Consider the following 288,358-nt stretch of genomic DNA (forward strand, 5'->3'; position numbering starts at 1 on the left):
CCTAATGCAGTGTTATTTTCAACAACTACTAAACTAGAGCTAGAAGCTCTAAGCTATGGAGAGGCAACCTGGGGAACACCTTGGAGCGGCAGACACCGTTAGTAGGCCCTACCGAAGTAGTAGTAGTAGCCCCAATGCAGTTTTCAAATTCCTATAGGCTGAAAACCAGACTATTGACGCTCAGCTTTTTTTAAAAGGAGGACAGCTGTATTGAGTGGCGCACACAGACACAGGTAGTAGGCCTTAAACACAACATTTGACTCAATGCAGTTTAAAAAAGGTTTACAGGGGTACACAGGCAGCATTGGTCTGTTCAGTGGAGGACAATTTCAATTATGGACCACAAACAGAGTTTGTATGCCTACTATTAAAAAAAGGATGCTCTATGCAATTTAAAATAGGTTCCAGGGGTACACGGGTAGCAGTAGACAGGTCACTGGAGGACTAGTGGAAGGAGGGACCTCAGACAGGCGTAGTAGGCCTAACATAACAAAATTTGGCTGTAGGCACTTTAAAATTGGTTCCAGGGGTACACGGGCGGCAGTGGACAGGTCACTGGAGGACTAGTGGAAGGAGGGACCGCAGACAGGCGAAGTAGGCCTAACATAGCAAAATTTGGCTGTAGGCACTTTAAAATTGGTTCCAGGGGTACACGGGCAGCAGTGGACAGGTCACTGGAGGACTAGTGGAAGGAGGGACCACAGAAAGGCGTAGTAGGCCTAACATAACAAAATTTGGCTGTAGGCACTTGCAATTCTCTTGCAGGGGTACACAGGCAGCATTGGTGTTGTCAGCGGAGGCCGATTGTAATGAGTGTCTGCCAGTTAGTACTCCAAAAAAATAAATAGATGTTAATGTCTCACATTACAACAAAACCAAAACACAAAAGGGTGGAATACTTAGGTACAGGAGTGGGCTCCTCTACTGAGTTTTAGACCTAGTAATTTGCCGCTAATTATTTAATGGTGTAAATATAGGACACTGCCCCTGACTATGTTAAGTACCATCATACATGTCAACACAATGGTATTGTCAGTGCCAGGCATTGAATGATGTCAAACATTGGTGGAACTGTGAGAGATAATTGTGCAAGTGGTAGAGCAATGTTTGAGCGGGGGGGGGAACTCTCTTGTGGCCGTCGGTACAGACCCAGGGCCCCTCATGTTACAACAGTGTGTCTGACGTTGGGTGCGCACCACCACCGCCAGAGACACTTTATTGTACTATGAGGGACCCAGTGGCAGTGCCGTCGACCAAAAGCATGCACACCCACCTCTTCAGACAAACGGCACTCTCACGGGTGCTTGCGCCAAGTGGCGAGACCTTGGCCCCGTGGGGGTGAGTTTGGCCATTTAGGGAGGTGTAAACATGTCGTATGCTGGACAATCAGCTGCTGCAAATTACGCGATTTGAAAAGTCAGTCAGAGTAGTCCACAAGCAAGACCTTTTCATAGGAAAGCTAGGTGTCAGCCGGGCAAGGTGGGGCAAAAGAATTCGAAATCCAGTTGTGATTCATTTTAATGAAGGTTAGATCATCAACATTTTGGGTAGCCAGACGAGTCCTTTTTTTGGTTAATATTGAACCTGCAGCACTGAATACTCTTTCTGATAGGACACTAGCTGCCGGGCAAGCAAGCTCCTGCAATGCATATTCTGCCAATTCTGGCCAGGTGTCTAATTTGGATGCCCAGTAATCAAATGGGAATGACGGTTGAGGGAGAACATCGATAAGGGATGAAAAATAGTTAGTAACCATACTGGACAAATGTTGTCTCCTGTCACTTTGAATTGATGCTGCAGTACCTGTCCTGTCTGCGGTCATAGCAAAATCACTCCACAACCTGGTCAGAAAACCCCTCTGTCCAACGCCACTTCTGATTTCTACACCTCTAACACCTCTGGTCTGCTGCCCCCTGCAGCTCGTGTGAGAACGATCACGGGCGCTGTGTGCTGGGAATGCCTGAAGCAAACGGTCAACAAGAGTTGATTGTTTGGTTGCTAATATTAGTTCCAAGTTCTCATGTGGCATAATATTTTGCAATTTGCCTTTATAGCGAGGATCAAGGAGGCAGGCCAACCAATAATTGTCATCGTTCATCATTTTAGTAATGCGTGTGTCCCTTTTGAGGATACGTAAGGCATAATCCGCCATGTGGACCAAAGTTCCAGTTGTCAAATCTGTGGTTGTGCTGGGTTGAGGGGCTGTTTCAGGCAAATCTACGTCACTTGTGTCCCTCAAAAACCCAGAACCCGGCCTTGCCACGCCACCAATTTCCAGTGTCCCCGGAAAAGCTTCCTCATTAAAAAAATACTCATCCCTATCATCCTCCTCGTCCTCCTCCACCTGTTCGCCCGCTACCTCGTCCTGTACACTGCCCTGACCAGACAATGGCTGACTGTAATCAAGGCTTTCCTCTTCCTCTGCTGCAGACGCCTGCTCCTTTATGTGCGTCAAACTTTGCATCAGCAGACGCATTAGGGGGATGCTCATGCTTATTATGGCATTATCTGCACTAACCAGCCGTGTGCATTCCTCAAAACACTGAAGGACTTGACTCATGTCTTGTATCTTCGACCACTGCACACCTGACAACTCCATGTCTGCCATCCTACTGCCTGCCCATGTATGTGTATCCTCCCACAAATACATAACAGCACGCCTCTGTTCGCACAGTCTCTGAAGCATGTGCAGTGTTGAGTTCCACCTTGTTGCAACGTCTATGATTAGGCGATGCTGGGGAAGGTTCCAAGACCGCTGATAGGTCTGCATACGGCTGGAGTGTACGGGCGAACGGCGGATATGCGAGCAAGGTCCACGCACTTTGAGGAGCAGGTCAGATAACCCCGGGTAACTTTTCAGGAAGCACTGCACCACCAGGTTTAAGGTGTGAGCCAGGCAAGGAATGTGTTTCAGTTGGGAAAGGGAGATGGCAGCCATGAAATTCCTTCCGTTATCACTCACTACCTTGCCTGCCTCAAGATCTACAGTGCCCAGCCACGACTGCGTTTCTTTCTCCAAGAACTCGGACAGAACTTCCGCGGTGTGTCTGTTGTCGCCCAAACACTTCATAGCCAATACAGCCCGCTGACGCTTGCCAGTAGCTGCCCATAATGGGACAACTGGTGTGCAACAGTGGCAGCTGCGGATGGAGTGGTTGGGCGACTGCGGTCTGTGGACGAGCTCTCGCTTCTGCAGGAGGAGGAGGAGGGGGTGCGAATGGCTACAGCCAACTGTTTCCTAGACCGTGGGCTAGGCAGAACTGTCCCAAAATTGCTGTCCCCTGTGGACCCTGCATCCACCACATTCACCCAGTGTGCCGTGATGGACACGTAACGTCCCTGGCCATGCCTACTGGTCCATGCATCTGTTGTCAGGTGCACCTTTGTACTCACAGATTGCCTGAGTGCATGGACGATGCACTCTTTAACATGCTGGTGGAGGGCTGGGATGGCTTTTCTCGAAAAGAAGTGTCGACTGGGTAGCTCGTAGCGTGGTACAGCGTAGTCCATCAGGGCTTTGAAAGCTTCGCTTTCAACTAACCGGTAGGGCACCATCACTAACGAGATTAGTCTAGCTATGTGGGCGTTCAAACCCTGTGTACGCGGATGGGAGGCTAAGTACTTCCTTTTTCTAACCATAGTCTCATGTAGGGTGAGCTGGACTGGAGAGCTGGAGATCGTGGAACTAGCGGGGGTGGCGGTGGACATGGCAGACTGAGAGACGGTGGGATACGGTATTGATGCCGCCAGTGCCCTAGATGCAGTGTTTCCTACTACGAAACTGGTGATTCCCTGACATTGACTGCTTTGGCCTGGCAAAGAAACCTGCACAGATACTGCAGGTGGTGCGGAAAATGGTGGCCTTACACTGCCAGAAGGGATGTAGCGTTGCTGACTAGCTTCATTGGCCGAGGGTGCTACAACCTTAAGGGACGTTTGGTAGTTAGTCCAGGCTTGCAAATGCATGGTGGTTAAATGTCTATGCATGCAACTTGTATTTAAACTTTTCAGATTCTGACCTCTGCTTAAGGTAGTTGAACATTTTTGACAGATGACTTTGGCTGATCAATTGGATGTTGTTTAAAAAAATGCCAGACTGCACTCTTTCAAGCATCGGATCCCTTTTCAGGCATTGCAGACTGAGCTTTAAACGGATGGCCACGCTGTCCTCCAACAGGTTTTGGCTTTGCCACGCGTTTTGGGCCAGATACGGTCCCGGCAGATGGAACCTGTTGCGATGTTGATGCCTGCTGCGGCCCCTCCTCCTCCGCTTCAGAACTACTGCCGCCTGCACCCTGTTCCCCCAATGGCTGCCAATCGGGGTCAACAACTGGGTCATCTATAACCTCCTCTTCTAGCTCGTGTGCAACTTTGTCTGTGTCACCGTGTAAGTCGGTGGTATAGCGTTTGTGACGGGGCACCATAGTCTCATCAGGGTCTGATTCTGGATCAGTACCCTGCGAGGGCAATGTTGTGGTCTGAGTCAAAGGACCAGCATAGTAGTCTGGCTGTGGCTGTGCATCAGTGCACTCCATGTCAGATTCAACTTGTAATGGGCATGGCCTGTTAACTGTTTCACTTTCTAAGCCAGGGACGGTATGTGTAAAGAGCTGCATGGAGTAATCCGCTGTGTCGCCTGCTGCATCCTTCTCTGTTGCTGTTTTTGCTGAAGAGGACAAGGAAGCGACTTGTCCCTGACCGTGAACATCCACTAGCGACGCGCTGCTTTTACATTTACCAGTTTCAGAAGAGGAGGCAAAAGAGCTAGAGGCTGAGTCAGCAAGGTAAGCCAAAACTTGCTCTTGCTGCTCCGGCATTAAAAGCCGTTTTCCTACTCCCAGAAAAGGGAGTGTTCGAGGCATTGTGTAGCCAGACGACGAACCTGGCTCCACAGCTCGAGACTTAGGTGCTATATTGTTTTTCCCACGACCACCCGATGCTCCACTACCACTACCATCATTACCAGCTGGCAATGAACGCCCACGGCCACGACCTCTTCCACCAGACTTCCTCATTGTTTTAAAAACATCACCAAACTAACGGTATTTGTTACTGTCAAACAACTTACAAGGTGAACTCTAACTTCTGTATGATTTAGATATCCCTTTATAGGTGGGTGAGACCGCAAGGAAAATCAGGCACGATGTTACACGCTCTGTTTTCTGTGGCACCAAATGAGAGAGATGCCACACACGCAGGACTGTCACTCAAGCACAAAGGCCAATATTCATCTCCCACTGTTTTTTTATTTTTTCAGGGAGAATTTAGATACCAAATAAAAAAAAAAAATTAGGCTTTCTATGGCCCACTATTTAAGACAGATGGCACACTCAGGACTGGCACACAAGCAGAAAGGCCAATATTAATCTCCCACTGTTTTTTTTATTTTTCAGGGAGAATTTAGATACCAAATTTAAAAAAAAAAACACTAGGCTTTCTGTGGCCCACTATTTAAGACAGATGGCACACTCAGGACTGGCAAACAAGCAGAAAGGCCAATATTAATCTCCCACAGTTTTTTTTATTTTTCAGGGAGAATTTAGATACCAAATTAAAAAAAAAAAAAAGATAGGCTTTCTATGGCCCACTATTTAAGACAGATGGCACACTCAGGACTGGCACACAAGCAGAAAGGCCAATATTAATCTCCCACTGTTTTTTTTTTTTTCAGGGAGAATTTAGATACCAAATTTAAAAAACCAAAAAAACTAGGCTTTCTATGGCCCACTATTTAAGAGAGATGGCACACTCAGGACTGGCACACAAGCAGAAAGGCCAATATTAATCTCCCACTGTTTTTTTTTTTTCAGAGTGAATTTAGATACCAAATTAAAAAAAAAAAAAAAAACACTAGGCTTTCTATGGCCCACTGTTTAAGAGAGATGGCTGTTATGGTCTGGTGATTATGGAGCGACATGAGACTAGCTCTGAGCAGGTGGTATCTATACTGACCGCAGACCCTAAGCTCAACACACAACTAGAAGCAGCCGTGGATTGCTCCTAACGCTCCCTATGCAACTCGTCACAGCCTAAGAGCTAGCTACCCCTAAAGATAGCAGGAAAACTATCTTGCCTCAGAGAAAATCCCCAAAGGAAAGACAGCCCCCCACATGTAATGACTGTGACAGGAGAAGGAAATGACATACGTAGTATGAAACAAGATTGAGCACAGGAGGCCACTTCTAGCTAAATAGGAAAGTACAGGAAAGAGCTCTGTGCGGTCAGTAGAAAACAACTAGAAAAAGTCCACCGCAGAGAAATGCAAAAATCTCCACACCTAACTAAAGGTGTGGAGGGCAAACTCTGCTGCCCAGAGCTTCCAGTTTAGCTAAATAGATCCATACTGATAAACTGGACAAATGAGCAAAACAAGACAGTACAAAACAACAAGTCCACAATAAGTGGACAGCAAAGGACATGAAAGGACTTAGCTTAGCAGAACTTGGTCAGAGTGTCAGGACAATCCAAAGAGCAATGACTCCAGGCAGAGACAATAGACAACTGGCATTGAATGAGGGCAAAGGCCAGACTAATATAGCCGAGCCAGAAAGACGATCAAAGGAAACAGCTGAGAAGCTAAATCCAAAAAGCAGCAATACCACTAAAGACCACAGGAGGAGCCCAAGAGCAGAACTAACAAAAATACTACTTACAACCAAGAACGGAATTCACAACAGATGGCACACTCAGGACTGGCACTCTAGCAGAAATGCCAATCTTAATCTCCCACAACTTATTTTTTTAGGGAGAATTTAAAAAAAAAAAAAAAAAGGGACTGTCCTACAATTACTATCTCCCTGCAGTAATCTCAGCCAGGTATGGCAGGCAGCAATAAGAAGGAGTGGACTGCTGCACAAATTAAATCAAAAGTGTGGACAAACAAAAAAGATAGCTGTGCAGAAAGGAAGGAACAACAGGATTTGTGCTTTGAAAAAAGCAGTTGGTTTGCACAGCGGCGTACACACAGCAATGCAGCTATCAGGGAGCCTTCTAGGGCAGCCTAATAAGCTACAGCGCTGAGGAAAAAAAATGTAGCTTCCACTGTCCCTTCAAACAAAAGGTGGTGTTGGACAGTGGAAATCGCTACAGCACAAGCGGTTTGGTGGTTAATGGACCCTGCCTAACACTATCCCTACTTCTGACGAAGCGGCAGCAACCTCTCCCTATGCTCAGATCAGCAGCAGTAAGATGGCGGTCGGCGGGAACGCCCCTTTATAGCCCCTGTGACGCCGCAGACAGCAAGCCAATCACTGCAATGCCCTTCTGTAAGATGGTGGGGACCAGGACCTATGTCATCACTCTGCCCACACTCTGCGTCCACCTTCATTGGCTGAGAAATGGCGTTTTTAGCGTCATTGAAACGCGACTTTGGCGCGAAAGTCGCGTACCGCATGGCCGACCCCACACAGGGGTCGGGTCGGGTTTCGTGAAACCCGACTGTGCCAAAAGTCGGCGACTTTTGAAAATGAACGATTCATTTCGCTCAACCCTAATCATTAGTGCTGGAAAGGCTTGGAGTCTTTTGTTAAAACACAACTTGCCATCATAAAAACATTAGCACCAGCAATAACAATAGTAAAAGGTCCCATACACAAAAGATAGCTGCAGATGATTGATGGTTCAGCTGGTTGTTCAGCCTGTATGCCCAGGAGTGCTCTCTCTGTCTGTTGAGTGCTGCTGTGTTTTCTATGAAATTGCTTCTGCCAAAACCAAATAATTGACTTTCTAAAATTAGACATGCTGGCTCCTTATTATTTGGAGGCCCCTATAAACAATAGACTGTCGGCTGGGTCTGTTGACATTGGCGAGTTTGGTTGTCCAATAGTCTACTGTTTATGGAAGCCTTAAGGCTGTTCGATAAATGGGAAAATTACACAATTCCAGATATTTGGGCAGGATGGCTACTTTGAATTACTTCTGCTCTTTAGAAGGCAATTAGGTGAGCATGGGCTTTGTTCCTTACAAAATCACCTTTCCTCCTCGCCACACTGTTTGCTGTAAAGGCTATAGATGTGAAGTCACAAGCGCAGTGTTGATAGTGCAGTTGCAAGAGGAATGGTGGGTAAGTATTCATTATGTTGCCATTTCATAGTGTAAGTCCTGTATTTTCATGAAAAGCCAAACACTTTCAACTAATTGGTACATGTAAGTCTCATTTATTCTTTGCCATTGCACCTTATGAATGGCTCCTATAATAGAATAACTTCTGAGAATATGCTATGTATGTTATCATTTTAAGAATGAATCTTGACAAAACGGGTATGACACTTTGCTAATTAAGTAATTAACTGCACATTTTACAAATAATTGTTGGCAATTTGAAAAGAGGTATTGTAGGAAAATACAAAGGGGCAATAAAAAAAAGTTTCAATTTCTTGCTAATCCTAAATTAGGTTTTTGTTTTCTCTAAAGGTACTATATTTTTCAAAATTATGGCAATTCTGGTTTATACATTTCATTAGATTGCCTTGTGCAGGCATGTACTACGGAGGACAGAGAATGAACTTCAATCCAATATTGCAGCCAGCATGCAGCCAGCAGGTAAGGAAAGGGTGAATCAAACACCCGAAAACCCCGCCCCTATGGCTGAAGATTGTTCCCTCCAAATTCAGGTGACAGAGTCCCTTTAAAAGCGATTTAGTCGTTAAAATAAGAATAAGGCTGGTTTCACACTTGCGTTTTGATCTGCAGTGTTTGTACCGCATATAAACTCCTTCCTTTTTTTTCTATATTTAACATTAAAAATGCATGCTTTTTTTTGTACGCGTTTGGCCGCGTTTAACGACGCATGCGTTTTTTTGCTGCATGCGTTCTATTGCAGAAATGCAACATGTAGTAATTTTAAGAGGCTTTTTTTGACGGATGGAAACGCATGCGTTCGTTTGCGTTTGATTCGCGTAAAAAAAATACATTGGTGTCTATGGAAACGCATGCGTTTTTACGCACATGCGTTTGGTTGTGTTTTTGAACGCATGCGTTTCAATTAAGATAACCATGTCTAGACACTGATAAGCCACCCCCTACCATCAAGGTGATAAAAGGGAGGTTGGGGACAGTTTCAGGACACTTCTCATCAGACTCTCAAGAAGACAAGACACTGGCAGGCCGCATTTTGGAGGACAAGACCCAGATCAATGTGAGTATATCCTAGCCAATGCCTTTATTTTCTATTTTTTGGCTCTACATGTGCTAATTTCTTCCATTTATTTCTTTCTACATGCATCAGAATGTCTTCTGCGGAGTCTTCATCTGATGAGGAATAGCAGCCACGTCAGTCGGAAGTGGAGCATGTCAGTGAGGTGAGTATTTGCCTATTCAGCTTGGTAAGTATTCACTGTCACATCGACACATGTGACAATTTGATTTTTCCTTTTTTTAGAGCACTTCTACTGAGGCACAGACCGGGCAGGAGCAGCGGAGTCAAGCTCCGGTGGGAAGACGGCAGCGGGTATGTATACAAGGCTGACTGTCCTCATTGTAATATTCTTGAATCTTCCTTTCTTTACACTCGTATTTCTTTAAATTTTTCTTCTGGAAGCCTTTTGTATGTTGACTTTCGTATTCATGCCATTTCTCATCATCTGTTCTCTTTCTTTTCCTTATGTGATTGAGCAAACTTTAATGATTTTCTTTAATTTTTAGGTTTCACAACGGGACGATGACCTTATCGACAACGACCTCCTAATAACACTGGTCCAGGAGCGAGTTCCGTTGTGGGACAGCCGGGATCCACTGCATTCGATGAACAGCACGTTCCGCCATTTATGGAATGAGGTGGCCCAAGCGTTGTGGAATGGCTGGGACAACGCCCCGCCACGGGTCCGTAGTGCATTTGGTAAGTATTGCACTGCAGTCTGAAGCAGCAGAGACCTTGGCCGTGCTCTCTTGACTGTGTGTGATGAAAGAAACTCTCTGGAGTTTCTCTCATCACACACAGTTGTCTTTGCACGGCAAAAAGTCCATTTCCTGACCATAATGTTTTTTTTTTAACAGTGGACAAAGTAAAAACACGGCGTTCCATGAAGGACCGCTTCAACAAGGACATGCGCCAAGAGAGTCGTGCTGCCAGTGGTTCAGGAGCAAGGATCAGACTGTACAAGTATCATCGCGTGCTGTCATTTTTAAGACCGGTCCTTGTCCAGAGAACGTAAGTTTTTGTCACATGCTTTCGGTTGTATTGTATTGACATAATCTGTATTTTAAAATTCCACAGGATTTAGTGTCTGGTTATTTTTTGGTATTAATTTTCTGTTTCCTTTTTTCACAGCACACACAGCACGACTGTCGGCCCAGGTTCAGGAGCAGTCCTTCATCCGGCAGTCATGGACCCATCCCAGCCATCCAGCAGCGCAGCAGCAGGTGGGCCTTCCACACTAACTGGAGACCAGGGAGCTGGCCCATCAGGTCTTCCCTTTTCGCAATCCTCTTCCACTGCACTATTTTTTTGGGGCTCATCCCGGCAGCGACAGAGGGCTTCGGACAGGTCACTCATGCCCGAGTTTTTGCACTTGAGCTCGGTTTTACACGAAGCAATCAAGGCTTTAGGTGACCGAATGGATGTTTCTCACAATCTCTTGAATGCCTGTATTCAGGAGGTCACCAAAAGCCTTGATCAAGTGAAAGCTGACCTCCAGAGGCCAGCTCATCTTTTTTTAACCAAATTGAGCAGGGCATGTCGGAACACCTTACCCCTGATCTCCAGCTCAGTGTGATGCAGGCCTGCAATGCTGCTTTTGTGCAGGCTATGCAGCAGAGTCGGTGTTTACAGCAGACAGTGGCAGCATATCCAACTGTGCCGTCACTGTCACGATTAACCTCAATGCCGACCTCTGCTGCATACCACTGCACGGCCACCTCAATTCCTTCCACAGGCGGACTCCACTACTGCCCCAACACCATGACGAGTGCAGTTGGACATCCCACCGCCATCACCGTGACAACCGCTGCACTGGCTTGGACCTCCTCCACTGACACCATGATGCAGCAGGACCCTGGCATGGCTTTTCGTATCGGCCCCACCATGATGCTGCAGGACACTGCCATGGCTTTCAGGACCACCCCCACCACGATGCAGCAGGACCCTGGCATGGCTTTTCGGACCACCCCACCACGATGCAGCAGGACCCTGGCATGGCTTTTCGGACCGGCCCCACCACGATTTTGCAGGTCCCTGCCATGGCTTTTCGGACTGGCCCCACCACGATGCCGCAGGACCCTGCCATGGCTTTCAGGACCGCCCCCACCACGATGCCGCAGGACCCTGCCATGGCTTTCAGGACCGCCCCCACCATGATGCAGCAGGACCCTGGCAGGGCTTTATGTACCCCCCACCACGATGCAGCAGGACCCTGGCATGGCTTTTCAGACAGCCCCCATCATGATGCAGCAGGACCCTGGCGTGGCTTTTCGGACCGGCCCCACCACGATGCCACAGGACCCTGCCATGACTTTTCGGACCGGCCCCACAACGATGCCGCAGGACCCTGCCATGGCTTTCAGGACCGCCCCACCACGATGCAGCAGGACCCTGGCAGGGCTTTATGTACCCCCTACCATGACGCAGCAGGACTCTGGCATGGCCGATCGCTCGACAAGCACTATGGACTGTCAGACAGTGCAGCCGGACCCTGACGGGTCACCCGCCACCACGCTACAGCATATGAGCCCACCAAGACGTCCCCCTACCAGGCAAAACAAAAAAAAACTCAGAAAAAAAAACTCTTAGTATTCCTCCCCCTTCACCTACCGATGTGTCTGTATTGTCTGTTTTGTCTCACCCTTCCAGTGCGTCTCAAGCCTCTCATGTGTCAAGCCCCATCCTCGAACTTCCAGACCCTTCTAGTTTCATTGCCCCTTCTCCTGCCACCTCTGCGTCGTCCACGGTTAGCCAGGCCTCATTTCTTCACACCCCCCGTTTACATCACTATACCCCAAGCCGACGCAGTAAAAAATAAATTTTTGCAGTTGTTTGTTAACAAAATAAAAAAAAGTTTGATTTGCAATAATTATGTTTGGTTTATTGTGTCTATCGCCGCCGGCAACACACACCGTGCGCCAAGAAATGTCGTCACACACTTACTTTTTGGGCCACATCATATCTCCAGTAGTTAAAAATAAAAAGACTGCAGCTTTGTGTGTCTTTAGTATACAGATATGAGGTGGGCCAAAAAATATAACATATATCTCCATATTCTCTTTTTGTCTATGCCTAGTGTGCCAGTATGAAGAGAAAATGCTGGAATTACAGTGCAGTCCTCTACTGAACAGGTCAGGTGTCAAAAACTCATTAGTTATGACACCTGACCTGTTGAGAAGATAACTGCCTTGTATAACCACCATTTTCTATTCTTTATACATAATGTATTACACACAAATTGAGGGGACAATGGTGGTCACACGCTACATATCTATGCTCACCTGCACAGGTGTCAGAAATAGTGAATTCATGAGCCTGTATATGTTTATCATGAATGCATTATTTCTGACACCTGACTTGATGAGTATAGATAGCGTGACAGTGATTGTCTCTTCAGTTTGTGTCCAATGGATACATGAGAAGACAATCATGACGCAATGACGTCAACAAGCTTACCAATAAAGCAACATGGCTGCCATTACTAGCAGTATGTGGCCAGTGTGTTATATCAGTATTTGTAAACCAAAACAAGAAGTGGAAAAATTATAGGTAAATTATGATAACATAATAACTAGTACCTCTGCTTGTATCGCCCACTCCTGGTTTTGGATTACAAAAAATTATATTAAATACCGATCAAATACTGCCAGGTTTTGTACAACCTTGGTTTAGAGAGGAAAAAGATAGGAGAGACGGTCAACACAACCAACACTAAAGTTTATTAATGTGAAATATTATTTTCATTGTAGAAAATTACTGGTACAGATAAAGATCCAACAGGACATTTACACAACATGACACCCGTCCAATATCTGAATCAAAAAAGGCAGCAAATTGGTCCCGCATGTGACCAACGGCTGCAGTTGACCGCAGCGGGTGATGCTGGAAATCAGGCAGTGGGTGTGCAACTGGTTCATCCAGTTCAATGTTGGGTCACTCCTTAGTAATTATGTAATTGTAAAGAACCACACAGGCTTTGCCCACCTCGTCAACTGTTTCCACTTTTACATTTATGGCTGATGCAAGAATGCGCCATTTAGCGACCAGAATGCCAATGGTACACTCTACTGTTCTTCGGGCCCTGGTCAGTCCGTAGTTGAAGATCCTTCTAGTGTGGTCCAAGTCCCGACTGGAATAGGGCTTCAGTAGATTTTCACACATCTGGAAGGCCTTATCCCCAACCATAACAAATGGCAGCGGAGGACTTTGAGTGTTGGGGAGAGGCTGTGGAGGGGGAAAATTGAAATTGCTGCCATACACATGCCGGCCCATATCCGAGCTCTTGAAAGTCTGGGAATCTTTGCCACGGCCAAAAGCTCCAATGTCCACGGTGATGAAGCGACAGTCCGCATCAGCTATTGCCATGAGCACTACAGAAAAATATTTTTTGTAGTTGAAAAACTCTGATCCGGTTCTGGCAGGTTTGATAATGTGGATGTGCTTTCCATCCACCGCTCCTAAACAGTTGGGGAAATCACACACATTCCAGAATTTTTCTGCAATTTCATGCCACATGTCCGCGGTGGGTAGGGGTATAAACTCATCCCGGAGTACATTCCACAATGCCCGACAGGTGTCCACAACTATTCCGGACAGGATATATATTCCAAGCCAGTATTGGAAGTGGAGGGATGATAAACTCTCCCCTGTGGCAAGAAATCTAGAAGAAAAACACAAACAAAAAAACAACATTACAATCAATTCTTATTATGGTGTGGTTACCTAAAAAAAAAAGAGGAAAATACACAAAAAATACATGTCAGAATAACCTAAATTTGGACTGTCATTGGTTTAGATTTTGATCGTGCCTTAATGTCACCAGCATATGTTCCTCGGGTGGAATCGCTCTACGGAGCTGGGTGTCCTGTCGCCGTATGGCTCCTTGGACACGAGACAGCAAATCCCGGAACGATTCTTGTGACATTCTCGTGTACTCCTGGAATTTCTCCGGGTTGGCATTCAGCTCGGCATAGAGCGTGTGATAGGCTCCACGGCTCTCACGCACTTCAATAATGGGGTGCCTCCAAAAACGCCTACATTGTCTCCTTCTCCATCTTTCGCGATTTCGGTCTTGCTCCCAAGCAAAAGCACAGGCAAGAAACAGCTTGAAGCTGAAATCCAGGTTGAAATAAAAGCTCTTCATGCGAAGATCCATCATGACACAGGATACAGTAGCAAGCTGTTAAAATTTCAGTAGCCCTAGGGTCTATATATAGAGATCCCATCATATACGCCCTCTCTAGTCCCATTGGTGGTCTCTGGTTATCTTGATTTTTCTCTTGTGAAATTTCTCTTCTTGCACACCAAAAACGCAAACGCAGGAAAAAACGCATGTAAACGCGTACAAACGCTGCGTTTTTTTAGGCGCATGGGTAAACGCATGCGTCTAAAAAATGCTGCGTTTGTACGCGTTTACATGCGTTTTTTCCTGCACTTGCAGATGCGTTCAAAACGCTGCAGATCAAAACGCAAGTGTGAAACCAGCCTAACATCTTCAGGATCAATGAAAAAACATGGTCTGCACATAGAGAAAGTTTTGCATATTTATCACCTATCTGTATTTCATGGCATCTTTCTTATAGATCCAACACTAATGACTTTAAAGCCATAGACAAGGGAATGTGGCTCAGAGATGTCACATTACATTTTAAAAAGACCATACAATATAAATAATTGTTGCTTTAGCTGCTGTATAATAAGTCTTGAACATGCGAATGTGACATCCTTGGAATATAAAATAAATTAGAGATGTTTTCTAGTGGGACTATTAATTCAGTTCATATGTTTTCTCTGCGTCTGGAGATATTATTCATTAGTGTAAATACTGATAAACCCTTTCCCAAAGTGATCTACAGTAATGCATGGCACCCAGGGCATCAATTATGTGCTCATATGGTGCCTTTATAATGAACAACAGGAGAACACGGTCCTTAAAGAAGTGTAAACATATAAATTACATTTCTCAAATTATATATACCGTATATACTCAAGTATAAGGTGACCTGCGTATAAGCCGAGACCCCTAATTTTGCTGCAAAAAACTGGGAATACTTAATGACTCGAGTATAAGCCTAGGGTAGGAAATGCAGCTGCTACTAGTAAGTTTCAAAAATAAAAATAGATACCAATAAAAGTAAAATTAATTGAGACATCAGTAGATTGTGTTTTTGAATATCCATATTGAATCAGGAGTAGTGTTGAGCATTCCGATACCGCAAGTATCGGGTATCGGCCGATACTTGCGGTATCGGAATTCCGATACCGAGATCCGATACTTTTGTGGTATCTGGTATCGGTATCGGATCAATAGGGATGTGTCAAATAAAGAATTAAAATAAAAAATATTGATATGCTCACCTCTCCGGCGGCCCCTGGACATCACGCTGGTAACCAGCCGGCTTCTTTGTTTAAAATGAGCGCATTTAGGGCCTGCGAATGACGTCGCGGCTTCTGATTGGTCGCGTGCCGCTCATGTGACCGCCACGCGACCAATCAGAAGCCGCGACGTCATTCGCAGGTCCTAAATTCCTAGAATTAGGAGTTTAGTGAATGAGAATGACGTCGCGGCTTCTGATTGGTCGCGTGGCGGTCACATGAGCGGCACGCGACCAATCAGTAGCCGCGATGTCATTCGCAGGTCCTAAACGCGCTCATTTTAAACATAGAAGCCGGCCGGTTACCAGCGTGATGTCCAGGGGCCGCCGGAGAGGTGAGCATATCAATATTTTTTATTTTAATTCTTAATTTTATACCTCACTATGGATCCCAGGGCCTGAAGGAGAGTTTCCTCTCCTTCAGACCCTGGGAACCATCAGGATACATTCCGATACTTGATGTCCCATTGACTTGTATTGGTATCGGATATCAGTATCGGCGATATCCGATATTTTTCGGGTATCGGCCGATACTATCCGATACCGATACTTTCAAGTATCGGACAGTATCGCTCAACACTAATCAGGAGCCCCATATAATGTTCCATACAGTTCACGATGGACCCCATAAGATGCTCCATACAAAAAATATGCCCCATATAATACTGCACAAAGGTTAATAATAGCCCCATAAGATGCTCCGTAGAAACATCTGCCCCATACAATGCTGCATAATGGTTAATAATGGCCCCATAAGATGTTCCATAGAAACACTTGCCCCATACAATAGTGCCTAAAGGTTGATTATGGCCCTATAATATGCTCCATGGAAACATTTGCACCATATAATGCTGCATAAAGGTTGATTATGGCTGATAAGATTGTCCATAGAAACATTTGCCCCATACAATGCTGTATAAAGGTTGATTATGGCTCAATAAAGTAATATGCCCCATATGCTGTTGTTGTGATTAAAAAAAAATGGCATACTCACGTCTCGTTGCTCAGGCCGCCGGCACTTGCGATATTCACCTGTCCTCATTCCACCGCCATGCACACTAAACACATCATTGTGCACTCTGACCTGAATGTCACAGCCAGAGGACGCAGAAGATGGAGCGGCACCCGGCGGTGGAACGGAGACAGGTGAATATCGCAATGCTCAGCCTCCCACGTTATACTCATCTGCTCCCGGCGTGGTCCCTGCTTATCACTGACAGATCACTGACAGTCTCTGCGCCGGCTCATTAAAGTAAGGAATATGCACTCCACCCCTATGGGAGTGGAGTCATGTCCATATTCATTACTTGAATGAGCAGTACCACATGACCGCTGAACACAGGAAGAGCTGCCGGTGGAGACAATCGAAGATGCAGGTACCACGCCAGGAAAAGGTGAGTATGTGACATAAGCCGCTCCCCCTCCTCCGTCGACCCCCAGGGACAATGACTCACGTATAAGCCAAGAGGGGCACTTTCAGCCTAAAAAATGGGCTGAAAATCTCGTCTTATACTCGTCTTAACATTGAAAAATGGAATATCAAAAATTAAATCAAGAAAATCACATTGAAAAGACATCTAGAGACCAATAGTAACATAGAAGATATGGGCAAGTGCTGGCAGCCCTCTTTGCAGTAATGTCAGCATTTCAATTATCGCAAACTTTATGTTTCAAAGAATATACATATATAGTTAAAATGCACTGCATAATGTAGAGATAACTGTTAGGAATGGCGGAATGCACCAAATAATAATTAGAGATGATATAAGGTGCGTTCGCAGTCCGGGGTCGACCGTGCAGCTAAGACATCTGCTGCTTGGTAATGACGGACTATATAGTGGTATAATGTGAGTACACACATGGGTTTGCTTCACCCTGTATGAAGGAAGCGAACCCAGTTGCATCAGAGGGCCGCGATACCGCATAGAGAGCATAGAACTCTGCCCCAAGACTCAGGGTAAGAGTCCCTCTAGATCTCTTGTGCTCGACACCGCTACTGAGGTGCCAGGGAAACAACTAAAGTAAATATTTACTGCACAGCAGTGCATGCAGCGCTGCTCTGGCGGAAGCCACTAATCACCCTAACTAGGGCCAGGAAAGCACACTATCTGCGCACGGCCCCACTCTGGCGGTCGCTGCTAACTGGATTCAGCAACTTGTGCAATTGTGCAGGATAGCACTGTCAGGCACTAGGTAGCTCTACCATTCGCGAGCAGGCAACAAACACTAGGGATGGGAATGATTTGAAGCTTTCATCCATCAAAAGGCATTCATCCACACACACGTTAATAAGTTTACACTAGTGCATGGCCGAGCGGCCATGCAAACCTTTTATAGTGGTAGCACTCCAGGACGTTCCTGATGGTCCAATGAGAGCTGCAACAAGACCTGAGCATGTGACCCCCAACCTCCAATGGGAGGTCGTCCCGTGGGCATGCTCAGTGTTGGAAAAGCAGGACTTAGTCCCTGAAATGCCTGCTTGCTGCTGAACAGTGCTAGCTACAAAGGCAGAGTCTGGAAAGTTAGCAGCACCCAAGCGCACAGTATCAGCTTGAGCCAGACACTGGGATCGACGTCTCTGCAGAGCTGGTTCCAATGCGGCTGGAGCAGAATGGGAGACCGCAATGGACATGGTTCGAGATTCCCCCTGTGCAGCGGCGGGAACTCGACACCTAACATTACCCCTGCTACTATGACCCCCCTCCTTGAGCATCGCTACGTTCAAAGGCTGCAATGAGCAGCAGAGCCTGAATGTGCTCCACAGGTACCCAGGTTCTGCCCTCTGGGCCGTGACCCTTCCAGTCTACCAGATAGTACTTTTTGCCACGTACCACCTTGCACCCTAAGATAAAATTCACCTCATACTCATCTGTGGATGAACCTGATGTCCCAGCATATGACTTGGAACACTGGGACATGTAAACGGGCTTTAAGAGGGACACATGAAGGGTGTTGGTGATACCCAGGCATGGAGGAAGAGCCAGATGGTAGACCACAGGAATAGCAAGGTGCAAACTTAGTGGACTCAACTCGCAGCCTGATATTATGAACGGAGAGCCACACTGTCACCAGGAGCAAAGGTCGGAGCAGGGTGCCGATGTGCATCGGCAGAGACCCTCATTCTCTCCTTGGAGGCCCAGATGGCATCCTGTGTGAGGTCTCAGATGTCCCATGCTACCACTGCCCAGTCTGCCACCCTAGAGTCGGCGGAAGACGCAAGCATGGGCACAGAAACCTGTGGATACTGGCAGTAATTTAGGAGGAATGGGGTCTGCCCAGTGGGGTGGGTTACTTTGTTGTTCATGGCAAACTTTGCCCATGATAGCAGGGATGCCCTGTCATCCTGCCTGGCCAAGACAAAATTTCATAGGTATGTGACCAGGGTCTGGTTGGCCCTCTCTGCCAACCTATTCCTCTAGGGATGGTACACTGAATAGAAATGCAGCTCAATACTAAGTGGGCAACAAAGCTCTCTCCAGAAATGAGATGCAAACTGGGGACCCTGGTCACTGACAATCTTATCATGCATACCGTGTAAGCGGAAGACGTGTTTGACAAACAACGCCACCAAGGCCCGTGCAGAAGGTAACCGTGGGAGAGGCACCAAATGCACCATTTTACAGAAATGATCGGTAACTACCCAACTAACGGTGCAGTTATGGAACTTGGGTAAGCCAACCACAAAGTCCATCCTGACCATTTCCCAGGGCCTATCAGCCACCGGTAATGGGTAAAAAGAAGCCCAGCAGGCCATTGTCGGGAAGACCTATTCATGGCGCTGGATACGCATGCCCGAATATAGTCTTTGACGTCACGGGCCATATGCGGCCACCAGTACGTCCTCACCAGAAGTTCTGATGTCCTCTTGGTACCGAAATGTCCACCCACCCCAGACAAGTAAGCCCAAGAGAGAACCTCTGGTCGCAAATTAGATGGCACGAAAGTCTTGCCCGGGGGCACAGACTTTAGCGACATCGGAGCCACCATTCTCAGACTCTCGGAGGGGACAATCAGCTGAGGCTCCTCTGATGATGATGATGATGACACCACAGAGTGGGAGAGAGCGTCGGCACGAATGTTCTTCTCTCCAGATAGGAAATGAAGGGTGAAGTGGAACCGGGAGAAAAACACGAACCATCTAGCCTGGCTAGAATTTAGCCGCTGGGCTGTTTGCAAATTTACCAAATTCTTGTGGTAAGTGTAAACTGGGAAGGGAAAGCGAGCTCCCTCCAGGAGGTGTCTGCACTCTGAAAAGACCATCTTCATTGCTAGCAACTCCCTGTCCCAGATGGAATAATTCATCTCTGCCGGAGTGAAGGTCTTGGAGTAGAAGAAGCAAGGATGCTTCCGACCTTTAGCCTCCTTTTGGAAGAGAACTGCTCCAGCACCGACAAATGAGGCATCCACTTCAATAACGAAGGGCTTACCTACATTGGGATGATGCAGAATGGGAGCGCTAGCAAAATGGGACTTAAGAATTAACAGATAAGAAGGCCTTGGAGACCTCCTCCAACCATAATTTGGGATTTGCACCATTCTTTGTGGGGGCTACCAAGGGATCTATCAAAGTGGAGAAATGGGGAATGAACTGGCGATAATAATTAATGAACCCCATAAAGCGCTGCACCGCTTTGAGAGTATGAGGTTCCTGCCAGTCCATCACTGCTTGTAGCTTGGCAGGATCCACAGCTAATTCCTTAGCGGAGATGATATAGCCCAGGAAAGACAAGTACTTCTGCTCAAACAGACACTTCTCCAACTTGGCATAGAGGGAGTTTGCCTGTAGGAGGTCGAAGACTCTGCAAACATCTCTCTGGTGGGAATCTGTATCTGGAAAGTAGATGAGAATATCATCCAGATAGACTACCACCGAGGTGGAGAGCATATTCCAGAAGATGTCATTCACAAAGTCTTGGAAGATGGCTGGGGCATTACAGAGCCCAAAGGACATCACCAGATAGTCATAGTGCCCATCCCTGGTAATAAGAAATGTCTTCCATTTGTCCCCCTCATGAATGCAAATCAGGTTGTAAGCACCCCGCAGATCTAACTTAATAAATACCCTCGCCCCTCGTAGTCTATCGAAGAGCTCAGATATCAAAGGCAGAGGGTATTTATTCTTAATGGTCATGGCATTAAGACCCCGGTAGTCAATACATGGATGCAATTCTCCGTTCTTCTTTTGCTCAAAGAAGAGCCCAACCCCCACAGGTGACACTGACTTCCTATTGAATCCTCTTGCCTGACTTTCCTGGATGTATAGTCACAATGCCTCCATCTCTGGGAGAGACAGGGGATAGACTCATCCCCGGGAAAGCTCTGACCCAGGCACGAGATCAATAGGACAGTCATAGGGGCAGTGAGGCAGAAGGGTCTCTGCAGCTCTCTTGGAGAATATGTCCGCATAAGACCAATAGTGTTTTGGGAGAGAGGTAAGATCTGCAGGTACCTCTGCTGTGGCAACCTGAATGCACTCCCTCAGACATCTGCCCTCACAAGATTTACTCCATCGCAGAATTCTCCTAGAGGACCACTCTATATGTGGAGAGTGGTTACGAAACCGAGGTATCGCTAGCAGAATCTTGACCATTCCCTCAGGAATGACAAGAAAGGAAATGATCTCCAGATGGGATGGAGACATGGATAATGTAAATGGGATAGTCTGGTGTGTAATTTGTGAGGGCAGTATCGACTCATTCACCACTCTAAGGCTATGTGCACACGTCAGGATTTTTTCCTGACATAATCCTGAGAATTCTGCCAGAAATCCGCGTGCTTTTTTCGAGTGGATTTCTCGCAGAATTTGCGCGTTTTTTGCGCGGATTTTTTGCGGATTTTTTTTTTTAATTTTCCGGAATGTCCTTTTTGATAGGAAATCCGCAAAAAATCTGCAAAAAGATAGAGCACGTCCGGATTTTTTGCGGTATGCGTTTTTTTTGCGGAAAAAAACGCTAACATCTGCACAAAAAATGCGGAATGCATTCTAAATGATAGGATGCATAATGTTAGCGTTTTTTTAGCGGATTTATAGCATTTTTATGGCGAAATTCCGCAAAAAAAACGCTAAAAATCCAGACGTGTGCACATACCCTTACGGTCACTGCTTTGGTTAGCATAACCAAGGGTATTGCGTGCCATTGGGCGAAGGCATGAAATTTCCCTCCGCCCCGGAATCCACACAAGGCTCAACCATAAAAGTGGAAGGGCCAAAGGTATTTGTCCCCTTGAAGTACAATCTGGAGGAAAACGCCGCTGTGTCTAGTGAACCTCCTCCTACAGTTACTAGACATGGTGGTTTCCCCTGCGGCTGTGGACATTTCTTGGTATAATGTCCTGACTGCTGGCAGACATTTCAGACCATGGGTATTCGAGCTGCCTGAGACTTAGGACCCACTCGAAAAATCTGCATGGCCTCTTAGGGCTCGGACGCTTGAACAGGGGACTCCAGAGGCTTGGCGAAGGTAGGTGCCAGCCGAAACCTCTGCCTACACTTGGCTCGCTCCAACTCCCACTTGCGAAAATGGAGGTCAATGCGAGTAGATATGGCTATCAGCTCTTCCAGTGTGGCGGTAATCTCCCTAGTGGCCAAGGCATCCTTCAAAGGGTCAGCCAGTTTTTTCCAGAACACAGGGATAAGGACTTTATCCGGCGACTCCAGCTCAGATGCCAAAGTCCAGAAGTGAATGGAAAAATGACTGACCATGGGTGAATCCTGTGTCAAAGCCAGCAGTTGGAGCGCTGAATCATGGGTGACACGAGGTCCCAAAAGATCTGTCTCAGAGAGCCCAGAAACCTTGGAGCACTCAGCACCACATGATCATCACGCTCCCACAGCAGCTTTGACCACTCCAATGCCCTGCCCGACAACAGGCATACAATACATCCCACCTTCGCCCGCTCCATGGGAAAATGTGCAGCCAGGAGCTCAAGATGTATGACACACTGACTCATGAATCCCCAACACAGCTTACTGTCACCATTAAACTTATCAGGTAGCAGGAGATGGGATAAGGTCAGAGCAGGGGTGGCAGTGGACAAACTGGCTGCAGCTATGGTAGCAGCCTTAACAGAGACTACGGTAACATCCACAGCTAAGGTTGTACGCTCAAGAGCGAAGACACCTGCTGCTTGGTAATGACGGACTATATGGCATTATATTGTGAATACACACACAGGTTAGCTTCACCTGGTGTGAAGGAAGTGAACCCTGTTGCATCACAGGGCCGCGACACCGCACAGAGAGCGCAAGCAAGGTGACACAGAACTCTGCCCCAAGATTCAGGGTAGGAGTCCCTCGAGATCTCTTGCACTCGACACCACTACTGCGGTGCCAGGGAAACAACTAAAGTAAATATTTACCGCACAGGAGTGTGTGCAACGCTGCTCTGGCAGATGCCACTAACCACCCTAACTATGGCCATTAAGGCTCACTATCAGCGCATGGCGCCGCTCTGGTGGTTGCTGCTAACTTGTGCAATTGTGCAGGTTAGCACTGTCAAGCGCTAGGTAGCTATACCATTCGTGAGCAGGCAACAACACTAGAGATGGGAATGATTCTGAGCTTTCATCCATCGACAGGCATTCATCCACACACACACAAGTTAATAAGTTTACACTAGCGCATGGTCGAGCGGCCATGCAAACATTTTATAGCAGTATCGCTTTGGGACCTTCCTGATGGTCCAATAGGAGCCGCAACAGGAACTGAGCATGTGACCCCTGACCTCCAATGGGATGTTGTCCCGTGGGCATGCTCAGTGTGGGAAAAGCAGGAATTAGTCCCTGAAATGCCTGCTTGCTGCTGGACAGTGCTGCCTACAAAGGCAGAGCCTGGAAAGTTAGCAATATCCAAGCACACAGTATCAGCTTGAGCCAGACACTGGGATTGATGTCTCTGCTGAGAAGGTTCCACTGCGGTTGGAGGAGAATGGGAGACAACAGTGGACATGGTTTGAGATTCGCACTGTGCAGCGGCTGGCACTTGACACATAACAATAGAAGAAAAATTAAATAATTTTACATTCCCAAAAAATTGGAGATTATACAGTTACATATTTACATGGGTTAAAAAAGTATATACATCCATAAGTTTCACCTTTCTTCAACAGTTATACATTCTCTATCACTAGATTATTTTTAACACACAGTGCTGTTTGTTGTGAGAAAAGCATCTAGCCTTAATAAATTGTTATAGTACCTGCTATTACTGCCTTTTGAAGTAGGGGATTCCACAGTCTGATTACTTTAAATTTAAAGAACCCTTTCCTATTTAGCTGCCATTCCTCAACATATAAGAAATGTCCCTTGGTTAGAGATGCTTGGACACCTGGATGTTTGGGTCCGGCGTGTTTGCCCAAACAGTTATAAAAAATGTGGGTTTGGTTACCAGAACCGTACAAGGACCCGAACCCGTTTCACTTGAATGGGGGGCCAAAACATCCAGTGTTTGCCACGCTGTCATTTGCTTCTGATCGGCTGCAGACAGCTGCGTTTCCCATGCTGTCAAAAGTAAGCAGGAGTGCACAGCTGTGATCATAGGTATAAAGTTTACCTCCCATCACGAGATGCCTCTCCTTCACTAAGCCATGGGCTTGATGTCACCGCACTACACAAAGGTGACATCAACCCCTCAAATATGAACCCCACTTGCCACCGCTAAAGGGCAAGTGGGAATAGCAAGGAAAAGCATCAAACTTGGCGCATCTTATAGATGCACCTTTTCTGGGGTGGCTGTGAGATGCCATTTTTAGGCTGGTAGGAGCCAATATCCATGGCCTCCTACCAGCCAAAGAATACCAGCCCCCAGTTGTATGCTTTAACTTGGCCAGTTGTCAAAATTGGGGGGTATTATTTATTTGAATAATTGAAAAATATGGCATGGGGACCCCTCTATTATTGATAACCAGCCTTTGCTAATGCTGACAGCTGAAAACTGCAGCATCCAGCTGTCAGTTTTGCCTGGCTGGTTATCAAAATACAGGAGAACACATGTCTTTTTTTTACTATTATTTATTTACATTGCAGGCGCAGGCTGATGAATGCTCCTATCTCCTGCTCTCACTGTTAATAACGGCAGGAGGTGTCGACTGATGGGAGCAGTAGTCTCACCAGCCAACACCAATGACAGGAGCTAAACTTTATACCTCCAATCACAGCTGCACGCTCACGCTGTCATTTGAAAGTGTGGAACTACGGTTGTCTGACCGGCGGTGATAATTTTACCGCCAATCAGAAGCAGTGCTTGCCGCACTGTCATGCACATGACAGCACGACAAACACTCAGTGTTTGGGGGGTTCAAACCTGAACAGTAATACAGAGTTCCTGGTGAGGTCTGTGTTAGGCGTCCATGCCTAAACAGTAGGTGTTCGGTATGGGCACCGAACTTTTCTATTCGGGTTCGCCCATCTCTACTCTTGTTCCTTTGAAAGGTCTTTGGAAGGAATGAGTTATGTGCTAGTCCTTTGAATCTTTGATGAGCAATCTATACATTGAATCATTTATTTTGTTTGATGCAGTGACCCCTGTTACAGCTAGGGCATGCTGATTGTTCTCCCTAGGATGCACACAGAGGCATAGTGAAGCCATGAGGGGGCGTTGTAGTCACAGGTGTGGCTGTGATTACAATTGTTAAAATCCCTGTAGTATAGAGAGGTTTTAGAATTGAGTCTGAGGAGTCTCAGGTGTGTCAAGGCCAGAGTGAGGCCTGACAACCCACAGCATACACAGTGGAACTGCTGTCCACGTTGACTGGTCATGGATGTGGATAGGTTTGTGCCCAGAGGTGAACTGGAGACAGACTATCCTGTGCCCAAAGGAAGGACTAGCATGTGTCACAACTGCAGACAGGAGAATGTCAAGGTTTGTGTATGGCTGTGAGTAGAGACTGTGATACAGCGGTGCAGGACACAAATGGAACTAATCAGAGGAGGACTAGCATGTGTAGTGTGACTGCAATCTAAAGGATGCTGTTATATGCACTGGTGTGAATTGAAAACTGAAGTTATGTGCATTGAAGTTATATGATTGGAACCTTTTCTGTGCGAAGATAACGCATTAAAGAGACTTTTATGTTTGAACTTTGTGGGTCACTGCCTCTTCACTGCTACCGGTGTTTACTGTCATGATAAGGTGATTCAGTACCACAATGGACATTGAGGTCAGAGCACATACAGTGACCTGACAATAACCCAAAAACATAGAACGAGCTCTGAGACGTGGAAACTCTGCTGACCGCAATCCCTAATCCTCTCCAACACACTAAAGGCAGCCGTGGATTGCGCCTAACGCTCCCTATGCAACTCGGCACAGCCTGAGAAACTAGCTAGCCTGAAGATAGAAAACAAGCCTACCTAGCCTCAGAGAAATACCCCAAAGGAAAAGGCAGCCCCCACATATAATGACTGTGAGTAAAGATGAAAAGACAAACGTAGAGATGAAATAGATTTAGCAAAGTGAGGCCCGACTTTCTAAACAGAGCGAGGATAGAAAGGTAACTTTGCGGTCAACACAAAACCCTACAAAAACCACGCAAAGGGGGCAAAAAGACCCTCCGTACCGAACTAACGGCACGGAGGTACACCCTCTGCGTCCCAGAGCTCCCAGCAAGCAGGAAAAAACAAATAGACAAGCTGGACAGAAAAAAAACAGCAAACAAAATCGCAAAGCGGAACTTAGCTATGCAGAGCAGCAGGCCACAGGAACGATCCAGGAGGAAACAGGTCCAATACTAGAACATTGACTGGAGGCCAGGATCAAAGCACAAGGTGGAGTTAAATAGAGCAGCACCTAACGACTTCACCACATCACCTGAGGAAGGAAACTCAGAAGCCGCAGTACCACTTTCCTCCACCAACGGAAGCTGACAGAGAGAATCAGCCGAAGTACCACTTGTGACCACAGGAGGGAGCTCTGCCACAGAATTCACAACAGTACCCCCCCTTGAGGAGGGGTCACCGAACCCTCACCAGAGCCCCCAGGATGACCAGGATGAGCCATATGAAAGGCACGAACAAGATCGGGAGCATGGACATCAGAGGCAAAGACCCAGGAATTATCTTCCTGAGCATAACCCTTCCACTTAACCAGATACTGGAGTTTCCGTCTTGAAACACGAGAATCCAAAATCTTCTCCACAATATACTCCAACTCCCCCTCCACCAAAACCGGGGCAGGAGGATCAACAGATGGAACCATAGGTGCCACGTATCTCCGCAACAATGACCTATGGAATACGTTATGTATGGAAAAAGAATCTGGAAGGGTCAGACGAAAAGACACAGGATTAAGAACCTCAGAAATCCTATACGGACCAATGAAACGAGGTTTAAACTTAGGAGAGGAAACCTTCATAGGAATATGACGAGAAGATAACCAAACCAAATCCCCAACACGAAGTCGGGGACCCACACAGCGTCTGCGATTAGCGAAACGTTGAGCCTTCTCCTGGGACAAGGTCAAATTGTCCACTACATGAGTCCAAATATGCTGCAACCTGTCCACCACAGTATCCACACCAGGACAGTCCGAAGACTCAACCTGCCCTGAAGAGAAACGAGGATGGAACCCAGAGTTGCAGAAAAACGGCGAAACCAAGGTAGCCGAGCTGGCCCGATTATTCAGGGCGAACTCAGCCAAAGGCAAAAAGGACACCCAGTCATCCTGATCAGCAGAAACAAAGCATCTCAGATATGTTTCCAAGGTCTGATTGTTTCGTTCGGTCTGGCAATTAGTCTGAGGATGGAAAGCCGAGGAAAAAGACAAGTCAATGCCCATCCTACCACAAAAGGCTCGCCAAAACCTCGAAACAAACTGGGAACCTCTGTCAGAAACGATATTCTCTGGAATGCCATGTAAACGAACCACATGCTGGAACAACAATGGCACCAAATCAGAGGAGGAAGGCAATTTAGACAAGGGTACCAAATGGACCATCTTAGAGAAGCGATCACAGACCACCCAAATGACTGACATCTTTTGAGAGACGGGAAGATCTGAAATAAAATCCATAGAGATATGTGTCAAAGGCCTCTTCGGGATCGGCAAGGGCAAAAGCAACCCACTGGCACGAGAACAGCAGGGCTTAGCCCGAGCACAAATCCCACAGGACTGCACAAAAGTACGCACATCCCGCGACAGAGATGGCCACCAAAAGGATCTAGCCACTAACTCTCTGGTACCAAAGATTCCAGGATGACCAGCCAACACCGAACAATGAACCTCAGAGATAACTTTATTCGTCCACCTATCAGGGACAAACAGTTTCTCCGCTGGGCAACGATCAGGTTTATTAGCCTGAAATTTTTGCAGCACCAGCCGCAAATCAGGTGAGATGGCAGACACAATTACTCCCTCTTTGAGGATACCCGCCGGCTCAGATAAACCCGGAGAGTCGGGCACAAAACTCCTAGACAGAGCATCCGCCTTCACATTATTAGAGCCCGGAAGGTACGAAATCACAAAGTCAAAACGGGCAAAAAACAGCGACCAACGAGCCTGTCTAGGATTCAACCGCTTGGCAGACTCGAGATAAGTCAAGTTCTTATGATCAGTCAAGACCACCACGCGATGCTTAGCTCCTTCAAGCCAATGACGCCACTCCTCGAATGCCCACTTCATGGCCAGCAACTCTCGATTGCCCACATCATAATTTCGCTCAGCAGGCGAAAACTTCCTGGAAAAGAAGGCGCATGGTTTCATCACCGAGCAATCAGAACTTCTCTGCGACAAAACAGCCCCTGCTCCAATCTCAGAAGCATCAACCTCGACCTAGAACGGAAGCGAAACATCTGGTTGACACAACACGGGGCAGAAGAAAAACGACTCTTCAACTCTTGAAAAGCTTCCACAGCAGCAGAAGACCAGTTGACCACATCAGCACCCTTCTTGGTCAAATCGGTCAATGGTTTAGCAATACTAGAAAAATTGCAGATGAAGTGACGATAAAAATTAGCAAAGCCCAGGAACTTTTGCAGACTTTTCAGAGATGTCGGCTGAGTCCAATCATGGATGGCTTGAACCTTAACAGGGTCCATCTCGATAGTAGAAGGGGAAAAGATGAACCCCAAAAATGAAACCTTCTGAACACCAAAGAGACACTTTGATCCCTTCACAAACAAAGAATTAGCATGCAGGACCTGAAACACCGTTCTGACCTGCTTCACATGAGACTCCCAATCATCTGAGAAGATCAAAATGTCATCCAAGTACACAATCAGGAATTTATCCAGGTACTCTCGGAAGATGTCATGGATAAAGGACTGAAACACTGATGGAGCATTGGCAAGTCCGAATGGCATTACTAGATACTCAAAATGGCCCTCGGGCGTATTAAATGCAGTTTTCCATTCATCACCTCGCTTAATACGCACAAGATTATACGCACCACGAAGATCTATCTTGTTGAACCAACTAGCCCCCTTAATCCGAGCAAACAAATCAGATAACAACGGCAAAGGGTACTTAAATTTAACCGTGATCTTATTTAGAAGGCTGTAATCTATACAAGGTCTCAGTGAACCATCCTTCTTGGCCACAAAAAAGAGCCCTGCTCCTAATGGCGACGATGACGGGTGAATATGCCCCTTCTCCAAGGACTCCTTCACATAACTCCGCATAGCGGCATGCTCAGGCACAGATAAATTAAACAGTCGACCTTTTGGGAATTTACTACCAGGAATCAAAGCGATAGCACAATCACAATCCCTATGCGGAGGTAGGGTATCGGACTTGGGCTCATCAAATACATCCCGGTAATCAGACAAGAACTCTGGAACCTCAGAAGGGGTGGATGACGAAATAGTCAGAAATGGGACATCACCATGTAACCCCTGTCAACCCCAGCTGGACACAGACATGGATTTCCAATCTAATACTGGATTATGGACTTGTAGCCATGGCAACCCCAACACGACCACATCATGCAGATTATGCAACACCAAAAAGCGAATAACCTCCTGATGTGCAGGAGCCATGCACATGGTCAGCTGGGTCCAATACTGAGGCTTATTCTTGGCCAAAGGCGTAGCATCAATTCCTCTCAATGGAATAGGATACTGCAAGGGCTCCAAGAAAAACCCACAACGTCTAGCATACTCCAAGTCCATCAAATTCAGGGCAGCGCATGAATCCACAAATGCCATGACAGAATACGATGACAAAGAGCAGATCAAGGTAACGGTCAGAAGAAATTTTGACTGTACCGTACCAATGGTGGCAGACCTAGCGAACCGCTTAGTGCACTTAGGACAATCAGAGATAGCATGAGTGGAATCACCACAGTAGAAACACAGCCCATTCAGACGTCTGTGTTCTTGCCGTTCAACTCTGGTCAAAGTCCTATCGCACTGCATAGGCTCAGATTTAAGCTCAGGTGATACCGCCAAATGGTGCACAGATTTACGCTCACGCAAGAGTCGACCGATCTGAATGGCCAAAGACATAGACTCATTCAGACCAGCAGGCATAGGAAATCCCACCATGACATCCTTAAGGGCTTCAGAGAGACCTTTTCTGAAAATAGCTGCGAGCGCACCTTCATTCCACTGAGTGAGCACGGACCACTTTCTAAATTTCTGACAATATACCTCTATCTCATCCTGACCCTGACACAGAGCCAGCAAATTTTTCTCTGCCTGATCCACTGAATTAGGTTCATCGTACAGCAATCCGAGCGCCAGGAAAAACGCATCGATATTACTTAATGCAGGATCTGTCATGATCCCAATGGCAGGGGATCACAAAAAGGACAAGCACAGATACAAACAAGCTCTAGGGCGATGGAACCTGAGCTGACCGCGACCCTGAACCTAACACACAAATAAAAGTAGCCGGGGAACGTGCCTACGATGATCCTAGACGTCTCGCTCCAGCCGAAGATCTAACTTCCCCTATCAGAAGAAACACAGACCTCTCTTGCCTCCAGAGAAATACCCCACAGCAAATAGCAGCCCCCCACATATAATGACGGTGAAATGAGAGGAAAGCACACACGCAGCATGAAAACAGTTTCAGCAAAATGAGGCCCGCTAAAGCTAGATAGCAGAGGATACAAAAGTGAACTGCGCGGTCAGCGAAAAACCCTTCAAAAAACCATCCTGAAATTACTTGAACTCATGTGCCAACTCATGGTACATGAAAAGCAATTTCAGCCCACTAGAGCAACCAGCAGCAGAGAATCACATATCTGCAGGCTGGACTAAAAACCAAATTAAGCAAAACACAAAACAGGAAAATCCAAACTTAGCTTGTCCAGAAGGTTCTAGGAGCAGGGAGCAGAGGTAACAAGACACACTGGATACATTGATAACCGGCGAGGAAATGCCAGCAAAGCCAGGTTAAATAGGAAACTCCCATATGCTGATGGAACAGGTGGAACCCAGAAACCCAGGAAAGACAAGTCACCCAGTACCATCAGTAACCACCAGAGGGAGCCCAAAAACAGAACTCACAACAGTACCCCCCCCTTGAGGAGGGGTCACCGAACCCTCACGAGAACCACCAGGGCGACCAGGATGAGCCCTATGAAAAGCGCGAACCAAATCATCAGCATGAACATCCGAGGCAACCACCCAAGAATTATCCTCCTGACCATAACCCTTCCACTTGACCAAATACTGGAGTTTCCGTCTGGAAACACGAGAATCCAAGATCTTCTCCACAACATACTCCAATTCTCCCTCCACCAGCACTGGAGCAGGAGGCTCAAGAGAAGGAACAACAGGTACCTCATACTTCCGCAACAACGACCGATGAAACACATTATGAATAGCAAACGATGCCGGGAGATCCAAAAGAAACGACACAGGGTTAAGAATTTCCAAGATCCTATAGGGACCGATGAACCGAGGCTTGAACTTAGGAGAAGAGACCTTCATAGGAACAAAACGAGAAGACAACCACACCAAGTCACCAACAAGAAGTCGAGGACCCACGCGGCTACGGCGATTAGCAAACTGCTGAGCCTTCTCCTGGGACAACTTCAAATTGTCCACCACATGACTCCAAATCCGATGCAACCTATCCACCACCATGTCCACTCCAGGACAATCAGAAGGTTCCACCTGACCAGAGGAAAAACGAGGATGAAACCCCGAATTACAAAAGAAAGGAGAAACCAAGGTAGCAGAACTAGCCCGATTATTAAGCGCAAACTCGGCCAGCGGCAAAAAGGTAACCCAGTCATCCTGATCAGCAGAAACAAAACACCTTAAATAAGTTTCCAAGGTCTGATTAGTTCGTTCAGTCTGGCCATTCGTCTGAGGATGGAATGCAGACGAAAAGGACAAATCAATGCCCATCTTAGCACAGAAAGTCCGCCAAAATCTAGACACAAACTGGGATCCCCTGTCAGAAACGATGTTCTCAGGAATCCCATGCAAACGAACCACATTCTGAAAAAACAGAGGGACCAACTCAGAGGAGGAAGGCAACTTAGGCAAGGGTACCAGATGAACCATTTTAGAAAAGCGATCACACACAACCCAGATGACGGACATTTTTTGAGAGACAGGGAGATCCAAAATAAAGTCCATGGAAATGTGCGTCCAAGGCCTCTTCGGGATAGGCAAAGGTGACAACAATCCACTGGCCCGAGAACAGCAAGGCTTAGCCCGAGCACAAACCTCACAAGACTGCACAAAAGAACGCACATCCCTCGACAAGGAAGGCCACCAAAAAGACCTGGCCACCAAGTCTCTAGTACCAAATATTCCAGGATGACCTGCCAACGCAGAAGAATGGACCTCGGAGATGACTCTACTGGTCCAATTATCCGGAACAAACAGTCTCTCAGGCGGACAACGATCAGGTTTAGCCACCTGAAACTCCTGCAAAGCACGTCGCAAGTCTGGGGAGACAGCAGACAAAATCACCCGATCCCTAAGGATACCAGAGGGCTCAGAATTTCCAAGGGAGTCAGGCACAAAACTCCTAGAAAGAGCATCCGCCTTCACATTCTTTGAACCTGGCAGGTATGAAACCACAAAATTGAAACGAGAGAAAAACAGTGACCAACGAGCCTGTCTAGGATTCAGACGCCTGGCAGACTCAAGGTAAATCAAATTTTTGTGATCAGTCAAGACCACCACACGGTGTCTAGCACCCTCTAGCCAATGACGCCACTCCTCAAATGCCCACTTCATGGCCAAAAGTTCCCGATTACCAACATCATAATTCCGCTCAGCCGGCGAAAACTTTCTAGAAAAAAACGCGCATGGCTTCATCACTGAGCCATCGGAGCTTCTCTGTGACAAAACCGCCCCCGCTCCAATCTCGGAAGCATCAACCTCAACCTGAAAAGGAAGCGAAACATCAGGCTGACGCAACACAGGAGCAGAAGAAAACCGGCGCTTAAGTTCCTGAAAGGCCTCCACAGCCGCAGGAGACCAATTAGCAACATCAGCACCCTTCTTAGTCAAATCCGTCAAAGGCTTAACAACACTAGAAAAATTAGTTATAAAACGACGATAGAAATTAGCAAAGCCCAAGAACTTCTGTAGACTCTTAAGAGATGTAGGCTGCGTCCAGTCACAAATAGCCTGAACCTTGACGGGATCCATCTCAATAGTAGAAGGGGAAAAAATATACCCCAAGAAAGAAATCTTCTGGACTCCAAAGAGACACTTTGAGCCTTTTACAAACAAGGAATTGGCCCGCAGGACCTGAAACACCTTCCTGACCTGCTGAACATGAGACTCCCAGTCATCAGAAAAAACCAAAATATCATCCAAATACACAATCATAAATTTATCCAGATATTCACGGAAAATATCGTGCATAAAGGACTGGAAGACTGAAGGAGCATTAGAAAGTCCAAAAGGCATTACCAAATACTCAAAATGGCCCTCAGGCGTATTAAATGCGGTTTTCCACTCATCACCTTGCTTTATTCGTATAAGATTATACGCACCCCGAAGATCAATCTTAGTGAACCATTTAGCCCCCTTAATGCGAGCAAACAAAACAGTCAACAATGGCAAAGGATACTGATATTTTACGGTAATCTTATTCAAAAGATGATAATCTATACAAGGCCTCAAGGAACCATCTTTCTTGGCCACGAAAAAAAAACCTGCTCCCAAAGGGGACAAAGATGGACGGATATGTCCCTTTTCCAAGGACTCCTTAACATAATCCCGCATAGCAGTATGCTCTGGCACTGACAGATTGAACAAACGACCTTTAGGAAATTTACTGCCCGGAATTAAATTTATAGCACAATCGCAATCCCTGTGAGGAGGAAGCGAACTGAGCTTAGGCTCCTCAAAAACATCCCGATAGTCAGACAAAAACACAGGAATCTCAGAAGGAGTAGATGAAGCGATAGAAATCGGAGGTGCATCATCATGAACCCCCTGACAACCCCAGCTTAACACAGACACTGATTTCCAGTCAAGGACTGGATTATGAGTTTGTAACCATGGCAGACCAAGTACTAGAACATCATGCAAATTATACAGTACCAGGAAGCGAATCACCTCCTGATGAACGGGAGTCATACGCATGGTCACTTGTGTCCAGTACTGAGGTTTATTCATAGCCAAAGGTGTAGAGTCAATTCCCTTCAAAGGAATAGGGACTTCCAGAGGCTCCAGACTAAACCCACAGCGATTGGCAAATGACCAATCCATAAGACTCAGGGCAGCGCCTGAATCCACATAGGCATCGACGGAAATGGATGATAATGAACAAATCAGAGTCACAGACAGAATGAACTTAGACTGTAAAGTACTAATGGCAACAGACTTATCAACCTTTTTTGTGCGTTTAGAGCATGCTGATATAACATGAGCTGAATCACCACAATAAAAGCACAACCCTTTTTTCCGCCTATACTTTTGCCGTTCACTTCTGGACTGAATTCTATCACATTGCATTATCTCAGGTGACGGTTCAGACGACACCGCCAAATGATGCACAGGTTTGCGCTCCCGTAAACGCCGATCAATCTGAACAGCCATAGTCATAGACTCATTCAGACCAGCAGGCGCAGGGAACCCCACCATAACATCTTTAATGGCCTCAGAAAGGCCATCTCTAAACTTTGCAGCCAGAGCGCACTCATTCCACTGAGTAAGTACCGACCACTTCCGAAATTTTTGACAATAAATTTCTGCTTCATCTTGCCCCTGAGAGAGGGCCAACAAAGCTTTTTCAGCCTGAATCTCTTGGTTAGGTTCCTCATAGAGCAAACCCAATGCCAGAAAAAACGCATCTGCATTAAGCAACGCAGGGTCCCCTGGTGCCAATGCAAATGCCCAATCCTGAGGGTCACCCCACAGGAAAGATATAATTATCTTGACTTGCTGAGCAGGGTCTCCAGAGGAGCGAGATTTCAAAGAAAGAAACAACTTGCAATTGTTCCTAAAATTCAGAAAACGAGATCTATCTCCAGAAAAAAACTCTGGGACAGGAATTCTAGGTTCAGACATAGGAGCATGTACAACAAAATCCTGTATATTTTGAACCTTAGTGGCAAGATTATTCAGGCTGGAAGCCAAACTCTGGACGTCCATGATAAACAGCTGAGATCAGAGCCATTCAAAGATTAAGAGGAGGAGGAAGTAGCCAGGCTGCAATAAGGCTAGGCAGCAAACTCTGAGGGGAAAAAAAAAAAAAAAAAAACTTCCTCAGACTACTTATCCTCCTACTTCAGCCAATACAATTAACACTTTGTGGGCCGGTTATACTGTCATGATCCCAATGGCAGGGGATCACAAAAAGGACAAGCACAGATACAAACAAGCTCTAGGGCGATGGAACCTGAGCTGACCGCGACCCTGAACCTAACACACAAATAAAAGTAGCAGGGGAACGTGCCTACGATGATCCTAGACGTCTCGCTCCAGCCGAAGATCTAACTTCCCCTATCAGAAGAAACACAGACCTCTCTTGCCTCCAGAGAAATACCCCACAGCAAATAGCAGCCCCCCACATATAATGACGGTGAAATGAGAGGAAAGCACACACGCAGCATGAAAACAGTTTCAGCAAAATGAGGCCCGCTAAAGCTAGATAGCAGAGGATACAAAAGTGAACTGCGCGGTCAGCGAAAAACCCTTCAAAAAACCATCCTGAAATTACTTGAACTCATGTGCCAACTCATGGTACATGAAAAGCAATTTCAGCCCACTAGAGCAACCAGCAGCAGAGAATCACATATCTGCAGGCTGGACTAAAAACCAAATTAAGCAAAACACAAAACAGGAAAATCCAAACTTAGCTTGTCCAGAAGGTTCTAGGAGCAGGGAGCAGAGGTAACAAGACACACTGGATACATTGATAACCGGCGAGGAAATGCCAGCAAAGCCAGGTTAAATAGGAAACTCCCATATGCTAATGGAACAGGTGGAACCCAGAAACCCAGGAAAGACAAGTCACCCAGTACCATCAGTAACCACCAGAGGGAGCCCAAAAACAGAACTCACAACAAGGATCTCCTGACGCAAGAGAAAATGCCCAGTCCTGAGGGTCGCCACGTAAAAAAGAAATAATGATCCTAACTTGTTGAACTGGGTCACCAGAGGAGCGAGGTTTCAAAGCCAGAAATAGTGTACAATTATTTTTGAAACTCAGAAATTTAGTTCTATCTCCAAAAAACAAATCAGGAATAGGAATTCTCGGTTCTAACATAGAATTATGAACCACAAAGTCTTGAATATTTTGTACTCTTGCCGTGAGCTGATCCACACATGAAGACAGACCCTTAATATCCATCGCTACACCTGTGTCCTGAAACACCCAAATGTCTAGGGGAAAAAAAAGGCAAAACACAGTGCAGAGAAAAAAAAATGGTCTCAGAACTTCTTTTTTCCCTCTATTGAGAATCATTAGTACTTTAGGCCTCCAGTACTGTCATGATAAGGTGATTCAGTACCACAATGGACATTGAGGTCAGAGCACATACAGTGACCTGACAATAACCCAAAAACATAGAACGAGCTCTGAGACGTGGAAACTCTGCTGACCGCAATCCCTAATCCTCTCCAACACACTAAAGGCAGCCGTGGATTGCGCTTAATGCTCCCTATGCAACTCGGCACAGCCTGAGAAACTAGCTAGCCTGAAGATAGAAAACAAGCCTACCTAGCCTCAGAGAAATACCCCAAAGGAAAAGGCAGCCCCCACATATAATGACTGTGAGTAAAGATGAAAAGACAAACGTAGAGATGAAATAGATTTAGCAAAGTGAGGCCCGACTTTCTAAACAGAGCGAGGATAGAAAGGTAACTTTGCGGTCAACACAAAACCCTACAAAAACCACGCAAAGGGGGCAAAAAGACCCTCCGTACCGAACTAACAGCATGGAGGTACACCTTCTGCGTCCCAGAGCTCCCAGCAAGCAGGAAAAAACAAATAGACAAGCTGGACAGAAAAAAAACAGCAAACAAAATAGCAAAGCGGAACTTAGCTATGCAGAGCAGCAGGCCACAGGAACGATCCAGGAGGAAACAGGTCCAATACTGGAACATTGACTGGAGGCCAGGATCAAAGCACAAGGTGGAGTTAAATAGAGCAGCACCTAACGACTTCACCACATCACCTGAGGAAGGAAACTCAGAAGCCGCAGTACCACTTTCCTCCACCAACGGAAGCTCACAGAGAGAATCAGCCGAAGTACCACTTGTGACCACAGGAGGGAGCTCTGCCACAGAATTCACAACAGTTTACATATGGTGGAAAGAATGCAGGCCATATGAATTAAGGCATACCCCAGAGAATGCTGCAGATCGTTGAGCAAGTCTGCTGGGGAAATGGAGGAACTTTTGGAGCAGGTTATGCTCAATCAGCAAAGGCTTCAGCAAGAGATGCTGCAGTTTCAGAGGTCGCAGCAAGAGGTTCTGAAGCAGCAAGAGCTGCAGTTGCAGCAGCAGCAACAGCAAGATGCGCTGCGGTGGAAGCTAGCAAAGCTTCAGCATGGTAAAGAGGAGACCCCTAAGATGAGGGGCAATCAGCAGTCATGAAGAGACTGCAAATGTAAGGGATGATCATTGGGTGTACCAATGGTCCTATGTAGAGACTCGCTCCCCCAGGTCTCAGGCACATGACTTGTTGCAGTTGGTGGAGGAATGGCTCAAGCCTGAGTTTTTTTCCCCATTCAAGATGATGGACAGAATCGTGGTTGACCGGATGGTGAGGACTCTGCCAGCCACCATGCAGCATTGGGTCAGGCTAAGGGACCTAGGCACACTGGAACTGCAGATAGAATTGATTGAGCATTACAAACACTTTCAGGATATTGTACCAGAGCCTGGGCATGGGGCTAGTAACTGTTCGGTGACATCTGAGCCCATGGACTGTGGGAACACTCACCATGAGTCTATATGTGCCCAGCCAGTATATACCATCACTACCGGCACTGTTGGCAACAAACCACGATTGTGCCAGGTACTCATGAATGGGTGACGAACAGAGGCTCTCCTGGACATAGAGAGTAAAGTGACTCTGGTCCATAGGTCCCTTGTTGACTGGGACAACTCCAAAGGACAGAAAGTGAAGGTGATGGGTATCCACGGGGAAATCAGGGAGTACCAGATTGAGGAGGTCAATTTTTCCACACCATGTGGGGACTTTAAACAGGTGGTGGAAGTGGCAAAGTCCCTTCCATATGGGACTGTGTTGGGGAGAGACTTACCCCTGTTTTGGTTCTTGTGGGAGCCCAGGGTCGACCCTCTCACGGGAAATGTTGCATCGGGTGCAAAACCCAAAGATGTTAAGATACCTTCCATAGGGGTCAACAACCTAGGGACATAGTGTAACCCAGATAGGCTCCCCCTAGAGATAATGGCAGGAGAAACTGAATATATTGTTTGGGGCGTAGAACACGAAGATGCTAAGATGTCTGCCACAGGGGTCGCCAATTTAGGGTTATAGTGTAACCACGATTGGCTCCCCCTAGAGGTTGTGGCAGTAGAGGTCATGGGAACCCCATTGAACCCCGAGCTGGTTGTGTTCCAAGGTAAGTTAGGGACAGTGCAGATCCAAGGTCTCACACGGAGATGCAGGTATAAGAAACGTGCAAATAGAAAGGGCGCTGAGAAGAGCGGGGAGTGTATGGTCAAGGAGGATGGGGCTGGGGGTCAGGGTAAATTAGATAGAGCTCTCTCTAGATAGCAGTGTCAGGAGGCTCAGGTTCGGGTGCAACAAAATACAGACATATGCTCACAGTTGCTGGCGCAGTCCGCTGCGTTTCGGCATGACATAGTCACCGGGCCACATGTAAGAGCACAGAGTAAATGGTACCAAGGGCCTGAAGGCCAGTATTTAGGTGACAGGATGAGCCGCGGTGTTTGTGAACCGAAAATAATCAAGGTCTAGACCACCCAAAACTGGACAAAAGCTATGGTAAAGCGCATGTGCGCATGTCATCAGCAACGGATACCAGGGCGGTGGGTGGTCCCGTAAGAAAGTATGGAGGAGAAATGAAAAGGGGAGGGATGCATGCTCCGATCGATGGTTCCGGTCCCTACTTTGGTTTCTTAGTGTAGTGTCATGCGGGGATGCCAAAGGGGTATGCAGATATCCATACTGGGTAACAAATGTTCAAACCCACAGGTATGAACAGGGGGAGGATTTGTGAGACAGTGACCCCTGTTAGAGCTGGGGGGCGCTATTGTTCTCCCCAGGATGCGCACAGAGGCGTAGTGAAGACACAAGGGGGCATTGTAGTCGCAGGTCTGGCTGTGATTACAATTGTTAGAAGCCGTGTAGTATAGAGAGGTAATAGAATTGAGTCTGAGGCATCTCAGGTGTATCAAGGCCAGAGTGAGGCCTAACGGCCCACAGCATACACAGTGGAGCTGCTGTCCATGAAGGCTGGACACGGATGTGGACAGGTTTTGTGCCCGGAGGTGAACTGCAGGTAGACTGTCCTGTGCCCAAAGGAAGGACTGGCATGTGTCACAGCTGCAGACAGGAGAATGTCAAGGTCTGTGTACGGCTGTGAGTAGAGACTGTGATACAGTGGTGCAGAACACCCATGGAAGTAGTCAGAGGAAGACTAGCATGTGTAGTGACTGCAATCTAAAGGATGCTGTTATATGCACTGATGTGAATTGAACACTGAAGTTATGTGCATTGAAGTTAAGTGCTTGTTATCTTTTCTATGTGAAGATAACGCATTAAAGAGAATTTTATGTTTGAACTATGTGGGTCACTGCCTCTTCACTGCTACCAGTGTCTCACATACATAGACAATCAAAGCCATTAACATGATTTGTGAGCTTGCTTTATGTAGCCTAGAATGTCAATGAATATCTGAACATAGTTTTTTTTTCAGCAGGCTTCATAGTACTTTCAACAAGTAATCACTTTTTTCTGACATACAAAATAGATGTGCCTACCACCTATGCAATTCACTAACACATTACCATTTGGATTATCCAAGATATGGATATTTGATTACATATTTCTTTTACCTTTATACCTATCAAAGCTCTCTACCACAACAAATAGTGATCACTAACAAAAGCACAAGAAACAAGAGCCATCAAAATATCTGCACACCACCAAAGTTATGATAAAAATAATATAAGCTTTATTGGGAACATAATTAAAAACATCTAAAATCACACATAACCTCCGTGCAGATGCCCCTGTGAACACTGTATGCCAAAATATACATAGATATATAAACGTATGAAATCTTCCATATTTTGGCATACAGTGTTCACAGGGGCATCTGCACGGAGGTTATGTGTGATTTTAGATGTTTTTAATTATGTTCCCAATAAAGCTTATATTATTTTTATCATAACTTTGGTGGTGTGCAGATATTTTGATGGCTCTTGTTTCTTGTGCTTTTGTTAGTTTGCATTATTAGCCATCAGTCTTGCACCCCCTTTATATATTATATCTGCATATTGCAGTGGTGCGTCAGCTATCCCATATGTAACAAATAGTGATCAATATCTGATTGCATTATTTTCCATTATTTTCAATGAGAATATTGCAACGTAAATTTAAATACTGATTGCTTCATTTTTTCCCCTAAATCAATAGTGCAAGAAAAGAAATAAGAACCACTCTATCATGTGTTGTCATATTAGAGAAAATAATTCTTTACACACTTATCAGACTCTTTTTCTCCACATCCTTGTCACACACTTGGTCTGTATTCACTTCCCAAATCTTTTCTTTGAAAAGAAAGGTTATTAAAAGGGTTGTCCACTATTTGAACAAACCCTTCTCACTCCTCATGTTTGGCATTATTATAATAAAAGCACCTAAACACATCTCTAGTGCTGGCGCCGTTCAAGCGGTGTCGACACTCTCATTCCCGCAGCTCATGTGAGTTTGTTTTATCACGTGAGCTCTGCGTCCAATCACTATTTCCATCTTCTGGAAAATCAAGAGGAAGTCAGAGAGCAGCCACAGGTCTCAATTCCTCTTGATTACTTTTGCATTGGGGTAATGAAGCTTGCACCTTTTCGGTGTAGGGCCCACGTGACATAATAACCTCACGTGACTGCATGAACATGAGTGCCAACTTGACTATAACTGCAACGGCATGGGAGATGAGCATAGGTTTTTGCTTTATCGAAGCCAAACATGAGGAACGAGAGTAGTAGACCACCCCTGTCCCCTTTATCTCCCTCTGAATAAGATTACAGTTGCAGCCTAATAAAGTCTATTGAGGATAAGGGAGAAACAAAAGTAGGATATTCAACTGAGCTGCAATATAAAAAAAACTAATTAAGCCAATATCTTGTGTAATTTATTCTGGTATTTTAATTAAATTATTTGCTATTAGACATTGGTTACTTACTGAATACATTTTTGTAAACTCTGATAACTTTTCCTAGTTTTAGTTCTTCACTATATGCTGTTTTTTATCTCATAAATGTATAACAAAGATCCAATTGAAATTACACTTTCAAAAAAAAAAAATATCTACAATAGTTTAGAAAAAAGACACTACAAATTTTGATGGAGTCTTTTGAGCCAAAGCATTCACATCTACATTCACTCTGTCTGCCTCTGCTTCTGTTGACTGTTTCATATCATGCCATCTCCATGAGTGATGCTGGGTGGCAGTTGATTGCAATGTTTGGGTTAAAATTCAGGGATTAGTGATATCTTTCAGATTGGTAGCTTGTTGTCTCTTCAGAGAGGAAGAGGACTAGAACTCTAGTGCCACCTATTGGAAGTAGCAATCCTAAGAGTCAATGTTGACCCTTTAACGAGACTTGTCACATGACTTAGGATAAAAGCCAAACCAGAATCTCAATCTGCAGACACTGTGTTTCGGGGTACTGCCCCTCATCAGTGCAAAGTGGAGACCTGATTTGGCTGATTGAAAAGCGTCTGACCGGGATCCAAGAAGTATCGCTTCTCCTTGCGGAGAGTGACATGTTAAGCATGATGAGATGAGGAGACTCAAAGTCTCAATGCTCATCTGGCAAATATGCAAATTACATAGTTACATAGTTACTAGGGTTGAGCGAAACGGGTCGGCCAGATTCAGAAGTCGCCGACTTTTGGCAAAGTCGGGTTTCATGAAACCCGACCCCTGTGTGGGGTCGGCCATGAGGTCGGCGATCTTCTGAATCTGGAATCGGAATTCCGATACCGATTCCCGATATGTTTAAGATATCGGGAATCGGTATCGGAATTCAGATTTAAGTGTAAAATAAAGATACCTATTAGGAATATACTCACCCTCGGACGCGCCCTGGTTCTAACCTGCAGCCTTCCTTCCTAAGAATCAGCGCTTGAAGGACCTTTCGATGACGTTGCGGCTTGTGATTGGTCGCGTGACGCCCATGTGACCGCTCACGCGACCAATCACAAGCCGTGATGTCATCGAAAGGTCCTTCAAGTGCTGATTCTTAGGAAGGAAGGCTCCCGGTTACATCCAGGGTGCGTCCGAGGGTGAGTATAGCAATATTTTTTATTTTTATTCTTTATTTTACACAATAATATGGATCGCAGGGCCTGAAGGAGAGTTTCCTCTCCTTCAGACCCTGGGAACCATTAGAAACCCAATGCACTGCATTGGGTTTCGTGTTTCGGCCGACCCCGACCCCGACTTTTCTATAGGATCGGCCGATTTCACTCGACCCGACTTTTGAAAAAGTCGGGTTTCGTGAAATCCGACCCGATCCTATAAAAACAAAAGTCGCTCAACCCTAATAGTTACATAGTTATTAAGGTTGAAGGAAGACTTTAAGTCTATCTAGTTCAACCCATAGCCTAACCTAACATGCCCTAACATGTTGATCCAGAGGAAGGCAACAAAACCCATGTGGCGAAGAGTATGCTCCACATTGGGGAAAAAAAATCCTTCCCGATTCCACATACGGCAATCAGACTAGTTCCCTGGATCAACGCCCTATCAAGGAATCTAGTATATATACCCTGTAACATTATACTTTTCTAGAAAGGTATCCAGTCCCCTCTTAAATTTAAGTAACAAATCTCTCATTACAACATCATACGGCAAAGAGTTCCATTGTCTCACTGCTCTTACAGTAAATAATCCGCGTCTGTTATTATGCTTAAACCTTCTGTCCTCCAGACGTAGAGGATGCCCCCTTGTCCCTGTCTCAGGTCTATGATTAAAAAGATCATCAGAAAGGTCTTTGTACTGTCCCCTCATATATTTATACATTAAAATAAGATCACCCCTTAGTCTTCGTTTTTCCAAACTAAATAGCCCCAAGTGTAATAACCTATCCTGGTATTGCAGACCCCCCAGTCCTCTAATAACCTCGGTTGCTCTTCTCTGTACCAGCTCCAGTTCAGCTATGTCTTTCTTATACACCGGAGACCAGAACTGTGCACAGTATTCTAAGTGTGGTCGAACAAGTGACTTGTATAGAGGTAAAATTATGTTCTCCTCATGAGCATCTATGCCTCTTTTAATGCAACCCATTATTTTATTTGCCTTTGTAGCAGCTGCCTGACACTGGCCACTGAATATGAGTTTGTCATCCACCCATACACCCAGGTCTTTTTCATTGACGGTTTTGCCCAGAGTTTTAGAATTAAGCACATATTTACACATCTTATTACTTCTACCCAAGTGCATGATCTTACATTTATCCCCATTAAAGCTCATTTGCCATTTATCAGCCCAAGCTTCTAGTTTACATAAGTCATCCTGCAATATAAACTTGTCCTCTCCTGTATTGATTACCCTGCAGAGTTTAGTGTCATCTGCAAATATTGAAATTCTACTCTGAATGCCCCCTACAAGGTCATTAATAAATATGTTAAAAAGAAGAGGGCCCAATACTGACCCCTGTGGTACCCCACTGCTAACTGCAACCCAGTCCGAGTGTGTTCCATTAATAACCACCCTTTGTTTCCTATCCGTGAGCCAGCTCTCAACCCACTTACACATATTTTCCCCTATCCCCATTATTATCATTTTATGTATCAACCTTTTGTGTGGCACCGTATCAAAAGCTTTTGAAAAGTCCATATACACTACATCTACTGGGTTCCCTTTGTCCAGTCCGGAACTTACCTCTTCATAGAAGCTGATCAAATTAGTCTGACATGAACGGTCCCTAGTAAACCCGTGCTGTTACTGGGTCATGAGGTTATTCCTCGTCAGATACTCCAGCATAGCATCCCTTAGAATGCCCTCCAGGATTTTACCCACAGTAGAGGTTAAGCTTACTGGCCTATAATTACCAAGTTCAGTTTTTGTCCCCTTTTTGAATATTGGCACCACATTTGCTATACGCCAGTCCTGTGGCACAGACCCTGTTATTATGGACTCTTTGAAGATTAAAAATAATGGTCTATCAATGACTGTACTTAATTCCTGCAGTACTCGGGGGGGGGGGGTGTCTTCAATTGTCTCCTCAAGGAGCAAGAGGACTAGAACTCTAGTGCCACCTATTGTAAGTAGCAATTGCTGATTGAGATTCTGGTTTGGCTTTTATCCTAAGTCATGTGACAAGGCCGACACAAGGTCAAGATCGACATTGACTGTTAGGCTCCTTTCACACATCAGTTTTTTGCCATCAGTCGCAATCTGTTGAATTTTCAAAAAAACAGATCCATCACAGATTGTGAAAAACTGATGCGACGGATCTGTATTTTTGCCGGATCCGACTAGCTGATCTGGTTATTTGTATCCTAAAAAAATCAGAACATGCTAAGGTTAAAGAAACGGAATCCGTCATTTGATGGATCAGGGCCATAGGCTTCCATTATGGCAAATGATGGATGGCTACGGATCCGTCGCTGTCTGTTTTTTCGCTGGACAGACAATTTTCAATGGATCCGGCGAACGATGGATGAAACATGAGGCCATCCGTCGCAATGCGTTGCTAATACAAGTCTATGAGAAAAAAAAACAGATCTGGTGGCATCAGTCGCTGGATTCGTTTTTTTCAAAATTCGACGCATTGCGACTGATGGCAAAAAACTGATATCTGAAATGGGCTTAGGATTGCTACTTCCAATAGGTGGCACTAGAGTTCTAGTCTTTTTCCTCTCTGAAGAGCCAATTTGCATATTTCCCAGAGGAGCATTGTGGCTTTAAGTCTCCTCATCTTGACATGCTTAACATGTCACTCTCTGCAAGGAGAAACAATACTTCTTGGATCCCAGTCAGACACCTCTCACACAGCCAAATCAGATCTCCACTTTGCAGCGATGAGGGGCAGTATCCCGAAACACAGTATCTGCAGATTGAGATTCTGGTTTGGCTTTTACACTAAATCATGTAACAAAGCTCATTAAAGGGTTGACATTGACTGCAGGATTGCTGCTTCCAATATGTGGCACTAGAGTTTTAGTACTCTTCCTCTCTGGAGAGTCAATTTGCATATTTCCCAGAGGACACCTTTCACTCAGCCAAACCAGATGTACACTTTGCACTGATGGGGCAATACCCCGAAACACAGTGTCTGCAGATTGAGATTCTGGTTTGGCTTTTATCCTAAGTCATGTGACAAGGCTCATTAAAGAGTCGACATTGACTGTTAGGATTGCTACTTCCAATAGGTGGCACTAGAGTTCTAGGTCTCTTCCTCTCTGAAGAGACAATTTGCACATTTCCCAGAGGAGCATTGCAGCTTTAAGTCTCCTCATCTCGACATGCTTAACATGTCACTCTCCGTAAGGAGAAACGATACTTCTTGGATCCTAGTTGGACGCCTTTCACTCAGCCAAACCAGATGTACACTTTGCACTGACAGGGCAATACCCCGAAACACAGTGTCTTCAGATTGAGATTCTGGTTTGGCTTTTATCCTAAGTCATGTGACAAGGCTCATTAAAGAGTCGACATTGACTGTTAGGATTGCTACTTCCAATGGGTGGCACTAGAGTTTTAGTACTCTTCCTCTCTGAAGAGACAATTTACATATTTCCCAGAGGAGCATTGCAGCTTTAAGTCTCCTCATCTCGACATGCTTAACATGTCACTCTCCGTAAGTAGAAACGATAGTTCTTGGATCCCGGTCAGACGCTTCTCACTCAGCATAACCACATCTCCACTTTGCACTGATGGGGGGCAATACCCCGAAACACAGTTTCTGCAGATTGAGATTCTGGTTTGGCTTTTATCCTAAGTCATGTGACAAGGCTCATTAAAGGGACAACATTGACTGTTAGGATTGCTACTTCCAATAGATAGCACTAGAGTTCTAGTCCTCTTCCTCTCTGTAGAGACAATTTGCATATATGCCAGAGGAGCAATGCAGCTTTAAGTCACCTCATCTCAACATGCTTAACATGGCACTCTCCGCAAGGAGAAACAGTACTTCTTGGATCCAGGTAGGTAGCTTAGAAGTTAAATCCTGAATTGAGCTTAAATACTCGAGTGGGGCTAACACATTTTAATTCCCTGGCTTCTTGTCTTATTTTGTTCTTTTCTACTGCCATGCTACTTTAGTTCTTGCTTCTGACCTTGCCTGTGTTTCAACAATATAGGTGTTTAATGATTCTGCTTATTTTCCTAATCGCCTTGTGTTGACTTTGCTTTCTCACCACTAGAGCACAACTTTTCCTTGGAAACCCTGTTAGGTACTTCAAATATATCATACATAGAACACACTGACAAAAGCTAACAAAAAAGCTGAAAGAATAGATTCAACAGAAAGGAGAAGTAAACACTTTCCATTTAAATGTTTTAATCATTTTTTGGCTCAAGAAAAATTATCACAAATAAAGGAGCTTTGGTAAGAAAGCATTGTGGATAAAAACTTCCTAAAAATAATAGGTTTATAGAAGATTGCGGCAGATCGATTTTCATAAGTACAATCAGAAGTCTTTGAATGCTGTTTAGGTTGGCATGTTGTCATCATTGTGAGGCAACTCACAGATGATGTCTCAACAGCCCAGCTACTGAAAAGCCATGACAAGAATTCTGGAAGATAAGACGTTAATGAGTCTTTTGGCCACTGGCCAGATACAGCTCTGGCAAAAATTAAGAGAGACCACTGCAAAATGTTCCGTTTGTCTGATTTTTTTCTTTATAGGTATATTTTTGAGTAAAATGTAAATTGTTCATTTATTCTATAAACTTCTGACAACATGTCTCTGAATTTCCAAGCAATACATATTGATTTTTTTTTCTGAAAAGGAAAAATGGACAAAATTAAAAAAACTGCTTTCAGACTTCAAATAATGCAAAGAAAACAAGTTCACAATCATTTAGAAGCAACAATACTAATGTTTTAACTCAGGAAGAGTTCAGAAATCAATATTTTGTGGAATAACCATGGTTTTTAATAGTTTCATATGTCTTGGCATTTTTCCACCAGTCTTTCACACTGCTTCTTCTTTGTTTGATGGCTTGTGACTATCCATCATCCTCTTCAATACGTTCCAGAGGTTTTTAATGGGGTTCAGGTCTAGAGATTGGGCTGCCCATGACATGGTTTTGATGTGGTGGTCTCTTAATTTTTGCCAGAGCTGTATAGGTTACTTGATAGTTATGGTTATAGTTTAGTTGGTAGGTTAAATTGTAAGTGCAAAAACATGAATTTTCTGCAGCATGTCCCTGTCTCTTGCTCCTCTTTCCTTCACATACATTTATCAAAAGCTAGTGTCATCTCATATCTCACTGAGCTGAAAATCTTTAGTCACCTAAGACAGATATTAACAGTGAATTGAGAGTGAGTGATCAGTTATTGAGGAGACCAAAGCATAATAATTTAGCAAGATATATTTTAAAGTTTCTTATATTTGCTTTGCTACTTTTTAAATAAGAAAAACAATGATCTTCGTTTTCACAAGTACAATGTTGAAAAAGCATCACAAATTAAATATACCAATATTAACCAATGTAGCATTGAATTGTTTTTATCCATCTTTATTAAAAATAATCAATAACTAATCTGGCTACCTTTTACTTGTATATTTGTAAAATTGCTCACTTAGTGGATATAAACTTTCATTTGAGTTGTAACAATATAAAATTAATATTTTAAAGGAACATTATGAAAAAGTTGCAATTTTAAAATAAATGTCTATAAAGTAAAGTTCTGTATGCTATGACAACCCCATACATCATTCAAAACCCAGTGATACAAACAATTTATTATCCACTGATGATTTATATCCTTACCTTTAAAATACACAACAGTTTGCAGCCTTTGTTCATTTGAATCTTAAAGTATAAACTTAGTATTTACCTTCAAGTTAAGGTTGTTTTGCTTTAGATATTAGGTAGCTTTCAACTGTGCATGAAAATAAAATGTATAATATTCAAAGCAGAATACCAGAAACTGAACATTTAAGAAAATTGTTGTTTATTAATTTAAACCTTTCTAATCCATTTTAATCTATAATTGGTCTGTTAAAGTTATGAAGCCAAAAAGATGAAGTATGTCAAACTAATGCCCTATCTATGACATAAGTCATGAACATCTGACAGAAGTATTTTGTGTGGTTTATAATGTGATTGTCATGATCCAGGCCAAGATTTGTTTTTGCTATGGTCTCCCTGGTCTGGTCATGCAGGGGTTACCTTTCCTCTGCATGGGATTTGTTTGGCTATTTCTGCCCACTGCTGTCTGCAGGCAGTGTCAGTTACAGTTCCAGCCAAGGCTTGAGTGGCTCACCCCGTTACACCCTGATTTGTCCTCTGCCCGTTTGCTCAGTCCCCTTGCTTTCCCACTCCTGCTACCCCGCTTGTGTTTGTTTCCCGTGCTCTGACCTTTTGGTATCTGACCTGCCTTGACCTCTGACTCATTTGTCTGTCTCACATACAGTGGGGCAAAAAAGTATTTAGTCAGTCAGCAATAGTGCAAGTTCCACCACTTAAAAAGATGAGAGGCGTCTGTAATTTACATCATAGGTAGACCTCAACTATGGGAGACAAACTGAGAAAAAAAAATCCAGAAAATCACATTGTCTGTTTTTTTATCATTTTATTTGCATATTATGGTGGAAAATAAATATTTGGTCAGAAACAAACAATCAAGATTTCTGGCTCTCACAGACCTGTAACTTCTTCTTTAAGAGTCTCCTCTTTCCTCCACTCATTACCTGTAGTAATGGCACCTGTTTAAACTTGTTATCAGTATAAAAAGACACCTGTGCACACCCTCAAACAGTCTGACTCCAAACTCCACTATGGTGAAGACCAAAGAGCTGTCAAAGGACACCAGAAACAAAATTGTAGCCCTGCACCAGGCTGGGAAGACTGAATCTGCAATAGCCAACCAGCTTGGAGTGAAGAAATCAACAGTGGGAGCAATAATTAGAAAATGGAAGACATACAAGACCACTGATAATCTCCTTCGATCTGGGGCTCCACGCAAAATCCCACCCTGTGGGGTCAGAATGATCACAAGAACGGTGAGCAAAAATCCCAGAACCAGACGGGGGGACCTAGTGAATGAACTGCAGAGAGCTGGGACCAATGTAACAAGGCCTACCATAAGTAACACACTACGCCACCATGGACTCAGATCCTGCAGTGCCAGACGTGTCCCACTGCTTAAGCCAGTACATGTCCGGGCCCGTCTGAAGTTTGCTAGAGAGCATTTGGATGATCCAGAGGAGTTTTGGGAGAATGTCCTATGGTCTGATGAAACCAAACTGGAACTGTTTGGTAGAAACACAACTTGTCGTGTTTGGAGGAAAAAGAATACTGAGTTGCATCCATCAAACACCATACCTACTGTAAAGCATGGTGGTGGAAACATCATGCTTTGAGGCTGTTTCTCTGCAAAGGGGCCAGGACGACTGATCCGGGTACATGAAAGAATGAATGGGGCCATGTATCGTGAGATTTTGAGTGCAAACCTCCTTCCATCAGCAAGGGCATTGAAGATGAAACGTGGCTGGGTCTTTCAACATGACAATGATCCAAAGCACACCGCCAGGGCAACGAAGGAGTGGCTTCGTAAGAAGCATTTCAAGGTTCTGGAGTGGCCTAGCCAGTCTCCAGATCTCAACCCTATAGAAAACCTTTGGAGGGAGTTGAAAGTCCGTGTTGCCAAGCAAAAAGCCAAAAACATCACTGCTCTAGAGGAGATCTGCATGGAGGAATGGGCCAACCTACCAACAACAGTGTGTGGCAACCTTGTGAAGACTTACAGAAAATGTTTGACCTCTGTCATTGCCAACAAAGGATATATTACAAAGTATTGAGATGAAATTTTGTTTCTGACCAAATACTTATTTTCCACAATAATATGCAAATAAAATTATAAAAAAAACAGACAATGTGATTTTCTGGATTTTTTTTCTCAGTTTGTCTCCCATAGTTGAGGTCTACCTATGATGTAAATTACAGACGCCTATCATCTTTTTAAGTGGTGGAACTTGCACTATTGCTGACTGACTAAATACTTTTTTGCCCCACTGTATCTGGCATTTCTGTTCCTGTCTGGCTTTTGACTTCTCTGGCTTGCATCTGAACACGTTTGTTGTTGTTTCCTCTGGTACTGCGTTTCCTGACCGTTACTGACTCGGCTTCCATGACCACTCTCTCGTCACCTAGTGGCATCTGAGCAGCCGCATGTGGTGCTATACTGTGAGAGCAACCTTTCTTCCACCACCAGCTCCCCCTGGTGGAGGCTGTGCATATTGCACTGCTGCAGCATTACATTATAACTGACCATAGCATTTAAAAGGGGGATTTCATATATTTTTCTCTGGTCATGGATCCGATCCGTAATCTGACAGATCAAGTGTCCAGTTTGATGCAGTTGATGCTGGAATTATCTGTGGAACACAGGGCTGTGGCCATGTCCCAAACTCAATTACAGAAAGAATTGACTGAGACTGTCAAGACTGTGCAGGGCACTGTATCGCCCCCAAGGGATAGAGGAACTCGGTACCGGGTCCTTCGGTTCTCAATGAGGATGTCACAGTGGCTGACCCAGTCCGTGGCACTAGGGATGTCGGTGTATAAAAGGGGAAAGGTCTTTAAAAGGATAATGTTCATGATGTCACCTGTGTTATTCAGTCAGGGTGACCGACGCTGTTTAGGGGTCCACTGGGGTGATGTTATTGCAACTAGATGGTATACTTTCCCACAGGTGAAATATGTCCCCAGGGCTTCCCAGTGTATAGATGGTGGATGGTGTGAGATGAAGTGAATAACGAGGACACAAGTTTGCAGTCACTTTAACTTTTACTGAAGGCTTCAGCATCCACAGTCCAGAGCACCAGATCACAGGGCAGGCAGAGTCCAGCTGGTCTGAAGGCAAATCCAGAGTCCCCCTATCAAGGTGGAAATCAGTAGCCTTCCTCTAGCGCCTGGGTGTTGTAGTACCTTAATGCTGAGCCTCTCATAAGGTCCTCACAACTATTGTAGATGTTCTGGATGTTATGTCGCTCTCTGTTCCCCGGATGGATAGGACAAACCCGTATGACCAGTGGCATGAGGCTTTTTACAGGGACTCTATCATGCCCCAGCCTCTTGTGGGTGCCACCTTGCCTCCTGGCTATAGGGCAGATCAGTGATGTTCAATTAGCTGTCCTGCCGGTCTCTGGAGAAAAGCGTAGAGATCCTTACTCCCTCGGTGTTCCGGCTACCGGGATCCTGCGCCTAAGAAGGAGGCAGCCTGTGCATGGCAGAACTCCTTTTGGTTTCCTCTCCTTTTGCTATAACTTCTTCACCCTCTCTACAAGACAGTTCTCTGTTTGTGTCTCTTTCTGGAAGTTGCCGCACGTGGGGCAGGCGCAGCTCCATGGCATTCTGTCTAGGTCTCTGACAGGATCCCACCCCTGTCAGGGACCAACTCCCTGAGCGGAGCTCAGGCAGCAGCTAACTAGGAGAGGCCCAGCCAGCATCTGACTCACTTCCTATCCAGACCATCAATTTTACCTAATTGTGAAGCGTGCCCTATTAAATAGGAGCGCAGCTCCCGCTGGTGGACTGGAGTATGAAATGTGCTGTATGTATGTGCTACCTGCTAAAGAGATCTCCTTTATTGCCTTCAAATGTAACATCACTCCCCCCTAGAGGAGAATGATATCACTGCAACGACCAGGACCCTGGGGCTCTGCACTCCCCCTTAAATCCAGTACTCCGGGACTGGGAAAAGAAAACAACAATACATTTAGGAAGAAGACATGCAATTTTTGAAATGTTATAAAACAAGTTAATCTAACTGTGCTTCCCTTTATGGGAGGTGAGAATACTTGAACGTTACAAACAATAACATATTTACAGTTCCGATTTACTTCTATAGCTGACCATTTTAGTAACAGATGTATTAACTAACTATGAAATGTCATTACCCATACAGGTATACTATCTATTAAGTACAAAAGCAAACATTTTATTTTTATTCAAGTACAAACAATAATTCCTTTCTAAGTGCAAAATTATCATCTTTAGTCTTCCACACATGCAGGACCATCCATCATCCCCCACGGGCCAACCACACACCCCCAGTCCCCTCACAGCACATCATATCAGACTATCTAACTTTTACTCTATAATGTTAATTACATTCTATTGGCTACGTAAAACACAATTCTATCTAACTGCTCAAAACTTTTAAACATCATCACTTTTAGGCAAAGTTCAACAAGTAAACATTCCCTTTCAGGGCAAAGTCAAGTCTTTTCTGAGGTAGTGCAAACAATCACATCAATATTCAAGTTAGTTTAGCAAAGGTGACGTGAAGCGAGGGACCCGTGACGAACCCCCAACGTTGTTCTTGGGTGGGCTACAAGACGTGTATCCTGAACCGGAATTCTACGGCACCAATGGATTTTTCTTCAGGTCTGTAAAACAAAGCAAATCTCACAAAAAGATTAGTAGTGGTCTCTGTTGGAGGCAGTCTCTGTAAAAGCCTCCTTTGTAAAACCAGTAGAAAGCACCTTTAAGAAGGTGCAAACTATTTACAATGGACAGTTTCTGATCATACCCAGTTCATGATTCACAGTTCTTTGTGACAATAATAAAACTTGTGCAAATTGAAGATCCCTTTAAGCATGGGATCCCCTTAAGGAATAACCTAGGTAGGGTTTAAGTATCTTTTGAACAACAACAGTTATTTTTGGAACTTGCAGCAAGCAGTTAACTATTTACAGTCACATTCTTTCTTTTTATTTTCTCTTATGCTTGGAGTGGGCCTACCAGTGACTCGTGGGCCTGCAGTGGAGCACAGTCAGGGACTGAGGTAAGATCAGTCACTGGAGCAGGTTCAGTCACTGGGGCAGGGTTGTTCTTCATACCTGCTTCAGATGTGGTCACTCCGGTGCCAGTCTGCTCGTCTCCTCTGGGGTCTGGAATGCTGGTTGCAGGGCCTTGTGCTGCGATGTTGTCATCTCTGTTTGCAGCATCTTGCCTTCTGGCTTCGGAGCGCTGGAACTTCTTTCTCGCTCCGGACCAGATGAGGCTGCCGACAGACGTCTGGTGAGGCTTCCGATAAAGGTCTTCTTCCACCCAGCTTCAGTGCTCAGCTGCGTCCGCAGGAGTTGCTCGCTGAGGTCTTCCACCTCCGATTTCAGGATTTCCAGGACCTCTGGTGATGGCTCGCTGTGACTTCCATCCCGGTAGCTGGGGGAGTCCTCGGCTTCCACCCCTGCTCCGGTTCCGGGCAGCTGGCCATGGCATCTTCCACGTGTCTGGCTCCTTCCTCGTCCTTTTTTCCGCTCTCTTCTCCTGGGGCGGTTTCTTTTTCTTTGTCTCCGCCCATCATTGAGGATCAGGAGGCGGATCTCGGCTGCTGACGGACATGTCCTCAAGGTACAAAGATATTTGGACTGGGCGGCAATTAATTTTCGTGCTTTTCCGTTCGTTCACACCCACGATGGCACGCCCTTCTTCTTCTTCTGCGCTCCTTGTCGCGCTGTAATGGCGGCAGTTTTGGTGGGAATTTTTGGCTGTCTTTGGCAATACACAGTCTATTAGTAAATCACAGTTCAACACAGTTCTGGCACATTTCTTAGGCCTACATGACCCGATTCTCAGGCTTAAGTAGATCCTGTTCATGATGTCAAAAGTTGGATCACCCCCATGGGCTAGGGGAACTCAATACCGGGTCCTTCGGTTTTCAAGGGGGATGTCACAGTGGCTGACCCGGTCCGTGGCCCTAGGGACGTCCGTGTATAAAAGGGGAAAGGTCTTTAAAGGGATAATGTTCATGACGCCACCTGTGGTATTCGGTCAGGGTGACCGACGCTGCTTAGGGGTCCCCTGGGGTCATGTTATGGCAGCTAGATGGTATACCTTCCCACAGGTGAAGTATGTCCCTAGGGCTTCCCAGTGTATAGATGGTGGATGGTGTGAGGCGCAGTGAATAACAAGGACACAAGGTTGCAGTCTCTTTACCTTTTACTGAAGGCTTCAGCATCCACAGTCCAGAGCACCAGATCACAAGGCAGGCAGAGTCCGGCCGGTCTGAAAGCCAATCCAGAGTCCCCTTATCTAGGTGGAAATCAGTAGCCTTCCTCTAGCACCTGGGTTTTGTAGTACCTTAATGCTGAGCCTCTCATAAGGTCCTCACAACTATTGTAGATGTTCTGGATGTTATGTCTCTCTCTGTCCCCCGGATGGATAGGACAAACCCGTATGACCGGTGGCGTGAGGCTTTTTACACGGACTCTATCATGCCCCAGCCTCTCGTGGGTACCACCTTGCCTCCTGGGTATAGGGCGGATCAGTAATGTGCAATTAGCTGTCCTGCCAATCTCTGGAGCAAAGCGTAGATATTCCTTACTCCCTCAGTGTTCTGGCTACTGGGATCATGCGCCTCAGAAAGAGGCAGCCTGTGCAGGGCAGAACTCCTTCTGGTTTCATCTCCTTTTGCTATGACTTCTTCACCCTCTCTACAAGACAGTTCTCTGTTTGTGTCTCTTTCTGTAAGCTGCTGCACGTGGGGCAGGCACAGCTCCGTGGCCTTCTGTCTAGGTCTCTGACAGAATCCTGTTATGATCCGGTGACCTTGGAGCAGCATGAAAACTTTCACTGGAGCAGGTGGTAACTATACTGACCGCAAATCCTGATCTTAACACCGCAACTAGAAGTAGCCGTGGGGTGTACCTAACAAGTCCTAGACACCTCGTCACAGCCGGAGGACTAAATACCCCTAAAGATGGAAATAGGAATACTACCTTGCCTCAGAGCAGAACCCCAAAGGATAGGCAGCCCCCTTACAAATGTTGGCTGTGAGTAGGAGAGGAAAGACACACACAGTCAGAAAACAGGATTTAGCTCAAGATGCCACTCTAGCTAAAATAGGAAAGGATAGGACAGAGTTCTGTGCGGTCAGTATTAAAACCCTTCCAAAAATATCCACAGCAGATTATACAAAAAATTCCTCCATCTAACTAAAGACGTGGAACGTATATCTGCAACTCCAGAGACTCCTACACACAGAGCAGGAATACATACAAAAAAACAAGCACACAGCTTGTGTGCCATAGAAAAAGAAACAGACACTTATCTTTACTGAATTGGCAGCTAAGCAGGAGAAGCCAGACAGAGGTCCAATACATCCCAAGAAACATTGACAACTGGCAAGGACTAATGAGTCCTGCAAACCTAAATACCCCAGTCAGTATTGCAATCAGCAGATACACCTGTGCAAGACTGCAGCCCAGGGACAACTGCATTACCACCTACAACCACCGGAGGGAGCCCAAAAGCAGAATTCACAACAGTACCCCCCCTTGAGGAGGGGTCACCGAACCCTCACCAGAGCCCCCAGGCCGATCAGGATGAGCCAGATGAAAGGCACGAACCAAATCAGCGGCATGGACATCAGAGGCAAAAACCCAAGAATTATCCTCCTGGCCATAACCCTTCCATTTGACAAGGTACTGAAGCTTCCGCCTCGAAAAACGGGAATCCAAAATCTTCTCAACAACATATTCCAACTCCCCATCAACCAACACAGGGGCCGGAGGATCAACAGAGGGAACAACGGGCTCCACATATTTCCGCAATAAAGATCTATGGAAGACATTATGGAACGCAAAAGAGGCCGGAAGCGCCAGTCGAAACGACACCGGATTAATAATCTCAGAAATCCTATAAGGACCAATAAACCGAGGCTTAAACTTAGGAGAAGAAACCTTCATAGGAACATGACGGGAAGACAACCAGACCAGATCCCCAACCCGAAGCCGGGAACCAACACACCGATGACGGTTAGCAAAACGTTGAGCCTCCTCCTGAGACAACACCAAATTGTCCACCACATGAGCCCAAATCTGCTGCAACCTGTCAACCACAGAATCCACACCAGGACAGTCAGAAGGCTCAACCTGCCCAGAAGAAAAACGAGGATGAAAACCAAAATTACAAAAGAAAGGCGAAACCAAAGTAGCCGAACTAGCCCGATTATTAAGGGCAAACTCGGCCAATGGCAAGAAAGCCACCCAATCATCCTGATCAGCAGACACAAAGCATCTCAAATAAGACTCCAAAGTCTGATTAGTTCGCTCGGTCTGACCATTTGTCTGAGGATGAAACGCAGAAGAAAAAGACAAATCAATGTCCAGCCTAGCACAAAAGGCCCGTCAAAACCTAGAAACAAACTGGGAACCTCTGTCGGACACAATATTCTCCGGAATACCATGCAAACGGACCACATGCTGAAAAAACAACGGAACCAAATCCGAAGAGGAAGGCAATTTAGACAAAGGCACCAAATGAACCATCTTAGAAAACCGATCACAAACAACCCAGATAACCGACATCCTCTGGGAAACCGGAAGATCAGAAATAAAATCCATAGAAATATGCGTCCAGGGCCTCTCAGGGACCGGCAATGGCAAAAGCAACCCACTAGCACGGGAACAACAAGGCTTGGCCCGCGCACAAGTCCCACAGGACTGCACAAAAGAACGCACATCACGCGACAAAGAAGGCCACCAAAAGGACCTACCAACCAAGTCTCTGGTAGCAAAAATGCCAGGATGACCAGCCAACACGGAACAGTGAACCTCAGAAATCATTCTACTAGTCCATCTGTCAGGAACAAACAGTTTCCCCACAGGACAGCGGTCACTTTTGTCAGCCTGAAATTCCTGAAGAACCCGTCGTAAATCAGGGGAAATGGCAGAAAAGACCACCCCTTCTTTCAGAATACCGACCGGTTCTAAGACCTCAGGAGAATCAGGCAAAAAACTCCTAGAGAGGGCATCAGCCTTAATGTTCTTAGAACCCGGAAGGTACGAGACCACGAAATCAAAATGGGAAAAAAACAAGGACCATCGAGCCTGTCTAGGATTCAGCCGCTTGGCAGACTCGAGGTAAATAAAATTCTTATGATCGGTCAAGACCACAATACGGTGCTTAGCTCCCTCAAGCCAATGTCGCCACTCCTCAAACGCCCACTTCATAGCCAACAACTCCCGATTGCCGACATCATAATTGCGTTCAGCAGGCGAAAACTTACGGGAAAAGAAGGCACACGGTTTCATTAAGGAACCAACAGGATCCCTCTGAGACAAAACGGCCCCAGCCCCAATCTCAGAAGCGTCAACCTCAACCTGAAACGGAAGAGAAACATCCAGTTGGCGCAACACCGGAGCAGAAGTATATCGACGTTTATGCTCCTGAAAGACAAAGACAGCCGCAGAGGACCAATTCGCCACATCAGCGCCTTTCTTCGTCAAATCGGTCAAGGGTTTAACCAAGCTGGAAAAATTAGCAATGAAACGGCGATAAAAATTTGCAAAACCCAGAAATTTCTGAAGGCTCTTCACGGATGTGGGCTGAATCCAATCATGAATGGCCTGAACCTTAACCGGATCCATCTCTATAGACGAGGGAGAAAAAATAAAGCCCAAAAAAGAAACCTTCTGCACCCCAAAGAGACACTTAGACCCTTTCACAAACAGGGCATTGTCACGAAGGATCCGAAATACCATCCTGACCTGTTCCACATGAGACTCCCAATCATCAGAAAAAATCAAAATATCGTCCAAATATACAATCAAGAACTTATCAATATAAGTCCGGAAAATATCATGCATGAAGGACTGAAAAAACAGATGGAGCATTAGTGAGCCCGAATGGCATCACAAGGTATTCAAAATGGCCTTCGGGCGTGTTAAACGCAGTTTTCCATTCATCACCCTGCTTAATACGAACAAGATTATATGCCCCCCGAAGGTCAATCTTCGTAAACCAACTAGCTCCCTTAATCCTAGCAAACAAATCGGTAAGCAAAGGTAAAGGGTATTGAAACTTGACCGTGATTTTATTCAAGAGGCGATAATCAATACAGGGTCTCAAGGACCCATCTTTTTTAGCAACAAAAAAGAACCCCGCTCCCAACGGTGAAGAAGATGGCCGAATATGCCCTTTCTCCAAAGACTCCTTAATAGAGCTCCGCATGGCGGTATATTCAGGCACAGACAGGTTGAAAAGTCGACCCTTAGGAAACTTACAGCCTGGAATCAAGTCAATAGCACAATCGCAGTCCCTGTGCGGTGGAAGGAAACTGGACTTGGGCTCATCGAATACATCCTGAAAATCAGACAAAAACTCTGGAATTTCAGAAGAGGAAGAAAAGGAGATTGACATCAAAAGAACATCACTATGAACCCCCTGACAACCCCAACTAGTCACAGACATGGACTTCCAATCCAACACAGGATTATGTACCTGCAACCACGGAAAACCCAGCACGATAGCATCATGCAAATTATGCAACATCAGAAATCGACAGTCTTCCTGATGGGCTGGCGCCATGCGCATGGTCACCTGTGTCCAAAACTGGGGTTTATTTTTAGCCAAGGGTGTAACATCAATGCCCCTTAAAGGAATAGGGTTCTGCAAAGGCTGCAAGGGAAAACCACAATGCCTGGCAAACTCAAAGTCCGTTAAGTTCAAGGCGGCGCCTGAATCCACAAACGCCATGACAGAAAATGATGACAATGAGCAGATCAAGGACACAGATAACAGAAATTTAGGTTGTACAGTACTGATGGTAAATGAACTAGCGATCCTCTTTGTCCACTTAGGGCAGACTGAAATGACATGAGAAGCGTCGCCACAATAATAACACAACCCATTCTGATATCTGAATCCTTGTCGTTCCATTCTAGACAGAATCCTATCACACTGCATTGGCTCAGGAATCTGCTCTGAGGACAACGCCACAGCGCGCACAGTTCTGCGCTCCCGCAAGCGCCGGTCAATCTGAATGGCCAGAGACATAGAATCACTCAGACCGGAAGGCATGGGAAACCCCATCATAACATCTTTAATGGATTCAGAAAGACCCTTTCTGAAAATTGCCGCCAAAGCATCATTATTCCATTTAGTCAAAACAGACCATTTACTGAATTTCTGACAATACAATTCTGCCGCCTCTTGACCCTAAGACAGGGCAAACAAGGTCTTCTCAGCTTGATCCACAGAATTAGGTTCATCATATAATAATCCTAAAGCCTGAAAAAAGGAGTCTACATTAAGCAAAGCCGGATTCCCAGATTCCAGGGAAAACGCCCAATCCTGCGGGTCGCCACGCAGCAGGGAGATGACGATTTTAACCTGCTGAATGGAATCACCAGAGGATCGAGGTCTCAGAGCAAAAAATAGTTTACAGTTTTTTTAAAACTCAAAAATTTGGACCTGTCACCAAAAAACAATTCAGGAGTAGGAATCTTCGGCTCTAAAAAAGGAGTTTGAACAATATAATCAGAAATACCCTGTACCCTAGCAGCAAGCTGGTCTACACGAGAAACTAATTCCTGAACATCAATGCTTGCACAAGGCTCCTCAGCCACCTAGAGATAAAGAGGGAAGAGAAGATAAAGCAGACTGAAGAAAAAAAAGGTTCAACACCTTTCTTCCCTTCTTCTGAGATGCATTTAACTCATTATGGTCCAGTTGTACTGTTATGATCCGGTGACCTTGGAGCAGCATGAAAACTTTCACTGGAGTAGGTGGTAACTAATCTGACTGCAAATCCTGATCTTAACATTGCAACTAGAAGTAGCCGTGGGGTGTACCTAACAAGCCCTAGAAACCTCATCACAGCCGGAGGACTAAATACCCCTAAAGATGGAAATAGGAATACTACCTTGCCTCAGAGCAGAACCCCAAAGGATAGGCAGCCCCCCACAAATATTGGCTGTGAGTAGGAGAGGAAAGACACACACAGTCAGAAAACAGGATTTAGCACAAGAGGCCACTCTAGCTAAAATAGGAAAGGATAGGACAGAGTTCTGTGCGGTCAGTATTAAAACCCTTCCAAAAATATCCACAGCAGATTATACAAAAAATTCCTCCATCTAACTAAAGACGTGGAACGTATATCTGCAACTCCAGAGACTCCTACACACAGAGCAGGAATACAATCAAAAAAACAAGCACACAGCTTGTGTGCCATAGAAAAAGAAACAGACACTTATCTTTACTGAATTGGCAGCTAAGCAGGAGAAGCCAGACAGAGGTCCAACACATCCCAAGAAACACTGACAACTGGCAAGGACTAATGAGTCCTGCAAACCTAAATACCCCAGTCAGTATTGCAATAAGCAGATACACCTGTCCAAGACTGCAGCCCAGGGACAACTGCATTACCACCTACAACCACCGAAGGGAGCCCAAAAGCAGAATTCACAACAGAATCCCACCCCTGTCAGGGACCAACTCCCTGAGCAGAGCTCAGGCAGCAGCTAGCTGGGAGAAGCCTAGCCAGCATCTGACTCACTTCCTATCCAGACCACCAATTTTACCTAATTGTGAAGAGTGCCCTAATAAATAGGAGCGTAGCTCCCCCTAGTGGACTGGAGTATGAAATGTGTTGTATGTATGTGTTACCTGGTAAAGAGATCTTCTTTATTGCCTTCAAACTTAACATCACTCCCCCCTAGAGGAGAATGATATTACTGCAATGACCAGAAACCAGGGGGGCTGCAGCACCACCTTTCATGTTACCATTAAGGCTACTTTCACACTAGCCATGCGTCGGCCCGACGTACCGACACAAACTGCGAACAAAAACAACAATGGGGCAGCGGATGCAGTTTTACAACGCATCCGCTGCCCCATTGTAAGGTCCGGGGAGGAGGAAGCTGAGTTCCGGCCGCGCATGCGCGGTCGGAAATGGCAGACTCGACGCACAAAAAAACATTACATGTAACGTTTTTTGTTCCGACGGTGCACCAAAACATGACGTGTCCGTTGCACAATGGATGCAACGTGTGGCAATACGTCGCAATGCGTTGCTAATGCAAGTCTATGGAGGAAAAACACATCCTGCGGGCACATTTGCAGGATGCGTTTTTTCTCCAAAATGACGCATTGCGACGTGCAACAAACAACGCTAGTGTGAAAGTAGCCATAGCCTGGTGATTCCGTAGATGTTGCTTTACACTCCCCTGAACCCTCGGTTAAGCTTACTAACACCTTTTCTGGCGTGAAGTATAAATTTTGTATTTTCAGGGGGAGTTGTAAATTATTATTTTCTCTCAAACCTCGATCATCGGGGGATGAGAGTCAGTGGGTGGGGATAATTATCTTCTTACTCATTGAGGATCCCCAATCTTGGGATTTCTCGCTGCCTATTAACCACAAAGGAAACAACCCTAAAATATATTCTTTAATCTTGTACAATTTTAAATTCTTGATTATCTATCAAATGTTACTCCCAACACCAAAAAAACCTGAAGATTTAAAGCTAGGTATTGATATAAATAGGTGCAGGTCTTTATAAAGCCAGGAATCTTAAATAATGGTGACACAGTCCTACTATGACCCTATTCGGTTCCTACTGGGCTGTACCTTTTTGGCAGTGGTTGTTAACAGCCTAGTTTCGGCTTGGCGCCCCCACTCCACATCGGCAGTACCTCCTGACCCCATAGATCCTATCAACTACCCATGCCCAAATCCCAACACCATGCACACAAAAACAGACACTTGATCTATCTGATTAATATGTCCCAAATTGACTTCCAAGAGACAGAGGTGATAATACACTTCAGCCACAAAATAGACTAAAATGGAACTAAACTTCCATGTCCACGTTTTATTCAGAGACTGTTCTTGGCTTACCCTCTAATTAAATTAGGATGTATATATAGCCTCCATAGCTATCAAAGGCATAGAAGAGGGACAAATAAAACCCCCAGAAAAAAATAATTTTTTTTACAAATAGGTAAAGTGTTCTTGTGCTTAGAAGCTATTCATACTCTAATGCCTCAGTTGGCTACATAGTCAATTCTCAGCAATCAAGTTACAAATACATAGCATGCTAAAGAGAAATATAAAATTTAATCAATTCTCTCATGACCACAGCACAGCACATTGCCGTAGTGCAAATATTATAATAAATATTGCCATAGACATGAACAATAGCATGCTAAAAAAAAACATAGTGTAGGGGTGATAGTGTCATAAAAAAACCATAGTAGGTTACTTATCTGAATAGCATAAAAATAATTTGTCCTGCCCAGGCTTGAGTGGCTGACCATGTTTTACCCTGATTTGTCCTCTGCCTGTTTGCTCAGTCCCCATGCTTTCCCAATCCTGCTACGCCGCTTGTCTTAGGCCGGCCTCACACTAGCGTGTTTTACGGACGTAAGGAAGGTACTGAAAATACGGATTGCATATGGTACAATGCTTCTCTATGCAGCTGTGCTACTGCCTGTAAAACCCCAGGGAATGAATGGAATGTAGGTGAATGACCTGTATTTACCTTCAGTCACGGTGATGCACCCTCTGCTAAATGTCCTCATATGAACCCGAGCCTGGGAACTTTTCAGAATATTTTCCCAGGCTTGAGTTCATATGAGTACATCCAGCATAGGGCGCATCACCATGACTGAAGGTAACTACAGGTCATTGACCTACATTCCATTCATTCCCCGGGGTTTTACAGGCAGGAGCACAGCTGCATTAGAAGAGCGTCTGCTTGTAAAATTAGTTAACCCCTTCAGATGGATTTACATCGTGGGACGTGGCAGAACGACGGAAGGTATGGGATATTGTTGTTTTTTTATTTTACCTTTTTTACAGAATGAGGGTCTTGAGCTGGATTACCAGTATAGTAAAATATTACAAAAACCTGTGTATTTATTTCATTAAAATACTTTGTAATAATGTGTGTGTGTTTTTCAACCATTTCATACTATTGGATTAATAATGAATAGGTGTCATATTTGACGCCTTTCCATTACTAACCTGACTTAATGTCACCTTAAAATAGCAAGGTGACATTAACCCTTCATTACCCCATATCCCACCGCTACACGGGAATAGGAAGAGAGTGGCCAAGTGCCAGAATAGGTGCATCTTCCAGATGTGCATTTTCTGGGGTGGCTGGGGCAGATGTTTTTAGCCGGGGGGGGGGCAATAACCATGGACCCTCATAAGGTTATTAATACAACAGAGAGCAAATATAGTGGAATGGAGGCCTGAAATGACCAAATTTGTATCCCACAGATAGATCAGGTGTCTGACAGAGATACCACAATGCTCAATATGTGACCTGTATTTTTGTAATTTTTACCCCAAAATACTGTATGGAATGAGGATAACAGACTGTAAATACAGTGGAATGGGGGCCTGAAATGCCCACATTTGTAGCCCACAGATAGATCTGGCGTCTGACAGAGATAACACAATGTTCAATATGGGAACAAGCAAAAAAAAGGGGGGCTCTAAATTCTGGATTGTTTTGGAACAAGATAATCAGGATTAAGATGCCCCAAAAATTCTTCCTAGCCTAAGCAGCAGCTGACAGTAATAGAATGGATCCTCTTGATGTATGCAATGATATCTATATACCCACTTGCAGTGCTTGCATGCCTTGCACTGATATGCATAGAGCCACAAACACTCCCTTCCCTACCTAGCACTGCAATCTGTATACTCCGCAATTAGTCCTTAGAAGGACTGTTGGTTGAGCTAGATTTGTGTAAAATATGATGGTATACCCACAGTAACTGATAAACTCCCAAATCTGACCCTATCTCAGCAGTACCTATCCCTACACTGTCTGAATCAGGAGCTGAATGTGATGAGCAGGGCGGCACCAGATCTCTTATAGAATAAGATGGTTACGGCATTACAGTGTGTGGCAGACAATCCCTGCATGTTGATTGGCTCTCTAAAGAGCACCAATCATGCAGTGCAGGGACCCGAGCTCCCGTCGAACAAACCCGGAAATGATCGGTGCTCACCGAGTACCACGATACTTGGGTGAGTGACGAGCATCACCGAGTACACTCGCTCATCACTACTTATATGATTTTGCTAATTCATGGGCAAATCCAATAGATGAGTTGCAATACAAGTCATAATTGTCATGGTAAGCTGCAGGCTCTGCTACAGCTCAGCCCACAGATGCCCCACGCCGACCGACCACGACTGCGTGGGGTGCGTGTACCCCGGGGATGCAATGCGGACCCTTAATACCTACCCAAACTAGGGGAGGGCTGAGACTGGGGCTCTGTGGCAGCTGAGCATGTGGACAAGGAAGGAAGGAAAGAAACATGTAGAACTTGATTATACCGCACAACTTAAGGTATAGAGAAAGTAAAGTTTACTAAAGTAAAGTCATACATTAGATAAACCAAACATCACTATGCCAGGCTCCCGATTATACACCTCCCCGAAGGGTACCACCCAGTGGACCCCATGGCACCAAGGTATCACCGAGGCACACATAGGCGGGACATCAGGACACAGGCAGGACATCAGGGTATACGAGGTCATCAGGACACAAGCAGGATGTCAGGACATCAGCATACATGAAGTCATCAGGACATCAGGGTACATGAGGTCATCAGGACATCAGGGTACATGAGGTCATCAGGACATCAGGGTACACAAGGTCATTAGGACGCAGGCAAGACATCAGGGTACAGACAGGACATCTGGACACAGGGTCACTAGTAGACATCAGACAGGAGTTGCTCATTTCCGGACATCCGACACGACCTACAGGCACCACCACAGTCATCAAGCTCCAGGCAGCGGTCATCAGGTTCCAGACTGTGGCCGTTAGGCTCCGGCCATCGGACCTAGGAAGGACCTCAAGCGGGATTGTGCTAGAGCCACAGGATTGCTGGGCCTGCCAGGAGCTTGCACCGTATGGCAGCCAGAGTACAGAGTAGTTGATGCTCAGCAGAAACACCGTTTACAAGAGACTCAAAGTCACTGGGTGCAAGGTTACACACGCAGAGGGATTCCAGGAACATAGCACAGCAGACACAGTTCAGACAGGGTCAGGTGCAGAACAGGTACTGGATCAAGAATTCAGACCTGGATATACCGCCTCCAGGACAGGTACCCAAACAGTACACAACAGGAATCAAGGCAAGGACTTAGGTACCAAAACATAGACAGGAGAGGTGCAGGAACACAAAGCACACATAGCAAAGTTCAGGAGCTTTGTGAGTAGCTCCGGCCCTGCCCATAGGGCAGAAGAACTATATATAGGAGCTGCTTCTCAGCAATTGGCTGGGGACAGCTTTTCAAGTACACACACTAACCCTGATAAAAGCAGGGGCGGTGTGGCCGCGCACGCCCTTAGCACAAACACGTTTGCAGCATCCATCGAGGTGCTTCAGTTTGCTCGTTACACGATTGGGTGTTCGAATGCCATGCTCGAGTCCCCATCCCTGGATCCTACTGTATCCTCCGGTCCTATCCCCCCGCCATCAGCATCTTCTTCCAGGAAGAATATGGCAGAAGCATGCGCAGCATGCCCTCCAACATCTGGCGGCCGGCACCCAGCAAAAATAGGAAATGTTTCCTAATCGTTCATTTTGATGACTGTGATAGACCCTATCACAGTGATCAAAATAAAAAAAAATAGTAAAAATTAGTAAATCAAACCCACACTTAGTTAGATACAAATAATAGAATAAGAAAATGTATTGCTAGGTGTCGAGCTCCCACCGCTGCACAGGGGGAGTCTAGAACCACCTCCAGGACAGTGTAGGGACAGCTGGCTATCCTAACTAAAATAATATTTGACACTCATAACCAAGTCAGCATTATCCTTCAGTTGTAGACAAGTCTGTGTTTGCAGTCATTTTTATTAAACACATTTTTACATTTGAACAGAGAAATGTGCAATGCAATATATATACAGTATGCAACAATAAGAACATAACTAGTAAAGGGAATCTGTCACCAGGTTTTTGATTTCCCATCTGAGAGCAGCATGATGTTGAGGCAGATTGTTGCAATTTTGATTTAAATCTTCTTTATCTGCTACAGATCTATCAGCTAACTGTATTGTGAGCTCTCAGTAACCTCACCAACGCTACTGATTGACAGCACTTTGTGTACACTATGCATAGTCATAAATCTGCCAGTCAGTGGTTGGGCAGGATTATATAGAGCTCATGATGAAGCGTTACGTGGCAGTAGGCAAACTAGTCCTCTATTGGTAATCTCGTAAAACAATGGTTATACAAGACTACACCAAGCAGACCAGTGAGGAATTAGGATTTCTGACCTAACATTGTGATGCTCTCAGATTAGGTAGAGAAAACTTTTTTACAGATTACTTTTAATTAAGCAAAACAATATTAACAACTTACAGAATGCAGCAGCTAAAATGATTATTTTCCATATAAAATTCTTTTTTATTAATTTCAACCGTTGAATTTAATAATACGTGAGTTAAATCGGATCAAGTAAAAGTGACATCTAATTTATATTTTAAAATTTTACGACGAGAAAATATTATTTACTATGCTAAAGAGAAGCACATAGAATTACTAAAAATATTGATGAAAATGTTTTACCCAAGTCTGTAAATTTTCACAGTAAAGTGATAACTTCTATTTTCTCATTTCACCTGCTGAGTTTTTTTTAACATTATTATATTTTTTTTCATTTTTGCAGCTTTTTTTTATCACTCTTAATTTAATAAGGGTGCACATGCCTCTACTAGCAAATGCCTTCATTTTTATCCTCCCTTAGTTCTTTGGCATGAAAACTTCTATATATCACAGTGGAGGGAATAGAATGAAATTAACTTGTTCTTAGATTTGAGCAATATCTAGTTTATGTGATTTAGGACTTTCACAAAAGCAAAGGTCAGATTCAATGTTTCTATGAAAAAGCAACTCTAGACTTTACGCAGTGAGGCAAATTTGATCAGCTAGTATATAGTACTGGGCTTCATGATACTTGCTGATTTAAATACATGTGAAGTTGTTGCATGACTAGCATGATATTATGAATTGTGTGTACGTGTTTGCAAGAACAAATAAATGCTAGCAATAAATGCCTCATTTGTTAATAATAAATAGTATGGTACATCCAAACCTATGGAATAATGAAAATAACAAAAATAAGGTGCATCAACTTAAGAGAAAAAAGTGAAACAGGCATGTAACAGAAGACAAAGATGGCCACCTTAGCCAAACAGTGTTTCACACAAATGTGTTTGATCAGGATAGTCTAGGAAATTCCTCAATGGTAAGATGGTGAAGGTACCAGTGTTGGGCTTATGAGCAGATCTGTTGAAATTCAAAATCGATAACTTCTCTTAATTTCTCAAAATATTTTTTAGTGGCAAATGAAATATCCATGAATCCTGATATGACAAAGACTGTAAGTTCAGGAAAAGAAGTGTATAACACTCTGAGGACTCTTTGGAGCATTTTAACGCAATCACATCCTTATTAACCCCTTAACAACCACCTATACACCTTTTAATGGCGGCAGTTAAGGGTACTTATTCCTCGGTGCTGCTTTTTAATGGTGATGAGAAATAAGGTTATAGCACCCCCAGGATCGGAAATTCTTGTTATAGCCCCCAAAGTGTTGCAATCACTGTTATTCACAGAAAAAAATCCAATTTCCCATTTAAGTTCTCTCTCCTTTGATATGATCTAGCACAAAAGAGGAGAGAGAATTTCGGTCCCCCAATCCCTCCACAGTACCTCTGGTGTCCCTTGACCCTCCTGTATCCTTCGGTCCTATCCCCTTGCCATCAGTGTCTTCTTCCAGAAAGAGAATGGCAGAAGCATGCGCAGCATGCCCACCGAGAACTGTGATCAAAATAAAAAAATAGTAAATCAAATCCCCCACTTAGTTAGATAAAATAAGAAAATGTATTGTTAGGTGTCGAGTTCCCACCACTGCACAAGGGGAGTCTCAAACTTCGTCAGCTGCGGTCTCCCATTCTTCTCCAGCCACAGTGGAGCCTGCTCAGCAGAGACGTCGGTCCCAGCGTCTGGCTCAGGCAGATACTGTGCGCTTGGTTACTGCTGATCTTCCAGGCTCAGCCATTTTAACCAGCACTAATTAGCGGCGAGCAGACACTTCTGGGACTAAGTTCTGCTTTTCCTCTACTGAGCATGCCCAAGGGACGAAGTCTCATTGGAGGCCGGGCATCACATGCTCAGGTCCTGTAGCAGCTCCTATTAGACCACTAGGAAGGTCCCAGAGATCTTCCTCTGTAAAAGGTTTGCATGGCCGCACGGCCATGTGCTAGTATAAATCAGTAATTGTGTGTGTGGTTAGATGCCTGCTCTGGTGAAAGCTTCAAATCATTCCCATCCCTAGAGTTTATGAATGTTCGAGAATGTTGGAGCTGTCTAGCGCCAGATAGTGCCATCCAGCACCAGGCACAATCTATACTGCGTCTAACCAGCAGTGACCGCCAGTGCGGTGCTGTATGCACTCTGTGCGGCTATCTCCAGTTGCTCCTGACAATCCATCAGTGTAGGGTGGCAACTCCCGCTTAATCCCAGCATCTGACTCAGGGCATACTCAGTCGCAGGCTCAAAAGCCACCGAGTGTCAGAGCGGGATCAGTCACCAGCATAGTGGAGGTGAATTGCAGGAATCCCACTAGTATCCAATTGCTGCACCCTGGGATTGCTAACAGGGCACAGCATTACCTTTATTCCCTGTGACTCTGTGAAGTCACAGAGTTTGCTCCTATACAGACCGGGTGATGGAATTTGTGTCTATTCTGGCATAGTACTGCCATATAGTGCCGCCATTAACTAGCAGCACTAGTGCAGCACTCCTGCACAGTGGACCCCGAGCTGCCAATGCACCTTTACTATCACTATATTTACTCGGTGCATTCCGCCAGCCCTAACATATATTCTTTTCCATTTTTCCATTAGGGTTAGGGTTGGGCTAGGGCTAGAGTTAGGGTTAAGGTTGGGGCTAGGGTTAGGGTTGGGGCTAGATCTAGGGTTAGAGTTGGGCTAGGGGTAGGGTTGGGCTAGGATTAGGTTTGGGGCTAGGGTTAGGGTTGGCGTACAGTTAGGGTTGGGATGGGGTTAGGGTTGGGGCTATGGTTTGGGTTGGGGCTAGGGTTAGGATTGAGCTAGGGATAGTGTTGGACTAGGGTCAGTATTGGGGCTAGTTTTAGGGTTGGGCTAGGATTAGGGTTGGGCTAGGTTAAGTTTTGGGGCTAGAGTTAGGGTTGGAGCTAGGGTTAGGGTTGAGGCTAGGGGTGTGTTAGGGTTAGGGGTGTGTTATGATATTGGTTAGGGTTGGGATTAGGGTTAGGGGTGAGTTGGGATTAGGGTTGGAGTTAGAATTGGGGGTACATCAGGGGGTCTCAAAACGTGACATGTCACCCACCATTAATTACAGCCAATTTTGCATTCAAAAAGTCAAACGGTGATCCCTTCCTCCTGAGCCCTGCCATCAGTGACTTCAACCTATCTGGCTGGGGTAAAATATATTGTAACTGATGGAAACCAATAGCCTATTTAAGACACAACTACAGCATTTATTTTACAGTGCTGGAGTGATGCTCTTAATTTATCAGAATGATGAAAGTGTTGACATCAACAAGGTGATCATCATCATCAGCAGCTCTTGAGGAAGGCCTGAGAAAGGCTAATGCCATCCGAAACGTTGCAACGCCATATGGGCTAAGTCCATGTTTTACATCATTTATTGGAGTGCTTCCTCCTTTTTCTTTTTTATCTATCTATGTATACAAATGTATAAAAAACACAGCAGCACTCTGTAAATGCCAAGACATATAGTGTCAATGGAAATAACAACTTCCAACAGTATTGTCCCTCAACAAGATGTACAATGCAAACATGTACAAAGGTTCTTAGCGCATAACCAATTCATATGTGCCCATTAACCACACCAAGGTGACACTTCTCTGATGGGTCCTATCATAACCATAGGCTGTCTCACTGTACAAACCACTTTCAGGCTAAAAAGCCTACAATAATGGATAAACATGTCTCTCTGGGGATGCAAACCTACAATTTGGGCAAGTAGAAATGGTTGAGAACACCTGCGGGACAATTTTTGTAAATACATCTTGCTGAGGGACAATGCGGTTGGAAGTTGTTATTTCCATTGACACTATATGTCTTGACATTCACAGAGTGCTGCTTTGATTTTTATATATATTTTCCAGTCACTACAACTTGCAGCTATTCACACTTAGGAGGTGCTGGTCGGGTTTTTTGTATATCTATTAATCTATCTGTATCTCTTTCTCTCTATAATCTATCTATCTATATCTGCATCAAAGATTGTTTTATTAGTTAGCAAACTAGCTTGAAATAACAGAGAATTACTGTTTGCAAAAGCTGATGTTAAAAACGCATAGCATACGGATTGCATACGCATGTCATATGGATGATAGGTGAGGAAAATAGCATTGCCCACTCATAGTACTCACATGACTCTCGTCCTACTTTTCAGAAACAACATCGGCTAATCTTATTTACAATGATGAGTGTGAGCCCTAAAGCCTCACTCCCACTCAGTGCTCCAATTCTAATACTGAAAAGTTGGTCAAGTTTCATGCATATGTACTGCGTAAGTCATTCCTCATCTTGGCATGCTTAGCATGTCAATCTCCACTAGGAGAAACTATACTTCTTGGAAATCGGTCGGATGCCTCTCAGCCAGCCAACCAGATCTCTACTTTGCACTGATGAGGGGCAGTACCCCAAAACACAGTGTCTGCAAATTGAGATTCTGGTTTGGCTGTTGTCCTAAGTCATGTGACAAGGCTAGTTAAAGGGTTAACATTGACTTGTAGGATTACTACTTCCAATAGGCGGCACAAGAGTTCTAGCTATCTTCCTCTCTGAAGAGACAATTTGCATAATTAGCATTTTTCCCAGAGGCGCATTGCGACTTTAAGTCTTTTCATCTCGGCATGCTTAGCATGTCAATCTCCACAAGGAGAAACGATACTTCTCGGATATCGGTCGGACGCCTCTCACCCAGCCAAAGCAGATCTCCACTTTGCACCAACGAGAGGCAGTACCCTGAAACACAGTGTCTGCAAATTAAAATTCTGGTTTGGAAATTATCCTAAGTCATGTGACAATGTTCATTAAAAGGTTAACATTGACTTGTAGGATTGCTACTTCCAATAGGTGGCACTAGAGTTCTAGTTCTTGTCTTCTCTGAAGTGACAATTTGCATAATTGTCATTCCATATGTCATTCTTGTGTGTGCTGTTTTTCTCCACTAGCATCCATATCATCTGCATATGACATTCGTATGTAAACCGCATGCAATGTGTTTTTTCAACATATATTCCAAATTTCCCACAATAATAGCTAACGGCCTGATTGGTAATTCTATAAAAGCAACTTGCAGCAGGGCACTAAAAGCTGGGAGCACAGCCCTATTATATGATACATCCCCATTTTTCTCCTCATGACTTATATTTTGGTAATTGAGATAACCTGCATAAATGGCAGCTAACAATTTAAGTTTCCACCGGAGTAAGCAAGTTCTATTAAACTGGGTTCTGTCCAGAGAATATGGGGGAAGGTACCCAATCATTCGGACCAGTATGGGTGTGCCAGCATCAGATCAGAGGGTATTTTGCATGTATCTATATTGAATTATTTCAGTACCCCGAGACATATTTTGCATATTGAAGAATGTGCCTGCAAACCTTTGATGTCCTTCTGGAGGAGCTATGGCCAGGGATCACATTTCAGAACACCAGGTTCCGCAAATGTTTTGCTGCAGAAGAGCATCTACTGCTGACCTTGCGTCAAGTGATCATGACTTGTTTATTTTGTGGCTCTTTTGTGTTTTTGTCTCTTTAGTTGTTATTTGTACAAATCTAGAAATATATTGTTAGCGTTCTACTGTTTTTTACCTTTTAGTTAGTTTCCTCTCAACTGGTTTATCATATGCAGCACCTCAAACTCATCCTGAGGAATTCAACAATATGCAGAGTTGTGCATTACACATAATAAGAATAAATAATCTTTATTTTTATATAGCGCTAACATATTCCGCAGCGCTTTACAGTTTTGCACATATTATCATCACTGTCCCCGATGGGGCTCACAATCTAGAATCCCTATCAGTATGTCTTTGGCACACATGCAGCCAAATCTTGGTTTGAGCCAACCACCAGTGACTGGCTTAAAATATCCAAGGGCATTTATGAGGTCTGCAAATTTCCAAACTGCTTTGGAGCTGTGAACGAGAAGCGTATCCTAATTAAGAACTCAGGGTCCCAATTCTACAATTATAAGCTGTATTTTCAGTGGTTTTCTTAGCTCTGGTTGACAGCAACTGCCTGTTTAGAATTGCAGATATTAAGATATATGGAAGAATTGGAGATTCACAAATTTCTATCTCTTCTTTAATGGGTCGGCGGCCTAGAAATAACCAACTGGGTGTGTCTAGTACTCGGATGCTGCCTGGATATGGAGGAACATCTGTTCCTTAAGAAATGGTTGGTGATGAGGCTTTTCAGCTGTCCCGCTACGTCATACAGCTTCTTCCCCGCCATGCTGTAAGTGCAATTACCACCTCACCAGGGTCAGGCAATTAGTGGAATGCATAATCTTCATTAAAAAAAAATATGCTAAGTCCACTGTGTTTACATTGAGAACACACATACATTGCTGTGACATTACTAAAAATTATATTATAGGCAAAACATCTTAAAACAAAATGCATATTGCTACATTAAATACATATTTAAAACTGTGGTTGCCAAAAATGAGCATGTTGTTATATTTGCAATATCACGTCGTGCATGTGTTGGAGATGACAGATGGCATTTGAAGGCATTTACGATTTTGTGGTTTTGCACATTTGTGAAACAATAAAATATTAAATACTACATTCATACTGGAGACATAACCTGCTTTTAAAACTAAAGGCAAACTTACTAATTCCTAATTGAACCTCAAGTCTGCTGTCCTCATACGTTGGGTAGAGCTGGCGGCAAATATAGATTCAGGATGTGTCCATTTTGTCAATGTCCAAATATCCTGGGTCGCTGGTCCACAGGCAGGCTTGGACTGACCCACAGCAGAACCATACGGTGACGGTCTTACATGTCTCTTACCGGCTGCTGTTAAATAGCCTGCCCGTTCATTTCTGTGTCCCATAATCAGGCGTCACTTCCTGTGTGTCCGCTGTGAGGCGCACGGCTCAACTGCACGCGTCATTTCCAGTGATGCGTTCCCAGTGTTTCCATGATAGCACATGAATGAGCCGCAAATGTCATTTCCGGTCAAAGCGTCTATGTCATTTAGTGACTACTAGTGTTGAGCATTCCGATACAGCAAGTATCGGGTATCGGCCGATATTTGCGGTATCGGAACTCCGATACCGAGTTCCGATATTTTTGTGATATCGGGAATCGGTATCGAGATTAAGATTAATGTGTAAAATAAAGAATAAAAATAAAAAATATTGATATACTTACCCTCTGACGCGCCCTGGTCGTCACCGCTGCAACCGCCTTGCTTTTGTTCCGAAGAATGAGCGCGTAAAGGGCCTTCGATGACGTCGCGGCCTGTGATTGGTCGCTGAGCGGTCATGTGACCGCTCACGCGACCAATCACAAGCCGCAACGTCATCGAAGGTCATTAATGCGCTCATTCTTCGGAACGAAAGCAAGGCGGTTGCAGCGGTGACGACCAGGGCGCGTCAGAGGGTAAGTACAGTATATCAATATTTTTTATTTGTATTCTTTATTTTACACATGAATATGGATCCCAGGGCCTGAAGGAGAGTTTCCTCTCCTTCAGACCCTGGGATCCATTACAGGATACCTTCCGATATTTGTGTCCCATTGACTTGTATTGGAATCGGATATCGGTATCGGCGATATCCGATATTTTTCGGATATTGGCCGATACCATCCGATATCGATACTTTCAAATATCAGACGGTATCGCTCAACACTAGTGACTACCGGAGTCCTAATAATAGAAGCGCAGGGCTGGAGCATAAACTCTTATATCCCAGGGCCGCACTATAAATTGAAAATATATTAACCCCTTCTGGTTATAGCATCGCTAACTAGAGTGTGCATAACTCTTCTGTTACCGGGGACCATTTCTTTTATATATAAATGAGATTCTACCTAAACCTCAAAATAGGAAGTAGAATCTTTCATCTCGGGCACATGCTTAGTTCATCCAAAAAAAGGGAAAAATATGTACATTAAGCACTATTCATCTACTTGTCTAAAATTTTCTATGGTGGCAGACTCTTACTCCTGGAAAAAATATACATATAGATCAAATATGCAACAAAACTGCAAAAATGAAAGAAAAGGGGGAAGTTTTGAGGATAAAGGAGAGATGTTAGGGGAGGGAAAAATCAATTTCTTGAAATATACCCTTATTAAGTGCCCAGAAAAAGCAGTTTGAGGGATAGTGTAATATACGGGCCCACGCCTTTTTCTATCCATCTCCTAATTCTGATAACCTACCTAACAATGGAGGTTGGCACCCTAGGATAGAAAGTGCAAAATAAAAGGTGCCCCCATTCCACGGAGGCTCTCCCTATTCTTGGCCCTTGTGAATTGACCGTAGTGAATTTCTTTGTGGGTTGAACTGAATTGATTTCTCCCAAGAAAGTTTCAAGGTATGAGACGTCACCAGTACAGAAAGCAAAAAATGTTGTCTTTGTACTGAAGCCATGTCACACAATATTGTGCATACAAGTGGATTTGGTACACAAAGGATTCCTCGATCATGAACATAACAAGTTTAGCATATGTCAAGGCAATATTCGCCTCCATTGCTGAGCCTTTGCATTGACTGTAAATTTGGTCACCAAAACACAAATTGTTTCTTTATAGAACAATATTTAATAGGGTGATAATGAATTCCTGATTTTCTTCACATGTTGTTTTTCTGTAAAACTGATAAAAAAAATCATTGATGCCATTTTCATGGTAAACTAATGTGTTCAGACTGCACACATTAAATGATACCAGTATGGAGTTATCTGGGACAGTTCATTTTTGAATTTTTGAAAAAAAAGTCATATGTAGCTAGTAGAGTTGAGCGAACTTGACCTTTTTAGAGTCAAGCCGGGTTTTGCGAAACCCGACTATCTCAAAAGTCGGGTCGAGTGAAATCGGCCGATTATGACGTAAAGTCGGGATCGACCGAAACACGAAACCCAATGCAAGTCAATGGGGCAGCATAGTCGGCAGTGAGTGGGGGCCAGGAAAACACCTAGAGTGCCCATTTTAATGTCAAAACCATCCATTCTTCTTAATGAAGCTTGTCAAGCGTAATTTACCTTATAATAATTGGAAGGCATTTGAAATTGGGGGTCATTTGGCTAAAGTTGTGGTGGGTAGGGCTGGTTCAAGTAATTAGTGGGCCCAGGAAATCTGGACCACGTCACGGCAGTGGAGCAGGGAGAGGTAAGTATTTCAACTTTGCAAGTGCTGTGAACCTGAGCAAGCAGGGGGGGGCCCACTCGTTGGCATTGGCACTGGCACAGGGCCCCTCAAAGTACAGCGATGTGTTTGCACGGCGGGGGCGCCTCCCACCGGCAGCAACACTTTTGCGTTCTATGAGAGGCCCTGTGCCAGTGACGTCGCCAACTAGTATTCCTCCCCCCACCTGATGAAGGAACCTGCACTTTCATCTGCACCTTCCTCTTTGTCCCTGTGTAAGGTGGTATGGTATGCGGGAAGAGCAACCTGACTTTCAGCAGGGTCACAATGTTGTTGTTTAGCGTGCACGGGGAATGTTGCGTTATGGGTCAATGTACCAGCAGACTCATCTATCACTGGTTGGGCAATGGGCAGGATGAGGATGAAACACAGATATAGGCCCAAAGAATAAAGTTGGCTAAATGCAGTTCAAAATTGGTAACACAGGAATAACCAGGGGGCATTGCAGTGGAGGACAACTGGAATGAGAGGCTGACACAGAGAGTAGGCCCAAATCAGTAAGTAGTCGAAATGCAGTTCAAAATTGGCAACCGTAGTAAACAGGCGGCACAGCTTTGTTCAGTGGAGGAGAACAGCAAGGAGTGGCAGACACCGATAGTAGGCCCCAACCCAACTAGTAGGCCAAATGCAGTCTAACATTAACAACTACTTAACGAGCGCCTGAAAATGGAATTTCAGGACAGGAAACCAGGAGAACAGCAAGGAGCGGCAGACACTGTTAGTAGGCCCCAAACCAACTAGTACGCCAAATTCAGTTGTTCCATTTAACCACAATTTAACGAGAGCCTGAAGATAGAAGCTCAGGAAAGGCAACCTGGAGAACACCTTGGAGTGGAACACACCATCTCTCTCCACCCGATACCCATTTTGTAGGCCTAATGCAGTGTAGTTTTCTACAACTACTAAACGAGAGTCGGAAGACCGAAGCAATGGCAAGGAAACCTGGGGAACACCTTGGAGTGTAACACACCATCTCTCTCCACCCGATACCCATTTTGTAGGCCTAATGCAGTGTAGTTTTCTACAACTACTAAACGAGAGTCGGAAGACCGAAGCAATGGAGAGGAAACCTGGGGAACACCTTGGAGTGTAACACACCATCTCTCTCCACCCCATACCCAATTTGTAGGCCTAATGCAGCCTACTTTCCGACAACTACTAAACGAGAGCATGAAGATCGAAGCTCAGGAAAGGCAACCTGGGGAACACCTTGGAGTGTAACACACCCTCTCTCTACACCACGGAAGGGCTGATTCTTAGGAAGGAAGGCTGTCGGAAAGAAGCAGGGCGCGTCCGAGGGTGATTATATTCTTATTAGGTATATACTCACCCTCGGACGCGCCCTGCTTCTTAATTTGTAATGAATGTTTATTTGCAATGTGGTTTTGACTTACTCTATTTTTTTGGTAAATAATGATTTTATTATTTTCATTGTTTTGCATCTTCTTGGCAATAATATAAAGAAGACTCGACAGGACAACACTCGGTGGATGCCATATCTGTGTTTTAAATTGAAAAAAACTTTCAGTTAACTACTTGCAGGAGAAAGTTATTGTAGCTGGTGGCCATTTTTAGTACTGTACCAGATTTTTGTTGTATGTGTTTGTTTTTAATGTTAAAATGTCTGCATTTGATATCTCTCCAGTATTTTCTTTTTTATAAGCAAAATACTTATTTTTATATTTTCTGATGTTGGTTCAAGGGGTACACGGGCAGCAGTAGACAGGTCAGTGGAGGCCTAGTGGAAGGAGGGACCGCAGACAGGCTTTGAAGGCCTAACATAATAAATTGGGCTGGCTGTAGGCAATTTAAAATTGGTTCCAGGGGAACACGGGCAGCAGTGGCCTGGTCAATGTAGTAGTAGTGGAAAGAACGGGCCGCAGACAGGCTTCGAAGGCCTAACATAACAAAAATTGGGATGTAGGCAATTTACAATTGGTTCCAGGGGAACACGGACAGCAGTAGACAGGTCAGTGGAGGCCTAGTGGAAGGAGGGACCGCAGACAGGCTTTGAAGCCCTAACATAATAAATTGGGCTGGCTGTAGGCAATTTAAAATTGGTTCCAGGGGAACACGGGCGGCAGTAGACAGGTCAGTGGAGGCCTAGTGGAAGGAGGGACCGCAGACAGGCTTCGAAGCCCTAACATAATAAATTGGGCTGGCTGTAGGCAATTTAAAATTGGTTCCAGGGGAACACGGGCGGCAGTAGACAGGTCAGTGGAGGCCTAGTGGAAGGAGGGACCGCAGACAGGCTTCGAAGCCCTAACATAATAAATTGGGCTGGCTGTAGGCAATTTAAAATTGGTTCCAGGGGAACACGGGCGGCAGTAGACAGGTCAGTGGAGGCCTAGTGGAAGGAGGGACCGCAGACAGGCTTCGAAGCCCTAACATAATAAATTGGGCTGGCTGTAGGCAATTTAAAATTGGTTCCAGGGGAACACGGGCAGCAGTAGACAGGTCAGTGGAGGCCTAGTGGAAGGAGTGACCACAGACAGGCTTCGAAGGCCTAACATAAGAAAAATGTCAATACAATGGTATTAACAGTGCCAGGCATTGAAGGATGTCAGCGCATAGACTAAACATTGGTGGAGCTGTGAGAGAAAATTTTGCAAGTCGTAGAGCACTGTTTGACCTGGGGGGGGACTGTCTTGTGGCCGGCGGTACAGGCCCAGGGCCCCTCATATTACAACGGTGTGTCTGACGTTGGGTGCGCACCACCACCGCCAGACACTTTATTGTACTATGAGGGACCTAGTGGCAGTGCTGTCGACCAAAAGCGGGCACACCCACCTCTTCAGACAAACAGTACTCTCACGGGTGCTGGCGCCAAGTGGCGATACCACGGCCCCGTGTGGGGACTTTGGCCATTTAGGGAGGTGTTAACATGTCGGATGCTGGACAATCAGGTGCTGCAAATTACGAGATTGGAAAAGTCGTTCAGAATAGTCCACAGGCAAGACCTTTACAAAGGAAAGCTAGGTGTCAGCCGGGCAAGGTGGGGCAAAAGATTTCGAAATCCAGTTGTGGTTCATTTTAATGAAGGTTAGATCATCTACATTTTGGGTAGCCAGACGAGTCCTTTTTTCTGTTAGTATTGAACCTGCAGCACTGAATACTCTTTCTGATAGGACACTAGCTGCCGGGCAAGCAAGCTCCTGCAATGCATATTCTGCCAATTCTGGCCAGGTGTCTAATTTTGATGCCCAGTAATCAAATGGGAATGACGGTTGAGGGAGAACGTCGATAAGGGATGAAAAATAGTTAGTAACCATACTGGACAAATGTTGTCTCCTGTCACTTTGAATTGATGCTGCAGTACTTGTCCTGTCTGCGGTCATAGCAAAATCACTCCACAACCTGGTCAGAAAACCCCTCTGGCCAACGCCACTTCTGATTTCTGCCCCTCTAACACCTCTGGTCTGCTGGCCCCTGCAGCTCGTGTTAGAACGATCACGGGCGCTGTGTGCAGGGAATGCCAGAAGCAAACGGTCAATAAGAGTTGATTGTTTGGTTGCTAATATTAGTTCCAAGTTCTCATGTGGCATTATATTTTGCAATTTGCCTTTATAGCGAGGATCAAGGAGGCAGGCCAACCAGTAATCGTCATCGTTCATCATTTTTGTTATGCGTGTGTCCCTTTTGAGGATACGTAAGGCATAATCCGCCATGTGGCCCAAAGTTCCAGTTCTCAAATCTGTGGTTGTGCTTGGTTGAGGGGCAGTTTCAGGCAAATCCACGTCACTTGTGTCCCTCCAAAAACCAGAACCCGGCCTTGCCGCGCCAACAATTTCCACTGGCCCCGGAAAAGCTTCCTCATTAAAAATATAATCATCCCCATCATCCTCCTAGTCCTCCTCCTCCTGTTCGCGCGCTACCTCGTCCTGTACACTGCCCTGGCCAGACAATGGCTGACTGTCATCAAGGCTTTCCTCTTCCTCAGCTGCAGACGCCTGATCCTTTATGTGCGTCAAACTTTGCATCAGCAGACGCATTAGGGGGATGCTCATGCTTATTATGGCGTTGTCTGCACTAACCAGCCGTGTGCATTCCTCAAAACACTGAAGGACTTGACACATGTCTTGAATCTTCGACCACTGCACACCTGACAACTCCATGTCTGCCATCCTACTGCCTGCCTGTGTATGTGTATCCTTCCACAAAAACATAACAGCCCGCCTCTGTTCACACAGTCTCTGAAGCATGTGCAGTGTTGAGTTCCACCTTGTTGCAACGTCTATGATTAGGCGATGCTGGGGAAGGTTCAAAGACCGCTGATAGGTCTGCATACGGCTGGAGTGTACGGGCGAACGGCGGATATGTGAGCAAAGTCCACGCACTTTGAGGAGCAGGTCGGATAACCCCGGATAACTTTTCAGGAAGCACTGCACCACCAGGTTTAAGGTGTGAGCCAGGCAAGGAATGTGTTTCAGTTGGGAAAGGGAGATGGCAGCCATGAAATTCCTTCCGTTATCACTCACTACCTTGCCTGCCTCAAGATCTACAGTGCCCAGCCACGACTGCGTTTCTTTCTGCAAGAACTCGGACAGAACTTCAGCGGTGTGTCTGTTGTCGCCCAAACACTTCATAGCCAATACAGCCTGCTGACGTTTGCCAGTAGCTGCCCCATAATGGGAGACCTGGTGTGCAACAGTGGCAGCTGCGGATGGAGTGGTTGTGCGACTGCGGTCTGTGGACGAGGTCTCGCTTCTGCAGGAGGACGAGGAGGAGGAGGAGGGGGTGCGAACGGCTACAGCCAACTGTTTCCTAGACCGTGGGCTAGGCAGAACTGTCCCAAACTTGCTGTCCCCTGTGGACCCTGCATCCACCACATTTACCCAGTGTGCCGTGATGGACACGTAACGTCCCTGGCCATGCCTACTGGTCCATGCGTCTGTTGTCAGGTGCACCTTTGTGCTCACAGATTGCCTGAGTGCATGGACGATGCGCTCTTTAACATGCTGGTGGAGGGCTGGGATGGCTTTTCTGGAAAAAAAGTGTCGACTGGGTAGCTCGTAGCGTGGTACAGCGTAGTCCATCAGGGCTTTGAAAGCCTCGCTTTCAACTAACCGGTAGGGCATCATCTCTAACGAGACTAGTCTAGCTATGTGGGCGTTCAAACCCTGTGTACGCGGATGCGAGGCTAAGTACTTCCTTTTTCTAACCATAGTCTCATGTAGGGGGAGCTGGACTGGAGAGCTGGAGATCGTGGAAATAGCGGGGGTGCCGGTGTACATGGCAGACTGAGAGACGGTGGGAGATGGTATTGTTGCCGCCGGTGCCCTAGATGCAGTGTTTCCTACTACGAAACTGGTGATTCCTTGACCCTGATTGCTTTGGCCTGGCAAAGAAACCTGCACAGATACTGCAGGTGGTGCAGAAAATGGTGGCCCTACACTGCCGGAAGGGATGTTGCGTTGATGACTAGCTTTATTGGCCGAGGGTGCTACAACCTTAAGGGACGTTTGGTAGTTAGTCCAAGCTTGCAAATGCATGGTGGTTAAATGTCTATGCATGCAACTTGTATTGAGACTTTTCAGATTCTGCCCTCTGCTTAAGGTAGTTGAACATTTTTGACAGATGACTTTGCGCTGATCAATTGGATGTTGTTTAAAAAAATGCCAGACTGCACTCTTTCTAGCATCGGATACCTTTTCAGGCATTGCAGACTGAGCTTTAACCGGATGGCCACGCTGTCCTCCAACAGGTTTTGACTTTGCCACGCGTTTTGGGCAAGATACGGGCCCGGCAGATGGAACCTGTTGCGATGTTGATGCCTGCTGCGGCCCCTCCTCCTCCGCTTCAGAACTGCTGCCGCCTGCAACCTGTTCCCCCAATGGCTGCCAATCGGGGTCAAGAACTGGGTCATCTATTACCTCTTCTTGTAGCTCGTGTGCAACTTCGTCTGTGTCACCGTGTCGGTCGGTGGTATAGCGTTCGTGATGGGGCAACATAGTCTCATCAGGGTCTGATTCTTGATCAGCACCCTGCGAGGGCAATGTTGTGGTCTGAGTCAAAGGACCAGCATAGTAGTCTGGCTATGGCTGTGCATCAGTGCACTCCATGTCAGATTCAACTTGTAATGGGCATGGACTGTTAACTGCTTCACTTTCTAAGCCAGGGACGGTATGTGTAAAGAGCTCCATGGAGTAACCCATTGTGTCGCCTGCTGCATTCTTCTCTGTTGTTGTTTTTGCTGAAGAGGACAAGGAAGCGACTTGTCCCTGACCGTGAACATCCACTAACGACGCGCTGCTTTTACTTTTACCAGTTTCACGAGAGGAGGCAAAAGAGCTAGAGGTTGAGTCAGCAAGATAAGCCAAAACTTGCTCTTGCTGCTCCGGCTTTAAAAGCGGTTTTCCTACTCCCAGAAAAGGGAGCGTTCGAGGCCTTGTGTAGCCAGACGACGAACCTGGCTCCACAGCTCCAGACTTAGGTGCAATATTTTTTTTCCCACGACCACCTGATGCTCCACCACTACCACTACCCTCATTACCAGCTGACAATGAACGCCCCCTGGCCACGACCTCTTCCACCAGACTTCCTCATTGTTTTAAAAACGTTACCAAACTAACGGTATTTGCTGCTGTCACACAACTTACACGGTGAGCTATAACTTCAGTATGATTTAGCTACCCCTTTACAGGTGGGTGAGACCACAACGAAAATCAGGCACAATGTTACACACTCTGTTGTTGGTGGCAACAAATGAGAGAGATGCCACACACGCAGGACTGTCACTGAAGCGCAAATGTAAATATTAATCTCCCACTGATTTGTTTTTGGTTTTTTTAAAGGGAGACTTTAGAAAAAAAAAATAATAAAAAAAATGATTTTTTAAGGAAGAATTTATAAACCAAATAAAATGAAATGATTGTTTCAGGGAGAATTTAGAAAACAAATAAAAAAAAATAGGCTTTCTATGGCCCACTGAGTGAGAGAGGACGCACACAGGAGTCAGGAGTGGCACACAAGCCCAGAGGCCAATATTTATCTCCCACTGATTGATTTAGTGATTTTTTCAGGTAGATTTTGGAACCCAAATCAAGCAAAAAAATTAATAGGCTTTCTATGGCCCACAATTGGAGAGAGAGAGAGATGGCACACCCAGGAGTCAAGACTGGCACACAAGCAGAAAGGGCAATATTAATCTCCCACTGATTTGATTTTTTTTTTTTTTTCAGGGAGACTTTAGAAAAAAAAAAAACAAAAAAAATGAATTTTTCAGGAAGAATTTAGAAACAAAATTAAATAAAATGATTGTTTCAGGGAGAATTTAGAAAACAAATAAAAAAAAAATAGGCTTTGTAGGGCCCACTGAGTGAGAGAGGACGCACACAGGAGTCAGGAGTGGCACACAAGCCCAGAGGCCAATATTTATCTCCCACTGATTGATTTATTGATTTTTTCAGGTAGAATTTAGAACCCAAATCAACCAAAAAAATAAATAGGCTTTCTATGGCCCACTATTTGTGAGAGAGATGGCACGCTCAGGACTGGCACACAAGCCCAGAGGCCAATATTAATCTCCCACTTTTTTTTTTTTTTCCAGGGAAAATTTATAAACCCAATAAAAAAAATAATAAATAGGCTTTCTATGGCCCACTATCTAAGAGAGAGAGATGGCACGCTTAGGACTGGCACACAAGCCCAAAGGCCAATATTAATCTCCCACTGATTGATTTATTGATTTTTTCAGGTAGAATTTAGAACCCAAATCAACCAAAAAAATAAATAGGCTTTCTATGGCCCACTATTTGTGAGAGAGATGGCACGCTCAGGACTGGCACAGAAGCCCAGAGGCCAATATTAATCTCCCACTTTTTTTTTTTTTTCCAGGGAAAATTTATAAACCCAATAAAAAAAATAATAAATAGGCTTTCTATGGCCCACTATCTGAGAGAGAGAGATGGCACGCTTAGGACTGGCACACAAGCCCAAAGGCCAATATTAATCTCCCACTGATTGATTTATTGATTTTTTTCAGGTAGAATTTAGAACCCAAATCAAGCAAAAAAATTAATAGGCTTTCTATGGCCCACTGAGTGAGAGATGGCACACACAGGAGTCAGGAGTGGCACACAAGCCCTGAGGCCAATATTTTTCTCCCACTGATTGATTGATGTGATTTTTTCAGGTAGATTTTGGAACCCAAATCAAGCAAAAAAATAAATAGGCTTTCTATGGCCCACTGAGTGAGAGAGGACGCACACAGGAGTCAGGAGTGGCACACAAGCCCAGAGGCCAATATTTATCTCCCACTGATTGATTTATTGATTTTTTCAGGTAGAATTTAGAACCCAAATCAACCCAAAAAATAAATAGGCTTTCTATGGCCCACTATTTGTGAGAGAGATGGCACGCTCAGGACTGGCACACAAGCCCAGAGGCCAATATTAATCTCCCACTTTTTTTTTTTTTTCCAGGGAAAATTTATAAACCCAATAAAAAAAATAATAAATAGGCTTTCTATGGCCCACTATCTGAGAGAGAGAGATGGCACGCTTAGGACTGGCACACAAGCCCAAAGGCCAATATTAATCTCCCACTGATTGATTTATTGATTTTTTCAGGTAGAATTTAGAACCCAAATCAACCAAAAAAATAAATAGGCTTTCTATGGCCCACTATTTGTGAGAGAGATGGCACGCTCAGGACTGGCACACAAGCCCATAGGCCAATATTAATCTCCCACTTTTTTTTTTTTTTTCCAGGGAAAATTTATGAACCCAATAAAAAAAATAATAAATAGGCTTTCTATGGCCCACTATCTGAGAGAGAGAGATGGCACGCTTAGGACTGGCACACAAGCCCAAAGGCCAATATTAATCTCCCACTGATTGATTTATTGATTTTTTCAGGTAGAATTTAGAACCCAAATCAACCAAAAAAATAAATAGGCTTTCTATGGCCCACTATTTGTGAGAGAGATGGCACGCTCAGGACTGGCACACAAGCCCAGAGGCCAATATTAATCTCCCACTTTTTTTTTTTTTTTCCAGGGAAAATTTATAAACCCAATAAAAAAATAATAAATAGGCTTTCTATGGCCCACTATCTGAGAGAGAGAGATGGCACGCTTAGGACTGGCACACAAGCCCAAAGGCCAATATTAATCTCCCACTGATTGATTTATTGATTTTTTCAGGTAGAATTTAGAACCCAAATCAAGCAAAAAAATTAATAGGCTTTCTATGGCCCACTGAGTGAGAGATGGCACACACAGGAGTCAGGAGTGGCACACAAGCCCTGAGGCCAATATTTTTCTCCCACTGATTGATTGATGTGATTTTTTCAGGTAGATTTTGGAACCCAAATCAAGCAAAAAAATAAATAGGCTTTCTATGGCCCACTGAGTGAGAGATGGCACACACAGGAGTAAGGAGTGGCACACAAGCCCTGAGGCCAATATTTTTCTCCCACTGATTGATGTAGTGATTTTTTCAGGTAGATTTTAGAACCCAAATCAAGCAAAAAAATAAATAGGCTTTCTATGGCCCACTGAGTGAGAGATGACACAGACAGGGATGGCACTCTAGCAGAAATGCCAATCTTAATCTCCCACAAAAAAGAAAAAAAAAAAAAAAAGGAACTGTCCTTCAATTACTATCTCCCTGCAGTAATCTCAGCCAGGTATGGCAGGCAGCAATAAGGAGTGGACTGATGCACAAATTAAATAAAAAGTGTGGACAAACAAACAAGATAGCTGTGCTGAAAGGAAGGAACAAGAGGATTTGTGCTTTGAAAAAAGCAGTTGGTTTGCACAGCGGCGTACACACAGCAATGCAGCTATCAGGGAGCCTTCTAGGGCAGCCCAATGAGCTACAGCGCTGAGGAAAAAAAAAAATGTAGCTTCCACTGTCCCTGCACACCGAAGGTGGTGTTGGGCTGTGGAAATCGCTACAGCACAAGCGGTTTGGTGGTTAATGGACCCTGCCTAACGCTATCCTTGCTTCTGACGAAGCGGCAGCAACCTCTCCCTAAGCTCAGATCAGCAGCAGTAACATGGCGGTCGGCGGGAACGCCCCTTTATAGCCCCTGTGACGCCGCGGACAGCAAGCCAATCACTGCAATGCCCTTCTCTAAGATGGTGGGGACCAGGACCTATGTCATCACGCTGCCCACACTCTGCGTTTACCTTCATTGGCTGAGAAATGGCGCTTTTCGCGTCATTGAAACGCGACTTTGGCGCGAAAGTCGCGTACCGCATGGCCGACCACGCACAGGGGTCGGATCGGGTTTCATGAAACCCGACTTTGCCAAAAGTCGGCGACTAGGGTTGAGCGAAACGGGTCGAACATTTTCAAAAGTCGCCGACTTTTGGTGAAGTCGAGTTTCATGAAACCCGATCCGACCCCTGTGCGTGGTCGGCCATGCGGTACGCGACTTTCGCGCCAAAGTCGCGTTTCAATGACGCGAAAAGCGCCATTTCTCAGCCAATGAAGGTAAACGCAGAGTGTGGGCAGCGTGATGACATAGGTCCTGGTCCCCACCATCTTAGAGAAGGGCATTGCAGTGATTGGCTTGCTGTCTGCGGCGTCACAGGGGCTATAAAGGGGAGTTCCCGCCGACCGCCATGTTACTGCTGCTGATCTGAGCTTAGGGAGAGGTTGCTGCCGCTTCGTCAGAAGCAGGGATAGCGTTAGGCAGGGTCCATTAACCACAAAACCGCTTGTGCTGTAGCGATTTCCACTGCCCAACACCACCTTCGGTGTGCAGGGACAGTGGAAGCTCCTTTTTTTTTTTTTTTCCTCAGCGCTGTAGCTCATTGGGCTGCCCTAGAAGGCTCCCTGATAGCTGCATTGCTGTGTGTACGCCGCTGTGCAAACCAACTGCTTTTTTCAAAGCACAAATACTCTTGTTCCTTCCTTTCTGCACAGCTATCTTGTTTGTTTGTCCACACTTTTTATTTAATTTGTGCATCAGTCCACTCCTTATTGCTGCCTGCCATACCTGGCTGAGATTACTGCAGGGAGATAGTAATTGAAGGACAGTTCCTTTTTTTTTTTTGTGGGAGATTAAGATTGACATTTCTGCTAGAGTGCAATCTCTGTCTGTGTCATCTCTCACTCAGTGGGCCATAGAAAGCCTATTTATTTTTTTGCTTGATTTGGGTTCCAAAATCTACCAGAAAAAATCACAACATCAATCAGTGGGAGAAAAATATTGGCCTCAGGGCTTGTGTGCCACTCCTTACTCCTGTGTGTGCCATCTCTCACTCAGTGGGCCATAGAAAGCCTATTAATTTTTTTGCTTGATTTGAGTTCTAAATTCTACCTGAAAAAATCAATAAATCAATCAGTGGGAGATTAATATTGGCCTTTGGGCTTGTGTGCCAGTCCTAAGCGTGCCATCTCTCTCTCTCTCAGATAGTGGGCCATAGAAAGCCTATTTTTTTATTATTTTATTGGGTTTATAAATTTTACCTGGAAAAAAAAAAAGTGGGAGATTAATATTGGCCTCTGGGCTTGTGTGCCAGTCCTGAGCGTGCCATCTCTCTCACAAATAGTGGGCCATAGAAAGCCTATTTATTTTTTTGGTTGATTTGGGTTCATAATTCTACCTGAAAAAATCAATCAATCAATCAGTGGGAGATTAATATTGGCCTTTGGGCTTGTGTGCCAGTCCTATGCGTGCCATCTCTCTCTCTCAGATAGTGGGCCAAAGAAAGCCTATTTATTATTATTTTTTTTATTGGGTTTATAAATTTTCCCTGGAAAAAAAAAAATGGGAGATTAATATTGGCCTCTGGGCTTGTGTGCCAGTCCTGAGCGTGCCATCTCTCTCACAAATAGTGGGCCATAGAAAGCCTATTAATTTTTTTGCTTGATTTGGGTTCCAAAATCTACCAAAAAAAATCACAAAATCAATCAGTGGGAGATTAATATTGGCCTCTGGGCTTGTGTGCCACTCCTGACTCCTGTGAGCGTCATCTGTCACTCAGTGGGCCCTAGAAAGCCTATTTTTTGTTTTATTTGTTTTCTAAATTCTCCCTGAAAAAATCATTTTATTTTCTTTGGTTTCTAAATTATTCCTGAAAAAAATCATTTTTTTTGTATTTTTTTTTCTCTAAAGTCTCCCTGAAAAAAAAAAAAAAAAAAAATCTGTGGGAGATTCATATTGCCCCTTCTGCTTGTGTGCCAGTCTTGACTCCTGGGTGTGCCATCTCTCTCTCTCTCCCCAATTGTGGGCCATAGAAAGCCTATTAATTTTTTTGCTTGATTTGGGTTCCAAAATCTACCAAAAATAATCACTAAATCAATCAGTGGGAGATTAATATTGGCCTCTGGGCTTGTCTGCCACTCCTGACTCCTGTGTGCGTCATCTGTCACTCAGTGGGCCCTAGAAAGCCTATTTTTTGTTTTATTTGTTTTCTAAATTCTCCCTGAAAAAATCATTTTATTTTCTTTGGTTTCTAAATTATTCCTGAAAAAAATCATTTTTTTTGTATTTTTTTTTCTCTAAAGTCTCCCTGAAAAAAAAAAAAAAAAAAAATCTGTGGGAGATTCATATTGCCCCTTCTGCTTGTGTGCCAGTCTTGACTCCTGGGTGTGCCATCTCTGTCTCTCTCCCCAATTGTGGGCCATAGAAAGCCTATTAATTTTTTTGCTTGATTTGGGTTCCAAAATCTACCAAAAAAAATAACTAACTCAATCGGTGGGAGATTAATATTGGCCTCTGGGCTTGTGTGCCACTCCTGACTCCTGTGTGCGTCCTCTCTCACTCAGTGGGCCCTACAAAGCCTTTTTTTTTTTTTTTTTCCTAAATTCTCCCTGAAACAATCATTTCATTTTATTTGTTTTATAAATTCTTCTGTAAAAAATAATTTTTTTTTAATTTTTTTTTTTTCTGAAGTCTCCCTTTTAAAAAAAACAAACACAAATCAGTGGGAGATAAATATTTACATTTGCGCTTCAGTGACAGTCCTGCGTGTGTGCCATCTCATTTGTTGCCAACAACAACAGAGTGTGTAACATTGTGGCTGATTTTCGTTGTGGTCTCACCCACCTGTAAAGGGGTAGCTAAATCATACTGAAGTTATAGCTCACCGTGTAAGTTGTGTGACAGCAACAAATACCGTTCGTTTGGTAACGTTTTTAAAACAATGAGGAAGTCTGGTGGAAGAGGTCGTGGCCGGGGGCGTTCATTGTCAGCTGGTAATGAGGGTAGTGGTAGTGGTGGAGCATCAGGTGGTCGTGGGAAAAAAAATATTGCACCTAAGTCTGGAGCTGTGGAGCCAGGTTCGTCGTCTGGCTACACAAGGCCTCGAACCCTCCCTTTTCTGGAAGTAGGAAAACCGCTTTTAAAGCCGGAGCATCAAGAGCAAGTTTTGGCTTATCTTGCTGACTCAGCCTCTAGCTCTTTTGCCTCCTCTCGTGAAACTGGTAAAAGTAAAAGCAGCGCGTCGTTAGTGGATGTTCACGGTCAGGGACAAGTCGCTTCCTTGTCCTCTTCAGCAAAAACAACAACAGAGAAGACTGCAGCAGGCGACACAATGGGTTACTCTATGGAGCTCTTTACACATACCGTCCCTGGCTTAGAAAGTGAAGCAGTTAACAGTCCATGCCCATTACAAGTTGAATCTGACATGGAGTGCACTGATGCACAGCCACAGCCAGACTACTATGCTGGTCCTTTGACTCAGACCACAACATTGCCCTCGCAGGATGCTGATCAAGAATCAGACCCTGATGAGACTATGTTGCCCCATCACGAACGCTATACCACCGACCGACACGGTGACACAGACGAAGTTGCACACGAGCTACAAGAAGAGGTAATAGATGACCCAGTTCTTGACCCCGATTGGCAGCCATTGGGGGAACAGGGTGCAGGCGGCAGCAGTTCTGAAGCGGAGGAGGAGGGGCCGCAGCAGGCATCAACATCGCAACAGGTTCCATCTGCCGGGCCCGTATCTTGGCCAAAACGCGTGGCAAAGTCAAAACCTGTTGGAGGACAGCGTGGCCATCCGGTTAAAGCTCAGTCTGCAATGCCTGAAAAGGTATCCGATGCTAGAAAGAGTGCAGTCTGGCATTTTTTTAAACAACATCCAATTGATCAGCACAAAGTAATCTGTCAAAAATGTTCAACTACCTTAAGCAGAGGGCAGAATCTGAAAAGTCTCAATACAAGTTGCATGCATAGACATTTAACCACCATGCAATTGCAAGCTTGGACTAACTACCAAACGTCCCTTAAGGTTGTAGCACCCTCGGCCAATGAAGCTACTCATCAACGCAACATCCCTTCCGGCAGTGTAGGGCCACCATTTTCTGCACCACCTGCAGTATCTGTGCAGGTTTCTTTGCCAGGCCAAAGCAGTCAGGGTCAGGGAATCTCCAGTTTCGTAGTAGGAAACACTGCATCTAGGGCACCGGCGGCAACAATACCATCTCCCACCGTCTCTCAGTCTGCCATGTCCACCGGCACCCCCGCTAGTTCCACGATCTCCAGCTCTCCAGTCCAGCTCACCCTACATGAGACTATGGTTAGAAAAAGGAAGTACTTAGCCTCGCATCCGCGTACACAGGGTTTGAACGCCCACATAGCTAGACTAATCTCGTTAGAGATGATGCCCTACCGGTTAGTTGAAAGCTTCGCTTTCAAAGACCTGATGGACTACGCTGTACCACGCTACGAGCTACCCAGTCGACACTTTTTTTCCAGAAAAGCCATCCCAGCCCTCCACCAGCATGTTAAAGAGCGCATCGTCCATGCACTCAGGCAATCTGTGAGCACAAAGGTGCACCTGACAACAGATGCATGGACCAGTAGGCATGGCCAGGGACGTTACGTGTCCATCACGGCACACTGGGTAAATGTGGTGGATTCAGGGTCCACAGGGGACAGCAAGTTTGGGACAGTTCTGCCTAGCCCACAGTCTAGGAAACAGTTGGCTGTAGCCGTTCGCACCCCCTCCTCCTCCTCCTCCTCCTCGTCCTCCTGCAGAAGCGAGAGCTCGTCCACAGACCACAGTCGCACAACCACTCCATCCGCAGCTGCCACTGTTGCACACCAGGTCTCCCATTATGGGGCAGCTACTGGCAAACGTCAGCAGGCTGTATTGGCTATGAAGTGTTTGGGGCGACAACAGACACACCGCGGAAGTTCTGTCCGAGTTCTTGCAGCAAGAAACGCAGTCGTGGCTGGGCACTGTAGATCTTGAGGCAGGCAAGGTAGTGAGTGATAACGGAAGGAATTTCATGGCTGCCATCTCCCTTTCCCAACTGAAACACATTCCTTGCCTGGCTCACACCTTAAACCTGGTGGTGCAGTGCTTCCTGAAAAGTTATCCGGGGTTATCCGACCTGCTCCTCAAAGTGCGTGGACTTTGCGCACATATCCGCCGTTCGCCTGTACACTCCAGCCGTATGCAGACCTATCAGCGTTCTTTGAACCTTCCCCAGCATCGCCTAATCATAGACGTTGTTACAAGGTGGAACTCAACACTGCACATGCTTCAGAGACTGTGCGAACAGAGGCGGGCTGTTATGTTTTTGTGGGAGGATACACATACACGGGCAGGCAGTAGGATGGCAGACATGGAGTTGTCAGGTGTGCAGTGGTCGAAGATTCAAGACATGTGTCAAGTCCTTCAGTGTTTTGAGGAATGCACACGGCTGGTTAGTGCAGACAACGCCATAATAAGCATGAGCATCCCCCTAATGTGTCTGCTGATGCAAAGTTTGACGCACATAAAGGATCAGGCGTCTGCACCAGAGGAAGAGGAAAGCCTTGATGACAGTCAGCCATTGTCTGGTCAGGGCAGTGTACAGGACGAGGTAGCGGGCGAAGAGGAGGTGGAGGATGAGGAGGATGATGGGGATGAGTATATTTTTAATGAGGAAGCTTTCCCGGGGTCATTGGAAATTGGTGGCGTGGCAAGGGCGTGTTCTGGTTTTTTGAGGGACACAAGTGACGTAGATTTGCCTGCAACTGCCCCTCAACCAAGCACAACCGCAGATTTGACAACTGGAACTTTGGCCCACATGGCGGATTATGCCTTGCGTATCCTCAAAAGGGACACACGCATTACAAAAATGATGAACGATGACGATTACTGGTTGGCCTGCCTCCTTGATCCTCGCTATAAAGGTAAATTGCAAAATATTATGCCACATGAGAACTTGGAACTAATATTAGCAACAAAACAATCAACTCTTGTTGACCGTTTGCTTCTGGCATTCCCTGCACACAGCGCCCGTGATCGTTCTCACACGAGCTCCAGGGACCAGCAGACCAGAGGTGTTAGAGGGGCAGAAATCAGAAGTGGCGTTAGCCAGAGGGGTTTTCTGACCAGGTTGTGGAGTGATTTTGCTATGACCGCAGACAGAACAGGTACTGCAGCATCAATTCAAAGTGACAGGAGACAACATTTGTCCAGTATGGTTACAAACTATTTTTCATCCCTTATCGACGTTCTCCCTCAACCGTCATTCCCATTTGATTACTGGGCATCCAAATTAGACACCTGGCCAGAATTGGCAGAATATGCATTGCAGGAGCTTGCTTGCCCGGCAGCTAGTGTCCTATCAGAAAGAGTATTCAGTGCTGCAGGTTCAATACTAACTGAAAAAAGGACTCGTCTGGCTACCCAAAATGTAGATGATCTAACCTTCATTAAAATGAACCACAACTGGATTTCGAAATCTTTTGCCCCACCTTGCCCGGCTGACACCTAACTTTCCTATGAAAAGGTCTTGCCTGTGGACTCTTCTGAATGACTTTTCCAATCTCGTAATTTTCTGCACCTGATTGTCCAGCATACGACATGTTTACTCCTAACAAAATGGCCAAACTCCCCACACGGGGCCGTGGTATCGCCACTTTGCGCCAGCACCCGTAAGAGTGCTGTTTGTCTGAAGAGGTGGGTGTGCCCGCTTTTGGTCGACGGCACTGCCACTGGGTCCCTCATAGTACAATAAAGTGTCTCTGGCGGTGGTGGTGCGCACCCAACGTCAGACACACCATTGTAATATGAGGGGCCCTGGGCCTGTACCGCCGGCCACAAGACAGTTCCCCCCCAGCTCAAACAGTGCTCTACCACTAGCAAAATTATCTCTCACAGCTTCACCAATGTTTAGTCTATGCGCTGACATCCTTCAATGCCTGGCACTGACAATACCATTGTTTTGACATTTTTGTTATGTTAGGCCTTCTTAGCCTGTCTGCCGTCACTCCTTCCACTAGACTTCCACTGGCCAGACCACTGTTGCCCGTGTACCCCTGGAACCAATTTTAAATTGCCAACAGCCAAATGTTATTATGTTAGGCCTTTGATGCCTGTCTGCCGTCACTCCTTCCACTAGACTTCCACTGACCATACCACTGTTGCCCGTGTACCCCTGGAACCAATTTTAAATTGCCAACAGCCCAATGTTATGATGTTAGGCCTTTGATGCCTGTCTGCCGTCACTCCTTCCACTAGGCCTCCACTGACCTGTCTACTGCTGCCCGTGTTCCCATGGAACCAATTGTAAATTGCCTACAGCCAGCCCATTTTATTACGTTAGGCCTTCGAAGCCTATCTGCGGTCCCTCCTTCCACTAGGCCTCCACTTACCTGTCTACTGCTGCCCGTGTTCCCCTGGAACCAATTTTAAATTGCCTACAGGCAGCCCAATTTATTATGTTAGGCCTTCGAAGCCTATCTGCGGTCCCTCCTTCCACTAGGCCTCCACTTACCTGTCTACTGCTGCCCGTGTTCCCCTGGAACCAATTTTAAATTGCCTACAGGCAGCCCAATTTATTATGTTAGGCCTTCGAAGCCTGTCTGCGGTCCCTCCTTCCACTAGGCCTCCACTTACCTGTCTACTGCTGCCCGTGTTCCCCTGGAACCAATTTTAAATTGCCTACAGCCAGCCCATTTTATTATGTTAGGCCTTCGAAGCCTGTCTGCGGTCCCTCCTTCCACTAGGCCTCCACTGACCTGTCTACTGCTGCCCGTGTTCCCCTGGAACCAATTTTAAATTGCCTACAGCCAGCCCATTTTATTATGTTAGGCCTTCGAAGCCTGTCTGCGGTCCCTCCTTCCACTAGGCCTCCACTGACCTGTCTACTGCTGCCCGTGTTCCCCTGGAACCAATTTTAAACTGCCTACAGGCAGCCCAATTTATTATGTTAGGGCTTCGAAGCCTGTCTGCGGTCCCTCCTTCCACTAGGCCTAGACTGACCTGTCTACTGCTGCCCGTGTACCCCTTGAACCAACATCATAAAATAAAAAAAAAAGTATTTTGCTTATAAAAAAGAAAATACTGGTGAGATATCAAATGCAGACATTTTAACATTAAAAACAAACACACAACTAAAATCTGGTACAGTACTAAAAATGGCCACCAGCTACAATTACTTTCTCCTGCAAGTAGTTAACTGAAAGGTTTTTTAAATTGAAAACACAGATATGGCATCCACCGAGTGTTGTCCTGTCGCGTCTTCTTTATATTATTGCCGAGAAGATGCAAAACAATGAAAATAATAAAATCATTAATTACCAAAATAATAGAGAAAGTCAACACCACATTGCAAATAAACATTCATTCCAAATAAAGAAGCAGGGCGCGTCCGAGGGTGAGTATATACCTAATAAGGATATAATCACCCTCGGACGCGCAATGCTTATTTCCAACAGCCTTCCTTCCTAAGAATCAGCCCTTCCGTGGTGTAGAGAGACGTTGTGTTACACTCCAAGGTGTTCCCCAGGTTGCCTTTCCTGAGCTTCGATCTTCCGGCTCTCGTTTAGTAGTTGTTGGAAACTACGCTGCATTAGGCCTTCAAATTGGGTATGGGGTGTAGAGAGATGGTGTGTTCCACTCCAAGGTGTTCCCCAGGTTGCCTTTCCTGAGCTTCGATCTTCCGGCTCTCGTTTAGTAGTTCTTGGAAACTACACTGCATTAGGCCTTCAAATTGGGTATGGGGTGTAGAGAGAGGGTGTGTTACACTCCAAGGTGTTCCCCAGGTTGCCTTTCCTGAGCTTCGATCTTCATGCTCTCGTTTAGTAGTTGTCGGAAACTACGCTGCATTAGGCCTACAAATTGGGTATGGGGTGTAGAGAGAGGGTTTGTTACACTCCAAGGTGTTCCCCAGGTTGCCTTTCCTGAGCTTCGATCTTCCGGCTCTCGTTTAGTAGTTGTTGGAAACTACGCTCCATTAGGCCTTCAAATTGGGTATGGGGTGTAGAGAGAGGGTGTGTTACACTCCAAGGTGTTCCCCAGGTTGCCTTTCCTGAGCGTCTATCTTCAGGCTCTCATTAAATTGTGGTTAAATGGAACAACTGCATTTGGCGTACTAGTTGGTTTGGGGCCTACTATCGGTGTCTGCCACTCCTTGCTGTTCTCCTGGTTTCCTGTCCTGAAATTCCATTTTCAGGCTCTCGTTAAGTAGTTGTTAATGTTAGACTGCATTTGGCCTACTAGTTGGGTTGGGGCCTACTATCGGTGTCTGCCACTCCTTGCTGTTCTCCTCCACTGAACAAAGCTGTGCCGCCTGTTTACTACGGTTGCCAATTTTGAACTGCATTTCGACTACTTACTGATTTGGCCCTACTCTCTGTGTCAGCCTCTCATTCCAGTTGTCCTCCACTGCAATGCCCCCTGGTTATTCCTGTGTTACCAATTTTGAACTGCATTTAGCCCACTTTATTCTTTGGGCCTATATCTGTGTTTCCACTTCATCGTGCCCATTGCCCAGCCAGTGATAGATGAGTCTGCTGGTACATTGACCCATAACGCAACATTCCCCGTGCATGCTACACAACAACATTGTGACCCTGCTGAAAGTCAGGTTGCTCTTCCCGCATACCATACCACCTTACACGGGGACAAAGAGGAAGGTGCAGATGAAAGTGCAGGTTCCTTCATCAGGTGGGGGGAGGAATACTAGTTGGCGACGTCACTGGCACAGGGCCTCTCATAGTACGCAAAAGTGTTGCTGCCGGTGGGAGGCGCCCCTGCCGTGCAAACACACCGCTGTACTTTGAGGGGGCCTGTGCCAGTGCCAATGCCAACAAGTGGGCCCCCCCTGCTTGCTCAGGATCACAGCACTTGCAAAGTTGAAATACTTACCTCTCCCTGCTCCACTGCCGTGACGTGGTCCAGATTTCCTGGGCCCACTAATTACTTGAACCAGCCCTACCCCAAACAACTTTAGCCAAATGACCCCCAATTTCAAATGCCTTCCAATTATTATAAGGTAAATTACACTTGACAAGCTTCATTAAGAAGAATGGATGGTTTTGACATTAAAATGGGCACTCTAGGTGTTTTCCTGGCCCCCACTCACTGCCGACTATGCTGCCCCATTGACTTGCATTGGGTTTCGTGTTTCGGTCGATCCCGACTTTTCGCCATAATCGGCCGATTTCACTCGACCCGACTTTTGAGATAGTCGGGTTTCGCGAAACCCGGCTCGACTCTAAAAAGGTCAAGGTCGCTCAACTCTATCGGCGACTTTTGAAAATGAACGACCCGTTTCGCTCAACCCTAGTAGCTAGTACATAAGACTTGGTCTCCTTAACATAAGGTCAAAATATTTTATCTAAAAAGATTGAAAAGTGAGATAAATGGAGTCTGTACTGGCAATAATGTGTCTACTTGTCGGATCTTGAAGTTCCCTGTTTACCTTTGGGACAATGTATAGCACAGGAGTGATCAGAATTTTCTGGATGAGGTATTAACTCAAATCCTCATAAATTAATTTTGCTGCTAAAGCAGCATCAACTACTGTATTTATCGCCTCTTCCTCTTCAATTTTAAATCTAGGGTCATGAGAAAGAGGTCTATACATGCTTTTATCGGCAAGCTGTCTTTCTATTTCTCGTTTGTATTTACCATTATTCATTATTACCAGTGCCCCTTTCTTGTTTATTGGTTTATAAATTATGGATGGATCTTTTTTCAAGTTGTATACAGCAGTTATTTCCTTCTGTGTTATATTTCACTGAACCTGTGTGGGGGGAATTCTCAAAGCATCCATGATAGCTTTATTCACCAAGGAAATATATGCTTTTATTTCTGTGTCTACTAAATTTTCTGACTTATAGCGTTTAGATTTTAGTCCCCACTTCTTACCTCTGTACACTTGTGTACTCTTACACATAGTAAGAGTGTCAAGTTTAGCCCATTCTTTACTGAAAAAATATTTCCATTGTATATTATGGAGAAATTGTGTTAGTCAATCTCTGAAACTTATCTCTTTTGACAGTGTGGGAAAAAACAGTCCTTTGTTTAGTAAAGAAGGTTCATCATTACTTAAAGCTTTCATAGAAATGTTTACCACTAGAACTGGGTGTTCTTGTTTTTCCATGGTGGATTTCCCCTGGGGGTTGGGTTGCCACATCTGGTACCTACTGGGCTATGGGCTCCTCTTACGACCTTGTCTTTTCTTTTTCCAGCCATGGCTCTCTTTTGGGCCTGCAGCTCTAGAAAAAGAACCCCTTCTGATGCTTCAGAGTTAGCGTTAGTGCTATATCCTGTGAAATGTGACGCACCTCCTGTATTGTGAGGTTTGCAAACAGGGACACATTTTTTTGACTTTGATATTGCCACTTATATAATCATCCTGAAGTATTATCATCCATCTCCTTCAGCCATTTATTCCTTTTGGTGGCTTTCATCGACTCATGGTTTTCCTTCAAGGTTTTATACAGACAAGATTGCATTTTTGCAAAAACATCAGGTGAAGTGATCCTGCTGATTTTGTTCTCTGTGACATGAAATTTTTTCTGGACAGTATCAATCTTCAACTGTAAAAAGTCAAGATTGAATAATATGAGATCCATAGAAAAATTTGTTCCAAATCTTCTCAAAACGTTTACAATTTGCCTTACTATTGGGCGATAGATTAGAGGTTAAATGTGTCCTCATTCTCCTTGGTATGCCCTGTTAATTATAATATTCAACCAAAGTACATAAATGTAACTGTAATGACTGAATAATTTTGTGCCACTGACTTGTTTCTTAATAACAAACTCATTCCAACTATCCTGGTGCTCCTCATCTAAAACTCTTCTGTGTATTATTACTTATTATCAGACTGTTCTCTGCTAATCTAATAATGATGTAATTAAAACTCTTGTTTCAAGTTTTATAACTAGCTTAACTCAGCAATCTTTGTGTTGCTGCATCTTCTATTCTTCTGTTCCAGTGCAGTCCACACATTTAGTGCTTCCTGCTACTCGTAATCATCCACATCCTGAATTTCCAGCTGTATTGGACCATGCATTTCCATATCCCATCCAGCAAGTCCAGTATGTATTTCAACAAAATTGAACCTATAAAAACTACAGCTCAGCATACAAAAAGACCTTATACAGACTCGTCAATAGAAAATTACAAAAAGTTGTGGGTCTCAGAATCTGACAGCAAAAAAAACTATTTTTTAAAGCAACTATAAAAATAAATAAACTGTACATGCTTGGTATCACCATAATCAGACTGACCTGGAGAATTATGTTGCCAGTTAATTTTTATCAAGAAAAAACACCTAAAAACTAAACAAAAAGAAACTGTACTACGGAATTGAAGTTTTTTTACCTCCATTTTTTCCTAGTTGGTATTTTTTTCCTATTTTTAGTCAATTATATGGTAAATTGAATTATGTCATTGAAATGTACAACTCATCTCATAACAAAAAGCCAATGTCTGTCAATGTCTTTATAGCTCCTGTAGAACAATAAGAAATAAAAAGGTAAAAATATAAGTTGTTGGCTTCTTCATGGGGTTATTACAAAGCTGTTATACAGTATATGCGGTGTATTTTTTTAGTCTATATTACATGATTTATTGTATTCTTTAAATAGGAATAGGAATTTATTTACTGAATGCATATAGACTCTATATGAAGCAACTTCTACACCCATACAGCCATTATTATGTATAACCACTGAGAAAATTAATGGAAACAATTACAATTCTGATTGAAATACTGTAGCTTGACAGCAATTCAATTGAGGAAATAGTAAAGTAGTCTAATACATATGTCATACTACGCATGCAAAGTAACAATTCTTTATTTTCCATAATATTCTATGTATTGACCCCCTACTTACTCTGTTTATACTGTATTGATACAAATAGAATAAAAAACCATATAATTTGCTATTTTATTTTAAATACAATTAGGAACTGATTATGTGTGTATGTAATCAAAGGCTACATGATTTAATTAACCCCTTTACCCTCAAGAGTGGTTTGCACGTTAGTAACCGGGCCAATTTTTACAATTCTGACCACTGTCCATTTATGAGGTAATAAGTCCGAAATGCTTGAACGGATCCTAGCAATTCTGAGAATGTTTTCCTGGGACATATTGTAGTTCATGTTAGTGGTAAAATTTCTTCGATATAACTTGCGTTTAATTGTATAAAAAATGGAAATTTGGCAAAAAAATTGAAAATTTTCACATTTTGAATTTTTATTCTGTTAAACCAGAGAGATGTGTGACACAAAATAGTTAATAAATAATATTTTCCACATGTCTACTTTACATCAGCACAATTTTGAAAAAACATTTTTTTTACTAGGAAGTTATAGGGGTTAAAATTTGACCAGCAATTTCTCATTTTTACATAAAAAAATTTACAAAACCATTTTTTTTAGGGGCCACCTCACATTTGAAGTCATTTTGAGGGGTCTATATGGCAGAAAATATCCAAAACTAACACCATTCTGAAAACTGCACCCCTCAAGGTGCTCAAAACCACATTCAAGAAGTTTATTAACCCTTCAGGTGTTTCAAAGGAGCAGAAGGAACGTGGAAGGTAAAAATAAACATTTTACTTTTTAGTCACAAACATGATCATTTAGTCCCCAATTTTTTATTTTCCCAAGGGTAACAGAGTGAAATTGGACCCCAAAAGTTGTTGTCCAATTTATAATGATTATGCCGATACCCCATATCTGGGGGAAACCACTGTTTGGGCTCACGGCAGGGCTCAGAAGGAAAGGAGCGCCGTTTGCCATTATCAAGCTAAAATTGGCTGGAATTGAGATTGAACACATGTCGTGTTTGGCGAGCCCCTGATGTGCCTAAACAGTGGAAACTCCCCCACAAGTGACCCTATTTTGGAAACTAGACCCCCTAAGGAACTTGTGTAGGTGTGTGTTGAGCACTTTGATCCCCCAAGTGCTTCACAGACATTTATAACGCCCAGGCGTTTTTTCCACAAACATAATCGTTTAGTCCCTAATTTTTTATTTTCCCAAGGGTAACAGGAGAAATTGGTCCCCAAAAGTTGTTGCCCAATTTGTCCTGAGTACGCTGGTACCCCATATATTGGAAAAAAACTGTTTGGGAAGTTCCGGACTCGGACGGGAAGCAGTGATGTTTTGGAATGCAGACTTTGATGGAATGGTCTGCGGGTGTCATGTTCCGTTTGCAGAGCCCCAGATGTGCCTAAACAGTACAAAACCCCACAAGTGACATCATTTTGGAACCTAGACCCCCAAGGAACATACCTAGATGTGCCCCCTCTTTGGAACTAATCTACTGGTTCCTGTAATTATTAGTGCATGGAGGTGTGGTACAATTTGAAGCAATCCTTCACACACAGGCCAGGTTTGTCAGGCCAGGTGTTGCATTGATAGATGGTGTCCTTGCGTATTCCTCTTTTGTATCACACTCGGCACCTTTTTTACGGCTTACCTTTACTTCCAGTTGGCAGAACCACCCCCGGAAAATGCTGACCTAGTACGATACGAGTACCCTCAGTTTTGGAAGTACTGGGGCCCTCTCCTTCCCTCATGCCAAATATCAGGGCTTTAACCACTACCTCCTGGAACTCAAGGTACAAAGTATCGGTGTGGCATGCACATCATGACAGCAGGAAAGCGTTGAGCATTGTCATTTGTACGATGTACACGAACAGCTTTTTGTCCCGCACCTTAGCCTTTCTCAAAGCACTGTATGGTTGGAAAAGTTGATAAGAGAGATCTTCGCCCCCCATGTTTTTTTTGTACCCCAGTACACAGTCCGGTTTGCTGTCCTGTGTAGAGGTACCTCATACAGTGCTGAGGGCCTTTTGTCCTTGTACTTAACCACCAGCAAGTGGTCGCTACATTGGTCTCTGCTCTCACCTTTTCTGAGCATCTGCCCAAGTAGCGTCTTCGGGAGGCCTCTCTGATTTTTGCAGACAGTACCGTAGGCTGCAATACCTCACGCAGAAAGGGATTTGTAGAGTGGGATGCTGCAATAAAAGTTATCGGTGTAGAGGTGATAACCTTTATCCAGCAGTGGGTGCACCAAATCCCACACAATTTTCCCACTCACTCTCAGGACAGGGGGACACTCAGGGGGTTCAATCCTGGTGTCCTTCCCTTTGTAGACTCTAAAGCTATAGGTGTACCCTGAGGTACTCTCACACAGCTTGTAGAGTGTGAATCCGTACCTGGTTCTCTTGTTGGGAGGTGTATTAACAGAATCTGAGCCGCCCCTTAAAATGAACCAATCGCATCATTTCAGCTGCGTCTACAGGAGACCAGTTAGAAAATGATGAACAGGGGTTTTGCTCCAAAAATTGCTGAGCCGAGCATGCAAATTAGTTTGCTCCACCATGAGTTTAATAAAATCCTCAGAGAAAAAGACTTTGAAAAAGTCTATTTCTGTGAGGGCGGAGGTGTCAAACTTGATTCCTGATTCTGCCACAAAATCAGGAATCAGTGGCTCAAAATTTTGGGGGGGCGAGGTCCATACGGGGTCCGAAGAGGGGTGCGTTGGTTCAAATTCAGGGGTGGGCTCTGCTTTATCTTCATGATTGGTGTCCACTGCTTCTGTCCTGCGTGGCGGTTCCACAGGACCTGAGGAGGAAGATGAGGAGCAGGAGGAAGAGGATGAAGAATCTGAAGAGTAAAGGAATGTGGGATCCTCTCCCTCGCTATCAGTGTCGGAGGCAATGAAAGAATATGCCTCCTCCAATGAATAGCGCTGTTGGGACGAATGGGATGAACGGGACGAGCTGGACAATTTTTTGTGAGTATGGTGCTTGGGTGTACTTTATTGGTAACTATGTGTATGTGTGGGGGGAGAGTGTTTGGTACAAACTATTCTGAAAAGAAAAAGCTAAAGAAAAAAAAGCAAATAGGGAGAAAAAAATACCTGTGAAAGGAAAAGTCTTAATCAGCAGGCCTTAGCTCTGATAAGTGAACCGTGTCACTTATCAAACTTTGGCGGCTGCTGGGTGTGTGAACGGGGATGTGAAAAAAAAGCGGCAGGCACGAGAGCTCTGATAAGTGAACTGCGTCACTTAGCAGAGATCGGCGGCTGCTTGGTGTGCGAACGGGGATGTGAAAAAAAGGTAAACAGCAGGCATGAGAGCTCTGATAAGCAAACCGCGTCACTTATCAAAGTTCGGCAGCTGCTAGGTGTGCGCACAGGGATGTGAAAAAAAAAAGAAAAGGGAAGGCATGGGTTAGACGCGGCGCCTGGGTGAGCACATGGGGATGGGAAAAAAAAGGGAAGGCACGGGTTAGACGTGGTGGCTGGGTGAGCACACTGGGATGGGAAAAAAAAGGAAGGCACGGGTTAGATGTGGTGGCTGGGTGAGCACACTGGGATGGAAAAAAAGGAAGGCACGGGTTACACGCGGCAGCTGGGTGAGCGCACAGGGATGGGAAAAGAAAAAGAAAAGGGAAGGCACGGGTTAGACGCGGAGGCTGGGTGAGCACACGGGGATGGGAAAAAAAAAAAGAGGGAAGGCACGGGTTAGATGCCGCAGCTGGGTGAGCGCATAAGGATGGGAAAAAAAGAAAAGGGAAGGCACGGGTTAGACGCAGCGGCTGGGTGCGTGCACGGGGGTATGAAAAAGAAAAGCGAGCACGAGAGTTGATCGGTGAACTGCGTCACCAATCAATGCTCGGCGGCTGCTAAATTTGGGCACAGAAGCGGCGCAAAGTGGGGGTGCAGTTGGAAAGGGAAGAGGGGATGGAGGATTGGGGTGAAGAGAGATCGGGCCGGGATCGGGGATCAACACTTATGGTTGTAGTCTCTCTTCTTTCTTCTGTCTTCTTTCTTCTGTCTTCTTTCTTCTTTCTTCAGCAAGAATTGTGGTGTCACAGGCTACTGTGGCATCACAAGTCCCAGCACAGGAGGGGATCTCTCAGCATAACCGCTCAGCAGGAATCCTCAACTAGTGTGAGGATTCCTGCAGAGCTGTCAGGCAGGTCAGAGACAGGTGAGACAGGTCACAGAGTGGTCATACCACTGCTGTGACCTGTCATTGGTGGGATCGATGATCACATTAATCCCTACAATCAGAGGAGGACCTGGTGATGCCGTTGTTGCTAGGCACCAGCCTATGATTGGAGCTCACAGCTCCGATCCTAGGCAGGTCACCGGCAGGTCACCAGCAGGGGACCGGCAGGTCACCATCAGGGCACAGCGCGGTCACACCTCTGCATTGCCCTTTGATTGGCACTATCGACAATCACATCGATGGCACCAATCAGTAGCTGCAGGCTCCGGAGTAGGATCGGTTCTGTAATAGGAAGTTACCGGCAGGGCACAGTGCGGTAACACCGCCAATGTGCCCTGTGATTAGCGCGATCGATGTGATCGTCAATCGCGCCAATACAGGGGGTTTTGGCTGATGCCTGGTGTTGCCAGGCACTGGCTTAGGATCGAGTACATTGGTACTCGATCCTAGCCTGGGACCTCACTGTTCAGTATGAATGGCTGAAACAATGAGAAAGGCTGCGATTGGCTGTTCAGAATTCAACAGCCAATCACAGTGATCGGGAGGCCGGGGGGGGGGGCCGAGACAGGCCCTGGGATGCCGACACTATCTTCCTCCAGGTAAGATGGAGTCTGAATTTTAATACGATCACCGCGATTTAAGTCGCAGTGTCGCATCAAAGAGCATGACGTACTATCCCTTTGGGGGTCATACGGGCCCATACCACCTCGATGGGATAGTATGTCAGATGTCAGAAAGAAGTTAATTAACAATTGTTTTCTTGTCCAAAAGCAACATATTATTTACCTTTATCTTGTCTACTTTATAAGTGTTCTTATTTTTTAATTATTTATGCTATATTTTCGCTTTCTACTCTGCTTCTATTAAAACATTTTTACAGTATAGTATTTAAAGAAGAGAGGGCTAATAAAAGTGAGAGTTTGAAAAATAAAATGTAACTTATATTGTGGTTTATTTAAAAAATGTGCATAAATCATGTAGTGGTTGATATTTACAACTACACCGTGTTCCAAATTAATATGCAAATGACATTTTTTGTCGGATTTTCTTAAATGATCAGTGCAAATGACGGTCAGTCTAATAAAAGTCATCACCCGTTAGATTATACATCGAAATTTATTGAAGAAACCTCCCAATGATAACAGTATAATCTCCAAAATGAATAAAAACTCATAATGCACTGTTCTAAATGATTAGGCACAGCAGAATTTCTAAACATTTGATATGTTTTAAAGATCTGAAAATGCTCATTTGTGGAATCTGCAGCATATTAGGGAGGTCACATTCACTGAACAAAATAAGTTTTTTAGCTCCAAAACATCCTAACAGGCCAAGTTACATGTTAACATAGGACCCCTTCTTTGATATCACCTTCACAATTCTTGCATCTATTGAACTTGAGAGTTTTTGGAGAGTTTCTGCTTGTATTTCTTTGAAATATCTAATGTTTTTATACCTTGCCCAATGCATTGCACTATTTGATGCTTTGCAGCAGCAGAGAGATCCTTTTTATTTCTCATATTGCTGGAAACCTGTGGCCTGCTTAATAATGTGGAACATCATTTTTAAGTAGTTTTCCTTTAATTAGAATCACCTGTAAAACTAATTATCACATGTGTTTAAGATTGATTTTGGTGATCTATTGAGCCATGAGACACAATACCATCCATGAGTTTATTTGAAAAACAAAACAATTAAATCTTTATGACACTTTAATCCAATTTGCGTAATAATTTGGAACACAGTGTATATACAAACATGTAGCCCGGCATTCCCAGTGTGTTCTGTTGCAATTGAAGTACTAGTTTAAATAAATTCAAAACCAGGGTGCACATTTCAGCAAGACAATGATCCCAAATACAGTAAGTAAAATTCTCAATCATTTTTGGAAAAATTAAAGGTGCTAGAACGGCCCAAAAAATCAACTGACCTGAATGCAATAGGACATTCAGGATTTAAAGAGTGTTTGTGTTGAAGAAGGGGATGAAATCACATCTGAGCAATGTATGACACTAGTCCCCCCATAGGCGCCTTGAAGGTGTCGTACCCAACAAAGGCTATTGTATGAAGAATTAATTAAATTTCAGTAAGTGCGCTCAATACATTTTTAATACTTTTTCCCTGTGTCATTTCTCATTATTACACGTAACTTAATTCATCACTATTTGTATGGAATACTCTAAAAGTGAAAAAAAAGATGGCGCTATCTAAGCGCAGTGAGTTTATGTCAAGCTGTAAAAGGTGAGTTGTAAAATGACACTTGCTCATCTATATATATATATATATATATATATATATATATATATACATATATATATATCTTATATATAATTGCCTAGAATACTACTTCCTGCAATTTGTGCCAACTTCCGTCCAGAGCTAATGTCCGGAGCTAATGTCCGGAGCTAATGTCCGGAGATAAGTGACGTCAACAGTGTCCAGTGTCTGATTGGTTGCCGCCTGCTGCGAGCGACCAATCAGAAACGTGCCGTACTGTGACACACTCCGCCCGCCATTTTGGTGTGATTTTTGAATTTTTACCTCACAGCAAGTTTCTACTGCGTGGAGGCGGGCCCAGTGACGTTGCTCTTCAAGCTCCTGCCGAATTTCAAGTATATATGGTTTCTAGACTCCCGATTCTTTAGAATCGGGCTGCCATCTAGTATATATATAGTTGAGCTGACTGAGGCACTACTCTCCTTTAGATTTGGATTCAAAACACTGCAGCTATTCTTGGAGAGACCGGGGAAACCACTTCCAGGAGTTTCCCACAATGAAAGAATCAGAAATGGAGGCCAGGATCAGCGCTGTGCTCTGTTGCCATGATTGAATCAAGGAGGGTCCCTTTTTGATTGCAAAAACTTGGTGTCCAAAAGGACCCTCCAAACTATATCCCACTGGGTTTTATCTTCATTTATGGGCATCTATGGCTTGATTTCTTTGCCTTTGTGAACTGAATGGGTTGATACCGATATCTGGTGCGCATGTCATGTCAATAGCACCTTTAGAAATATATTTAGTTTTAAAATTGGTGATCTATTTCAATATTTATTTCACCGACTGTATGTAGATAAAGCTCTAAAATATTGAAAAATGCTTTAGACGTAGTAAAAGGTGGTGTGCAACTGCAGCACTAAAGAAAACTATTATAGTAGTCTGCAAATAATACAGAGATTTAGTTGAAAATAAGATGCAAAGGAAAGTTGACAAATGAAGTGCCAGACACTGACATGGTGCAGCTGGCATTTTGGCTACTGAATTTCAGTTGCAATTAAATTTTTTTCTTCACTTTTAATGTACTAGAAAGCAACAAGCAGTGCAATGTTTTTCAATAAAATTTCTGAAATCAGTTTCATACAGAAATGTTCTTGCTTGCACAAGTAACTGTTCTGAGTTTTTGCATTTCCTGTGCAAATCCTTTCTTGTGAAAGGGAATTTCTGAATGGGAATTTGTGAATTGCTTCTTTTTTAATAGAAAAGAGAGTTCCCAAAAATCCAGGCCTTTAATGGCAACTGTCTATCTTACAAAGTTCACATTTGCCTACAATGCCAGACCAATAAAGTACACTGTTGTGGGTGCTGAATGTGCTGCTCCTCAGCATTTCTTTTTACGTAATTTTTGGTAAGGTGTTTGAATTTTGTTACAAAAATATAGAAAAAAATGTTTTAAACAATATAGACATTTAACTGTGCATGTCTGTTTTTGAAAACATGATTTCATTATCTAATTGAACAATTGTGCACACCACTTCCAAACTGCAGCCTGCTGACACATTGTTTTCTATACAAGTACCTACTTACATTTGTTATTACACCTTTTCTGCAATAATATATTAACCCCTTTCTGACATTAGACGTACTATCCCTTTGAGGTGGGGAGGGCTCATATGCCCACCAACAGGATAGTACGTCATAGCAATCGCCCGTGCTCACGGGGGAATGCGGCCGATCGTGGCCGGGTGTCAGCTGACTATTGCAGCTGACATCCTGCACTATGTGCCAGGAGAGGTCATGGAACGCTCCTGGCACATTAACCCCCGAAACACTGTGATCAAGCATGATCCGGGGACATAGGAAAGCATTGTGCAGGGAGGGGGATCCCTGCGGGCTTCCCTGAGACCCGCGGTACAACGCGATGTGCTCGCGCTGTACCGAGCTTCTCCTCCCTGCAGGCCCCGGGGCCAAAATGGCCGCGGGGCTGCATCTGGGTCCTGCAGGGAGGTGGCTTACCAGCGCCTGCTCAGAGCAGGTGCCGGGAAGCCTCTCTGCAGTGCATGTCAGATCACTGATCTGACACACTGCACAGCAAAGTGTCAGATCAGCGATCTTACATTATAACATGATCCCCCCGGGGCAATGTTATAGTGTAAAAAAAAATATTCAGATATGTAAAAAAAAATTAAAATAAATTCCTAATTAAAAAAATATATATATTGTTCCCATAAGTACATTTCTTTATCTAAATAAAAAAACAATAAAAGTACACATATTTAGTATCGCCGCATCCGTAATGTCCCGACCTATAAAACTGTCCCACTAGTTAACCCCTTCAGTGAACACCGTAAAAAAAAACGAGGCAAAAAACAACGCTTTATTATCATACTGCCAAACAAAAAGTGGAATACCACGCGATAAAAAAAGACGGATATAAATAACCATGGTACCACTGAAAACGTCATCTTGTCCTGCAAAAAACGAGCCACCATGCAGCATCATCAACGAAAAAATAAAAAAGTTATAGTCCTCAGAATAAAGCGATGCAAAAATAATTATTTTTTCTATAATAGTTTTTATCGTATAAAAGCGCCAAGCATAAAAAATGATATAAATGAGGTATCGCTGTAATCGTACTGACCCGAAGAATAAAACCTCATAAATGGACAGTGGTCAGAATTGTCAAAATTGGCCTGGTCATTAGCGTACAAAACACCCTTGGGGGTAAAGGGGTTAAAGGGAATCTGTCACCAGGTTTGGACATTATAAGATACAGCCACTGCCTTTCAGGGCTTATCTACAGCATTCTATAATGCTGTAGATAAGCCCGAGTTCTAACTTGAAAGATAAGAAAAATAAATTTATTACACTCACCCGGTGGGTAGTCTGGTCCGATTGGTGTTGCAGGTCTGAGTCTGGCGCCTCCTATCTTCTTGCGATGCCATCCTCCTGCTTGTATCATGGCTCCTTGGCACCGTGCTCCCGCGCAGGCGTACTTATCTACCCTGTTGAGGGCGGAGCAAAGTACTGCAGTGCACAGATGCTGCGCCTCTCTGACCTCTGCCTCTCTGACTGGAATCTGCGATCATCTGTTCGCTTGTGCTACAGAGAGCAGGGGTTCAGGGTGTTCAGGGTGATGAGCTGTGTTACCTTTACACCAAACAAATCGTTTGGCATTGTTGGTAAAAAGTTCAATTTTGGTTTTATCTGACCAGAGCACCTTCTTCCACATGTGTCTCCCAGGTGGCTTGTTGCAAACTTTAGATGACACTTTTTATGGATATCTTAAAGAAATGGCTTTCTTGTTCCACTCTTCCATAAAGGTCAGATTTGTGCAGTGTACGACTGATTGTTGTCCTATGGACAGACTGTCCCACCTCAGCTGTAGATCTCTGCAGTTCATCCAGAGTGATCATGGGCCTCTTGGCTGCATCTCTGATCAGTCTTCTCCTTGCTTGAGATGAAAGTTTAGAGGGACGGCCGGGTCTTGGTAGATTTGCAGTGGTATGATACTCCTTCCATTTCAATGTGTCCGCCTGCACAGTGCTCCTTGGGATGTTTAAAGTTTTGGAAATCATTTTGTATCCAAATCCGGCTTTAAATTTCTCCACAACAGTATCACGGACCTGCCTGTTGTGTTTTTTGGTCTTCATGATGCTCTCTGTGCTTCAAACAGAACCCTGAGACTATCACAGATCAGGTGCATTTATACGGAGACTTGATTACACACAGGTGGATTATATTTATCAATATTCAGTATTTAAGACAATATGGGATCATTCAGAGATCCACAATGAACTTCTGGAGTGAGTTTGCTGCACTGAAAGTAAAGGGGCCGAATAATATTGCATGCCCACTGTTCAGTTTTTGAATTTCCACAAAAATTTAAAATAACCAATAAATTTCGTTCAACTTCACAACTGTGTTGCACTTGTTGTTGATTCTGTACCAAAACTTTACATTTGGTATCTTTATGTTTGAAGCATGATATGTGGGAAAAAGTTGAAAAGTTTCAGGGAGCCGAATACTTTCGCCAGGCACTGTATAAACAATTACATTATTTTGTTGAACTATAAATTGAAGAACAAATAATGTAGAAAAAATATAACATTAAATTAGATGGATGAGTCAATTTCATCTGCAGGTTCTTTACACTTGTTAGTGATCTGTGAAGAGTAAAAATAAAGCATAATTAACACCTCAAAAAACCTTTACATAAAGTTACAAGAAAAGAGGGAAATAAAAAAAACAAAGCAGAAGACATTCTTCAGTATACATAGTCCCCATTATACCACCAGAGATAAGAAGGATGTTGTGGCTAAATAGGAAATTTAGCATAATCACATGATAGAACTAATCTTGAACTCTGCATTTAGACAATTTGGTCTTAGAGCACTGAGTTTGTGGATCCACACCAATGCTCTTCCCTTGAGATGAAGTCTATATACTCCTCTCTTTTTTTGAAAACTCATAAGAATCATAGAGAGTTTTGAATATCCTAATTAATAGTATGGATGTACCCCAAAGTACATTGAATACTAATTTGAACAAAGACAAATTATATGAAAAAATCTTTAGAAAGTGTCTTTATTGATACAAAATGCTAAATGACAAACAATACATATACACATTAAGAATTAAATCCATACTGAATGATCAGCACATATGGAAAAGAGCAGGCGGGCAGCAATTTAACCATGAAAGCAATGTAGGGCATACTATGAACTATGGAGAATAAGGAAAAGAGTGGAACACCTCGGCATGCATAAATTCATTCCCTTCATGAAGTGCATAGTGCATAATATATAATAAGGATACTGTGGCTAAATATTAAATTTAGCATAATCACATGATAGAACTAATCTTGTACTCTGCATTTAGACATTTGGTCTTAGAGTATTGAGTTTGCAGATCCACACCAACGCTCTTCCCTTGAGACAAACTCTTTATACTCCTCTCTTTTATTGTGGAATAGTATCTATAATTCTACACCTAAGTTTCATTTCCGTGTGACCAGGGCCGGACTGGGACTAAAATTCAGCCCTGGCATTTGAAGTTACACAGGCCCACTTGTCAAATGGTGACTGTGTAATATCTCTCTACACTTGTAGGCAGGGCCGGTTTTAGGTAAAGTGGGGCCCTACACCTAGGCAAAGTTTAAAATGGGGCCCCAAATGCTAACATATTGCACATAACTAGTGTTGAGCATTCCGATACCGCAAGTATCGGGTATCGGCCGATATTTGCGGTATCGGAATTCCGATACTGAATTCCGATACTTCCCGCGTATCGGATACCGGAATCGGAAGTTCCCAGAATTCAAATTGAACGCAGCAGCCAATGAGGAATGAATGAAAGTGTGGGCACATCCTGTTTAGCATGGTGGGCATGTAAGTACTGGCAAGGCTGGGATTGGCTGCTGAAATGATGTCACTCTGCACTATAAAAAAGCGCTGCCGCCATTTTGCGCTCACTCTGCTGTGATTTCAGTTAGGGACAGGACGCTGTGTTCTAACTGAGGGCCAGTCGAGCTAGCTAATTGCTTTATTTTCCTTTCCAAAGGCTAATTTAGCAAAACGCTGTGTGTTCTTCACTGTTCACCTTGCTCTTGCCTTGCAGCGCTGTTTTAACAGCGTTCTGCAAGGTCTCTGTGTGTGTGTGTGTGTGCAGCTCACTCTGTAGTCTGTGTGCAGCCATATACCCGGTTGTATTCAGCTCAGGGGGGGTTCACACTGCCTCACACAGTTGTTCTTTTTTGCTCTTAGTGCAGCCTGCTGCACATTTTTTCTCAAATTTCCTATTAGTGTTTTTCCACCAGTCTCCAGCTCTATTGTGGAAAAACACTACATAGGATAACCTAGAGGGGGGTTTTTGGGCCTTGCAGCGCCGTTTACGGCTGTCTGCACGGTCTCCGTGTGAGCCCAGCTCGCCCTGTAGTCTGTGTGCAGCCATAGCCGGTTGGATTCAGCTCAGGGTTCGTTACTGGCTCATACCTTGAGAAAAATTTTCCTTTTTTTCAAATAGTGCAGCCTGTTTAAAATTTGAAAAAAAAAATTCCTATTAGTGTCTTTCCACTCGTATCCAGCTAAATAGTGGAAAAACACTATATAGGATAACCTAGAGGAGGGTTTTTTGGCCTTGCAGCGCCGTTTACGGCTGTCTGCACGGTCTCCGTGTGAGCCCAGCTCGCCCTGTAGTCTGTGTGCAGCCATAGCCGGTTGGATTCAGCTCAGGGTTCGTTACTGGCTCATACCTTGAGAAAAATTTTCCTTTTTTTCAAATAGTGCAGCCTGTTTAAAATCTGAAAAAAAAAATTCCTATTAGTGTCTTTCCACTCGTATCCAGCTAAATAGTGGAAAAACACTATATAGGATAACCTAGAGGAGGGTTTTTTGGCCTTGCAGCGCCGTTTACGGCTGTCTGCACGGTCTCCGTGTGAGCCCAGCTCGCCCTGTAGTCTGTGTGCAGCCATAGCCGGTTGGATTCAGCTCAGGGTTCGTTACTGGCTCATACCTTGAGAAAAATTTTCCTTTTTTTCAAATAGTGCAGCCTGTTTAAAATTTGAAAAAAAAAATTCCTATTAGTGTCTTTCCACTCGTATCCAGCTAAATAGTGGAAAAACACTATATAGGATAACCTAGAGGAGGGTTTTTTGGCCTTGCAGCGCCGTTTACGGCTGTCTGCACGGTCTCTGTGTGAGCGCAGCTCGCCCTGTAGTCTGTGTGCAGCCATAGCCGGTTGGATTCAGCTCAGGGTGCGTTACTGCCTCATACCTTGAAAAACAATTTCCTTTTTTTCAAATAGTGCAGCCAGTTTAAAATTTGAAAAAAAAAATTCCTATTAGTGTCTTTCCACTCGTATCCAGCTAAATAGTGGAAAAACACTATATAGGATAACCGAGAGGAGGGTTTTTTGGCCTTGCAGCGCCGTTTACGGCTGTCTGCACGCTCTCCGTGTGATTTAAACTAGCTCTGTAGCCCGATCTGCACCAAAAAAAAAGTTAAGTTCACCAAACACAACTTAACACTTGTGTAGGCCACATTTGAAAAATAATAAAGTTTAGTCCACAATTTACAACATTAGTGTTTCTTACACCTGTTAGGAGGAGCATTACAGGAATAAGCACACTAAGGCCTTAGTACTTTTCTGCTTATCTTTATCTGTCAACCAAGATGAAGAGGGCAGGGAGTAAGGCACGTGGGCGTGGGCGCGGAGCAGGGAGAGGAGCAGGGAGAGGACGTGGTGATTCTGTGCCTGCTGCGGGCGCCGGTGACTCGTCGTCACTCAGTTTCAGCAGGGAACAGTCCTTCATGCGCAGCTTTGTCGGAGAGCGCCGTGCACCGCTGCTGCGTGAAGACCAAATTGAAGCCGTTGTCGGGTGGATGGCAGCTAACGCCTCGGCATCGACTTCAGTTAGTGCCACATCCTCTCAGGCACAGAGCACTGGAGAGCAGCCATCTGTCTCTTCACCACCTGCCAAATTGGCCAGGCAGTCAGAGAGCCCAGGACAGGAGCCGTCTCTACTTCTGTTCTCTGAATCTCTTGGCTTGGAAACAGGGGGCCAGCCAAGCAGCATTGGAGAAATGGAAGAAGAGGCAGTGTGCAGTGATGCCCAACACCTTTTTCTCTCTGACTCTGAAGAGGCAGGTGGGCCAGTGCCTCCGGTGACCACAGCGCAGTACGCATCTGATGATGAAACTCAGGTGCCGCTTTCTCGTGCGTACTGTGCTGCTGAGACTACCCAGGAGGAGCAGTTGGTGGCAGAGGGTAGTGGAGATGATGAGGTCCTTGACCCATCGTGGCGTGAGGAACAGGAAGGTGGTGGGAGCAGCTCAGAGGAAGAGCTTCCTCTTACGGGCCAAAGAGGGAGAGGGAGGGGGAAGACTGCGGAGCCTGTAGCCTCCACTTTGGCACCCGTTAGGAGCCTGTCTCTTTCCAAAGCCAAAAAGGGCGCTCCCAAGACTTGCAGTGCCTGGTCCTTTTTTGACACAGTTGCAGATGACATTTGTTTTGTCAAATGCAAGCTGTGTCATCATAAAGTAAAAAGAGGGAAAAATGTCAGCAACCTCAATACCACAAATATGTGGAAACATGTGCGGACCAGGCACGCGGTGGAGTTACAGAAACACACTGAAGATGTAGGCCAACCAACAGCGGCAGCTACCACCTCTTCAGCTCGTGTTGCCTCTTCCTTCAGCTCACGCACAGCTGGTTTGGCTTCCTCCCAGAGACCTTGTGTAATTCCACCCACAGCACCACCTTCCCAGTCATCCTCACACTCCCAGTCTACTCTACAGCCATCGGTAGTACAGGCATGGGAGAAAAGGCGGGCATTCTCGGCCAACCACCCCCGAGCACAGGCTCTGAATGCAGGCATTGCCAAACTGTTGTCCCTGGAAATGCTCTCGTTCAGGCTGGTGGAGACTGACAGCTTCCGTGACTTGATGGCATTGGCAGTCCCACAGTACAAGGTGCCCAGCCGCTTTTACTTCAGCAGGCAGGCTGTCCCTGCCCTGCACAGGCATGTTGAGGCAAACATAAAACATGCGCTACTGAACGCCGTCAGTAGCAAGGTCCACCTCACCACCGATGCGTGGACCAGTCAGCATGGACAGGGGCGATATGTTTCCCTCACTGCCCATTGGGTTAATGTTGTTGAGCCAGGTACAGATCGTGCGAGTGGCGCAGGACGTGTCCTGCCCACTCCAAGGATTGCAGGAATCCAGTCTGTACGCATCGACTCCTCCTCTTACACCAGTTCCTCTGATTCCTCTCTGCAGGATCCGTCACAGTCCACCCCCACATGGACCCGTGAACGTTTACCTATGACCGACATGAGCACAGCCGTGGCCAAACGTCAGCAGGCCGTCTTGAAACTAGTTTCATTGGGGCATCGAAGCCACACAGCGCAGGAGCTCTGGAATGCCATAAAGCAGGAGAGCGATGTGTGGTTACTGCCAGCGAATCTCCAGCCAGGCATGGTAGTGTGTGACAATGGCCGAAATCTGGTGGCAGCTTTGGCCCTTGGCAACCTCACTCACATCCCATGTCTGGCACATGTGCTCAATTTGGTTGTGCAGAGTTTTCTGAGGGACTATCCGGATCTTGATGCCCTGCTGCACAAGGTCCGCCTAGAGTGTGCTCACTTGCGGCGTTCCAGCTTGGCCAGATCCCGCATTGCTGCTCTGCAGCGCCGATTCCGCCTTCCGGAACACCGCATCATATGTGACCTACCTACCCGGTGGAATTCCACGTTACATATGTTGGAGCAGTTGTGTGAGCAGCAGCAAGCAGTTATGGAGTACCAGCTGCATCAGGCGCAAAGAAGTCGCAGTCAGCGCCGATCAGACTTCACAACCACAGAGTGGGCCACTATGAAGGACGTCTGCCAGGTTTTGCGTCCTTTTGATTATTCCACGCGGATGGCAAGTGCAGATGATGCACTAGTCAGCATGACTGTCCCCCTTATCTGCCTGCTTCAGCAAACTTTGCAAGGGTTAAGGGATGATGTGGTGGAAGAGGTGGAGGATGAGGAGTCACCTTTTCCATCAGCTTCTGGAGAGTCAGCGCCACGTGGTTCCTCACAAAGGGGTACGCAGGGGCCAATTTGTGAGGAGGATGAGGAGGAGTCAATGGAGGAGGAAGAGCTCCGTCCAGAGGAGGGAGCGACACAATTGTCCAGTGGTCAGTGTGTACAGCGAGGGTGGGGTGATGACGAGCGGGCAGAGATCATGTCTCAAGCAGGGGACAGCGTTTCTGGGCCGGTTGGCACTCTGCAGCACATGGTGGATTTCATGCTGCAGTGCCTGAGAAACGACCGCCGCATCGACCACATTCTCAACATGCCTGATTATTGGGTGTTCACCCTCCTCGATCCTCGCTACCGGGACAACGTCCAAAACCTCATCCCTGCGTTGACCCGGGAGCGTAAATTGCGGGAGTACCACGACACACTGGTGAATTCCATCATCTTCTCCTGTCCAACTGAGAGGAGTGCTGCTAGTGCTTTACAAAGCAGCTCAGTGTGTCGAGGCAGTGGGGGAGGCTCTGCCCAAAGAGGGAGCAGAAGCAGTGCCTCTGCCCAAGGCAAGCCCAGTATGGCACAACTCTGGCACACTTTTGTGTGCCCGCCCCAAATGTCTACACCATCACCGGCGGCTCCAGTCAGCAGGAGGCAACGGTTCCGTCAGATGGTGACAGACTACATGGCTTGCCCTCTTACTGTACTCCCAGACGGCTCTTCCCCGTTCAAGTTTTGGGTCTCTAAGCTGGATACATGGCCAGAGCTAAGCCAGTATGCATTGGAGGTGCTGGCTTGCCCTGCGGCTAGTGTCTTATCGGAACGTGTCTTTAGTGCCGCAGGTGGTGTACTAACAGACCGTCGCATGCGACTATCCTCCGATAACGTTGACCGGCTTACTTTCCTGAAAATGAACCAGGCCTGGATCTCGCAGGAATTTGCCACTCCTCTGCCTGATTAAGTAATTGGGTGTCATCCAGGTCTCCTGCTGTGTTCATCTTTCTACCACCTGAACTGCTATTCCTGGGCTCCAACACCGCCAGTTGCGGCTCAGAAGTGCAGGCTGCACAGTAAAAACATACGACCCAGTGTTATTGGGTTTCAGTAACGTCAGCTGATCCCCAGCTGTGTAGCCGGCAATGTGTCCTGCGACCGCCACGCTGGCACAACAACCTAAATGTAAGGGAACCTGTCCCCCCCCCCCCCCCCCCCCGTCGTTTGTTACTGAAAGAGCCATCTTGTGCAGCAGTAATGCTGCACAAGGAAAAGGTAGCTCTTTTTTTTTAGCTCTTTGCACACGCAGAACTTAACACTTATAAAATGTGTTCACTGATACCGTTATACCGTCCCGGAGCTGGGACTTTCCTTCGTAATGTGACGCAGCACAGCCGTCATTCCTACCCCCTTGGTGCCATGCGCTGCCTCCTCAGCGTTGTTTTAAGCTGTCACGGAGCCTGCGCTGTTCTGTTATCCCTTGGGCATGCCCTATTTGCGCTGCCTGTCTTCTGACATAATTTGGTGTCAGGCTGGCTGCGCCTGTGCGGCCGCGGTGCCCGAGATCCCGCCTCGCAGTGTCTTCTGATTGAGTCACACTGCGGGCCTGGGATCCATGGGCATGCGCAGTGCATATCTTCCCCTCGGGCTCTCGCTCATTTCCCTCCGCCTTCTTTAGACTGTGCGCCGTCAGCTGATCCCTAGCATGCCACGGCCGTGACACCGCACAGTCTGAAGAAGAGGGAAGGAGGGGAGTGAGAGTCGAGGTTATGCACTGTGCATGCCCATGGTTCCAAGGCCCGCAGTGGGATTACGTTAGATGAGACTGCGAGGTGGGATCTGGAGCAGCGTGGACGCACAGGCACTGACAGCCTGACACCAAATTATGTCAGAAGACAGGCAGCGCTAATTGGGCATGGCCAAGGGCTAACAGAACAGCGCAGGCTCCGTGGCAGCTTAAAACAACGCTGAGGAGGCAGCGCACGGCATCAAGGGGATAGGAATGACAGCTGTGCTGTGTCCCATTACGAAGGAAATTCGCACCTCCGGAACGGTTTAACGGTATAAAGGGACACATTTTTAGTGTTTACTTCGGTGTTTGCAAGGAGCATAATTAAAAGAGCAACCTTTTCCTTTTGCATCCTTAGTGCTGCACAACATGGCTCTTTCAGCTACAAACGTCTTGGGGGGGGGGGTTAAAGGTTTCCTTTCAACTTGCTCCAATCAGGCTTCGGCCTACACTCTGTTCCTCTGCTCCTCCTGCTGTCCCTGGGCTCTAACACCGCCAGTTGGTGCCTGGAAGTGCTGTGTGCACAGTCAACAGTCGCTCCTCTGTTATTGGGGTTCAGTAACGTCAGCTGATCCCCAGCTGTGTGTGCGGCAATACCTCCAATCTGCTCCTCCTGCTGTCCCTGGGCTCTAACACCGCCAGTTGGTGCCTGGAAGTGCTGTGTGCACAGTCAACAGTCGCTCCTCTGTTATTGGGGTTCAGTAACGTCAGCTGATCCCCAGCTGTGTGTGCGGCAATACCTCCAATCTGCTCCTCCTGCTGTCCCTGGGCTCTAACACCGCCAGTTGGTGCCTGGAAGTGCTGTGTGCACAGTCAACAGTCGCTCCTCTGTTATTGGGGTTCAGTAACGTCAGCTGATCCCCAGCTGTGTATCCGGCAACGTGTCATGCGACCGCCACGCTGGCACAACTAAAATGTAAGGGGACCTGTCCCCCCCCCCCCCTAGGCGTTTGTTACTGAAAGAGCCACCATGTGCAGCACTAATACTGCACAAGGGAAAGGTCGCTCTTGAAATTATGCTCCTTGCAAACGCTGAACTACACACTCATGTAATGTGTCCCCTCACACCGTCCAACCGTCCCGGAGGTGGGACTTTCCTTTGTAATGTGACGCAGCACAGCCGTCATTGCTACCCCCTTGGCACCGTGCGCTGCCTCCTTAGCGTTGTTTGATTCCGTCATGGACCCTGCGCTGTTATGTTATCCCTTGGCCATGCACAGTTTGCGCTGCCCGTCCTCTGACATCATTTGTTGTCGTCCTGGCTGCGCCTGTGCGTCCACGCTGCCCGAAATCACACCTCGCAGTGTCGTCTAATGTGATCCCACAGTGGGCCTGGTATCCATGGCCATGCGCAGTGCATATACTAGCCTCTCACTCCCCTTCTTCACGCTTCTTCAGACTAGGCGGCGTCAGCTGATCCCTAATAGCATGCCACGGCCGTGACGCCGCACAGTCTGAAGAAGCAGGAAGGAGGTGAGTGAGAGGCGATGATATGCACTGCGCATGCCCATGGATCCCTGGCCCGCAGTGGGACTACATTAGATGACACTGCAAGGTTGGATCTCGGGCAGCTTGGACGCACAGGCACTGCCAGCCTGACACCTACATGATGTCAGAAGACGGGCACCGCTAACTGTGCATGGCCAAGGGATAACATTACAGTGCGGGCTCCGTGACAGAACCAAACAACGTTGAGGAGGTGGTGCCCGGCACCAAGGGGGTTGGAATGACGGCTGTGCTGTGTCACATTACAAAGGAAAGTCCCACTTCCGGGATGGTTTGACGGTGTGAGGGGACACATTATATGAGTGTGTACTTCAGCGTTTGCAAGGAGCATAATTTTCGGAGCCACCATTTTCCATGTGCAGTATTACTGCTGTACAAGATGGCTCTTTCAGCAACAAATGCCTGGGGGGGGGGGTTAAAGGTTCCCTTTCAACTTGCTCCACTGCAGGCTTCGGCCTACACTCTGCTCCTCTTTGATTCCCTGGGTTTCAACACTGTCAGTTGCCACCTGGAAGTGTTGTCTACACAGAAAAAAACACTAGGTGATGTGTCAGTGGGGTTCAGCACCGCCAGCTGTTCCCCTGCTGTGTAGTCGGCAACGTGTCCAGCACAAGCCACGCTGGCACAACAGAACAAAAGCTGCCACCAGTGCAGGCTTCGGCCTACACTCTGCTCCTCTCCTCCTCCTGCTGACCCTGGGCTCAAACACCGCTAGTTTTTGCCCGGAAGTGCTAGCTGCACAGAGAAAAACACCAGCCAATGTGTTAGTGGGGTTCAGCAACGCCAGCTGTTCCCCTGCTGTGTAGCCGGCAACGTGACCTGCAAACGCCATGCAGGCACAGGAACTGAAATTAAAAGGGAACCTGGCCCCACCCCCCCAGGTGTTTCTATGTATAACAGCCACCTAGTACAGCAGTACTGCTGCATTTGTACAAGGTGGCTGACTTTTTCTCCTTGCCCACGTGGAACTCAACACGTACAAAATGTGTCTCATTGAGACCATTCCACTGTCCCTGAGGTGTGACTTTCCTTTGTAATGATACGCAGCACCCCCCTTGGTAGCGTTTCCCGTCTTTTGTCATCATGGTTAGCTGGCTGCGCCTGTGCATCCGCCCTGCTAGAAACAACGCCCCTCGTTGTCATATTTATTTTGTCAGCGAGGGTGTGGTTTATGGGCACGAGCAGTGCATATGTTCGCCTGTCTTAACTCATCTCCTTCCGCCTTCTTCAGACTGTGCGGCCTCCTGGCCGTGGTAGGCGATAAGGGATCAGCTGAGGCCGCCCAGTCTGGAGCAGGTGTAAGGACATGTGTAAGCGGCAAACCTATTTACTGCACAAGGCCACGAATCCCAGCCACGCAGTGTGATTTTTTGAAAACACACTGTGGGTCTGGGATTCATGTCCATCGCTAACCGCAACGGCCGACATGAAATGAGGTCAGAAGACAGGAAGCGCTCACAGCGCATGGCCAAGGGATCACAATAGCGCAGACTCCTGTACAGCAAATAACAACGCTCAGGAATCTGCGCCCAGTACCTAGGTGCAAATTTTGACACCTGTGCTGCGTCTCGTTAAAAAGACAAGTCACGCCTCCACAACTGTTTGACAGTATAATGGGCTAAATAGTGTACGTGTTTTAGTCAGCGTGTGCAAGGAGCAAAACAAATAGAGCAACCTTTTACTTGTGCAGCATTAATGCTGCACAAGGTGTGGCTCTTGTACCTTGCAACACCTGAGGGGGGGGTTAAAGGTAACCTTTGAAATTGGTTCAACTAGGCTTCGGCCTACACCCTGCTCCTCTACTCCTCCTGCTGACCCTGGGCTCAAACACCGCTAGTTTTTGCCCGGAAATGCTAGCTGCACAGAGAAAAACACCAGCCAATGTGTTAGTGGGGTTCAGCACCGCCAGCTGTTCCCCTGCTGTGTAGTCGGCAACGTGTCCAGCACAAGCCACGCTGGCACAACCGACCAAAAGCTGCCACCAGTGCAGGCTTCGGCCTACACTTTGCTCCTCTCCTCCTCCTGCTGACCCTGGGCTCAAACAACGCCAGTTTCTGCCCGGACATGCTAGCTGCACAGAGAAAAACACCAGCCAATGTGTTAGTGGGGTTCAGCACCGCCTGCTGTTCCCCCGCTGTGTAGCCGGCATCGTGTCCAGCACAAGCCACGCTGGCACAACCGACCAAAAGCTGCCACCAGTGCAGGCTTCGGCCTACACTTTGCTCCTCTCCTCCTCCTCCTGCTGACCCTGGGCTCTAACACCGCTAGTTTTTGCCCGGACATGCAATCTGCACAGAGAAAAACACCAGTCAATGTGTCAGTGGGGTTCAGCAACGCCAGCTGTTCCCCTGCTGTGTAGCTTGCAACGTGACCTGCAAACGCCACGCAGGCACATGAACTGAAATTGAAGGGAGCCTGCCCCCCACCCACAGGTGTTTCTATGTATATCAGCCACCTTGTACAGCAGTACTGCTGCATTTGTACGAGGTGGCTGACTTTTTCTCCTTGCCCACGTGGAACTCAACACGTACAAAATGTGTCTCATTAGAGACCATTACAATGTCCCTGAGGTGTGACTTTCCTTTGTAATGACACGCAGCACCACCCTTGTTAGCGCTGCCCGTCTTTTGACATCATTGGTTAGCTGGCTGCGCCTGTGCATCTCCCCTGCTCGAAACAACGGCCCTCGGTGTCTTATTTTTTTGGACAGCGAGGGTGTGATTGATGGGCATGTGCAGTGCATATGTTTGCCTGTGTTCACTCATCTCCTTCCGCCTTCTTCAGACTGGGTGTCCTCATGGCCGCGGCAGGCGATAAGGGATCAGATGAGGCCGCCCAGTCTGAAGCAGGTGTAAGGACATGTGTGAGCGGCAAACATATTTAGTGCACCAGGGCACGAATCCCAGCACCGCAGTGTGATTTTTTAAAAACACACTGTGGGTCTGGGATTCATGTCCATCGCTAACCGCAACGGCCGACATGAAATGAGGTCAGAAGACAGGAAGCGCTCACAGCGCATGGCCAAGGGATCACAATAGCGCAGACTCCTGTACAGCAAATAACAACGCTCAGGAATCTGCGCCCAGTACCTAGGTGCAAATTTTGACACCTGTGCTGCGTCTCGTTAAAAAGACAAGTCACGCCTCCACAACTGTTTGACAGTATAATGGGCTAAATAGTGTACGTGTTTTAGTCAGCGTGTGCAAGGAGCAAAACAAATAGAGCAACCTTTTACTTGTGCAGCATTAATGCTGCACAAGGTGTGGCTCTTGTACCTTGCAACACCTGAGGGGGGGGTTAAAGGTAACCTTTGAAATTGGTTCAACTAGGCTTCGGCCTACACTCTGCTCCTCTACTCCTCCTGCTGACCCTGGGCTCAAACACCGCTAGTTTTTGCCCGGAAATGCTAGCTGCACAGAGAAAAACACCAGCCAATGTGTTAGTGGGGTTCAGCACCGCCAGCTGTTCCCCTGCTGTGTAGTCGGCAACGTGTCCAGCACAAGCCACGCTGGCACAACCGACCAAAAGCTGCCACCAGTGCAGGCTTCGGCCTACACTTTGCTCCTCTCCTCCTCCTGCTGACCCTGGGCTCAAACAACGCCAGTTTCTGCCCGGACATGCTAGCTGCACAGAGAAAAACACCAGCCAATGTGTTAGTGGGGTTCAGCAACGCCAGCTGTTCCCCTGCTGTGTAGCTTGCAACGTGACCTGCAAACGCCACGCAGGCACATGAACTGAAATTGAAGGGAGCCTGCCCCCCACCCACAGGTGTTTCTATGTATATCAGCCACCTTGTACAGCAGTACTGCTGCATTTGTACGAGGTGGCTGACTTTTTCTCCTTGCCCACGTGGAACTCAACACGTACAAAATGTGTCTCATTAGAGACCATTACAATGTCCCTGAGGTGTGACTTTCCTTTGTAATGACACGCAGCACCCCCATTGTTAGCGCTGCCCGTCTCCTGACATCATTGGTTGGCTGGCTGTGCCTGTGCGTCCCCCCTGCCCGACACAACGCCCCCCGTTGTCTCATATATTTTGACTGCGAGGGTGTGATTGATGGGCACGAGCAGTGCATATGTTCCCCTGTTTTCACTCCCCTCCTTCCGCCTTCTTCTGACTGTGCGGCCTCATGGCCGCGGCATGCGATAAGGGATCAGCTGAGGCCGCCCAGTCTGAAGCAGGTGTAAGGACATGTGTGAGCGGCGAACATATTTACTGCACAAGGCCACGAATCCCAGCACCGCAGTGTGACTTTAGGAAAAGCCACTGTGGGTCTGGGATTTATGGCCATCGTTAACCGCACCGGCCAACATGAAATGAGGTCATGAGACGGCCTGCACTAACAGGGTATTGCCAAGGGATAACACAAGAGCGCAGACTCCTGTACAGCAAATAACAACGCTCAGGAATCTGCGCCCAGTACCTAGGTGCAAATTTTGACATCTGTGCTGCGTCTCGTTAAAAAGACAAGTCACGCCTCCACAACTGTTTGACAGTATAATGGGCTAAATAGTGTACGTGTTTAATTCAGCGTGTGCAAGGAGCAAAATTAAATAGAGCAACCTTTGACTTGTGCATCATTAATGCTGTTCAAGGTGTGGCTCTTGTACCTTGCAACACCTGAGGGGGGGGTTAAAGGTAACCTTTGAAATTGGTTCAACTAGGCTTCGGCCTACACTCTGCTCCTCTACTCCTCCTGCTGACCCTGGGCTCAAACACCGCTAGTTTTTGCCCGGAAATGCTAGCTGCACAGAGAAAAACACCAGCCAATGTGTTAGTGGGGTTCAGCACCGCCAGCTGTTCCCCTGCTGTGTAGTCGGCAACGTGTCCAGCACAAGCCACGCTGGCACAACAGAACAAAAGCTGCCACCAGTGCAGGCTTCGGCCTACACTTTGCTCCTCTCCTCCTCCTGCTGACCCTGGGCTCAAACAACGCCAGTTTCTGCCCGGACATGCTAGCTGCACAGAGAAAAACACCAGCCAATGTGTTAGTGTGGTTCAGCACCGCCAGCTGTTCCCCCGCTGTGTAGCCGGCATCGTGTCCAGCACAAGCCACGCTGGCACAACCGACCAAAAGCTGCCACCAGTGCAGGCTTCGGCCTACACTTTGCTCCTCTCCTCCTCCTCCTGCTGACCCTGGGCTCTAACACCGCTAGTTTTTGCCCGGACATGCAATCTGCACAGAGAAAAACACCAGTCAATGTGTCAGTGGGGTTCAGCAACGCCAGCTGTTCCCCTGCTGTGTAGCTTGCAACGTGACCTGCAAACGCCACGCAGGCACATGAACTGAAATTGAAGGGAGCCTGCCCCCCACCCCCCCATGTGTTTCTATGTATAACAGCCACCTTGTACAGCAGTACTGCTGCATTTGTACAAGGTGGCTGACTTTTTCTCCTTGCACACGTGGAACTCAACAAGTACAAAATGTGTCTCATTACAGACCATTACAATGTCCCTGAGGTGTGACTTTCCTTTTTAATGACACGCAGCACCCCCATTGTTAGCGCTGCCCGTCTCCTGACATCATTGGTTGGCTGGCTGTGCCTGTGCGTCCCCCCTGCCCGACACAACGCCCCCCGTTGTCTCATATATTTTGACTGCGAGGGTGTGATTGATGGGCACGAGCAGTGCATATGTTCCCCTGTTTTCACTCCCCTCCTTCCGCCTTCTTCTGACTGTGCGGCCTCATGGCCGCGGCATGCGATAAGGGATCAGCTGAGGCCGCCCAGTCTGAAGCAGGTGTAAGGACATGTGTGAGCGGCGAACATATTTACTGCACAAGGCCACGAATCCCAGCACCGCAGTGTGACTTTAGGAAAAGCCACTGTGGGTCTGGGATTTATGGCCATCGTTAACCGCACCGGCCAACATGAAATGAGGTCATGAGACGGCCTGCACTAACAGGGTATTGCCAAGGGATAACACAAGAGCGCAGTTTCCTGTACTGCAAATAACAACGGTAAGGAATCTGCGCACAGCACCTAGGTGTAAATTTGTACACCTGTGCTGCGTCTCCTTAAAAAGACTAGTAGTCACGCCTCCACTACTGTTTGACAGTATAATGGGCTAAATAGTGTACGTGTTTAATTCAGCGTGTGCAAGGAGCAAAATTAAATAGAGCAACCTTTGACTTGTGCATCAATAATGCTGTTCAAGGTGTGGCTCTTGTACCTTGCAACACCTGAGGGGGGGGTTAAAGGTAACCTTTGAAATTGGTTCAACTAGGCTTTGGCCAACACTCTGCTCCTCTACTCCTCCTGCTGACCCTGGGCTCAAACACCGCTAGTTTTTGCCCGGAAATGCTAGCTGCACAGAGAAAAACACCAGCCAATGTGTTAGTGGGGTTCAGCACCGCCAGCTGTTCCCCTGCTGTGTAGTCGGCAACGTGTCCAGCACAAGCCACGCTGGCACAACAGAACAAAAGCTGCCACCAGTGCAGGCTTCGGCCTACACTTTGCTCCTCTCCTCCTCCTGCTGACCCTGGGCTCAAACAACGCCAGTTTCTGCCCGGACATGCTAGCTGCACAGAGAAAAACACCAGCCAATGTGTTAGTGGGGTTCAGCACCGCCAGCTGTTCCCCTGCTGTGCAGCTTGCAACGTGACCTGCAAACGCCACGCAGGCACATGAACTGAAATTGAAGGGAGCCTGGCCACCACCCCCAGGTGTTTCTATGTATAGCAGCCACCTTGTACAGCAGTACTGCTGCATTTGTACAAGGTGGCTGACGTTTTCTCCTTGCCCACGTGGAACTCAACACGTACAAAATGTGTCTCTTTGAGACCATTCCACTGTCCCTGAGGTGTGACTTTCCTTTCTAATGATACGCAGCACCCCCCTTGGTAGCGCTTCCCGTCTTCTGACATCATTGGTTGGCTACTTGCGCCTGTTCGTCCGCCCTGCCTGAATAAAATGCTCCTCGTTGTCTTAATTATTTTGACTGCGAGGGTGTGATTGATGGGCACGAGCAGTGCATATCTTCGCCTGTCTTAACTCATCTCCTTCCGCCTTCTTCAGACTGTGCAGCCTCATGGCCGCGGCATGCGAGAAGGGATCAGCAGAGGCCGCCCAGTCTGAAGCAGGTGTAAGGACGTGTGTGAGCGGCCAAAATATTTACTGCTCAAGGCCACGAATCCCAGCACCGCAGTGTGGCTTTATGAAAAGACACTGTGGGTCTGGGATTTATGGCCATCGTTAACCGCACCGGCCAACATGAAATGAGGTCATAAGATGGGCAGCGCTAACAGGGCATTGCCAAGGGATAACACAAGAGCGCAGACTCCTGTACAGCAAATAACAACGCTCAGGAAGCTGCGCCAAGCACCAAGGCGTTATTTTGGACACCTGTGCTGCGTCTCATCAAAAAACCAAGTCACGCATCCACTACAGTTTGACTGTAGAATGGGGTAAATTGTGTATGTCTTTCATTCAGCGTGTGCAAGTAGACAAATTAATAGAGCAACCTTTCACTTGTGCAGCATTAATACTGCACAAGGTGTGTCTCTTGTACTTTGTAACACCTGAGGGGGGGGTTAAAGGTTTCCTTTGAAATTGGTTCAACTAGGCTTCGGCCTACACTCTGCTCCTCTCCTCCTCCTCCTGCTTCAACACGGGCTCTAACATCGCAAGTTTTTGCCCGCAAGTGCTAGCTGCACAGATAAAAACACACGCCATTGTGTTAGTGGGGTTCAGCAACGCCAGCTGTTCCCCCAGTGTGTAGCCGGCAAAGTGTCCTGCAAACGCAACGCAGACACAAAGCTGCCTCCAGTGCAGGCTTCGGCCTACACTCATCTCCCCCTGCTTACCCTTTGCTCCAACACCGCTAGTTGGGGCTCTAGGAAGACAATCTTTAATAGGCAAGGCAACGCATCCGGGTTCCAGCACCGCCAGCTGGTTCTCGGCAGTGTTCTTGTCACAGGTACTCCCTCGTGCCAAGCCTGGTTTCAGCACCGTCAGCTGTTTCCGGGTTGTGTCAACTTCACTGAGACGCCTATGCTTGCCCCGTCGTGGGGCGGTCGAGTTAGCCAACTCCAGGGTGCCTCCAGTTTAGGAGCTTCCTATGTGGGCTGCGTGAACTGGTAGTCAAGGCTGGTTCTGTAGTGCCAGTAGGCCCAGCTCCCCCTGTAGGACTGTTGGGGTTCGGTAACTGCGGCTGCCTCGCGGCCTAGCTGTTCTCTCCTCTCCTGTGGGCCTTCGGGTCCACCACCTGGTTCCAGCACCGTCAGCTGGTTCCGGGCCGAGCCTTTGGCTTAGGTGCCTCCTCCTGGGTATCCGAGTTCCGCCAACGCCAGGCGGTCCTTGGTAGTGCTTTTAAGCGCGGGCACCTACAGCTTAGTAACCGGGTTCCAGCACCGTCAGCTGGTCCTCGGTCGTGCCATTGGCTCTTGCACACTGGGGCAACGCATCCGGGTTCCAGCACCGCCAGCTGGTTCTCGGCAGTGTTCTTGTCACAGGTACTCCCTCGTGCCAAGCCTGGTTTCAGCACCGTCAGCTGTTTCCGGGTTGTGTCAACTTCACTGAGACGCCTATGCTTGCCCCGTCGTGGGGCGGTCGAGTTAGCCAACTCCAGGGTGCCTCCAGTTTAGGAGCTTCCTATGTGGGCTGCGTGAACTGGTAGTCAAGGCTGGTTCTGTAGTGCCAGTAGGCCCAGCTCCCCCTGTAGGACTGTTGGGGTTCGGTAACTGCGGCTGCCTCGCGGCCTAGCTGTTCTCTCCTCTCCTGTGGGCCTTGGGGTCCACCACCTGGTTCCAGCACCGTCAGCTGGTTCCGGGCCGAGCCTTTGGCTAAGGTGCCTCCTCCTGGGTATCCGAGTTCCGCCAACGCCAGGCGGTCCTTGGTAGTGCTTTTAAGCGCGGGCACCTACAGCTTAGTAACCGGGTTCCAGCACCGTCAGCTGGTCCTCGGTCGTGCCATTGGCTCTTGCACACTGGGGCAACGCATCCGGGTTCCAGCACCGCCAGCTGGTTCTCGGCAGTGTTCTTGTCACAGGTACTCCCTCGTGCCAAGCCTGGTTTCAGCACCGTCAGCTGTTTCCGGGTTGTGTCAACTTCACTGAGACGCCTATGCTTGCCCCGTCGTGGGGCGGTCGAGTTAGCCAACTCCAGGGTGCCTCCAGTTTAGGAGCTTCCTATGTGGGCTGCGTGAACTGGTAGTCAAGGCTGGTTCTGTAGTGCCAGTAGGCCCAGCTCCCCCTGTAGGACTGTTGGGGTTCGGTAACTGCGGCTGCCTCGCGGCCTAGCTGTTCTCTCCTCTCCTGTGGGCCTTGGGGTCCACCACCTGGTTCCAGCACCGTCAGCTGGTTCCGGGCCGAGCCTTTGGCTAAGGTGCCTCCTCCTGGGTATCCGAGTTCCGCCAACGCCAGGCGGTCCTTGGTAGTGCTTTTAAGCGCGGGCACCTACAGCTTAGTAACCGGGTTCCAGCACCGTCAGCTGGTCCTCGGTCGTGCCATTGGCTCTTGCACACTGGGGCAACGCATCCGGGTTCCAGCACCGCCAGCTGGTTCTCGGCAGTGTTCTTGTCACAGGTACTCCCTCGTGCCAAGCCTGGTTTCAGCACCGTCAGCTGTTTCCGGGTTGTGTCAACTTCACTGAGACGCCTATGCTTGCCCCGTCGTGGGGCGGTCGAGTTAGCCAACTCCAGGGTGCCTCCAGTTTAGGAGCTTCCTATGTGGGCTGCGTGAACTGGTAGTCAAGGCTGGTTCTGTAGTGCCAGTAGGCCCAGCTCCCCCTGTAGGACTGTTGGGGTTCGGTAACTGCGGCTGCCTCGCGGCCTAGCTGTTCTCTCCTCTCCTGTGGGCCTTCGGGTCCACCACCTGGTTCCAGCACCGTCAGCTGGTTCCGGGCCGAGCCTTTGGCTAAGGTGCCTCCTCCTGGGTATCCGAGTTCCGCCAACGCCAGGCGGTCCTTGGTAGTGCTTTTAAGCGCGGGCACCTACAGCTTAGTAACCGGGTTCCAGCACCGTCAGCTGGTCCTCGGTCGTGCCATTGGCTTTTGCACACTGGGGCAACGCATCCGGGTTCCAGCACCGCCAGCTGGTTCTCGGCAGTGTTCTTGTCACAGGTACTCCCTCGTGCCAAGCCTGGTTTCAGCACCGTCAGCTGTTTCCGGGTTGTGTCAACTTCACTGAGACGCCTATGCTTGCCCCGTCGTGGGGCGGTCGAGTTAGCCAACTCCAGGGTGCCTCCAGTTTAGGAGCTTCCTATGTGGGCTGCGTGAACTGGTAGTCAAGGCTGGTTCTGTAGTGCCAGTAGGCCCAGCTCCCCCTGTAGGACTGTTGGGGTTCGGTAACTGCGGCTGCCTCGCGGCCTAGCTGTTCTCTCCTCTCCTGTGGGCCTTCGGGTCCACCACCTGGTTCCAGCACCGTCAGCTGGTTCCGGGCCGAGCCTTTGGCTTAGGTGCCTCCTCCTGGGTATCCGAGTTCCGCCAACGCCAGGCGGTCCTTGGTAGTGCTTTTAAGCGCGGGCACCTACAGCTTAGTAACCGGGTTCCAGCACCGTCAGCTGGTCCTCGGTCGTGCCATTGGCTCTTGCACACTGGGGCAACGCATCCGGGTTCCAGCACCGCCAGCTGGTTCTCGGCAGTGTTCTTGTCACAGGTACTCCCTCGTGCCAAGCCTGGTTTCAGCACCGTCAGCTGTTTCCGGGTTGTGTCAACTTCACTGAGACGCCTATGCTTGCCCCGTCGTGGGGCGGTCGAGTTAGCCAACTCCAGGGTGCCTCCAGTTTAGGAGCTTCCTATGTGGGCTGCGTGAACTGGTAGTCAAGGCTGGTTCTGTAGTGCCAGTAGGCCCAGCTCCCCCTGTAGGACTGTTGGGGTTCGGTAACTGCGGCTGCCTCGCGGCCTAGCTGTTCTCTCCTCTCCTGTGGGCCTTCGGGTCCACCACCTGGTTCCAGCACCGTCAGCTGGTTCCGGGCCGAGCCTTTGGCTTAGGTGCCTCCTCCTGGGTATCCGAGTTCCGCCAACGCCAGGCGGTCCTTGGTAGTGCTTTTAAGCGCGGGCACCTACAGCTTAGTAACCGGGTTCCAGCACCGTCAGCTGGTCCTCGGTCGTGCCATTGGCTCTTGCACACTGGGGCAACGCATCCGGGTTCCAGCACCGCCAGCTGGTTCTCGGCAGTGTTCTTGTCACAGGTACTCCCTCGTGCCAAGCCTGGTTTCAGCACCGTCAGCTGTTTCCGGGTTGTGTCAACTTCACTGAGACGCCTATGCTTGCCCCGTCGTGGGGCGGTCGAGTTAGCCAACTCCAGGGTGCCTCCAGTTTAGGAGCTTCCTATGTGGGCTGCGTGAACTGGTAGTCAAGGCTGGTTCTGTAGTGCCAGTAGGCCCAGCTCCCCCTGTAGGACTGTTGGGGTTCGGTAACTGCGGCTGCCTCGCGGCCTAGCTGTTCTCTCCTCTCCTGTGGGCCTTCGGGTCCACCACCTGGTTCCAGCACCGTCAGCTGGTTCCGGGCCGAGCCTTTGGCTTAGGTGCCTCCTCCTGGGTATCCGAGTTCCGCCAACGCCAGGCGGTCCTTGGTAGTGCTTTTAAGCGCGGGCACCTACAGCTTAGTAACCGGGTTCCAGCACCGTCAGCTGGTCCTCGGTCGTGCCATTGGCTCTTGCACACTGGGGCAACGCATCCGGGTTCCAGCACCGCCAGCTGGTTCTCGGCAGTGTTCTTGTCACAGGTACTCCCTCGTGCCAAGCCTGGTTTCAGCACCGTCAGCTGTTTCCGGGTTGTGTCAACTTCACTGAGACGCCTATGCTTGCCCCGTCGTGGGGCGGTCGAGTTAGCCAACTCCAGGGTGCCTCCAGTTTAGGAGCTTCCTATGTGGGCTGCGTGAACTGGTAGTCAAGGCTGGTTCTGTAGTGCCAGTAGGCCCAGCTCCCCCTGTAGGACTGTTGGGGTTCGGTAACTGCGGCTGCCTCGCGGCCTAGCTGTTCTCTCCTCTCCTGTGGGCCTTGGGGTCCACCACCTGGTTCCAGCACCGTCAGCTGGTTCCGGGCCGAGCCTTTGGCTAAGGTGCCTCCTCCTGGGTATCCGAGTTCCGCCAACGCCAGGCGGTCCTTGGTAGTGCTTTTAAGCGCGGGCACCTACAGCTTAGTAACCGGGTTCCAGCACCGTCAGCTGGTCCTCGGTCGTGCCATTGGCTCTTGCACACTGGGGCAACGCATCCGGGTTCCAGCACCGCCAGCTGGTTCTCGGCAGTGTTCTTGTCACAGGTACTCCCTCGTGCCAAGCCTGGTTTCAGCACCGTCAGCTGTTTCCGGGTTGTGTCAACTTCACTGAGACGCCTATGCTTGCCCCGTCGTGGGGCGGTCGAGTTAGCCAACTCCAGGGTGCCTCCAGTTTAGGAGCTTCCTATGTGGGCTGCGTGAACTGGTAGTCAAGGCTGGTTCTGTAGTGCCAGTAGGCCCAGCTCCCCCTGTAGGACTGTTGGGGTTCGGTAACTGCGGCTGCCTCGCGGCCTAGCTGTTCTCTCCTCTCCTGTGGGCCTTGGGGTCCACCACCTGGTTCCAGCACCGTCAGCTGGTTCCGGGCCGAGCCTTTGGCTTAGGTGCCTCCTCCTGGGTATCCGAGTTCCGCCAACGCCAGGCGGTCCTTGGTAGTGCTTTTAAGCGCGGGCACCTACAGCTTAGTAACCGGGTTCCAGCACCGTCAGCTGGTCCTCGGTCGTGCCATTGGCTCTTGCACACTGGGGCAACGCATCCGGGTTCCAGCACCGCCAGCTGGTTCTCGGCAGTGTTCTTGTCACAGGTACTCCCTCGTGCCAAGCCTGGTTTCAGCACCGTCAGCTGTTTCCGGGTTGTGTCAACTTCACTGAGACGCCTATGCTTGCCCCGTCGTGGGGCGGTCGAGTTAGCCAACTCCAGGGTGCCTCCAGTTTAGGAGCTTCCTATGTGGGCTGCGTGAACTGGTAGTCAAGGCTGGTTCTGTAGTGCCAGTAGGCCCAGCTCCCCCTGTAGGACTGTTGGGGTTCGGTAACTGCGGCTGCCTCGCGGCCTAGCTGTTCTCTCCTCTCCTGTGGGCCTTCGGGTCCACCACCTGGTTCCAGCACCGTCAGCTGGTTCTCGGCAGTGTCTTTTGCTCTTGTACCTTCTGCTCCCCATCCTGGTTCCAGTACCGTCAGCTGGTTCCGGGCAGAGCCTTTGGCTTAGGTGCCTCCTTCTGGGTATCCAAGTTCCACCAATGTCAGGTGGTCCTTGGTAGTGCTTTCAGGCACGGGTACCTCCTGCTTAGTAACCGGGTTCCAGTAACGTCAGCTGGTCCTTGGTAGTTCCATTGGCTCTTGGACATTCGGCTACCCATCCGGGTTCCAGTACCGTCAGCTGGTTCTCGGCAGTGTCTTTTGCTCTTGTACCTTCTGCTCCCCATCCTGGTTCCAGTAATGTCATCTGGTTCCGGGCAGAGCCTTTGGCTTAGGTGCCTCCTTCTGGGTATCCGAGTTCCGCCAACGTCAGGCGGTCCTTGGTAGTGCTTTTTAGCACGGGTACCTCCTGCTTAGTAACCGGGTTCCAGTAACGTCAGCTGGTCCTCGGTAGTTCCATAGGCTCTTGAACCTTCGGGTAGCCATCCGAGTTCCAGTTCCATCAGCTGGTTCTTGGCATTTTCTCAGCCTTCTTGTACCTTCTGCTACATTTCCAAGTTGAAGACCCTAACGTCGACAACCCGGAAGACCACCCCGATGACGACGACCCGGAAGACCACCCCGATGACGACGACGACGACGACGGCGGAGACGACGAAGGCTGAGACGACGACGGCGGAGATGACGACACTGGAGACGAAGACCCTGGAGACGACAACATGGAAGACCGAGAAGCAGAAGAACAAGAGGCTGCAGAACAAAGAGCAGAAGAACATTAAGCATAAGACTTAATATCAGAGCAAAAGATATTATCTAAATTATATGCAGAAGAAGACTAAGCAGTGTATGGGGGTGAGTCCGTTCCTCCTCGTGGTGCCCCTGGATAAAGCCTGATGCTGCAGGCCAAACTGAACGCGGACAAATGTAACTTTTGTGACTGGCAGAACGGAAGGTGTAATCTTCCAACTTTTATAGATAACAACTACGGGAATGCCTGTCACAAATGAGAATATGATGAAGAAGTAGAATAGGAAGAATAATAACAGTGGAATAAAAAGAATATGTAGAATAGGAAGAATAATAATAGTTGAAGAAAATGAATATGAAGAATGTAATAAAAAAAAAAATAGGTAGAAGATGAAGAAGAAGATGAATAAGGTGAAGAAGTTGATGTCAAGGATGCTGATGATGATGAAGATGAAAGTGTGGGAAAAGAAAAAAAAAAAAAAGAAAAAAAAGAAGGGGAAGGGCGTGGAATAGTGAAACATCAATATCTGACAAAATAAAAAAAATTTACATACTCAATATCTTTTTCAATCCGAACTTCTTTAAAAAAAACAAAAAAACATGCTATTCTATTTGATTGGACTAATCCTCATTGCCTTTAATGTCTCCGCCACCTCCCCCATACATCCTACATTATTCTTAGTTGTTTTCCTTCAGGTAGAATGAACCTACAAGGAAAGAAAGGGTTTATTTTAATTCCGATATTTTGGTCCCATTGACTTGCATTGGGATCGGGTATCGGTATCGGCGATATCCGATATTTTTTGAATATCGGCCGATCCAAACCGATACCGATACTTTCCGATATCGGAAGGTATCGCTCAACACTACACATAACACAAAAGCATTTTGGTTGTATTTACAAGCGCTGAGTTCAGGCCGCTAAATGAGTTTGATTGACAATACTAAAGTTGTTCAACACTTGTTTCCCGGCCTCTTTCACCAGCTGAGGAATAATGATGGGACAGAACCATCACTAACAGATCACTAACAGATCACCATACAGTATCATGTTATCAGTAGCCCATCTACAGTTTACACCGGCGATGTGCTGCTGAGAGCAATGATTTTTGTTCCAGCAAAAACAATCTGAATATGAAGCATTTTACTTGTTTAGTAAAATACACCACATAGTCCTCCATATATTATAATGTGCACCACAGTCTTCCATATAGCATAATACACTCCTCATAGTCCCCCATATAGCATAATACACTCCTCATAGTGCTCCATATAGTATAATGCAACGCCATAGTCATCCATGTAGTACAATTCACTTCCCATAGTATAATGCACCCCATAGTTCTTCATATAGTATAGCGTATTCCCCATAATCCTCGATACAGTATAATGCAGCCCACATATAGTATAATGCAGCCATCATCCTACAGAATATAATGCAGCCACTCCAGAGTATAATGCAGCCACCACAGAGTATAATGCAGCCACCACATACAATATAAAACAGCCCACCTCCCCACAATATATAATGTAGCCCCCATAGAATATAATGCAGCCCCCCATAGTATAACACAGCCTCCCCCATAGAATAGAATATACCCCCACAATAGTATATAACAGCCACATAGTATATAACATGGTCTCACCCATAGAATATAATATATCCCCATTGTATATAGCACAACCCGCATAGCAGATAACACAGCCCACATAGCATTATACAGCACAGACCATGTAGCAGTATACAGCACAGCCCACATAGTAGTATACAGCACAGCCCACACAGTAGTATACAGCACTGCCCACATAGTTGTATATAGCACAGCCCACAAAGTAGTATACAGCAGAGCCCACACAGTAGTATATAGCACAGCCCACATAGTAGTATACAGCACAGCCCACACAGTAGTATACAGCACAGCCCTCATAGTAGTATCCAGCACTGCCCACATAGTAGTATACTGCAGAGCCCACATAGTAGTATACAGCACAGCCCACACAGTAGTATACAACACTGCCCACATAGTAGTATATAGCACAGCCCACAAAGTAGTATACCGCAGAGCCCACACAGTAGTATACAACACTGCCCACATAGTAGTATATAGCACAGCCCACAAAGTAGTATACCGCAGAGCCCACACAGTAGTATATAGCACAGCCCACATACTAGTATACAGCTGAGCCCACACAGTAGTATACAGCAGAGCCCACATAGTAGTGTATAGCACAGCCCACATAGTAGTATACAGCAGAGCCCACACAGTAGTTTATAGCACAGCCCACATAGTAGTATACAGCACAGCCCACATAGTAGTATACAGCACTGTGCACATAGTAGTATACAGCAGAGCCCACATAATAGTGTATAGCACAGCCCACATAGTAGTATACAGCAGAGCCCACACAGTAGTATATCGCACAGCCCACATATTAGTATACAGCACTGCCCACATAGTGGTATACAGCAGAGCCCACATAGTAGTATATAGCCGAGCCCACATAGTAGTATACAGCACAGCCCACACAGTAGTATACAGCACTGCCCACATAGTAGTATATAGTACAGCCCACATAGCAGTATACAGCAGAGCCCACACAGTAGTATATAGCACAGCCCACATAGTAGTATACAGCACAGCCCACATAATAGTATACAGCACTGACCACATAATAGTATACAGCACTGCCCACATAGTAGTATACAGCAGAGCCCACATAGTAGTGTATAGCACAGCCCACATAGTAGTATACAGCATAGCCCACATAGTAGTATACAGCAGAGCCCATATAGTAGTATACAGCACTGCCCACATAGTAGTATACAGCACTGCCCACATAGTAGTATACAGCACTGCCCACATAGTAGTATATAGCACTGCCCACATAGTAATATACATCAATGCCCACATAGTAGTTTACAGCACTGCCCACATAGTAGTATACAGCACTGCCCACACAATAGTATACAGCACAGCCCACATAGTAGTATACAGCACAGCCCCCACAGTAGTATATAGCACAGCCCACATAGTAGTATACAGCACTGCCCACATAGTAGTATACAGCACTGTCCACAGAGTAGTGTACAGCATAGCCCACATAATAGTGTATATCACACCCCACATAGTAGTATACAGCAGAGCCCACATAGTAGTGTACAGCACTGCCCACATAGTAGTATATAGCACTGCCCACATAGTAATATACATCACTGCCCACATAGTAGTATACAGCACTGCCCACACAATAGTATACAGCACAGCCCACATAGTAGTATATAGCAGAGCCCACACAGTAGTATACAGCACAACCCACATAGTAGTATACAGCACAGCCCCCACAGTAGTATATAGCACAGCCCACATAGTAGTATACACCACTGCCCACATAGTAGTATACAGCACTGTCCAAAGAGTAGTGTATAGCACAGCCCACATAATAGTGTATATCACACCCCACATAGTAGTATACAGCAGAACCCACATAGTAGTGTACAGCACTGCCCGCATAGTAGTATATAGCACTGCCCACATAGTAGTATACAGCACTGCCCACACAATAGTATACAGCACAGCCCACATAGTAGTATATAGCAGAGCCCACACAGTAGTATACAGCACAACCCACATAGCAGTATACAGCACAGCCCCCACAGTAGTATATAGCACAGCCCACATAGTAGTATACAGCACAGCCCACATAGTAGTATATAGGAGAGCCCACACAGTAGAATACAGCACAGCCCACATACTAGTATACAGCAGAGCCTACATCTCTCCTTCCCCCCCCCCAGAATGGCCCCACAGTCCAGTAAATAAAAAACACTCCTCACCTCCCCTCGTGCCTGCATTGCTCCCTGCTCCTGTCTCATCGGCTGCCGCTGCACTGCCTTGGACACAGTGAGTAAGCGCACACCCACTGTGTCAGAGGCAGAGTGGGGAATGATGGGAGAGGGAGCATCAGGTGACTCTCTCTCCTCCATCATTGAATTAAACTGTACCGGCGTCATAGACGCAGGTATAGTTGAATGTGGCAGCGGCGGCGCAGGGGGGGGAAGGGTGAGTCGGCGTGCATTTTGAATTTTTCTATAGAAGAATAGAGGGGATTTTTAAATTTAATTACATTACACAACAATTATTTAACATTCCCTAATGTTCTAAAATTATATTTGCTATATCCTTAATTTCCTCACTATATGTAGTTACCATTAGTTCACTATTTAGATTTTTTTTATTACTCTTTTGACTCAGTAATAATATTCTTGTAAGATTGGAAGCCTTAAATTTTTGTGAGTCTAACAATTGTTTAGGGTAACCCCTGTTCTGAAATTTTGCTTTACTAAGGAATCTAAAATATGACCCATCAGAGAAGTATCACCTTGCCATGGTTGATGGGCACAAATGAATTGGCTAATTAGTGCGCTAAGAACCTTTCCTTTTTTCGTAAGTACGTCTTGCTGAGGGACAATGCATTTGGAAGTTGTTATTTCCATTGACACCATATGTATTGGCATTCACAGAGTGCTGCTGTGCTTTTTTTATACTTATTTTGCACCTATTCGCACTTGGGAGGTGCAATACAGTTTCTGATTTTGTTATTTTTTGTGTTTCAGTGTACATAATAAAATTATGACCATTTTCAATTGTTTGATAAAATTGGTTACTGTGATGATTTAATGCTGTTTCAAAGGCAAAGGCTGACCACGCCAAACAATATTCGGATTATTACCAGTATTTTGGTAATGGTTCACAAATTATAAAGCACTAACATACCCTTGATCCTTCTCTGGAAGTGCTTATTTGCACAATCCCTGTAAAATTAACTCTGTTCCCAGGAACAGTCGATTGTTATTTTCAATACCAATGGGACTAACTAAAAAGGTTGTTGCCTGACATCCATTGCATATTTGTCAAAGAAAATTGTTCACAGAATATGTCACTGTTAGAAAAGAAATTTGGACGGATGTTAGAACGTAGACCTCTAGTGTTTCTTCTGTTTTTAAAATATTCCTTAAGTGTCAGTAAATGCAGCTGAAGAGTAAAAATATGTGTAGATTTATAACCATTTTTGTTCTTTAAATCCACAGGTGATGGTATACTTAAAAATTTGTATTTTTAAATCTACACTTAGTTATATATTCCTCCAAGGATTCTCTCCTCATCCTCCGTGGTATAGCAAAAGACGTTGGGCATATCTGAATTGACACTAGATGTGGCCAAGATGAAAAAATAACAACTAAAACTGTGCTCGCTTTATAACGTATAGTACTAGACAGAGAAAAAATAAGACAAAAGCAGCACCAGCAATAACAGGGTGCAGAGCCTCTCAGGTACATACCAGTCTTTCAATACAAACCAAAAAAAAGGCACTACACCATATATTGATGACAAATTTTGAGTGCTATTTAATAGCCAATAGGGCATTTTTTCGGTCCTGAAGTGTGAACCTTTTTCAAGCAGCGAAACGCTTTGGGGTATCTGTGTGGTGCCTAGTGCTGTCCAATGGGTGAGACATTACTGTATCCAGCATCTATCCTTCTGTGAATATGTTTGTATATACATTTTGGACTTGTGCTGTGGTTATTATACCACATTATATGTATAGAGTAAGGAATAGGCTGGTTGTTATTATGTGTAGCTCACCCATGTATATACCCTTTGCCGAGGATACTCATTTGTACATCTTTTCTAAATAATAAGTACGTGGTGTCACTGGTTGAGTGCCTTTGCGTTATGGATAGCCTGTCACTGCCTGTATGAATTGTTAAATAAATTACCTGTCCAGAGTCATGTTTTTGGGTTTTATCATGTATACCTATTTGCCTATTTTTTGTATTTATGTTCTAATAAAGTTTTGTACAAATTTTTCAAAAAAAGGTTCTTATGGCATATGTTACTAATCTGACGTAAATAGCTACATTTGAGAATTTCAAGCTCTTTTTCTCTCTTATGGTTATTATATTGCTCTCAGAGTATTTCCTATTAATATGGTATTTTCATGTTATAAGTTCTGGCATGTATATATATACCAATGACTCTGACCTCATGGAAGCATCTGACACATGAGCACCTGCTTGCTGAACTTCAACATGATGCCTGTATTCTTAGGGTTAGAAATTGTGCTAACTACTGGATTGCCACTCTGGTAGATCCATGGTACAAGAGTAAATTTTTGCCAGATGCTTCTCCCCCTGGAAAGGGATGCACGGATGCTGGAGTATTGAAACACACTTGTAAACAATCTTAAGAGTGGTTTTCCCCAAGACAGCAGTGAGGCACACAGTGTGCATCCGAGTTCTAGACGTCCAACGCCAGGAACATCAAGGTGGTTTGCCAAAAATATTAGCAGCAGCAGTGTAAGTAACATAAGCAATTTCCTTGAGTTATTTTGCAGCTCTGACATCTTTGCCTGCAGTCCCTCTCCCCCTACAGAGATGCTTGCTTACTCACCACCGCAGCCCCCATCCTGCTCCTGCTACCTGAGGTACATGCACCGCATGCACACTTCCTCTTCTTAAACAAGTGGCACGCATTTCTAAAAAAGTGTCCATAACCAATAACTGAAGGATACTTACTATTTAAAGCACCTCCTCCAACATCGAGGTGCTTGTGCAGTGTTGTGAGCTTGCTTCCTAACACCTTTGTGAGTTCTCAGGTCCCAGTGCTTGTATCCCATAACTGTGCATCTGCCAGCACTTATCTCGACATCAGCCAGTCCAGTTGACCTGCCAGTGTTCATTCTAATGGCAGCCGGTTGTGCTGCCCCTGTCAGTGCTAGTCTCAATGTCAGCCAGTCCTGCTGCTCCTGCCATTACTCATCTCATTGTCAACTGGTCCAGTTGCATCGGTCAGTGCTAATCTCAACATCACCCGTTCCAGTTGCACTTTCCAGTGCTCATCTCTCCAACATCCAATCCCATCTGCATCTGTGGTACTTGTCATCATTTTCAGCCTGCCTCCATCTGTTGAACATTCCCTTGGGCTACTCTAGCCACCCGTACCTAGGGAATCAGCTGCCATCTACTTAAGGTCAGTCCTGGAGTAGCACCTGGACTAATTCCCTTGTCTCTCCTTGATTCTTGGCATCATGTGCTGCGGCACATGTGTGGTCAGACAGAGTGAGGCTCCTTGTCACGCCCCTCCAGATCTTCCTTGGGCTGTGGCACAATGGTTCTACCACCCAGCCCATTACACATTTCACACATTTTTTTAGACTAGTCTATGTACCTGCAGAACAGAGTACTAGTCTGACAGGATGTGAACAACTGGAGAGGAAGGTGCAGGAGTATCTGAAGCTCAAACTCAATGCCTTTAGAGAAGACCCATTTGCATTTTGTTTTTCAAAAATGGAAAAGTGGCCTGAGCTCCTTTGTACGCCTTGTAGGTTTCGTTATGCGCAAGAGCCAGTGGTTCTCTCATAATGTGTCTTTGGCACTGCTGGAGGTGTCCTAATGGAAAAGCATATCTGACTGTCCCCTGTAAGTGTGGATCACCTAACTTTCATCAAAATGAACAAGTCATGGATCTTTATTACTTTTGCACCCCAATCGCAGACTGGGCAGACTAGGCAATGGTGTCGGTTTAGTGTCATGCATTGATCTTGCATTATTGCAGTCTATAACACCTTTGTCAGGGCTTCTGCTCCTGCTGCTGCTACTGCTGCTGATGTTACAAACAATTTTTTGAAATGTAGAGGCTCCAAGTTTTGTGTCCATCTGGTGGGTTGCCTGTAGTGGAAAGGGTGTCAGATGGCCATTATACAATTTCTACTCTGTGGAAATTGATGCCACTTTAGTGGTGTGTGACATTATTTTTTTTAAATGTGGAGACTCCAAGTTGGGTATCCATCTGGTGGGTTACCTGTAGTAGAAGATGTGTAAGAGGCCTATTATACTAAAGAAAAAAGGAATGTAGTCAGCTTACCGGTCTTAGACGAAATCCCCAGCCCTGCCAACGCCCAGCACGGTTCGGGGTGAGCGCCCACAGCAAATGAAGACAGAAAGATAAATGATCCAGCTGGAGGTGGAGGCAGTTCAGACTTTGTGAGAGTTTATTAGACGACAAAAGCAATAAAAAGTTCTTCAACAAGAAAAATTTTTACATAGCAAACACCTGGCACACCATGAGGAGGATCAACGCGTTTCAACTATGAAGTCTTACTCATGATCATGATCAGGCCTATTATACTGTTTCAACGCTGTTGAAATTGATACAACTTTAGTGATGTGTGACAATATTTTTTTGAATTGGGGATAATTCAAGTTGGGTCTCCTTCATGTGTGTTGCCTGTAGAAGTAGGGCTCCCAGACAAGGAAACCTGAACTTAGATTGACTCAACTACCTGTGTTACATTCCTTATATTTTTCTATCAATAGTACAATATGTGTTATGATCTGATGGTTTAGGAACAACATGAGACAAGCTCTGAAGGAGGTGGTATCTGTACTGACCGCAGACCCTGAACCTAGCAGCACAACTAGAAATAGCCGTGGGGGGTACTGTTGTGAATTCTGTGGCTGAGTTCACTTCTGTGGTCACAAGTGGTATTGCAGTCTCTGGGCTTCCTCCCTCAGGTGTTTTGGTGAGCTCGTTGGCTGCCTTGCTATTTAGCTCCACCTGAGTCTGTCTTCCTTGCTCCTTGTCAATGTTCCAGTGTTGGATCTGAGCTACTGCATCTTTCCTTGGCCCTGCTGCTCTGCTAGATAAGTGCTTCTAGTTTGTTTTCTGTTTTTTCTGTCCAGCTTGCTATTAACTTTTGCTGGAAGCTCTGAGAAGCAAAGGGGTGCACCGCCGTGCTGTTAGTTCGGCACGGTGGGTCTTTTTGCCCCTTTGCGTGGTTTTCGTTTTAGGGTTTTTTGTAGACTGCATAGTTCTCTTTGCTATCCTCGCTCTGTCTAGAATATCGGGCCTCACTTTGCTGAATCTATTTCATTCCTACGTTTGTCTTTTCATCTTGCTAACAGTCATTATATGTGGGGGGCTGCCTATTCCTTTGGGGTATTTCTCTGAGGTAAGTCAGGCTTGTATGTCTATCTTCAGGCTAGTCAGCTCCTCAGGCAGTGCCGAGTTGCATAGGTAGTGATAGGCGCAATCCACTGCTGCTTATAGTTGTGTGAGGATAGATCAGGTACTGCAGTCTACAGAGATTCCACGTCTCAGAGCTCGTCCTATTGTTTTTGGTTATTGCCAGATCTCTGTATGTGCGCTGATTACTGCACGCTGTGTTGCCTGATTGCCAGCCATAACAGGGTACCTGACGCTCCCTAGACCCCTCGGCACAGCCTAAGATCTAACTTCCCCTAAAGAAGGAAACAGGAAACCTATCTTGCCTCAGAGAAAATCCCCAAAGGAAAGATAGCCCCCCACAAATATTGACGGTGAGAAGAGGGGAAAATAACATACGCTGGGGCAGCACGGTGGCGCAGTGGTTAGCACTGCAGCCTTGCAGCGCTGGAGTCCTGGGTTCTAATCCCACCCAGGACAACATCTGCAAAGAGTTTGTATGTTCTCTCCGTGTTTGCATGGGTTTCCTCCGGGCACTCCGGTTTCCTCCCACAAAGACATACTGATAGGGATTCTAGATTGTGAGCCCCATCGGGGACAGTGATGATAATGTGTGCAAAACTGTAAAGCGCTGCGGAATATGTTAGCGCTATATAAAAATAAAGATTATTATTATTACGCAGAGATGAAATCAGATTTTAGCATAGGAGGCCAGTCTAGCTTGATAGATAGGACAGGAAAGGATACTGTGCGGTCAGTATAAAAACTACAAAAATCCACGCAGAGTTTACAAAATCTCCACACCTGACTAAGGGTCTGGAGGGTAAATCTGCTTCCCAGAGCTTCCAGCTAACAGAAAAAATCCATAATGACAAGCTGGGCAAAAATAGAATGCACAGAACAATAAGTCCACAACATGTGGACTGAAATGAGCAAAGCCAGAACTTATCTTTGTAGAACTGGTCAGGAAACCAGGAGAATCCAAGCATAGATGTGAATCCAGCCATAGAACATTGACAAGTGGCATAGGCTGAAGACTAGAGCCAGGTTAAATAGCAGAGCCAGGAGAGACGATTAGTGAAAGCAGCTGCTAAAGCTAAACCCAAGGAGTGGCAGTTCCACTCAAAACCACCAGAGGGAGCCCAAGGGCAGAATTCACAAAAGTGCCATTTACAACCACCGGAGGGAGCCCAAGAACGGAATTCACAACAGTACCCCCCCCTTGAGGAGGAGTCACCGAACCCTCACCAGAGCCCCCAGGCCGATCAGGACGAGCCAAGTGAAAAGCACGAACCAAATGGGTAGCATGGACATCGGAGGCAACAACCCAAGAATTATCCTCCTGGCCATAACCCTTCCACTTGACAAGATACTGGAGCCTCCACCTCGAAAAACGAGAATCCAAAATCTTCTCAACCTCATATTCCAACTCTCCCTCAACCAACACCGGGGCAGGAGGGTCAACCGAGGGAACAACGGGCACCACATATCTCCGCAACAAAGATCTATGGAAAACATTATGAACGGCAAAAGAGGCTGGAAGAGCCAAACGAAAAGAGACCGGATTAATAATTTCAGAAATTTTGTAAGGACCAATAAACCGAGGCTTAAACTTAGGAGAAGAAACCTTCATAGGAACATGATGAGAAGACAACCAAACCAAATCCCCCACACGAAGCCGGGGACCAACACGCCGACGGCGGTTAGCAAAACGTTGAGCCCTTTCCTGAGACAACGTCAAATTGTCCACCACATGAGTCCAAATCTGCAGCAGCCTGTCCACCACAGAATCAACACCAGGACAATCGGAAGGCTCAACCTACCCAGAAGAAAAACGAGGATGAAAACCAAAATTACAAAAGAAAGGTGAAACCAAAGTAGCCGAACTAGCCCGATTATTAAGGGCAAACTCGGCCAACGGCAAGAAAGACACCCAATCATCTTGATCAGCAGATACAAAGCATCTCAAATAGGTCTCCAAGGTCTGATTAGTTCGCTCAGTTTGGCCATTAGTCTGAGGATGAAACGCCGAAGAAAAAGACAAATCAATGCCCATCCTAGCACAAATGGCCCGCCAAAATCTAGAGACAAACTGAGAACCTCTGTCAGACACAATATTCTCCGGAATGCCATGCAAACCAACCACATGCTGAAAAAACAATGGAACCAGATCTGAGGAGGAAGGCAACTTAGGCAAAGGTACCAAATGGACCATGTTAGAGAACCGGTCACAAACAACCCAGATAACAGACATTTTCTGGGAAACAGGAAGATCCGAAATAAAATCCATGGAAATATGCGTCCAGGGCCTCTCAGGGACCGGCAAAGGCAAAAGCAACCCACTAGCGCGGGAACAGCAAGGCTTGGCCAGGGCGCAAGTCCCACAGGACTGCACAAAAGCACGCACATCGCGAGACAAGGAAGGCCACCAAAAGGACCTAGCAACCAAATCTCTGGTACCAAAAATCCCAGGATGACCAGCCAACACCGAACAATGAACCTCAGAAATTACCTTACTTGTCCATCTATCAGGAACAAACAGCTTCCCCACTGGACAGCGGTCAGGCCTATCAGCCTGAAATTCCTGAAGCACCCGGCGCAAATCAGGGGAGATAGCAGAAAGAATCACCCCCTCCTTAAGAATGCCAATCGGCTCCAGGACTCCAGGAGAATCAGGCGAAAAACTCCTAGAGAGGGCATCAGCCTTAACATTCTTAGATCCCGGAAGATACGAGACCACAAAATCAAAACGGGAGAAAAACAGGGACCATTGAGCCTGTCTAGGATTCAGCCGCTTGGCCGACTCGAGGTAAATCAGATTCTTATGATCGGTCAGGACCACAACACGGTGTTTAGCTCCCTCAAGCCAATGTCGCCACTCCTCAAACGCCCACTTCATAGCCAACAACTCCCGATTGCCGACATCATAATTGCATTCCGCAGGCGAAAACTTTCTGGAAAAAAAGCACACGGTTTCATCAAAGAACCATCAGACTCCCTCTGAGACAAGACGGCCCCTGCCCCAATCTCAGAAGCGTCGACCTCAACCTGAAAAGGAAGAGAAACATCCGGTTGACGCAACACAGGGGCAGAAGTAAATCGGCGTTTAAGCTCTTGATAGGACTCAACAGCCTCAGAGGACCAATTCATCACATCAGTGCCTTTCTTCGTCAAATCAGTAAGGGGCTTAACCACACTGGAAAAGTTGGCAATGAAACGGCGATAGAAATTAGCAAAGCCCAAAAATTTTTGAATGCTCTTCACAGATGTGGGTTGAATCCAGTCATGAATAGCTTGGACCTTAACAGGATCGATTTCTATAGACGAGGGAGAAAAAACAAAACCCAAAAAAGAGACCTTCTGAACTCAGAATAGGCACTTAGACCCCTTCACAAATAAAGCATTATCATGAAGGATCTGGAACACCATCCTGACCTGCTTCACATGAGACTCCCAATCATTGGAAAAAATCAAAATATCATCCAAATATACGACCATGAATTTATCAAGATAATTGCGGAAAATATCATGCATGAAAGAATGGAACACAGATGGAGCATTAGAGAGCCCAAATGGCATCACAAGGTATTCAAAATGGCCTTCGGGTGTATTATATGCAGTTTTCCATTTGTCACCCTGTTTAATACGAACAAGATTATATGCCCCTCGGAGGTCAATCTTAGTAAACCAACTAGCCCCCTTAATCTGAGCAAACAAATCAGTAAGCAAAGGCAAGGGGTATTGGAATTTGACCGTGATCTTATTAAGAAGACGATAATCAATACAGGGTCTCAAGGAACCATCCTTCTTTGCAACAAAAAAGAAACCCGCTCCCAATGGTGATGAAGAGGGCCGAATATGCCCTTTCTCCAAAGATTCCTTAACAAAGCTCCGCATGGGGGTATGCTCTGGCACAGACAGATTGAAAAGTCGGCCCTTAGGGAACTTACAAGCAGGAATCAAGTTAATAGCACAATCACAGTCCCTATGTGGAGGAAGGGAACTGGACTTGGGCTCATCAAATACATCCTGGAAATCCGACAAAAACTCAGGGACCTCAGAAGAGGGGGAAGAGGAAATTGACATCAAAGGAACGTCACTATGTACCCCTTGACAACCCCAACTAGTCACAGACATAGTTTTCCAATCCAGCACCGGATTATGTTCCTGTAACCATGGAAATCCCAGCACAACAACATCATGCAGGTAATGCAACACCAGAAAACGGCAATCTACCTGATGTGCAGGAGCCATGTACATAGTCATCTGTGTCCAGTACTGAGGTTTATCCTTAGCCAAGGGTGTAGCATCAATGCCCCTCAAAGGAATAGGGCTCTGCAAAGGCTGCAAAGAAAAACCACAGTGCCTGGCGAATTCTAAGTCCATTAAGTTCAGGGCAGCGCCTGAATCCACAAATGCCATGACAGAAAAGGACGACAATGAGCAAATCAGGGTCACAGATAAGGGAAATTTAGGCTGTATAGTACTAATGGTAACAGACCTAGTGACTCTCATAGTACGCTTAGGGCAATCAGAGATAACATGAGCCGAATCACCACAGTAAAAACACAGCCTATTCTGACGTCTGAATTCCTGCCGTTCTATTCTAGTCAAAATCCTATCACATTGCATAGGTTCAGGACTATGCTCAGAGGATACTGCCATATGGTGCACAGCTTTGCGCTCGCGCAGACGCCGATCAATCTGAATGGCTAGAGACATAGATTCGTTCAAACCGGCAGGCGTAGGAAAGCCCACCATAACATCTTTAAGGGTTTCAGAAAGACCTTTTCTGAAAATAGCAGCCAGAGCCTCTTCATTCCATTTAATGAGCACAGACCATTTTCTAAATTTCTGGCAGTATAATTCTGCCGCTTACTGACCTTGACACAGGGCCAACAGTGTTTTCTCAGCATGCTCTACAGAGTTAGGTTCATCATACAATAATCCGAGCGCTTGAAAAAATGCGTCTACATTCAATAATGCCGGATCCCCTGTTTTAAGAGAAAAAGCCCAGTCTTGTGGATCACCACGCAGCTAGGATATGATGATTTTCACCTGCTGAATGGGATCACCTGAAGAACGGGGTTTCAAAGCAAAAAACAATTTGCAGTTATTTTTAAAGTTCAAAAACTTGGATCTGTCCCCAAAGAACAAATCCGGAGTAGGAATTCTGGGCTCTCAAGCCGGAGTCTGGACAACATAGTCCTGGATACTCTGTACTCTTGCAGCCAGTTGATCCACACGAGAAAACAAACCCTGAGCATCCATGCCAGAGCATATATCCAGCACCACCCAGATATCAAGAGGAAAAAAGAGGCAAACCAGAGCACAGAAAAAAAAATGGTTCAGAACTTTCTTTTCCTTCTTTTGAGATACATTTAATTCATTTTCGGCCACTTGTACTGTTATGATCTGGTGGTTTAAAAACAACATGAGACAAGCTCTGAAGGAGGTGGTATCTGTACTGACCGCACACCCTGAACCTAGCAGCGCAACTAGAAATAGCCGTGGGGGGTACCTGACGCTCCCTAGACCCCTCGGCACGGCCTAAGATCTAACTTCCCCTAAAGAAGGAAACAGGAAACCTATCTTGCCTCAGAGAAAATCCCCAAAGGAAAGATAGCCCCCCACAAATATTGACGGTGAGACGAGGGGAAAATAACATACGCAGAGATGAAATCAGATTTTAGCATAGGAGGCCAGTCTAGCTTGATAGATAGGACAGGAAAGAATACTGTGCGGTCAGTATAAAAACTACAAAAATCCACGCAGAGTTTACAAAATCTCCACACCTGACTAAAGGTCTGGAGGGTAAATCTGCTTCCCAGAGCTTCCAGCTAACAGAAAAAATCCATAATGACAAGCTGGACAAAAACAGAATGCACAGAACAATACGTCCACAACATGTGGACTGAAATGAGCAAAGCCAGAACTTATCTTTGCAGAACTGGTCAGGAAACCAGGAGAATCCAAGCAGAGATGTGAATCCAGCCAGAGAACATTGACAAGTGGCATAGGCTGAAGACTAGAGCCAGGTTAAATAGCAGAGCCAGGAGAGACGATTAGTGAAAGCAGCTGCTAAAGCTAATCCCAAGGAGCGGCAGTTCCACTCAAAACCACCAGAGGGAGCCCAAGGGCAGAATTCACAAAAGTGCCATTTACAACCACCGGAGGGAGCCCAAGAATGAAACTCACGACAAATATGAAACTGATGGTTGTGCCATCTGAATATGGCTGAAAAAAAAAGAATGTAGGTGTTGAGTGAGGTATCAGGGCTGCCAGCAAAGAAGGTTTACATCACTTCCTTAACCACCAGGTCTTAATTTAAACTTCAATTGCAAGCTGTAAATACTGGGCCAAATTCTGATACCTCATGCTTGGCCCATGGCTGACTGCTTCTGTGCTATTATAAAAGGTTCTACTGTGGGTCAATTGACTACCTTTTTTACTTTACGTACATTTTCCTACTAACAGTATTGTATGAAACTGATGTTTCTGACTTCTTATGTTTGGGTGGAAAAGTAAATTGGAGCTGTTGCATGAGGTTTCAAGACTCCAAGCAAAGAAGGTTTACACTGCTCTCTTAACCACCAGTTCTTAATTGAAACTTCAATTCCAAGTTGTAAATACTGGGCCAGACCTTCATTTCTTATGCATAGCACATAGCTCACTGCTGGTGTGCCATTCGTAAATTTCTATTATGGGTCAATTGTTGCCACTATTCATGGCGTTTGCCAGTGTCTAAATATTCAGCAAATTGACCTGAACCAAACCTTAAAAGGTTTGCTCATCTCTATTGATAATCAAGGACAACTTTACATAATTAATACACAAAATGACTTACCCCATTCATATTCTTATATACTTCATGTTATGGCTGTGCATGCGTGGAAAAGAATGGATGATGACATTGCTAGCACCCTCTGGAGCGTGCACACTTGGTCTCGCTTCCTATACCAAGATGGCACTGGATACTTCTGAAACCGACTATGCAGGTGCAAAATAATTCACTTTTTTATATCCTTTAAGGGATTACTTCCTGACAAGCGCATTTTTCTTAGTGAAACGCCAATTTCTGATTATATATTTTGAATATGAATGGGAAGAGTCATGTTGTGTATTAACTATGTACAGCTGCCCTTGATTGTCAATTGAAATATTTTTTCTGCTTGCATAACTGCTAATGTTGTAAAGTCAAAAATGTTTTTTGCATTCTCCCCTGACCAGGAGATTTGGTATTTTCAGCCCAAGTTCTTGCACAGTGAGACACAGACATTACACAGCACCCAGCAGGAGCACATTTCTAAGAATATCTCAGCACAGGAACATTTTTAGCACATTGAATTTTGGAACTTATTATTATTCCAAGTTCCATTAATTAAAATTAATTAATTAAAATGTACTTTATTCATGGTTCAACCTCTTTAAGGAGCAGCAGAGTAGTTTACTTTAGAATAAGATTTTTGAAAAACCTTTTTTAGCTTCATAAGCATATGTTTTAAAACTATGTCCTTATTCATACACGTTTTCAAAAAACATAATTTAAATGTCAAAACTTAGTAAATTAGGATAGATAGGTAAAGATATAAACTCTAAGATAAACAAATCAGTCTGTTTATACCTTGCCACAACATATTGCATCATATCAAGATTACTATTAAATATCAAGTAACTCCCAAAGGTGAAAAATATATTTAGTAGATAAGCATTGCATTTTACATTAAGATATTCTTGACATGGTGTGGCAATATACTTAAATATTTATCCGACACCTGCCAAAATGATGGATGTGTATCCTATATTAAATTATCTTATATCAGATTGTTCTATTGTTCTTTTGAAATAATGCTTAAACATATCAGGAACACACAGGTGCACTGACAAACACTATATATGTGGATGTGTAATTTCAGCATACAGTAGCAAAACAAAGCACAAATATTTGACTTTTCTTTCCTATGTTTGTATTTTACTTTGTTACTTTCATGTTATTAGAAATTAAAATTATGCATTATATATTTATGCTATTAAATTCTGCTATTTTACTTTTCAATTTGCAATATGCATGCCACTTAAAACCTGGATTATAGACATATTATAAGGTCTAAAATAGAGGTGTCTATTTTGTAAAACTTACGAAAAGATCATCTTATGAAATGACTAGGGCAGTGAGAAAAAAGGCCTTGAGGAGCAGATCAGTCAAATAATATGAAATTCTGACAATATTGAGAACAAAGTCAAAAGCATGAAAAGGAAGTAAGATTGGTAACTTGACAAGTACCTTTTTAAGTTATCTTTACTGTGGTTGCAGTAAAAAATGTGAGACTAAAATGCTTTTATCTTGTCCATTTGAGTGAATTATGCAAACATTATTACGGACTTTCAGATAAATGTATCATCATAAAGTGCTTTAGTACTCAGCTGTAAATTAATCTACCATTAGAATTGATGAAATCAATCTTATCTCAATGAGTTTTCAACATTTATTAATGAACATAGCATGAAGGCAACATTTTAGCAAATAAACCTACAAAAATGATTCTTCATGTTCCAGTATGTGTGGTGTTACAGAATATGACTACTGAATATGATTTAATGTTTTCGGTTTTAATTCATATTACATATTGAATGTTTTGGCTGGAAAAGTACATTGAAAGTAATTTTGCTACCTAAGGTTAAGAAAATAGCTAATTACTACTAGTTAACTATACCATAATTCATTTCCTTGTTATCTTAATCTTTCTAATTAGCAATTCTGGTTATAGCCTTGCACATACATGTTTGCAAAGAGAAAGGAAAAATTGGTAACGTGAAGGCTACTGTAGAGAGCAAATAAATAAGACTAGATATGATAAAATCTTTGGAAATTCCAAAGATCATGTGTATTTGTACATCTTATAATGCAGTATATTACTCCAAATGTACATATCCATTTGCTAGGTTAACAATGAGGGCAAAGGAGTGGGTGCCTGCTTAATCAACGCTGAGAGTTTTGCTTAACTGATAGCTGAGATTCTGATGTAACAACCAGGGCTGGTGCCAGCATTTCCCTCTGTATAACCCTCTGAATGCTGCAATTAATAATTATCATGATTCATGACTAGTGATGAGCAAATGTTGTTGTTGCTCGGGTTTTTCTGAGCATGCTCAGGTGATTTCCAAGATTTAGTTTTCATCGTGGCAGCTGAAAGATTTACAGCAACTAGCCTGCTTGATTACAAGTGGGGATTCCCTAGCAACCAGGCAACCGTCACATGTACTCAGCCTGGCTAGTAACTGTAAATCATTCAGCTGCCAGGATGAAAATTAAATGTCCGAGCAGTCATAAATACTCGGAGGTCACGCAAGCGTGCTCGGGAAAACCCGAGCAACGAGTACACTCGCTCATCACTAATCATGACATTTGGAAGATTGTGAGAGGGAATGATCTCCCACTTTCAAGCCATTGTCACACTCTCGATATGATAGCGGTGATCCAATAGTTGCATTGGCAACCAGAGGTCAACTAATGACCTCCAAGTCTGCCAACTTTTAGACCCTGCCATAAGCAGGCATTGTGCCAATGCAAAACTGACTGGTTATTCAAACATTGATAAGATACAAAATGTTAGGGCTAGCGGAAAGCACCGAGTATAGCTGGATAACAACAAGGTGCGGTCCCAGCCCGGGGTCCACCGTGCAGAGATATCTGCTGCAAAGTAATTGGCGTCAGTATATGACGGTATAAGGGAACTCTGTTACTTCACAGAGTCACCTAGATAGGAAAACGCTGTGCCCTTTTAACCTCACAGTGGATCCCAGCTACCTAATAGAGCAGAAAGCAATTAGTGGTCATGCAGTCAGCTTAGCACACAAACAACTCCTCTCCGGTGGAGCCGGAATTCTAGTGGCTATACACCTGCCCTGAATTCAAACACTCAAAACTCCTCACCAGAGGTGCCGGTATTCTTGCGGCTTATTTCAGCTGAACCTGACCACAAGCAGACATGACCACCAAATAGCAAAGCTCATAACATAAGCTGATACTAACGCATGGCCGTGCAGCCACGCAAATGTTTTATTGTTAGTAGCTCTTCTGGACCTTCCTGGAGAACCAATAGGAGCTGCTACAGGGCCTGAGTGAGTGACCCCCGACCTCCAATGAGAGGTCCTCCCGTGGGCATGCTCAGTGTGTGCAAAGCAGGACTTAGTCCCAGAAAAGCCTGCTCGCCGCTGACCAGTGCTGGCTACAAAAGCAGAGCCTGGAAAGGCAGCAGTAACCCTTTGCACAGTATCAGACTGAGTGAGACGCTGGGACCGACATCTCCAGGCTCCACTGCGGCTGATGTAGATTGGGAGACCGCAGCAGACATGGTTTGAGATCCCCCCTGTGCAGCGGTGGGAACTTGACACCTAAGGCTATTTTCACACTTCCGTCTTTCTGCATCCGTCGAGTTTTGAAAACACAGGATCCTGTTTGGCGTATATCTGCCAGCCACGTTCTGCCTTGTCCATTGTATGGTGTAATACACAGGGCCTGTTTTTCCTACAGTCTCCCCCCCCAAAAAAAAGGGAGCTTTAAATTGCCACTTAGTGGATCTACGTGAGTTCTGTTTGGCGTATATATATATAGTTTTGAAAACACAGGATCCTGTTTGGCATATATCTGCCAGCCACGTTCTGCCTTGTCCATTGTGTGGTGTAATGCACAGGGAGCTTTAAATTGCCACTTAGTGGATCTACGTGAGTTCTGTTTGGCGTATATATATATAGTTTTGAAAACACAGGATCCTGTTTGGCGTATATCTGCCAGCCACGTTCTGCCTTGTCCATTGTGTGGTGTAATACACAGGGCCTGTTTTTTCCTGCATTCTCCCCCCCCAAAAAAAGGGAGCTTTAAATTGCCACTAAGTGGATCTACGTGATTTCTGTTTGGCGTATATCTGCCAGCCACGTTCTGCCTTGTACATTGTGTTGTGTATATACACAGGGCCTGTTTTTTCCTGCAGTCTTCCCACCAAAAAAAGGGAGATATAAATTCTCCAAAAGTTAATATACACCTTCTACCTTGGTTGACAGTAGCATATAATGGTTGTTATTTTGGTAACATTTCCGCAAAAATGAGGAAGTCTGGTGGAAGAGGCCGTGGGCGGTCATTGCCAGCTGGTACTGATGGTGGTGGTAGTGGAGCATCTGGTGGTACTGGGAAAAGCAAGATAGCACCAAAGGCTCGAGGTGTTGAGGCAGCGTCATCGTCTGGCTACACAAGGTCTCGAAGGCTCCCTTATCTGGGAGATGGAAAACAGCTTTTAAAGCTGGAGCAGCAGGAACAAGTTTTGGCTTTCCTTGCTGACTCAGACTCTAGCTCTTTCACCACCTATTCAGAAGCTTCAAAATCGAAAACCAGCGAGTCGTCAGTGGCTGCTCTAGGTCCAGATAAAAGTTGCTTCCTTGTGTCCTTCACCCAAAACAAAAGTGAAGGATGCGGCAGGCAACACTACACTTTACTCCATGGAGCTCTTTACACATACCGTGCCTGGGTTAGAGAGGGAAATTGTTAAAATCCCATTACAGGATGAATCGGACATAGAGTGCACAGATGCACAGCCGCAGCTTGATTATTATGCTGTTCCATTGACTCAGATCACTACTTTGCCCTCGCAGTGTACTGAGCCCGAATCTGACCCTAATGAGACTACGGTGCCCAGTCCCGAATGCTATAGCACCTTAGACGTTGACACAGAGGACGGTGCACATGACATTGAAGAGGAGGTGATAGAAGACCCAGTTGTTGACCCAGATTGGCAGCCATTGGGGGAAGAGGGTGCCGCTGCCTGTAGCTCAGAAGCGGAGGAGGATAATCTGCAGCAGCCATCTACATCGCAAAAGCTGTCATCTGACAGGCCCGCATCAGGCCCAAAACGTGTGTCAAAAACCACAACAGGTGTAGGACAGCGTTACAATCCGGTGACAGTAGCACGGTGTGCAAAGCCTGAAAAGGTATTCCATAGTAGGACGAGTGCAGTGTGGCAATTTTTTAACCAAGATCTGAATGATCAGTCCAATGTAAGAAATGCTCCAAGACCTTTAGCAGAGGGAAGAATGTTCAAAATTTAAATACAACGTGCATGCGTAGACATCTAACCAGCAGTCACTTGGAAGCATGGACTAACTACCAAACGTCCCATACCATTGGTGCACCTGCTCATATTGAAGCTAGTCAGCAATGCAACATTGCTTCCCTCACTGGAAACCCATCGGTTATGACACCACCAGTACCAAATGTGGAGGTATTGTCGCAAGGCCAAAGCAGTCAGGGAATCACTAAGTTCTTGGTTGGAAATACTAGGTAGGCCCACATCAAGAATACCATCACCAAGCCTCTCTCAATCTGCCATGTCCACCACCACCCCCGCTAGTTCCACCATATGCAGCTCTCCAGTCCAGCTCAACCTAAAAGAGACTCTCGATAGGAAAAGAAAGTACTCTTCCTCTCATCCGCGTACACAGGGTTTGAACGGCTACATTGCTCGACTAATCTCGTTAGAGATGATGCCTTACCATTTGGTTGAAAGCAAAGCTTTCAAAGCCCTGATGGCCTACGCAGTACCACGCTATGACCTACCCAGTCGACACTTCTTTGCGAGAAAAGCCATCTCAGCACTCCACCAACATGTCAAAGAACGCATTGTCCATGCACTCAGGCAATCCATCAGTAGAAAGGCGCACCTCACAACAGATGCATGGACCAGTAGGCATGGCCAGGGACGTTACGTGTCCATACGGCACACTGGGTTAATGTGGTGGATGCAGGGTCCACAGGGGACAGCCATAGTGGCACAGTTCTGCCTAGCCCACGGTCTAGGAAACAGTGGGCTGTAGGCGTTTGCACCTCCTCCAGAAGCGAAAGTATGTCCAGAGAGCACAGTCGCACGACCACTCCATCCGCAGCTGCCAGTGTTGCACCCGTGGTGTCCCATGATGGAACAGCTAGTAGGAAGCGTCAGCATGCTGTGCTTCAAATGAAGTGCTTGGGCGACAATAGAAACACCGCGGAAGTACTGGCTGAGTACTTGCAGCAAGAAACTCAGTCATGGCTGGGCAGTGTACATCTTGAGGCAGGCAAGGTAGTCAGTGATAACGGAAGAAATTTTATGGCTGCCATAGCCCTTTCCGAAATGAAACAGATACCTTGCCTGGCTCACACATTGAACCTGATGGTGCAGTGCTTCCTCAAGAATTACCCTGATTTACAAGCCCTGCTCCTGAAGGTGCGCAGACTTTTGCTCGCACATCCGCTGGTCACCCGTACACTCCAGCCGTATGCTTAACCATCAGCACCGTCTAATAATTGACGTTGCAACAAGGTGGAACTCTACACTGCACATGCTTCAGAGGCTGTGCAAACAGAGGCGTGCTGTCATGTATTTGTGGGAGGATACACATACACTGGCAGGCAGTTGGATGGCAGACATGGAGTGGTCAGGTGTGCAGTGGTTGAAGCTCCAAGACCTCTGTCATGCCCTTCAGTGTTTTGAGGAATGCACACGGCTGGTCAGTGCAGACGACGCCATCATAAGCATGAGCATCCCACTAATGCGTCTGCTGATACAAAGTTTGACGCACATCAAGCAGCAGGCGTCTGCAGCTGAGGAGGAGGGAAGCCTTAATGACAGTCAGCTATTGTCTGCTCAGGGAACTTTCCTGGACGAGGTGGTGGACAAAGAGGAGGAGGAAGAGGAGGATGATGGGGCTGAATATTTATGGGAGGAGGATGCTTCCCAGGGGGCAATAGAAACTGGTGGCATTGCAAGGTCAGGTACAGGGTTTTTGTGGGCCAAAAGTGATGTAGATTGTCAAGAAAGTTCCTCTCAACCCAGCACAAGCAGTGAATTGACACCTGGAACTTTGGCCCACATGGCAGAGTATGCCTTGCATATCCTAAAACGGGACCCCCGTATTATCAAAATGATGACCGATGATGATTACTGTTTGGCCTGCCTCCTGGATTCAAAATTCAAAGGTAAATTACAAAGTATCATGCCACATGAGAACCTTGAGCAAATATTGGCTACGAAACAAGCAACTCTTGTAGACCATTTGGTTCAGGCATTCCCAGCACACAGCGGCGCTGATGGTTCTCACACTAGCTTTAGGGGCAACATGGCAGAAGTGTTAGAGGTGCACAAGTGGCATTGGACAGAGGGGATTTATTACCCGGTTGTGGAGTGATTTCTCAATGTACGCAGACACGACAGGTACTGCTGCATCGATTCAAAGTGACAGGAGACAGCATTTGTCCAGTATGATTACAAACTATTTTTCCGCCATAATCGATGTTCTCCCTCACAGGTCATTCCCCTTTGATTACTGTGCATCTAAACTAGACACCTGGCCCGAATTGACAGAATATGCATTACAGGAGCTTGCTTGCCCAGCTGCTAGTGTGCACTCAGAAAGAGTTTTCAGTAGGGTTGAGCGAAACGGATCAGCCAATTTCAAAAGTTGCCGACTTTTGCCAAACCCGACTCGATCCCACTGTGGGATTGGGTCAGAGGTCGGCGATCTTTGCTCCAAAGTCGGGTTTTGTTTTTTATATATATATATATATTTATATTTACTTCAGCGCGATATAGCAGAAAAGCCGGTAATTCAATTGCTGTCTTTTCATTTCTCCTTCCTAAACCCGACATGATATGAGACATGGTTTACATACAGTAAACCATGTCATATCCCCATTTTTTCTGCATATTCCACAATACTGATGTTAGTAGTGTGTATGTGCAAAATTTGGGCGCTGTAGCTATTAAATTTAATGGTTAAATCGCAGAAAAAATTGGTGTTGATTCCCGCGCAATTTTCTCCGCCAGAGTGGTAAAGCAAGTGACTGAGGGCAGATATTAATAGCCTGGAGAGGGTCCATGGTTATTGGCCCCCCTGGCTAAAAACATCTGCCCCCAGCCACCCCAGAAAAGGCACATCTGGAAGATGCGCCTATTCTGGCACTTGGCCACTCTCTCCCCATTTCCGTGTAGCGGTGGGATATGGGGTAATGAAGGGTTAATATCACCTTGCTATTGTAAGGTGACATTAAGCCAGATTAATAATGGAGAGGCGTCAATTATGATACCTATCCATTGTTAATCCAATTGTATGAAATGGTTAAAAAACACACACACATTATTACAAAGTCTTTTAATGAAATAAAGACACAGGTTGTTGTAATATTTTATTAGACTCTTAATCCACCTGATGACCCTCGCTCTGTAACAAAGGAAAAATAAAAAAACAACAATATCCCATACCTTCCGATGATCTGTCACGTCCCACGCTGTAAATCCATCTGAAGGGGTTAAATAATTTTACACCCAGGAGCTCTGCTAATGCAGCTGTGCTCGTGGCTGTAAAACCCCAGCGAATGAATGGAAAGTAGGTCAATGACCTGTAGTTACCTTCAGTCATGGTGATGTGCCCTCTGCTGGATGTCCTCATATGACCTCGAGCGTGGGAAAATATTCAGAAAAGTTCCCAGGCTCGAGTTCATATGAGGACATCCAGCAGAGGGCGCATCACTGCGAATGAAGGTAACTACAGGTCATTGACCTACTTTCCATTCATTCGCTGGGGTTTTACAGGCACGAGCACAGCTGCATTATAGCAGAGCTCCTGCCTGTAAAATAATTTAACCCCTTCAGATGGATTTACATCGTGGGACATATCGACGGAAGGTATGATATATTGTTGGTTTATTATTTTTAATTTGTTACAGGTCGAGGGTCTTCAGGTGGATTGAGAGTGCAATAAAATATTACAACAACCTGTGTGTTTATTTCATTAAAATACTTTGCAATATTGTGTGTGTGTTTTTTTAACCATTTCATGCTATTGGATTAATAATGGATAGGTGTCATAATTGACGCCTCTCCATTATTAATCTGGCTTAATGTCAACTTACAATAGCAAGGTGACATTAACCCTTCATTACCCCATATCCCACTGCTACACGGGAGTGGGAAGAGAGTGGCCATGTGCCAGAATAGGCGCATCTTCCAGATGTGCCTTTTCTGGGGTGGCAGGGGCAGATGTTTTTAGCCAGGGGGGCAAATAACCATGGACCCTCTCTAGGCTATTAATATCTGCCCTCAGTCACTGGCTTTACCACTCTGGCAGAGAAAATTCCGCGGGAGCCCTCGCCAATTTTTTCCGCGATTTAACCGTTAAATTTAATAGCTACCGCAACCTAAAAAAAACAACAGATTTCACTTGTGGGTTTTCAAAAGCTGTCTCTAAAAATTCATCTCCGGGCATCTACAAATGTGGTCAATGAATTGCTACACATGCAACATCTCACAACATGGGGCTTGCTTGATCACTTCATATAGTATGGGTGTGGTCTTTGAGATTAAGCAACATCTGTCTTGGACAGTGACTATGTTATTTACGTGATCACGTGTTGTGGCAGCCTGCAATATCTTGGCTGCACAACACAGTCAGAGCAAGAATGAATGGACACCGTCATAATACTAAAATTGGTTTCCATCAACATAGCTTATTGCGGCACATGTTATTAAAGCACAACAAAAATTTCCAAATAATAATTACACCAGTAGAAATAATACCGTCTGGGGTGCTTAATCGAATATTAAATCGATAATCAAATATTAAACAAGAAGGAATCTTTTTGGATATTTCGGTTACAAACCCAGTACCTGAATGGATTCAACAATGTGATTGAGAAAGTTTAGAGATGCTATACATATTGACATAGCAATTAGGTTTACTATAATTCTTTTTGCTGTGTTTTTTTTGGTGTTGTGTTGTGTTTTTTTTGGCTTTATAATGTATTATTATTACCTTTCACTAGAGCATAACTTTTTAAGGTATGTGGTTCACATTTACATCTAAGTTCCTTTTTCCTCTTAGTGAATTATATATTTTATCCACTTTTGCTAGAGAGTTAAACCAATTAACGTGAGTATGCAAATTAAGTGAAGGATTGGTGCTAGTAACAAACACCCCTCCCTTTCCATTTGTAAAAAGGGTTTATAAAGACATGGTTATTGTTTCAGTATGGATGTATATTTCAACTGATGAAGGCTTTCTTTTTAAGCCAAAACACGTTGTTTTTACGTTATACATTTCAGAATAAAAATCTTTTCAATAATTTTTTTTTAAATAAACCAATCTATCATATATTACAATGTTTGGGAGTGCAGACACTAGACTTGATTTCTGTTTCTTTTTACTTTTCACCTGAGGACGACTGAGGATCGCCCCGTTGACCAGGAGCCATGCAGCAGACCGAGTATCTAGGACTTTGGTTTGGGACACTCCCCCAGGGCCAATACACTGTTCCTTCAACCTCAGTTTGGTGAGTGTATCAGCTTTGCACTTTTATTTGTGATATTTTTAATATTGCGGTTAGATCCTGCGCGGTGCTGTCCCTTTTATATTCCCTATCCTCAGGGCACTATAAGAAACAAACACTTCTTATAGATCACTCTATTTGTAATGACTCTATATAATATATAAGTTACACTTTTTGGATTGAATAACTGAAATAAACGAACTTTTTAATGATATTCTCAATTAGTAAGAAGCACTTGTACAGTGGGGGAAATAAGTATTTGATCCCTTGCTGATTTTGTAAGTTTGCCCACTGACACAGACATGAACAGTCTAGAATTTTAAGGGTATGTTTGTTAGGGCTAGCGGAACGCACCAAATAATAAGACAGATAGAGTATGGTGCGTTCGCAGCCCGGGGTCCACCGTGCAGAGATGGAACCTGCTGCCAAGTAATGACGGACTATATGGCGGTACTCATAAGTATACACACGTGGGTTAAACTTCACCCAGTGTGAAGGAAGCGATCCTGTTGCATCACAAGATCGCGGTACCGCACATAGAGGGCGAGCAAGTAGTCAGCGAACTCAACCGCAACTGGGATTGAAGTCCGATTAGACCCTTGCTGGCACAACACCACAACTGGGTGTGTAAGGAAGCTGAATACCAATATTAGGGCACAAGAGTGCATGCGGTGCCGCACTGACGAACGCCACTAACCACCCAGGCTTGGGTAAGGAAAGCACAGAGGAAGTGCACGGCGCCGTACTGGCGGTCACAGCAACTGGACGCTGTAATGTGTGATTAGTGCTGTAGGATAAGTCGGGCGCTAGATAGCAACCATACACCTTCCGCGAACAGACATTCAATAGGGAAGGGGTATCCAAGGACAACTTGCACTCACAACAAACACATGTAAGCAAATGTACACTAGCGCATGGCCGTGCGGGCATGCGCAGTTTATATAGTTGCAGCACAGGAAGTGGCCACAGAAACTTTGCCCTTCCAAGACCTGCCAAGAGGACCAATGGAATGTGCTGCAGGGCCTGAGCACATGACCCTCGATCTCCAACGGGAGATCTTGCCCTGGGCATGCTCAGTGTGTGCAGACAAGGACTTGGTCCCAGAGAAGTCCGCTCGCTGCTGACCAGCACTGGCTTTAATGGCAGAAGCTGAAGAAGCAGCAGTAACTCTCTGCACAGAGTGAGACTGAGCAAGACACTGGGACCGACGTCTTTGCTGAGCAGACTCCACTGCGGCTGGATAAGAATGGGAGACTGCAGTGGAGATGGCTCGAGATTCCCCCTGTGCAGAAGCGGGAACTCAAGACCTAACATTGTTAATATTAACATTATGAGACAGAATATCAAAGATAAAATCCAGAAAATCATATTGTATAAATGTTATAAATTTATTTGCATATTGCAGTGAGAAATACATATTTGATTCCTTTGGCAAATAAGACTTAATACCTGGTGGCAAAACCCTTGCTGGCAAGCACAGCAGTCAGATGTTTTTTTGCAGTTGAGGATAAGGTTTGGGCACATGTCAGGATGAATTTTGGTCCGCTCCTCTTTTCAGATCATCTCTAAATCATTAAATTTGTAAGATTCCTTATTAAGTCAGCAAAGGTTCAAATACTTTTCCCACTGTATATGTACTCTTTTTGTTTTTTAATTTTTTTTATATAAAAATACATATTTTGGGGATTTTTTTTATTTTTTATGATTTAGTCAATTTTCTTTTTATATTTCATATTTTTTTCTTTTTTCACTTATTTCCTCTATGGGACTTGTTTTCATTTTGATCACTGCTATTAAACATTGCAATGTACCAGTATTGCATTGCTTTATACATGCCAATGCTGCACTAAAGGCCCCTTCACATTAAGCGATGCTACAGCGATACCGACAACGATCCGGATCGCTGCAGCGTCGCTGTTTGGTCGCTGGAGAGCTGTCACACAGACAGCTCTCCAGCGACCAACGATGCCGAAGTCCCCGGGTAACCAGGGTAAACATCGGGTTACTAAGCGCAGGGCCGCGCTTAGTAACCCGATGTTTACCCTGGTTACCAGCATAAAAGTAAAAAAAAACCAAACACTACATACTTACCTACCGCTGTCTGTCCCCGGCGCTCTGCTTCTCTGCACTCCTCCTGTACTGGCTGTGAGCACAGCGGCCGGAAAGCAAAGCGGTGACGTCACCGCTCTGCTTTCCGGCTGACCGACGCTCACAGCCAGTACAGGAGGAGTGCAGAGCACAGCGCCGGGGACAGACAGCGGTAGGTAAGTATGTAGTGTTTGTTTTTTTTTACTTTTACGCTGGTAACCAGGGTAAACATCGGGTTACTAAGTGCGGCCCTGCGCTTAGTTACCCGATGTTTACCCTGGTTACCAGTGAAGACTAGAGTTGAGCGACCTTGACCTTTTTAGAGTCGAGCCGGGTTTTGCGAAACCCGACTATGTCCAAAGTCGGGTCGAGTGAAATCGGCCGATTATGACGTAAAGTCGGGATCGACCGAAACACGAAACCCAATGCAAGTCAATGGGGCAGCATAGTCGGCAGTGAGTGGGGGCCAGGAAAACACCTAGAGTGCCCATTTTAATGTCAAAACCATCCATTCTTCTTAATGAAGCTTGTCAAGCGTAATTTACCTTAAAATAATTGGAAGGCATTTGAAATTGGGGGTCATTTGGCTAAAGTTGTGGGGGGTAGGGCTGGTTCAAGTAATTAGTGGGCCCAGTAAATCTGGACCACGTCACGGCAGTGGAGCAGGGAGAGGTAAGTATTTCAACTTTGCAAGTGCTGTGATCCTGAGCAAGCAGGGGGGGGCCCACTCGTTGGCATTGGCACTGGCACAGGGCCCCTCAAAGTACAGCGGTGTGTTTGCACGGCGGGGGCGCCTCCCACCGGCAGCAACACTTTTGCGTACTATGAGAGGCCCTGTGCCAGTGACGTCGCCAACTAGTATTCCTCCCCCCACCTGATGAAGGAACCTGCACTTTCATCTGCACCTTCCTCTTTGTCCCCGTGTAAGGTGGTATGGTATGCGGGAAGAGCAACCTGACTTTCAGCAGGGTCACAATGTTGTTGTGTAGCGTGCACGGGGAATGTTGCGTTATGGGTCAATGTACCAGCAGACTCATCTATCACTGGCTGGGCAATGGGCACGATGAAGTGGAAACACAGATATAGGCCCAAAGAAGAAAGTGGGCTAAATGCAGTTCAAAATTGGTAACACAGGAATAACCAGGGGGCATTGCAGTGGAGGACAACTGGAATGAGAGGCTGACACAGAGAGTAGGGCCAAATCAGTAAGTAGTCGAAATGCAGTTCAAAATTGGCAACCGTAGTAAACAGGCGGCACAGCTTTGTTCAGTGGAGGAGAACAGCAAGGAGTGGCAGACACCGATAGTAGGCCCCAACCCAACTAGTAGGCCAAATGCAGTCTAACATTAACAACTACTTAACGAGAGGCTGAAAATGGAATTTCAGGACAGGAAACCAGGAGAACAGCAAGGAGTGGCAGACACCGATAGTAGGCCCCAAACCAACTAGTACGCCAAATGCAGTTGTTCCATTTAACCACAATTTAATGAGAGCCTGAAGATAGAAGCTCAGGAAAGGCAACCTGGGGAACACCTTGGAGTGTAACACACCATCTCTCTCCACCCCATACCCATTTTGTAGGCCTAATGCTGTGTACTTTTTTACAACTACTAAACGAGAGTCGGAAGACCGAAGCAATGGCAAGGAAACCTGGGGAACACCTTGGAGTGTAACACACCATCTCTCTCCACCCCATACCCAATTTGTAGGCCTAATGCAGCCTACTTTCCGACACCTACTAAACGAGAGCATGAAGATCGAAGCTCAGGAAAGGCAACCTGGGGAACACCTTGGAGTGTAACACACCATCTCTCTCCACCCCATACCCATTTTTTAGGCCTAATGCAGTGTACTTTTCTACAACTACTAAACGAGAGTCGGAAGACCGAAGCAATGGCAAGGAAACCTGGGGAACACCTTGGAGTGTAACACACCATCTCTCTCCACCCCATTCCCCATTTTTTAGGCCTAATGCAGCCTACTTTCCGACACCTACTAAACGAGAGCATGAAGATCGAGGCTCAGGAAAGGCAACCTGGGGAACACCTTGGAGTGTAACACACCATCTCTCTCCACCCCATACCCATTTTGTAGGCCTAATGCTGTGTACTTTTCTACAACTACTAAACGAGAGTCGGAAGACCGAAGCAATGGCAAGGAAACCTGGGGAACACCTTGGAGTGTAACACACCATCTCTCTCCACCCCATACCCAATTTGTAGGCCTAATGCAGCCTACTTTCCGACACCTACTAAACGAGAGCATGAAGATCGAAGCTCAGGAAAGGCAACCTGGTGAAAACCTTGGAGTGTAACACAACCTGTCTCTACACCCCATACACAATTAGTAGGCCTAATGCAGCGTAGTTTCCAACAGCTACTAAACGAGAGCCGGAAGATCGAAGCTCAGGAAAGGCAACCTGGGGAACACCTTGGAGTGTAACACAACCTCTCTCTACACCACGGAAGGGCTGATTCTTAGGAAGGAAGGCTGTTGTAAATAAGCATTGCGCGTCCGAGGGTGATTATATTCTTATTCGGTATCTACTCACCCTCGGACGCGCCATGCTTCTTGATTTGTAATTAATGTTTATTTGCAATGTGCTTTTGACTTACTCAATTATTTTTTTAATTATTGATTTTATTAAATTAATAGTTTAACATCTTATTGGAAATAATTTAAAGGAGACGCGACAGGACAACACTCGGTGGATGCCATATCTGTGTTAACAACTCCAAAAAACTTTCAGTTAACTTCTTGCAGGAGAAAGAAATTGTAGCTGTTGGACCTTTGTAGTACAGTTCCAGATATTTGTTGTGTGTTTGTTTTGATTGTTAAAATGTCTGCATTTGAGATCTCAACACGATCTTATTTTTTATAATCAAATTAATTTTTTAAATATTTTATTAGGTTGGTTCAAGGGGTACACGGGCCGCAGTAGACAGGTCAGTGGAGGCCTAGTGGAAGGAGGGACCACAGACAGGCATCGAAGGCCTAAAATAATAACACATGGCTGTAGGCAATTTTAAATTGGTTCCAGGGGTACACGGGCAGCAGTGCCCTGGTCAGTGTAATAGTAGTTGAAAGAATGGACCGCAGACAGGCATCGAAGGCCTAAAATAAAAAAATTGGGCTGGCTGTAGGCAATTTTAAATTGGTTCCAGGGGTACACGGGCAGCAGTGGTGTGGTCAGTGGAGGCCTAGTGGAAGGAGTGACCGCAGACAGGCATCGAAGGCCTAAAATAATTACACATGGCTGTAGGCAATTTTAAATTGGTTCCAGGGTTACACGGGCAGCAGTGGTGTGGTCAGTGGAGGCCTAGTGGAAGGAGTGACCGCAGACAGGCATCGAAGGCCTAAAATAATAACACATGGCTGTAGGCAATTTTAAATTGGTTCCAGGGTTACACGGGCAGCAGTGGTGTGGTCAGTGGAGGCCTAGTGGAAGGAGTGACCGCAGACAGGCATCGAAGGCCTAAAATAATCACACATGGCTGTAGGCAATTTTAAATTGGTTCCAGGGGTACACGGGCAGCAGTGGTGTGGTCAGTGGAGGCCTAGTGGAAGGAGTGACCACAGACAGGCATCGAAGGCCTAAAATATTAACACATGGCTGTAGTCAATTTTAAATTGGTTCCAGGGGTACTTGGGCAGCAGTGCCCTGGTCAGTGTAGTAGTAGTTGAAAGAATGGACCGCAGACAGGCATCGAAGGCCTAAAATAAAAAAATTGGGCTGGCTGTAGGCAATTTTAAATTGGTTCCAGGGGTACACGGGCAGCAGTGGTGTGGTCAGTGGAGGCCTAGTGGAAGGAGTGACCGCAGACAGGCATCGAAGGCCTAAAATAATAACACATGGCTGTAGGCAATTTTAAATTGGTTCCAGGGTTACACGGGCAGCAGTGGTGTGGTCAGTGGAGGCCTAGTGGAAGGAGTGACCGCAGACAGGCATCGAAGGCCTAAAATAATCACACATGGCTGTAGGCAATTTTAAATTGGTTCCAGGGGTACACGGGCAGCAGTGGTGTGGTCAGTGGAGGCCTAGTGGAAGGAGTGACCACAGACAGGCATCGAAGGCCTAAAATATTAACACATGGCTGTAGTCAATTTTAAATTGGTTCCAGGGGTACTTGGGCAGCAGTGCCCTGGTCAGTGTAGTAGTAGTTGAAAGAATGGACCGCAGACAGGCATCGAAGGCCTAAAATAAAAAAATTGGGCTGGCTGTAGGCAATTTTAAATTGGTTCCAGGGGTACACGGGCAGCAGTGGTGTGGTCAGTGGAGGCCTAGTGGAAGGAGTGACCGCAGACAGGCATCGAAGGCCTAAAATAATAACACATGGCTGTAGGCAATTTTAAATTGGTTCCAGGGTTACACGGGCAGCAGTGGTGTGGTCAGTGGAGGCCTAGTGGAAGGAGTGACCGCAGACAGGCATCGAAGGCCTAAAATAATAAAACATGGCTGTAGGCAATTTTAAATTGGTTCCAGGGGTACACGGGCAGCAGTGGTCTGGTCAGTGGAAGTCTAGTGGAAGGAGTGACCGCAGACAGGCTTCGAAGGCCTAACATAACAAACTTGGGCTGGCTGTAGGCACTTTTAAATTGGTTCCAGGGGTACATGGGCAGCAGTGTATGGTCAGTGGAAGTCTAGTGGAAGGAGTGACCGCAGACAGGCATCGAAGGCCTAAAATAATCACACATGGCTGTAGGCAATTTTAAATTGGTTCCAGGGGTACACGGGCAGCAGTGGTGTGGTCAGTGGAGGCCTAGTGGAAGGAGTGACCACAGACAGGCATCGAAGGCCTAAAATATTAACACATGGCTGTAGTCAATTTTAAATTGGTTCCAGGGGTACTTGGGCAGCAGTGCCCTGGTCAGTGTAGTAGTAGTTGAAAGAATGGACCGCAGACAGGCATCGAAGGCCTAAAATAAAAAAATTGGGCTGGCTGTAGGCAATTTTAAATTGGTTCCAGGGGTACACGGGCAGCAGTGGTGTGGTCAGTGGAGGCCTAGTGGAAGGAGTGACCGCAGACAGGCATCGAAGGCCTAAAATAATAACACATGGCTGTAGGCAATTTTAAATTGGTTCCAGGGTTACACGGGCAGCAGTGGTGTGGTCAGTGGAGGCCTAGTGGAAGGATTGACCGCAGACAGGCATCGAAGGCCTAAAATAATCACACATGGCTGTAGGCAATTTTAAATTGGTTCCAGGGGTACACGGGCAGCAGTGGTGTGGTCAGTGGAGGCCTAGTGGAAGGAGTGACCACAGACAGGCATCGAAGGCCTAAAATATTAACACATGGCTGTAGTCAATTTTAAATTGGTTCCAGGGGTACTTGGGCAGCAGTGCCCTGGTCAGTGTAGTAGTAGTTGAAAGAATGGACCGCAGACAGGCATCGAAGGCCTAAAATAAAAAAATTGGGCTGGCTGTAGGCAATTTTAAATTGGTTCCAGGGGTACACGGGCAGCAGTGGTGTGGTCAGTGGAGGCCTAGTGGAAGGAGTGACCGCAGACAGGCATCGAAGGCCTAAAATAATAACACATGGCTGTAGGCAATTTTAAATTGGTTCCAGGGTTACACGGGCAGCAGTGGTGTGGTCAGTGGAGGCCTAGTGGAAGGAGTGACCGCAGACAGGCATCGAAGGCCTAAAATAATCACACATGGCTGTAGGCAATTTTAAATTGGTTCCAGGGGTACTTGGGCAGCAGTGCCCTGGTCAGTGTAGTAGTAGTTGAAAGAATGGACCGCAGACAGGCATCGAAGGCCTAAAATAAAAAAATTGGGCTGGCTGTAGGCAATTTTAAATTGGTTCCAGGGGTACACGGGCAGCAGTGGTGTGGTCAGTGGAGGCCTAGTGGAAGGAGTGACCGCAGACAGGCATCGAAGGCCTAAAATAATAACACATGGCTGTAGGCAATTTTAAATTGGTTCCAGGGTTACACGGGCAGCAGTGGTGTGGTCAGTGGAGGCCTAGTGGAAGGAGTGACCACAGACAGGCATCGAAGGCCTAAAATATTAACACATGGCTGTAGTCAATTTTAAATTGGTTCCAGGGGTACTTGGGCAGCAGTGCCCTGGTCAGTGTAGTAGTAGTTGAAAGAATGGACCGCAGACAGGCATCGAAGGCCTAAAATAAAAAAATTGGGCTGGCTGTAGGCAATTTTAAATTGGTTCCAGGGGTACACGGGCAGCAGTGGTGTGGTCAGTGGAGGCCTAGTGGAAGGAGTGACCGCAGACAGGCATCGAAGGCCTAAAATAATAACACATGGCTGTAGGCAATTTTAAATTGGTTCCAGGGTTACACGGGCAGCAGTGGTGTGGTCAGTGGAGGCCTAGTGGAAGGAGTGACCGCAGACAGGCATCGAAGGCCTAAAATAATCACACATGGCTGTAGGCAATTTTAAATTGGTTCCAGGGGTACACGGGCAGCAGTGGTGTGGTCAGTGGAGGCCTAGTGGAAGGAGTGACCACAGACAGGCATCGAAGGCCTAAAATATTAACACATGGCTGTAGTCAATTTTAAATTGGTTCCAGGCGTACTTGGGCAGCAGTGCCCTGGTCAGTGTAGTAGTAGTTGAAAGAATGGACCGCAGACAGGCATCGAAGGCCTAAAATAAAAAAATTGGGCTGGCTGTAGGCAATTTTAAATTGGTTCCAGGGGTACACGGGCAGCAGTGGTGTGGTCAGTGGAGGCCTAGTGGAAGGAGTGACCGCAGACAGGCATCGAAGGCCTAAAATAATAACACATGGCTGTAGGCAATTTTAAATTGGTTCCAGGGGTACACGGGCAGCAGTGGTCTGGTCAGTGGAAGTCTAGTGGAAGGAGTGACCGCAGACAGGCTTCGAAGGCCTAACATAACAAACTTGGGCTGACTATAGGCAATTTTAAATTGGTTCCAGGGTAACACGGCCAGCAGTGGCCTGGTCAGTGTAGTAGTTGTAGAAAGAAGGGACCGCAGACAGGCTTCGAAGGCCTAACATAACAAAAATGTCAAAACAATGGTATTGTCAGTGCCAGGCATTGAAGGATGTCAGCGCCTAGACTACACATTGGTGAAGCTGTGAGAGATAATTTTGCTAGTGGTAGAGCACTGTTTGAGCTGGGGGGGGAACTGGCTTGTGGCCGGCGGTACAGGCACAGGGCCCTTCATATTACAACGGTGTGTCTGACGTTGGGTGCGCACCACCACCGCCAGAGACACTTTATTGTACTATGAGGGACCCAGTGGCAGTGCCGTCGACCAAAAGCGGCCACACCCACCTCTTCAGACAAACAGCACTCTCAAGGGTCCAAGCGCAAAGTGGCGATAGCACGGCCCCGTGTGGGGAGTTTGGCCATTTCGTGAGGTGGAAACATGTCGTATGCTGGACAATCAGGTGAAGAAAATTACGAGATTGGAAAAGTCATTCAGAATAGTCCACAGGCAAGACCTTTTCATAGGAAAGCTAGGTGTCAGCCGGGCAGGGTGGGGCAAAAGATTTTGAAATCCAGTTGTGGTTCATTTTAATGAAGGTTAGATCATCTACATTTTGGGTAGCCAGACGAGTCCTTTTTTCTGTTAGTATTGAACCTGCAGCACTGAATACTCTTTCTGATAGGACACTAGCTGCCGGGCAAGCAAGCTCCTGCAATGCATATTCTGCCAATTCTGGCCAGGTGTCTAATTTGGATGCCCAGTAATCAAATGGGAATGACGGTTGAGGGAGAACGTCGATAAGGGATGAAAAATAGTTTGTAACCATACAGGACAAATGTTGTCTCCTGTCACTTTGAATTGATGCTGCAGTACCTGTCCTGTCTGCGGTCATAGAAAAATCACTCCACAACCTGGTCAGAAAACCCCTCTGGCCAACGCCACTTCTGATTTCTGCCCCTCTAACACCTCTGGTCTGCTGGCCCCTGGAGCTCGTGTGAGAACGATCACGGGCGCTGTGTGCAGGGAATGCCAGAAGCAAACGGTCAACAAGAGTTGATTGTTTTGTTGCTAATATTAGTTCCAAGTTCTCATGTGGCATAATATTTTGCAATTTGCCTTTATAGCGAGGATCAAGGAGGCAGGCCAACCAGTAATCGTCATCGTTCATCATTTTTGTAATGCGTGTGTCCCTTTTGAGGATACGCAAGGCATAATCCGCCATGTGGGCCAAAGTTCCCGTTGTCAAATCTGCGGTTGTGCTTGGTTGAGGGGCAGTTGCAGGCAAATCTACGTCACTTGTGTCCCTCAAAAAACCAGAACCCGGCCTTGCCACGCCACCAATTTCCCGTGCCCCCGGGAAAGCTTCCTCATTAAAAATATACTCATCCCCATCATCCTCCTCATCCTCCACCTCCTCTTCGCCCGGTACCTCGTCATGTACACTGCCCTGACCAGACAATCGCTGACTGTCATCAAGGCTTTCCTCTTCCTCTGGTGCAGACGCCTGATCCTTTATGTGCGTCAAACTTTGCATCAGCAGACGCATTAGGGGGATGCTCATGCTTATTATGGCGTTGTCTGCACTAACCAGCCGTGTGCATTCCTCAAAACACTGAAGGACTTGACACATGTCTTGAATCTTCGACCACTGCACACCTGACAACTCCATGTCTGCCATCCTACTGCCTGCCCGTGTATGTGTATCCTCCCACAAAAACATAACAGCCCGCCTCTGTTCGCACAGTCTCTGAAGCATGTGCAGTGTTGAGTTCCACCTTGTTGCAACGTCTATGATTAGGCGATGCTGGGGAAGGTTCAAAGAACGCTGATAGGTCTGCATACGGCTGGAGTGTACAGGCGAACGGCGGATATGTGCGCAAAGTCCACGCACTTTGAGGAGCAGGTCGGATAACCCCGGATAACTTTTCAGGAAGCACTGCACCACCAGGTTTAAGGTGTGAGCCAGGCAAGGAATGTGTTTCAGTTGGGAAAGGGAGATGGCAGCCATGAAATTCCTTCCGTTATCACTCACTACCTTGCCTGCCTCAAGATCTACAGTGCCCAGCCACGACTGCGTTTCTTGCTGCAAGAACTCGGACAGAACTTCCGCGGTGTGTCTATTGTCGCCCAAACACTTCATAGCCAATACAGCCTGCTGACGTATGCCAGTAGCTGCCCCGTAATGGGAGACCTGGTGTGCAACAGTGGCAGGTGCGGATGGAGTGTTTGTGCGACTGCGGTCTGTGGACGAGCTCTTGCTTCTGCAGGAGGACGAGGAGGAGGAGGAGGAGGAGGGGGTGCGAACGGCTACAGACAACTGTTTACTAGACCGTGGGCTAGGCAGAACTGTCCCAAACTTGCTGTCCCCTGTGGACCCTGAATCCACCACATTTACCCAGTGTGCCGTGATGGACACGTAACGTCCCTGGCCATGCCTACTGGTCCATGCATCTGTAGTCAGGTGCACCTTTGTGCTCACAGATTGCCTGAGTGCATGGACGATGCGCTCTTTAACATGCTGGTGGAGGGCTGGGATGGATTTTCTGGAAAAAAAGTGTCGACTGGGTAGCTCGTAGCGTGGTACAGCGTAGTCCATCAGGTCTTTGAAAGCTTCGCTTTCAACTAACCGGTAGGGCATCATCTCTAACGAGATTAGTCTAGCTATGTGGGCGTTCAAACCCTGTGTACGCGGATGCGAGGCTAAGTACTTCCTTTTTCTAACCATAGTCTCATGTAGGGTGAGCTGGACTGGAGAGATGGAGATCGTGGAACTAGCGGGGGTGCCGGTGGACATGGCAGACTGAGAGACGGTGGGAGATGGTATTGTTGCCGCCGGTGCCCTAGATGCAGTGTTTCCTACTACGAAACTGGTGATTCCCTGACCCTGACTGCTTTGGCCTGGCAAAGATACCTGCACAGATACAGCAGGTGGTGCGCTAAATGGTGGTCCTACACTGCCGGAAGGGATGTTGCGTTGATGACTAGCTTCATTGGCCGAGGGTGCAACAACCTTAAGGGACGTTTGGTAGTTAGTCCAAGCTTTCAAATGCATGGTGGTTAAATGTCTATGCATGCAACTAGTATTGAGACTTTTCAGATTCTGACCTCTGCTTAAGGAAGTAGAACATTTTTGACAGATGACTTTGCGCTGATCAATTGGATGTTGTTTAAAAAAATGCCAGACTGCACTCTTTCTAGCATCGGATACCTTTTCAGGCATTGCAGACTGAGCTTTAACCGGATGGCCACGCTGTCCTCCACCAGGTTTTGGCTTTGCCACGCGTTTTGGGCAAGATACGGGCCCGGCAGATGGAACCTGTGGCGATGTTGATGCCTGCTGCGGCCCCTCCTCCTCCTCTGCTTCAGAACTGCTGCCGCCTGCACCCTGTTCCCCCAATGGCTGCCAATCGGGGTCAAGAACTGGGTCATCTAATAACTCTTCTTGTACCTCCTGCGCAACTTCGTCTGTGTCACCGTGTCGTTCGGTGGTATAGCGTTCGTGATGGGGCAACATAGTCTCATCAGGGTCTGATTCTTGATCAGCACCCTGCGAGGGCAATGTTGTGGTCTGAGTCAAAGGACCAGCATAGTAGTCTGGCTGTGGCTGTGCGTCAGTGCACTCCATGTCAGATTCAATTTGTAATGGGCATGGACTGTTAACTGCTTCACTTTCTAAGCCAGGGACGGTATGTGTAAAGAGCTCCATGGAGTAACCCGTTGTGTCGCCTGCTGCATTCTTCTCTGTTGTTGTTTTTGCTGAAGAGGACAAGGAAGTGACTTGTCCCTGACCGTGAACATCCACTAACGACGCGCTGCTTTTACTTTTACCAGTTTCACGAGAGGAGGCAAAAGAGCTAGAGGCTGAGTCAGCAAGATAAGCCAAAACTTGCTCTTGCTGCTCCGGCTTTAAAAGCGGTTTTCCTAATCCCAGAAAAGGGAGCGTTCGAGGCCTTGTGTAGCCGGACGACGAACCTGGCTCCACAGCTCCAGACTTAGGTGCAATATTTTTTACCCCACGACCACCTGATGCTCCACCACTACCACTACCCTCATTACCAGCTGACAATGAACGCCCCCGGCCACGACCTCTTCCACTAGACTTCCTCATTGTTTTAAAAACGTAACCAAACTAACGTTATTTGTTGCAGTCACACAACTTACACGGTGAGCTATAACTTCAGTATGATTTAGCTACCCCTTTACAGGTTGGTGAGACCACAGCGAAAATCAGGCCCAATGTTACACACTCTTTTTTTGGTGGCTGCAAATTAGAGAGATGCCCCACACGCAGGACTGTCACTGAAGCACAAATGTTAATATTAATGTCACACTATTATTTTTTTTTTATTTTTATTTTTTTCAGGAACACTTTAGAAACCCCCCCAAAAAAAAAACATTGATTTTTGCAGGGAGAATTTAGAAAACAAATGTAACAAACTATATGCTTTCTATGGGCCACTGAGTGAGAGATGACGCACACAGGAATCAGGAGTGGCACACAAGCCCAGAGGCCAATATTTTTCTACCAATGATTGATGGAGTTATTTTCTCTGGTAGATTTTGGAACCCAAATCAAGGAAAAAAAATATAGGCTTTCTATGGACCACAATTGGAGAGAGAGAGAGAGAGAGAGATGGCACACCCAGGAGTCAAGACTGGCACACAAGCAGAAAGGCCAATATTAATCTCCCACTGTTTTTTTTTTTTTTTTTTTTTTTTTTCAGGGAGACTTTAGAAAAAAAAATAATAAAAAAAATATGATTTTATCAGGAAGAATTTAGAAACCAAATAAAATAAAATGATTTTTTCAGGGAGAATTTATAAAACAAATAAAACCAAAAATAGGCGTTCTATGGCCCACTGACTGAGAGATGACGCACCCAGGAGTCAAGACTGGCACACAAGCAGAAAGGCCAATATTAATCTCCCACTGTTTTTTTTTTTTTTTTTTTTTTTTTCAGGGAGACTTTAGAAAAAAAAATAATAAAAAAAATATGATTTTATCAGGAAGAATTTAGAAACCAAATAAAATAAAATGATTTTTTCAGGGAGAATTTATAAAACAAATAAAACCAAAAATAGGCGTTCTATGGCCCGCTGACTGAGAGATGACGCACACAGGAATCAGGAGTGGCACACAAGCCCAGAGGCCAATATTTTTCTACCAATGATTGATGGAGTTATTTTCTCTGGTAGATTTTGGAACCCAAATCAAGGAAAAAAATATAGGCTTTCTATGGACCACAATTGGAGAGAGAGAGAGAGAGAGAGATGGCACACCCAGGAGTCAAGACTGGCACACAAGCAGAAAGGCCAATATTAATCTCCCACTGTTTTTTTTTTTTTTTTTTTTTTTTTTCAGGGAGACTTTAGAAAAAAAAATAATAAAAAAAATATGATTTTATCAGGAAGAATTTAGAAACCAAATAAAATAAAATGATTTTTTCAGGGAGAATTTATAAAACAAATAAAACCAAAAATAGGCGTTCTATGGCCCACTGACTGAGAGATGACGCACACAGGAATCAGGAGTGGCACACAAGCCCAGAGGCCAATATTTTTCTACCAATGATTGATGGAGTTATTTTCTCTGGTAGATTTTGGAACCCAAATCAAGGAAAAAAATATAGGCTTTCTATGGACCACAATTGGAGAGAGAGAGAGAGAGATGGCACACCCAGGAGTCAAGACTGGCACACAAGCAGAAAGGCCAATATTAATCTCCCACTGTTTTTTTTTTTTTTTTCAGGGAGACTTTAGAAAAAAAAATAATAAAAAAAATATGATTTTATCAGGAAGAATTTAGAAACCAAATAAAATAAAATGATTTTTTCAGGGAGAATTTATAAAACAAATAAAACCAAAAATAGGCGTTCTATGGCCCACTGACTGAGAGATGACGCACACAGGAATCAGGAGTGGCACACAAGCCCAGAGGCCAATATTTTTCTACCAATGATTGATGGAGTTATTTTCTCTGGTAGATTTTGGAACCCAAATCAAGGAAAAAAATATAGGCTTTCTATGGACCACAATTGGAGAGAGAGAGAGAGAGAGAGATGGCACACCCAGGAGTCAAGACTGGCACACAAGCAGAAAGGCCAATATTAATCTCCCACTGTTTTTTTTTTTTTTTTTTTTTTTTTTCAGGGAGACTTTAGAAAAAAAAATAATAAAAAAAATATGATTTTATCAGGAAGAATTTAGAAACCAAATAAAATAAAATGATTTTTTCAGGGAGAATTTATAAAACAAATAAAACCAAAAATAGGCGTTCTATGGCCCACTGACTGAGAGATGACGCACACAGGAATCAGGAGTGGCACACAAGCCCAGAGGCCAATATTTTTCTACCAATGATTGATGGAGTTATTTTCTCTGGTAGATTTTGGAACCCAAATCAAGGAAAAAAAATATAGGCTTTCTATGGACCACAATTGGAGAGAGAGAGAGAGAGAGAGAGAGAGAGAGAGAGATGGCACACCCAGGAGTCAAGACTGGCACACAAGCAGAAAGGCCAATATTAATCTCCCACTGTTTTTTTTGGTTGATTTTTTTTTTTTTTTTTCAGGGAGACTTTAGAAAAAAAAATAATAAAAAAAATATGATTTTATCAGGAAGAATTTAGAAACCAAATAAAATAAAATGATTTTTTCAGGGAGAATTTATAAAACAAATAAAACCAAAAATAGGCGTTCTATGGCCCACTGACTGAGAGATGACGCACACAGGAATCAGGAGTGGCACACAAGCCCAGAGGCCAATATTTTTCTACCAATGATTGATGGAGTTATTTTCTCTGGTAGATTTTGGAACCCAAATCAAGGAAAAAAAATATAGGCTTTCTATGGACCACAATTGGAGAGAGAGAGAGAGAGAGAGAGAGAGATGGCACACCCAGGAGTCAAGACTGGCACACAAGCAGAAAGGCCAATATTAATCTCCCACTGTTTTTTTTGGTTGTTTTTTTTTTTTTTTTTTCAGGGAGACTTTAGAAAAAAAAATAATAAAAAAAATATGATTTTATCAGGAAGAATTTAGAAACCAAATAAAATAAAATGATTTTTTCAGGGAGAATTTATAAAACAAATAAAACCAAAAATAGGCGTTCTATGGCCCACTGACTGAGAGATGACGCACCCAGGAGTCAAGACTGGCACACAAGCAGAAAGGCCAATATTAATCTCCCACTGTTTTTTTTTTTTTTTTCAGGGAGACTTTAGAAAAAAAAATAATAAAAAAAATATGATTTTGTCAGGAAGAATTTAGAAACCAAATAAAATAAAATGTTTTTTTCAGGGAGAATTTAGAAAACAAATAAAACCAAAAATAGGCGTTCTATGGCCCACTGACTAAGAGAGAGAGAGAGAGATGGAACGCTTAGTACTGGCACACAAGCCCAAAGGGCAATATTAATCTCCCTTTTTTTTTTCCAGGGAGAATTTCTAAAACCCCCCCAAAAAAAAAAATAGGCTTTCTATGGCCCACTATTTGTGAGAGAGATGGGACGCTCAGGACTGGCACAGATGGCACGCTCAGGACTGGCACAGAAGGCCAGAGGCCAATATTAATCTCCCTTTTTTTCTGGGAGAATTTATAAAACCAAAAAAATATTTAAATAGGCTTTCTATGGCCCACTATTTGTGAGAGAGATGGCACGCTCAGGACTGGCACAGATGGCACGCTCACAACTGGCACACAAGCCCAGAGGCCAATATTAATCTCCCTTTTTTCAGGGAAAATTTATAAAACCAAAAAAAAAATTAAATAGGCTTTCTATGGCCCACTATTTGTGAGAGAGATGGCACGCTCAGGACTGGCACAGATGGCACGCTCACAACTGGCACACAAGCCCAGAGGCCAATATTAATCTCCCTTTTTTCAGGGAAAATTTATAAAACAAAAAAAAAAAATTAAATAGGCTTTCTATGGCCCACTATTTGTGAGAGAGATGGCACGCTCAGGACTGGCACAGATGGCACGCTCACAACTGGCACACAAGCCCAGAGGCCAATATTAATCTCCCTTTTTTTCAGGGAGAATTTATAAAACCAAAAAAAAAATTAAATAGGCTTTCTATGGCCCACTATTTGTGAGAGAGATGGCACGCTCAGGGCTGGCACAGATGGCACGCTCAGGACTGGCACACAAGCCCAGAGGCCAATATTAATCTCCCTTTTTTTCAGGGAGAATTTATAAAACCCCCCAAAAAATAAAATAGGCTTTCTATGGCCCACTATTTGTGAGAGAGATGGCACACTCAGGACTGGCACACAAGCCCAAAGGCCAATATTAATCTCCCACTGTATTTTTATCAGGGAGAATTTATACACCCCACAAAAAAAAATACAGAAAAATGAAAAGGCTTTCTATGGCCCACTATGTGAGAGAGATGGCACACACAGGGATGGCACTCTAGCAGAAATGCCAAATTGCCAATCTTAATCTCCCACCAAAAAAAAAAAAAAAAAAAACACAGGGAATGTCCTACAATTACTATCTCCCTGCCTGCAGTAATCTCAGCCAGGTATGGCAGGCAGCTACTATCTCCCTGCCTGCAGTAATCTCAGCCAGGTATGGCAGGCAGCAATAAGGAGTGGACTGATGCACAAATGAAATAAAAAGTGTGGACAAACAAAAAAGATAGCTGTGCAGAAAGGAAGGAACAAGAGGATTTGTGCTTTGAAAAAAGCAGTTGGTTTGCACAGCGGCGTACACACAGCAATGCAGCTATCAGGGAGCCTTCTAGGGCAGCCCAATGAGCTACAGCGCTGAGGGGAAAAAAAAAAAAAAAAAACTTCCACTGTCCCTGCACACCGAGGGTGGTGTTGGACAGTGCAAATCGCTGCAGCACAAGCGGTTTTGTGGTTAATGGACCCTGCCTAACGCTATCCCTGCTTCTGACAAAGCGGCAGCAACCTCTCCCTAAGCTCAGATCAGCAGCAGTAAGATGGCGGTCGGCGGGAACGCCTCTTTATAGCCCCTGTGACGTCGCAGACAGCAAGCCAATCACTGCAATGCCCTTCTCTAAGATGGTGGGGACCAGGACCTATGTCATCACGCTGCCCACACTCTGCGTTTACCTTCATTGGCTGAGAAATGGCGCTTTTCGCGTCATTGAAACGCGACTTTGGCGCGAAAGTCGCGTACCGCATGGCCGACCCCGCACATGGGTCGGATCGGGTTTCATGAAACCCCGACTTAGCCAAAAGTCGGCGACTTTTGAAAATGTTCGACCCGTTTCGCTCAACCCTAGTGAAGACATGGCTGGATCGGTGTCACACACGCCGATCCAGCGATGTCCACGGGAGATCCAGCGACGAAATAAAGTTCTGGACTTTGTTCAGCGACCAACGATCTCCCAGCAGGGGCCTGATCGTTGGTCGCTGTCACACATAACGATTTCCTTAACGATATCGTTGCTACGTCACAAAAAACAACGATATCGTTAACGATATCGTTATGTGTGAAGGTACCTTTACTCAAGCCTCTCAGACCATGCTGCTTTCCATAAGTTGGTGACCCAGGGGCCATCATGATGACCTCAGGTCCCCATGGTAATGATCAGGATGACATCATTGTGGCACCCATCTGAAAGGAGAAGGGGCGCCCTCCCTCTCACAGAAATTAGGGGGTTAAACAACCAGGGGCAGTGCTGGCACCATCTCAGCTGCTACTACAGGAGCTCATCAGGTAGCAGTGCTGAGCTCCTACGATCATTGTACAGGAGGTGCTGGCATTTTCACACCACCTGCACAATCATGCTGTGATCAGTCAGTCAGGTTGACTGACCAATTACAGGCATCTGAGTGCAGGGACCACTGACATGGGTCCCCACACCTCTTTCTGTGCTGCTCACCTGTCAGTGACAGCTGTTGGCATGGAACTGTCACTGCATGTTCAGACGTAGTGACAGTTTTAAAGAATGACAGACAATGCTTCATTAAGTGAGAACTGACATCCTTGCTATGTCAATCATTAGTCGTAAAATGGTTAAGGTATATGACATTAAACATTCTCTCTTGATGTTGAATTCATTGCATGCCATGACTCTGTATAATGGTATATTTGAGTTATTGCTTCTTCATTAGAAAATTAAATGAATGCATATATTTATATAGTCAAATGAAGAAAACAAAAACTTTTATGGCCCTTAGAACGCAACTGGAGGCATAGTGAGTTACATCAAATTTTCATTTGTACTGTATCTGTTGTATGGATATTATGTTAAATAATATCAAACAGCAGACAAATATGTTTCTCTTAAATACACGTTTCACATAAAAGTGTGTTCAATATGTGTGTTTACTGTCTCTTTCTTTTTCTTTCTAGTTGTTGTGTAAAAATGACTCAAAAGTAATAAAAAAGCACATTGAAAGGATTAGAATCTGCCATCGGCTAATGTATTTCTGAAGACTTTTGGACACAAGGTAATGAGTTTGACTTGCCTCCAGACTCACATTTATGATTAATAGAAAATGACCATCGGCTGATATATTTTTACTTTGGGGACAAGAAGTGTAATAGTAATGTTTTGTAGTCTAACTGATGTAGCAACATGGCTTCTTCTTAACACATTAATATCAGTTCTGCATAATTCTATATAATGTTGTTATTTCATAACAATACACATTACATAAACATTTAACCACTTTTATTTAACGACTCTAATATTACAATTTATATTTTTGAGTCCCAAGATATGAACTGGGCTGTCTGTTGATTGTTTATTTTATACAATGGGCATATCATGGAAGACTGGTGGTAGTATGTGTATTAGAGATGAGAGGGTCATTCCACGAAGGATTGAGTTACACTCAAATTTTCTAAAATCAGCGGTTTAACATGAGATCAAACAATGTGCTAAAAGATTTGCGCTTCACAATTGAAACAAAAAGCCCAGCATCATTGCACACAAGCTGCAAACTAATTGGTGTCTGACATAGCAGCGCAAGTTTCCCATAATGCCCTGCAACAATCCAAACAAATGATGTAGTGCAGCCAATCAAGGGGTCTTTGACAGGCATCAATAAAACACAATGTTTGGAGAATAAAGACAATTTTAGGCCTGTTCTGTATAGAAATAGCAGCTAGGGCTTTACATTTAAAGTGCCATTCCAGCACTGAAAAAGAAAACTGCAGGAATGGTGCTTTAAGCATTGTATGTGTGGCACCCTGTGTCTGTTTCTTCACAAAATGGTCACATATGTACTATTTAATATGTGTATTATAAATGATGGGAGTTATGCTTTATCTACTGGGGACAATTGCACATACAATTTTCCCTGCTCCCTTATTACTCTGCCTGAAGCTTAGAGCTTTGCAGATATACCCTAACTGAGAAGGGAGGTGCTTAGTTAGTCTGTGAGGAAACAGTGAAAAGAAAATGGAGAATATTTATGGAGGAGAGACATGTGCTCTCTCCAGGGACAGTGCAGAGAAAGATCTGGGTATCAGCCCCTAGGCCAGTGGTCCCTAACTCCAGGCCTCGAGGGCCGCCAACCGTGCAGGTTTTCAGGATTTCTTTAGTATTGCATCGGTGGTAATGTGATCATCTGCACAGGTGATGATTCCAACCCCTGTGCAATACTAAGGAAAACCTGAAAACCTGCACTGTTGGCGGCCCTCGAGGCCTGGAGTTGGGGACCACTGAACTAGGCCATCCAGACTTCCAGAGTTGGGTGGCAGTGAAGTGTTTTTCCAGGAGCTCCATAGCAGCAGAGAATCAGTGAGAGATTGTGCAAGAACAAACACTTGCTCCACATAGGATTCCCACTGCAAGTTGCTGGGGGAGAAAACACCGTGAGTACTTGGCGGTACTGGAAGTTTCAGACTCCAGGAAACCTTTGTCCCAGAAGGGAATAGAGCAGCAGGGAGTTTACATTGAATCACAGCAGAGACAGATAATTCCCATCATGAAGAGCAGACTGTATACCTGGTGAGAGTTGTAATTATTATTATTATTATTATTTATTATTATAGCGCCATTTATTTCATGGCGCTTTACATGTGAGGAGGGGTATACATAATAAAACAAGTACAATAATCTTGAACAATACAAGTCACAACTGATACAGGAGGAGAGAGGACCCTGCCCGCGAGGGCTCACAATCTACAAGGTGTAATCCATCCTCTTAAACTGCATCTGGACTTCAATAAATGGTAAAGCTACTTTCCCTGTCTCCTGCTTTATTACTCTGCATCATCTACTTCTACCACTATCCCTGGGGCCAGCCCTAGTTGGAGGGGGTTAACCCCCTGCACTGCCATCATCACCTACTCCCCCAGGGATCATCTGCAATGCCGGCCATCTTATAGCCAAACACTCCAACTGGCGTTACGGACTCTTCTTTCTAATTTTTGTTTTCCTTTTTATTTTAATTTTTAATCCCTATTTCACTGTCCCCGGAGCACAGGCACTGGGCATGGCCGACATCCCCGTGACCTCCAGAATTCAATGCGGCCCGGAGACCTGAGTACCCCGCTCTGGGCGATACATATACACGGCCACATTGCAGATTTTATATTTCATTAACTTACTTTTCCTTTTTGGCAGGTTGTCAATAGTTTAAAAAAAACAACGAGAAGTTAATGCTTTATAACTAGTGTTGAGCATTCCGATACCGCAAGTATCGGGTATCGGCCGATACTTGCGGTATCGGAATTCCGATACCGAGATCCGATACTTTTGTGGTATCGGGTATCGGTATCGGATACATAGAGATGTGTAAAATAAAGAATTAAAATAAAAAATATTGATATATTTACCTCTCCGGCGGCCCCTGGTGAGTCCGCGGGTAACCGGCAGGCTTCGTTGTTCAAAATCAGCGCTTTTAGGACCTGAGAAACACGTCCCGGCTTCTGATTGGTCGCGGGCCGCCCATGTGACCGCCACGCGACCAATCACAAGCCGCGACGTCACCGCAAGCTATTAGCGCGCTCATTTTTTAAAAATGAGCGCGTTAATGACTTTCAAAGACGTTGCGGCTTGTGATTGGTCGCGGCCACGCGACCAATCACAAGCCGCGACGTCACCGCAAGCTATTAGCGCGCTCATTTTTGAAAAATGAGCGCGTTAATGACTTTCAAAGACGTAGCGGCTTGTGATTGGTCGCGGCCACGCGACCAATCACAAGCCGCGACGTCACCGCAAGCTATTAGCGCGCTCATTTTTGAAAAATGAGCGCGTTAATGGCTTTGAAAGACATAGCGGCTTGTGATTGGTCGCGTGGCCGCGACCAATCACAAGCCGCTACGTCTTTGAAAGTCATTAACGCGCTCATTTTTCAAAAATGAGCGCGCTAATAGCTTGCGGTGACGTCGCGGCTTGTGATTGGTCGCGGCCACGCGACCAATCACAAGCCGCTATGTCTTTCAAAGCCATTAACGCGCTCATTTTTCAAAATGAGCGCGTCAATAGCTTGCGGTGACGTCGCGGCTTGTGATTGGTCGCGGCCACGACCAATCACAACCCGCTACGTCTTTGAAAGCCATTAACGCGCTCATTTTTAAAAATGAGCGCGCTAATAGCTTGCGGTGATGTCGCGGCTTGTGATTGGTCGCATGGCGGTCACATGGGCGGCCCGCGACCAATCAGAAGCCGGGACGTGTTTCTCAGGTCCTAAAAGCGCTGATTTTGAACAAAGAAGCCTGCCGGTTACCCGCGCTGAGTTCAGGGGCCGCCGGAGAGGTAAATATATCAATATTTTTTATTTTTATTCTTTATTTTACACCTCCCTATGGATCCCAGGGCCTGAAGGAGAGTTTCCTCTCCTTCAGACCCTGGGAACCATGAGAATACCTTCCGATACTTGATGTCCCATTGACTTGTATTGGTATCGGATATCGGTATCGGCGATATCCGATATTTTTCGGGTATCGGCCGATACTATCCGATACCGATACTTTCAAGTATCGGACGGTATCGCTCAACACTATTTATAACTGTTTTTCTAGTTGCATTTATCAATCTTAGGCGCCACAAAAAATATTGCTGGCTGCTGCAGATTTCTTTCTGTTAATGTTACGTAGTGACTTCTTCATTTTGGATTAAGTTTTTTTGTCAATGGTGGGAGTATTTTAAACCAAGCGTTGGTTAAGTTTAACAACATTTTGGAAATTAAACGTTATACTTCTGTCCAAAATATATGCCAAACTTTAGCATGGTGACAGATGTGGTATGACAATATCAAACATATCATGATATCATGGAGAATATTGTGCTTGCTGTTGGTAGCAGCTCTGACACTTCAAGTAGTGCTCACAGCAACCGTCCTGGCATGGTATTACCAAACACAAGTCACATTTGGCCTCCTTTGCAAACTTTGGAAAGTGTATTAGCAGGTAGGAAGCAGAGGGTGTAATGGGGTATGTGACCCATCACTCAACTCAATCACAGCAGGTTCATGATGCTGGAGTCAGTGTTCTGTTCAGTCCAACTTTCCTGCCACCATAATGGACAATGTGCAGAGCAAAATTTCCATTTCCTCAATGACATCTGTTTCTATTTTGCCAAATACCACTTAATCATCAGTATCCTGAGTACTATGAAACATATTACACTTGGAAAAATGTATTCCAGTTGATATATTGGAAGACATTAACAGTTAGCTTTTATTCTTGGAAAATATGGTGCCAGAGGATAAGGACAACAAAAGTTTAATGCCAAAATGTGTTGCAGGCTCTGCAAGCTGAGATGGTAGAGACAATGTCTGTAGTAGTACTCGGAGCTCGGGCAATCCTTGGAGTGGGAATCAAGCGAGAGAGCAAGGAGCCTTGGCCGTTTCATACACAGAGGCACCTCTCAGCTGAATCACGGATGATAATGAAGATGATGATGTTAGTTCTGTGTTGGACAAAATCTGGAAACCAGCCAGGGTTGAGGAGGAGTTGAGGTCTTCAGAGGATGTAGTTGCTGGCATCAGCAATACACAGCGAAGGCAACCTGCTTTAAAGCATCCTCTAGGGCACAAAAGGGCTTTTCCTGTGGGCAACTCAGGAGCAGGTAATTCCACATCTGTTGTAAGAGGAGGAGGCTCTAAAGCACCTGAAATATCTGATCACAGTGATGGTGAGTCATACATGCAAACTTCTTAAGCTTTTTGTTTGTGTTAGTTCTTTTTCACGTTGCACCCAGATAATTCTTGGGCACTCTGCAAGCTCTGCAAAAGTAAAATAAGCTGTGGACATCCTGGCTTAAGAAATACAGCATTCCATCAGCACATAAAGGGTCATCACCTGCTTATTTGGCAAAGTAAATTTTGCCAAGATTCAAAGCAAGCCTCAAATCTTCCTCCTTCTTCCTGCTACCCTTTGTTAGGTGTTGAGCTCCCCCCACTGCACAGGAGGAATCTCGAACCATGTCCACTGCGGTCTCCCATTCTCCAGCTGCAGTGGAACCTGCTCAGCAAAGACGTTGATCACAGCATCTGGCTCAAGCTGATACTGTGTGCATGGTTACTGCTGCCTTTCCAGGCTCTGACTTTGTAGCCAGCACTGATCAGCAGCGAGCAGGCATGTCCTGTTTTTCCCACACTGAGCATGCCCACGGGACGACCTCCCATTGGTCGGGGTAACATGCTCAGGTCCTGTTGCTGCTTCTATTGGACCAAAAGGATGGTCCTGGAGCACTACTGCTATATAAGGTTTGCATGGCCGCTCGGCCATGCGCTAGTGTAAAACTTGTTAATTTGTGTGTATGGATGAATGCCTGTCGATGGATGAAAGCTCCGAATCATTCCCATCCCTAGTGTTGTTGCCTGCTCGCAAATGGTAGAGCTACCTAATGCCCGACAATGCTATCCTGCACATTAGCACAAGATACTGATTCTAGTTAGCAGCATCTGCCAGAGCCGCACCGTGCGCAGATAGTGCGCTTTCCTGCCCCTGGATAGGGTGGTTAGTGGCATCCGCCAGAGCGGCGCTGCACGCACTCCGGTGTGGTAAATATTTAGCTTAATTGATTCCCTGACACCATAGTAGCGGTGTCGAGCACAATAGATCTAGAGGGACTCTTACCCTGAGTCTTGTGGAAGAGTTCTGTGTCTCCTTGCTTGCGCTCTCTGTGCGGTTTTGCGGCCCTGTGATGCAACAGGGTTCGCTTCCTTCATACCGGGTGAAGCTAACCCGTGTGTGTACTCACATTATGCCGCCATATAGTCCATTATTACCAAGCAGCAGGTGTCTTAGCTGCACGGTGGACCCCGGACTGCGAATGCACCTTATATCATCTCTAATTATTATTTGGTGCATTCCGCCAGTCCTACCACCCTTGGTATTTTGTCAGCCAAACTGCACCCTTGGGTAGCATCAGTTCTGTGTCATCTTCACCACCATTGTAATGGTTATCCTCCTCCTCTTCTGCATGTGGTACTCCAAGTACACCTCTCCATTTAAACAGCAAATTATCGTTGATTGCTAGGCAAGGAAACAATAATATGCTTCCATCCATCTGCTGTTTTGCCAACTAAAATCACATATTGTTAAGTTGCTTGCATTGCAGTATTTGCCTTACTAGCTTGTGGATTCTGCTGTCTTTCAAGAAATTATTGACTGCTAGTGTTGAGCGATACCGTCCGATACTTGAAAGTATCGGTATCGGATAGTATCGGCCGATACCCGAAAAATATCGGATATTGCCGATACCGATATCCGATACCAATACAAGTCAATGGGACACCAAGTATCGGAAGGTATCCTGATGGTTCCCAGGGTCTGAAGGAGAGGAAACTCTCCTTCAGGCCCTGGGATCCATATTAATGTGTAAAATAAAGAATTAAAATAAAAAATATTGATATATTCACCTCTCCGGCGGCCCCTGGACATCACGCTGGTAACCGGCAGGCTTCTTTGTTTAAAATGAGCGTGTTTAGGACCTGCGAATGACGTCGCAGCTTCTGATTGGTCTCGTGCCGCTCATGTGACCGCCACGCGACCAATCAGAAGCCGTGACGTCATTCGCAGGTCCTAAATTCCTAGAATTAGGAGTTTAGTGAATGAGAATGAACAGCTGCTGCAGGAACCCAGATACCTGGATCACTCTTGATAATCAGGTGACCGGCGCTGCAGCTGCATGTGTGGTGGCTGTGTGACAGTCTCAACACACAGGCTCTCCATGCACTTCAGGACCCTGGCTGAAATGCAGCCTCAGTGACCTGCGGTGATCTGGGCAAAAGTTTAAAGTGGGGGCCCAAATGGAAGCTTATTGCATCATCACACAGAAACATTTTGGTTGTTTACATGCGCTGAGTTGAGGCTGTTAAACGAGCGTGATCAACAATGTTTAAATAATTTGATGCTTGTTTCCCAGCCTCTTTGTACCAGCTGAGGAAGAATGATAGTCACAGAATCATTACTAGTAGATCAATCTGTCCCCATACAGTATCATCTTTTCAGTATCATATCTGCAGTTTTCACCATGCAAAGTGCTGCTGAGAACAATGATTTTTGGCATAAACAATCCGATCACTCATTGAATAGGCAGCATTTTGCTTATTTAGTATAATGCACTTCATAGTCCTCAACAGAGCATAATGCATCCCATAGTCCTCCATATAACATATTGCTAACACTCCATACTCCTCCATATCGTATAACGCACACCCCATAGTCATCCACATAGTATAACACACTCCCCATAGACCTCCATATAGCATAATACAATACAGCATATACAATGCATAAAAGACACTGTGGCTGACGTGGTTTATAGTGGCATGGGCACTCCTAGTCAATATTACTATCATTGTAATCAGTCAAGCAAGTTAGCCTAAAGCTAAAGATGATACATTTCCTTTGTATTTTATGGAAAAAAATGTATATATTGTCATATTTTTCCATGTTAAAAAATTACCAAAAAGAAAATGGGCCAATGTAAATATTTGAGCATCCTTCAAGATATGTGTGCTCAGATAACTTTGACCAAGGTTTCAGAACTTAATTAGCCTGTTATTGTTTAAGCTTGTTCACTATTATCATTAGGAAATGTCAGGTAATGCAAACTTCCCAGTTTTATAAAAATCCAGCCTCCTCCAACCATGTGCCAAAAACACCAGCCATTGTTTCTTTGGGGTCTTCTAAGCTGCTGCCTAGCACTCTGAATATGAAAATGGTGGAGGTCCACAAAGCAAGGGAAGACTAAAAGAAAATAGTTATTCATTTTCAAGTTGCCCTTTCCACATTTTGAAATGTAATTAAGTAATTGCAGCAAACAAGAACAGAGGAGGTCAGGATAAGGTCTGGATGGCCAAGATAAATTTCAGTGAGTGCTGTTCATAGAAATGATAGAAAGGCATGATTAAGGGAGATTCTTACCCATATGGTTCATGCTGAAGTGTGTATCCTCTATGTTCAAAGTTTGTGAATAAAGAAAACTCTTTTTTATGGATTCGATGAAGCTGAACATTCTTTTCTTTTTTGAACTTAAATATATATGCACACTGTATGGGTTTGCATTTCACACACCGTTCACTTTATATGCAATATGCACTTGTACCCTATTTTTTCCCTCCTATGCACTACCCTTCACCTCGTTACTTTACACTTCATTACACTTTACATACATTTCCATTTACACACATTACCCTTCCCTTTCTTTTTTATCATTCTTCTTTCACTATGTTCACATTTACTACCTTTATTCTCTTCCCTGTTATCTTCCGTTGTTCATTTTTCCCAGATTTCAGTCCATATTGTGTTTTACCCCTTGCAGCATATATATGTATATGATGGCAGACCTGTTTGGTGCACATGCGTCGCCTGTGTTCTGGGTCTCTATGTTGCTGTGGTGATTGACCACATAAAAGTGCTCGATCGTCACGTCCGACATGAAGCTGGTGCTCACGACCTCCGGGTCCTCCTGGCGGCGCATGCGACATCTTAGGACTGGTCTGCATTCATTGGCCACATCTTCCTTTTTAAACTCTTGTTCCGAAACGCGCGTTGGGGCGCATGTCTGCTCATACCCACACAACCACACAAGTAATCATCTTCTTAGGTCACTATTTACTGTGTTTCTTGTACCCAGTGGAGTATCTTATCTAGCGGTCGCACTAGTGATATGATCTATTGATCTCTATTCAATACTCTGGATAATATTGGCGCAATTAAGGACATGGGATAACATCTATATTGCAGCGCTGCTTTTCTTTTTTGTACCCTGGCTAATTGGTCCTGAAACAATTTGGCCCTTTTGGCGCCTTTTCTTGAATCTATTATATATATATATATATATCAGTATACCATATTTCTCTTTGAGGTTGGTTGCCTGTTTTTATTTTTGAAGCACATGCTTTTTCATTACATAACTTTCACACATGTAGCCAACCCATGCACTGCACACTAGCATCACCATCTAATTTGAGACATTATATGGGTTAGCATTTGTGTATACAGATAATTATAAGCATGCCATGTGGGGATTTAGTATTTTTACTCCTACATAAGTGTTTAACGCTATCTGCAGGTGTTGGCTGAGTGTACAAGCTTTATATATCTATGCCATATTGTGTACATTATTTGATTTGATACATTTTGGTATACATTGGTGCCATATAGTGTTCTTGGTGCATATATATATATAAAAAAAAAAAAATATATATATATATATACATATATATATATATACAGTGGGGCAAAAAAGTATTTAGTCAGTCAGCAATAGTGCAAGTTCCACCACTTAAAAAGATGAGAGGCGTCTGTAATTTACATCATAGGTAGACCTCAACTATGGGAGACAAACTGAGAAAAAAAAATCCAGAAAATCACATTGTCTGTTTTTTTAACATTTTATTTGCATATTATGGTGGAAAATAAGTATTTGGTCAGAAACAAAATTTCATCTCAATACTTTGTAATATATCCTTTGTTGGCAATGACAGAGGTCAAACGTTTTCTGTAAGTCTTCACAAGGTTGCCACACACTGTTGTTGGTATGTTGGCCCATTCCTCCATGCAGATCTCCTCTAGAGCAGTGATGTTTTTGGCTTTTCGCTTGGCAACACGGACTTTCAACTCCCTCCAAAGGTTTTCTATAGGATTGAGATCTGGAGACTGGCTAGGCCACTCCAGGACCTTGAAATGCTTCTTACGAAGCCACTCCTTCATTGCCCTGCCGGTGTGCTTTGGATCATTGTCATGTTGAAAGACCCAGCCACGTTTCATCTTCAATGCCCTTGCTGATGGAAGGAGGTTTGCACTCAAAATCTCACGATATATGGCCCCATTCATTCTTTCATGTACCCGGATTAGTCGTCCTGGCCCCTTTGCAGAGAAACAGCCCCAAAGCATGATGTTTCCACAACCATGCTTTACAGTAGGTATGGTGTTTGATGGATGCAACTCAGTATTCTTTTTCCTCCAAACACGACAAGTTGTGTTTCTACCAAACAGTTCCAGTTTGGTTTCATCAGACCATAGGACATTCTCCCAAAACTCCTCTGGATCATCCAAATGCTCTCTAGCAAACTTCAGACGGGCCCGGACATGTACTGGCTTAAGCATTGGGACACGTCTGGCACTGCAGGATCTGAGTCCATGGTGGCGTAGTGTGTTACTTATGGTAGGCCTTGTTACATTGGTCCCAGCTCTCTGCAGTTCATTCACTAGGTCCCCCCGCGTGGTTCTGGGATTTTTGCTCACCGTTCTTGTGATCATTCTGACCCCACGGGGTGGGATTTTGCGTGGAGCCCCAGATCGAGGGAGATTATCAGTGGTCTTGTATGTCCTCCATTTTCTAATTATTGCTCCCACTGTTGATTTCTTCACTCCAAGCTGGTTGGCTATTGCAGATTCAGTCTTCCCAGCCTGGTGCAGGGCTACAATTTTGTTTCTGGTGTCCTTTGACAGCTCTTTGGTCTTCACCATAGTGGAGTTTGGAGTGTGACTGTTTGAGGGTGTGCACAGGTGTCTTTTTATACTGATAACAAGTTTAAACAGGTGCCATTACTACAGGTAATGAGTGGAGGAAAGAGGAGACTCTTAAAGAAGAAGTTACAGGTCTGTGAGAGCCAGAAATCTTGATTGTTTGTTTCTGACCAAATACTTATTTTCCACCATAATATGCAAATAAATTGTTAAAAAAAACAGACAATGTGATTTTCTGGATTTTTATTTCTCAGTTTGTCTCCCATAGTTGAGGTCTACCTATGATGTAAATTACAGACTCCTCTCATCTTTTTAAGTGGTGGAACTCGCACTATTGCTGACTGACTAAATACTTTTTTGCCCCACTGTATTTGTTCTATCTAGGTGCATGTTTTGGCTACACTAGTACCATGTTCAGCTGTTTTGATATTTTCATGTTGTGTTATGTATTCTATGGGCAGATATACACTGTGTGTGGTTAGCACTATATTGCCATACCGTTTCCTTTTTTTTTGTTCCATATGTCATCAATAAACGATCTTTTGCATTTATTATTGCATTCATGTTCATTATTCGGCCTCATAGTTTGGTGTTTCCTTTCTCATTTGCTATTTGTAATTTACCGGATGGTCTGCCATTATTTCCTTAGCAAGCATTTGTTCATTTGCTGCTACACATTGATACAATTCTTTTTGTTATTCTCTTCTCTTTACGTTGCTTGCGAAGTGTCTAACTTTTTTCATTACTGATCCAGTCAAGGACCCATCCATCTTTGCTTAGCCAAATCCTGTTGTATCCTGAGCTGCTATTCTGGTCATATGACCTGTGACTTAGAATGTGCTGCTTTCTCTAATGTCATATTAGAGTCTGCCTCACTTCCACGCTCTCGAAACTGAAATGGGAAGTGGGGCAGAAGGTAGGTGTGTCATTCCACCGATATGGGCAGAAATGCATTCAGAAGAGCTCACTTTGTTTCTGTGACTGCTGACAGCTCTCCTTGTAGACTCAGCTCTCTCTCCTTTCTGTAGGTATACAGCAGTGTGTATATACTGTGACAGGGTCACTAGCAATGTATGTAAGGGGAGATATGTATCATGAAGATTTCTATCTTCTGTGATGTGAAACTCCAGCTTGGTATGTGTTGAGAAGTTAATCGGCCATGACAATTTCTTTTGTAAATAGTTGTAAGAGATGGGTGGTGCCACTATTGACCATATCTCCACCTTAAAGGCGTAGTTCTGCAGTTTAAATGCCTGGCAACTGAGAGAGCTCCAGAGAAACATTTATGAGCAACTATTCTGGACCCTGTTAATTGTACCCAGTACAGGTGGATTCCCATAGGCATAAGAACTGTCATATGCATTTTTTTTTGTTTCCTGTTTTTGCCAGATTGCGGTGTTTATTTTGGTGAACTCAGCACTGGTTAATTTCATGTTTTAAATTAACCAGCAGATGAAACATTTCTCTATATTCCCCTGTGAAACCGCTGAGTGAGTCGCATTGCCTCAGTTGGTGTTTTGAATGTGGGCACAGTTCCAGAAACAAGTGTAGCTGCTACGGTGAAACTGCATGTCCTGGGTAAAGGCAGATATTGGGAAGGAACAATGTCCGATAAAATGGAAGAGATGATCAAGCACCTGATCCTATGCCAGCAACAACAGCTCTCGCAGCAGAACCAGCAGCAGCATGTACAGTCAAATAAACTGATGTAGCAGATCCCACTGCAGCAATGGCAGACGGAACTCCTGGCAGGAGATGTTCACAGCAGAGAAACTGCCCCTTCCCAATCCATAAGATGATTCACACATCCGGAAGACAGTAAAATGTGCCATCCAGAAGATGACTGGTGTTGAGCTATATTTGACACATGGACATTAAAAGGTATATTATGACTTAGCACCAGGTTAAAAACCTAAATTTTGGCACGCCTGGGAGTAGCTATGTTGGTTGGAGCCCAATGAGTTCACCACTGGGCATATGCCAGCGACAAACCCTTTCTCTCAGATGTTTGACTTGCTACATCTATTTCAGAAGTGATAGCAGGGAGTCTTCCACTCCTGTCCAGCTGGTCAAGCATGTGGTGATGGACAGATTCATCCCCTCCCTTCCCAGGCCAATGCAGACCTAGGTTGTCAAGGTTGACTATTGGAAAGGGGATCAACTGGTTGGCCTAGTGGAAAGCTAACAGCTTGAAGAGAAACAGTAGTCTACAAAAATTAAATGACAATTGTGCCACCTGACTGTGGCTGAGCATGAAAGCAGGTTGAGTTGTTGAATGTGGTATCACGGCTCCCAGCACAGGAGGCCTACATGATCCGTCACACACCTCATCTTACTGAGACAATCAATTGAAAGCAGTAAATTCTGGCCCCTGACACCGATACATCATGACTGGCTGATTGCTACAGTGTCATGCTACAATTTGTACTGTGGGTGAATTGAGGCCACCTTACTGTTGACTATCCCTCATTTAATGTGTTTTGGCAGCTTTTGGGGCCGCTATAAATAGTTGTGAATGCGTTTGTTTTTGCCTCAAATTGCTTTGAATGGCGTTCGGTTATGTTCAACTAATATTCGATGAATAAATTGGCAAATATTGCAAATTAGGCGATCATAATCAGAACCGAACTTTGACATATTCGCTAATCTCTAATCAGGATCACTTCCCCTGAGGGTTAACATCTGATAATGAGGGTCAGAATGCTGCTCGGACCCTACTTCGTCCTGTCCAGGATCCAAGCTAACAAAAATTTGGTGCATCGGTGCATATTTCCTCCTCTTGACTCTATGAATGTCACGACGCAGCACTACAGGTAAACGCAGATTCTACTAGGTGGCAGTAGAGTGGACAGAGGACTGAAAACCCGTTCAGAGCACACCAGCAGAACTGCAGCGAGGCTACCACCAGGTGACAGCAGAATAGTCAAACAAGCTGGGTCAATACCAGAGAGTAGCATAGTACAAAGGGAAATATCAAACAGAGCGCCAAAAGGTCTGCACCAGTCCAAAGCAGCTGTACCTAGAAGAAGAGACAGAGTCAGGTCAGAGCTGTAGCAGAGTCAAGTACCGGGGAGTCCAGACAAGAAGGATAACACAGAGTTGGGGCATGCAGAGAGGAATGAACAGACATGGGCCAAGTCAGCTAAGCACAGCAGGACAAATCAGAGTTTCACCAGAGTCAGCTACACACGCCGTAGGCAGGAAGCATAACTGACACCGCCTGCAGGATGCAGCACAGAGATAAAAGCAGACCTGAAACCAAAATGAGGCAGAAAGTCAACCGCTGACATGACCAGACCAGGAGAATTAAATACCTAATGAGTCAAATTAGAGGAAAACATGTGTAAGTGGGATAATGACTGGTTCAGGGATAGGATAGAAATGATGGTTATTAATGGAGCACACTTGGACTGGGTAGCGGTTAACAGTGGGGTACCACAGGGGTCAGTATTAGACCCGCTTCTTTTTAACATATTTATTAATGACCTTGTAGGGGGCATACAGGGTAAAATTTCAATATTTACATATGACACTAAACTCTGCAGGGTAATCAATACAGAGGAGGACAATTTTATATTACAGGAGGATTTATGGAAACTGGAAGCATGGGCTGATAAATTGCAAATGAGCTTTAATGCGGATAAATGTAAGGTCATGCACTTGGGTAGAGCAAATAAGATGTATAATTACATGTTTATTTGTAAAACACTTGGCAGAACCGTTAGTGAAAAAGACCTGGGTGTATGGGTTGATGACAAATTCACATTTAATGGCCAGTTTCAGGCAGCTGCTACAAAGGCAAATAAAATAATGGGATGCATTAAAAGAGGCATAGATGCTCATGAGGAGAACATCATTTTACCTCTATACAAGTCACTAGTTTGACCACACTTAGAATACTGTGTACAGTTCTAGTCTCCGGTGTATAAGACATAGCTGAACGAGAGAGGGTGCAGAGAAGAGCGACCAAGCTTATTAGAGAATATAAAAGAGCCTGGCACTCAACTTAAATGCGTGTGGCTTGAAAAATTTATTGCGTAGTACTAACTAAATGTTTCGGTTATATGAAATATGAAAAATTTGGCAACATTTTTAAAATTCACAATTTTCAAACTTGTAATTATTTTGCCCTTAAATCAGAAAGTTGTATCACACAAAATAATTAATAAATAACATTTTCCATTTGGCTACTTTAGAACGGTTAAAAGCTAATCAGCTATTTCTCATTTTTCCAACAAAATTTACAAAATCATTTTTTTTAGGGACCACATCGCAATTGAAGTGATTTTGGGGGGCCTATTTGACAAAAGCTCCAAAATGTGACACCATTCTAAAAATTGCACCTTAAAAAGTACTCAAAACGCATTCTAGAAGTTTATTGATCCTTGCGGTGCTTTACAGCAGTGGTCCCCAACTCCAGTCCTCAAGGCCCACCAACATGTCATGTTTTCAGGATTTCCTTAGTCTTGCCCAGGTAATAATTGCATCACCTGTGCAATGCAAAGGAAACCCTGAAAACATGACCTGTTGGTGGGCCTTGAGGACTGGAGTTGGGGACCCCTGCTTTACAGGATCTAAAGCAATGTGGAAGGAAAAATAAAAGTTGTTGTACAATATACTCACAATAAAAGTTAATACCTATATGTCCAAATAATTAGCGATTCTTAGGCTGGTTTCACATTTGTGTTTTTTTCCGCTGCGTTTGTACCGCATATAAATGCATGCGTCGTGTTTTCCTATATTTAACATTAAAAACGCATGGCTTAAAGTATGTAGACCAGGAGCAATTGAATCATACAAAAATAGGAAAAATACCTAATAGCTCTGGATGAATAGTGCACTAGATGCAAAGATAAAAAAATGGAACAAAGGAAATGACTCAGCCCAAGCCATGGCAAAGAAGAGGGCATGAAAATGCATGCACTGGGAGCAAATAGCGCCATACAAGACCTGCCCAAAAAGAGACAGCACAGATGTGATGTGAAGCCGGTCAAGAGTTTTTAAATGTTTTTAATTGTTTGGTGTGTCCTTTTTGACTGTAATAAAATTTATTAGTGTATTTAATTTGTTTTTGTGGCGATCCCTGGTCCTTTGTATGTTTCTTTTCTTCTTTAATGTGTAGTAATTTCTAGAGGCGTCTATTTGCCGCCAGGAAACGCATGCGTTCGATTGTGCAACGTTTGCGTAAACAAAATGCATTGCTGTCTATGTAAATGCATGCGTTTTTACGCACATGCGTTTGGTTGCGTTTTTGAACGCATGTGTTTCAATTGAGAAAACCATGTCTAGACACTGATAAGCCACCCATCACCATCAAGGTGATAAAAGGGAGGGTGTGGACAGTTGCAGGTCACTTCTCACCAGACTCTGAAGCAGACAGGCTACATCTTGGAGGATAACAAGACCCTGAACAATGAGAGTATATTCTAGCCAATGCCTTTATTTTCTATTTTCTGTCTCTACACGTCCTAATTTCTGCCATTTCTTTCTTTCTACATGCATTCGAATGTCTTCTTCGGATTCTTCATCTGGTGAGGAGTTTCGGCCAGTCGGAAGTGGAGCATGTCAGTGAGGTGAGTATTTGCCTCGTCAGATTGGTAAGTGTTCACTGTCACATCGACACATGTGACAATTTAATTTTTCCTTTTTTTAGAGCTCTTCTACTGAGGCACAGACAGGGCAGGAGCAGCGGAGTCAGGGTCCGTTGGAAAGATGGCAGCGGGTACGAATACAAGGCTGACTGTCCTCAGTGTAATATTCTTGAATCTTCCTTTCTTTCCACTCGTATTTCTTAACTTTTTTCTTCTGGAATCCTTTTGTATGTTGACTTTCATATTCATGCCATTTCTCAGCATCTTTTTTCTTTCTTTTCCTTATTTAATTAAGCAAACTTTAATGACTTTCTTTAATTTTTAGGTTTCACAACGGGACGATGACCTGATAGACAATGACCTCCTTATCACCCTGGTCCAGGAGCAAGTCCCGTTGTGGGACAGCCGGGATCCACTGCACTCGAACAACACTACGATCCGGTGGTTATGGAATGAGATGGCCCAAGCGATGTGGGATGGCTGGGACAATGCCCGACACGGGTCCGAAGTGCATTTGGTAAGTATTGCACTGCAGTGTGAAGCAGCAGAGACCTTGGCCGTGCTCACTCGACTGTGTGTGATGAAAGAAACTCTCAGGAGTTTCTCTCATCACACAAAGTTGTCTGAGCATGGCAAAAAGTCCATTTTCTGACCATAATATTTTTTTTTTAACAGTGGGCAAAGTCAAAACACGTTGGCGTTCGATGAAGGACCGCTTCAACAAGGACCTGCATCAAGAGAGCCGTGTTCCAGTGGTTCAGGAGCAAGGATCCGAACATACAAATACCATCGCATTCTGGCATTTTTAAGACCAGTCCTTGCCCAGAGAACGTAAGTATTTATCACATGCTTTAGGTTGTATTGTATTGCCATAATCTGTATTTTTAAATTCCACAGGATTTTGCGTCTTGTAATTTTTGATAATAATTTTATTTTTCCTTTTTTCACAGCACATACAGCACGACTGTCGGCCCAGGTTCTGGAGCGGTCCTTCATCCGACAGCCACGAACCCGTTCCAGCCATCCAGCAGCGCAGCAGCAAGTGGGCCTTCCACACTAACTGGAGACCAGGGAGCTGGTCCATCAGGTCTTCCCCTTTCGCAGTTCTCTTCCACTGCCCCCTTTTTTGGGGCTCATCCCGGCAGTGGCAGAGGGCTTCGGACAGGTCACTCATGCCCGAGTTTTTGCACTTAAGCTCGGTTTTACACGAAGCAGTCAAGGCTTTAGGTGACCGAATGGATGTTTCACATAACCTCTTGAATGCACGTATCCAGGAGGTCACCAAAAGCCTTGATCAAGTGAAAGCCGACCTCCAGAGGCCAGCACATCATTTTTTTAACCAAATTGAGCAGGGCATGTCGGAACACCTTACTCCTGATCTCCAGCTGAGTGTCATGCAGGCCTGCAATGCTGCTTACGTGCAGGCTATGCAGCAGAGTCAGTATTTCCAGCAGACAGCGGGGGCATATCCACCTGTGCCTTCACTGTCACGATTGTCCTCAATGCCGACCTCTGCTGCATCCCACGACACGGCCACCTCAAATCCTTCCACAGCCGGACACCACTACAGCACCACCATGCCGAGTGCAGTTGAACATCCCACCGACACCACCATGACATCCGCTGCTCCTGCTTGGACCTCCTCCACTGACACCACGATGCAGCAGGACCCTGGCATGGCGTTCCGTACCGCCACCTCCACGATGCAGCAGGGCCCTCGCATGGCCTTCCGTACCACCACAACCATGATGCAGCAGGACCCTGGCATGGCCTACCGTACTGCCACCTCCACGATGCAGCAGGACCCTTGCATGGCCTTCCATACCGCCACCACCATGATGCAGCAGGACCCTGGCATGGCCTTCCGCTCTACAAGCGCTATGGACTCTAACATGGCTGCACGCTCTACGAGCACTATGGACTCTGGCATGGCTGCATGCTCTACGAGCACTATGGACTCTGACACAGTGCAGCCGGACCCTGACAGGTCACCCGCCACCACGCCACGGCATATGAGCCCACCAAGACTTTCCCCAACCAGGCAAACCAAAAAAAAAAGCCAGAAATATAAAACAGTGGACTCTTAGCATTCCTCCCCTTCACCTACCAATGTGTCTGTAATGTCAGGTTTGTCTCACCCTTCCAGTGCGTAACAAGCCTCTCATGTGTCAAGCCCCACCCCTGAACTTCCAGACCCTTCTAGTTTCATTGCCCCTTCTCCTGCCACCTCTGCATCGTCCAACTCTGCGTCGTCGTCTCAGTTCCTCACACCCCCCGTTTACATCACTCTACCCCAAGCCGGCGCAGTAAAAAATATTTTTTTCAGTTGTTAACAAAATAAAAAAAGTTTGATTTGCCACAATTATGTTTGGTTTTTTGTTACTATCGTCGCCGGCAACAAACACCGTGCGCCAAGAAATGTCGCCACACACTTACTTTTTAGGCCACATCATATCTCCAGTAGTTAAAAATAAAAAGACTGCAGATTTGTGTGTCTTTAGTATACAGATATGAGGTGGGCCAAAAAATATTACATGTATCTCCATAATCTCTTTTTGTCTATGCCTAATGTGGCAGTATGAAGAGAAAATGGTGGAAATACAGTGCAGTCCTCTACAGAACAGGTCAGGTGTAAAAAAAACTCATTAGCTATGACACCTGACCTGTTGAGTAGAGAACTGCCTTGTATAACCACCATTTTCTCTTCTTTATACATAATCTATTACACATAAATTGAGGGGACAATGGTGGTCACACGCTACATGCTCACCTGCACAGGTGTCAGAAATAGTGAATTCATGAGCCTGTATATGTTTACCATGAATTCATTATTTCTGACACCTGACTTGATGAGTATAGATAGTGTGACAGTGATTGTCTCTTCAGTTTGTGTCCAATGGATACAGGAGAAGACAATCATGACGCAATGACGTCAACAAGCTTACCAATAAAGCAACATGGCTGCCATTACTATCAATATGTGGCCAGTGTTTTATATCAGTATTTGTAAACCAAAACAAGGAGTGGAACAATTAGAGGTAAATTATGATATAACATAATAACTAGCACCCACTCCTGGTTTTGGATTACAAAAACTGATATTAAATACAGATCAAATACTGCCAGTTTTTGGACAACCTTGGTTTGGAGAGGAAAAAGATAGGAGAGACGGTCAACACAACCAAAACTAAAGTTTATTAATGAGAAATATTATTATCATTGTAGAAAATTACTGGTACAGATATAATTACAACAGGACATTTACACAACATTGTTCTGCCATGACACACATCCAATATCTGAATAAAAAAAGGCAGCAAATTGGTCCCGCATGTGACCAACAGCTGCAGTTGACCGCAGCGGGTGATGCTGAAAATAAGGCAGTGGGTATGCAACTGGTTTATCCAGTTCAATGTTGGGTTGCTCCTTAACCATTATATAATTGTGTAGAACCACACAGGCTTTGACCACCTCGTCGACTGTTTCCACTTTTAGATTTATGGCTGATGCAAGAATGCGCCATTTAGCGACCAGAATGCCAAAGGTACACTCTACTGTTCTTCGGGCCCTGGTCAGTCTGTAGTTAAAGATCCTTCTAGTGTGGTTCAAGTCCCGACTGGAATATGGCTTCAGTAGGTCTTCACACATCTGGAAGGCCTCATCCCCAACCATAACAAATGGCATCGGTGGACCTTGAGTGTTGGGGAGAGATTGTGGCGATGGAAAATTTAAATTGTTGCCATACACACGGTGGTCTGTTATGGACCTGGTGGCTAGGAGCACCCGGAACGACCTGATGGTTAAACTCACACAGGACAAGCTCTGGGAAGTGGGAGCTCTGCTGACCGCAACCCCTAATCCTATCACACAACTTGGTTTTTTTTGCCTTCCTCTGGATCAACTTGTTAGGGCATGTTAGGTTAGGCTATTGGTTGAACTAGATGGACATATAGTCTTCCTTCAACCTTAATAACTATGTAACTATGTAACTAGAAATAGCCGTGGAGCGTACCTAACTCTGCCTAGACGCCTCTTCACAGCCTAAGAGCTAACTAGCCCTAGAGATAGAAAATAAAGCCTACCTTGCCTCAGAGAAATTCCCCAAAGGAAAAGGCAGCCCCCCACATATATTGACTGTGAGTTAAGATGAAAGTCACAAACACAGAAATGAAACAGGTTTCAGCAAAGGGAGGCCAGACTTACTAAACAGACAGTGGATAGGAAAGGTATCTTTGCGGTCAGCACAAAAAACTACAAAAAAACCACGCAGAGTGTGCAAAAAGACCTCCGCACCGACTCACGGTGCGGAGGTGCCACTCTGCATCCCAGAGCTTCCAGCTAGCAAGGCAAAATCATGATAGCTAGCTGGACAAGGAAACAATGAACAAATAATTAACTAGCAGGGACTTAGCTTCTGCTGGAGTAGATAGGTCACCAGAAAGATCCAAGAGCGAACTGAACCAGTACAAGAACATTGACAGCTGGCAGGGAGTAACGATCTAAGTGGAGTTAAATAGAGCAGCCAGCCAAAGAATAAACTACGTAACCTGTGGAAGGAACCTCAGAAGCAGCAGCTCCACTCACAGCCACCAGAGGGAGTCCATGGACAGAACTCTCCGAATTACCATTCATGACCACAGGAGGGAGTTCGATAACAGAATTCACAACAGTACCCCCCTTGAGGAGGGGTCACCGAACCCTCACCAGAGCGCCCAGGCCAATCAGGACGAGCCAAATGAAAGGCACGAACCAGATCGGCAGCATGAACATCAGAGGCAAAAACCCAGGAATTATCTTCCTGACCATAACCCTTCCACTTGACCAGGTACTGGAGTTTCCGTCTCGAAATACGAGAATTCAAAATCTTCTCCACCACATACTCCAACTCCCCCTCGACCACACCGAGGCAGGAGGATCAATGGAGGGAACCATAGGCGCCACATATCTCCGCAATAACGACCTATGGAACACATTATCGATGGCAAAAGAAGCTGGAAGGGCCAAACGAAATGACAGAGGATTGAGAACTTCAGAAATCTTATACGGACCAATGAAACGAGGCTTAAACTTAGGAGAGGAAACCTTCATAGGAACATAATGAGACGACAACCAAACCAAATCCCCAACATGAAGTCGGGGACCAACACAGCGCCGGCAGTTAGCGAAACGTTGAGCCTTCTCCTGGGACAATGTCAAATTGTCCACCACATGAGTCCAAATCTGCTGCAACCTGTCCACCACAGTATCCACACAAGGACAGTCCGAAGGCTCAACCTGCCCTGAAGAGAAACGAGGATGGAAACCAGAATTACAGAAAAAAGGCAAAACCAAAGTAGCCGAGCGGGCCCGATTATTAAGGGCGAACTCAGCCAAAGGCAAGAAGGACACCCAATCATCCTGGTCAGCAGAAACAAAGCATCTCAGATATGTTTCCAAAGTCTGATTAGTTCGTTCGGTTTGGCCATTTGTCTGAGGATGGAAAGCCGAAGAAAAAGACAAATCAATGCCCATCTTAGCACAAAAGGACCGCCAAAACCTCAAAACAAACTGGGAACCTCTGTCCGAGACGATGTTCTCCGGAATGCCATGCAAACGAACCACATGCTGGAAAAACAATGGCAGCAAATCAGAGGAGGAAGGCAATTTAGACAAGGGTATCAAATGGACCATCTTAGAGAAGCGATCACAAACCACCCAAATGACCGACATCCTTTGAGAGACAGGGAGATCTGAAATAAAATCCATGGAAATATGCATCCAGGGCCTTTTCGGGACCGGCAAGGGCAAAAGCAACCCACTGGCACGAGAACAGCAGGGCTTAGCCCGAGCACAAGTCCCACAAGACTGCACAAAAGAACGCACATCCCGTGACAAAGAAGGCCACCAAAAGGATCTAGCCACCAAATCTCTGGTACCAAAGATTCCAGGATGGCCAGCCAACACCGAACAATGAACCTCAGAGATAACTCTACTAGTCCATCTATCAGGGACAAACAGTTTCTCCGCTGGACAACGGTCAGGTCTATCAGCCTGAAACTTCTGCAGCACCCGCCGCAAATCAGGGGAGATGGCAGACAAAATTACCCCCTCTTTGAGAATACCCGCCGGCTCAGGAACACCCGGAGAGTCAGGCACAAAACTCCTTGACAGGGCATCAGCCTTCACATTCTTAGAGCCCGGAAGGTACGAAACTACAAAATCAAAATGGGAGAAAAACAGCGACCATCGAGCCTGTCTAGGATTCAACCGTTTGGCAGACTCGAGATAAGTCAAATTCTTGTGATCCGTCAAGACCACCACGCGATGCTTGGCTCCTTCAAGCTAATATCGCCACTCCTCGAATGCCCACTTCATGGCCAACAACTCTCGATTGCCAACATCATAATTGCGCTCAGTAGGTGAGAATTTTCTAGAAAAGAAGGCACATGGTTTCATCACCGAGCCATCAGAACTTCTTTGCGACAAAACAGCCTCTGCTCCAATCTCAGAAGCATCAACCTCGACCTGAAACGGGAGCGAAACATCTGGCTGGCACAACACAGGGGCAGAAGAAAAACGACGCTTCAACTCCAGAAAAGCCTCTACAGCCGCAGATGACCAATTGACCACATCAGCACCTTTCTTGGTCAAGTCAGTCAACGGTTTAGCAACACTAGAAAAATTAGCGATGAAGCGACGGTAAAAATTAGCAAAGCCCAGGAACTTCTGCAGGTTCTTCACAGATGTCGGCTGAGTCCAATCATAAATGGCCAAACTTTAACAGGGTCCATCTCGATAGTAGAAGGGGAGAAAATGAAACCCAAAAATGAAACCTTCTGAACTCCAAAGAGACATTTTGACCCCTTCACAAACAAGGAATTCGCACGAAGGACCTGGAACACCATTTTGACCTGCTTCACATGAGACTCCCAATCATCCGAAAAGACTAAAATATCATCCAAATATACAATCATGAATCTATCAAGGTACTTTCGGAAGATGTCATGCATAAAGGACTGAAACACAGATGGAGCATTAGAAAGCCCGAATGGCATAACCAGGTACTCAAAATGGCCCTCGGGCGTATTAAATGCTGTTTTCCATTCATCGCCCTGTTTAATTCGCACAAGATTATACACCCCTCAAAGATCTATCTTGGTGAACCAACTAGCCCCCTTAATCCGAGCAAACAAATCAGACAACAGCGGCAAAGGGTACAGAAATTTGACTGTGATCTTATTAAGAAGGCGGTAATCAATACAGGGTCTCAAAGAACCATCCTTCTTGGCCACAAAAAAGAACCCTGCTCCCAACGGTGATGACGACGGGCGAATATGACCTTTCTCCAAGGATTCCTTTTTATAACTCCGCATAGCGGCGTGCTCTGGCACAGATAAATTAAACAGTCGGCCCTTAGGAAACTTACTACCCGGAATCAAATTAATAGCACAATCGCAATCCCTATGAGGAGGTAGGGCACTGGATTTGGGCTCATCAAAAACATCCCGGTAATCTGACAAAAACTCAGGGACTTCAGAAGGAGTGGAAGGTGAAATTGACAGCAATGGAACATCACCATGTACCCCCTGACAACCCCAGCCGGACACAGACATAGATTTCCAATCCAATACTGGATTATGGACCTGTAGCCATGGCAACCCCAAAACGACCACATCATGCAGATTATGTAACACCAAAAAGCGAATATCCTCCTGATGTGCAGGAGCCATGCACATGGTCAATTGAGTCCAGTACTGAGGCTTATTCTTGGCCAAAGGCGTAGCATCAATTCCTCTCAATGGAATAGGATACTGCAAGGGCTCCAAGAAAAAAACCACAGCGCCTGGCAAACTCCAAGTCCATCAAATTCAGGGCAGCGCCTGAATCCACAAATGCCATAACGGAATAGGACGACAAAGAGCAAATCAGAGTAACAGACAAAAGAAATTTAGACCGTACCGTACCAATGGTGGCAGACCTAGCGAACCGCTTAGTGCGCTTAGGACAATCGGAGATAGCATGAGTGGAATCACCACAATAAAAACACAGCCCATTCCGACGTCTGTGTTCTTGCCGTTCAGCTCTGGTCAAAGTCCTATCACATTGCATAGGCTCAGGCCTATGCTCAGAGAATACAGCCAAATGGTGCACAGCTTTGCGCTCACGCAAGCGCCGATCGATCTGAATGGCCAAGGACATAGACTCATTCAGACCAGCAGGCGTGGGAAATCCCACCATGACATCCTTAATGGCTTCAGAAAGACCCTTTCTGAAAATTGCCGCCAGGGCACACTCATTCCACTGAGTAAGCACAGACCACTTTCTAAACTTCTGACAATATACCTCCACTTCATCCTGACCCTGACACAAAGCCAGCAAGATTTTCTTTGCCTGATCCACTGAATTTGGTTCATCATAAAGCAATCCAAGCGCCAGAAAAAACGCATCTACATCACGCAATGCAGGATCTCCTGGCGCAAGGGAAAATGCCCAGTCTTGAGGGTCACCACGCAACAAAGAAATAATAATTTTTACTTGTCTAACGGGGTCACCAGAGGAGCGGTGTTTCAAAGCCAGAAACAGTTTACAATTATTTTTGAAATTCAGGAACTTAGATCTATCCCCAGAAAACAAATCAGGAATTGGAATTCTAGGCTCTAACATCGGATTCTGAACCACAAAATCTTGAATGTTTTGTACCCTTGCAGTGAGATGATCTACACAAGAGGACAGACCTTGAATGTCCATATCTACACCTGTGTCCTGAACCACCCAGAGGTTAAGGGGAAAAGAAAGACAAAACACACTGCAGAGAAAAAAAAATGGTCTCAGAACTTCTCTTATCCCTCTATTGAGATGCATTAATACTTTGGGCCAGCTGTACTGTTATGGACCTGGTGGTTAGGAGCACCCGGAACGACCTGATGGTTAAACTCACACAGGACAAGCTCTGGGAAGTGGGAGCTCTGCTGACTGCAACCCCTAATCCTATCACACAACTAGAAATAGCCGTGGAGCGTACCTAACTCTGCCTAGATGCCTCTTCACAGCCTAAGAGCTAACTAGCCCTAGAGATAGAAAATAAAGCCTACCTTGCCTCAGAGAAATTCCCCAAACGAAAAGGCAGCCCCCCACATATATTGACTGTGAGTTAAGATGAAAGTCACAAACACAGAAATGAAACAGGTTTCAGCAAAGGGAGGCCAGACTTACTAAACAGACAGAGGATAGGAAAGGTATCTTTGTGGTCAGCACAAAAAACTACAAAAAAACCACGCCGAGTGTGCAAAAAGACCTCCGCACCGACTCACGGTGCGGAGGTGCCATTCTGCATCCCAGAGCTTCCAGCTAGCAAGGCAAAATCATGATAGCTAGCTGGACAAGGAAACAATGAACAAATAATTAACTAGCAGGGACTTAGCTTCTGCTGGAGTAGACAGGTCACCAGAAAGATCCAAGAGCGAACTGAACCAGTACAAGAACATTGACAGCTGGCATGGAGTAACGATATAAGTGGAGTTAAATAGAGCAGCCAGCCAAAGAATAAACTACGTCACCTGTGGAAGGAACCTCAGAAGCAGCAGCTCCACTCACAGCCACCAGAGGGAGTCCATGGACAGAACTCGCCGAAGTACCATTCATGACCACAGGAGGGAGTTCGATAACAGAATTCACAACAGTGGCCCATATCCGAGTTCTTGAAAGTCTGGGAATCGTTGCCACGGCCAAAAGCTCCAATGTCCATGGCGATGAAGCGACAGTTTGCATCGGCTATTGCCATGTGCACCACAGAAAAATATTTTTGTAATTGAAGTACTCCGATCCTGTCCTGGCTGGTTTGATAATGTAAATGTGCTTTCCATCCACCGCTCCTAAACAGTTGGGGAAATCACACACATTCCAGAATTTTTCCGCAATTTCAAGCCACATGTCCAAGGCATGTGTCCGCAACTATTCCGGACAGGGTGGATATTCCAAGCCGGTATTAGAAGTGGAGGGATGATAATCTCTCTCCGGTGGCCAGAAATCTGGAAGAAAAACAAACACAAAAAAAAACATTACAATCTATTCTTTTATGGTGTGGTTTCAATAAAAAAAGAAAGGAAAATACACAAAAAATACATGTCAGAAAACACTAAATTTGGACTGTCATTGGTACAGATTTTGAACGTACCTTAATGTAACCAGCAGACGTTCCTCGGGTGGAATCGCTCTACGGAGCTTGGTGTCCTGTCGCAGTATGACTCCTTGGACACGAGAAAGCTAATCCCGGAACGAGTCTTGCGACATTCGTGTGTATTCCTGGAATTTCTCCGGGTTGGCATTAAGCTCGGCATAGAGCGTGTGATAGGCTACCCGGCTCTCACGTAGTTCGATAATGGGATGCCTCCAAAAACGCCTACGTTGTTTCCTTCTTCATCTTTTGCGATTTCTGTCTTGCTCCCGAGCAAAAGCACAGGCAAGAAACAACTTGAAACTGAAATCCAAGTTGAAATAAAAGCTCTCCATACGAAGATTCATCATGACACAGGATACAGTAGCAAACTGTTAAAATTTCAGTAGCCCTAGGGTCTATATATAGAGATCCCATCATACACGCCATCTGTAGTCCCATTGGCGGTATCTGGTGTTAGGTCTCGAGTTCCCGCTTCTGCACAGGCGGAATCTCGAGCCATCTCCGCTACGGTCTCCCATTCTTATCCAGCCGCAGTGGAGTCTGCTCAGCAAGGACGTCGGTCCCAGCGTCTTGCTCAGTCTCACTCTGTACTGAGAGTTACTGCTGCTTCTTCAGCTTCTGCCATTAAAGTCAGTGCTGGTCACCAGCGAGCGGACTTCTCTGGGACTTAGTCCTTGTCTGCACACGCTGAGCATGCCCAGGGCAAGATCTCCCGTTGGAGATCGAGGGTCATGTGCTCAGGATCTGCAGCACATTCTATTGGTCCTCTTGGCAGGTCTTGGAAGGGCAAAGTTTCTGTGGCCACCTCCTGTGCTGCAACTATATAAACTGCGCATGACCGCACGGCCATGCGCTAGTGTACAATTGTTAATGTGTGTATGTTGTGAGTGCAATTCGTCCTTGGATACCCCTACCCTATTGAATGTCTGTTCGCGGAAGGTGTATGGTTGCTATCTAGCGCCCGACTTAGCCTACAGCACTAATCACACATTACAGCGTCCAGTTGCTGTGACCGCCAGTACGGCGCCGTGCACTTCCTCTGTGCTTTCCTTACCCAAGCCTGGGTGGTTAGTGGCGTTCGTCAGTGCGGCACCGCATGCACTCTTGTGCCCTAATATTGTTATTCAGCTTCCTTACACACCCAGTTGCGGTGTTGTGCCAGCAAGGGTCTAATCGGACTTCAATCCTAGTTGGGGTTGAGTTCGCTGACTACTTGCTCGCGCTCTATGTGCGGTACCGCGGTCCTGTGACGCAACAGGATCGCTTCCTTCACGCTGGGTGAAGTTTAACCCACGTGTGTATACTTATGAGTACCGCCATATAGTCCGTCATTACTTGGCAGCAGGTTCCATCTCTGCACGGTGGACCCTGGGCTGCGAACGCACCATACTCTATCTGTCTTATTATTTGGTGCGTTCCGCTAGCCCTAACATTACACTAGCGCCAGGGTCTGGCTAGTAATGATGGACAAACAGCACTCCTTGCGGTATATCCAGCAGCTGGAGGGTAGGTTGGCGGCTCTTGAGAGCGCAACCTCAGCTGTGGATGTTACCGCAGTTGCTGTACAGGCTGCTAGCGTGGCTGCAGCAACCCTGTCCATTGCCACCCCTGCTCAGACATTTTCTCGCCTCCCGCTGCCAGAAAAATTTTCTGGTGATAGCAAATTTTGTAGGGGATTTGTGAGTCAGTGCACTATTCACCCCGAGCTCCTGGCTGCACGTTTTCCCACAGAGCGGGCTAAGGTGGGATTTATAGTGTCTCTCTTGTCGGACAGGGCGTTGGAATGGGCTACGCCGCTGTGGGAGCGTGGCGATCATGTGGTGCAGAGTGCTCCGCTGTTTCTGAGCACTCTGAAACAGGTCTTTTTAGGACCTCAAGTCACCCATGACACTGCGCTCCAACTGTTCGCATTAACTCAGGGTGAGTCCTTGGTCAGTCATTTTGCCGTCCAATTCCGCACTTTAGCTTCTGAGCTGGATTGGTCGGATAAAGCTCTTATCCCCATATTTTGGAGGGGCCTGGCTGACCACGTTAAGGACGCTCTGGCCACTAGGGATATTCCTGCCACACTGGAGGAGTTAATAAGTGTCTCCACTCGAATTGACCTCCGTTTTAACGAGCGGAGGTTAGAGCGAGCCCAGTGTAGGCAGAGGTTTTGGCTGGCTCCTACCTTCGCCAAACCTCTGGAATCTCCGGTCCTGGTTCCTGAGTCACATGAGGCCATGGAAGTGTCACAAGCGGGATCTAAGTCCCGGACCGCAGGTGCACTCAAGGTCTGTCATGTATGCCAGCAGTCGGGACATTTAGCCACCAGATGTTCTCAGCGGTCGAGGAAACGTCAGCGTCTAGTGGTAGTAGGTGGAGGTGCACTAGACACGGCGACGTTTGCCTCCAAATTGTCCTTTAGGTGGACAATTACTATAGGCTCATTCTCCCACTCGGTAGAGCTCTGCGTGGATTCTGGGGCGGAGGGCAATTTTATGTCTTCTGCCTACGCCCAACGTCACGCAATACCCCTGGTTATGCTAGCGCAACCAGTAACGGTACGAGTGGTGAATGGGTCGACACTGCCCTCACAGATAACACACCAGACCATCCCTTTTACTCTGTCCATGTCGCCATGTCATCAGGAGATTATATCTCTAATCGTCATTCCTGAGGGAATTGATGAGGTCCTGTTGGGAATACCTTGGCTACGGTACCACTCTCCTCATATCGAGTGGTCCTCTGGCAGAATCCTGGGATGGGGCGAATCTTGTGGGGGTAGGTGTCAGAGGGAGTGCGTTCAGGTTGCTACTACTGAGGTACCCGCAGATCTTTCCTCTCTCCCCAAGCAGCATTGGTCTTATGCAGACGTTTTCTCCAAAAAGGCGGCGGAGATCCTTCCGCCCCATCGCCCCTATGACTGTCCTATTGATCTCTTGCCTGGTGCTGAGCCTCCCCGGGGTCGAGTCTATCCACTATCTCTCCCGGAGACGGAGGCAATGTCGCAGTACATCCAGGAAAATCTGGCAAGAGGATTCATTAGGAAGTCAGTGTCACCTGCTGGGGCAGGGTTCTTCTTCGTGCAGAAGAAGAATGGGGAACTACGTCCATGCATAGACTACAGGGGTCTTAACGCCATCACCGTTAAAAATAAATACCCTTTGCCCTTGATATCTGAGCTCTTCGATAGGCTTCGGGGAGCAAGGGTATTTACTAAACTAGATCTGCGGGGTGCTTACAACCTGATTCGCATCCGTGACGGGGACGAATGGAAGACGGCTTTTAACACCAGGGATGGGCACTATGAATATCTGGTGATGCCCTTCGGGCTCTGTAATGCCCCAGCCATTTTCCAAGACTTTGTGAACGATATCTTCCGGGATATGCTTTCCACCTCGGTCGTAGTCTATCTGGATGATATTCTCATCTACTCTCCAGATATTGACTTCCACCGGAGAGATGTTTGCAAAGTCTTCGACCTCCTACGGGCAAACTCCCTCTATGCCAAGTTGGAGAACTGTATGTTTGAGCAGGAGTCCTTACCTTTCCTAGGCTACATCATCTCTGCCCAGGGATTGGCTATGGATCCTGCCAAACTACAGGCTGTGATGGACTGGCAGGAACCCCATTCTCTTAAAGCGGTGCAGCGCTTTATGGGGTTCATTAATTATTATCGCCAGTTCATTCCGCACTTCTCAACTTTGGTAGCTCCCTTGGTTGCCCTCACCAAGAAGGGGGCGAATCCCAAATTGTGGTCTGAGGAGGTCTCCAAGGCCTTTAACTCTATAAAGTCACACTTCGCTAGCGCTCCCATCCTACATCGCCCCGATGTTGATAAGCCATTTATCATGGAGGTGGATGCCTCTTCTGTTGGTGCTGGAGCAGTCCTCTTCCAAAAGGATGCTCAAGGTCGGAAGCATCCTTGCTTCTTTTTCTCCAAGACCTTCTCACCAGCAGAGAGGAATTATTCCATCGGGGACAGGGAGTTGCTAGCCATGAAGTTGGCTTTCTTGGAGTGGAGACATCTCTTGGAGGGAGCTCGTTTTCCCTTCCAAGTCTTCACAGATCACAAAAATTTGGTGTACCTGCAGACAGCTCAGCGGTTGAATTCTCGCCAGGCCAGATGGTCCTTATTCTTCTCCCGGTTTCATTTCACCCTCCATTTTCTTTCCGGGGAGAAGAACATTCGGGCCGACGCTCTCTCTCGCTCCGTTGTGTCATCTGCGGAGGAGGAGGAGGAGCCTCGGCTTATTGTCCCCACCGAGAGCTTGAGAACTGTGGCCCCGGTTTCGCTAGAGTCTGTGCCCCCGGGCAAGACTTTTGTTCCATCCAATTTGCGACCGGAGGTTCTCTCTTGGGCACACTCGTCCAGGGTGGGTGGACATTTTGGTACCAAAAGGACATCTGAGTTACTGGCGAGGACGTACTTGTGGCCGCATATGGCTCGTGATGTCGCAGAGTATGTTCGCGCGTGTGTCTCTTGCGCCAAGAACAAGACTCCTCGGCAACGGCCAGCTGGTTTGCTTTATCCTCTGCCGGTTGCGGACAGGCCCTGGGAGATGGTCGGGATGGACTTTGTGTTGGGCTTACCCAAGTCTCGTAACTGCACCATTATCTGGGTGATCACCGACCATTTTTCCAAAATGGTGCACTTGGTGCCTCTTCCACGGCTACCTTCTGCACGGGCGTTGGCTGTTTTGTTCGTCAAGCATACAGTATGTTTCACCTACACGGTATGCCAGACAAAATTGTTAGTGACCGGGGTCCCCAGTTTGCGTCTCGATTCTGGAGAGAGCTTTGTCGTCTACTCAGTATTGAGTTCAATCTCTCTTCGGCATATCATCCCGAGACGAATGGGTTGGTAGAGAGGGCCAACCAGACCTTGGTCACATATTTACGACATTTTGTTTCTGCCAGGCAGGATGACTGGGCATCCTTGCTACCGTGGGCAGAGTTTGCACTTAACAATGCCGTAGCCGACTCCACCGGTCAGACTCCATTCCTCCTAAATTATGGCCAGCATCCGCGTGTTCCTGTGCCCATGCCTGTGTCTTCTGCTGACTCCAGGGTGGCAGACTGGGCTGTGGAGGCACGGGACATTTGGGACCGCACGCAGGATGCCATTCGGGCCTCCAAGGAGAGAATGAGGTCCTCCACCGATGTTCATCGGCGCCCCGCTCCGACCTTTGCTCCTGGCGACTTGGTGTGGCTCTCCGCCCGTAACATCAGGCTGCGAGTTGAGTCCACTAAGTTTGCTCCTCGCTATTTGGGTCCCTTCAAGGTTCTCGAACGGGTTAATACTGTGGTCTACCGTTTGGCTCTTCCTCCACGCTTGGGTATCACCGACACCTTTCATGTGTCCCTCTTGAAACCCGTATACATGTCCCGGTTTTCCGAGTCATCTGCCGGGACATCGGGTTCGTCTACGGACGATAACGAGGTGAACGCTATTTTGGGGTGCAAGGTGGTACGCGGCAAAAAGTTCTTTCTGGTGGATTGGAAGGGTTATGGCCCAGAGGACAGGTCATGGGAGCCTGCTGAAAACATTCGGGCCCCACAACTCATTGCTGCCTTCGAGCGTAGCGAGGCCCAAGGATGGGGGGGCCCTAGGAGGGGGGGTAATGTTAGGTCTCGAGTTCCCACTTCTGCACAGGGGGAATCTTGGGTCATCTCCGCTGCGGTCTCCCATTCTCATCCAGCCGCAGTGGAGTCTGCTCAGCAAGGACGTCGGTCCCAGCGTCTTGCTCAGTCTCACTCTGTACTGAGAGTTACTGCTGCTTCTTCAGCTTCTGCCATTAAAGCCAGTGCTGGTCAGCAGCGAGCGGACTTCTCTGGGACTAAGTCCTTGTCTGCACACACTGAGCATGCCCAGGGCAAGATCTCCCGTTGGAGATCGAGGGTCATGTGCTCAGGCTCTGCATCACATTCTATTGGTCCTCTTGGCAGGTCTTGGAAGGGCAAAGTTTCTGTGGCCACTTCCTGTGCTGCAACTATATAAACTGCGCATGACTGCACGGCCATGCGCTAGTGTACAATTGTTAATGTGTGTATGTTGTGAGTGCAAGTCGTCCTTGGATACCCCTACCCTATTGAATGTCTGTTCGTGGAAGGTGTATGGTTGCTATCTAGCGCCCGACTTAGCCTACAGCACTAATCACACATTACAGCGTCCAGTTGCTGCGACCGTCAGTACGGCGCTGTGCACTTCCTCTGTGCTTTCCTTACCCAAGCCTGGGTGGTTAGTGGCGTTCGTCAGTGCGGCACCGCATGCACTCTTGTGCCTTAAAATTGTTATTGAGTTTCCTTACACACCCAGTTGCGGTGTTGTGCCAGCAAGAGTCTAATCGGACTTCAATCCTAGTTGGGGTTGAGTTCGCTGACTACTTGCTCGCGCTCTATGTGCGGTACCGCGGTCCTGTGACGCAACAGGATCGCTTCCTTCACGCTGGGTGAAGTTTAACCCACGTGTGTATACTTATGAGTACCGCCATATAGTCCGTCATTACTTGGCAGCAGGTTCCATCTCTGCACGGTGGACCCCGGGCTGCGAACGCACCATACTCTATCTGTCTTATTATTTGGTGCGTTCCGCTAGCCCTAACATCTGGTTATCTTGATTTTTCTCTTGTGAAATTTCTCATCATGCGCATCAAAAACGCAAACACAGGAAAAAACGCGTGTAAACGCGTACAAACGCGGCATTTTTTTAACCGCATGCGACAACGCATGCGTCTAAAAAATGCTGCGTTTGTACGCGTTTATATGCGTTTTTTACACCACTTGCGGATGCATTTTAAATGCTGCAGATTTAAACGCAAATGTGAAACTAGCCTTAGACACTTCAAACAGTATACATTAAAATTGCCTGTTGTGGCAGGTTACCACAAGACCAGAAGAGATTCCAACGAATGTGAGGTTAAAAAATTAATTTTATTATAAGAAAGTTAAAAAATGTGAATGGATGCTAAAATACTCCCCGTAAAGTGGCTATCCAATACAGATTAGCAGTGGTACCTGATAAGTCTAAAGTCTTTGCCACAGTATCCCAGTAGGTGAGGCTAAAATATGCCCCTATGATACATTTATTACCTGAGTAGCAATAATAAGGTGAACTGTGTGGCTGGTAATGCTGAGCAAGGACTGGTGTAGCAGACCTGTGAGGGGCACCGTTTTGCTGCTGGGGGCACCAGATTGCCACTGTAAGGTGTCTGGTCTAGTGGTAACCTGCCACAACAGACAATTTTGATATCATATTAAAAGTTGTACAATTTCGCCTGCGTATGCCGATACCCCATATGTGGGGGAACTCCAGTGTTTGAGTGCACTTTTTGACATTTTGTACACAAAAATGTCTGGAATTGAGAGCTGATACCATGTCGCTTTTGAAAAGCCCCAGATGTGCTTAACCCCTTTCTGGCATTGGATGTTCTATTCCATCCATGTGACCTGGGACTTAATTTCCATGGACGTAATAGTACGTCCAATGCAATCAGCCTCACTCCCCCTGGGATTTTCACAGCTGAAATCCGGCACTAAGTCCGGCGCTTTAACCCCGGGATCAAACATGATCGCAGCATTCCGGTAGCAGGCACAGGGGTTGTCATCTCTAACAACTCCTCTGCCTTTGGATCAGGGACCCCCTGGAATGCTGTGGGGTCCCGATCGCTGCCATGGAGACCCGATGTTATCACGACAACATCCGGGTCTCCAGAGCTGAGAGGCAGTGCATGTCAGGAAGTCTCTAAGGTTAGTGCACAGAAGCTGCAGCGCTGACAGCTTCTGTAGCATGCAGATCTGCATGCTATAGAAGTGATCAGCCTGCACAAAATGAGTATCGCATAGTGGGACACAGTGTAAAAGTAAGAATGAATTAAACATTTTTTTTTAAATAATTGTAAAAATATTCAAAAATATAATATAAAATGAGAAGAAGAAATTAAAAAAAAAAATAAAAAAATGTATTCTATCACTAAATAAATATTTGAATTAAAAAAAATCTAAACAATAAAAGTACACATATTTAGTATTACCACATCCGTAACGACCCGACCTATAAAACTGTGCCACTAGTTAACCCCTTTAGTGAACACCATTAAAAAAATACAAGGCAAAAAAAGTACTTTATCATTATATTGCCAAATAAAAAGTGGAATAACATGCAATCAAAAAGATGGCTAAAAATAGTCATGGTACCGATAAAAACTTCATCTTGTCTCGGAGAAAACAAGCCCCCACCCAGCTCCATAGCCAGAAAAATAAAAAAGTTATAGCTCTCAGAATAAAGTGATGCAAAATAATTATTTTTTATATAAAATACAGTAAATTTTATTGTATAAAAATGCCAAAACATAAAAAGATAAAAATGAGGTATCGCTGTCATCATACTGACCCAAAAAATAAAACTGCTTCATCAATTTTACCACATGCGGAACGGTATAAATGCCCCTCCCAAAAGAAATTTAGGAATTGCTGATTTTTGTTCATTTTGCTTCACAAAAATCGGAATAAAAAGCGATCAAAAAATGTCATGTGCCCGAAAATGGTACCAATAACAACGTCAACTCGTCCCGCAAAAAACAAGACCTCACATGACTTTGTACACTAAAATATGGAAAAATTATAGCTCTCAAAATGTGCTGCTGCAAAAACTATTTTTTGTAATAAAATGTGCGTGACAGCTGCCAACATAAAAAGCACGTAAAAACCGGCTATAAATAGTAGATCAAACCCCCCTTTACCACCCCTTAGTTAGGGAAAAATAATAAAATAAAAACAGTATTTTTTTCCATTTTCCCATTAGGGATAGGTTTGGGGCTAAAGTTAGGGTTAGGGTTGGGGATAAAGTTAGGGTTGGGGTTGAGACTAAAGTTGGGGTTAGGGTTTGGATTACGTTTACAGTTGGGGTTAGGGTTAGGGTTGGGATTAGGGTAGGGATTAGGACTAGAGGTGTGTCAGGGTTATGGGTGTGGCTAGGGTTGGGATTAGGGTTAGGGGTGTGTTGGGGTTAGGAGTGTGGTTAGGGTTATGGTAATGGTTGGGATTAGGGTTAGGGGTGTGTTGGGGATAGGGTTGGAGTTAGAATTGGGGGGTTTCCACTGTTTAGGCACATCAGGGGCTCTCCAAATACGACATGGCATTCAATCTCAATTCCAGCCAATTGTGCATTGAAAAAGTAAACCGGTGCTCCTTCCCTTCCGAGCTCTGTCGTGCGCCCAAACAGAGGTTTACCTCCACAAATAGGGTATCAGCATACTCAGAATAAATTGGAGAACAACTTTTGTGGTCCAATTTCTCCTGTTACCCTTGGGAAAATAAAAATTTGAGGGCTAAAATATCATTTTTGTGGGGAAAAATTATTTTTTATTTTCATGGCTCTGCCTTATAAACTTTAGTGAAACACTTGGGGGTTCAAAGTTCAACACATCTATATAAGTTCCCTGGGGATCTAGTTTCCAAAATGGGGTCACTTGTGGGGGATTTCTACTGTTTAAGCACATCAGTGGCTCTGCAAATGCAACATGACGCCCGCAGACCATTCCATCAAAGTTTGCATTCCAAAATGTCACTGCTTTCATTCCGAGCCCCGAGATGTGCCCAAACAGTAGTTATCTCCCACATATGGGGGATCATACTCAAGACAAATTGGACATCAAATTTTGTGGTCCTATTTCTCCTGTTACTCTTGTGAAAATACAATATTAGGGGCTAAAAAATCATTTCTGCGGAATAAAAATGATTTTTTATTTTCATGGCTCTGTGTTATAAACTTTAGTGAAACACTTGGGGGTTCAAAGTTCTCACAACACATCTAGATAAGTTCCTTGGGGGGTCTAGTGTCTAAGATGGGGTCAATTGTGGGGAGTTTCTACTGTTTATGTACATCAGGGGCTCTGCATATGCAACGTGATGCCCACAGACCATTCCCTCAGGGAACTCAGGACAAATTGCACAACTTTGAGGGTCCAATTTCTCCCTACACCCTTGGGAAAATAAAAATATGCAGGCTAAAAAATATTTGTTGTGGAAAAAAATGACTTTATATTTTCACGGCTCTACATTATAAACTTTAATAATAATAATAATAATCTTTATTTTTATATAGCGCAGCGCTTTACAGTTTTGCACACATTATCATCATTGTCCCCGATGGGGCTCACAATCTAATTTGGAATGTGGGAGGAAACCGGAGTGCCCGGAGGAAACCTACGCAAACACGGGGAGAACATACAAACTCCTTGCAGATGGTGTCCAAGGTGGGATTAGAACCCAGTACTCCAGCACTGCAAGGCTGCAGTGCTAACCACTGAGCCACTGAGCTGCCCCCAAACTTTAGTGAAACAATTGCTTATTCAAAGTGCTCACCACACACCTAGATAAGTTTCTTTGGTGGTCTAGTTTCCAAAATGCGGTCACTTGTTGGGGGTTTCCACTGTTTAGGCACATCAGAGGCTCTCCAAATGCAACATGGCATCTGATCTCAATTCCAGCCAATTCTGTGTTGAGAAAGTCAAATGGTGCTCCTTTCTTTCCGAGTTCTGCCATGCGCCCAAACAGTGGTTTACCCCTACATATTGGGGACGAAATTATCATTTTTGTTAACAAAATTAGATTTTTTTATTTTTACAGCTCTACATTATAAACTTCTATGAATTACTTGGAGGTTCAAAGTGCTCACCACTTATCTAGATAAGTTCCTTAGGGGGCCTAGTTTCCAAAATGGTGTCACTTGTGGGGGTCTCTACTGTTTAGGCACATCAGGGGCTCTCCAAACGCGACATGGCGTCCGATCTCAATTCCAGCCAATTTTGCATTGAAAAGTCGAACAGCATTCTTCCCTTCTGAGCTCTGCCATGCACCCAAACAGTGGTTTACCCCCACATATGGGATATCAGCGTACTCAGGACAAATTGTACAACAACTTTTGAGGTTAAATTTCTCCTGTTACACTTGGTAAAATAAAACAAATTGTTTCTAAAATACTTTTTTTGTGAAAAAAAGTTAAATGTAATTTTTTTTTAAACATTCCAAATATTCCTGTGAAGCACTTGAGGGGTTAATAAACTTATTGAATGTGGTTTTGAGCACCTTGAGGGGTTCAGTTTTTTGAATAGTGTCATTTTTGTGTATTTTATATCATATAGATGCCTCAAAGAGACTTCAAATGTGATGTGGTCCCTAAACAAATGGTGTTGTAAAAAGGAGAAATCGCTGGTCAACTTTTAACCCTTATAATTAGTGTTGAGCGATACCGTCCGATACTTGAAAGTATCGGTATCGGATAGTATCAGCCGATACCCGAAAAATATCGGATATCGCCGATACCGATATCCGATACCAATACAAGTCAATGGGACCCCAAGTATCGGAAGGTATCCTGATGGTTCCCAGGGTCTGAAGGAGAGGAAACTCTCCTTCAGGCCCTGGGATCCATATTAATGTGTAAAATAAAGAATTAAAATAAAAAATATTGATATATTTACCTCTCCGGCGGCCCCTGGACATCACGCTGGTCACCGGCAGGTTTCTTTGTTTAAAATGCGCGCGTGTTAGAGGTCGAGTTCCCGCTTCTGCACAGGGGGAATCTCGAGCCATCTCCACTGCGGTCTCCCATTCTGTTCCAGCCGCAGTGGAGTCTGCTCAGCAAAGACGTCGGTCCCAGCGTCTTGCTCAATCTCACTCTGTTCTAAGAGTTACTGCTGCTTCTCCAGCTTCTGCCATTAAAGCCAGTACTGGTCAGCAGCAAGCAGACTTCTCTGGGACTAAGTCCTTGTCTGCACATACTGAGCATGCCCAGGGCAAGATCTCCCGTTGGAGATCGAGGGTCAGGTGCTCAGGCTCTGCGGCACATCCCATTGGTCCTCTTGGCAGGTCTTGGAAGGGCAAAAGTTCTGTAGCCACTTCCTGTGCTGCAACTATGTAAACTGCGCATGACCGCACGGCCATGCGCTAGTATTGTCTCATAATTATATATGTGTGTGTGTAGATGGATGTATGTCGATGGATGAAAGCTCCTAAATATCCCTCCCTAGAGTTGTTGTCTGCTCGCGGATGTTGGTAGCTATCTAGCGCCCGACTAACCATCTGCACGATACACACATTACAGCGTCCTCTTGCTGTGTTCGCCTGTACGGCGCCGTGCGCTTGCCTAGCGCTTTCCATACACAAGCCTGTGTGGTTGGTGGCGTCCGTCAGTGCGGCATTGCTCGCACTCCTGTGCATTTATATATTTCTAATTAGTTTCCTTACACACCCAGTTGTGGTGTAGTGCCAGCAAGGGTCTAATCGGACTTCAATCCCAGTTGGGGTTAAGTACGCTGACTGCTTGCTCGCGCTTTAGGTGCGGTACCGCGGCCCTGTGACGCAACAGGATTGCTTCCTTCACACTGGGTGAGGTTGAACCCACGTGTGTTTACTTTAGTGTACCGCCATATAGTCTGCAATTTACTAGCAGCGGGTTTTCACCTGCACGGTGGACCTCGGACTGCGAACGCATCTATAACATCTTTCTGGGTGCGTTCCGCCAGTCCTAACAGCGCGTTTAGGACCTGCAAATGACGTCCCGGCTTCTGATTGGTCGCGTGCCGCCCATGTGACCGCCACGCGACCAATCAGAAGCCGAGACGTCATTCGCAGGTCCTAAATTCCTAGAATTAGGAGTTTAGTGAATGAGAATGACGTCGCGGCTTCTGATTGGTCACGTGGCGGTCACATGAGCGGCACGCGACCAATCAGAAGCCGGGACATCATTCGCAGGTCCTAAACGCGCGCATTTTAAACAAAGAAGCCTGCCGGTGACCAGCGTGATGTCCAGGGGCCGCCGGAGAGGTAAATATATCAATATTTTTTATTTTAATTCTTTATTTTACACATTAATATGGATCCCAGGGCCTGAAGGAGAGTGATGTCCAGGGGCCGCCGGAGAGGTGAATATATCAATATTTTTTATTTTAATTCTTTATTTTACACATCCCTATGGATCCGATACTGATACCCAATACCACAAAAGTATCGGATCTCGGTATCGGAATTCCGATACCGCAAGTATCGGCCGATACCTGATACTTGCGGTATCGGAATGCTCAACACTACTTATAATGCCTTAACAGAAAAAATTGTGCTGGTGTAAAGTAGACATGTGGTAAATGTTACTTAATAATTATATTGTGGGACATATCGCTGTGATTTAAGGGCATGAAAGTTCAAAATTGAAAAAAACTGCAAAATTTTCAACATTTTCTCCAAATTTGTATTTTTCACAAATAAACGCAAGTCGTATCAAAGAAATTTTACCACTTTCATGAAGTACACTATGTCATGAGAAAATTTTGTCAGAATCACAAGGATCTGTTGAAGATTTCCAGAGTTATAATCTCATAAATCGACAGTGGTCAGAAGTGTAAAAATTGGCCTGGTCATTAACATGCAAACCACCCTTGAAGGTAAAGGGGTTAAACAGTAAAAACTCCTCAAAACTTACCCCATTTTGTATAGTAAACAACTTAAAGAATGTATCTAGATGTGTGATAAGTAACTTGAACCCCAGATGCTTGACAGAAGTTTATAGCGCAGAGCTATGAAAATAAGAAATCACACTTTACCCACAAAAATGTGCTTTTTAGTTCCATTTTTTAATTTTTACAAGAGTAAAAGGAGAAAGGGGACCAGAAAATGTGTTGTGCAATTTCTAATGAGTACATTGATACCCCAAATCTGGGGGGATACTATTATTTGGGCATACCGCACTGCCTCAAGGAATGTATCTTTTGTATCCTAAGTACACCGATACTGTACGGCAAGTTTTCGAAAGAAAGGAGTGATATTTAGGTACTCAGACTTGAAGGAATGGTCTGCGGTAGGGTTGAGCGAAACGGGTCGGCCATTTTCAGAAGTCGCCGACTTTTGGCAAAGTCGGGTTTCATGAAACCCGACCCGACCCCTGTGTGGGGTCGGCCATGAGGTCGGCGATCTTCTGAATCTGGTATCGGAATTCCAATACCGAGTTCCGATATGTTTGCAATATCGGAAATCGGTATCGGAATCCATATTTTTGGCTTTTGGAGCATAGATTTTGCTAAATAGTTTAGGCGTGACATATGGGGAGCCCCTAAGGTGCCAGACAAGCAGAACACCCACAAAAGTGACCTCATAGTAGAAACTGCACACCTCAATTAATTCATCTACTAGTTTGTAACATCCATGCAAGGCTTTTTTTAAGAGAATTGCAAATCTGTCAGTCTAGTATCCATATATTGTGTCCCCATACAGTGTAGAGCCCCCATATAGTGTAGCGCCCCTATACATCGTGCCCAGCTTCTGCTTCTGACGATGCACCCCAGTAAATGAAGTGCCATTTCTCCATTACTTTAATGTCAAGCATGTGGCCCCATTTGGATTTTGGAGTGCACAATTCATTGGATTTTATTTGAGGGGGCGAGAGCAGTGTCATTTTTCCAGTATCTTTGTTCTACCAGTAAACTGGGAACCCCTTATAGTCCCAGTGACAGATGATGAACCTAGGTATGGGCTGCTTTTGTGCAGGATAAATTAGGGTAACATTTATTGGTAACATTTTTGCGTACATTATATTTTTCGATCGCTTCCAGAAATAGGTTTATTCACATTTTTGTGTTCAACTGAGTATGTCCCTTGGAGTTTCCATGTAAATTCCACAAAAATGTGATTCAGATGCCAGTTTTATAGAGTGGGTCATTCTGGATGCAGCAATACCAAATGTGGACTTTTTACTTTTGTTTTCTCATAAATTCTGCGTTTTGAATGGCAAGACAGATGTCAGTGATTTGTGTGCAATTTTTTGCGGTTTTTTTAACTTTTTTACATTTTTTAACCTTTTTTCACTGTTTCATTTAGTCTCACTGTGGGACATCTATAATTTTTATTTTTGCTACCTTCTAATACACTGCAGTACTAATGTACAGCAGTGTATGAGACTGTCAGTGTCTCACTGGCTGTGCCTGTGAGACTCAGCATATTGCTGGTTCTCACAAGCCACTGTACCCTGAGGTCAGAAATGTTTATTTCTAAATTTTGTGAAGTGATATTGGTTTACCTGGTGAAAATAAACAAGTTATATGGGAATATATTTGGTTTTTATTAAGTTGCCTAATAATTCTGCACAGCAATAGTTACCTGCACAAACATATATCCTCCTAAGATAGCCAAATCTAAAAAAAACCACTCCAACTTCCAAAAATATTAAGCTTTGATATTTATGAGTCTTTTAGGATGATTGAGAACAGAGTTGGTGATCAATAATAAAAATAATCCTCTAAAATACAACTTGCCTAATAATTCTGCACACGGTGTAATTTAAAGTTAGTTTAAAAGCCTGGTAAAGCAATCTTATATAAAAAGATATAGAAAAATGATAGAAAGATATTTGATCAATATATATAAAATAAATAGAATAGATGAATTGGATAGATGGATAGATATGCTGTAGATATATAATTTCACAAGCTCCCTACTTAACAATAAACTAGCACCCTTTATTGCCTTTCAATTGGCATTAAAGGGTGGTCAGCCTTCTTTAACCTATTAAATAAATAAATAAATAGCAAAACAAATGGAGTGGATTCCCGCTATGTTTAATAACCAGCAAAGTAAAGCAGACAGCTGTGGGCTTGTATTATCAGGCTGGGAAGGCCCCTGGTTATTGGGCCCTTCTCATCCTAAAAATACCATACCACAAACCACTCCAGAATTGGCACATCACTTGAAATGCGCCAATTCTGTTGCCTTGCCCGGCTCTTCCTGATTGACATGGTGTGGTGGAAATCAGGGTAATGGTAGGTGGGGTTGATGGCCACTTTGATTTGTTACAAATCACAACTGCCATCAGTCCAAGGGATTAGTAATGGGGGGGTGTCTATCAAACACCCAGTAATCAAAAATAAAAGCTCACACACAGAAAAAAAAACACTTTATTTGAATAAAGACTCTCACACACTATCCCCTGTTCATCCATTTAATGATAAAAAAACAGCAAAACATGCATTTCTGCCGCAATACACCAAATGCAAAGTGGTCCAGGAAAGAATTCCTGAAAAACATAAAAAGATAGAAATAAAAACAAATCACTGTCCCGCGTTCACCAGTTTATTACATAAAACTGTTCCCATGCAGGCTGAATGTAGTCAATGAGGATTCCCAAACTGCAATTGTGAATAGAAATAAGCTGGACCTGTGTGGGTAAAGTTTTAGCTAATAAAAAAGAAATCACTAAATTGGTGAATGAGGGATAGTGAGCGGAAGTCTTTATTCAAATAAAGTATTTTTTTGTGTGTGTTTTTATTTTAGATTGCTGGGTTAGTAATGGGGTTGTCTGACAGACACCTCTCCCTTACTAACTCCAGGGTTTGATGGTAGCTGTGATTTTTGACAAATCTGTGATCAACCCCAGCTACAGTTACCTGAATTGCCACAGCTTCAGGGCCATCGGGAAGAGGCGGACACAACGCCAGAATTGGCGCATCTAAAGTGATGTGGCAATTCTGGGGCAATTGAGGGATTAATTTTTAGGCTGCGAAGTGCTCAACAACAAGGTAAGTTTAATAATATGTAGGAGGCTTGTGATATTAAATATCTAAAGACATTTATGTATTCTATCTATTGTGAGGGTTCTGGCTGTGAATTCATTGTATTTTGCTGATGAAATTTTCTGATTCCTTTATAGTTGTGTGTGAAAAAAAAAAACAGACGGTATACGCATGATCCGTGTGACATCTGTTTTTTTTTCTTGCACCCATTGAGTTGCATTGCTGAGTCCCCTCCGATATACGCGACCACTCGCAGCATGCTGCAATTTTTTTCTTATCCAGATGCCTCCTGAGGAAAAAATTGGACATCAGCACTGACTGAGTAACATTGGTACAAGTGAAAGCCAATTTTTTAATCTGATTGCACTCATCCAATTTATACGCTGTTGTGAGCAAGGCCTAAGGCAAAACACACATATGTATGGCCCATTTAAATAACATTGGTCAGTGTGCTGTCAGTTTTCACAGACAATAGTTGGATTGAAAATACGGCTGTGGGAACTTGGCAATGCTGACTGTCACTGGAAGGCATTTACAGACCCAGAACCAAAGCAAAACGAAGTATCGTATGATCCAGTGAAAGAAACGTAGGATGGCAGAGTTTAGGGATGTAACACTCAATGCATTCCTGTTTAAGAAACCTAGAAAAACCAATGCACTTCTTTACCTATTACCCAGATGAAGAGAAAATGAAGCCTGAATGAATATCTACACCTCCAAGAAGCTGACATACTTGAAGTCACAGAGAGTTGAAGCTGCTGTTGAAGCCACTAATGCTCTGTTCGTCAGAGCACCATTTCTAGAAAGCAGTTGAGCAGCTGACGGCTAGGCGAACGGGTGAAGTGGTGGATGCTTTTTTTCATTCTGAGCCACACCTAAGCACCAGCACTTCAATTAAATGTGTTTTTTTGAGTAAAGAGGACTGTTATGAAAGGCAATTCAGTACCACAATGGACATAGCGGTCAGAGCACATACAGTGATCTGACAATAACCCAAAATCATAGAACGAGCTCTGAGACGTGGGAATTCTGCAGACCGCAATCCCTAATCCTCTCCAACCAACACTAGAGGCAGCCGTGGATTGCGCCTAACTCTGCCTATGCAACTCGGCACAGCCTGAGAAACTAACTAGCCTGAAGATAGAAAATAAGCCTACCTTGCCTCAGAGAAATACCCCAAAGGAAAAGGCAGCCCCCCACATATAATGACTGTGAGTTAAGATGAAAAGACAAACCTAGAGATGAAATAGATTCAGCAAAGTGAGGCCGACTTTCTTAACAGAGCAAGGACAGAAAAGGTAACTTTGCGGTCTACACAAAACCCTAAAGAAAACCACGCAAAGGGGGCAAAAAGACCCTCCGTACCGAACTAACGGCACGGAGGTACACCCTTTGCGTCCCAGAGCTTCCAGCCAAAAATTAGACAAGCTGGACAGAAAAAATAGCAAACAAATAGCAAAGAAGAACTTAGCTATGCAGAGCAGCAGGCCACAGGAATGATCCAGGGAAAAGCAAGTCCAACACTGGAACATTGACAGGAAGCCAGGATCAAAGCATTAGGTGGAGTTAAGTAGAGAAGCACCTCACGACCTCACCAGATCACCTGAGGGAGGAAACTCAGAAGCCGCAGTACCACTTCCCTCCACCAACAGAAGCTCACAGAGAGAATCAGCCGAAGTACCACTTGTGACCACAGGAGGGAGCTTTGCCACAGAATTCACAACAGTACCCCCCCTTGATGAGGGGTCACCGAACCCTCACCAGAGCCCCCAGGCCGACCAGGATGAGCCACATGAAAGGCACGAACAAGATCGGGAGCATGGACATCAGAGGCAAAAACCCAGGAATTATCTTCCTGAGCATAACCCTTCCATTTAACCAGATACTGGAGTTTCCGTCTAGAAACACGAGAATCCAAAATCTTCTCCGCAATATACTCCAATTCCCCCTCCACCAAAACCGGGGCAGGAGGATCAACAGATGGAACCATAGGTGCCACGTATCTCTGCAACAATGACCTATGGAATACGTTATGTATGGAAAAAGAATCTGGAAGGGTCAGACGAAAAGACACAGGATTAAGAACCTCAGAAATCCTATACGGACCAATGAAACGAGGTTTAAACTTAGGAGAGGAAACCTTCATAGGAATATGACGAGAAGATAACCAAACCAGATCCCCAACACGAAGTCGGGGACCCACACGGCGTCTGCGATTATCGAAAAGTTGAGCCTTCTCCTGGGACAAGGTCAAATTGTCCACTACCTGAGTCCAAATCTGCTGCAACCTGTCCACCACAGTATCCACACCAGGACAGTCCGAAGACTCAACCTGTCCTGAAGAGAAACGAGGATGGAACCCAGAATTGCAGAAAAATGGCGAAACCAAGGTAGCCGAGCTGGCCCGATTATTAAGGGCGAACTCAGCCAAAGGCAAAAAGGACACCCAGTCATCCCAACCGGCAGAAACAAAGCATCTCACATATGTCTCCAAGGTCTGATTGGTTCGTTCGGTCTGGCCATTAGTCTGAGGATGGAAAGCCGAGGAAAAAGACAAGTCAATGCCCATCCTACCACAAAAGGCTCGCCAAAACCTTGAAACAAACTGGGAACCTCTGTCAGAAACGATATTCTCTGGAATGCCATGTAAACGAACCACATGCTGGAAGAACAATGGCACCAAATCAGAGGAGGAAAGCAATTTAGACAAGGGTACCAAATGGACCATCTTAGAAAAGCGATCACAGACCACCCAAATGACTGACATCTTTTGAGAAACGGGAAGATCAGAAATAAAATCCATAGAGATATGTGTCCAAGGCCTCTTCGGGACCGGCAAGGGCAAAAGCAACCCACTGGCACGAGAACAGCAGGGCTTAGCCCGAGCACAAATCCCACAGGACTGCACAAAAGTACGCACATCCCGCGACAGAGACGGCCACCAAAAGGATCTAGCCACTAACTCTCTGGTACCAAAGATTCCAGGATGACCAGCCAACACCGAACAATGAACCTCAGAGATAACTTTATTGGTCCACTTATCAGGGACAAACAGTCTCTCCGCTGGACAACGATCAGGTTTATTAGCCTGAAATTTTTGCAGCACCCGCCGCAAATCAGGGGAGATGGCAGACACAATTACTCCTTCCTTGAGGATACCCGCCGGCTCAGACAAACCTGGAGAGTCGGGCACAAAACTCCTAGACAGAGCATCCGCCTTCACATTTTTAGAGCCCGGAAGGTACGAAATCACAAAGTCAAAACGGGCAAAAAACAGCGACCAACGAGCCTGTCTCGGATTCAACCGCTTAGCAGACTCAAGATAAGTCAAGTTCTTATGATCAGTCAATACCACCACGCGATGCTTAGCTCCTTCAAGCCAATGACGCCACTCCTCGAATGCCCACTTCATGGCCAGCAACTCTCGGTTGCCCACATCATAATTTTGCTCAGCAGGCGAAAACTTCCTGGAAAAAAAAGCGCATGGTTTCATCACTGAGCAATCAGAACCTCTCTGCGACAAAACAGCCCCTGCTCCAATCTCAGAAGCATCAACCTCGACCTGGAACGGAAGAGAAACATCTGGTTGACACAACACAGGGGCAGAAGAAAAACGATGCTTCAACTCTTGAAAAGCTTCCACAGCAGCAGGAGACCAATTGACCAAATCAGCACCCTTCTTGGTCAAATCGGTCAATGGTTTGGCAATACTAGAAAAATTGCAGATGAAGCGACGATAAAAATTAGCAAAGCCCAGGAACTTTTGCAGACTTTTCAGAGATGTCGGCTGAGTCCAATCATGGATGGCTTGGACCTTAACAGGATCCATCTCGATAGTAGAAGGGGAAAAGATGAACCCCAAAAATGAAACCTTATGCACACCAAAGAGACACTTTGATCCCTTCACAAACAAAGAATTAGCACGCAGGACCTGAAAAACTGTTCTGACCTGCTTCACATGAGACTCCCAATCATCCGAGAAGATCAAAATGTCATCCAAGTACATAATCAGGAATTTATCCAGGTACTCTCGGAAGATGTCATGCATAAAGGACTGAAACACTGATGGAGCATTGGCAAGTCGGAATGGCATCACTAGATACTCAAAATGACCCTCGGGCGTATTAAATGCAGTTTTCCATTCATCTCCTCACCTGATTCGCACCAGATTATACGCACCACGAAGATCTATCTTGGTGAACCAACTAGCCCCCTTAATCCGAGCAAACAAATCAGATAACAATGGCAAGGGGTACTGAAATTTAACCGTGATCTTATTTAGAAGGCGGTAATCTATACAAGGTCTCAGCGAACCATCCTTCTTGGCTACAAAAAAGAACCCTGTTCCTAATGGTGACGATGACGGGTGAATATGCCCCTTCTCCAGGGATTCCTTCACATAACTGCGCATAGCGGCGTGCTCAGGCACGGATAAATTAAACAGTCGACCTTTTGGGAATTTACTACCAGGAATCAAATTGATAGCACAATCACAATCCCTATGCGGAGGTAGGGCATCGGACTTGGGCTCATCAAATACATCCCGGTAATCAGACAAGAACTCTGGAACCTCAGAAGGGGTGGATGACGAAATTGACAGAAATGGAACATCACCATGTACCCCCTGACAACCCCAGCTGGACACCGACATGGATTTCCAATCTAATACTGGATTATGGGCTTGTAGCCATGGCAACCCCAACACGACCACATCATGCAGATTATGCAACACCAGAAAGCGAATAACCTCCTGATGTGCAGGAGCCATGCACATGGTCAGCTGGGTCCAGTATTGAGGCTTATTCTTGGCCAAAGGCGTGGCATCAATTCCTCTCAAAGGAATAGGACACTGCAAGGGCTCTAAGAGAAACCCACAACGCTTAGCATACTCCAAGTCCATCAAATTCAGGGCAGCGCCTGAATCCACAAATGCCATGACAGAATACGATGACAAAGAGCAGATCAAGGTAACAGACAGAAGAAATTTTGACTGTACCGTACCAATGGTGGCAGACCTAGCGAACCGCTTAGTGCGCTTAGGACAATCAGAGATAGCATGAGTGGAATCACCACAGTAGAAACACAGCCCATTCAGACGTCTGTGTTCTTGCCGTTCAACTCTGGTCAAAGTCCTATCGCACTGCATAGGCTCAGGTTTAAGCTCAGGTAATACCGCCAAATGGTGCACAGATTTACGCTCACGCAAGCGTCGACCGATCTGAATGGCCAAAGACATAGACTCATTCAAACCAGCAGGCATAGGAAATCCCACCATGACATTATTTAGGGCTTCAGAGAGACCCTTTCTGAACATAGCTGCCAGCGCAGATTCATTCCATTGAGTGAGCACGGACCACTTTCTAAATTTCTGACAATATACCTCTATCTCATCCTGACCCTGACAAAGAGCCAGCAAATTTTTCTCTGCCTGATCCACTGAATTAGGTTCATCGTACAGCAATCCGAGCGCCAGGAAAAATGCATCGATATTACTCAATGCAGGATCTCCTGGCGCAAGAGAAAATGCCCAGTCCTGAGGGTCGCCGCACAAAAAAGAAATAACAATCAAAACCTGTTGAACTGGATCACCAGAGGAGCGAGGTTTCAAGGCCAGAAATAATTTACAATTATTTTTGAAACTCAGAAACTTAGTTCTATCTCCAAAAAACAAATCAGGAATAGGAATTCTTGGTTCTAACATAGATTTCTGATCAATAGTGTCTTGAATCTTTTGTACTCTTGCCGAGAGCTGATCCACAGATGAAGACAGACTTCTAATGTCCATCGCTACACCTGTGTATTGAACCACCCAAATGTCTAGGGGAAAAAAAAGGCAAAACACAGTGCAAAGAAAAAAAAATGGTCTCAGAACTTCTTTTTTCCCTCTATTGAGAATCATTAGTACTTTTGGCTTCCTGTACTGTTATGAAAGGCAATTCAGTACCACAATGGACATAGCGGTCAGAGCACATACAGTGATCTGACAATAACCCAAAATCATAGAACGAGCTCTGAGACGTGGGAACTCTGCAGACCGCAATCCCTAATCCTCTCCAACCAACACTAGAGGCAGCCGTGGATTGCGCCTAACTCTGCCTATGCAACTCGGCACAGCCTGAGAAACTAACTAGCCTGAAGATAGAAAATAAGCCTACCTTGCCTCAGAGAAATACCCCAAAGGAAAAGGCAGCCCCCCACATATAATGACTGTGAGTTAAGATGAAAAGACAAACGTAGAGATGAAATAGATTCAGCAAAGTGAGGCCCGACTTTCTTAACAGAGCGAGGACAGAAAAGGTAACTTTGCGGTCTACACAAAACCCTAAAGAAAACCACGCAAAGGGGGCAAAAAGACCCTCCGTACCGAACTAACGGCACGGAGGTACACCCTTTGCGTCCCAGAGCTTCCAGCAAAAAATTAGACAAGCTGGACAGAAAAAATAGCAAACAAATAGCAAAGAAGAACTTAGCTATGCAGAGCAGCAGGCCACAGGAATGATCCAGGGAAAAGCAAGTCCAACACTGGAACATTGACAGGAAGCCAGGATCAAAGCATTAGGTGGAGTTAAGTAGAGAAGCACCTAACGACCTCACCAGATCACCTGAGGGAGGAAACTCAGAAGCCGCAGTACCACTTCCCTCCACCAACAGAAGCTCACAGAGAGAATCAGCCGAAGTACCACTTGTGACCACAGGAGGGAGCTTTGCCACAGAATTCACAACAGAGGACATCCTTTCTTTAGTTACTAGTTTCTCACATAAATAGCTGAGATAAAAATGGCTGGATCTTGTTCTGCAAATTAAAGAATTTAGAGAAATAGACATAGGAAATATATAATGCTGGACAAATGTGAACTCTATGTGGAGTTGTGGGAGCTCCAAATACAGCTGAGGGAAAAAAACTCAGAAACAGAAAACATTAGAAAAAAGATCATCCGGTAAGATATCAGGGGGTACATAACATGTATATTTAAACTTCTTTACTAAGTAAAGTAAGAATAACAGTCTAATAGACTATAGGCTTTTGTAAAACAAGGAAGTTAGTATATTCAGTTAACAGTGTTGACTATGGTTAACCACAATGTTCCAGTCTTCAGTGATGTATCAGGGAGAACAATAACTTAATGGTACAACCGTGCAACTTCCTCCTAAAGTGAGAAGAGTGCTCTGTTATTTCATTAGGAGCAATTGTGACTTCATACATCATTTGATAAATATGGCCGTACGCCACCCTAATCCATGGATATTAAATTAAATTGTTACATATACCATTAATATCTCTGGATATATTTCTGTTTAGTGATCAATCATATCTTTCATTATGCCCACAGTAATGGACCAATTAATCCCTTTAAAAGCTTGCAGGTCCAGGCTGGAGATTGACATGTCCCCTTTCTAATTTATGGACCTTTTTTCATTAAGCTATATCTGAGGATAGTCTGGGACTCCTCTTTTCCCTGTTTTTTTTTGAGTGTTTGATGTTGAGATTGTGGGGACTGCAGGGACTGAAGCATGCTTTGTCACTGAAGTGTTAGAATGAAGCATATCATTATCTATGGACTGACAATCTTCTGAGGCCCCTGGACCAGCCTCACAAAACTTAAACAGCTTTTTAAGATCTACCAATTTGTCCTTTGATCATGTCACCACTTTGGTTAGGTAAGGAAGTGGTAGAGAAGGTAAATGGAGAAAGACAGGGAGGTCATTAACTATGTTGCTGCTGCTCAGGAAACTAAAGAGTTATAAGAAAGCTGTGGCCAGGCTCCATTTCCCATCCTCCATGGAACATTTTAAATGTTTCTGATTCTTCAGTCCTACTATTGTACATGGAAATATAATCATCATCATTTTATCTCTTATTTAATACTAAATGGAAGCCTGATGCTATCGCATCGGGAGGGTGGTAATGTCATGATGGGGGCAGCCTTTGCAGCGTTGAGATTGTCTGTGTCTGACCGTGTACAGAACATACCACAGCTCCTGGGCAGGGGAGGAATAAAAAGACAATACTGACATTACAGCAGGAGATCGCAGAGGATACATTTTGTGAGGTAAAATATTGTTTAACAACAGTCAGTGAAATATTTTACCTGACAAAAGAAATCCTCTGTGACAATTTTTAAAATAAACTTTTGTTCATGGGAAAACCCATTTAATGTGACTGGTTTCCTCTGCCTGTAGACACGTTGCACATCTGCCGCCGGGATCAGCCAAATGATTCACTGTGCCTGCGCCGGAGTCAAGCAGGCGCAGTAAATGAGACTGCCGCCATCTTTATGCAGACAGATCTTGGCGGTCACATTAAAACTGCGCATGTGCTCCTCCTGTACAAAGATGCTGGCGGTCAGTGAATCATTATGCTGGTGCCAGTGGCAGCGTGTTCACAATGGTGTTCCGCTGGTGGTATCGCGCAAACACGCATATGGCGTATACAGGGTGTGTTTGGTGAGTACAGCATATACAGTGTATGTTTGTGTGTGTGTGGTGCCTATGGCATATACAGTTTGTGTGTGTGTGCGTGTGTGTGTGTTGTGTGATGGTGTTCTGCTGGTGGTACCATGCAATAGGCTGGTACCACCAGCAATTTCCATATTGAGACACCCATCACCTGGGTGTCCCAATACGGAGGCCGGTGAACTTCTGCCGCTTAGAATTCTGGAATCCGGACAAATCTGGACGGAACAAGATGTGAAGACATTACAAGGTAAGTATATATTAAGATATCGCTAAACTTTTTCATTGAAATGTATTATTTTATTTTAGTATTTAACTGAACAGTCTAATAGATAGTAGTTAGGGTTAATCACACTCTTCCCCATTCCCCAACTTCAGATATCAGCTACTTTTCTAGTCATTGTATTTTGGCGGCTGATCACATTTCTAAAAGTGGAAAATCTCTTTATAAATATCTAACTTTGTATGTAAGTCAAAACAATCAGCCATGTTTGTTATTGAACTATCTCAGGATAAATTTAGTAGAAAATGCTGTAAATACATTATTTATAAGAAACATTTTATGGACAGATATAACTGCCCCCCCACCCACAAAAAAAAAAAAACAACTGCAGAAAAACAAAGAATTCACGCAGCACATTACAAATTGTTTAGCTATTTAAAATAAAAACGTAGCCTAGCCTTGCAATTATGCAATTGTATACTATTCACTCTTAGTTTTTTTCCTAGCTATTTATCTGCAGTAAATTAGTCAATAGGTTGTGAAAGAAATCCAATGGAAAATCCCCAGCAGAGGAAACAGATGATTTTTGCCGAGCTTTACGAGGCAATGATTTAAACATATTAAAGCCTAACTTGTTAGGTACTAAAGAAAGTCGTTTTTAATGAAAATGAACATTAGCTAAGTTGAATAGATTCTATTATTGTATAACTGAGGCTTTAAAAAGGAACAAGCTCTGGGGATCATTGAGGTCAATTTATCAGGCATGTAAAAAGGACATACAGCGTATAATCTAGGCCATGCCACAATGCATACATGCAGTCTCCTGGGGAATTAAAGAGTGAAAAGAAAACAGAAGCATATCAGAACAGAATGTTTTCATTATTTCTTCAGTAAATCAGGTGGTCATAAAGCTTTACTTCTCTGCAGTTTTAAAAAATATTTAAAGAGAAATTGTCTGCTGTTTAATGCTGCAAAAACCTAAAATTGCATGAAAACACAAAAATGTAAATGTGAAAATATTAACATTAATTTAAAACAAATTATAAAATTGAATGTACCGCTCGGGCAAAAATTAAGAGACAACTGCAAAATTTTCAGTTTGTCTGATTTTTCTCTTTATAGGCATATTTTTTTGAGTAAAATGTTATTTTATTCTATGAACTACTGACAACATGTCTCCGAAGTTCCAAGCAATAAATTTTGTATTTATTTTCTGAAAATGAGAAGTGGTCAAAATAACAAAAAAATGCATTGCTTGCAGATGTCAAATAATGCAAAAAAAGTTCATAATCATTTAAAAACAGATCTTTCATCTGTTCATGGGAATGTAGGGGGCTTCCACGATACTGGCAGCACAAAGGCTCTGGAAAAGTAACATGGCTCCTCACCCGCCAAAAGAAATTGAGCAAATTCTCTGCACACAAATCCAAATGCCCCCCCACCTTCTGAGCCCCAACTTGCCTAAATCACATATATTGCCCACATGTTTGGCATTTCTGCAGTGATGAGAGCCTGCCTAATTTATAGGTGCATGTCTCCTGAAGCATGAGATAGGCATAAGGTACTAGTCACTACAGCATACTTTTCACTATAACGGCAGCTTGCAATTTACACTCAACAACATCCACTGCTGCCAGTTTCTGGAAAACACCCATAAATTCAAAATCATCATTACTTCTGTAGATAAATTCCCAAATGGCTATAATTTCCAAAATGGGATCACTTGAGGGGAGATTCTGCTTTTCTAGCACTTAGGGCCTCTTTATATGGAATTTACAAACTAGTCTAGGAAAATATGTGCACCAGGAGGCAAATAGTCCTGTGTTCCTTCCGAGTCACTACTTATGGTAAAGAAGTACTGTACAGCCACATATGGGGTATTTGTGGGAAAAATTCTGGTGCCATTTTTACCCATTTCCCAGTTTGAAAATTTAAAATTGGGGCTAACACACTTGTTAAAAATGTTAACTATTTTTTCTTCACTGCCCAATGGTGTAAAAGTTTGTGACACTGTGGTGTCAATATAATCACTGCACCTGTAGAATAATTCATTGAGAGGTTTAAATGGTAAAATGGGCTCATGTATGGGGGGTTCTGCTGTTCTGGCACATCAGGGACTCTGTCAATGTAACAAGGCGCCCTCTAATAAATGCAGCAAAATCTTCACTGTAATATGGTGCTACTTCCCTTCTGAGCTTTGCACTGTGCCTCAAAAGTAGTTTTTGACCACATATGAGGTATTTTTGAACTCAGGAGAAATTGCACAACAAAGTTTGTGGTCCATTTTCTCCTTTTGCACTTGTGAAAATACAAAATTTGTAGCTAAAAAAGATTTTTGGGGGGACAAATGTGATTTTTTTTATTTTCACGACTTAACGTTATATACTTCTGCAAAGCACCAGGGGGTTCATGGTGCTCAATGCACATCTAGATAAGGTCCCCAAAGGGTCTAGTTTCCAAAATGGTGTCACTTGTGGGGTGCTTGCATGGTTTAGGGGCTCTTCAAATGTGACATAGCAGGAGAAATTGCACAACAAAATGTATGGTCCATTTTCTCCTGTTACCCTTGCGAAAGTTAAAAAAATAGGTCTAAAGAAAACTTTTGTGAAAGAAAAGTAAATGTTTATTTTTTCCTTCCACATTCCAAAAAATTCCTGTGAATGGCCTGAAGGGTTAATTGTTGTGAATTCTGCTCTTGGGCTCCCTCCGGTGGTTGTAAGTGGCACTTTTGTGAGTTCTGCTTTTGGGCTCCCTCTTGTGGTTTCTAGTGGTATGGCTGCTCCTTGGAGTTAGCTGTCTTCAGCTGCCTCCACTTATCGTCTCTTCTGCTCGACTATTTAAGTCTGGCTCTATCTTCAGCCAGTGCCACTTGTAAATGGTTCCTGGTTGGATTCACATCTCTTTGGAGTTCCCTGTTATCCTGACCAGTTCAGCTAAGTTAAGTTTTTGCTTGCCCTTTTCTGTCCATAGATTGTGGACTTATCCATTCTGTGCTTTCTATGTTTGTCCAGCTTATCAGTGTGAATTGATTCGGACTTGCTGGAAGCTCTGGGAGGCAGATTTGCCCTCCACACCTTTAGTCAGGTGTGGAGATTTTTTGTAAACTCTGCGTGGAATTTTGTAGTGTTTTATACTGACCGCACAGTATTCCATCCTGTCCTATCTATTTAGTTAGACTGGCCTCCTGTGCTCATCCTGGTTTCATTCTGTGTATGTCTTTTCCCTCTCCACTCACAGTCATTATTTGTGGTGGGGTAATCTATCCTTTGGGGATTTTCTCTAAGGCAAGATAGCTTTCCTGCTTCTATCTTTAGGGGTAGTTAGCACTTAGGCTGTGACGAGATGCCTAGGGAGAGTTAGGAGCATTCCACGGCTACTTCTAGTGTTGTGTTGAGCTTAGGGACTGCGGTCAGTACAGTTACCAATTCCTTCAGAGCTCGTTCCATGTTGCTCCTAGACCACCGTATCATAACAGTACAAGTGACCAAAAATGAATTAAATGCTTCTCAAAAGAAGGAAAAGAAAGTTCTGAACCATTTTTTTTCTGTGCTCTAGTTTGTCTTTTTTTTTCTTTTCCTCTTGATATCTGGGTGGTTCAGGATATATGCTTTGGCATGGATGTTCAGGGTCTGTTCTCTTGTGTGGATCAACTTGCTGCAAGAGTACAGAGTATCCAGGACTATGTTGTCCAGACTCCGGCTTTAGAGCCCAGAATTCCTACTCCTGATTTGTTTTTTGGGGACAGATCCAAGTTTTTGAACTTTAAAAATAACTGCAAATTGTTTTTTGCTTTGAAACCCCGATCTTCTGGTGATCCCATTCAGCAAGTAAAAATCATCATATCCTTGCTGCGTGGTGACCCTCAAGACTGGGCTTTTTCTCTTGAAACAGGGGATCCGGCATTATTGAATGTAGATGCATTTTTTGTATGACGAACCTAATTCTGTGGATCATGCGGAAAAAGCCCTGTTGGCCTTGTGTCAAGGTCAGGAAGCGGCAGAGTTGTACTGCCAGAAATTTATAAAATGGTCTGTGCTCACTAAATGGAATGAAGAGGCTCTGGCTGCTATTTTCAGAAAAGGTCTTTCTGAAACCCTTAAAGATGTTATGGTGGGCTTTCCTACGCCTGCCGGTTTGAGCAAATCTATGTCTCTAGCCATTCAGATTGATCGGCGTCTGCGCGAGCGCAAAGCTGTGCACCATATGGCAGTATCCTCTGAGCAAAGTCCTGAACCTATGCAATGTGATAGGATTTTGACTAGAATAGAACGGCAGGAATTCACACGTCAGAATAGGCTGTGTTTTTACTGTGGTGATTCGGCTCATGTTATCTCTGATAGCCCTAAGCGTACTAAGAGAGTCGCTAGGTCTGTTACCATTAGTACTATACAGCCTAAATTTCTCTTATCTGTGACCCTGATTTGCTCATTGCCGTCCTTTTCTGTCATGGCATTTGTGGATTCAGGCGCTGCCCTGAACTTAATGGACTTAGAATTCGCCAGGCGCTGTGGTTTTTCCTTGCAGCCTTTGCAGAGCCCTATTCCTTTGAGGGGCATTGATGCTACACCCTTGGCCAAGTATAAACCTCAGTACTGGACACAGATGACTATGTACATGGCTCCTGCACATCAGGAAGATTGCCGTTTTCTGGTGTTGCATAACCTGCATGATGTTGTTGTACTGGGATTTCCATGGTTACAGGAACATAATCCGGTGCTGGATTGGAAAACTAGGTCGGTGACTAGTTGGGGTTGTCGAGGAGTACATAGTGACGTTCCTTTGATGTCAATTTCCTCTTCCCCTTCTTCCGAGGTCCCTGAGTTTTTGTCGGATTTCCAAGATGTATTTGATGAGCCCAAGTCCAGTTCCCTTCCTCCACACAGGGACTGTGATTGTGCTATTAACTTGATTCCTGGTTGTAAGTTCCCTAAGGGCCGACTTTTCAATCTGTCTGTGCCAGAGCATGCCGCCATGCGGAGCTATGTTAAGGAATCTTTGGAGAAAGGGCATATTCGGTCCTCTTCATCACCATTGGCAGCGGGTTTCTTTTTTGTTGCTAAGAAGGATGGCTCCTTGAGACCCTGTATTGATTATCGTCTTCTTAATAAGATCACGGTCAAATTCCAATACCCCTTGCCTTTGCTTACTGATTTGTTTGCTCAGATTAAGGGGGCTAGTTGGTTTACTAAGATTGACCTCCGAGGGGCATATAATCTTGTTCATATTAAACAGGGTGACGAATGGAAAACTGCATTTAATACGCCCGAAGGCCATTTTGAATACCTTGTGATGCCATTTGGGCTCTCTAAGGCTCCATCTGTGTTCCAGTCTTTCATGCATGATATTTTCCGCAATTATCTTGATAAATTCATGGTCGTATATTTGGATGATATTTTGATTTTTTCCGATGATTGGGAGTCTCATGTGAAGCAGGTCAGGATGGTGTTCCAGATCCTTCGTGATAATGCTTTATTTGTGAAGGGGTCTAAGTGCCTATTCGGAGTTCAGAAGGTCTCATTTTTGGGTTTTATTTTTTCTCCCTCGTCTATAGAAATGGATCCTGTTAAGGTCCAAGCTATTCATGACTGGATCCAACCCACATCTGTGAAGGGTCTTCAAAAATTTTTGGGTTTTGCTAATTTCTATCGCCGTTTCATTGCCAACTTTTCCAGTGTGGTTAAGCCCCTTACTGATTTGACGAAGAAAGGCGCTGATGTGACGAATTGGTCCTCTGAGGCTGTTGAGGCCTTTCAGGAGCTTAAACGCCGATTTACTTCTGCCCCTGTGTTGCGTCAACTGGATGTTTCTCTTCCTTTTCAGGTTGAGGTCGACACTTCTGAGATTGGGGCAGGGGCCGTTTTGTCTCAGAGGGAGTCTGATGGTTCTTTGATGAAACCGTGTGCTTTTTTTTCCAGAAAGTTTTCACCTGCGGAACGCAATTATGATGTCGGCAATCGGGAGTTGTTGGCTATGAAGTGGGCGCTTGAGGAGTGGCGACATTGGCTTGAGGGAGCTAAACACCGTGTTGTGGTCCTGACCGATCATAAGAATCTGATTTACCTCGAGTCGGCCAAGCGGCTGAATCCTAGACAGGCTCGATGGTCCCTGTTTTTCTCCCGTTTTGATTTTGTGGTCTCGTATCTTCCGGGATCTAAGAATGTTAAGGCTGATGCCCTCTCTAGGAGTTTTTCGCCTGATTCTCCTGGAGTCCTTGAGCCGGTTGGCATTCTTAAGGAGAGGGTGATTCTTTCTGCTATCTCCCCTGATTTGCGGCGGGTGCTTCAGGAATCTCAGGCTGATAGGCCTGACTGCTGTCCAGTGGGGAAGCTCTTTGTTCCTGATAGATGGACAAGTAAGGTAATTTCTGAGGTTCATTGTTCAGTGTTGGCTGGGCATCCTGGGATTTTTGGTACCAGAGATTTGGTTGCTAGGTCCTTTTGGTTGCCTTCCTTGTCGCGCGATGTGCGTGCTTTTGTGCAGTCCTGTGGGACTTGCGCCCGGGCCAAGCCTTGCTGTTCCCGTGCTAGTGGGTTGCTTTTGCCTTTGCCGGTCCCTGAGAGGCCCTGGATGCATATTTCCATGGATTTTATTTCTGTTTCCCAGAAGATGTCTGTTATCTGGGTTGTTTGTGACCGGTTCTCTAAAATGGTCCATCTGGTACCTTTGCCTAAGTTGCCTTCCTCCTCAGATCTGGTTCCATTATTTTTTCAGCATGTGGTTCGTTTGCATGGCATTCCGGAGAATATTGTGTCTGACAGAGGTTCTCAGTTTGTCTCTAGATTTTGGCGGGCCTTTTGTGCTAGGATGGGCATTGATTTGTCTTTTTCTTCAGCGTTTCATCCTCAGACTAATGGCCAAACTGAGCGAACTAATCAGACCTTGGAGACCTATTTGAGATGCTTTGTGTCTGCTGATCAGGATGATTGGGTGTCTTTCTTGCCGTTGGCCGAGTTTGCCCTTAATAATCGGGCTAGTTCGGCTACTTTGGTTTCACCTTTCTTTTGTAATTTTAGTTTTCATCCTCGTTTTTCTTCTGGGCAGGTTGAGAATTCTGATTGTCCTGGTGTTGATTCTGTGGTGGACAGGCTGCAGCAGATTTGGACTTATGTGGTGGACAATTTGACGTTGTCTCAGGAAAGGGCTCAACGTTTTGCCAACCGCCATCGGTGTGTTGGTCCCCGGCTTCGTGTGGGGGATTTGGTTTGGTTGTCTTCTCGTCATGTTCCTATGAAGGTTTCTTCTCCTAAGTTTAAGCCTCGGTTTATTGGTCCTTATAAAATTTCTGAAATTATTAATCCGGTGTCTTTTCATTTGGCTCTTCCTGCCTCTTTTGCCATTCATAATGTTTTCCATAGATCTTTGTTGCGGGGATATGTGGTGCCCGTTGTTCCCTCGGTTGACCCTCCTGCCCCGGTGTTGGTTGAGGGAGAGTTGGAATATGAGGTTGAGAAGATTTTGGATTCTCGTTTTTCGAGGCGGAGGCTTCAGTATCTTGTCAAGTGGAAGGGTTATGGCCAGGAGGATAATTCTTGGGTTGTTGCCTCCGATGTCCATGCCACCGATTTGATTTGTGCTTTTCACTTCGCTCGTCCTGATCGGCCTGGGGGCTCTGGTGAGGGTTCGGTGACCCCTCCTCAGGGGGGGTACTGTTGTGAATTCCGCTCTTGGGCTCCCTCCGGTGGTTGTAAGTGGCACTTTTGTGAGTTCTGCTTTTGGGCTCCCTCTTGTGGTTTCTAGTGGTATGGCTGCTCCTTGGAGTTAGCTGTCTTCAGCTGCCTCCACTCATTGTCTCTTCTGCTCGGCTATTTAAGTCTGGCTCTATCTTCAGCCAGTGCCACTTGTAAATGGTTCCTGGTTGGATTCACATCTCTTTGGAGTTCCCTGTTATCCTGACCAGTTCAGCTAAGCTAAGTTTTTGCTTGCCCTTTTCTGTCCATAGATTGTGGACTTATCCATTCTGTGCTTTCTATGTTTGTCCAGCTTATCAGTGTGAATTGATTCGGACTTGCTGGAAGCTCTGGGAGGCAGATTTGCCCTCCACACCTTTAGTCAGGTGTGGAGATTTTTTGTAAACTCTGCGTGGATTTTTGTAGTGTTTTATACTGACCGCACAGTATTCCATCCTGTCCTATCTATTTAGTTAGACTGGCCTCCTGTGCTCATCCTGGTTTCATTCTGTGTATGTCTTTTCCCTCTCCACTCACAGTCATTATTTGTGGAGGGCTAATCTATCCTTTGGGGATTTTCTCTGAGGCAAGTTAGCTTTCCTGCTTCTATCTTTAGGGGTAGTTAGCTCTTAGGCTGTGACGAGATGCCTAGGGAGAGTTAGGAGCATTCCACGGCTACTTCTAGTGTTGTGTTGAGCTTAGGGACTGCGGTCAGTACAGTTACCACTTCCTTCAGAGCTCGTTCCATGTTGCTCCTAGACCACCGTATCATAACAGTTAATATACTTCTTGTATGTGGTTTTGTGTACCTTGAGGGGTGCAGTTTTAGAATAGTGTAATTTTGGGGTATTTTCTGTCATATAGGCCCATCAAAGTGACTTGAGGTGAGGTGGTCCCTAAAAAAATGGTTTTGCAAACTTTGTTGGAAAAATGAGAAATCTCTGGTCAACTTTTAACTGTTATAACTTCCTAACAAAAAAATATTATGTTTCCAAAATTGTGCTGATGTATAGTAGTCATGTGAGAAATGTTATTTATTAACTATTTTGTGTGATATGACTCTCTGATTTAAGGGAATGAAAATTATAAGCTTGAAAATTGCTAAATTTCAAAATTTTGGCCCAAGTTTACATTTTTTTCACAAATAAATGCAAGTCATATCAAATAAATTTTACCACTATCATAAAGTTGAATATGTCACGAGAAAACAGTCTCAGAATCAACACGATCTGTTGAAGCGTTCCGGAATAATTACCTCATAAATTGACAGTTGTCTCAAGGGGTTAAACTAGGATCTGAGGTGAGGGAGGATAGTAGTGTTAATAAGAGGATAGAAAGAGTAGACAGAGAGAGGGAGGCGGTGGGGGTAAAGGAGGATTTAGGGTGGCTGGGATATGCAAGGAAAGAAGCGTGCTGAATAGGGGTAACAAATGGGCTAATAATATTAAATGTCTGCTGGCAAATGCAAGGAGTCTAGCAAACCATATTAATGAACTGAAGACTCTTATGAAGGTCACAAAATATGATGTGGTGGGCATTACGGAAACCTGGCTTGACGAGAGCCATGACTGGGTGACAAACATAGAGAGTTACACAACATTTAGAAAGGACAGGAAAGATAAAAAATGTGGGAGGTGTGTATCTTCATAAAATCCACATTAAAATCAGTGCTCATTGGGGGAGTTACAGCAATGTAGAGTAACTATGCGTAAATGTACATGGGGATGGCTTTAACACAAAGCTGCTAATTGGAGTTTGTGGCAAGCCTCCTAATATAGCAGAACAGGTAGAGGATGAAATGCTGCATAAAATTAAAAAGGTAACAGACAGTAATAGGGTTGTTTTAAAAGGGGAGTTTCGCTATCCAGACATTCAATGGGACATAAAATCTTGTGGTTGTGCTAAAAGAAATTTCTTATCCACAGATCTGGACAATTACCTCAGTCAGTTGGTTGATGAGCCAATCAGGGGAGGTAATCTGCTTGGTCTGTTTCTGTGAAATTGACCAGAAACAATATCAGATCTATAGGTCTGGGAACATTTGGGAAGCAGTGACCATAACATGACAAGTTTCAATGTGATTTTCAAACAAACATTCAGAGGGGGAAGAAAACAAAACCTGGAACTTTAAGGAAGCTGATTTCAACATATTAAGGGAAAAGCTTAATCGTATAGACTGGGACCTCGTCATGGTAACTGGGGGTACCAAACAAAAATAAAATGTCAAGGAATATAAATAAACCATTATGGATAAATGAGACAGTACAAAGTTTAATAAGGCAAAAAGAAAGGGCATTCAAAATTTTGAAAGCTGAGAATACTGAAATAGCATTTCAGGAGTATAAAGATCTAATTAAAAATGTAAAAAAATAATCAAGCTAGCAAATTTATCTACAGAGAAACAAATTGTCAATAACATTAAAATAAATCCCTAATTTTTTTATAAATACCGTATATACTCGAGTATAAGCCGAGATTTTCAGCCCACTTTTTTTGGCTGAAAGTGACCCTCTCGGCTTATACTCGAGTCATTGTCAGCCGGGGGGGTCGGCGGGGGAGCGGCGCGGTGACATACTCACCTGCTCCTGGCGCTGTCCCTGCATGTCCGATGGTCTCCGGGCAGCTCTTCCTGTGTTCAGCGGTCACGTGGTACCGCTCATTAAAGTAATGAATATGGATGCATATTCATTACTGTAATGAGTGGTACGTGACCGCTGAACACAGGAAGATGCCGCCGGCTCCCGGAGACCATCTGACAGTGAGATGCTGCCAGGGACCGCGTCGGGAGCAGGTGAGTATATCGGGGGAGGTGAGCATTGCGCGATAGTCACCTTCCTCGTTCCACCGCTGTGCGCCGCACTGTCTTCCATCCTCTGCACTGTTCAGGTCAGAGGGCGCAATGACGCTATTAGTGTGCATGCCGACCTCTGCCCGAACAGTCAGTGCAGATGATGGAAGACAGATCAGTGTGCAGCGGTGGAATGAGGAAGGTGACTAACGCAAATGCCGAGGCCTGAGCGAAGATAGGTGAGTATGTGATTTTTTTTATTTTAATTGCAGCAACAGCAAATGGGGCAAATGTGTGGAGCATCTTATGGGGCCACAATGTATGGAGCTTCGTATGGAGCCACAATGTATGGAGCATCTCATGGGTCCACAATGTATGGAGCATAGTATGGGGCCACAATGTAGGGAGCATCGTATGGGGCCACAATGTATGGAGCATCTCATGGGGCCATAATGTATGGAGCATCATACGGGGCCACAGTGTATGGAGCATCTCATGGGCCATAATGTATGGAGCATCTCATGGGGCCATATTGTATGGAGCATCTCATGGGGCCATAATGTGTGGAGCATCTTATGGGGCCATAATGTGTGGAGCATCTTTTGGGGCCATAATGTATGGAGCATCTTATGGAGCCATAATGTATGGAGCATCTTTTAGGGCCATAATGTATGGAGCGAATTATGGGGCCATAATGTATGGAGCATCTTATGGGGCATAATGTGTGGAGCATCTCATGGGGTGTAATGTATGGAGCATTTTATGGGGCCATAATGTATGGAGCATCTTATGGGGCATAATGTGTGGAGTATCTCATGGGGCATAATGTGTGGAGCATCTTATGGGGCATAATGTGCAGAGCATCTTATTGTGCCATAATGTGTGGAGCATCTTATGGGGCCATAATGTGTGGAGCATCTTTTAGGGCAATAATGTATGGAGCATATTATGGGGCCATAATGTATGGAGCATCTTATGGGGCATAATGTGTGGAGCATCTCATGTTGCATAATGTATGGAGCATCTTAAAGGGCATAATGTATAGAGTATCTAATGTGGCATAATGTGTGAAGTATCTCATGGGGCATAATGTGTGGAGCATCTTATGGGGCATAATGTGTGGAGCATCTTATGGGGCCATCAACCTTTATGCAGCATTGTATGGGACAAATGTTTCTATGGAGCATCTTATGGGGCCATTATTAAACTTTGTGCAGCATTATATGGGGCATATTTTAATATGGAGCATTATATGGGGCATATTTTGTATGGAGCATCTTATGGGGCCCATCATGAACTGTATGGAGCATTATATGGGGCTCCTGATTCAATATGGATATTCAAAAACACTTAACCTACTGATGTCTCAATTAATTTTACTTTTATTGGTATCTATTTTTATTTTTGACATTTACCGGTAGCTGCTGCATTTTCCACCCTAGGCTTAAACTCGAGTCAATAAGTTTTCCCAGTTTTTTGTGGCAAAATTAGGGGGGTCGACTTTTACTCGGGTCGGCTTATACTCGAGTATATGGTATCAGCCACCTTAAAAATGACAATAACAAGATAATTACAGAGGATAAAGAAAAGACAGAGATATTAAACAGACACTTATCATCCGTGTTCACCAATGAACTGTCTGTTACAGGGATCATTTAACAAGGTAAAAATCAAAATTCATAACCCTGATATAACTAGTTTAACACAACAATAAGTACATCTATGTCTGAGCAATTGAAACATTGTAAAATCTTCTGGCCCAAATGGCATTCATCCATGGATACTGAGGGAATAGAGCTTAATAATTGACAGACCACTGTATCTCATATTCTTAGACTCTCTTGTAACAGTTGTGGTGCCACAGGATTGGAGGATGGCTCCTGTGGTACCAATATTTAAGAAAGGTAAGAAGGTGGATACAAATGTCCGCTAAGCCTGATATCAGTAGTGTGCAAAATTTCTAAGACCATTATAACAGATGACCTGCAGAAATATGTTGTAGATAATAATATAATAACTGACAACCAGCATGGATTCATGAAGAATAAGTCATGTCTTACTAACAAGAGGAGGTAAGTACAAATCTGGATGTTGGTAATGCAGTTGATGTAATTTATCTGGACTTTGCAAAGGCATTTGATACTGTTCCACAAAATAGCCTTATGCTAAAGCTACAGAAGCAAGGACTGGGGGAAACTATATGCAGATGGGTAAGGAATTGGCTAAATGACAGGAAACAAAGAGTTGTCATAAATTATGCATTCTCTAAATAGGATATAGTCAGCAGTGGGTTACCACAGGGATCTGTGCTAAGACTGATTCTTTATAACCTTTTTATTAATGACCTTGTAGATAGGATTGACAGTAAATTGTCAGACATCAAGCTATGTAGGATATTAATATCTGACCTTGACATTACAATATTGCAAAATAATCTGGACAAGATGTCTGAATGGGCAAATACTTGGCAAATAAGATTTAGCACAGATAAATGTTAAATAATGCACCTAGGACAAAGTAATCCTACTACTGCATACACATTAAATGGGAGTAGACTCGGTACTACAGAACAGGAGAATGACTTGGGTATTCTCGTTACAACTAATCAGAGCAGCAGTACTCAATGTAAAGCAGCAGCAAACAAGATTTTAGGATGTATAGAAAGGGAGAGAAAATGCCGCAATCCCAATGTATTATTACCCATTTATAAATCAATGGAGAGGCCACATCTAGAATATGGGATCCACATTTTAAAAAGGATATTCAGAAGTATGAATCAATTCAAAGACGGGCAACTAGATTATTACAAGGGATAAAAGGTCTCTCATATGATGAGAGGTTGGAAAAGTTGGCCTTGTTTAGCTTAGAAAAAGATGACTCAGAGGAGATCTCATTTACATGTATAATTATATGTGTGGCCAGTACAAAACCCTTAAAAAAGGGCTGGACAATAGCCTTGATACACTTTACACTGCAGGTTACAGTTAAATTAGTGACAAAATGTTCAATTGGTAGAGAAAGTTTGAACTTGAAGGACCTAGGTCTTTTTTCAACTTATGGAACTATGGAACTACTCTGTGGAAATTGATGCCAGTTTAGTGGTGTCTGACAATTATTATTTGAAATGTGGAGACTCCAAGTTGGGTCTCCATCTGGTGAGTTGCTTGAAGTAGAATGTGTTTAGAAGCCTATTATACTGTTTCTAATCTGTGAAAATTGATGCCACTTTAATGGTGTGTGGCAATTATTTTTTGAAATGTGGAGCCTCCAGGTTGGGTCTCCATCTGGTGGGCTACCTGTATAAGTAGGACTCCCACACAGACAGGCTGGCCTGAACTTACCTTCAGTCAACTACCTGTGTTACTTTCCTAAAATTTTATTTTTGTCATCTGAGTGTGGCTTGGAAAAAAAATTGGAGGTGTTGCATGAGGTATCACGTCTCCCAGCCAAGAAGGCTTACACTGCTCCATTAACCACCAAATCCTCATTGAAACTTCAATTCCAAGTTGTAAATACTGGGCCTGACCCTGATACCTCATGCATGGGCCATGACTGACTGCTTCTATGCCAATATAAAAAGTTCTACTGTAGGTCAATTGATCAGTCAACCACCTGTGCTACTTTCCTTTCATTTTTCTACCAATAGTAATGTATGAACCTGATGTTTGTGCCATCTCAGTGCGGCTGGAATAAAAAAAATAATTGGAGCTGTTGCATGAGGTATTAGGTTTCCCAGCTAAGACGTCTTACACTGCTCCATTGAAGCTTCAATTCCAAGCTGTAAATGCTGTGCCACACCCTGATAACTTATGCATGGCCCATGGCTGACTGCTTCTGTGCCATTTGCAAATTTCTACTGAGGGTCCGCTGATGCCACTTCTCATGATGTCTGCCCCTAATTTGAGCTGTTTAGAAAACTTTTTGTCACCCTTTCAGATATTGTGCATACATATGATTTGGACTCCCATTGAAACTAACAGTGTTTGGGTACGTTCGTCGAACCGTTCAACGAACATGTTCGGCGAACACCTAAAAGTCCGGAGAATCAAACCGAACCTTGAAAAGTTGTCTCATCTTTAGTTTGGAGGGGTCTATAAATTGCTGAAAATGAAGGAAACTGTGCTGAAATGCCATGTTAACAGCATGGGGAAGACCTCTGGGAGCATCTCTGAATTCCTGGTCTCTGGTGGGAGCAATGTTGTCAGAGTGTTACACCACTTTTACGTAATGACAATAAAACATACAAAACTGCATTTAAGATGGATTTGACTGGATAAAATGTTAAGAAATTTTATTTCCAAGATAATGACTTGTATATAAGTCAAAATAAATAAGAGAAAAAAATGCTTCTCTACAGTTTGGGCTTTGTTCACATGTAGTGTTTTTGCTGCTTTTTGCACACTTGCGTTGTTTTCAATGGTGAAAAAACATTCAACAGAAAATGTAACTTTATCCTTGTATTACCATATCTGGTCATGTGGTGTGTGAGACATGATCAGACACATCCTGTTTAATTTATGATGGAGGGACTCAGAAAGACCCATTTTTTCCAGGGCCATCATGCGGCCATCACTATTTGTAGAGAGCCGTCAGACTTAGAATTTTTAAGGCAATTATCCCTGACTAGATGCCTGTCATATGTTATACCTACTGCCACACCTCACTGTAAATGAATTGCAGATAAAAGTGGTAACATTGTAGAATATAGAAAGCCCTTAACAGATATTCTCTTGTACATGGCAGCAAGAAACTATGTAAAAACGCAAGAAAAACTTGCAGCTTTGATGAATTTCTTAGTACAGATTACCATAAAAAGCATGAAGCTGTTAATAATATGTTCATGGAACAAACCAGCAGCCAGGTTTCAAATTTATAAGGCAATAATCTATGACTAGATGCCTGTCATATGCTATCCCTACTACCACACCTCAACTTACATGAATTGCAGATAAAAGCAGTAATATTGTAGACTATAGAAGGGATTTTAACTGGCCCTGAAAAGATATTTTCTTGTATGTGGCAGCAAAAAACTCTGGAGGAACGCAAGTAACACTAACAGCTTTGATGAATTTCTGAGTACAGATCACAGTGAAAAAACATGAATCGGTTAATGAGTCCATGTTTAAAAGCAACAGCAAGGCTTAGAATTTATAGTTAAATAATCCCTGACTAGATGCCTATCATACTATATTCCTCCTGCCACACCTCACCTAAGATGAAGTACAGATAAGAGCACTGTCATTACAATAGAATAGAAAATATTTGAATTAGCTCTGAAAAAAGCTATTAGTTTAACATAGCGGCATAAATGACTGTTATTTCATCAACCATTCTGGGGAATATAGTGGAGAATTTCACATCTACTCATCCCGATATGGAGGAGACCAGGATCTTCTATACTTACTGTACAAACTCTGCTCTCCCAGCTGTATAATCCTGTATGCAATGTGAGAACTCACGATGTGATGACTACCTGCCAGCCCACAACAAGGAACTAGATCATATACTTAAAGAACCCACCATCTCTTTTGGTTTCAACAAATTTTCCCTCAACTGGAATGTCAGAAAAGCATTTTCCCATTACTAAGGGAGTGGGTCTCCTAGACTGGAAAAGGGATGCCAAAAATTAGAAGGAGACACTCCAATACCCCTTTTCTTTCCGACAGCCTTCCTTCCTAAGAATCAGCCCTTCCGTGGTGTAGAGAGAGGGTGTGTTACACTCCAAGGTGTTCCCCAGGTTGCCTTTCCTGAGCTTCGATCTTCATGCTCTCGTTTAGTAGTTGTCGGAAAGTAGGCTGCATTAGGCCTACAAATTGGGTATGGGGTGGAGAGAGATGGTGTGTTACACTCCAAGGTGTTCCCCAGGTTTCCTTGCCATTGCTTCGGTCTTCCGACTCTCATTTAGTAGTTGTAGAAAACTACACTGCATTAGGCCTACAAAATGGGTATCGGGTGGAGAGAGATGGTGTGTTACACTCCAAGGTGTTCCCCAGGTTTCCTTGCCATTGCTTTGGTCTTCCGACTCTCGTTTAGTAGTTGTACAATACTACACAGCATTAGGCCTACAAAATGGGTATCGGGTGGAGAGAGATGGTGTGTTACACTCCAAGGTGTTCCCCAGGTTTCCTTGCCATTGCTTCGGTCTTCCGACTCTCATTTAGTAGTTGTAGAAAACTACACTGCATTAGGCCTACAAAATGGGTATCGGGTGGAGAGAGATGGTGTGTTACACTCCAAGGTGTTCCCCAGGTTTCCTTGCCATTGCTTCGGTCTTCCGACTCTCGTTTAGTAGTTGTAGAAAACTACACTGCATTAGGCCTACAAAATGGGTATCGGGTGGAGAGAGATGGTGTGTTACACTCCAAGGTGTTCTCCAGGTTGCCTTTCCAGAGCTTCGATCTTAATGCTCTCGTTTAGTAGTTGTTGGAAACTACACTGCATTAGGCCTCCAAATTGGCTATGGGGTGGAGAGAGATGGTGTGTTACACTCCAAGGTGTTCTCCAGGTTTCCTCGCCATTGCTTCGATCTTCCGACTCTCGTTTAGTAGTTGTAGAAAACTACACTGCATTAGGCCTACAAAATGGGTATCGGGTGGAGAGAGATGGTGTGTTACACTCCAAGGTGTTCCCCAGGTTTCCTTGCCATTGCTTCGGTCTTCCAACTCTTGTTTAGTAGTTGTAGAAAACTACACTGCATTAGGCCTACAAAATGGGTGTCGGGTGGAGAGAGATGGTGTGTTACACTCCAAGGTGTTCCCCAGGTTTCCTTGCCATTGCTTCGGTCTTCCGACTCTCGTTCAGTAGTTGTAGAAAACTACACTGCATTAGGCCTACAAAATGGGTATCGGGTGGAGAGAGATGGTGTGTTACACTCCAAGGTGTTCTCCAGGTTGCCTTTCCAGAGCTTCAATCTTAATGCTCTCGTTTAGTAGTTGTTGGAAACTACACTGCATTAGGCCTCCAAATTGGCTATGGGGTGGAGAGAGATGGTGTGTTACACTCCAAGGTGTTTCCCAGGTTTCCTTGCCATTGCTTCAATCTTCCGACTCTCGTTTAGTAGTTGTAGAAAACTACACTGCATTAGGCCTACAAAATGGGTATCGGGTGGAGAGAGATGGTGTGTTACACTCCAAGGTGTTCCCCAGGTTTCCTTGCCATTGCTTCGGTCTTCCGACTCTCGTTCAGTAGTTGTAGAAAACTACACTGCATTAGGCCTACAAAATGGGTATCGGGTGGAGAGAGATGGTGTGTTACACTCCAAGGTGTTCCCCAGGTTTCCTTGCCATTGCTTCGGTCTTCAGACTCTCGTTTAGTAGTTGTACAAAACTACACTGCATTAGGCCTACAAAATGGGTATCGGGTGGAGAGAGATGGTGTGTTACACTCCAAGGTGTTCTCCAGGTTTCCTCGCCATTGCTTCGATCTTCCGACTCTCGTTTACTAGTTGTAGAAAACTACACTGCATTAGGCCTACAAAATGGGTATCGGGTGGAGAGAGATGGTGTGTTACACTCCAAGGTGTTCCCCAGGTTTCCTTGCCATTGCTTCGGTCTTCCGACTCTCGTTTAGTAGTTGTAGAAAACTACACTGCATTAGGCCTACAAAATGGGTATGGGGTGGAGAGAGATGGTGTGTTCCACTCCAAGGTGTTCTCCAGGTTGCCTTTCCTGAGCTTCTATCTTCAGGCTCTCGTTAAATTGTGGTTAAATGGAACAACTGCATTTGGCGTACTAGTTGGTTTGGGGCCTACTAACAGTGTCTGCCCCTCCTTGCTGTTCTCCTGGTTTCCTGTCCTGAAATTCCGTTTTCAGGCGCTCGTTAAGTAGTTGTTAATGTTAGACTGCATTTGGCCTACTAGTTGGGTTGGGGCCTACTATCGGTGTCTGCCACTCCTTGCTGTTCTCCTCCACTGAACAAAGCTGTGCCGCCTGTTTACTACGGTTGCCAATTTTGAACTGCATTTCGACTACTTACTGATTTGGGCCTACTCTCTGTGTCAGCCTCTCATTCCAGTTGTCCTCCACTGCAATGCTCCCTGGTTATTCCTGTGTTACCAATTTTGAACTGCATTTAGCCAACTTTATTCTTTGGGCCTATATCTGTGTTTCCTCCTCATCCTGCCCATTGCCCAGCCAGTGATAGATGAGTCTGCTGGTACATTGACCCATAACGCAACATTCCCCGTGCACGCTACACAACAACATTGTGACCCTGCTGAAAGTCAGGTTGCTCTTCCCGCATACCATACCACCTTACACGGGGACAAAGAGGAAGGTGCAGATGAAAGTGCAGGTTCCTTCATCAGGTGGGGGGAGGAATACTAGTTGGCGACGTCACTGGCACAGGGCCTCTCATAGTACGCAAAAGTGTTGCTGCCGGTGGGAGGCGCCCCCACCGTGCAAACACACCGCTGTACTTTGAGGGGCCCTGTGCCAGTGCCAATGCCAACGAGTGGGCCCCCCCTGCTTGCTCAGGTTCACAGCACTTGCAAAGTTGAAATACTTACCTCTCCCTGCTCCACTGCCGTGACGTGGTCCAGATTTGCTGGGCCCACTAATTACTTGAACCAGCCCTACCCACCACAACTTTAGCCAAATGACCCCCAATTTCAAATGCCTTCCAATTATTATAAGGTAAATTACGCTTGACAAGCTTCATTAAGAAGAATGGATGGTTTTGACATTAAAATGGGCACTCTAGGTGTTTTCCTGGCCCCCACTCACTGCCGACTATGCTGCCCCATTGACTTGCATTGGGTTTCGTGTTTCGGTCGATCCCGACTTTACGTCATAATCGGCCGATTTCACTCGACCCGACTTTTGAGATAGTCGGGTTTCGCGAAACCCGGCTCGACTCTAAAAAGGTCAAGGTCGCTCAACTCTACTGACTAGCAATACTCAGCAAAGTTTCTTGCTCCATCTCAATTTGCTCATTATTTCAAGCTTTCAGTAAGCACTTTTTCAGGCAGGTTTCAAAATGAACCCACCTGAAAAATATGTTTACACATGTCCTAATTGTTGAGGATTCTAAAATGCAAAAAAAAACTAAACCAGACATTTTCAATACATATCTATGTACTTAAAAAAAGAACATGGATTCACTCTGCAATGTTTTGATATTTTCATCAGTAGTTGTAAGCCAGAGCAAGAGTGAAACATACAAAGAGACTATTATTTATGAAATATTTGTGCTTTTATCATGTTTTGGTTCTCAAGGATAAAATAATCATGATTCAGCATGGGTCCATATTTCTGTTGGTTTTGCAGTGTGGATGTAAATTTAATGGTGATAATTCAATTTAATCATGTATTTTACTGTAGAAACAAACAAGTTATTAATCATTTTGTAACTTTAAATGTTATTTGTTGCTTTATATTTTTACTTATGTTGAGTAAAAAAAGTGTTCGTTTGGTTTATAATTTTTAATTAATTAATTCAGTTCACTGCAAATTGTTAACCCTGGGAGAGTGTTTTTAATGGTTTTGGCAACAGAAAAAAAATAAATTGTAGGGTATTTTGAGGCATTATATACAGTACTACAATTTAATACTAAAATATCCATAATTACTAAGAAAATATTTTTAATTCCATTATTTGTGTTTTGCTTGTGTGTGCTTGTTTGGAATGTCTACATCCTGTTTATACAATTTTAAATAATACCACTTTTTTTTTACTATAACTAAGAATTTTTCTAGCTAAATGTCTAAATTAAATGATTGTTTTATGAATGCCAACATGATACATACATTTGCCAACATTTATTGAATATTTTGCCGTAAATTTAGAAACCTCAAGGGTTTAAGTTGGCATATACCCTAGTAAAAACAGATGTCCTAAAATTAATTTTATTGCACACCTGTCCTTGTCGTATGTTATGCCCCTTACTGTGTATAATATTATCATCCAAAAATATTTTACATTTTGCTTCTAAAATTTACATCCAAATGCAATGTTATTTAACATGAGAGAAGAAAAAGTAGAAAAAGTAATATATAAATATACATATATTTTTAAATGCCTTATTATAAATATGCTGTGGGAATGTAATAGGTTAAATGTGAAGGAATTCTTGAGCAATTTGCACGAAAAAAGCTATGTTTTGTGATTTGCACCATTTTTATTGCGTTATACATTTTTTTAAGCTTTGTCTACAAGTGGACATGTTTGAAATAAAAATGGGCATTGTTTGCAGAATAGAAGTATAGAATAACATGATTTAAATGAAAATGGTTTAGGGAAGAGAGGTGCAGTGTCACCATGCCAAAATGTGCCAAAATTCAGTGAATTTCTGATGTAAGCCAACAAACAGGTGATGTAACCTTAGTCTACACAGTTTAAAAAAATTTGTCAAACAGCATAAATCACTATCATAAATCTGGTGCATTGCTTGCACTGTCTAAAGCTTAGACAATGCTAAAAAATAATCCCAAGTAAGTTAACATATTATTACACCAACTTAACATTGAGATATTGATGGTAAAAAGTAAGTGGTCAACTGACCATCAGCGATTTGCTTGGCGCCGTGGACGTTCATGGAGGAAATGGAGGCAGCGCCCGGCACATAGAGGCCCTGAGTGACGGCTGGGACACGATTGCGTCAGCGGGAAAAGACATGCCGCCTGACTCTTTCAGTTATGATGTGCATCTTATAAAAGCGATTATTTCAGCATTTGCAGGGACCCGACCTAAAAGAGCCACCTTGACAGAATGCAGCATTAGTGCTGCACAAGGTGGCTCTTTTAGTTAAAAATGCCAGGGGGGTGACAGGTTCCCTTTAATAACTCATTCTGTGTTACTCTGCTTTGTAAATCTAGCGTCAGAGCTGCTGCATCATCTTCTTGCCTACTGGAACTTTAGACTAGTGGCATGGTAGCTCCACTAGTCCAGTATAAATGCATCTGTCTGAATCAGTGAACTAGTCAGCTTTAGAGCAACACTTGCAGGCTATAATGCAAAGCGCATGAAAGCTCCTTATCTATTAAACCAGCTGCCTCTGGGACTGCTTGTGACCAGAAACCTAGGCAATGAGCAGTACAAGATAAAATTAAATATCAATTTCTTTTTGGGAATTGAAAGGCTCTATTATCCTAAATAAATTTTAAACTAGTTTTTTTTTACAAATATTTTGCAATTTTACCAATATTATGAGACAAGATAACCCATCTTATGGAGAAGACAGGTTAAAATATTTTGATCAAATAAATTAATAGAAAGGTCAAATTAAAATCATAATTTATTTAAAATAATCTTTTATTTTTTTAAATAAGTAAATCAATTTAATGTTAATCAAATTTGTGTTGAATTTCTAGTAATTCACTGAACCAAGTGAATTTGAATAATTTGCTACTCGTTCTTTATACCTAATAGGAATATACTCACCCTCGGACGAGCCCTGCTTCTTTCCGGCAGCCTTCCTTCCTAAGAATCAGCGCTTGAAGGACCTTCAGTGACGTCACGGCTTCTGATTGGTCGCGCGAGTGGTCACATGGGCGGCCGCGCGACCAATCACAAGCCACGACGTCACCGCGACATCACCGCAAGGTCCTGGAAGCGCGGATTCGAAGGAGGAAGGTTCCCGGTTAGTACCAGGGCGCGTCAGAGGGTAAGTATTGCGATATTTTTTATTTTAATTCTTTATTTTACACTAAAATATGGATCGCAGGGCCCGAAGGAGAGTTTCCTCTCCTTCAGACCCTGGGAACCATGGAAACCCAATGCATTGCATTGGATTTCGAGTCTCGGCCGACCCCGACCCCGACTTTTTTATAGGATCGGCCAATTTCACTCGACCCGACTTTTGAAAAAGTCGGGTTTCGTGAAATCCGACCTGATCCTATAAAGGTAATGGTCGCTCAACCCTAATAGCCACAACAGGAGTGTGTGTTAAATGAAAGATTATATTATACAACATGAGATACACTAACAGGAAATGTAGATACAGTTCACAAATCATCTGTATATTATTTAATTGGATTACATTCTAAGGTTCTGAAATATTCTTATCTAACAATGTTCAACATATTTTGATATGACATGCTATAAAATTGCACTTCTAGCAACTGCCTAAGAAAAGCATAATTGAGAGCCAGTATTGCTTGGGTGAACAAAATTGTGTCACTTTCTGCAGGATTATATAATGCATAATTATCTAAATAGTGTGTATGATACTGGGAAAATTACCTTTCTTGGATATCTACTTTGGAGTTTCTTTTTTATTGGAAAGGATTTTTTAATGAGATTTTAGCTGCATTAAAATGCATACATGATATATTTATCTAACATTTTACTCTTCGCAGTAGGATATTCTTGTGATTTCTCTCTTTTTGTCTGAAGGTGAACTCATTTATTCTGTGTTGCAATAATTGGTGGGTAAGCGCTGGTATTTTTCTATTATTTTTTCATTTAGCCTTTCTGCCCACTGGCTATACGTTTTCAGTTTCAAACTACTGTTCTATTACAAAAAGAAAAGAACATTTTTTTCCTATAAGAATTCTACAGCGGATAGCATTACACCAACTTAATTACTGCATTCTAGAAACAATTATCCAGGTATGTAAAATGATCAATCCTAATAATAAGGTAACTGAACCCAAGATTAATGGTGGCCTAAAAAAATGAAAAGTTATAAACACACTATTAGCTTTATTTGCTAACCAGAGTCCAAGAATCTGAAATTATTAATCAATCTAATTATGTTGATATACTACACTAAATTAGTTAAACTATTGGTAAAATGATTGAAAAAAGTGGTCTGTGGTTATAAAAATGAGCATGTATATTTATCTAAGCAGTTTTAATAGTGTTTTAATAGTGTTTTAACAGCAAATCTAACCTGCATTTTTACATCATAATTAATTATCACCAAAAATTGATTTATCTCTAATCTGTTAATCAATGAATTGCTATAATAAAAACAAGACTCATTTTAAATATTGAACAATTTCAGCTTGGCAATCTGATTCATCTGCACAGGGCTATACTTTACATAAACATCAGAACAATGAATTGCAGTCCTTAAAAATCTAAAGGTATACCTACATCTTAATTTGAAAAAAATGGCTCAACAATCTAAGCTTAAAGAGAACCTGTCACCACAAAAATGCAGACCAAGGTACAGGTATCATGTAATAGAGCAGGGGGAGCTGAGAAGACGAATATGTACAGTGGGGCAAAAAAGAATTTAGTCAGTCAGCAATAGTGCAAGTTCCACCACTTAAAAAGATGAGAGGCGTCTGTAATTTACATCATAGGTAGACCTCAACTATGGGAGACAAACTGAGAAAAAAAAAATCCAGAAAATCACATTTTCTGTTTTTTTATCATTTTATTTGCATATTATGGTGGAAAATAAGTATTTGGTCAGAAACAAACAATCAAGATTTCTGGCTCTCACAGACCTGTAACTTCTTCTTTAAGATTCTCCTCTTTCCTCCACTCATTACCTGTAGTAATGGCACCTGTTTAAACTTGTTATCAGTATAAAAAGACACCTGTGCACACCCGCAAACAGTCTGACTCCAAACTCCACTATGGTGAAGACCAAAGAGCTGTCAAAGGACACCAGAAACAAAATTGTAGCCCTGCACCAGGCTGGGAAGACTGAATCTGCAATAGCCAACCAGCTTGGAGTGAAAAAATCAACAGTGGGAGCAATAATTAGAAAATGGAAGACATACAAGACCACTGATAATCTCCCTCGATCTGGGGCTCCACGCAAAATCCCACCCCGTGGGGTCAGAATGATCACAAGAACGGTGAGCAAAAATCCCAGAACCACGCGGGGGGACCTAGTGAATGAACTGCAGAGAGCTGGGACCAATGTAACAAGGCCTACCATAAGTAACACACTACGCCACCATGGACTCAGATCCTGCAGTGCCAGACGTGTCCCACTGCTTAAGCCAGTACATGTCTGAGCCCGTCTGAAGTTTGCTGGAGAGCATTTGGATGATCCAGAGGAGTTTTGGGAGAATGTCCTATGGTCTGATGAAACCAAACTGGAACTGTTTGGTAGAAACACAACTTGTCGTGTTTGGAGGAAAAAGAATACTGAGTTGCATCCATCAAACACCATACCTACTGTAAAGCATGGTGGTGGAAACATCATGCTTTGGGGCTGTTTCTCTGCAAAGGGGCCAGGACGACTGATCCGGGTACATGAAAGAATGAATGGGGCTATGTATCGTGAGATTTTGAGTGCAAACCTCCTTCAATCAGCAAGGGCATTGAAGATGAAACGTGGCTGGGTCTTTCAACATGATAATGATCCAAAGCACACCGCCAGGGCAATGAAGGAGTGGCTTCGTAAGAAGCATTTCAAGGTCCTGGAGTGACCTAGCCAGTCTCCAGATCTCAACCCTATAGAAAACCTTTGGAGGGAGTTGAAAGTCCGTGTTGCCAAGCGAAAAGCCAAAAACATCACTGCTCTAGAGGAGATCTGCATGGAGGAATGGGCCAACATACCAACAACAGTGTGTGGCAACCTTGTGAAGACTTACAGAAAACGTTTGACCTCTGTCATTGCTAACAAAGGATATATTACAAAGTATTGAGATGAAATTTTGTTTCTGACCAAATACTTATTTTCCACCATAATATGCAAATAAAATGTTAAAAAAACAGACAATGTGATTTTCTGGATTTTTTTTTCTCAGTTTGTCTCCCATAGTTGAGGTCTACCTATGATGTAAATTACAGACGCCTCTCATCTTTTTAAGTGGGGGAACTTGCACTATTGCTGACTGACTAAATACTTTTTTGCCCCACTGTAGTTTTCTGAGAAAATATTTAGTATAACCTGTGTTTTCATCATTTAAACGTTTGCAGTTTCTGGGATTTTGGGTCCAGTGGGTGGTCATATCAATGACTGACAGCTTTCTCCATTTCTTGCATACAGATATAGCTGTAAAACACTGATAGGACCGCCAATAGGCCAAAATTCCCAGAAAGAGCATCGGATTAAATGATGAAAATACAGGTTATACTGAATCTTTTCTCACAAAACTATATGTCAATCTGCTCAGCTTCTTCTGATCTATAACAAGTTGCCTGCAGAATGGACTGCATTTGCATGGTAACAGGTTCTCTTAACCTTAACTAAAATCTGCAAAAAATTAATGCTGCCACAATTATACAGAAGAACATGTATCCATATTAGAGATGAGCGAATATTTCAATGTTCGGTTTGGATTACGATCACCGAATTTGCAATATTCACCAATTAGTTTGTTCGCCCAACATAACCAAATGCCATTCAATTCAAGGGGAGGCAAAAACAAATGCATGCACAAAACCGTATAACGGCCCAAATGCAGCCAAAACAATTCAAATGAGGGACACACACCAGGAAAGTGGACTTAATTCTCCCATAGTACTAATTTTAGCAAGACAATGCAGCAATCAGCCAGGCATGAGGAATCAGGGTTATGGGACAGCATTTACAGCTTCCAATTGAACACCACAGTAAAATGAGGTGGGCTAGAGATTGGTGCAGGCCTCTTGTGCTGGGAAGCCTGATACCACATGCAACAGCTCAACCTGCTTTCATACTCAACCACACTCAGGTGGCACAACTATCCTATAAATTTCATAAATTACAATGGTCAGAAAAATCAAAGGATAGTAACACGGCTAGTTGACACCAGCACAGTGGCATCAATTGTAGAACTAGTATAGCAGGAACCGACTCCTCTTCCACTATAGCCAACGCAGCAGATAGAGACTGTAACAGGTAAGGTGGTTGAATCACTGTTCTCTATCCTCCTGAAAGCCTGCAGGGGGTGTAACTAGGTGGCCTACCAAATCCCTACTTGGACAAATGGCAGTAGGAGAAAACTGCAACCCAAAGAGGGACAAAGAGGTGGCACCAGGTGCTACTCCATGGTTGACCTACAGAATGTTGCAGCTGACCTCCTACAGTGGGTAAGCTGCTGCAGCCCAAAGGAGGGATGAAAAATGCAGGCAGGCACTGTAAGGACTCTGGAACCACGGGTGCAGATGGGACCGGCTGAGGAACAGAAAACCCCGGGAGGTGTTAGACAGATGGGTGCTGACAGGTGAGATCTGGACTATCTGATGGAAAGAAGAGCAGAGACACGTATGAGCAGACGGGCACAGACAGGTAATAGCAGACGGGTACAAAGTACGCAAGCAGACCGGTGGACCTGGGGAACCTGACAACTAGCGAGCATGCAAGGCAAACTAACAATGTAACTCAGATAGCTCCATGTTGGTGGAGAAGCCTTAAATAGAAGGTGTCACCCAGCTATAGGCTGGGAATACCTTAGGTTGATGCGAGTGGTCCCTTTAAGAGGGAGGAAGTGTGCGCTATCTAAGCTTAGTTCCCGGTCCTACAACTGAACCTTGGTGGACACCAACACACAGGGGGTGAGATGAGGAGGTAAATGTACTGTTAGGTATGAGGAGATCCAACAAAGGGCCAAGTCTGTAATGTCAACAGATCACAAAGTCTTTAGCAAGAGCGAATTGTCCACTGTATCAAAGACAGATACCAGGTCCAGGAGAAGGAACACGACAAACTCACATCGCTTTCATTAGGCAGTTAGTAGGTCATTGGTGACTTTAGTCAGGGCAGTTTCAGTGTAATGGTGTGGTCTGAAGCCAGATTGTAAGCAGTCAAAAAGGGAGCAAGAGGAGAGGTCGGAGGACAGTTCAAAACTGGACATGTTGTTCCAGTAGTTTGGAGGCATTGTTGAGAAATGATATGGGGTGATAGGTAGATACAGAGGATGGGTCAACCGTGGGCTTTTTGAGGATGGGTGCGATCAAGATATGTTTCAATCAGGATGGAAGACACCAGTTGTTAGTGACAGGTTGAAGAGGTGGGTTAGACTTGTGATCAAAACTGTGGTAAAGTTTAAAATGAGGTGCGACGTTATGGTGTCAAGTTCAAAGGTGGTGAGGCAAAGTATTCAGCTGAGATGAGAGGAGATGAAAGGGGAGCTGGTGGATGCAGGTCATTCTTGAACTCTCTACCACATTATCAAACTCTCACCTACCATTGAAACCTTCAAAAAGAACCTGAAGACCTACCTCTTCCAACAAACCTACAACCTGCAGTAACAACCAATCGACCAAGCCACTGCATGACCAGCTCTACCCTCACCTACTGTATCCTCACCCATGCATAGTAGATTGTGAGCACTCTTGGCAGGATCCTCTCTCCTCCTGTACCAGTCGTAACTTGTATTGTTTAAGATTACTTTACTAGTTTTTATTTTGGTTACTCCTTTTCACATGTAAAGCACATGGAATAAATGGCGCTATAATAATAATTATAATAATAATACAGCTGTTTAGGGTTGTGAGACAGGTATGATATGAGGGATGAGAAGTCATTTTGTTTTGCTGCCGGGAGAAATTGTGCAACATTTTTACAATTTCTGCTATGGAATGGGCAACTCTGCTCCATTTCTTTGGCAGCCATACAATGGTGCTCTTTGTAGATGAGGGCCAGAAAGAAAATGTGCTGCAGTAGATGACATGCGCTGCATCAAGTTACATAGTTACATAGTTACTAAGGTTGAAGGAAGACTTTAAGTCCATCTAGTTCAACCCATAGCCTAACCTAACATGCCCTAACATGTTGATCCAGAGGAAGGCAAAAAAAACCCATGTGGCAAAGAGTAAGCTCCACATTGGGGAAAAAAATTCCTTCCCGACTCCACATACGGCAATCAGTGGCCTCTGCTCCTCTTCCTCCACCTTAACATCACACCCAGTACAGTCCTCAGTGATGACATCCCAATTATCCCTTTTTTCCCCCATATCACAACTCTCCAAGTGCCCAACTGACTGTTGGTAACCACAGATGGCTGAGTCTGCAGAACTCTTCACACATTCTATGCCATGGGCATAGGAAGTGTACGCTAAAGATTCAGAGTCAAGAGGAGGAAATCATCTGTACCAATGGCCAATTCTTTTCACTTTGATCCATGGCCAGACAAAGTTTGGTCCCAGCATGAACAAAACCCTTGTCAACAGACATTAACCACATTGGTTGAAGGTGATCTACTTGTGACAAGACTCAGAAACTTGAGGCACCTGCAGACTGTACTGTGCTGTCAAGCAGGAAGAGGAGGAGGGTGACTCTCAGGGAGAACAGAGTAGATGACGATGAGTTGGTAGTTCACACATAACTAGACCCATAACATAACCCAGAGGTATGCAGCTGAGTAGCTCAGCAGAGGAGGAGGAGGAAGAAAAGGAGGTTATGTAGACACAGAGTTATGCAGCCGCAACAACCATTGCATCCTGAGACCTAACTCTGGCAGTGAATAGCAGTGTTCACTGTTCTGCACTTGCCTATCTTGGGTCTTTTTTCAGACTGGCAAAAATCTAAAAAATCACATTAGCTGTCAATGTTTAAAAGAGACCAAGTAGAGTAAAAAAAATGAAACAATTTCAGTACTACATGCATGAACTGGCAAATGTGCGATCAACATGGGTTAATCTGGGAATGTCTCTGTGCTAAAATATAGACTGGTGGGCAGCGCCAACCAACGCCTACCCCATCAACCGCATCTTATGATTCTTCCTCCTAACTCATCGTGGCAAGTGTTGTCACACAGATCTCCATCCGAAGAACCTCCACTTGTTTACCCCCTGCAGTTGTGGTGACTAAGAGCCTGTCAGCTGATACGGAATTGGACATGCCTGCTGTTTTTGACTGATCTCACACCCCATCATTCTCAATCCACTGTAACATCTCTGCCTGCACCTCTCTCAAATTCCAGTAGCTTGTCGTGTGTTCACCCTACTCATCCCTATGTCAGCATAGCAGCAAACTCTTGTGTGTGTAGTTGTGCTCACGCAAAAGTTTCTTTCTTCCTATACATGGCAAAGCTAACAGTTTGAACTCCACCATCTTCAATCTACTACTAATAATAACATTTATTAATATATTGAAAACACATTCCACATAGCTTTACAAGTCAGCAGTTCATATAAAACAGTCAAAAGTTGCCAAATTTAAGATAATCAAGCAATTAAAGCAAAAATAATGACAACCCTGCTCTTCAGAGCTTACAATTTACAATGAGGTGATAGTGATACAAATAACAGGTGCTTATTTACAATGATGATACAACTGAGAAAATGGGAGCTAGAAAAAGGCTGCATGAGCATTTTAGGTTCGGTTGAGTTTGATGGCAAATTGTATTCAGAGAAGTAGAGAGCAAGCTATAAATAAAAATGACTTTGATTAGGGAACATCGTAGACTGCCCTAAACAGATGTGATTTTAGGGAGCACTTAAAAATGTCTAAGTTGTGGTTATACTCCTAATTTCATGGTAGACAAAGGGTAAGAGGTGAGTCATCAAAGGTAGGAGATTGAACTGAGCTGGACAAAGTCCAGATCAGAGTTGTTACAGTTTTTCTGTATGTCAGAGTTTGAAAGTTGTGAGAAGCCACAAGAATTGGCTTGAGATAAAAGCTTATATGTAGTTGGGGAAGTGGAGCTGTTGAAGTCTCCTAGGATAAGGGTTGTCAATTCTGAGGACATGAAGTGTGGCTGCAGCGCATAAAAGTGGTAAAGGACGTGGGTGGGTGAGCTTGGGGGCTGATATATGACTGCTACTCTGAGGGAGAGGGGATGGAACACCCTAATGGTGTGAACCTCAAATGAAGATTGGAGTCCAATTGGCCTGTATTTATTTTGTTAAAAACATGATTGTGTTTGGAACCAAGGAGTGTAGGGTTATCGTGGAGTTTGTTCTGTCCTCACTAAATAAGGCAGGCTCATGTAGCTATGCAGGCAGCTAAACCGCTATACCGGAGTCCAATAAGGAGACTGTGGTTGAGTTTGTGCTTTTAATGAACGTGATAGTATATTGACGCGGTGAAGCTGTAAACAATCATATACATACAATCAGTGCATGGTACAGCAGAAATACATACTACACAAGTTGTACATGTCTGGAAAAATATTTAATTAATAGGATTTCGGAACACAAAGCCTATGTGTGAGTAAAATATATTTTAATTCAATATGAAAGAGAGTTATAGGTACAATGGGAAAATACAAAGTGATTTTGAACTGTGGGACATAATATTAAGATACGTATGACTTGGACTCTAACTTTCTTGATATGTTAAAGCCTGCATTATATTGGGATGTCTTGCTTTGGTATAATAATTTCTTGATTAAGTAATTGTTTTTATATTTTTTGTATTCTTTACTTTTCACTTTTTCACCTTTTCACTTTTAGCAATTTTAGGTATGGCGTAGTATATGTCTTATGGACACATTGGGTGAGATCCTGTGTTGAATGATAATGGTGCCTTACTTGCCCCTACCTGGAGGGGGGGTGGTTGACACCCTATAATTTCATCCGGGATTTATACACGGTCAATGTAGTCATGATTAGGGTTGAGTGAAAAAAATCGGTCATTTTCATAAGTCGTCGACTTTTGGCAAAGTCAGGTTTCATGAAACCCGACCCAATCCCTGTGTGGGGTCGGCCCCGCGGTACGCGACTTTGCGCCAAAGTCGCATTTCAATGACGCAAAAAACGCCATTTCTCAGCCAATGAAGGTGGACGCAGCGTGTGGGCAGCGTGATGACATAGGTCTCAGTCCCCACCATCTTAGAGAAGGGCATTACAGTGATTGGCTTGCTTTCTGCAGCATCACAGGGGCTATAAAGGGGCGTTCCCGCTGACCGCCATCTTACTGCTGCTGATCTGAGCATAGGGAGAGGTTGCTGCCGCTTCGTCAGAAGCAGGGATAGCGTTAGGCAGGGTACATTAACCCCCAAACCGCTTGTGCTGTAGCGATTTCCACTGTCCAACACCACCTTTTGTTTGCAGGGACAGTGGAGGCTACATTTTTTTTTCCTCAGCACTGTAGCTCATTGGGCTGCCCTAGAAGGCTTCCTGATAGCTGCACTGCTGTTTGTACGCCGCTGTGCAAACCAACTGCTTTTTTCAAAGCACAAATCCTGTTGCTCCTTCCTTTCTGCACAGCTATCTTATTTGTTTGTCCACACTTTTGACTTTTTTGTGTAGCAGTCCACTCCTTGTTATTGCTGCCTGTCATACTTTGCTGAGATTACTGCAGGGAGATAGTAATTGTAGGACAGTCCCTTTTTTTTTTTTTTTTTTTTCGTTATATCTCTTCAAGCCACTTTCTGCCACAGAAAATATACTCTAATACAGTGGCCCAGATTTATTCACTAGTCTCCCTGAAGAAAAAAAAAAGGGTGCAGATTAAAATTGGCAAATCTGCATCAGTGGCAGTCCTGTGTGTGGCATCTGTGTCTCATTTTCTGGCACAGAAAACATACAGTCTAACAGTGGGCCTGATTTCTTGCCAATTCTCCCATAAATAAATAAAAACAGTGGGAGATTAAGATTGGCAATTCTGCCTCAGTGCCAGTCGTGTGTGTGGCATCTGTCTTTAATTTTGTGCCACAGAAAACCTAGTGTCTAATACTGGGCCAGATTTTTTTTTAAATTCTCCCAGAAAAAAAAATAGTGGGAGATTAAGATTGGCCATTCTGCCTCTGTGCCAGTCCTATGTGTGGCATCTGTCTCTCATTTTGTGCCACAGAAAACCTAGTGTGCAACACTGGGCCTGATTTCTTGACAATTCTCCCACAATAAAGTTACAAAAAAGTGGGAGATTAAGATTGGCATTTCTGCCTCAGTGCCAGTCCTGTGTGTGGCATCTGTCTCTCATTTTGTGCCACAGAAAACATACAGTCTAACAGTGGGCCTGATTTCATGCCAATTCTCCCATAAATAAAAAAAAATAGCGGGAGATTAAGATTGGCAATTCTGCCTCAGTGCCAGTCGTGTGTGTGACATCTGTCTTTAATTTTGTGCCACAGAAAACCTAGTGTGTAATACTGGGCTAGATTTTTTTTAAATTCTCCCCAAAAAAAAAGTGTGAGATTAAGATTGGCATTTCTGCCTCAGTGCCAGTCCTGTGTGTGCCATCAGTCTCTCATTTTGTGCCACATTAAACCTAGTGTGTAACACTGGGCCTGAAAATTGTCCCAGAAAAAAAATTGTGGGAGATTAGGATTGGCAATTCTGCCTCAGTGCCAGTCATGTGTGTGACATCTGCCTTTAATTTTGTGCCACAGTGTTAGGGCTAGCGGAACGCACCAAATAATAAGACAGATAGTGTATGGTGCGTTCGCAGCCCGGGGTCCACCGTGCAGAGATGGAACCTGCTGCTAAGTAATGACGGACTATATGGCGGTACTCATAAGTATACACACGTGGGTTAAACTTCACCCAGCGTGGAAGAAGCGATCCTGTTGCGTCACAGGATCGCGGTACCGCACATAGAAGGCGAGCAAGTAGTCAACGAACTCAACCCCAACTAGGATTGAAGTCCGATTAGACCCTTGCTGGCACAACACCACAACTGGGTGTGTAAGGAAGCTGAATAACAATATTAGGGCACAAGAGTGCATGCGGTGCCGCACTGATGAACGCCACAAACCAACCAGGCTTGGGTAAGGAAAGCACAGAGGAAGTGCACGGCGCCGTACTGGCGGTCACAGCAACTGGACGCTGTAACGTGTGATTAGTGCTGTAGGATAACTCGGGCGCTAGATAGCAACCATACACCTTCCGCGAACAGACATTCAATAGGGAAGGGGTATCCAAGGACGACTTGCACTCACAACAAACACACATAAGCAAATATACACTAGCGCATGGCCGTGCGGTCATGCGCAGTTTATATAGTTGCAGCACAGGAAGTAGCCACGGAAACTTTGCCCTTCCAAGACCTGCCAAAAGGACCAATGAAATGTGCTGCAGAGCCTGAGCACATGACCCTCGATCTCCAATGGGAGATCTTGCCCTGGGCATGCTCAGTGTGTGCAGACAAGGACTTAGTCCCAGAGAAGTCCGCTCGCTGCTGACCAGCACTGGGTTTAATGGCAGAAGCTGAAGAAGCAGCAGTAACTCTCTGTACAGAGTGAGACTGAGCAAGACGCTGGGACCGACGTCCCTGCTGAGCAGACTCCACTGTGGCTGGATAAGAATGGGAGACCGCAGCGGAGATGGCTCGAGATTCCCCCTGTGCAGAAGCGGGAACTCGAGACCTAACATTACCCCCCTCCTAGGCCCCCCCTCCTTGGGCCTCGCTATGCTCGAAGGCAGCAATGAGCTGTGGGGCCCAAATGTTTTCAACAGGCTCCCATGACCTGTCCTCTGGGCCATAACCCTTCCAATCCACCAGATAGAACTTTTTGCCGCGTACCACCTTGCACCCCAAAATAGAGTTCACCTCGTAATCGTCCGTAGACGAACCCAATGTCCCGGCAGATGACTCGGAAAACCGGGACATGTATACGGGTTTCAAGAGGGACACATGAAAGGTGTCGGTGATACCCAAGCATGGAGGAAGAGCCAAGCGGTAGACCACAGGATTAACCTGTTCGAGAACCTTGAAGGGACCCAAGTAGCGAGGAGCAAATTTAGTGGACTCAACTCGCAGCCTGATGTTACGGGCGGAGAGCCACACTAAGTCGCCAGGAGCAAAGGTCGGAGCGGGGCGCCAATGAACATCGGCGGAGGACCTCATTCTCTCCTTGGAGGCCCGAATGGCATCCTGCGTGCGGTCCCAAATGTCCCGTGCCTCCACAGCCCAGTCTGCCACCCTGGAGTCAGCAGAAGACACAGGCATGGGCACAGGAACACGCGGATGCTGGCCGTAATTTAGGAGGAATGGAGTCTGACCGGTGGAGTCGGCTACGGCATTGTTAAGTGCAAACTCTGCCCACGGTAGCAAGGATGCCCAGTCATCCTGCCTGGCAGAAACAAAATGTCGTAAATATGTGACCAAAGTCTGGTTGGCCCTCTCTACCAACCCATTCGTCTCGGGATGATATGCCGAAGAGAGATTCAACTCAATACTGAGTAGACGACAAAGCTCTCTCCAGAATCGAGACGCAAACTGGGGACCCCGGTCACTAACAATTTTGTCTGGCATACCGTGTAGGCGAAAGATATGCTTGATGAACAAGACAGCCAACGCCCGTGCAGAAGGTAGCCGTGGAAGAGGCACCAAGTGCACCATTTTGGAAAAATGGTCCGTGATCACCCAGATAATGGTGCAGTTACGAGACTTGGGTAAGCCCACCACAAAGTCCATCCCGACCAAATTCCAGGGCCTGTCCGCCACCGGCAGAGGAAAAAGCAAACCAGCTGGCCGTTGCCGAGGGGTCTTGTTCTTGGCGCAAGAGACACACGCCCGAACATACTCTGCGACATCACGAGCCATATGCGGCCACCAGTACGTCCTTGCCAGTAACTCAGATGTCCTTTTGGTACCAAAATGTCCACCCACCCTGGACGAGTGTGCCCAAGAGAGAACCTCCGGTCGCAAATTGGATGGAACAAAGGTCTTGCCTGGGGGCACAGACTCTAGCGAAACCGGGGCCACAGTTCTCAAGCTCTCGGTGGGGACAATAAGCCGAGGCTCCTCTTCCTCCTCCGCAGATGACACAACGGAGCGAGAGAGAGCGTCGGCCTGAATGTTCTTCTCCCCAGAAAGAAAATGGATGGTGAAATGAAACCGGGAGAAGAATAAGGACCATCTGGCCTGGCGAGAATTCAACCGCTGGGCTGTCTGCAGGTACACCAAATTTTTATGGTCTGTGAAGACTTGGAAGGGAAAACTTGCTCCCTCCAAGAGATGTCTCCACTCCGAGAAAGACAACTTCATGGCTAGCAACTCCCTGTCCCCGATGGAATAATTTCTCTCTGCTGGTGAGAAGGTCTTGGAGAAAAAGAAGCAAGGATGCTTCCGACCTTGAGCATCCTTTTGGAAGAGGACTGCTCCAGCACCAACAGAAGAGGCATCCACCTCCATGATAAATGGCTTATCAACATCGGGGCGATGTAGGATGGGAGTGCTAGCGAAGTGTGACTTTATAGAGTTAAAGGCCTTGGAGACCTCCTCAGACCACAATTTGGGATTCGCCCCCTTCTTGGTGAGAGCAACCAAGGGAGCTACCAAAGTTGAGAAGTGCGGAATGAACTGGCGATAATAATTAATGAACCCCATAAAGCGCTGCACCGCTTTAAGAGAATGGGGTTCCTGCCAGTCGATCACAGCCTGTAGTTTGGCAGGATCCATAGCCAATCCCTGGGCAGAGATGATGTAGCCTAGGAAAGGTAGGGACTCCTGCTCAAACATACACTTCTCCAACTTGGCATAGAGGAAGTTTGCCCGTAGGAGGTCGAAGACTTTGCAAACATCTCTCCGGTGGGAGTCAATATCTGGAGAGTAGATGAGAATATCATCCAGATAGACTACGACCGAGGTGGAAAGCATATCCCAGAAGATATCGTTCACAAAGTCTTGGAAAACGGCTGGGGCATTACAGAGCCCGAAGGACATCACCAGATATTCATAGTGCCCATCCCTGGTGTTAAAAGCCGTCTTCCATTCGTCCCCCTCACGGATGCGAATCAGGTTGTAAGCACCCCGCAGATCTAGTTTAGTAAATACCCTTGCTCCCCGAAGCCTATCGAAGAGCTCAGATATCTCTCTCAGAGTGAGACTGAGCAAGACGCTGGGACCGACGTCCCTGCTGAGCAGACTCCACTGTGGCTGGATACGAATTGGAGACCGCAGCGGAGATGGCTCGAGATTCCCCCTGTGCAGAAGCGGGAACTCGAGACCTAACACACAGAAAACCTAGTGTGTAATACTGGGTCTGATTTTTTTATAATTTTCCTTGGAAAAAAAAATTGTGGTAGATTAAGATTGGCATTTCTGCCTCAGTGCCAGTCCTGTGTGTGCCATCTGTCTCTAATTTTGTGCCACACTAAACCTAGTGTGTAACACTGGGCCAGATTTTTTGACAATTCTCCCAGAAAAAAAAAAGTGGGAGATTAAGATTGGCAATTCTGCCTCAGTGCCAGCGCTGTGTGTGACATCTGTCTTTAATGTTGTGCCACAGAAAACCTAGTGTGTAATACTGGGCCAGATTTTTTTTAAAATTCTCCCAGGAAAAAAAAATAGTGGGAGATTAAGATTGGCCATTCTGCCTCAGTGCCAGTCATGTGTGTGGCATCTGTCTTTTGTGTTGTGCCACAGAAAACCTAGTGGTAACACTGGGCCTGATTTCTTGACAATTCTCCCACCATAAAGTTACAAAAAAAGTGAGAGATTAAGATTGGCATTTCTGCCTCAGTGCCAGTCGTGTGTGTGGCATCTGTCTTTAATTTTGTGCCACAAAAAACCTAGTGTGTAATACTGGGCCAGATTTTTTTAAAATTCTCCCAGAAAAAAAAATTGTGGGAGATTAAGATTGGCCATTCTGCCTCTGTGCCAGCAGTCGTGTGTGTGGCATCTGTCTTTAATTTTGTGCCACAAAAAAACCTAGTGTGTAATACTGGGCCAGATTTTTTTAAAATTCTCCCAGAAAATAAAAATAGTGGGAGATTAAGATTGGCCATTCTGCCTCTGTGCCAGTCGTGTGTGTGGCATCTGTCTTTAATTTTGTGCCACAGAAAACCAAGTGTGTAATACTGGGCCTGATTTTTTTTATAATTCTCCCTGGAAAAAAAATAGTGGGAGATTAAGATTGGCATTTCTGCCTCAGTGCCAGTCCTGTGTGTGCCATTTGTCTCTACTTTTGTGCCACAGAAAACCTAGTGTGTAATACTGGGCAAGATTTTTTTAAAATTCTCCCAGGAAAAAAAAATAGTGGGAGATTAAGATTGGCATTTCTGCCTCAGTGCCAGTCCTGTGTGTGGCATCTGTCTCTCATTTTGTGCCACAGAAAACATATAGTCTAACAGTGGGCCTGATTTCTTGCCAATTCTCCAATAAATAAAAAAAAATAGTGGGAGATTAAGATTGGCAATTCTGCCTCAGTGCCATTCGTGTGTGTGGCATCTGTCTTTCATTTTATGCCACAGAACATATACTGTATAAGAGTGGGCCACATTTCTTCAATATTCTCCCAGAAAAAATAAAAAGGGGGAGATTTTTATTGGTAGTATCTGCATCTGCGTCAGTCCTGTTAGTGGCATATCTGTCTGCCACTGAAGCTGTGTACTGTTATACATTGGGCCTGATTTTCCCTGCAGTCTCACCCACCTATAAAGGGATATATAAATCCAACAGAAGTTTGAGTTCACCTTGTAACTGGTTTTACAGTAACAAATACCGTTAGTTTGGTTACGTTTTTCAAACAATGAGGAAGTCTGGTGGAAGAGGTCGTGGCCGTCGGCGGTCATTGCCAGCTGGTAATGATGGTAGTGGTGGTGGTCGTGGAAAAAGCAATATAGCACCTAAGTCTCGAGTTGTTGAGCCAGGTTCGTTGTCTGGCTACACAAGGCCTCGAACGCTCCCTTTTCTGGGAGTAGGAAAACCGCTTTTAAAGCCGGAGCAGCAAGAAAAAGTTTTGGCTTTCCTTGCTGACTCAGCCTCTAGCTCTTTCGCCTCCTCTTCTGAAACTGCTAAATGTAAAAGCAGCACGTTGTTAGTGGATGTTCATGGTCAGGGACAAGTCGCTTCCTTGTCTTCTTCACCAAGAACAACAGAGAAGGATGCATCAGGCGACACAACGGGTTACTCCATGGAGATCTTTACACATACCGTTCCTGGGTTAGAAAGTGAAATAGTTAACAGGCCATGCCCATTACAAGTTGTATCGGACATGGAGTGCACAGATGCACAGCCACAGCCAGATTACTATGCTGTTCCTTTGACTCAGACCAGAACATTGCCCTCGCAGTGTACTGATCCAGAATCAGACCCTGATGAGACTATGGTGCCCCGTCACGAACGCTATACCACCGGCTTACACGGTGACACAGACAAAGTTGCACACGAGATAGAAGAGGAGGTTATAGATGACCCAGCTGTTGACCCCGATTGGCAGCCATTGGGGGAACAGGGTGCAGGCGGCAGTAGCTCTGAAGCGGAGGAGGAGGAGCCGCAGAAGGCATCAACATCGCAACAGGTTCCATCTGCCAGGCCCGTAACTGGCCAAAAACGCGTGGCAAAACCAAAACCAGTTGTAGGACAGCGTGGCCATCCGGTTAAAGAAGCTCAGTCTGCAATGCCTGAAAAGGTATCCGATAGTAGAAACAGTGCAGTCTGGCATTTTTTTAAACAACATCCAAATGATCAGCGCAAAGTCATCTAGCAAAAATTTTCAACTACCTTAAGCATAGGTCAGAATCTTAAAAGTCTAAATACAAGTTGCATGCGTAGACATTTAACCACCATGCATTTGCAAGCCTGGACTAACTACCAAACGTCCCTTAAGGTTGTAGCACCCTCGGCCAATGAAGCTAGTCAGCAACGCTACATCCCTTCCGGCAGCGTAGGGCCACCATTTCCCGCACCACCTGCAGTAAATGTGCAGGTTTCGTCGCCAGGCCAAAGCAGTCAGGGAATCACCAGGTTTGTGGTAGGAAACACTGCACGTAGGGCACCAGCAAGAATACCATCTCCAACCCTCTCTCAGTCTGCCATGTCCACCGGCACCCCCGCTAGTTCCACGATCTGCAGCTCTCCAGTCCAGCTCACCCTACATGAGACTCTTGTTAGGAAAAGGAAGTACTCATCCTCGCATCCGCGTACACAGGGTTTGAACGCCCACATTGCTAGACTAATCTCGTTAGAGATGATGCCCTACCGGTTAGTTGAAAGCAAAGCTTTCAAAGCCCTGATGGACTACGCTGTACCACGCTACGAGCTACCCAGTCGACACTTCTTTTCGAGAAAAGCCATCCCAGCCCTCCACGAGCATGTAAAAGACCGCATCGCCCATGCACTCAGGCAATCTGTGAGTACAAAGGTGCACCTGACAACACATGCATGGACCAGTAGGCATGGCCAGGGATGTTACGTGTCCATCACGGCACTCTGGATAAATGTGGTGGATGCAGGGTCCACAGGGGACAGCAATATTGGGACAGTTCTGCCTAGCCCACGGTCTAGGAAACAGTTGGCTGTAGGCGTTCGCCCCCCCTTCTCCTCCTCCTCGTCCTGCTGCAGAAGCGAGAGCTCGTCCACAGACCGCAGTCACACGAGCACTCCATCCGCAGCTGCCACTGTTGCACACGAGGTGTCCCATTATGGGACAGCTAGTGGCAAGCGTCAGCAGGCTGTATTGGCAATGATGTGGGCAACAACAGACACACCGCGGAAGTTCTGTCCGAGTTCTTGCAGCAAGAAACTCAGTCATGGCTGGGCACTGTACATCTTGAGGAAGGCAAGGTAGTGAGTGATAACAGAAAGAATTTTATGGCTGCCATAGCCCTTTCACAACTGAAACACATTCCTTGCCTGGCTCACACCTTAAGCCTGGTGGTGCAGTGCTTCCTGAAAAGTTATCCGGGATTACCCGACCTGCTCCTCAAAGTGCGCAGACTTTGCTTGCATATCTGCCGTTCGCCCGTATACTCCAGCCGTATGCAGAACCATCAGCGGTTTTTTAACCTTCCCCAGCATCGCCTAATCATCGACGTTGCAACGAGATGGAACTCCACACTGCACATGCTTCAGAGACTGTACGAACAGAGGCGTGCTGTTATGTATTTGTGGGAGGAAACACATACACGGGCAGGCAGTTGGATGGCAGACATGGAGTTGTCAGGTGTGCAGTGGTCGAAGGTACAAGACCTGTGTCAAGTCCTTCAATATTTTGAGGAATGCACATGGCTGGTTAGTGCAGATAACGCCATAATAAGCATGAGCATCCACCTAATGCGTCTGCTGATGCAAAGTTTGACGCACATAAAGGAGCAGGCGTCTGCAGCCGAGGAAGAGGGAAGCCTTGATAACAGTCAGCCATTGTCTGGTTAGGGCAGTCTACAGGACGAGGTAGCGGGTGAAGAGGAGGAGGACGAGGAGGATGATGGGGATGAGTATTTTTTGAATGAAGAAGCTTCTCCGGGGCCAATAGAAACTGGTGGCATTGCAAGGCCGGGTTCAGGTTTTTTGAGGGAGACAAGTGACGTAGATTTGCCTGAAACTGCCCCTCAACCCAGCAAAACCGCAGATTTCACAACTGGAACTTTGGCCCACATGGCGGATTATGCCTTACGTATCCTCAAAAGGGACCCACGCATTACTAAAATGATGACCGATGATGATTACTGGTTGGCCTGCCTCCTTGATCCTCGCTATAAAGGCAAATTGCAAAATATCATGCCACATGAGAACCTCGAACAAATATTAGCAACCAAACAAGCAACTCTTGTAGACCGTTTGATTCAGGCATTCCCAGCACACAGTGCCGGTGATGGTTCTCACATGAGCTGCAGGGGGCAACAGGGCAGAGGTGTTAGAGGTGCACAAATCAGAAGTGGCGTTGGACAGAGAGGTTTTCTGACCAGGTTGTGGAGTGATTTCGCAATGACCGCAGACAGGACCGGTACTGCAGCATCAATTCAAAGTGACAGGAGACAACATTTGTCCAGTATGGTTACTAATTATTTTTCATCCCTTATCGATGTTCTCCCTCAACTGTCATTCCCATTTGATTACTGGGCATCCAAAATAGACACCTGGCCTGAATTGGCAGAATATGCATTGCAGGAGCTTGCTTGCCCAGCAGCTAGTGTGCTATCAGAAAGAGTATTCAGTGCTGCTGGTTCAATATTGACCGAAAAAAGGACTCGTCTGGCTACCCAAAATGTTGATGATCTAACCTTCATTAAAATGAACCACTCATGGATTTCTAATTATTTTGCCCCACCTTTCCCGGCTGACACCTAGCTTTCCTATAAAAAGGTCTTGCTTGTGGACTGGTCTTACTGACTGTTCCAATCTCTTAATTTGCAGCAGCTGTTTGTCCAGCATACAACATGTTTACACCTCCCTAAATGGGCTAACTCCCCCCACGGGGCCGTGGTCTCGCCACTTGGCGCAAGCACCCATGAGAGTGCCGTTTGTCTGAAGAGGAGGGTGTGCCCGCTTTTGGTCGACGGCACTGCCACTGGGTCCCTCATAGTACAATAAAGTGTCTCTGGCGGTGGTGGCGCGCACCCAATGTCAGACACACCGTTGTAACATGAGGGGCCCTGGGCCTGTACCACCGGCCGCAAGAGAGTTTCCCCCACCAGCTCAAACAGTGCTCTAGCACTTGCAAAATTATCTCTCACAGCTCCACCAATGTTTAGTCTATGCGCTGACATCCTTCAATGCCTGGCACTGACAATACCAATTTGTTGACATGTATGATGCTAGTTAAAATAGTCAGGGTCAGTGTCCTATATTGACACTAGTAAATACTTAGCGCCAAATTACTATGTCTGAAACTCAGCAGACGAGCCCACCCCTGTACCTAAGTATGCCACCCTTTTTTTTGGTTTTGTTGTTTTGCGAGACTTTAACATCTATTTTTTTGGGGGGAGTACTAACTGTGTTGGACACTCCTTCCAATCGTCCTCCGCTGACCATACCAATGCTGCCTGTGTACCCCTGCCACATAATCGAAGGTGCTTTGAGCCTATTTTTTTAATTTTAGGCCTACTAAGTGTGTCTGCAGTCCCTCCTTCAAATTGTCCTCCGCCTGACCACACCAATGCTGCTTGTGTACCCCTGCAAGATAATTCAAACTGCTTTGAGCCTATTTTTTAAAATTTTAGGCCTACTAAGTGTGTCTGCGGTCCCTCCTTCAAATTGTCCTCCGCTGACCACACCAATGCTGCCTGCGTACCCCTGCAAGATAATTCAAACTGCTTTGATCCTATTTTTTAAAATTTTAGGCCTACTAAGTGTGTCTGCGGTCTCTCCTTCCAATTGTCCTCCACTGAGCACACCAATGCAGACCATGTACTCATGTAACCTTTCTTAAACCTGCATCGAGCCAACTTTGTGGTGTAAGACCTACTAACAGTGTCTGGCAGCGCCACTCAAAACAGCTGTCCTCTTTAAAAAAATTACCTGCAATTATCAGGTTTTCAGCCTATCGGAATTTTCCAACTGCAGTGGGGCTACTAGTTTGGTTGGGGCCTACTAACAGTGTCTGTCGCTCCAAGGTGTTCTCCTGGTTGCCTTTCCTGAGCTTTTATCTTGAGGCTCTTGTTAAATAGTTGTTAAATGGAACAACTGCATTTGGCCTACTAGTTGGGTTGGGGCCTACTAACGGTGTCTGCCGCTCCTTGCTGTTCTCCTGGTTTCCTGTCCTGAACTTCCATTTTCAGGCTCTCGTTAAGTAGTTGTTATTAGTTAATATTGCACAGAATTTGGCCTACTAGTGTGGTTGGGGCCTACTAACGGTGTATGCCGCTCCGTGCTGTTCTCCTGGTTTCCTGTCCTGAAATTCCATTTTCAGGCTCTCGTTAAGTAGTTGTTGAAACAACACTGCATTAGGCCTACAAGTTGGGTCTTGGTTGTAGAGACGGTGTCTGCCACTCCAAGGTGTTCTCCAGGTTGCCTCTCTGTTATGACCTGGTGGTCAGAACAATAATGGACCTGGTGGATAAGAGCACACGGAATGACCTGATAGTTACTGATAATATAGGACGAGCTCTGGGACGTGGGAACTCTACTGACCGCAATCCCTAATCCTATCACGCACACTAGAAATAGCCGTGGATTGCTCCTAACGCTCCCTATGCAACTTGGCACAGCCTAAGGAACTAGCTAGCCCTGAAGATAGAAAAATAAAGTCTACCTTGCCTCAGAGAAATTCCCCAAAGGAAAAGGCAGCCCCCCACATATAATGACTGTGAGTAAAGATGAAAATACAAACACAGAGATGAAATAGATTTAGCAAAGTGAGGACAGACTTACTGAACAGACCGAGGATAGGAAAGGTAGCTTTGCGGTCAGCACAAAAACCTACAAAAGACCACGCAGAGGGCGCAAAAAGACCCTCCGCACCGACTCACCGTGCGGAGGCGCTCCCTCTGCGTCCTAAAGCTTCCAGCAAGCAAGACAACAAACAAAATAGCAAGCTGGACAGAAAAATAGCAAACCAGAGAAAAACAAGCAGGCAACTTAGCTTCTGCTGGGAAGACAGGTCACAAGAACGATCCAGGAGTGAACAAGACCAATACTGGAACATTGACAGGTGGCATGGAGCAAAGATCTAAGTGGAGTTAAATAGAGCAGCCAGCTAACGAATTAACCTCATCACCTGTGGAAGGAAACTCAGAAACACCCACAGCCACCAGAGGAATTCCATGGACAGAACCAGCCGAAGTACCATTCATGACCACAGGAGGGAGCCTGACAACAGAATTCACAACACCTCTCCCTAGCTTCTATCTTCAAGCTCTCATTAAGTAGTTGTTGAAACAACACTGCATTAGGCCTACAAGTTGGGTCTGGGATGTAGAGACGGTGACTGCCGCTCCAAGGTGTTCTCCGGGTTGCCTCTCCCTAGCTTCTATCTTCAAGCTCTCGTTAAGTAGTTGTTGAAACAACACTGCATTAGGCCTACAAGTTGGGTCTGGGTTGTAGAGACGGTGTCTGCCGCTCCAAGGTGTTCTCCAGGTTGCCTCTCTGTTATGACCTGGTGGTCAGAACAATAATGGACCTGGTGGATAAGAGCACACGGAATGACCTGATAGTTACTGATAATATAGGACGAGCTCTGGGACGTGGGAACTCTACTGACCGCAATCCCTAATCCTATCACGCACACTAGAAATAGCCGTGGATTGCTCCTAACGCTCCCTATGCAACTTGGCACAGCCTAAGGAACTAGCTAGCCCTGAAGATAGAAAAATAAAGCCTACCTTGCCTCAGAGAAATTCCCCAAAGGAAAAGGCAGCCCCCCACATATAATGACTGTGAGTAAAGATGAAAATACAAACACAGAGATGAAATAGATTTAGCAAAGTGAGGACCGACTTACTGAACAGACCGAGGATAGGAAAGGTAGCTTTGCGGTCAGCACAAAAACCTACAAAAGACCACGCAGAGGGCGCAAAAAGACCCTCTGCACCGACTCACCGTGCGGAGGCGCTCCCTCTGCGTCCTAAAGCTTCCAGCAAGCAAGACAACAAACAAAATAGCAAGCTGGACAGAAAAATAGCAAACCAGAGAAAAACAAGCAGGCAACTTAGCTTCTGCTGGGAAGACAGGTCACAAGAACGATCCAGGAGTGAACAAGACCAATACTGGAACATTGACAGGTGGCATGGAGCAAAGATCTAAGTGGAGTTAAATAGAGCAGCCAGCTAACGAATTAACCTCATCACCTGTGGAAGGAAACTCAGAAACACCCACAGCCACCAGAGGAATTCCATGGACAGAACCAGCCGAAGTACCATTCATGACCACAGGAGGGAGCCTGACAACAGAATTCACAACACCTCTCCCTAGCTTCTATCTTCAAGCTCTCGTTAAGTAGTTGTTGAAACAACACTGCATTAGGCCTACAAGTTGGGTCTGGGATGTAGAGACGGTGTCTGCCGCTCCAAGGTGTTCTCCGGATTGCCTCTCCCTAGCTTCTATCTTCAAGCTCTCGTTAAGTAGTTGTTGAAACAACACTGCATTAGGCCTACAATTTGGGTCTGGGTTTTACAAACGGTGTCTTCCGCTCCAAGGTGTTCTCCAGGTTGCCTTTCCCTAGCTTCTATCTTCAGGCTCTCGTTAAATTGTTTTTAATATAACACTGCATTTGGCCTACTTGTTTTGTTGGACCTACTAACGGTGTCTGCCGCTCCTTGATGTTCTCCTACAGTGAACAAACCAGTGCTGCCTGTTTACTTCTGTTACCAATTTTGAACTGCATTTAGCCTACTTACTGATTTGGGCCTACTCACTGTGTCAGCCTCTCATTACAGTTGTACTCCACTGAACAAAGCAATGCCCCCTGGTTAGTCCTGTTACCAATTTTGAACTGCATTTAGCCCACTTTTTTCTTTGGGCCTATATCTGTGTTTCCTCCTCATCCTGCCCATTGCCCAGCCAGTGATAGATGAGTCTGCTGGTACATTGACCCATAACGCTACATTCCCCGTGCACGCTACACAGCAAGAATGTGACCCTGCTGAAAGTCAGGTTCCCCATCCCGCATACCATACCACCTTACACGGGGATAAAGAGGAAGGTGCAGATGAAAGTGCAGGTTCCTTCATCAGGTGAGGGGGGGAAAACTCGTTGGCAACGTCACTGGCACAGGGCCCCTCATAGTACGCAAAAGTGTCGCTGCCGCTGGGAGGCACCCCCGCCGTGCAAACACACCGCCGTACTTTGAGGGGCCCTGTGCCAGTGCCAATGCCGACGAGTGGGCCCCCCCTGTTTGCTCAGGATCAAAGCACTTGCAAAGTTTAAATACTTACCTCTCCCTGCTCCACTGCCGTGACGTTGTCCAAATTTCCTGGGCCCACTAAATACTTGAACCAGCCCTTCCCCCCACAACTTTAGCCAAATGACCCCCAATTTCCAATGCCTTACTATTATTATAAGGTAAATTAAGATTGACAAGCTTCAGTAACAAGAATGGATGTTTTTGCCATTAAAATGGGCACTGTATGTGTTTTCCTGGCCTGCACTCACTGCCGACTATGCTTCCACATTGACCTGCATTGGGTTTCGTGTTTCGGTCGATCCCCGACTTTTCGCGATAATCGGCCGATTTCACTCGACTCGACTTTTGAGATAATTGGGTTTCACGAAACCCGACTCGACCCTAAAAAACTAAAAGTCGCTTAACCCTAGTCATGATCATTAGACGTTCACGAACACATCTTGTTTTCATCACTTTCAGTATTCAAAATGTTGCAATTAGGCTTTTGGTTTCACTATTAGGGAGCTAATGGCTATTATATCACTCCCCTTGCACATATATGATGTACAAGCTGCACATCCTACAAGGAGGAGATTTATCTATTAATTCTTTCTACACCTTATTTTTTTACCTCACTATATGTCTAATGCCAGGTCAGTCTGACATAACCCTGCCCAGTCACTATGGTTTCATTCATTTTTTATTCTATAGGTCTGACATACCGTATTATCTTATACCAAGGTCAAGTACACTTGTTGAATAAGCCTAGAAATATAAAATTTTCTGCACAAGGGGAATCTCGAGCCATCTCCACTGCGGTCTCCCATTCTTATCCAGCCGCAGTGGAGTCTGCTCAGCAGAGACGTCGGTCCCAGCGTCTTGCTCAGTCTCACTCTGTACAAAGAGTTACTGCTGCTTTTCCTGCTTCTGCCATTGAAGTCAGTGTTGGTCAGCGGCGAGCAGATGCTTTTGGGGCTAAGTCCTGCTTTTCTCTTTCTGAGCATGCCCAGGGCAAGATCTCCCATTGGAGATCGAGGGTCACATGCTCAGGTACTGCAGCATATCCCATTGGTCCTCCAGGAAGGTCCTGAAAGGGCAAAACTTTGGTAGCAGCTTCCCATTGGTCCTTTATTGGAAGGTCCTGAACGTGCTGCAACTATATAAGCTGCGCATGACCGCACGGCCATGCGCTAGTGTACATTTGTAAATGTGTGTGTGTTGTGAGTGAAAGTCGCTCTTTAAATAACCCTCCCTATTGGATGACTGTTCGCGGAAGGTGTATGTTTGCTATCTAGGGCCCGACTTAGCCATCAGCACGTAAACACACAATACAGCGTCTTATTGCTGTGACCGCCAGTGCGGCGCCTTGTGCTTTCACAGCGCTTTCCTGACCCAAGCTTGGGTGGTTAGCGGCGTTCGCCAGTGCGGCACTGCATGCACTCTCGTGCTTCTATTGCTGTCACTCTGACACCTCAGTAGCGGTGTCGAGCGCATGAGGTCTATGTACTCAAATCCTGTGTCTTGGGATTGAGTTCTGAGACTCGTTGCTTGCGCTCTTGGTGCGGTACCACGGCCCTGTGACGTAACAGGGTTCGCTTCCTTCACACAGGGTGAGGTTAGCCCATGTGTGTATTCACTTTGTACCGCCATATAGTCAGTCATTACTTGGCAGCAGGTTCCATCTCTGCACGGTGGACCCCGGGCTGCGAACGCACCATACTCTATCTGTCTTATTATTTGGTGCGTTCCGCTAGCCCTAACATTACACTAGCGCCAGGGTCTGGCTAGTAATGACGGACAAACAGCAATCCTTGCGGTATATCCAGCAGCTGGAGGGTAGGTTGGCGGCTCTCGAGAGCTCAACCTCAGCTGTGGATGTTACCGCAGTTGCTGTACAGGCTGCTAGCATGGCTGCAGCAACCTTGTCCATTGCAACCCCTGTTCCGACATTATCTCGCCTCCCGCTGCCAGAAAAATTTTCTGGTGATAGCAAATTTTGTAGGGGATTCGTGACTCAGTGCTCTATTCACCTCGAGCTCCTGGCTGCACGTTTTCCCACAGAGCGGGCTAAGGTGGGATTTATAGTGTCTCTCTTGTCGGACAGGGCGTTGGAATGGGCTACGCCGCTGTGGGAGCGTGGCGATAATGTGGTGCAGAGTGCTCCGCTGTTCCTGAGCACTCTGAAACAGGTCTTTTTAGGACCTCAAGTCACCCATGATACTGCGCTCCAACTGCTGGCATTAACTCAGGGTGTGTCCTTTGTCAGTCATTTTGCCGTCCAATTCTGCACTTTAGCTTCTGAGCTGGACTGGTCGGATAAAGCCCTTATTCCCATGTTTTGGAGGGGCCTGGCTGATCACGTTAAGGACGCTCTGGCCACTAGGGAGATTCCTGCCACACTGGAGGAGTTAATAACTGTCTCCACTCGAATTGACCTCCGTTTTAACGAGCGGAGGTTAGAGCGAGCCCAGTGTAGGCAGAGGTTTCGGCTGGCTCCTACCTTCGCCAAACCTCTGGAATCTCCGGTCCTGGTTCCTGAGTCACATGAGGCCATGGAAGTGTCACAAGCGGGATCTAAGTCCCGGACCGCTTGTGCACTCAAGGTCTGTCATGTTTGCCAGCAGTCAGGACATCTAGCCACCAGATGTCCTCAGCGGTCGAGGAAACGTCAGCGTCTAGTGGTAGTAGGTGGAGGTACACTAGACACGGCGACGTTTGCCTCTAAATTGTCCTTTAAGGGGACAATTATTATAGGCTCATTCTCCTACTCGGTAGAGCTCTGCATGGATTCTGGGGCGGAGGGCAATTTTATGTCTTCTGCCTTCGCCCAACGTCACGCAATACCCCTGGTTATGCTAGCTCAACCAGTAACGGTACGAGTGGTGAATGGGTCGACACTGCCCTCACAGATAACACACCAGACCATCCCTTTTACTCTGTCCATGTCGCCATCTCATCAGGAGATTATATCTCTGCTCATCATTCCTGAGGGAATTGATGAGGTCCTGTTGGGAATACCTTGGCTACGGTACCACTCTCCTCATATCGAGTGGTCCTCAGGCAGAATTCTGGGATGGGGCGAATCTTGTGGGGGTAGGTGTCAGAGAGAGTGCGTTCAGGTTGCTACTACAGAGGTAACCGCAGATCTATCCTCTCTCCCCAAGCAGTATTGGTCTTATGCAGACGTGTTCTCCAAAAAGGCGGCGGAGATCCTTCCGCCCCATCGCCCCTATGACTGTCCTATTGATCTCTTGCCTGGTGCTGAGCCTCCTGGGGTCGAGTCTATCCGTTATCTCTCCCGGAGACGGAGGCAATGTCACAGTACATCCAGGAAAATCTGGCAAGAGGATTCAATAGGAAGTCAGTGAGGGGGGCGTGGCTAGCAGCTAAAGCAACAGGACGCACATTTCATGAGCTCCCTTGCTGAGACTTTAAATCGGGCCAATCCGAGGGTCTTGAAAGCCCTAATTCTCCATCTGAAAGCCCCTTAGAACTATCTGGGACCACCGGAGTCACTTGCTGGCGATCTGGCCCGTCTAAATTCATTCCGGACCTCATAAGAGGCTTGAGGCCTAAGATGGGCAGGCCTGAGGCCTAACAGCAGAGACCTAGACCCCGACGGGTGGCTCATCCTCCCAATAGTGGGAGATAAAACATACAGCGCTGAGGTGAAAACAAGATCTCTGCCTAAAAAGCGCCAGTGAGCCCCGGAATCCCTGGCGCATACGAGAGGTGAAAGAGACATCGCCGGCTGGCTGGAAACGCTACTTACTTAAGCCATTTACAGAGGCTCTCATCCAGAAAAAATTGCAGTACCGCTGGCTCTACCCATTTGGGATACAAGTCATTACGGAGGACAAAAGACTCCAAGCCAGAACATCGGTAGACATCAAGAAAATTTGCAAAGAGCTGAACATCACCCTGGACCAGTACCCGGACATTGAGTCCTTTCATGCAGCCTCCTCACTGCAACCCCTCCCTACTCCGGCACCATGGCAATCTGTTTCCACACCCAAATCTCAGAAGACGAGGCGCAAAGGACTCAAAACGACTCCCACTAAAGACCAGGACACTTGAGGAGAACTCCAAGTTACATGGATAACTCTAATAGTCCTGATTCTAAATGGTTTTCCTTGCCTGAGATTGGGTTCTTGCTTCCTTACCAATTGTGCACCTATTGCGCACTAGTTAAGGCACTGTTTTAAAACAATGTTTTAGTTACGGTTATTAAACACAGTTTTGTTTTGTTAGCTTACCTCCAAACTAGCTGACAGTATGTCGCTACTTTCAAACAAATACTCTAAAAGGTTGCACTCAAACGAGTGCGTGGTTGTCTTAAATTTCTATATGTTGTCTCAACTTTTCTTCTTTTCTGCACTTTTTCCCTCCTCCCCCCCCCGGTCCCTCTCCCCTCTTCATTTCCCCAGGCACCTTGGGATGATCTCCTTCGATTAATGAAACACCCAGATGGCTGATAACCAGAAAATATTCAAACTACTCACGTTCAACACCAAAGGGTTCAACTCTCCGGTACCAAGAGGTCAAACTCTCTCGCACTTCAAGAAGAAAGGTATCGATTTACTCCTTTTACAAGAAACTCACTTTACTGACAATAAAGTCCCTTCATTTAGTAAAGCACACTACGATAGATGGTACCATGCCACCTCGCCACAAAAAAAGTCTAGTAGGGTATCAGTGGCCATAGCCAAGGATGTTCCTTTTCAACTCCATGATCAGATGATAGATACAAATGGCCGCTACTTATTCATGAAGGGGATTCTGGCGGGAGTGGTGGTAACCATATGCAATGTTTATGCCCCAAACAAGAAACAGCTGAAATGGCTGTTAGCCATATTCAAAAAAATAAGAGACTTTAGAGAAGGCATACTCATACTAGGAGGCGACTTTAATCTAGCTCTAGAACCAAGTATAGATACCACAAAAAAAAAAGTGCGATCTCCCTAAGAGACCTAGCCAGATTGAAGCAGTCCTTGCAATCTTTGAATCTACTAGACATTTGGCGCTACATGCACCCATCAACACGAGACTATACCTTTTATTCACACCCGCACGGCTCATATCACCGTATTGATTATATATTCACACCAAGATCCCTATTACCCAAAATTAAGCATGTGGAGATAGTCCCTTCCCTATTTTCTGACCACTCCTATGTAATGACTGAACTAGTGCTGTCCAAGCAATTTTCCCCCTGCAGAACTTGGCAACTAAATTATTCCTTACTTGATAATGCTGCAAACAAAAAACGTATCCAAAAAGCCATAACAACATATTTTGAGATAAATAATAATGCGGAAACATCACCACTAATAACTTGGGAGGCACATAAGTCGGTGGTTAGAGGAGAATTTATATCAATAGCATCCTATTTGAATAAAATGAAAGGCAAGGAGATTGATTCTCTTTACGAAGAAATAAAACACTTAGAATCACAACATAAGAAAACCTTACTGCCACAAATCCTAGCAGAACTCACAGCCAGGAGGCAAAGATTAAAAGACATTCTAAGGGAGCAATCAGCTAAGTTCTTTGCTTCTTGGAAAAACCGTATATTTGTACATGGTGATAAGGCCTCAAAACTAACCATGTCACTAATAAAAAAAAGACAAGCCCGTACATTCATTCATCTTATTAAAACAAAATCAGGTTTAAAGACCCAGAACTACTCCGAGATAGAGAAGGAATTCTTGTCCTACTATAAATCACTATACCAATTTCGCCCGGAAGAAGGAGAAAAAGAAAAAAACCAAAAGAAACAAGATATCCAATCCTTTTTAAAACGCTTAAAGCTCCCGACCCTATCTAAACCCCAACAAACACAATTAGTAAAACCATTCACACTTGCGGAACTCCGGTCGGCCCTGTCGAAGTGTCCTAAAGGGAAAGCACCAGGTCCAGACCGCTTCTCGGCTTATTACTACAGCACCAACTCCGAGATCTTACTCCCCCATTTGCTCAACATGTGTAATGGTCTTCGGGAGGGGGGAGTAGCACCGCGACAGCTGCTTGAAGCCAGAATCTCACTGATCTATAAAGAAGGGAAAGATCCGGAACAATGTGGTAGTTATAGACCCATATCATTGCTAAATACGGATCTGAAGATATATGCGAGAATGATGGCAGATAGGGTTGCGGTGGTGCTCCCTCAATTAATCTCCCTGAACCAATCTGGATTCGTCAAAGGAAGAGAGGGGAAAGACAATACTTACAAAATCCTACATCTGATACAATTTGCTAAACTAAAAAAGCTACCAATTGCACTGATGAGTATTGATGCCGAGAAGGCATTTGATAGGGTCGACTGGATTTTTCTGCAAGAAACATTATCACAATTTGGCTTTCCCTCATCAGCAATATCTGCCATAATGGGAATGTACTCTTGCCCCTCAGCTAGAATTAAACTTAATGGATCATTGACAGACTCATTTCAGATTCGCAATGGCACGAGACAGGGCTGCCCCCTATCCCCGTTATTATTTGTATTATCAATCGAACCACTCTTACAAGCCATTCAACAATGCACTGAAATAACAGGCCTGCAGGTCCAGGGAGCCCACTACAAAACTGTGGCGTTTGCGGACGATCTTTTATTGGTAATCTCTAGACCACTGAGGAGTATCCCAGCCATACTAACTATCCTGGAAAAGTTCAGTGAATTATCAAATTTCAAAATAAATGAAACAAAATCGGAATTTTTGAATTTAGGCCTGCCAACACACGTAGAAAATAAGCTTAAGCTAACATATTCGTTCCCTTGGCAACCGAAAAGCCTTAAATACTTGGGTATACAGCTGTGCGCGTCAGACAAAGACTTATTTGAACTAAATCTTAAACAGCTATTGAGAAACACAACCGAAACCCTCCACTCTTGGAAGGACACACATTTGTCGTGGATAGGTAGAAAAAATATATTAAAAAGCATAATCCTACCAAAGTTTCCTCCTACCTCTCTAAAGTGCATTCCCTTTTTTTTAGTTATATCTGGCGGAAAAGTAAACCGCGGATTAATTCAAAAACCCTAACATTACCAAAAGAGATGGGAGGAATGGGCGCTCCGGACATAATAAAATACTATCATGCAGCACACATTTCGAGAACAATTAACTGGATCAGAAAAACTGAAAGCAAACAATGGCTAAATATAGAAGAAGAAATGTCACCTCTCCCTCTGCGCTCTATACTACTCGGACAAAATGAAGACCTCGCCCCACCAAAAATAAAAAACATTCACACCTTAGCTACAATTAAAGTATGGGAAAAATACTGCCATAATTTGGCTCCACCTTTATCCCCCTTAACAAAAATGGCAGACTTGCTGGATTCCCTTCCAAAACAAGCCACACAAATTTCATTAGAGCACATACTGGAGGACGGTGCCCTTATATCATTAGAAAAATTACACAAAATGCCAGGTCTTTCAGGCCTGACATTCCTACAGCACAGAAAAGTCTCTCATATAACAAACCAATATAGCCGCCAGGCTGATCTCAACAGACCATTAACCGACTACGAAAGATTATGTGCTGGACTGAGACCTCCTACCAAGGTTCTGTCAATTATATATCAATCCTTAATCAAAATAGACACAACATTGAAGCGCGCCTACCTGGCTAGATGGGAGAAGGACCTGGGTTGTACCTTTACTGACACGCAAATTAAACAAATCTACAGGAACTCACACGGTCACTCAAAATGTGTGAGAATCCAAGAAAATTCTTTTAAACTGGTCACTAGATGGTATATTACGCCCATGCAGATCAAGAGATGGCATCATGCTACATCTGTTGACTGCTGGAGATGCGGCATAGAAGAAGGTAGCTGCTTACACATATGGTGGTCATGCCCGTCATTAACCCCCCTCTGGAAAGAAGTTAATTCAATAATATATAAACTACTAAATAAACACATTACATGTAGGCCCGAAAATATATTCCTGCACATTCCAGTTTGGACAAATGACAGAGCAGCTGACAAATTAGCTCAATTCATCATAGCAGCAGGGAAATCATTGATCCCACTACACTGGAACACCAAGACAATACCCACAGCCACCCAGCTACATCTTAAAATAGAACAACTATATCATATCGAAGAATTGGCTGCCAGAGTCAATCATAATTTAGAAAACTTTAATCATATCTGGAAACCTTGGACCCTCTATAGGACACAACAAGCTTTCCTTTCAAAGATAGCAGAAACAACCTCTTAAGCCATTATACTAACATCCCAGGTGTCATCCCCCCCCCCACCCACCCCTACTCTTCCACCCTAACTTTCATTCCCTTTCCTCTTCTATCTTTTCTTCTTCTCCTCAAATGTACATGCTGATTTGTTTTCTTCTTACCAGATTTATCAATCAAACCTTGACTAAGAAGAGAGTTCACTCGATTTGGCAAAAAGATACTATGTATTTATGAATGTATATGTATTCCGGCCAAATGACACTTAAAGAATTAGTAACAAGAGACATTCTGGTATTATACTCTATATTCTAAAATTGATTTATGTTATCGTTAACTTACTGATAATGATTGTATGAACATGTTTTCAATAAAAAGAACATTGAAAAAAAAAAAAAAAAAAGGAAGTCAGTATCACCTGCTGGGGCAGGGTTCTTCTTCGTGCAGAAGAAGAATGGGGAATTGCGTCCATGCATAGACTACAGGGGTCTTAACGCCATCACCATTAAGAATAAGTATCCTTTGCCCTTGATATCTGAGCTCTTCGATAGGCTTCGGGGAGCAAGGGTATTTACTAAATTAGATCTGCGGGGTGCTTACAACCTGCTTCGCATCCGTGAGGGGGACGAATGGAAGACGGCTTTTAACACCAGGGATGGGCACAATGAATATCTGGTGATGCCCTTCGGGCTCTGTAATGCCCCAGCCGTTTTCCAAGACTTTGTGAACGACATCTTCCGGGATATGCTTTCCACCTCGGTCGTAGTCTATCTGGATGATATTCTCATCTACTCTCCAGATATTGACTCCCACCGGAGAGATGTTTGCAAAGTCTTCGACCTCCTACGGGCAAACTCCCTCTATGCCAAGTTGGAGAAGTGTATGTTCGAGCAGGAGTCCTTACCTTTCCTAGGCTACATCATCTCTGCCCAGGGATTGGCTATGGATCCTGCCAAACTACAGGCTGTGATGGACTGGCAGGAACCCCATTCTCTTAAAGCGGTGCAGCGCTTTATGGGGTTCATTAATTATTATCGCCAGTTCATTCCGCACTTCTCAACTTTGGTAGCTCCCTTGGTTGCCCTCACCAAGAAGGGGGCAAATCCCAAATTGTGGTCTGAGGAGGTCTCCAAGGCCTTTAACTCCATAAAGTCACACTTTGCTAGCGCTCCCATCCTACATCGCCCCGATGTTGATAAGCCATTTATCATGGAGGTGGATGTCTCTTCTGTTGGTGCTGGAGCAGTCCTCTTCCAAAAGGATGCTCAAGGTCGGAAGCATCCTTGCTTCTTCTTTTCTAAGACCTTCTCACCAGCAGAGAGGAATTATTCCATCGGGGACAGGGAGTTGCTAGCCATGAAGTTGGCTTTCTCAGATTGGAGACATCTCTTGGAGGGAGCACGTTTTCCCTTCCAAGTCTTCACAGACCATAAAAATTTGGTGTACCTGCAGACAGCCCAGCGGTTCAATTCTTGCCAGGCCAGATGGTCCTTATTCTTCTCCCGGTCTCATTTAACCCTCCATTTTCTTTCTGGGGAGAAGAACATTCAGGCCGACGCTCTCTCTCGCTCCGTTGTGTCATCTGCGGAGGAGGAAGAGGAGCCTCGGCTTATTGTCCCCACCGAGAGCTTGAGAACTGTGGCCCCGGTTTCGCTAGAGTCTGTGCCTCCGGGCAAGACTTTTGTACCATCCAGTTTGCGACCGGAGGTTCTCTCTTGGGCACACTCGTCCAGGGTGGGTGGACATTTTGGTTCCAAAAGGACATCTGAGTTACTGGCGAGGACATACTGGTGGCCGCATATGGCTCGTGATGTCGCAGAATATGTTCGGGCGTGTGTCTCTTGCGCCAAGAACAAGTCCCCTCGGCAATGGCCAGCTGGTTTGCTTTACCCTCTGCCGGTGGCGGACAGGCCCTGGGAGATGGTCGGGATGGACTTTGTGGTGGGCTTACCCAAGTCTTGTAACTGCACCATTATCTGGGTGATCACCGAGAATTTTTCCAAAATGGTGCACTTGGTGCCTCTTCCACGGCTACCTTCTGCACGGGCGTTGGCTGTCTTGTTCATCAAACATATCTTTCGCCTACACGGTATGCCAGACAAAATTGTTAGTGACCGGGGTCCCCAGTTTGCGTCTCAATTCTGGAGAGAGCTTTGTCTTCTACTCAGTATTGAGTTGAATCTCTCTTCGGCATATCATCCCGAGACGAATGGGTTGGTAGAGACGGCCAACCAGACCTTGGTCACATAATTACGACATTTTGTTTCTGCCAGGCAGGATGACTGGGCATCCTTGCTACCGTGGGCAGAGTTTGCGCTTAACAGCTGTTGTGAATTCTGTGGCTGAATTCACTTCTGTGGTCACAAGTGGTATTGCAGTCTCTGGGCTTCCTCCCTCAGGTGTTTTGGTGAGCTCGTTGGCTGCCTTGCTATTTAGCTCCACCTGAGTCTGTCTTCCTTGCTCCTTGTCAATGTTCCAGTGTTGGATCTGAGCTACTGCATCTTTCCTTGGGCCTGCTGCTCTGCTAGATAAGTGCTTCTAGTTTGTTTTCTGTTTTTTCTGTCCAGCTTGCTATAACCTTTTGCTGGAAGCTCTGAGAAGCAAAGGGGTGCACCGCCGTGCTGTTAGTTCGGCACGGTGGGTCTTTTTGCCCCTTTGCGTGGTTTTCGTTTTAGGGTTTTTTGTGGACTGCATAGTTCTCTTTGCTATCCTCGCTCTGTCTAGAATATCGGGCCTCACTTTGCTGAATCTATTTCATTCCTACGTTTGTCTTTTCATCTTGCTAACAGTCATTATATGTGGGGAGCTGCCTATTCCTTTGGGGTATTTCTCTGAGGTAAGTCAGGCTTGTATTTCTATCTTCAGGCTAGTCAGCTCCTCAGGCAGTGCCGAGTTGCATAGGTAGTGATAGGCGCAATCCACTGCTGCTTATAGTTGTGTGAGGATAGATCAGGTACTGCAGTCTACAGAGATTCCACGTCTCAGAGCTCGTCCTATTGTTTTTGGTTATTGCCAGATCTCTGTATGTGCGCTGATTACTGCACGCTGTGTTGCCTGATTGCCAGCCATTAACAGTACAAGGAGCCCCACCAATGATTCCCAATAGAGGGAAAAAAGAAATCCTGACATCATTTTTTTTTCTTAGCTCTGTCTTCAGTCTTTTTTTTCCCCTAGACATTAGAGTGCTTCAGGACACAGCTGTGGACATGGATATTCAGGCTCTGTGCTCCTCAATGGATAATCTCGTTGTAAATGTACAAAAGATTCAAGATACTATTGATCAGAAATCGATGCTAGAACCAAGAATTCCGATTCCTGATTTGTTTTTTGGTGACAGAACTAAGTTCCTGAGCTTCAGAAATAATTGTAAGCTATTTTTGGCCTTGAAACCTCATTCTTCTGGTAATCCTATTCAACAGGTTTTGATTATTATTTCTTTTTTGCGCGGCGACCCACAGGACTGGGCGTTTTCTCTTGCACCAGGAGATTCTGCATTGAGTAATGTTGATGCATTTTTCCAGGCGCTGGGATTGCTTTACGATGAGCCTAATTCAGTGGATCAGGCTGAGAAAAATCTGCTGGCTTTATGCCAGGGTCAGGATGATGTAGAAGTATATTGTCAGAAATTTAGGAAGTGGTCAGTACTCACTCTGTGGAATGAATCTGCACTAGCGGCTTTGTTCAGAAAGGGTCTCTCTGAAGCTCTTAAGGATGTAATGGTGGGATTTCCTATGCCTGCTGGTTTGAATGAGTCTATGTCCTTGGCCATTCAGATCGGTCGTCGCTTGCGCGAGCGTAAATCTGTGCACCATCTGGCGGTATTGTCTGAGAGTAAACCTGAGCCTATGCAGTGCGACAGGACTATGACTAAAGTAGAACGGCAAGAACACAGACGTCTGAACAGACTGTGTTTCTATTGTGGTGATTCTACTCATGCTATTTCTAATTGTCCTAAACGCACTAGGCGGTTCGATAGCTCTGCCGTTATTGGTACTGTACAGTCCAAATTCCTTTTGTCCATTACCTTAATGTGCTCTTTGTCATCGTATTCTGTCATGGCGTTTGTGGATTCAGGCGCTGCCCTGAATCTGATGGATTTGGATTATGCTAAACGTTGTGGATTTTTCTTGGAGCCTTTGCGGTGTCCTATTCCGTTGAGAGGAATTGATGCTACACCTTTGGCCAAGAATAAGCCTCAGTACTGGGCCCAGCTGACCATGTGCATGGCTCCTGCACATCAGGAAGTTATTCGCTTTCTGGTACTGCATAATTTGCATGATGTGGTCGTGTTGGGGTTGCCATGGCTACAAACCCATAATCCAGTATTGGATTGGAACTCTATGTCGGTAACCAGCTGGGGTTGTCAGGGAGTACATGGTGATGTTCCGTTTTTGTCTATTTCGTCATCCATTCCTTCTGACATCCCAGAGTTCTTGTCGGACTTTCAGGATGTATTTGAAGAGTCCAAGTCTGATGTCCTACCTCCGCATAGGAATTGTGATTGTGCTATCGATTTGATTCCTGGTAGTAAATTCCCTAAGGGTCGTTTATTTAATTTGTCCGTACCTGAACACACCGCTATGCGCAGTTATGTGAAGGAGTCCCTGGAGAAGGGACATATTCGCCCATCGTCGTCACCATTGGGAGCAGGGTTCTTTTTTGTAGCCAAGAAGGATGGTTCGCTAAGACCGTGTATTGATTACCGCCTTCTTAATAAGATCACTGTTAAGTTTCAGTATCCCTTGCCATTGATTTCTGACTTGTTTGCTCGGATTAAGGGGGCTAGTTGGTTTACTAAGATTGATCTTCGTGGTGCGTATAATCTGGTGAGAATCAGGCAGGGAGATGAATGGAAAACGGCATTTAATACGCCCGAGGGTCATTTTGAGTATCTGGTGATGCCGTTCGGACTTGCCAATGCTCCATCTGTTTTTCAGTCTTTTATGTATGACATTTTCCGTGAGTATCTGGATAAATTCTTGATTGTTTACTTGGATGACATTTTGATCTTCTCAGATGATTGGGAGTCTCATGTGAAGCAAGTCAGAATGGTTTTCCAGGTACTGCGTGCTAATTCCTTGTTCGTGAAGGGATCAAAGTGTCTCTTCGGTGTGCAGAAAGTTTCATTTTTGGGGTTCACCTTTTCCCCTTCTACTATCGAGATGGATCCGGTTAAGGTTCAGGCCATCCAGGATTGGACTCAGCCGACATCTCTAAAAAGTCTGCAGAAATTCCTGGGCTTTGCTAATTTTTATCGTCGCTTCATCTGTAATTTTTCTAGCATTGCCAGACCATTGACCGATTTGACCAAGAAGGGTGCTGATTTGGTTAATTGGTCTTCTGCTGCCGTGGAAGCTTTTCAGGAGTTGAAGCGTCGTTTTTGCTGTGCCCCTGTGTTGTGTCAACCTGATGTTTCTCTTCCGTTCCAGGTCGAGGTTGATGCCTCTGTGATTGGTGCAGGGGCGGTTTTGTCACAGAGAGGTTCTGGTTGCTCAGTGTTCAAACCATGTGCTTTCTTTTCCAGGAAATTTTCTGCTGCTGAGCGTAATTATGATGTGGGCAACCGAGAGTTGCTGGCCATGAAGTGGGCATTCGAGGAGTGGCGTCATTGGCTTGAGGGTGCTAAGCATCGCGTGGTGGTTTTGACTGATCATAAGAACCTTACTTATCTTGAGTCTGCCAAGCGCTTGAATCCTAGACAGGCCCGTTGGTCGTTATTTTTTGCTCGTTTTGATTTTGTGATTTCATACCTTCCGGGCTCTAAAAATGTGAAGGCGGATGCTCTGT

This window comes from Ranitomeya imitator, chromosome 6, assembly GCF_032444005.1.
Source record: "Ranitomeya imitator isolate aRanImi1 chromosome 6, aRanImi1.pri, whole genome shotgun sequence".
NCBI classification, from domain to species: Eukaryota; Metazoa; Chordata; class Amphibia; order Anura; family Dendrobatidae; genus Ranitomeya; species Ranitomeya imitator.